At 42.4% G+C, this 288,358-nt stretch overlaps 2 protein-coding genes and 1 pseudogene across 3 annotated transcripts; all 3 read right to left on the bottom strand.

Moving 5' to 3' along the window:
- Positions 1–107,859: 107,859 nt before the first annotated feature.
- Bbs10 (Bardet-Biedl syndrome 10) lies at positions 107,860–110,979 on the bottom strand. Its single transcript, XM_032912326.1, has 2 exons — positions 110,654–110,979; positions 107,860–110,297 (listed from the first exon to the last, which is right to left on the bottom strand). The coding sequence occupies exons 1-2, from the start codon at positions 110,836–110,838 to the stop codon at positions 108,341–108,343; spliced, it is 2,142 nt and encodes a 713-aa protein (XP_032768217.1). The 5' UTR covers positions 110,839–110,979; the 3' UTR covers positions 107,860–108,340.
- A 1,111-nt stretch (positions 110,980–112,090) lies between these two features.
- Positions 112,091–271,108, bottom strand: Osbpl8 (oxysterol binding protein like 8). Of its 2 annotated transcripts, XM_032912307.1 has the most exons (24): positions 270,719–271,108; positions 213,889–213,994; positions 195,472–195,508; positions 188,835–188,969; positions 163,990–164,060; positions 158,574–158,651; positions 156,335–156,436; positions 154,019–154,222; positions 152,207–152,291; positions 150,601–150,772; positions 148,950–149,187; positions 148,042–148,226; positions 145,707–145,788; positions 144,358–144,456; positions 141,207–141,303; positions 138,697–138,795; positions 136,808–136,905; positions 134,666–134,755; positions 132,960–133,096; positions 131,260–131,445; positions 130,508–130,595; positions 119,572–119,677; positions 117,906–118,008; positions 112,091–116,049 (listed from the first exon to the last, which is right to left on the bottom strand). In XM_032912307.1, exons 2-24 carry the CDS (start codon positions 213,928–213,930, stop codon positions 115,917–115,919), a joined length of 2,667 nt encoding a protein of 888 aa, XP_032768198.1. In that variant the 5' UTR covers positions 213,931–213,994; positions 270,719–271,108; the 3' UTR covers positions 112,091–115,916. The 2 variants fall into 2 exon arrangements, with proteins under 2 accessions (XP_032768198.1, XP_032768206.1); XM_032912315.1 differs by lacking the exons at positions 188,835–188,969; positions 195,472–195,508; positions 213,889–213,994; positions 270,719–271,108 and adding an exon at positions 173,283–175,162.
- A 6,708-nt stretch (positions 271,109–277,816) lies between these two features.
- LOC116914528 lies at positions 277,817–279,187 on the bottom strand (annotated as a pseudogene).
- Positions 279,188–288,358: the final 9,171 nt, after the last annotated feature.

The raw sequence follows: 288,358 nt of genomic DNA, 5'->3' as shown, positions 1-288,358 counted from the left end.
ATTGAAACAAATAAATAACCAAGTCAATGTCAGTAGGCATGCAGGTCTTAGAATGATACTTAGCATGTATCCATCTACTGGATAGTTCATACTCTGCTTAGAGAGCATCAGGACAGTGACTACCTCGTTCTTTGATGTGAACACGGGCACAGGACTGGCACCGGCAATGTATGGTTCAGGTATCCTGTAGTTTAGAATTCTTTACTGTTGTGACCCTGAATGCTTTTGTTAATGAGGACGAGGCAAACAGGTATGGGTCTTAACCTGCAAGACCCATCCCCAGGTCTTGAGCCACTGGAGCAGCTACAGATTCTTCAGGAATGACTGCTCTTAGCCAGAATCTTTCCAATGGTCTCTACCTGGATAACTTTCCCTCACCAAGTCTTGGTTTTCTTCCAAAGAAAGGTAATGGTAGTGCTTAGCTTCAATGGCCCTTGTGGAATCAGATGTGATGTAAGCAGTGGCATGATATGCAGCCTTTAGCAGGAGGCTGGAAAATGTTGGTAGTTATTATGTGCTTATATTTCACACAGAGTAACTGACTTATCTCTCTTATGAGTCAACACAAAAGACCAAACTCTAAACCCTGTCAAATTGCAAGTCATGGTGACACACGGTTATCTAAGAAGATCACCTTTAAAGATGTCTCCATGGAAGTTGGATCTGTAGGTGCAGACACAAGTCCTCTGCTATGTGTCCCTATAGCTGTCACTTCTGTTCCCCCCTTTGTGTAACTCGGCTTTCTTGTCAACCTCGGTACCCACTGACCAGTGCTACTGTTGCCTCTCGAGATACTTGATAGCATTGTGTGCTTGTTTTGTTTTGCTTTTTTCCCCCCATCTGCTGCCACGCTGAAGAATGATCATCATTACCCCTGTATTCTGTTCCAGCTTTGGTATCTATAAATATGAGAAAAGACATTATCTTAGTCAGGGTTTCTATTCCTGACAAACATCATGGCCAAGAAGCAAGTTGGGGAGGAAAGTGTTTATTCAGTTTACACTTCCACATTGCTGTTCATCACCAAAAGAAGTCAGGACTGGAACTCACGCAGGGCAGGAAGCAGGAGTTGATGCAGAGGCCATGGGGAGATGTTACTTACTGGCTTGCTTCCCCTGGCTTGCTCAGCTTGCTCTCTTATAGAACCCAAGACTACCAGCCCAGGGATGACACCACCCACAATGGGCTGGGTCCTCCCACCCTTGATCACTCATTGAGAAAAATGCCTTACAGCTGGGTCTCATGGCGGCATTTCCTCAAGGGAGGCTCCTTTCTCTGTGATAACTCCAGCTTGTGTCAAGTTGACACACAAAACTAGCCAGTACAGACATAGAAGAAAATTTGGGGTAAAGTCATGATTTTAGAATATGTGAAAGTCGAGCTTGCACGTGACAGAAAAATCTCCAGGTGGGTAGGAGGACCGCCCATGATGCTTAGGCAAGAAACACGATCGGAGGCACAATAACCAAGTCTGAGAACCACTCTGCCTCAGTGGTGGCTGAGGTATCCAACACTCCCAGCCACCCCACCACCACCTCCGCACAAGCTCTAGAACCTAGGCGAGAAGGAATTTACAGAACCCAGATGATTCCGAGACGAGCCATCATCTCCTACGCCAGCTCTGACTTCAGGTCCCAAGAATAGCAGTGTGATGGGGTCCTAGTATAATTCTGGACTTTAGAGCTTCTGCCTTAAGTTCTCTCCTGAGACTGTCTTTTGTCTTGCTCTAAGCAGTGCCCAGTTCTCCAAGTTAGGACCAGGATCTTCCTCTTGACTGCTAGCCATGTGGCTGAGATCTTACGTCATGACGAAGCTCTCTGACATCAATAGAGGTTTGGCAGAGACTCTGGGTCCTTGTATCATCCTCACCTGAACCCCACCTCTTCGGGAATGCTGAGATGACCATCATCACCAGTTCACGCAGCCTATTCACCAGAACTGTGTTTTGCCAGCCTGGTAGAAAACCTAGTCTCAAGTCTGATTCAGCTCTCCATCAAGGAGTACTTATAGCTCCCTGCTCCTTTAAAATTTTCTTGCCAGTGCCTACCAAGTATCTGGGTAGACAAAAGGCTCTACCCAATTCTATCACGAACTGTATGACAAATGCCAGTATTTGATAAGCCAGAAACCAAGTTACCCATAGGGAGCAAGGGGCTGCATAAGAACATGGAGTAACCACAGAAATCAGGAAACATAAATGGACCATAGGGGTGGGAAGAGGAATTGTAGGATACCCTGGTGAATTGAATATGCTTGGCCCATGGAGTGGAACTATTAGGTGTGGCCTTGTTGGAGTGGGCGTGGCCTCGCTGGAGGAAGTGTGTCATTGTGGCCATGGACCTTAAGACCCTCCCCTGCCTGGTAGCCAGTCTTCTAGGGGCCTTCAGATGAAGAGGTTGAACTCTCAGTTCCTCCTGCACCATGCCTGCCTAGGCATGGCCATGCTCCCACCTTGATGGTAATGGATTGAACCTCTGAACCTGTAAACCAGCCCCAATTAAATATTGTCCTTATAAGACTTGCCTTGGTCATGGTGTCTGTTCACAGCAGTAAAACCCTAAGACATATAGATTATATAAAGTGGGAAATGGAATAATGGTGAGGGAGCTCCAACTGGGGGAGAAGCAAAAGACATCAGTCCAAAAGGAGAAGAGACAAGGGACACATCACACCAAGGTTGTCTGAGAAAGACTCAAAGAATCACACTATTTTTTTTTTCTTTTCTTTTTTTTTGGAGCTGGGGACCGAACCCAGGGCCTTGCGCTTCCTAGGCAAGCGCTCTACCACTGAGCTAAATCCCCAACCCCAGAATCACACTATTTTATTCTACCTAAATTATATGTAACACATAAATACGTTATATATAATGCATATATACACCATCTATATTTTTATATAGATGGAAGTTAAGCCACTTAGGCAGACTGTGCTCCCCACAAGAATCACAGATAATAAAAACTCAAGTACCAGGCACCTCCTTTTGAATGGTTGGCCAAGGTGGTTCAAGGGACTTCCCCCCTCAAATAATATTATATTATTATATATTTAATAATTTATTATTAATAATACATTATTAACTTAGCTCTTGATTGCCTCTCAGGGGTTGAGGGTGGGCCACTACTGTTGATGACACTGCACAGAGAGTACTGTGGGACATAGGATGTCGATGGTTTGGGCTGGATCTGACCTGAAAGCCTCTTTCATGCGGTCTAGCTTCCATGGTTCTGAAAATACTATACAAGCTGCCAAGTGAAGGAGGGTAACGTCCTATTCAGCTACAACACATACGTGCCACGACAGCTACCAGTATGGAGAGAGATGCAGAAAGGCACCAGAAGTGTCACTCACACGTCAATGGCAACCAACAGCTGTCTAATTGGACTTAAGACCCACTCAACAGGGGGAAAATCGTTCCTGGCACTGGTACCTACTCAGCTTCCTGGGGCTAGTGAGGTCATGGACTGTAGAAAATAACCGACTGCCACCACTGTGCTAGACGAGCATAATCTCTTACGACCTTCTACATCTTATCCTTACACTGACAGATAAGTTACAGCTGCTGCCTCTCATCAAAGAAGCCTTTCCTTACAGCAAACAGAGACAGTTTAAGGGTTATTATTGCCGTGTAAAACACCACAACCAAAACAATTTGGGGGAGAAAATGGTTTATCTGGCTTATGCTTCCAAATTAGAGTTATCATGAAAGGAAGTCAGGTCAGGAACTCAGGCAGGGCTGGAACCTGGAGGCAGGAGCTGATTCAGAGGTCATGGAGGGATGCTGCTTACTGGACTGCTCCTCATGGCTTGCTCATCCTGCTTGCTTGCTTCCTCCCTCCCTCCTTCCCTCCCTTCCTCTCTCCCTCCTCCCCTCATTTCTTTATATTTAAATGTATTCTTCTCCCATACATCTGCAGAAAGGAGCAGGGTTATCTCCCAGGGATATCAACTACACATGGCAAAACACATTACAATAAGACTAGACACAAAACCCCATAGCAAGGCTGGACAAGGCAACCCAGTAGGCGGGGAAGGGTCCTAAGAGCAGTCATCCTGCTTTCTTATAGAACCCAGGACCACCATCCCAGGCATGGCACTACCCACTGGGAAGGGCCTTTCCCATCAATCACCAGCTAAGAAAAAGCCCTGCGGGCTTGCCTACAGCCTGATTCTTATGGATTAAATTGGTTTTTAATCAAGCATTTGAATGATTTTAACTGAGATTTCCTCCTCTTAGATAACGTTAGCTTGTGTCCAGTTGACATAAAACTATCCAGCAGAGACTATCTCAGAGATCTACTGCTGTACACAATGCAAAGAGCAACATGTCATGGGGAACCCAAGCCCAACGGCTACATCTATGTTACATGTTACAGCTCGTGTATCTATGGCCCAAGGAACATCTCAGCTGAGGAGGCAGAAAGATTATAAGAGTCAGAATACTAGGACATTTCTGTGCAACAGTATCTCTTAGAACAAATGAGACTTGGGCAATGGTGGTCTCAAAGGACGTGGAAGGTGGAAGGGGGAAATTTCCATGGGCTTCCGATCCTCAGACAAAGAACTACAGGCAATTAATGACTGCCGGGAGTCGGAGAACTAGCCTCTCTCTGGGACGAGTACCCTTATGGGTTGTCCAATGAAGGGTGGCCATGCCTGAATCAATCCATATACATACAAACAACAAAAATGGACTCAGTAGGCTATATTTCTATGTGTTTGTGCACACACACATCTATATGTATATAACAATGATAATCGAGAAAGGGAGGGGTCAGCTTGAGACGGGGGTGCATGGGAGGGGGTTATGGGAGGGTCCGGTAAGGGGCTGGATGGGGCAAGGGAGGGGAAAGTGATGTTTCAGTTTTAATTAAAAAACGTATTGTAAAACCGGCTGGATATAGGACACAGAAGACTAGATTTTCATTGTCATTCAATCTAGATAGTTACTGTCATAGCAGATTATGCCTTCCAGCTCCTTGTCTTCAGTTTTTAAAAAGGAACTAGGGAACCAACCTGGGGAAAGGTGTTTGTTTCTCCTTCCTAGGATAAATATAACATTTCAGATTTAAAGGGCTTTTCCATCTGTAATGAAACTTTCCTTAGTAAAGGTATCTAGCTCAGGAATATAGCCAGCTACTGCTAAGAAACTTCTGACAGCTGAAAGACTTTTATGTGTACAACCTTATAAATAAAGGGAAACTTTATTTATAACACATTTTACTTCTCCCGTTTCCACAATTCATCTCTGCCAACTGCCTCAGAACCCCAAACCTCCAGTCGTCCTTTCTTTACCTGGGGATGATGTCTAAATCTCACAGCTCTGGCTTCTTCCTTGTATGGTACACATTTGTAGGACTTGCATATGCATGTGCACTCCTGCTGGGAATGACATATTTTTAAAACATACTTATGCCCTTCCCTTCAACTCTCAGCACTGTCAAGACGATAACCCGAAGAAATCGGTACTTTCCCAAAAGTCTCTTGTTGGGACAAAGAAAAGCCTGGAGCTCTTGGGTCAGCCAGAGGAGAGGATTTGACCCCCAGGAAGAAACTTCAAGAGTTCAGACAACTTGTGCCCTCTTTCCCCCTATTTAAATCCCAATCTCACATCAGGATGGATTGGGTGTGGGGTCACATAACCTCATAGTTCCTCATTTCAGTGTGACGGCACTGAATGGCCTTCTTTCCTCTCTTATTATGATTTATCTCTTTAATTGGCTCAGTGAGGGTGGGCGAGAATGAGCAACCGTGTTAGGCCGTTAGCGCTTGGGTTCTGAACTCCAGTACCATGGACTTCATTAAAATTGCTTTTCTCCTATTGACCTGTCCCATGCAAATTTAATTCTTAGGCCAACCATAAAACCTAGAAGGGTAGAAGAAACCGTTGTCTTCCCTCGCAGAACCATTCATCCCAGATCAAGAGAAGCGCAGGAACAAGGGCCCAGTCTTCAAGTTTGGATTTTTCATAATTATATGAGACTGAATATGTTGTTTCTAAAAATAAGACGGCCTCGCAGTTAAAAGTAAATGACCCCAAGGGCAGCACAAGAGCTTTTCTTTTTTCTTTAATTGACAAGAGAAGTTCGTCTCCACTGGATAGTTTAAAGTGATGGAAAGAAACGAGAGTACTGTTGAGATCGCGTTCTGTGGGCCTGCTTGCACGGCTGTGCGGTTATGTAAGCGCAGAGCAGCACCTTCCCTAAGAGAAGCCCTGAGCTAATTCTGTCTCCTGCATCCTCAGTCCCAGCTCCCAGGATAAAAATGTCTACTGGGAGAGGATCTGAAACAGCCGGGTCTGGAACTTGTCAGCTGGCAGGGTGCCGGGTGACTCAGAGCCGTGTAATGCAATTAAGTGACTCGCACCATCTCTGCCCCCCCACGTGCTGTGGGAATGTGTGGTCTTGAAAGCGGTGGCCACCCTTCTCCAGAAAACAACCCTCTCCTCCAAGCACCCAAGGAGCACCATCAGTCAAAAGAACAGGAAGCTCAGACACCAGCAGTACAATCTGCTGTGTTCCTCTCAGGCAGGGGAAGGAATGAGTCTAAGAGAGGTGATGGTTGACTGAGTTCTGACCAGGGAAGAACGGGAACTCTCAGCCTCCCTCATCCCTCCGGGATGCACCTGAAACCACTTGAGGTACCTCAAAACCACCATGCCCCGTTTCTGAGAGATTCCACTTTATTTCCTGGGTTCCTGCCTGGGTATGAGGATTAATTTTTTTTTTTTTTTGGTTCTTTTTTTCGGAGCTGGGGACCAAACCCAGGGCCTTGCGCTTCCTAGGCAAGCGCTCTACCACTGAGCTAAATCCCCAACCCCAGGATTAATATTTTTTAAGCATATACACACACACAAATCACACACACACACACACACACACACAAATCACACATACCATATATCTACACACATCACACACCATGCACACACATCATACACATATCACATATATACACATAGACCACACAGGCTATCCTACCACCAATGGCCACCCTGCTAGGAATCTTTGGGAGTTTTGTTTTGTGGTCGTTTGCCTACTCCACTAGTTAAACTTACAAGTAGGATTAGAATGAAAAACAGATTTCCTTGCTTCTTGTGTCATTATGCACTTTCGCCCCTCCCCACTCAGCAGTCTTTTCTCTTTGATATTTTTTGTTCCTCTTAACCAAACGGTGTTCTCACTTATCCCATGCCTATCCGCCTACTTGGTCCACCCAATCTTCCTTGAATCCACTCTTTGTGATCTGACAGCTCATCCTATTATCGTTGACTGCCACTCTGAAGACAATGGCGTGTGATGTCAGAACTTTGGAAAGAACCTGTTGATTTCTTTATTGATAGGTTGAGTAGCTTGCTTCGTGCTTCAACTTCTTTGAGTGAAGTTTAGTCAGTCATCAACATGTTGGCATCTAACAAAAACCGAAAGTAGCTTCCCAGCCAGTCCCTCTTCATACCCTTCTGGAATCCCTCATGCTGCGCTCCACCATCCCCTTCCGCCAGGTGCCACCTCACTGCATGGAGTGGCCAGGGTAATGGGTAGCTCACCCTTGTAGTTTTAAGTTCCGCCCTCTTCATCCCCGGCCCCAGATTTTTCTTTACTCCTTACTTTCATGTTCGCTTCGGTCCTGGGCCTACCTAAGTGCAAAGCCAAGAGGCGCTACATCCCGCTCATCACAGTGCCTCTGAGAAGAGCAAAGGCGGTCAGTTTGCTCACCTCAGAACAATGGCGAACTGGTTAATGAGAGAGATAAGTCCTAAAAGGAACATGGTCGTGTGACAGCTGTGCTGGGTTTCTATGGCTGTGTTAGAGCACCTGACTCAGGGCCATGTGGCCCCTGGACCACCTCTCCAGTCCCATGGCTACTTTTTTGACCTTAGGATCAGGCAAGCCTAGAAAATGGAGGTCACATTGCTGGATTCAAGGAACTGTGCACTGTGGTTATGGACCCTTAGAAAATAGGCGATGCTTACTGGAGATCCCACGACCTTAACGTTTGTCCCAGATTTAGGAGATAACGAAATTCATACTGGAAAGCACGACCCATCTAAGATATTTCAAACAGAAAGACACAGAGCGCCCGCCCTGCTGCCTCCTCTAGTAGCCCCAGGCTTCCCTGACACATCCTCACAGCAACGCCAACCCCCATTTCAGGAAGAATCAGAGTTCTCATGCTCCTGACTCCCTATGTCCAGTTTAGATTTTCTGTCAATCAAAGATAATCCCTGAGAGGAAACTGTCACTTCCACTCAGACGAGTCTCCACAAGAGTGCCAACGTGACTGCTACCGCAGGGTCTTCCCCCTCGGTGCTTGTGAAGTCGGAGAGCGCAGAGAGGGTGCAGGAATCCCAGTGGGATGCTGAGCCTGTTCTCCTTCTCCTCAAGTTTTCACTCGCACAGTGTTAGTCTGAAATCTGCTACGGGAGCTGAAGCAAATAACGAGATGAGCTGGGGTGCAGCTATGCGGCCTGCGCCGGAGTCTCAGACAAAAACACGAGGTCTGCGCAGACTCAAAGGGTCTCACTGGATCTCACCACGCTGAGCGGTCCTCTCATTCGCCCTCTCAGGAAGGATGGGGAATCAAACTTCCTGGTTCTGAGAGTCTCTTCTTTTAATATCAGGAGTGTGTGTGTGTGTGTGTGTGTGTGTGTGTGTGTGTGTGTGTGTGTGTGTGTGTGTGTGTGTGTGTGTGTGTTTTTCTCAGTTTTTACTAAGGTAAAAAGTGTGAGTTTACGATTTTTCAGGGTTATCTGTGACTTTAACATATTCTGTGAGGTATCGGAGTATACCATGGTAGAGCACTTGCCTAGCGCACACATGGCCCTGGGCACCATCCCACAAAAGTGTGTCTGCGCGCACTACACATTCCTTAAATGTAAAACAAGATAAATACAAAAATAAATCCGGACCTGGTAGCTCCCATCTGTAATCCTAGCACTCGAAAGGCTGAAGGAAAGAGATTGAGAGTCTGAGGTCTGCCCTAAGCTCCAAGGTGAGATTCTACCTCAAATCAACAAGAACATGTAAAAATCATGCATCACGGTTGTGTGATCACTGTCTCCCAGGGCTACATTAAAGAGTGGGTAGGTGACATTTGTAACAGTATCTCTTCAAACTCCCCAAATAGCCCAGTTTTCCCCAGGGAGAAGATAGCTTTCATAATACCAAGCATTTGTCAACTCTCTGGACACCAACTGCACAGATTGCAATGTACTCATGATGCCAGTGACCCAGAATGCGTTCAGACCCTACAGGCTAACTGCTCGGTCCCATGGAATTGTCTTATACTTCTGCTGTCAAAGGTTCCAGGTCAGCATGTGTATCTCTGACCAGTTTGCTATAAACTGGAGAGACCCCCTCCCTCCTATTAGATAATTTTCCATAATTGTTTATGGAATAGATTATTATGTCTGCTGGTATATTAATAAGGGACATAATAGCCAGCCATGGTAGCACATGGCTTTAATACCAGCACTCAGGAGGCAGAAGTAGGAAGATCTCTGTGCGCTCGAGGCCAGCCTTGTCTACCAGCCAGGGCTATGCAGTGAGACCCCCATTTCAAAAACACAAACAAGCAAAAGGCCATAATAAAGGATGCAGACGAATAAACTGGATAAAGAAGTTCATTGAGGGCGGTTTAGAAAGACTCTGAGAAAAGCGGCTTCTAGTCCTTTGGAGTTAGGGTCTGTTACTCTCTTGGCAGGTGCCTGTGACCAGCAACTTAGCAACCCTGGGCCCATCTTTTGAGAGTTTTTATGACACCATCACCATATAGGCATTGTTATTCTCCAGTTCCTATCATCTCCCCAAAGGGTGGGGCAGCCACCTGACTGAAACTTCCAAGCTGCTCCTAATCACGCTTGGTCCTTCTGGTAGACCTCTTGCATCCCGAAGCTATTAAAGAATCCACCAAGAGTCACTTCATTGGAACAAAAGATGTTCCGACCACCCAAGAAGTCCCAAGGGATTTAGGAGCTCTGAAATCAGGAATCAGAGTTAGAGACTAAATATTAGAATACAGGATGCTCCCAGCTTCTTTATCACTCAGTAAATAAAAGTTTTAGGGGTGCTCTGTTAGAAACTAGGGGCTGAGACTATATATATACATAAAACACATGCATGTGTATAATTATACTAAGCTGTGCAATATTATATATCTATAGATGCTGACATCAAGCGCAGTATTATGAATCCGAATGGGGTTCTGTTGCCCACTCTTGGCAGTCCTGGTTTTCTCTCTGCCATGTTCCCTGAAGCAGCAGGAGGAATTTATGTAAAAGGATTTCACAGAGTTTTCCTGAGAGAGTTGCTTTGAGTTTCTGTTGTCTGCACTGATTATCTCAAACGCAATACCTGACCTACTTTATTTCCTATTTCTTGGCTTTTTAAAAATTCCAGTCACGAAACAGCCTCCTTTCCCCCCTCTCCTTTCTACCCTGTCATTTTCATAATGGATTTGTGGAAGTCACCATGGAAGCTTTTGTAACAGACATGGGGTTAGGCTGAGCTGTCATCGGGTGCTTCAGAGAGAGCTTCGGGGTGTGGAGGTGACTTCAAACAGCCAGCCAGCAGCTTCCACATCCACTGTGCTCAGGAAAGGAAGCTACCAGCGGGAAAGGGAGAGGCTTGCTTACTGTTGGCAACACTTAAGATCAAGCAAAGCAGTGGGGAAAGGGATTGACGCACAGGAAGATGGCGTCTTCCAAAAACAGCCAACGATTTATTGTGAAGCACGGAACAGAAACAGAAGAGTGGAAAACACAGAAGATACAGGAGCAAGGAGAGCGGAATTCTGCCTTAGCAAGTCACAAGCTGACCCTGCTTAGGAGCAGCAGATCAGTATGACTCAAGAGTCAAGGGGACAGAAGACTCAAGAATGGCTTTCGGTGGGGGGTGAACACAGACAAAGCTGGGTCTCCATGACAAACAGGCAGCCTGCACAATCCAACCACTTGTCTCTTACCTGCGTCAGCCCCCATGCTAATTTCCTAACAATTGTCTATAGACTTGGTATTTTGTTTTATGATATTTATTTTATTTTATAGTTTTGGTAACAGGGTTTCAAACCATAGCCTAGGCTTGCCTAGAATTCACTATGTAACTCAAGTTGGCCTTACATTCAAGAGACGCTCCTGCATCAGAGTCCAACCCCTGGCTGATTTAAAACAGCAGAAATTGGTGGGGTTTGGTGATGTGACTTTGTAATCTGAGTACATTGGGAGGCAGAGGCAAGGAGAGCTCATGTTCCAGGATGGTTTAGGCTACCTCGAGACCTTCTCTTAAACAAAGCAAATAAAACAACATCGAACAGCCTTAAATTTATTCCTTCACAGTTACAGAAGTCCAAACTGAATCTCACTAAAAATCGCTCCAGGGAGAATTGTCTCTGCAGGTTCCAGGGAGACTGTCCTTCCCTGCCCTTGCTCTGATGATACTCTGATGGCATCTGTGCCTTGTGGCCATGTCCAACTTCTGCCTTCTTAACCACATCACTTCTCTTCTGTGTCCCCTGCCACATGTGTTAAGTCTCCCTCTGTACCCCTCATAAGATACATGCAGTGGCCTTTACGGCTCACCTGCACAATCCAGTGTAATGTACCTATCTCAGAATCCTTATTACCACAGTAGCGAAGGGGTTTTGTTGTGATGGTTGTTGTTGCTGCTGTGGTTTGGATGTGCTTCCTTCCCAGGCTGTGGGTTAATGCAGGAAGGAGCTCTCACAAAGCATCTGGGCTGGCCCAGGGTGTCTCCTCTGAACACTCGTTTGCCTTCTGACTTTTCCCCATGGCATGATGACATGTGACCCTGGAACTGTCATCCTGCTTGTGGACTTTATGGCCTCCAGAACTGAGCACATAAACATCTTTCCTTTTAATTATTTTTGAGACAGAACCTCACTGTGTAGTCTGTGGTAGCCTGGAACTTATTATGTAGACTAGGCTAGCCTCAAACAGAGAGAGAGAGAGAGAGAGAGAGAGAGAGAGAGAGAGAGAGAGAGAGAGAGAGAGAGAGAGAGAGGGAGAGAGAGAGAGAGATTGATTTGCCTGCCTTGGCCTCCTGAGTGCTGGGATTAAAGGTACAAACAACCACCCCCAGCTCCATACATTACTTTCCTTTATAAATACTCAGCCTTTTCTGTGATCGCTGGGACAGCAATTTAAGCCAACACACATGAGTGTTGGAGGTTAAGATGTAGAGGGGACCATTTTTCATTCAGTCCCTGAACTTAATACACAATCAAAGAGAGCCACAGATTCGACCTTCCCAGGGGTTCTTCAGCCAGCCACTGTAGCAGGGTGAAGCAGCTGAGGAAGTGAAGGCCTTGTTGCCCTTCGTTGACTCTTTCTCTCTTCTGTTCCCTTCCCTTTCCCTTCCCTTTCTCCTTCCCTCCTCAAATCCTTACCTCTCTTCCCTTTTTCTTTCTCATCCCTCCTCCTCTTCCTTTTTCTCCTCTTTTCCCCTTCCTTCCTTTCTTCTCTTTCCCTTCCCCACCAACCCTTTCTTCTCTCCCTTTCTCTTTTCTTAAAACAGAGCATTGCTGCACTGTAAAAGTAACCTTTATTCATGAGATGTGATAGTCCTCTCAGACTACTACTGAATAAACTTGCTGTTTCTTTCTAGCTCTTTCTCAACTCTGGCTGGCTGGTTCAACTCAGTCATTCTGGCTCAAACTCCTCTTCAAACTGACTGACTCAACCTGGCTTCTCTCAGCTTCTGCCTGAATTGCTATGCTTGGCCTCAAACAACTAACTCTTGCAATAAGTTCTAATCTTCTGGCCTCTTTCACTCTCTGACTCCCTCTGTCTTCATCTGTGCCTTTGCTCTATTTCACACACACACACACACACACACACACACACACACACACACACACACACACACACACACATTTTCTCTCTTGCTTGCTGCCTTAGTAGCCTCTTTTCCCCGTGTTGTTCTCATCAGAGTTGGGTGTATCTTATCTGTGACTCATTCCGTCAAATCTTTCTCTGATTTGTCGCTTTGTCTACCCCCTCAAGAAGATGTTACTTTCAAACATGTCTTCTTCTTTTGGAATTAAAGGTGTTTACCAAGGGAATTTCTGCATTCCAGCTGGATCATATAGACCTAGAAGGTCTCTGGATGTGATCTCTGGGCTTTCCAGAATGAGTTTGTACTTTCTGCCTTAGGTTTCAAGGGCTGTGATAACAAGAGAGAGCTACCATGTCTAGTTTTTTGATTTGTTTTGTTTGTTTGTTTGGTCGGTTGGTTTTTTGTTTTTTGTTTTTTTGTTTTGAATATGAAGGCCAAAGGCCAATATTGGATGTCTTCCTCAATCACTCTCTACCTTTTGTTATTTTCCTTTTGGGATAGGGTCTTCAATGGGGCTGGAGCACTGATTTTGCTAGATTGGCTTTCCAGCAAGTCCGAGGAATCCTCCTGTCTCCACCTCCTCAGTGATGAAATTACACATATTGTTTTTACACAGGTAATAGGGATCAAACTAGGGTCCTCACAGTTGTCAAGCTAAGCCAAATCTCCAATTCTTCTCCTTCTCTTCCTCCTCTTCCTCCTTTCTTCTGTGATTTTGAATGAGGGTCTTGCTATGTAGTCAGCATATGTGGTACCAAATTCATGACAGTCCTCTTGCTAAGTCCTCCTAAGTACTGGGATTATGGGCATGTACACTCCTGGTTGTAGTGCTTCGTTTCATGTTTCCAATTGGCTTCTTAGACTGAATTGGGTTGGTCTATTCTTTAATGTGTATTGTCTTAGTTAGGGTTTTACTACTGTGAACAGACACCATGACCACGTCAAGTCTTATAAAAGACAACATTTAATTGGGGCTGGCTTACAGGTTCAAAGGTTCAGTCTATTATCATCAAGGCCAGATCATGGCAGCATTCAGGCAGGCATGGTGCAGGAGAAGCTGAGGATTCTACATCTTCAAATGAAGACTGCTAGTGGAAGACTGGCTTCCAGGCAGCTAGGATGAGGGTCTTAAAGCCCACACCCTCAGTGACACACCTACTCCAATAGGGTCACACCTCCAAGTAGTGCCAGTTCCTGGGCCAAGTATGTACAAACCATCACATGTATCTCAGTTGCTCTTCTATGATTATGATACAATACCACGCCCCAAAACAACTTGGAACAGAACAAGTATCTCTTCTTACAGCCTGTAGTCCCTCATGGAAGGAAGTCAGGGCAGAAACTCAAGGCAGGAATTATGCAAAGGCCATGGAGGAGGGCTATTTAGTGGTTTGATCCTCATGGTCTGTTCAATTTGCTTTCTTATACACCCCAGCACCCTAGTGACCTAGGCCTTCCCACATCAATAGTCAAGAAAATGTCCCCACAAAGCTACCTACAGGTCAATCTTATAGTGACATCTTCCTTTCTTTGTTTCTTTTCTTTCCCTTCCTTCCTTCCTTCCTTCCTTCTTTCCTTTCTTCCTTTTTATTTTTTTAGACAGGGTTTCTCTGTAACAGCCCTGGCTGCCCTGGAACTTGCTTTGTAGACCAGTCTGGATTTGAACTCACAGATATCTGCCTGCCTTTACCTCCCTAGTGCTGGGATTAGAGGTATATGCCACAAAAAAAAGTGTATGCCAGTGAAGAGAGACATTTTCTTAATTGAGTTTTCCTCTACTCAGATGACTCTAGCTTCTGTCAAGTTGACACATAGTCAACAAGGACAATGGAGTTCTTCAACAGGGGCGATTACGGAAAGTAACAGAAACATGCAAAAGGTGTGTTGTATCTTAAATACACAGTCACAGCTTGGGAAGTAGACACAGGAGGGAATAACTCAGGGCTTCAGCCTTATAGTTCAAGACCAGCACGGTCAATGCAGCAAGACTCTGCTTCAAAAAGGAAGTGAAGAAGAAAAGAAGGGGAAGAAGAAGGGAGGAGCAGAAACAAGCCAGCTTTTCTTATGTTGAACATCATTCTGTGGATTTATCATTTTTACATAGCTAAGAGAAAGCCTCGTTTTTTTGGTCTTGGTATTTTGTCCCAGTAATAAAAACCCTAAGACAAGTGTATCAAAGCAAAGCAAAACAAGACAAAACAAAAAACACATTGGTGCTCTGAGGGTGGTAAACTCCTGACTCCTAGCATTTCAAAAGCTGAAACAGGAAATCAGGAACTAGAGGTCAGCCTGGTCTATCTAGCAGGTTATAGGCCAGCTTGGGATGTCAATCAATCACTCAATCAATACTTAGACACTGAAGTGCTTACTGCAGTGTCCCACTCTTCTTTTTTGGGTGTGTTGGGGGGCAGGGCATAGGAACACTTTTTTTTTTTTTTTTTTAATTCCTGAACCTGGATGTTTCCTTTGGAACAATAGATGATGACAGATTTTTTGTGTGTGTGTGATTCTCTGAACCTTAAACTCCAACTGATCATGTTGCATATTTTTGGTTAAATATTTATGATATCTGTGTGTGTGTGTGTGTGTGTGTGTGTGTGTGTGTGTGAGAGAGAGAGAGAGAGAGAGAGAGAGAGAGAGAGAGAGAGAGAGAGAGAGAGAGAGTGTTAGCATTCTGTCTAAGCTCCATCCCACAGTTACCTGGCAACAGCCAGGTATGCCTGACACTATAAAAGGGGCTGCTTGCCCCCTCCTCACTCTCTTGTTCTCTCTTGCTCTCTTGCTCCTCTCTTGAATTTACTTTCCTGCCCCTGCTCTGTCCCCCCCATTCCCTTTGCCCCATTCTGTCCATGTGCTCATGGCCAGTCTCTCTCTTCTCCTCCCTCCCTCCCTCCCCCCCTCCTGTCTCCTGCCCTACTACCCTCTTAATTTCCCCATGCCCTGAACAAACTCTATTCTATACTATACCATCTTGTGGCTGGTCCCTCACGGGGAAGGGATGCCGTAACAGGAGCCTGCTGAGACACCTCCTTCCCCCATACCTCACCACACCTCCATAGAACGTAACCCCCTTTATCTTTTTATAAACACATCACAGAGACAGAAAGACAGAGAGAAAGAGTGACAGAGAGACAATGTGTATGTGATGATGCATGTGTGTTTATGATGTATGTGCATGTTTGTGTACACATCTATGACACTGTTTGGGTGAATGGCGGAGGAGCATGCCCAGTTTATGGTCTCTGGGGATGAACCTAGGGCTTCATATGCTAGGCAAAAACTCAACCATGTCTACAAGTCTACATACCCAGCCAAGAAAAATGCTTTAAAGATAAATACACACACACACACACACACACACACACACACACACACACACACACACACACACACACACCAGCAAGAGTGACACCAGGAACCAGGAGACTGTCAAAGCATGTAAGCACAGCCTCTCTTGATAATCTCTGAGAGCCTGTAGCCACCCACTGTCTTTTCCTTAAGAAAGCACAGCTTTGCCTGACAGGGACTCCTCTGGAACTCTTTCTGCAGCTTAAGCCAAGATCCTGGCTGTATCTGAATAGAAGTCTCTGGACTCCTCGGCAGCTGACAGCAAGGGGTAGTGCCTTCCTCTGGCAGTAGATTTCTCCTTGAAGGGGTGTCTCACTCTGACCGCTTGGCAGCAAGCTATTCTTGGCTGTAGAGGGGTCTCTGTCGCACGCTGTGTGATGGACAGTTAGCTGTACCATGGCCTTTATTTGTTGCCCATAATGCCACCCTCCCTATGATGTGGCAATTTAATGTCTCAGCCACTGTGACCCAGTGGGAGGGTGGGGGTTGGCAAAAGTACTCCCTGTCTGAACACCCTACTTAATGGAAGACACCCAGTCACTCCTTCCTCTCTCCCCCTCCTCTCTGTTGAGGCAGCATCTTCTGATGCAGCCCAGGCTGGCTTCCCTCGTCTCAGCCCCCCAGAGTGCCTGGGATTACACACGTGTGCTACTGAGCCTGGAAGAAGAGCTATTTCTAAATCTGGAACAAGAGTCCCCTGGCAGGACGAGGAGGAGGAAAGCCAACCCTCAGCCAAAGCCCTAAAATCTTTTCATGGGAGGCAGTCTTAGTCGGTGCCCAAGGATTCCCGTCCAGTCTGCTGCCATGAATCTCTGAGAGAGAAGCCCTTGATCTTGCTGTTTTGCTCTTTTTACTTTAGGTATTTCTTACTTCTTTACTAGAAACACTTGAAAAGCTCCTACTGTACCGATGTAGAGAGAAGAGGATTAGTATAGTTTTGGAGTTCAGCAGGACCATTCACTGAGGTAGAGGGAAGATCACAGAATAGGGCCCCAACCACCTCACTCTCAGTGCTGGCCTGCTTCAGACCAGCAGCTAGAAGCCCAGCTAGGAAGTGCTTAGTGACGTTGTCTGAATCTTCTGGTTTCTCAAAAACAAATCGTGTATTGTGTGTATGTGTGTGTGTGTGTGTGTGTGTGTGTGTGTGTGTGTGTGTGTGTTCACATGTCACAGTGTGCATGTGGTGTCAGGGGACAGCTTGTAGAATCAGTTTTCTCCCTCTCCCCTGGGTTCTGGGTGTTTAATTCAAGTAGTCAGGTTGACAGCAAGCGCCTTGGTAGGGCGAGCCATCCTGCCAGCCATTTTTGAGTTTTTCTAAATAAAGCTGAGAGAGCAGAGGAGTTTAGGAGGAATCATTGGCTATTTTTATAAACTTAATTATATTTGCTTCTGCTCCTTGCAGGCGCTCTGGAATTCTTCTCCGTAGGAGACCCATTCCTTTCTCTTTCCCTTTTGAGAAACAGGTGAGGGAACTGAACAATTAGCAAGCGATTGAATACAAGTTTAAAGACTTTACAAAGCATGGAGCCCTCTCTCTCTCTCTCTCTCTCTCTCTCTCTCTCTCTCTCTCTCTAAAGCACTTGTACCTCATGAACTCCCGCAGCAAGCAGCCAGCTTGAGGGGAGGGAAGGGAAATGTTCTTTTACAATCAATGCTTAAACTATTTGGATGAAAGTACTTTGTGTCGGCTAACCGTTCTCATTTAAAAAGTTGACTTCCTAGTAGAGCTGGGTTTCTCCCCTTCCCTCCTCTTCCCAGGATGGGGGTCTATGGAAGGGGTAGCTTGTTCCTTAGCGGCACTGGAAAGGTGGGGCTGAGGCTCTGGTAAGCTGGTGTGCTGTGCATGTGTCCTGTGCTCCCTGTGACAGCTGTCCACCCCGTCGGTTCGGTGTGGTAGGTTGGTACCCCTGGGATGCGAGAGGATCTTGAATCTGCTCATCGGTGCGTCTTGCTGGCCATGGCTGTAAAGTCTACAGCTGCGTTCTTTTGGCTTGGTGAACATGGCCTTCCTGACCCCATGACCTGGCTCAGGCTTACCTCCTCTGCTGGTTGTGACACATTCAATGAGACATTTGGCCACTAATTCCATCTCTTCTCCATCTTACCTCGAGCCCCCCTGTGATAGAACCTCTTTGCCTCCCACCCTACACTGATGTCACCCACAGGGACATTTTGGGACTGTTAGACTCACCACAGGATTTAAGTCCCTAGTGGGGTAAGAGGTATTTTCTGATTTTCTTTGGGTTATTTTGAGTTGATTATTCTGGGTGATCACTAACACAGGAGAAACAGCTAAAAGAACAGTAGAAGGCTCTTTTCATCAGGAAAACTTTTATCTGTGAAGGAGACCTTACTAGTGGGTGTCTCTTTCTCTGTGCACACATTCCTTCACCGCTCAGCTCTAAACCACTGCGATAAAGTGAATCATGCAAGTGTGCTCTGGCTTCCCCATGCATGGTAAAAATTATGACTGTAATGTGTAAAGAGTATTATGTGTAGAATAATAGATAGCCTTTCATCAAAAATATTTTATCACTTACAAAATGCTAAGGATCAGGCTGGTGGGGCGGCTCAATGGGTAAAGGCACTTTACCACCAAGCCTGACACTTGAGTTCCATTGTCCAGAATCCAGATAGACAAAGAAGAGAGCAACTCTCATCATCCGTCTTCCGACCTCCACACCCGTGTGTGCTCACATACACGTAAAATAAATGAATGGATATAATTTTAGAAGATTTAATAAAAAGAATCTACAAAAGTAATTGCCAAGTATCGCTTGGGCCACTGGTGTCTTATGGGTTGTTTGTAGCTGAGGGTTTTGCCTTGATGTTGAAGGCTGATGACTGTCCCAGGTAATAGGGGGGCAAAGGTTGGAACTCTATAGCAATTTCTTAGAATAAGATAGCAAAGTAGTTTACCTGACTGACTAGATCTTGGATGGTGGGTTTCCCTGTGGCATGTTATGCTCTTGATGGCATTTTACTCACACCAGGACTTCCAAAACTAGAATCAGCCCTCCCAAACCCTGCTTCCATTTTATCTACCACATTTACAGAATGTTCTAGATCATTGTTACTATTCTAACAGCACTCACAGCCTTTTTACCGAGAAGCCATCTTAAGAAACTACTTTTTCTTATCCCCCTAAAGAGTCAACTCCTTATTCATTGAAGTTTTACCACTAGACTGTTGTGGTCTGCCCAACACCCCCCCCCACACACACACACCTCCACACTCCAGCATAGCTGCAGCCATTTTGTTCCATGCCTGCCAGCTATTTCATATTGTTGCTGTAACATGCCTGCCAATCACTGACACAGAAAAATAACTTTGACTCAGAGCAGGGCTCTGCTGACCACACCCCCCTGCTATGTTCTGTATGTCGTAAGGAATTCCACAAAACTTTGTGTAGGACCCATTATCAAGTTAAAGGTCAATGTGAACTGTTCTGTCTAAAATATCTTGAGTCAGAACTGACCACCGTATAGCACTTCCTGCACCTGCCTATGAGTTCATGAGCTCATTGTGGGATGTGCATGTGTGTGTGCGTGCGTGCGTGCGTGTGCGTGTGTGTTTCTTTATAAGCTGACAGAGAAAGATGCTCATTTAGTGTTGTGACTCAGTCCCAAATTCTGAGCTATAGTCCTGATCGATCAGCATCAGGGTGTGCGTCCAATAAACCATCCTTGTCTGACTGATATCGGCGTTCGTGTGGTTTGTGGAGCACAGCACCCCAGCAAGACTATGCAGTTTGGCCTCATTTTCAGGCTGTACCTCTTCCCCTGGTTCTCTCCACAGGTCCTTTCTCATCTTCAGATCCTTATTCTGGAGTCACAAACCCCCGAAAGTCATGAATGGTAGCTGAAATCACCTTCTTCCAAACTCTTCTTGACGCTGTCATTTTATTTCCTCCTATGAATTTTAGATGCTTTTATGGACCTCTAGAATGGTGAGTCCTTTCCTGAAGATTTTCCGTTTCCCCAGATCCACCAGAAGAAACTTTTTCCGTGGCAGCTAGACTTTACAGAATATCATTCTTTAATAATAGGGCTGAAGCATTGAAATCATCCCTTGATCTGTGGGGCTGTAGAGTGGTTATTACATTTCCAGATACAGAAACAATTTCTCCATGCAGCTCCACCCTGATAAATGACCAGGAAAATTATCAGCGAGCAGTATAGATTTTGAAATAATCTCAAACGCCCCGATTTTCAAATATCAAAAAAAGGTGCCTGATGTATTCAATAATCCATGCTGTATCCAGGCAGGCTGTCCCCACACCTGGTTGTTCTGTTCAGAAAGCACAGGCAGGGTAAGTGTATCAACGTTCTTCAGGGTTGCAGAACCTTCAGAGTAACGCCTCCTGAGGAGCATTGGCTTGGACTTTAGGTTACCAGCAGCGTTAGCCCTGAGCAGGAGACAGTCCTGGCATTTTGAAGGCCTAGCATTGCCTTCTCCTATCTAACCACCACAGTGTACCAGAAGGCTGTTTTCCAGGTAGGGAAGACCATGCCTCTTGACTGGATTTTCGGGGAGAGCACCCTGCTGCTTTTACGTGACCTCTCACCTCCATGTTGCTACTTTCTTACTTGTTCACAGCAGAAACACTTTCACTTTCCTCCAGCAGCTTGAACCAACCGGTGGCACCTAGTTTTCCCTCCTTCTCACTTTTTCTGTTTGTCTTTCTCACGGAGCAAAATCATTTCTAGCTTTTGATTTAGTCTTTCTCACTAAGTATTATCATGTCTGTCTGTTGATTTAAAGTGAGAAATGCGTGATTACTCCTCTTCCTTGGAACGTAGGTCTGAAGAGTTGGTAACTGGCCTGATTTCAAAACTGCGTCTCAGAGGACAGAGAGCCTCCAGGGCAAGGAAGAGAGAGGTGGGCAGGTCAGGAGCACACATAGCATTTAGGGCTTAAGTTACATCCTGTAGGGCTTGAGTGTGTCCTTCTCTGAAGTTCAAGTGGCCGATGCTGAGGCCTTTAAGGGGTGTTTAGGTCTTGGGCTCCTCCCTTCATTAAGGAGGCTGAGTCCTTTAAAGGGGAGTTCTCACAACACCCAGATACTTCTGTCACACAGACAAATGGAATTTCTCCCCCCTCCCTCCAAGACTGTGTAGCCAGCTGCTATCTTGGAAGTAGAGATGGGGCCTGCACCAAACACTGAACCTGCTGCCACCTTAAACTTAAATGTCCTTGCCTCCAGACCTTCGAAAAATATTCTCCACACAGTGCCTACTCTAGTATTTTGCAATGGGGCCGGTCAACAGACTCAAATGAAGGTCTAGTCACATTTCCCCGCCCTGAACTTATTAAGTCCCCTTAGCACGTAGAAGCGTGAGAGAGTGGCCATGTTAGCCACTAATGTTAGCTGCACACCCTTAACAACCAGAGAACGGATAGGGGCAAGGTTGTTTTGCTTGGGTCAAGGAAGAAGAACCTGGAGGGGAAAAACAGGACCAATCTTTGCATGCCTATAAAGAAAAAATCAAAGCAAAACAACAAAAACAACAAAACAAAACAGAAAACAAAAAAAATACAGGTAGAGACCAGCCCGTATTTTTCGTTAGCCAAAGCAAGTTGCAGGGTCATCCCTAACTTCCGGATGGGACACGATGACCACATGTGATGTCTACAACCCCCTCTCTAGCAGGGAGGCTGGGGAAAAAGAAAGCTTATGTGGTTTGATGTGTCCGATCACAGTGCATTGCCTAGAGAAGCAGGTGACGGAGAGAATGCTCAGCCTGGCCTCCACTTTCAATGGAACGTGTGTGGGATGAGTGTGCAGGAAGAGAAGGAGAGAGGAAATCAGGAAGAGGACGAGGGGTGGAGACAGAGAGGTGCAGCTGCTCTGTTAGTGGCAGATCAAGGGAGAAGGGAAGGGCTCCGGAGTCTGCCTTCGAGCCCTCCTAGAGCTTCTCAGAGAAAAGCAGAGTTAAGGTTTACACAGAGACATCAGAGAGACAAAAGGAAAAGAATGTTTTAAGGAGGTGTGAAAAGCCCCGCATTCTGGGTGGTTTGATTAAAGCAGAGCCAACAATGTTCTTGTCAAGTTGTGCTTGAGGGGGGAGGGGATCCTCCAGACATGGAATAGAACATTCTGCTCCAGCCTTCACACCTTGAACACAGGAGAGTAGTCATCGCTTTTGTTCTCCGCTTCCATTTGACTCTCCCAGAGCAGTTCACAGTTAAAGTCAATTCCAAAAATAATAGCCTCCTTTGTCACTCCCGGTGTGGTGGTGGAAGATTAAATTCTAGAAAAATGCTTCGTCATTTCCATGGGCTTCTTCCGGGGTGGGGATGCAGCTCAGCTGGGAAAGCACTTAGCGTGTGAAGCCCCGGGAGGGAGTATCACGGGAGCCAGCGAGGCGGTGCGCACAGAGTCTCATCACTTCAGGAAGACCAGGAGTTTGAAGTTATCCTCAGCTATACAGTGAATTCAGAGCCGGCCTGAACTACATAAAAAACAGAGGGGGGAGGGGAAAGGGGAAAAGATGGAGAGAGTGAGAGAGCGAGAGTGAGAGAGTGAGGGAGGGGGATGGGAAGGGGGCAGGGAGGGGGAGGAGAAGGGAGAAAAGATGGAAGGCGAGAGAGCGAGAGGCGAGAGAGCGAAGGCGAGAGAGGCGAGCGAGAGCGAGGAGAGAGAGAGAGAGAGAGAGAGAGTGTGTGGGGGGCCCGGGAGGGGACAGGGAGGGGAGGGGAGGAGGAGGCAGGGGAGGGGAGAGGAGGCGGGAGGGGGGATGTCTGGTTCAGGAGCAGCCTCTATTTATGGCTTCTGATGTAACTGCCCTCAGTACCCTCCCTCTAAGATCCCTTTCTCTCTACGCCCATGTGCAAACGGCCTCGCTATACTCCCACCTAACAGCTACGGGTTTTCACACCTGTGGAGATTTTCTTGACGTACATAATTAATCTCCCTCTCCTCCATTCTAGTCTGTCTCTTTTGCGCAGTCATGCTCACGTAAGGCTCGGTCAACTCTGATTCCCTGGTGATTCTTACCAGAGATATTTCCTCCTTCACACCGAAGCCTCGGGGTTCACCTCCTTTTCCCCTCTTTCCTGCTGTCCCTTCCATCGAAATACCTTCAGGTAAGTTAGATAGATGATTCACCACGATTCTTAGGTCTTGAGTAAACCTCGACGGCCTGACCCTCCTTCCTCTCTAATCGTCAGGCCCACTGCCCTGCTCCTTGGTTCCTTGGGACTCTGAGGCTAGTGACTGTTCTCCCTTTGTCCCGATGGGAGACTCAGAGCTTCTCTCCCAGTCTTACCTATGTCTACACTGATGAACTCATCATCCAAGAAGACTCTAGAGATGGTGAGAATGACCGTGGTCATCGGTCTACTGCGTGTGAGCCTCTGTGCTAAGTTTCCGTAGAGGATTATAATTACTCTTCCCAAGAAATCCGCACTGAAGGGGTAGAGCTGGGGACAGGGCCGGGACACCTCCTTCATGCTTTGGGAAATCTCTGGCTATGCCAGGCTCTACACCATTATTACTTCACCATCACACCATGCCTAGAGAGGAGGAGACTAGGGATGAAGGGAGTTAGTTAAGCAGTCTATGAAGTAGGGCATCTCGTCGTCAGCTATGCAAGCCTGCTTGCTCTCCTGCTTTGAGAGCTTTGTTCTGCTTACATCCATTATCCAAACACTTCTCTCACAACCACACAATGCCTAAATATTGCCTTCTCCTTGGTTATAAGGTACACACCGATCATCTTTTCATCTTTGCCCTCGCCTGCCTTACTTTTCTCGTCCATATATACCAGTAGCAGACAGGCCCTCTATTTTTCTTGTTATTTTGCAGAACTGGAGCCTGAACCCAAGGTCTCCTTCATTCTAAGAACCTGTGCTGCCCCTGAGCTACACTGAGAATGTACGGTTGCATCTGCTGGGGCTTCCTTATTAGATTGGTTCCTTGGGGAGTGTACGGTCTCTGTAAAACAACAACAAAAGCCTGGTCTCTAGTCACCACAAATACTCCGATAATTTATGGCCGTACCCACCCCCCCCCCTTGTTTCTGGGTGAGCCATTAATTCAGGGATAGTGAGGGGAAGCAGAGCCAGACTCAGTCTATGCTGACAGCATAGATTCTGGCTGTAGCCAAGCATGCCCTGCTGTGTGTAACTCCCTACTCGGCATTGTGCAGAAATGCTTACGTCCAACGCTATCCTCCTGCCCCAACCAAGAGACCCAGCACGGATGTAGAGGATCAAAGGGGCTGTTTACTCTTCATAACATAGACCCAAAGCTTGGGTAGTCAGGAACTATTTCAGGACAGGGAGAGAGAGAGAGAGATCAGCAGAAGGAGAGGGAGAGGAAGAGGGGGAGGAAGAGGGGGAAGAAGAAGGGGAGGGAGAGGGGGAGGAGGAGGGGGAGGGTAGGGAGAGGGAGAGAGAGGGAGAGTGTTCCAAAGAGAACCTGCCATCCTCCAGGAAGCAGTTTATCCTGTCAGATCCCCCTAAGTATTCATCATTCACCTCCCAAACATTTGACTGCTAAAACTATAACAACTTAGAGTAACCTAACTAAAAAACAACAAGAAGCCCAGAACCCTGCTGTCGGCCTGACTGCCTCTGCATGACGGGAACATCTGATTAAGCAGCTCCCCTTGAGACCCTCAGTACTTGTAGAAGATAAAAATTTAGAGCGAGCAGGGAAACTGAGAAAGTCGCCCAACTGATGTCGCGCTTACTTTAGCATGCACAGAGCCCTGATCCCCTCCCAGGGCCTGGGGAATCAGCCATCAGTGGTACACAGCTGGGTTCCCAGCCTTCAGGGTGTGGAAGCAGGAGATTCATAAATTCAAGCTCATCTTTGGCTACAGAGTAGGTTGAAAGCTAGCCTGGGCTACATAAGGAAACAACAACACAACAACCACACCTATTGAAAATATTCTTTGAATTTGATACATTTGATCTAATTCTTATGCAGCATTAGATAACTACTTACCTTTTCACTCAAAATTCTGCCTCTGGATTGGGGATTTAGCTCAGTGGTAGAGCGCTTGCCTAGCAAGCGCAAGGCCCTGGGTTCGGTCCCCAGCTCCGAAAAAAAAATAAAAAAAAAAATTCTGCCTCCACTGGTACACATGACCAGTGCCAATTTCAACATTCCGGGAAATGAGACAATTTGTTTGAAAACATAGGGAGGGTGCTACTGCCAGCACTTGCTTACAAACTCGGTTTTTTAAAATCAGCTTCTCTCTCTCTCTCTCTCTCTCTCTCTCTCTCTCTCTCTCTCTCTCTCTCTCTCTCGGCTCAAGAGATGGCTCAGCATTTAAGAGCACTTATTACTCTTCCTGAGATCCTGGGTTCAATTCCCAGCACCCACATAGCAGCCCATAACTACCTGTAACTCCAGTAGTAGGGGATCCCACACCCTCACACCGATGCACATAAACTAAATGAATTTTTAAAAACTTAAACGACACAAGCTGGTGATGTGGCTCAGTTGGTAGAGTCCTTGCGGGAAGCCTTAGTTAGGCCCAGTTCCTCATATCACATAAACCAAGAGTGGTGGCTCACACCTGTAACACCAGGCAGAGGTAGGAAGATAAGAGTTCAAGGTCGTGCTCATCCACAAGGCACTCTGAGGCCACTCGAAAGACTGGAGAACCCATCTTAAAAACCAACCAACCAACCAACCAACCAAGATACATGTCGTGGTGATTTTTCTGTTTCCCATGTGCTTCAGCTCTGTCTTGCTTTAGTTAACAGCTCCTCCCAGCTCCTTTCACGCCTGCTGGTTTGCTGACTGCCCAGCGTTCTGAGTTCTTGTTAATCAGTGGATGGACACAAACAAACCACAGGGTTGGCTTCTCCCCCAGCAGGTCACACTTTTTGCTCTTAACTTTATGACAATATGACTTCTGAAGACCTTTAAGTGGTAAGTTATTAAACCTTTATCTTAATTCAAAAGTTAAAACAGCATCCGTGGGTTTTAGGAAGTAATGTTAGGAGCGCTTGAAATGCTTCCTTCCTAACAGGTAGGGACCCAATAAATCATTATTTGTACAAACATACAGGCTGACCACCTATTAAGCAGATAAATAAGTATCTAATATGACCTAGAGAACAACTGGAGAAGAAATAGCCACGATACAGCTAGACTCGTGGCAAATGTCAAATTCACGATAGCTACAGTAATTCCTGAGGACTCTCCTACAGCATTTCTTTCCAAACAGAGCAGAATTAGAAACAGAGTCCAGCCCGAGCTACATTAGACCTTGTCTCAAAAAACATTCATAAACTTAATCTCTTTAAAAAGCTTTTCAGAAACCTAGGCCTTGTGGTGCAAGCCTGTAGTCCCATCTACTTGAGAGCCCCAGGCAGGCAAACTGTGGAATTCAGGGTCAGCCTGAGCAACTTGGAGACCTTGTCTCTAAAAGACCTGCTTCCTGATGCATCAGAGAAAAGTCATCGCATAATGACATAGCAAGAAGTGACTTAAAAACCCTGGAGGACAGAGGCGTTACTGCTGTGTCACTGTGCCTTTGGGCAAACACATTAAACTTACAACCGCCTGCTCTATACTGCGGAAAGCCAGGAACGAAAGTCTGTGAAGATACTGGCCTGGGAGAGAATGCTAAATCACCGTTCTGTCAAAGATACAGGAAGACGGGACTTGCAGAGTAGTCAACGATACAAATGCTGATTTGCATTATTTTAAACATTACTAGACTTACACACATAAAGCATCTGCCAGAACTTAGTGCTTGATGATTCTCCATGGGAGATCGAGAGCCGTCTGGGGGGAGACAAGGACTCTACAGGGGCCATGAACCAGAAAAAAGGGCAGGGGAAGTATTAGAGGCAAGGGAAGAAGAGCACCAAGTAACACCCATGCCTAGAACCATGCCAACTGGAAGGTTCCAGAAAGAGCTTGTGCTTCTAATGTCCCTAATGTTTTGGTCTCTTAAATCTAGACACTTAGAGAAAATGAATGGATTCACCCAGAAGAAATCTATGCCAAAAATCCTAATTCCAGATTCTGCACATATTTAGCCAAAATCTGATGGATTTGTGGCCCAAACGTTTTTTTTTTTTTTTTCCCTTGACCCACAGTGATGAGACACAGAGAGTGAGGCTGTATGGCACAGCAAGAACCTCAGACAACTGTGGCGTCAAAGGAAAGCGCAGTTGAGCTGTAAACTACTCCCTCAAGATTTTACAAGGGAAATGAAGACGAACCATAAAAAGACCGAAATCCCAGCACATTCCTGGGGCAAGAGCAAGCATTGTCTGGACAAGCAGGAAACGGTACTTCTGCTCATTTTGCACCTAGAAAGATGGTATCGATTTTCATGTGGCAAACATCACTGAAGGTGGTTCCATTTGTTTGTTTGTAGGAGTGGAAAAGGTAGCTAAAAATTTGTCATAAAATATACATTATTATACGACAGCACGAAATGCCTCGTTATGAAACCAAAGGGCTGTTGTACCTCAGGTTGGTTGATTATGATCTTGACTGTACGTGATCACTTGTACCCAACTGAATATGCGTGGTCCATTGTACCGAAAACGTGTGACCCTGTATCAGAGGGATGGAGCCCTTATTGGTATTTAGATAAGCTTGGCTCAGAAGTCGTGATGCCAGGCATCCACAGTTCCTGGAGATCATCCACCCAGTTAGTGGCCTTCTGGGTTCTTCTCCTTCCAAACCGGAAGAGTACAATTTACACAGCACAGAGGTGAGTTTCAAAGATGAGATTTTTATAATAAGGAACTTAAGGGAAGAAAGAAGGCAGGCTCCTGGGCAGCTAGAGGGGTCCCAGGAGGCAGACATCATTGACCAGTGACTGAGTGAATCAGGCTTTACCGGATGGAAAAGGAGTGGGCTGGCTAATCCAGTTCCAGGCGGAAAGGTGTCTCGAACTTTCTGTCACGTCTTCAGTGCCCTTTCCAGGAAAGGGTTACTCCTTCAGGGGGAAAGAGCTTAGGCAAAACCAGACACCCTTTCTGGAATTCCCCAGCCTCTGGCCACCGTGGAACCAGAGACAGTTTAGTTAACACTTCTGGCATCTCTGACCTCCAGAGAGGACAAGTCTACTGACAGACTCACCGACATTTCCAACTTTTAGCTAAGATGGAGATGGGAGGTTGGGGGTGGGGAGGAAGTACAAAGTCTCAGCTTGGCCAAGAGGCTCCGTCCCAACTGTTAGTTGCCAGGGAATGTCAGTTTTCTTCAACGGAGTGATAATGAGAGTATCAGTCACACTCCAGGACAGACTCAGGAGAAGTTGGGCAAAACGAAATTCACTCCAAGTTTTTTAAGAGAGGAAAGAACAAGAAGTTGGATGGGTGTGGATGCAGGGAAAGATCTGGGAGGAGTTGGGGAAGAAAAAAAATACTATCAAAATATAGTATATGAAGTTCTCAAAGAATAAATAAAAACAGAAAAATATAGCTATCCCCATCCCCAATACCACTCACAATCTCATCTCTCAGGTCTTACCTGCTCTGTAAAGAGTCCGTTTGCAACCAAGACCTCGGATCTCACACTGAACGGGGGACCCCTGTTTATGTCATGGAAGCCCCACTTGTCCCAGAGTAAGGCTCATCATAGTATGTCAGTGTTTCTCATCCAGCTTGCGTCCAAGTAGGACAAGGATTTAGAATCCTGTTTACTCCGGTTCCCTGGAGACTTACCCAGAAAAGACCCTCAGTAAACATGTGCTATTTGAAAAATAAAAAGTAGATTAAGATTTATTAGATTTGAGATGTGGTGGATATATATTTAACATAAGTACCAACGAGGCAAAGAGAAGCGTAAAAACTGGTGGCTACTCCCTCCACCCCCCAAACACCCTCATCGGTTTTAATGTGCCCGTATGCTCTCAATCTGGTTTGACAACCTTCAGGCGGTGGCTTTTTACAAGTAAGAATGTTATCAGCCTGTGGATCGTGGGCAGTGCTGGGCAGGTGGTGGTGTCTACAAAAGGGATGTGGCAGCCTCCTGATCTCTGCACTTTCCCTCAAAACAGAGCCAGACGACAAGTGTGGTAAAAATGAAGCCACCCAGGACAAGATCTAGCCTAGAAGCAACTTAGACCAGGCCACTACCTGATCCACACAGTTTGGTAGCTTTAAGCAGAAGCACCATGCCAAGACAGTGCTGTGTGCCTGTAATTCCAGCATCCGACAGCTGAGGCAGGAGGATCATCAGTTGGAGGCCAGCCTGGGATGCATAGCATAGCAAGACTCCCAAAGACTCTCAAAGAACAACAAAAGCCATGGTACCCATTACTTAAGCTCACAATCCATTGTCTCACAACTGAGTGGGGCTCAGCTGAGCAGTTCTTGGAGGCTTTCTGGGGCTCACTGCTAAGCGTAGTGAGCTCCCATCTTGGCTAAGTCCTATGGGAGTGGACTTGTGTGAATACATTTCCCTGGGAGATATTGTGACTGCTTCACTTTGTCACATTAGCTCGAACAGTTTCTGCTCTGGTCCTCTCTACTAGATCTTCCTTAGCTATTTCTCTCACTCACACCCAAGAAGTCCACATGTATCTACAGCCACAGCTCTACCGTTACAGCAAATTTCTTTTTATAAATTTTATAAATGTGCTCCCTTCCTTCCTTCCTTCCTTCCTTCCTTCCTTCCTTCCTTCCTTCCTTCCTTCCTCCTTTCTAAGATATTTACTACCCAAACTTTCAGCCCCCCAGAATATACCCAAACTGTTCTGGTCAAGACTACTTTTGTACTGCTAGGTCCACAAACCAATTCCCAGTCCTTACCTTTCCTAACCTCTGAACATGTGACACAGGTCACCGTCCCCTTCTTAACCCCTCCCCACCCCCACCTGGCTTCCCGGCTTTCCCCCACCCCACTAGATTCTCCCTCTAGTTCTCTAAGGGCACCTCCCGTCTCTCTTGAGATCAGAGTCTCCCAGAATTGACCTGTTCATTCTTTACTGTCTTATCCCCTCCCTAGCTCTCCTCCCTTTTTGTTGGCTTTCTTGCCAATGTCATCAGGCATTTGGTTTTAAGTAGTGTCGTATACTAATAATTCACAAGTTTATACCTAGCCTGGACCTCTGTCCCAAATCTAAGCCTACTTCTTTTGCAACCCACCAGATATTTCATGTGACTCAGGGGTCTGTATAATGCTGATGCACCAAATGAATGCAAACAAAATTGTTTTTAAGATGGCTTAAGATAGGGGCTGGAGAGATGGCTCAGTGGTTAAGAGCACTGACTGCTCTTCCAGAGGTCCTGAGTTCAAATCCCAGTAACCACATGGTTGCTCACAACCATCTGTAACGGATTTTGGTTTATCTGAAGACAGCTACAGTATACTCTTATATATTAAATAAATTATTTTTAAAACATGACTTAAAACAAGACAAGTTTATTATTTCGTGGCCCCGGAGCTGGCTGAGTCTTCTCTGCATCACCAGCTCCTCTGTAGCTTTATCCCCCAGTTAAAAGCTTGTGACTACGCAGGGAAATATCTAAATTTTAGGTTAGTAGCCACCTTGTTTCCCTTTTGCCATGGACTGGGCCTTGGGAAAGCTTAGAGCCACTGATCTAACGGATATCATGCTCGTGTCAAACACACAGTATTAGAATTAGTCCCTGAGCTGACTGAGCCCACCCACTCCTCCCTGAGTCTACACGAACCTCAGTAATGCTGACCTCGCCCTTCTGTCTGCTTAGTCCAACAGCCTCGCTCCCCTCTCCCTATCTCACATCTAATTGACTAGGAAGTCCTGTGGACCTTTCAGGATGTCATTAGGCTCCGGTAAATCCCATCAATCCAAGCACTGCTGTCATAGTTCCAGCTTCCCTACCACCCCCTCAGGTTGTTAACAGCCTCTTAGTCATTTCCTAACCCCTCTCTGGTTTCTGCCATAGTCCAACAGGATTGAGAGGAATGAATGCAGAGAGCCTGGGGGACTTGCAAGGAAGTAGACTGCCCCCCACCCCATGTGTGATTCTATAGTGTTTGTTGTGTGTCTTTATTATCGAGATATACATATTGAGACAGGGTTTCTCCATGTAGGCCTGACTGGCCTTGAACTTACAGAGATCTACCTGCCTCTGCTTTCCGAGTGCTGGGATTAAAGGTGTGTGCCAGTACCACCCAGCATTACTTGGGCATGATGAGCAGATGAATGGTTCGGAATGGGAATCTCTTGAACCCTGCCTGTCTTTCCCACATTCAGAGAGGAGATCTCTCACAAGTTCCCTTTTCCGACTAAAGAAACTTCCTGCAAAAGAGTTTCCCTTTCTAGGAATTCATCGAATAACTAAGAAGGATTAGCTATCAAAGCCACCACCATATCTCGACAGACTTTACATCTGTTCATCCGAGGGCAGCTCAGAAAGACTGCTCAGGTAGCATAGACAAGCTCTGTGCACAGCGATGCGCATGGCACCGCTGTCTACCTTTGAGCTTACATGCAGTTCTAAAACTAATTTCCTGCCGCTCAAGTTTCTCTACATGAAGTCACTTCCTGTGTATCAAAACCTCTTCAGTCCTTTATTCCCATCCCTGTGAAGGGCTACTGGGTCATCAAGTCTTCTCTAACACTACCACGCCCATCAAAGAATTTATATGCTTTTCTCTCCTCTTCGTCCGACTGCTGTCATTTCAGTGACCTTTTGTAGGGTGGAGGGCGAGCTCTGCTGTCTCTTTATTTCCTGTTTGTTCAAATTCACAGGATGGAGGTAGGACAGCAAAAGTGAACCCTGAGAGGGAGTTTGGGCTTCAGGTGGCAAGCTCAGGAGAGAGCGTTGATTGTTGGGGTAGGGGGAGCCATGTCTGTGTGTGGACATTTATGAGCACTATCTGCACCTTTCTTCCAAATGTGCTCTAAAGAAACATTATTGTTGCGCTGGAGAGATGGCTCAGAGGTTAAGAGCACTGACTGTTCTTCTAGAGGTCCATGAGTTCAATTCCCAGCAAGCACACGGTGGCTCACAACCACCTTTAATGAGATCTGGTGCCCTCTTCTGACCCGCAGGGACACATGCAGGTAGAACACTGTATACATAATAAATAAATACATCTAAAAAGGACAGAAAGGTTATTGAGTTATTATTGTCTTGCTTTATGATAGGGTTTCACACTATAGCCCAATATGCCCTAGAAGTCACTGTGTAGTCCAGGCTGGCTTCAGAGTCATGGCAATCTTCTTGCCTCGACTTCTGGGTTGCTGGATTACAGATGTGAGTCAACAATAAAACAACAGTCCCATCCCGAGATGCCTCAGTTCCATAAAAGCCAGCTTTTGCCAAATCCACCATCTCTACCAGTCCTCCCTCATCTGTGACTTCTTTTCTGGTGTCACCTTCCCCACTAGCCTTTCTCCACTCCCAAGGCCTTCCTGCTTTCTCTAACGCATACCTGGGGCCCCTGAGCTGAGACGCTTGGCTGTGTTCTTTCTTTTATAGAGCATTCTTTTGCCAGGCGTTTGCTTGGGCTTGCCCCTTTCCCTGTCAATCATCCTTCAGCGTAGATTCACACCCAAGCATCCCATCGGAACCACCCACTCTCCCCTCTCACTCTACTTCATCTTCTAAACTTGTGTGTAATTTACATATTTTGATTGTTTACTTTTTTTGTCTCTGAGGAATCAGAATATGCTATCCCAAAATATTCCACTTTGGCATATGGATTACTTTGAGAAACCAAAGGCATGGGAGTCTGAAAACAGAGTAGAGTTTTTCTTTTCATATGGGAGATTTACATCGAGGAAGGAAACCTCCATTTAGGAAGTTGTCTCTGAAGCAAGAGGGGGGAAAATGCTTGTCAGTCACAGGAACGCCTCGTCAATGGGGAAATCATGTCAACAGAAATCACAGCAGGGTTATTTATAGAGAGGAATGTAGCTTTTATTCCCAGCTTTGGAGGCCTGGGAAGTCTGTACAAACCCAGGAGCATCTAATCTGGGGCTTCTACCGCGTGGCAGAAGGCATCAGTTGAGGGGCTGTTTCCTCCAGCTTGAAGACAGCCCATCCTGGAGAAGGTCCCCACCACTCAGAAAGTTTGCAAATCTTAGAAGACTGTGGATGCTCACAAAAGATACGAGGCTATGGTGTTCTCTCCCTCAGATTATGTAAGCAGTTGCTGGTAGAGCTGCATGCAAGATGCAGGGAACTCCAGTGACAGCTTTGTTGAGTCCGTGCTGGGGGGATGGGGGCGGGGTTAGGGAATGTTTTTCACTGATGTTACTGCCGGAGTCTCTCATGCAAGTAACTCTCCTTAGCCATATTCCTGTAACCTCAGTAAGCCCATTAGTTCTTTGTCTTAGTTAGAATCTCTCTTGCTGTGTTTTAAATCACTGTGACCAAAAACCAAGTTGGGGAGGGAAGGATTTGTTTGACCTATACTTCCAGATCGTAATCCATTATTGAAGGAAGTCAGGACAGGAGGTCAAACATGGATGGAACCTGCTAGAGGCAGGAGCTGATGCAGAGGCCATGGAGGGGTGCTGCTTACTGGCTTGCTCCCCATAGCTTGCTCAGCCTGCTTTCTTATGGAATCCAAGACCACCAGCCCAGGGATGGTACAACCCATAAAGGGCTGGGCCCTCCTCCACTGATCACTAGTTGAGAAAATGCCTTACAGCTGGGTCTCATGGAGGCGTTTCCTCAGCAGAAGCTCCTTCCTCTCTGATGACCCTAGCTTGTGTCAAGTTGACACAAAACCAGCCGGTGCAGTCCACTAAGCTAGACTTGTGGGATTGCGTCTCTGGCGTGTTGCCAATGAGCCATTTGGGGTGAAAGGACAATTGTTCATGTCTCCCTAGGAAAAGTCATACAACAATATCACAGGATAAAACAGCAAGCCTGCTAGCTCTAGTGTTTCTTCCTGTTCTTACAATGCCACTAAAATCACTACAGGGGCTCCATGGATCCTTGTGAGCCATCATTTGTGCAGGCTCTCTAACTCCACCCTTCTTAACGTCCCCACCAATGGACTTACAGCTCCTGTGGTGCTCACTGTAGCGATAAGGAAGGTGTAGTCGAGTTGTTATGAACTAAGTTGTGTCCCCCTCAAAATTCGTGTGTTTATATCTTCAATACCAGCAGCTTAGCACGGGACCATCTTTAGAGAAAGGATCTTTAACCCCTGCAAAGCACTAAATGCATCCTCACTATTAGTCTCTCAAATCACATTCCTTGTTCTTCCTGTAAGGTCAATGAGAGGAGAGAAGGAAAGACAGACAAGAGAATGAGCATCCCAGCCCGTAGGGCATTTTCTTAATTTGTTATTGAAGGGGAAGGGCCCAGCCCATTGTGGGTGGTGCCATCCCTGGGCTGGTGGTCCTGGGTTCTATAAGAAAGCAGACTGAACAAGCCAGTGAGAGCAAGCCAGTAAACAGCACCCCCTCCATGGCCTCTGCATCAGCTCCTGCCTCCAGGTTCCTGTTGAGTTTCTGTCCTGACTTCCTTTGATGAAAAACTGTGATATGGAAGGGTAAGGCCAATAGACCCTCTTCTCCTCAAGTTGCTTTTGTTCACCGTGTTTCATACAGCAAGAGTAACCCTGAGACATTTGGGAAAGACCTGTGAAGGGGGCAGTTCTAGTGTAAGACCCGAGCTCAAGAGTTCTCTTGCAGGAAGACTCAAGTGTTCCTCCTGGGGGTGTATCAGTCTTCTGCCGTCACTCCCTAAAGCTTGTAACACACAGAATCCCAGAAATTCCAGGAGACACAGGTCCATGTTCACCAGCGAAGAGAAAAGAATGAGAATTAGCTTCAGTGGGAGCAAATGTCCGAAGTGCACGGTAGGATTGGCAGCGTCTTCTCCCAAAGACAGGAGAAAGGCACCTCTCTGTGGCTGTGTGATCAGCCTGGCTTCCTCTCTAAGGCATGGAAAACACCCAGGACGTTTTGTAATGAAGAGGGTCAAAGGGAACTCCTGGCTACTGATTAAAAATCCAGTCACCTCAGAAAGAATTCTAGCACAACTGACTCTTCCCAGAAATAGGGGAAAGGGAGTGGGAGCTGAAAACTTTTTATTCTGGCCTACAGTAGGCAATGGCTAGGGGTAGCTGTGGGAATGACATGACAGGTGGATTAAAGAAACTCAGCTGGTCTCACAGCTAGCCATTCCTGAGGATAGGGTTAAGAATCTACAAAGCACAGTTGCTTTACTTCCGGGAACTGTTTGACCAAAATGGAGGGGCTGCTCATGGAGTGCCCATGGCTAACATTTCCTGTCCCGGGGAACAGTGTTAGGGAAACCCAAAACAAAAAGTCATGAATGGGATTTAGAAGTACAAAGCTAAATAAAGTGCTACGCGTTGAGGATATGCAATGAAAACATGCGGATGTTTGCAGTTTTAGATCTGGATTAAAATCAAACACTGTTTACTGCTGGGGCTCCAGGAATACGCTGAAGTCCAGAACACTAGAATGTGTTTCCCTCATTATGCTTGTACACGCTGATTTTTTTTTTTCTTCTTCTTTTCTTTCTATGGTGCTGAAGATTGAACCCCAGGTCTATGCAAGCACTCTATCCCTGAGCAGTGTTCTCTGACAACATCCGCCACCCCCTCCGGGTGCACAGATCTTACTCTGGAAGCAGCAACCCGGCAGGCTCTTGTCTGCTCAGAACTAACACAAAGGGCAGAGGAGATTAGCTAAATCCTCCTGGCTGCCTTGTTTCCACATGGCTTTGTCAATTAGTCCTGGGATTGGAGCAGGGGCTGCTGAGTCCAGAGATGCCCTATTCTTTCCCAGTTCAAATACTGGCACAAGCAGACCTCACTGATCCTATTTCGAAATGTCAAGTTCCAATGTTCAGAGCATTTGAAGCTGTACAAACATCCTGCCTAAGCAGAGAGAAAACTCAGGGTGTTCCTCCTGTGGATGTGTTAGCTTCACGCTCTCACTCCTTAACGCTTCTAGCCAACAGAATCCCAGAAACTCCATCGGTCCACTTTTACCAGTGAGGACAAAAGAGAATAAGATTTGTTATCTGGAAGCTGAGCGTTAGTGGGAGCAAACTTCCAACCTGCACAATAGAAATGGCAGCGTCTTCTTCCAAAGACAGGAGAAAGGCACCTCTCTGTGGCTGTGTGGTCAACCTGGCTTCCTCTCTAAGGCATGGAAAATACCCAGGACATTTTTGTAATAAACGGGGACAAAGTGGACTGCTGGCTACTGATTAAAAATCCAGTTACTTCAGAAATCATTCTAGCACAACCGACTTGGAAGTACACACTTTCTCACCCATTTCTGAAGGTTGCTTTGCCAAGTTATACAAATAATTTGCAAAGACATAGGTATTTAGCCAGTGGGATAAGTGAGATTGGAAGGGTATTTACTTCTGTGTTGAAACAGTCTTTCTTACTAGGTAGCCCAAGCTAGCCTTGAACTCAAGGACTGGGGATACAGTTAAGTCCCACCTCGCCTGGTTTGTTTGTTTGTTTGTTTATTTACCTATTGTTTTTTTTCTTTCTTGTTCTGTTTTGGTTTTGTTTTTCAAGACAGGGTTTCTTTGGGTAATCTTGGCTGTCCTGGAACTTGCTCTATAGACCAGGCTGCCTTGAACTTAGAGACCTGCCTGTCTCTGCTCCCCTAGTGCTGGGGATGCCACCACAGCTTAGCTATCTATTGTTTTTGTAGACAGGGTCTCACTGTGTAGTTCTGGGTAGCCTAGAACTTATCACATACACCAGGCTGGCTTCAATCTTACAGAGATCTGAACTGCCTCTGCCTCCCATGTAAGCTGGAAAGAATATACATGCCACTACACAGGAGAAAGGTAGACAAAATTATACCATCTAAGCCTTAGGTATGCAGAAGACTCTTTCAAAAACTCAGATGTGGCCTTGAGAGGAGAAAAGGAAGAAGATATGGGAAAGAAAACTCAGAATTAGAAAAAAAAAAAAAAAAAAAAAAAAAAGAACACATCTAGGGGTTGGGGATTTGGCTCAGTGGTAGAGCCCTTGCCTAGGAAGCGCAAGGTCCTGGGTTCGATCCCCAGCCCCAAAAAAAAAAAAAAAAAAAAAAAAAAAAAACAAAAACAAAAACTCAGAATTTGGAAATTAAAGGAAAGAGGTTTTAGAAGTCTCAGACGATATGATTTTATGTATATGCATATGCATATGCATATGCATACACACACACACACACACACACACACACACACACTAATTAAGAGAAACTGAGGTTTCAGATTCCAACTCCTTTCTTAACTCATCCTCCTTGTCTTCTTCCTCTTCCTGCTGCTGTTGAGACAAGGTCTAATTGTGTAGTACAGGCTGGCCCCAAGTTCACAATCCCCCTGCCTCAGCTTCGTTTATCCTAGGACTATCGGTGTGTATCACCACACAGCGATCTTAAGCATTTGGGGGACGATGACTATATGCACAGTTAACATGAGTTCTGGGTCTATTAGAATCACACCCAGACTACTAGCATAACCAAGCTTGCCTACCATGGTAAGCATCGTAGTAAGCTAAGAGCCTGCCACATTTTCCCATAGAGATGTTCCAGAGGAATAAGGAGTTAGAGAGACTGGTTGAATATTTTTTTACTTCTGTATTTGTGTTCTTATCTACTCTGGTTTCTGCCAAGTCTGTTAACTGCTAAGAGCCGTATCAGCTATCCTGCTTCTTCTTCTTTTCAGAGCTGGGGACCGAACCCAGGGCCTTGCGCTTGCTAGGCAAGCGCTCTACCACCGAGCTAAATCCTCAACCCCAGCTATCCTGCTTCTTGTTGGGTTTGCTCAGTGGCTGGACTGATGGAGACTAGGGCTGAACAACACGTTTTCCTGACTCCCTGTCCTGTATCCATGACATGTGTTTGTTCCTCTCTTAAAGGTCCCAGCTCCTGTCAGTTATCTTCAGATTTCAGGTCTCTCAGCCATAAGCATGTCTTCCTTCCACAGACCCTCCAGTCACAGGATAGGGTGGAGGCCGCCTGATAGTGCCTGTCTCAGAGCTGCTGCTGCTGCTGCTGCTGCTGCTGCTGCTGCCCCCCGTCTTCCTCCTCCTCTCCATCCCCTCCCCCTCCCCCTCCTCCTCAACCTCCACCACCACCACCAATAATACTACTACTAGTTTCCATAAAACTTTTGCAAATAGTGCCTTTCCAGGTGCCTAGCTACAATGTATCCTTTCCTTCTATGACACCATATACAAGTTCAGAAGCAAAACAGAATAACGACTTCTCCTAGCCAGATAAGGTGGCATACGCCTTTAACCCTAGCACTCAGGAACGGACAGGTGGATCTCTGAGACTGAGGCCAACCTGGTCTACAGAGTGAGGTCTTTCTGATCCTTATTATTGTCTTCTTAGTGTCTATTATTGGTGAGACCCTTTGTCTCAAAAAACAAACACCCCTCCCACCCCCGAAAAAGGGTAACAATGTCTCAGAGGCACTTCGCCCTTCTTTGGTCTCATATTTAAGGTCTAAAAAGAGAGAGTTTTCTGTGTTCTTTATGCTCACACTAAGCTAGACCTTTATAACATCCTGATTCAACCTCATTTGTAATGGTGATGTGGTTTTTTTGTTTTTGTTTTTGTTTTTTTTTTTAAGACTCCTCTGCGATGCACCCAGGGACAGGTCAGGGCGCTGCATCTGAAGACTGCGTGGCACTCTATTGAGCAAAACCTTTTTGCGTGTCCTGTCAGAGTGTGCTATCTTGTGGTTGGTGTGCTTTAAAAGGAATAGGAATGGAGAGGGAGCAGTTGACAGTACAGCGGCAGAGCAGGAGGGCAGCCACTCTTAATCCGTGGAGACAGAAACCAGGGCTCTGCAGAGAACAGGAAGCCTCCTTGCCTGCACAGGCTGGTCCTCTAATTAGAGGCGGGGTCAGACCCTGAGCGAGCTGCTTAGCAGCACGAGAAAGGATGTCTGTCAGCTAGCCAATGTGTGTACAGCTTTGGTTTGTAGGTGCATTTGATCTTCCAACTGCAGCAAGGTTTTTTAAAAGTGGTTTCCGTGTGTTCAGTCCTGGGACGACACAGTGAGAAAAAAATTAGGGGGAGGACCCATGCTTACCTCAAACACGTCACCAGCCTTCTCCATCAGCCCACACATCTATGCCTCATTGCTCTGAGCGACATCAGTGGATGTCACCTGCACAGGGCTCCTTGAGTCCTGGAAGGAAGAATTGAGTAGAGGTAACCACCCGAAGGGACAACAGAGACCACCGATTAGGACAAGATGTAGTTCCCAGGGAGAGTGGTCCGCCAAAGTATAGGGAAAGGTCCACATCCAACATGGGTTTTATGCTACGCACCAGGGATTCTCTGGGTCATTTACATAGTGTAGGCTTGTCTGCACATGCTCTGTCACAAGTAATCTTATACATGGTTTCATGTGGTGGCAGGCATTGGCGTCTCACTCCTCTCTTGACTCTTCACAATGTGATTTTTAGTATTACCTACATTTTGGGGCTCCTCTGGGCCAGATTCAGTTGGCCTGGGGACGGAAGTGGGAGCCAGCCTTCATCTGTGCCAACTTGTTCTTTTAGTAGTATGATGTTTTCCAGATTTCACACAGGCCTTATAGCCCTCCCTCTGCCGTAGCCTCTTGCCTCATTAATAATAGTGATCATATTAGTGTGCGTGATATTGGTTGCTAAATAATAATTTATTTATTATATAGTTGATTGTCTCCTCTCAACAGAGAGCTATATAAGTACTATGGAAATACCGGAGCTTGGATGTTCTGCAGTAATATAAATATTATATTTCTCTGCCAATAAGATAGCACCTAGCACACTGAGACCTAGCTAATGCGACCAAGAAACTAATTTTTAAAGTGTTACTTAATGCTAGTTTATTTCTATTCAGTGTTAATTAACATGCCAACATTTGTATTTAAATAGCCGATAGCTACTGGACCTGCTCTTACATACAGAAGAAGCTCCTCCTCTTCTACAGAATACAAACTCCAGAGAGATGGCATCATACAAAAGAGGTCCCAACCCACATTGGGAGAGCAATCACAAACTGTGGCCTACAGCTTAAATCACACCAAGAGCATCTATATGTTGTCGTCATCCAGTAGACAACCTGAATGCTAAGAGATCATTGAAAGGAACGGTCATAATTAGAGCTGACAGTTCCGAGAGGTTTAGTCCATCATCATTGCGGAAAGCTTGGTGGGGTGCCGGTAGGTATGATGGTGGACAGGTAGCTCCGAGTTCTACATCTGGATTGGTTGCCAGGAGGAAGAATGATTGGTGCTCAGTGGCTTGAGCGTCTGAACCCTCAAAGCCCACCCCCAGTGACTCACTTCCTCTAACGAGGCCACACCCACTCCAACAGAGCTACACTCCTAATAGTGCTACTCTCTATGGGCCCATGGGGACAGTTTTCATTCAAAGCACCACAGAAGGCTTGTGGAGAAAACAGAGTTTCAGGATGGTTGCTGGAGGCAGGAGAAGCTGGGAGCGGAAGAAGGAAAGGATGGAGGGGCTCAAAGATGGAGATCCACGGAGAGGGAGGGAACTGGCTTGAGTTCCACCTGATGAAAGGCTGGGACGCAAGGGAGGCTAGCCCTGATTGGTAACATGAGATGTCACTCACGAATAATGTGGACACTGGGAGGGGTAGTGAGCTAGGGAAGAAAACAAACCAAGAGAGAAGGATTCTGCAGAAAACGCCATGTGCCGGGAGGTGGTCTGAGGGGAGGGTCTTTTGTAACTTTCCTCATTTCCTTAGATGTTTCTGCATATTAGGAGATCAGCCAACCAGTTTGTTGGTTTGTGGGCTTGTTCTCCTCATGGGTAAATAGTTGGGGCAATAGTTAAATACACAGTTGCCATTTAATATCAGAGGTAGCCCAACCCTGTCACCACTGATACTTTATTTGCTGTTGTAATTTTCTGCTTCCTCCCTCTTCATCTATATACACACAATACACACACATAACACACACACGCCACACACACCATACACACCACATACACATTTACCACACACCCACACCCACACCCCCCCCACACACACACAGACACACACACAAAACACACCATTTCTGCCAAACACCATTTTTAGGACACTGCCTCTGAAACCACCTGAGGGAAAGAACTTCTTTCTTCTTATCTGTCATGAACACGTGTTTGTAAAATCCAACAAGAGTGCGATTCTAGAGAAATGAAAAGAAATGAAAGATTCAGGCCAAGTTCTCTATTCTTAGACTCAATACAAAACAATAACGTCATGCTGCTTTGAAGCCTTCAGCGTCTTAGCTCCAGTTTTATTTCCATGTATACTGGCAATAATAGGTGTCTTGTCTGTCTGTCTGTCTCTTTCTCTGTGTGTGTTTCACTCTCTGTCTCTCTCTGGTGTGTGTCTCTCTCTCTGTGTATTTTTCTCACTGTGTTTCTCCTCCCCTTCAATCCCCTCCCTTCCTGTCCTCTCCTGAGGGTTGGACCCTAGGCCCCAGACGGCATGCTGGGCAAGTGCACCGCCACTGAGCACCACACAGCATTGTCTGTTGGACATTGAGTAGCTTAGATGCATGAAGAGTCTCTCAATTGGTGTATCACATGTGTGTGTAGAAATATATGTCTTGTTTGATCTTCTATCCACTCACTTATAGCTTTAACATAAACCTAGTCACTTTGTACTAATCTTTAAGGAAATGAGATTTTGTTTGGGAAAGCATTTGATTTTTTTAAATTTTCTTATAAATATTCATGTGCAAAGGCGATTCCCTCCCACACCCCCGCTATGAAGACAGAACACTATTAATCTCTCATACCTAATATGCACCTAAGGGGTCCCAGCCAAAGAAGGGCACCATCGGGAGAGCAGTCACACACTGTGGCATAGCAAACACGTCCACATGTTGCCATCACCCAGTAAGCCATCTGAATAGTAAGAGGGCGTTGTAAGGAAGGCTTGTTGAGAAAACAGATTTTCGGGATGGTTGGCAGAGGCAGGAGCAGAGCAGGCGACAGGAAGGGGAACACACTCTTGATGGGTTTCCTATCAAGAACATCCAGTGTGCTCCCAAACGGAATCCTGTGAGACAGATGCGACCCAGGCTTACAGTACAGCCCAGGTTTGTCATGTCAGATACCGAGCTGTGAATGGGTGGCCAATCTTCCACACACACTCCTGTTCACTGATACACGAAGATGCCGAACATCAAAGCTGGCAGAGAGGCAAGGAGAGCCGTCTTTAACCCTGTGAGAATCGACAAACGTGTACAGGTTTAGACTGTCGTCACGAGAGGCTCATAAACGCAACCTCCTTAAAGCTCTGTTCACTTCAAACTTTTCCGTATTTGAATTTCCCCTTCTTGCGGTACATTTTAGGAGAAAGGTAAAATCGTAGCAGATGCTAAGGGGAGGAAAGGCAGGTGCGTGCCATTTGGGGACAGATTAGGGAATCGCTGTGAACCAAAGCTGGAAGGCTGGTGGCACTATCTCTCCTTGTCTCCTTAGGACTCAGAGGAAAGTACGTTTTACTTGGTGGCCTGCCTCCTCGTTTTAACATTTCCATCTCACACCACAAAATCAGATTCGACCTTCAGACTATTCCAGACAAAGGCTTTCTTTTTTTTCTATTAACTTTTTATTGGTGTGAATTCCATATCATGCACCCCAATCCCACTCGTCTCCCTCTCTTCTCGTACCCACCTTCCACCCTTGCACCTCCCTACCAACTGGACAAAAAGATCTCATTGTGGAAGCTGTAGTGTGTCACAGTGTGTCTTTGTGTCACAGCCTGTCCTGCAGTACACCCTTTTGACCACACTTCTTTGCTTGCAAATATTCATTGCAGTCTCTTTGGCCTGGTTCTAGACCTCTGGCTTCTGTTGCATCATCAATACTGGGTCCTCGCTGGGCTCCTCACAGATATCCTGTTATTGCCCTGTATCATGGAGATCCTGTAGATTTGGATAGGTAAGGCAGACCCCTTCATGTATCCAGCAGTTCATGAATGGGATAGATGTTGGGGTGGGCAAATTCAAAGCCCAGGATCTGGGTGTTCTGGCTGGTTTTGTGTGCCACCTTGAAGTAAACTGGAGTTATCACAGAGAAAGGAGCCTCCCTTGAGAAAATGCCTTCGTGGGACCCAGCCGTAAGGCATTTTCTCAATTAGTGATCAATGAGGGAGGTCCCATTGTGAGTGGTGCCATCCCTGGGCTGGTACTCTTAGGTTCTATAAGAAAGCAAGCTGAGCAAGCCAGGGGAAGCAAGCCAGTGAGTAACATCCCTCCATGGCCTCTGCATCAGCTCCTGCTTCCTGCCCTGCTTGAGTTCCAGTCCTGACTTCCTATGGTGATGAACAGCAATGTGGAAATGTAAGCTGAATAAACCCTTTCCTCCCCAACTTGCTTCTTGCTCACGATGTTTGTGCAGGAATAGAAACCCTGACTAAGACACTGGGCTTGAGAGGAATCTGAGCTGGTCAGGCCCCGGCTCTCCTGCTCTCACGTTCTTGGAGCCAGCTCGCCAGCAACCCCCTCAACCAGGGCCAGCTCCTGCCCAGGTGAGGTGCGGGGCATGCTCTCCAGAGTGTTGCAACCAGTGAGGGACATGGCCAGTTCTCCCACTCTCAGAACCCCAGGGCCAGCTCTTCTGCCTGCCATGGATGTCAAGGGATGGGGACAAGGAGGAGGGCATCTCTCCCTTGTCTGTACCAGGACAACAAGGTACAACAGGTAAACAAGAGTCAAGACCGGCTCTCCCACACTCATGCCCTTGGGGCTGGCTTACCAGCAACCTCCAGGTCTGGCATTTCTAAGGCAATGGGGAAACTTTGGACATGTTATATGTTAGATTACTTCACTGTGTCACATGCAACTTCTTTGGGAGTGAAGATGGTCCTCGTTTTTTAGGAAATGGGTCACATGATACATGTCGGGGGAGTCACGTTGCAATGTATTCTAAAATGGTTCAGCCTTAAAATGGTACACATTGGCAGGAAGTCACTGTGAAAAATGTTGACAATTGGTGGAACTAAAAACAGATTACTTTTAACTTGTGCGGGGGCCTGGAGCAGATGTGCAGATTGAGGTACATAGACTATAATCTGGTATTTTAAATTCCAAGACAACCTTTAAAAACAGCGGGATATCCTTACACCTTTTGTTTTGACAATGCATCTTTACAACGATCTACAAGCTGAATTCAGATTCATCATTTACAAAATCCCACACATTTTGCACTAAATAGGGCAATGCTGGGACAGCCAGCCCCCTGTCATCTGACCAGCACTCAGCTCCTATACTTTCCACTCCTGGATCCATTGCAATATAAGGGAGCACCCAGCCTGTGCATCCAACATCACCCATATCACGCCTCCCATTCTCGAATCCCATCCTTGGCTACACCAGGATCTGGGTGGTCTACCCTCAGGAACAGACTCCAGAATATGAAAGCAGCAGTAACTTCATCATCTGAGATACCCAAAACTCTCAATAAAATAAAGGACTGAGAACGGAAGATGGGGACCAGCAAGAGATAGCTCAGTGGGTGAGGGGACTTTCCATCAAGCCTGACGACCTCAGTCTGATGTCCGGGATTCACAGAGCGAAAGGACAGAATCAATTCTTGTGTGTGGTCCTCTAACCTTCAGACATGTTTTGTCACATGAACATGCCCATACATACATATCGTGCACACACATATAAATAAATATAAAAGAGTACACATAAATTAAAAAAATTGAAATATCTTTTTAAAGAGTAGAAGGTGCATCCCAGATGGGCATGTGTCTTGGTTCATAATTCTCCTCATTCTTTTGTGGGAGGCAAGCTAGAGAAGGGATTGGAGGAAGAAAGGTTAGTGGGGGGAGGGGTATGAACAGAATATACACGAATCGAAACTTTCTAATGAAACCATTATTTTTGTATGCTAACAACAACAAAAAAATAAGACTAGAGGAAAGCAGCCAGACCTCCTTAAAGTCGGACCTAGGCAAAGAGATCAATTATTTTCATTGCACTTAAATCTTTCAAAAAAGCAAAATACATTTTAAAAATTCCTAAGCCGGGTTTGGTGATACATACTTACAGGCCAAGCACTCAAGAGGGTGAGGTAAATGACCGCCATTATTTTTAGTTCATCCTGGACAACATAGCAAGATCATTGTAACCAACATAAGAAAATGGACCTGCAGAGGTGACTCAGCAGGTGGGTGTGTTGATTGGGCAAGCACAAGGTCCTGAGTTCAAATCCCTAGCAACTACATAAAAATCTGGGTGTGGCCCAACATGCCAATAACTCCAGTGTTTGGGAGGCAGAGACAGGAGGTTTGCTGGGACTGCTGGATGGCAGCCAGGCTCCAGGTTCAGTGAGAGACCCTGCTTCAAGGGAATAAAACAGAGAGGAATAGAACATGACCCTAACATGCTCTTCTGGCCTCCACAAGTATGCACAGGCACATGTACCCATCCCACATACATGCACATACACCACACACATACACCTTCCCCCCCACACACACACACAAATTGAGAATAAAAATAAGAAATTTTAGGTCATACGAAAATTCATGTTGCACTTACGCCATTTTACACACATTAGCAGTCACTGCTTGTCACATGATTAAAAAACTTTCTATAGGTGCTGTTTTTAATATTTATAATCCAAAAGCTAATCATCGTTTCGACACACTATTTCTAAATTCTGTCAAGGTATTGGTTTTAATTTTTCATCAATTATTAATATCAACACGACTGTCTTTGTGTTACTACTTCAGGGGATTCAGTTTTTCACATGGAAACACGACAAGGCTCATGCCATAGATGACCAAGTACTTTGTAGCAATTTGTCTGTGTGTGTGTGTGTGTGTGTGTGTGTGTGTGTGTGTGTGTGTGTGTGTGTGTGTAGCTTGTCTATTTACTTGTGAAAGAGTATTATTTGCTAAACCTTTCCAAGCACACATTACACTATTGGCTGGCTTTCTTCCTCCCTCTCAATAAAGCTTGCTATTTATTTTTTATTTAAAGATTTATTTATTTTATGTACATGAGTACACTGTAGCTGTCTTCAGACACACCAGAAGAGGGCATCAGATCTCGTTACAGATGGTTGTGAGCCACCGTGTGGTTGCTGGGAATTGAACTCAGGACCTCTGGAAGAGCAGTCAGTGCTCTTAACCGCTGAGGCATCTCTCCAGCCCGTATGTATGTATGTATGTATGTATGTATGTATGTATGTATGTATGTATGTATGTATGTATGTATATGTATTTGTAGTTCTGGAGTATCTGTTGTAGGTATACAGACTTCCACTGCAGTTGATATCAGGCTACTAGAGGCTCGCTGAGCATGGACTGGGGATTGGAGCCTAACCCCAGGCTTTCTGAGTTGGTGGCACCTGGCTCCTACGCACACTGCATTCCCTTGCTAAAGCTCCCCAGTTCACTCACTGTGGACGCTAGAACTTCACTGCTTATTTGCACGTACCTGAGACTCTAGTGGTATCTCCTTGCCAGCACAGATAGTGACTGAACCCAGTGGTTCTGAGGCCAGCAGGCTCCTGTGTGACATCCATTATGGGAGCAAGGACCTTCTCCAGTCAGCTGCACGGCTAGCAGCTCCTTCGTCTGGCAGCTGTGGGGGCTGCTCAGCGGCTTCCCTCACGTGACGTCAAGCGCTTCATGAGGGTTCCGCCTGGAGACCAGCGACAGCTTTCCTAAGCTCCCAATCCTCACCCGGGGTCAAATCCTTTCATTTGGGTGGATTTTGTCGTCTGCAGTTGAATCCTGTTCAACACAATCCTGGTTCCTTACCACAGACCCAGGTAAAACAGCTTCGAGAACTTTCTAAAAGGGGAAGTTAATAGTTTCTGCGTATAGTTTTCAAAGTAACATATTGAATGAATATAAAATTATTTTGCCTCCTGCTTAAAATTTGATGGAACAGGCTGTAACCTATACATTAAAAATTCAAATTAAAAAAAATATTATAAGACCAGTGGGATGGCCCCATGGGTAAGGACATCTCTGCCAACAGTAATGACATTCATGTGACCCCCACGACCCACAAGGTAAAAGAGAACTCGGTGTCACGAGATGTCCTTGACTCCCACACACTTACCATGATACCCATATAGACACACACACACACACACACTTACTTTTTTAATTTAAAAAATACAGTAAAATGCTATACAATATAAATAGTACTAAAAGTGAATTTTCATGTAGAAAAAGTCTTTAGAGATAATAGTTCAGCATATTACAAAACAGAGGCCTTGCCTCCTTTACAACCACTGTGGTTTGTGTAATGAATCTGAATCATTATAGATAGTGCTGGGAATCTCAACTGTATTCACACTCCCCAGATCAGAACCTGAGAACTAGAGAGTCCCTGACGCAGTGTATTCAGAAAGTTGATCTGTCACATCCCTCAGCAGATCTCAAGCAAGTGGGCACTTTAACACAGTAGGTCCTGAAGCACTATGTTGTGTTTCTTGGGTTCTATGGTCAAGTGGCTTTAAACTCTAGAAAGCCATTTTATTATATTTTAATTAGCATACAAGATTATTTCTGGACATCACTCTGGCAAACAGTAGCTGTTTTTAAAAAGACAAAGACAAAGACTATGGACAGGAAGGTTAGCGCACAACAATAATTCCAGCATTTAGAAAGCTGAGGCAGGAGAATTGCAGTAAATCTGAAACCAGCTTGGGCTATACATAGAGAAACCATCCCAGAGAAACAAGGACCAGAAGAAACAGGGCTGACAAGATGGCAGACAGGGTGTATGCTCTTGCCACTGAGCCTGATGGTCTGAGTTCTGCCTCACACGGTGGGAGGTGAACCCCAATCCCTTTGCAGTATCTTCTGACCTCTACACGTGCACTGTGGCTCTTCATGAGAGCACACATGTGCATGCACACATAAACATGCATGCAAGCACAATACACATACATACACACACATACAAATAAATAAGTAAACAAACATAAATAATAAAAGTAAGAGCTGGAAGGATATGGAGAAACGAACCCTTCCTGGTAGAAATGTAATATACCCATATTGATGTGTTTATAAAAAGATAAAGAGAGGATATGTCTCGGGGTTCAGTACCAATGCTGTGTTTATTGGGGGCAATTAGAGGAAGGATCGAAAGAGTTGAAGGAGCTTGTAACCCCATAAGAACAACAATGCCAACCAACCAGAGCTCCCAGGGACTAAACCACTACTGAAAGACTATACATGGACTGACCCTGGGCTCCAACTGCATATGTAGCAGAGAATAGCCTTGTTGGGGCACCAGGGGAAGGGGAAGCCCTTGGTTCTGCCAAGGTTGGACCCCCAGGGCAGGGGAAAAAGGGGGGCAGTAAGGGGGATGGATGGGGGAATACTCTTATGGGGGAGGGGGAAGGGGAGGGGAGGGGAGGGGGGGCTCATGGACAGGAAACGGGGAAAGGGAATAACATTTGAAATGTAAGTAAAGAAATATATCTAATAAAAAATAAAAAAAAATTAAAAAGGATAAAGAGCTGGGGGGGGATATGTTCTATGGAGGTCTGGGGAAAGGGGGTGCCTCAGTGGGCCCATGCTGAGGCATCCCTTCCCCCTGAGGGACCAGCCAAACGATGGTATAGTATAGAATAAAGTTTATTCAGGGCATGGGGAGGGAGTTGAGAGGGTAGTAGGGCAGAGAGAGAGAAATAGAGAAGTAGAGAAATAGAAGAGGCCAGACATGAGCACTCGGAGAGAAGTGGGAGGGGAATGGGGAGAGAAGAGACAAAGGGGGAAGAAGGCAAGAACAAGAGAGAACAAGAGAGAGAGGAGGGGGCAAGCAGCCCCTTTTACAGGGTCAGGCATACCTGGCTGTTGCCAGGTAACTGTGGGGGAGGAGCTTGGACAGAATGCTAACCCATATGATAAACAGTACAGAGGGGGGTTGGGGATTTAGCTCAGCGGTAGAGCGCTTGCCTAGCAAGCGCAAGGCCCTGGGTTCGGTCCCCAGCTCCGGAAAAAAACAGTACAGAGGGCCCTCAAATATTTTAAAGTAGATTTGCCATATGATCTAGCAACTCCACTATTGCTATCCACTGTATATGCATATAAACTAAATGTATATAGACACTATATATGTACACACACACACACACACACACACACACACACACTCATTGGAACATCCATGGTGCGCTGTTCCTATGGACAATACATCAGTTACAAATAGAACTCTAACAGGTGGCACTGGAGTGGATACTTTCTGCCAAGTTCCTCATCTGTCTCAAGGTCTCTCTGGAAGACGCTCCACCGTAAAGTCTGCCTTTGGATATCAACAGAGAACACTGTGGAAAGATTAGGATTGATTGACACCAGCACTCAGGCTAACTGGGTTGGGGGCCGTTGCTCCCCCATCCTTCTCCCCTATAATGAGAGAACATAAACTTCTAAGTCTGACGGGCTATTGAACCCTCACTTACCATTCTTGTAATGGTTTCCCTGCCTGTATAGATTTGTTTTTCTCCTGCTAATCTGTCTGCTTGTCAGATTCTTTCATTAGGTTAGGTCACCAAACCTTCAGTAGATAAAGGGGACCCCCTTTTGCCCCTATATCAGATATTAGAAAGCAGTGTCCACCAACCTAAATGAAGAGGGGACGATGCTGTCCTACAGACAGTTCAGGCCTTCCCTTTTGGCTATTCATTTGCCTTTCAGCCAAGGCCTTCAGGGGAAATGGGGTTGCTACGATTTTGCCGAGAGAACATCTGAAGGGGCCATTGAAAACGAGCCGCTTAAGATAGCCCTGTTGTGTGCTTACCGTCTCAGACAGTGATTTAGTCCATTGTGGTCCCAAGTGCTTGCTGGGAGCCGTACTCTGTCAGGGCATGGCTATCAGTCAACTCTGGTTCCTGAAGCTACAGGAAATGACTGGCTTAGCCTCAGATGCCAGACAGTGACAGAAAGGAACAAAAGAAACCAATTGGCACAGACTGACTCCCTGGTCAAGAATTACAGTGATCAAGGTGGTAAGCCCGGGGCACTGTGGGTCATGATCAGGATTCATACTTATGCGTTGGACTGTACCCATGATGCAAGGTAGTGGGGCAGAATCTTTGGGATTTGAAGTTATCTTAAACATTGTTACTTTCAGGGATTACAGACAGACTTTGGGCCAAATGTATGATACAAATGTGTGGCCTAAAGGGATTTTAAAAAAAAATTGTAGTTTTAAATGTGATTTGGCCAGGTGTGGGAGCACACAGCATTAATCCCAGTTCTCAGGGGAGGAGGCAGAAGCAGGTGTACCTCTGAGTTCAAGGCCATCCTAGGGTCTTCATAGTAAGTTCCGGGCCAGTCCTGCCATACTTCGGATGAGAATGTCCTCCCTAGGTTCATGTGTTTGTATACTTGGTCCCCCATTGGTGGTGATCATTTGGGAAGGTTTAGTAGGTGTGGCCTTACTGGAGACAACGTGTCATTTGGATAATTAAAGACTGGCACCACTTCCAGCACCCTCTCTGTTTCTTGGCTCCAGCTCTCGGCCCCCAGGTCCAGCCGCCAGGTCTGCTTCTTGCTGCCGTGGCTCTCTGCCCCGATGGCGCGTGTCCCTCTGGATTGGCAAGCCCAAGTAAACCCTTCCTTCTACAAATTGCCTTGGCCATGGTGTTTCATCACAGCAACAGAAGAGCAACTAAGGTAGGCTGAGGGGGAAAATGTGATTCGGTAGCATATTTAGGGATCAAAAGGTTTTACGAGAATTCCCAGTTTCTTTAAAAAAATATAGGCTTCTCAACACGGGTCCCACATTCCTTCATAAAATCCATCTAGTGGTTCTGAGTGGCAATTGTGCTCCACAGAAGGAGTATGTACAGATGCTAGTGCTGGGTCCAAAGGAAAACTCCATTTCCCCAAGTTCCAAAAGGCACAAGGGACAAGCGGCTCTGGAGCAGATTATCACCAGGAAAGTCTTCTCGGACATCAGTTTAAGCCGATTGAAAGTGTTTATTAGCCGGCCAGAGACTACATCGGGCATTCGAGATCCCAGTACAGCCACAAGCCTTTCTTGAGGTGAGCTTTTAAGTACAGACACCATGCTCTGGGTTGACAAACTTTGGTTTCAAGAATGGTTAGCCAGAAGCAGAACTATGGAAGCCAAAAAAAAAAGCAGAGTTTGTGAGCATCATTTAGAAACTTTCCCAGAATTATGGACTTGGATGGATTGGGTCTTTGTTTTCATTATGGCTGAAGGTGCTGTCCGTGTGATGAGTTTTATGCCCTGAATGGTACTTTTGTCATGGAATCAGTTGCCGGGTCTACTAAGGTCTGCTGCCCTGTTACAGTTTAGTCAGCTCTAAACCTTAGGGCTGTCATAATTTTGAACTGATGTGTACCACTTTCCAGCACTTTACCACAGAATACTAACAAATGCTGCTGTAAAATTTGCTGACCCCTTAACCCAGCTCTGGCATGTATGGACAGGTATGGGTCATTTCCTCTCTTCATTTTTTTTTTTTACTTCTTTTTCTCCACAACAATATTTCTTTTTTAGCAAATATTAGAGTAACTTCTATGTGTAAGACATCACATTGCAAACTAGAAATTAAAACATAGCTTCTGTTATAGCACTGGGTCGTAAGTGCACATCGGATTCCCACAGTTGGGTGGGCCAGCCTACTTGTTAAAAAGCAAAGCAAAACAAAACAAAACCATGTTGTGGGGCATCAGGAGAACACGTGCATGTTTTGGAAATGGTAGAATGTAAAGGTGATATGTCCAAAGGAGCTGAATAACCAGCTATGGCTCAGTGGGGACCTGTGAGGAATTGGCCTTTGTGTTACAGATAATGACCTAAATTGTCTTTAGACCATTAGTGTAGCTGAAATATCGCTTGGAGAGCCTGCGGGTTTTACTCAGCTGGTAAAGCGCTTGCCTAGCATTCACAGAGCCCTGGTTTGATTATTGGTACCACATAAACATGGTGTGGTGGTGTACTTGTGAAATCCTGGCACTTGAAGGGTGACGCCAAAGGATCCAGAGTTCGAGGTTATCCTAGCTACATGATGAGTTTAGGGTTAACCTTGGCTATGTGAGACCCAGTAAAAACTACGGGAGGAAAAAAATGGCTTTGAGGATTCTTCCAATTTTGAAATCTTTTTTTCTGCAAGTAAGTTCTTCTTAGATTGTATTGAGAGAAAGAGAGAGACTGAGATAGATTGAGAGTTTTAGTGGGAGAGGAAGAGGAGAGAGAGAGAGAGAGAGAGAGAGATTGATTTAATGCAGGCACCCCTGTGTCATGTGGAGGACAGAGGACAGCTGTTGGGACTGGTTCTTGTCTTCCACCATACTTGGTCCTTCTGCCGTTGCCTTCTCCAATCTCTCTATAAGAGTTCTGGCATCCAGATTCGCACCACCTCATCCTGGTTTTTATGTGGTGTGATGGTTTACATATGCTCGGCTCAGGGAGGGGCACCATTAGAAGGAGTGGTCCTGTTGGAGTGGATGTGGCACTGTGGGCTTTCAGGCCCTCATCCTTGCTGCCTGAAGTCAGTATTCTGCTAGCAGCCTTCATATGAAGATATGGAACTCTCAGCTCCTCCTGCACCATGCCTGCCTGGATGCTGCCATACTCCTGCCTTGATGATAATGGACTGAACCTCTGAACCTGTAAGCCAGCCCCAGTTAAATGTTGTCCTTTTTAAGAGTTGCCTTGGTCATGGTGTCTGCTCACAGCAATAAGACCCTAGCTAAAACGTGTGGGTTAAAGTGGGTAGAACTCAGGTTACAATACTTCCACAGCAAGGGCTTTCATCTGCTTGAACTATCCCCCCGCCCCTCATTTTGCAATCCTTGGTTTCTGATCATTTCCTTGCTATTTGAGACAGCCTGGATATGCAGTTCAGACTGGCCTCAAACGTGTGATTCTCCTGCTTCTGCATGCCAAGTGCTGGGACTGTGGGCATGAGCCACATCCTTACGTGTCTGTGGATAATCTGGCAGTGAAAGGTGGACAGGCATGGAGAGTAGAGACTGGGAAGATCTTCTGTCCCCAGAGCCCAAGAATGGAGCTCAAAGGTTTTCTCTACCCTCATTTGACCCCACCTTCACTGAGCAGAGTAAGGAGGGCCAACTTCAGTTTGTGAGCTTGACAGGGCTGCTTTAGGGAGGATAACTTACTTCAGCAGGGCCTTCCCACAAGTGCTTGGAATAAGAGGATTTTGGGGATTTACACAACTCTCCGCTCCACTGTAAGGAAGGAGAGGAGGGGGCTCTCTGTCTCACTTCATCTGCTGGTCCATACCAAACACTCCAGCAAAGACACACAGACTCCAAGCTCCATCATTCTGCAGAACAAATGCCAGGCCGAAAAGAACTTCTTGGAACTGCAGGAGACAGCAAACCAGACCAGGTATCACAGCTCCAAACCATGTCCTAGGTTGTTTCCCACAGTGTCGGCCTGCACAGCCCCAGCCCCTGGACTCCTGGGCAGCTGTGCTCGGTGCGTGGCTGGAACAACATCTCACAGGAGCACAGCCAGACCCGGAGGCAAGGTGGATCGTGATCTGCGATATCATCCCTTGTTCCACGTTTCCGCCCCGGATAGCTCATAAAATGTAAATTTCATAAAATTTAAAATTCAAGGTCACAGAGCCCTGTCCTGGTTAGTTCATTTTGGCTCTCTTGTATGGGTAAACTCCCCAAGCTTTTTAGATAAAGCAAAAAGTTATCCCAGCCCAGAACCTTTTTGTCATATTTATGATTTCAAGTGTTGAGGTTTTACTATGAGTAAGACTTATACACATAAAGTGAAATCAATCCTTAACCACCCTGAAACAAAAATATAGACATGTAACAGGAAACACTTGAAGTAAGGTGTGGCTGTGTCCCCCTCAAACTGCCCCCTAAGATCCTATGCCCAGTTTAGTGCTCTATCTGACAGGGAATTTTAAATTACTGTTTTCTTCAATCTGTCCCTTTTCAAATAGGGTTTAACTTAATAGAATAGTACACACTCCCACACTATATAAAGGAAACAGAATGTGGCTGGTCTTTACCTGGCTGACCAACCTGTGCATCATTGTTACAGAGAGGCAGCAGCACTTATAAATGGACCTACGGAGATGATTTTCAAGGCGTTATTTTAGGTAAGCTTTTTATTATGTCTGTGTGTTTCCACAATCGATAGTCTTCATTTTATATTTCTTATGTTTTATGTAACAGATATTTCCAGTCCACATACCTTTTCTCTCTCTAGGTTGTTTTTTACGACCCGAACGAAATGTTGCCTGTGAATCTTGCCTAGTAATTTAGTGTTGGTCTTCTGTATGCGACGGCATTGCGAACTGATCCCCAGATTAGGAAGCATGGTCTTTCCTTGGAAATAACTGGAGAGTTACAAGCCTGTCTGCAGACAGAGAAGTGATGGGATAGGGAAGGAGGTGTGCCCTGCAGAACGTTCGTAGCTGTTAGGAAGAATCTGAGAGGTGCACTCACTCAGGAAGATGTCCAGGGTAAAGTACTAAGCACGTCCAAGAACCTTGGTTTTGTTTAGATATCTAAAATACTAGAGATGGAAACAGGCGTGCATTTACTAGCTGTGCAAGGGAGAGCCCAGACACAGTGAGCACAGCCAGTCAACCCAACAGAAAGCCGATAAACTGATTGACACAGCAGGGGGACCTCGTAGGATCCCCTGCAGATTTTCAGCTGAATGCCTCTGAGGAGTTAGATTGAGAACGGCCATTTTAACCTAGAACAGCAACAATTGCGAAACATTAAACTGAAAAAAGAAGGTGACACACTCTTTGCTTCAGACTTGCCCTTCTCGGTGCTAAGTGTTAAAATAACACCTTCCAAACACCCCCTTTCTCTCCTCTCCCTCAACGTGCCCCAGAGCCTCAAGTGCCAAGCTAATGCCTCACTCCTGTGCCAAATGATGGACCAGTTCACACAGCCTCGTGAGTAATTGGTGTCCGTCTCAGTCTTGCCTCTTCCTGGAGATGTTAGTGCATTTTGAAGGGCTGTGGTCTATGTTAACTGGGTGCCTCTGCCACCTTTCTGATTAGATGACCCAGGAGCTGCCCTGGGGATAGAGGGTTCTCTGGTGGCCATCACTGCTTCATCTTAATGTCCCATAGGTGCAGGGACTTCATCAAGTGCATAGCTGCAGGGCAGGGCAGGGCAGGGCAACAACCGCCACCCAGTCACCCACCCACCCACTCACCCCCAGCCCAAGCCCTTTAAGGTCACCCTGGTCCTTTCACTCTCGGTGAAGAACTAGATGAGGGGCTGGAAAAAGGGTGTCCTGGAGTTCAGAGGTCAGGCAGCTCACATCTGCCGGTAACTCCAGCTGCAAGGAAGCTTCCTCAGGCACCTATACATTCGTGCATACACATATACGCAGTACACATCACGTACTTAAAAATATAATCAAGCTAAAGGCATTTTCCTCTTCTGTTTTCTCCCTGCCCACTATGCGAACTTCCTGGATCTGCCTAGAAACCCACGGTTACTAACAAATCTTTCGCCATGTTGAGTTGGCTACCAGGATCTATTCTGCAGAGACAGAAGGGTCTGGGTTAGTCTGCTCTGTTCATAAACTCGGGGCTGTTTATTAGTGTCTGCAATACAGCTCGGCTGATAACTTCTCACGTCACTTCCCTTGAAGCCTCCAAACTCCTGCTTCTGACACTAACAGCAGTCACTGTCCTGTGGTAGCACGACCACATTCCCACCGACCCCCTAGAAACTTCACGCAGCTCATTACCATCATTATCAGGGACCTACCTTGGGGAATTTCAGTTTCCATCCAAGTGTGAAAAGATTCCACCCGCGTTTTTTTTTTTTTTGTTTTGTTTTTTTTTTTTGGTTCTTTTTTTCAGAGCTGGGGACCGAACCCAGGGCCTTGCGCTTCCCTAGGCAAGCTCTACCACTGAGCTAAATCCCCAACCCCACCCGCGTTTTTTTTTTAAGAAAATACGTAAGATTTTTCCATTCCCCGAGCCATGCCAAGATGTTCCACATGCATGAACTCAGAGACTACAGGATGTCTGGACTCATGTAAGGAAAGGTCCTTACATAACGAGCAACATCAGCTCCCAGGAAATGCCACTGGCACACCCTCGGAGCATTAACTTTGCAGTAACCAATGGCACATATCAATTTGGTGTTGTGTTTTCTTTTTCAAGACAGTGTTTCTCTGTGTAGCCCTGGCTGTCCTGGGACTCACTCTCTTAACCAGGCTGGCCTTGAACTCGGAGCTCAGACTGCCTCTGCCTCCCAAGTGCTGGCTTACTTCAGTTTATTATTTGATTTAATTTTTCCTTTTCCTTTTTATTTGTTTCTTTTTACCTGACAGGGTCTCATCCTGTAGCCCAGACTGGCCTTGAACTCATGAGTTCAAACCTGAGCCCTCTGAGTCCTGAATGAACCATCACACCCCAGAGATGTCTAGATGCGTTCATCTGGTCCCTGTGCGTAGGAGGACGGACAAAGACTCCTTGTCTTTACTGAATACATCAGCTGTTCTTTGGTGGCAATGCAACATGTGGACAGCTTGAGAGAAAGTTCAGAGGCATTTTCCAGAGAAAACAACCCATGCTGCCGCTTTGCTTCTGTGGAGAGACTCAGCTCCTCAGAATGCTGCTATGGCTGTCAGTGGCCTACCACCCTGGCCAGCTCCAGCCTCCCCAGAGTTGGGTAAACTCTGTTTTTTGTTTTCTGTGGATGCAGAGAACTTTCCCACATTTCATTTCTCACCACCCTTTTCTGGACCAAATTGGGCTGAGATTCCCAGCTCCTGCTGATGTGGACGGCCGACTATGCAGCCAACTTTAAGTACATGCTTCCTCTCTGTGAGTATCTGTCTCAGGGCAGGAGACCTGGTTAGGCATTTAGGAGGGCTTGCTACTCTTCTGGAAACTCTGAGTTTGGTTTCCAGCACGTATATCAGGTGATTAACAGATACCTGTGCCTCTAGCTCCAGGGAACGGATGTCCTCTTCTCATGTATGTGGGCATCCCTCCAACACACACACATAGTATATACATACACCCACACATACATATATGCATACATACATGCACAAAAATGAAAACTAGAGTATTTGTGATTACCTATTTTGTCTGCGGAATCGTGCTCGAAACCTTACCCACCCCTGCTGAAAGCCACTCAGCTTCCCGACCCAAGCGCCCCTACCTTCCCAGGAGACACAGGCAGCTATTACATGTGACTCGTTTCCTTTCCTGTTACACACCAGTGTGTGAGAGCCGGTTGTTCACCTCACTTCTCACCATTTGGCACAGATACCTCAGGGACTGCCTCCCTTCTTGGCTCCTCCTTTATTCTCTCTAGTTCTTAAAATACTGGACTTGTTTTTTTCCTCAGTAGAAAAAGATGCTTCCAAAGAGAGAAATTAAGGCCTAGGAGGAAGATGTAGGTTGCTGGTAATGCGCCCCTCCCCAAATTTAAATATTCTAAAAGCATATTTATGCGTCTAAAAAACTAGCTAGGGTTCTCCAAGGCCACTCTGTTCAGAAGGAATGTGGTATAGTCCACTTATAATTTAAATAATAATTATAATAGAGGTCTGCCTGCTTCTGCATTCTGCGTGCTGAGATTAAAGGCGTGGACCACCACTCTCTGCCCTTAGCAATGTTTTAGTAGTCACATTAAAACAAGTGAAAAGTACCTGGGCATGTTGATGTGTGGGACTGTGATGGCTCAGGGTTACAGAGGAAGAGTCCAGGGAGATCTAACCCAGATGCCTCAAACATACCTCAGACATGAGGACAGGAGGCAGGAGTTGGCTTCCTCTCCTGCCCCAACCTGGCACCATGAAGCCAGTCCCCCACCCCCATCCCCCCACCATCAACCCTAGTAAGAATTTGTTACCCTGACAATGATCAGGCTTCACTCCTGTTTGACCCTATAAGGTCACCCCCACTCCCACCCTGCAGCCCCTGAGTATGTAAATGACAATTCACCCAACATCCCTGCCCCAGCCAATGGTACCCAGTCATACAAACCTTGTCCTAGAGACCCTGGCCACCTCCCCAGGGCATGAATACCATCCCCCCAGCACCACCAAAAGAAGCTGTTCTTTGAAGCTGTTCTTGGTTGTGTTTATTGCCCAGAGCATAAATACCGAGATCCTGCAGTACACTCCATACACCAGGCTAGCTCCAGGCTAGCTCAGAGCACAAAGGGTCTGGCTCTCTCCAAGTGGGCAGCCATTTATTCCAATAATCTCAGAACTCAGGAGAATGAGGCAGGAGGATTGTGAAGATGACCACCCTGGACATAGCAAGCCTCCTTACCTCAAACACTCAAAAATTAACAACCACAAAAATACGGTAAAAAGCTAATGGAACTAACTTTTAATTGTATTGCATCGTGCTGCCCCCTTTAATGACTCTAGTGTGAAACTCCATGCTCTCCTCACAACTGACTGTGAAAGACATAAGCAGGAAAGTTGTAGCGTCGTAGCCAGTCACTTAGACTGGGGTAGATACTGACACACTGTGGACAGGCAGCAACCACAAGGGCCTCAGGGGCTTCTCCGTTGTTCCTCTGACAGCATCTGTAACACAGAACGGAGCTGCGTGTCACCTGAACTGTTACTGTACACATCTGTGCAGTAAGAAACAGTAAAGAGTTCTAGGCATATAATAGATGACAATTTTTTTCCCTGTTCTAAGCTGCTCTCAAGGTGTTCATCCTTAGCCGTCGTTGAAACACAACGAAAACTACACTGGAACTAGAGACGTGGTGGTACAAGCCTCGGAGCTGAGGCAGGAAGGTCTCGAGTTCAAGTCCAGCTGCCGATGAGGCTCGGGAGTAGAATGCTTGGCTGACACACACGAGGAGGTGACGCTGTGATTTCCTGGACCTCGTGAAGGTACAGTTTCGGGAGTGCTCATGGCAGATAACTTTTTACACAAACTTTATACAGGGTGTTAGCAGTATTCAAGAGACTCACACTTTCGATCCCAGCATGCTCGAGGCAGAGGCAGGCAGATCTCTGGATTCAGACTAGCCTGGTCTACATATCAAGTGCCAGGATAGCAAGGGCTACATAGAGAAATGCCTTCTCAAAAAACAGAGGGTGGGGGAGGGAGGAGGGGGAGGGGAGAGAGAGAAGGAGAGAGAGGAAAGGAGGAGGGAGGGAGGGGAGGGGGAGGGGAGGAGAAAAGAAATGTATGGTATTAGAGAGGGCAGCATAGTCACAATCACACAATCACAGGACTCTGGGGCTTAAGTAGCTCATTTAGCTTCAGAAAAATAATAAAGGGAGTGGGAAAGGGTTGGGTGGCCAGGCACAGGTGTTGGGGTTGATGGTGTAGACTACAGTCATAACGAGCTGGGTGGAAAGGTACGGTTGGCTGCAGTCGGTGACTATGAGTTGTTACGTGTAACATCCGGTCCACAAAGCAGGGCGGTTCTCCTTCTGCTACTGTAGGATGTTTATTTGTTTTTTTGTTTGTTTGTTTGTTTGTTTTGAGTTTCTTGAGCCAGGAAAAAAAAAGCAGTAGACGGCATTGAGTTGCTTCAGCTTACCTTCTTGTACAAACTGAAGCAAAAGGCATTTCCTTCTGACTGACTGGGTCTGTCTTAGGGTTGTCTGCTAGGCATCTTCTGAGGAGATAAATCTCTGGGTATAGAGTGAGGATGTAGGAAGATCCATCCTAGCTGTCGGTGGTACTGTACCATGGGATTCCAGGCAGCATAAAAGGAGGAAAGGAGGTGAACCCAGCAACCATCCAACGGTTGATGCAATGTGACCAGCAGCCAGGTCGTGTCCCCATAACCTCCCACCGTGATATACTGTGCCTTCAGACTTTTAGAGAAAGCAAGCCTTTCCTTCCTTAATTTGCTGTCCAATTTCGGGATTTGTTGCTGTGAGAAATGCCAGCCAAAAGCAGCTTGGGGAAGGAATGGTGTATTTGGCTTACACTGCTATGTCCCAGACTCCATTGCAGAGGGAAGTGGGCAGGAGCTCCAGCAGGGACTGAAGCAGGGATCGCGAGAGTATACTGCCGAGTGGCTCTCTTTCTGCTTCTGCTCAGCTGGTTTCTTTAGACAACCCAAGACCACCAGCCCAGGGACGGCATTGTTTCGTTGTCCTCCACCCCGTCTCTCCCTCGTCTGTGAAGATGCAAAGAGTAAACAGCCATCTGTAGACTTGGAAGCATCTTCTCCAGAAACAGTCAGTGGTAATTCCCATTGGCCCCTCAGAACGAGGAGGGGCACGCGTCTGTTAATCTTACCACTTGGTCTGGGGCATTTTGCTATGGCATCCCGAGCCAACAAACTCACAAGTCAAATATGCTAATACCTTTTCAGTGAAATTATGTTTAAGCTAAGTGTGCTAAGGACAATAAATGCTATTCTTATTTACAATAGGTCGCTTTTAAAAAGCAGTTAGATATAGATTTTAAAATATCCTAGTGCGTTTTACTCTAGGTACTACGATTGAAAGTTAAAGGATCTTTCTCCTCTACATGCTAACACACTGTACAAATCTCCTTGTAGAGTAGCATTTGTCTGTTACGTCAGTTACCAGTCACAGATGGACAGCCCGTTAATGCACCAGGGGAAGAGACAGGTAGGTCCCTGACAAACAGTCCCTTATCCTCAAAGCCAGTAAAGGAGATAACATGTCAAATCTCCCTTCCTGGACAGATGGCCTCCTTTTCATGTGCTCATATGATCAGGTGGCCAGACATGGTCTCTCTTTCTTAGAGAGATCTGCACCGTAGGCTGTCACCTAATTCCAGAAGTGCTTGGCCCATTATAGTCACAGTCCGTGCCTCAGTGAGGGAATCTACAGAGATCTACCCAGAAATATCAACAGGAACTTTGCCATTGACACTATAAATAGTTCCACAACTAACAATTACCTAAGACAACGCCTGACAAATGTGTCAAGTCTGATGCTTCACCATTACCAGGAATGGTGACAGGATGTACTTTAGGATGACTGTAAAATTCAGTGGGTAGCTGTGATAGGTTAAATGTTATATGATGTGTTATGTAGTGGCTGCTTGCTTGGTCAAACTCTCTCTGGCATTGTGATGTTATCTTGTAAATGTGATTGGCGTGGACCTTAAGTAAAGGAAATTAGCTTGTCATTGTGCTATGTGTTATGTACATATCCATCAAAGATATCCAATTGATTTTGTTCAGATGAGAAAAATCCAACCTAGTATGTTGTGCTGGCTAGTCTTATGTCCACTTGACACACAAACTTGAGTCATCTGCCAGGAGGGACTCTCAATTGAGAAGATGTCTCCACGAGATCTAGCTATAAGGCATTTCTCCAATTAGTGATCAATGGGAGAGGCACCCGGCCCATGGTGGGTAGTGCCAAATCTGAGCTGGTGGTCCTGGGTTCTACAGGAAAGCAGGCTGAGCAAGCCAGAGGTAGCAAGCCAGTGAGCAGCACCCCTCCATGGCCTCTGCATCAGCTCCTGCCTCCAAGTTCATACCATGTGTGAGTTCCTGTCTTGACTCCCTTCAATGTTGGACCGCAATATGGACGTGTAAGCTGAATGAACCCTTTCCTCCCCAGCTTGCTTTTTGATCATGGTGTACGCCATTGCCACAATAGAACCCTTTACTAAGACACACACTAACTTTCTGAATGTTCACACCGTTCTCACTTTTTGATCTTTATTGTATTTTGTAAGTTGCTGCTGACCGGTGTTTGGTGGCATTTGTTCACTTCCTTGGTGTGAAAAGCACTAACACATGGTTGGGTGACAATTTTTTCCTGTTTCCTATATGCTCTTGACCCTCCTTTCACTGAACATCTCCTGTGAGTCACCACTCGGTTTTGAAGTCACACATCCTGCTTTGACTCTGATGTACTACTCTGCATTATGACAGATGTCACCATCCATGACCCATGTGCTATGGTAATGTCACTCGGTGCATCGTTGATTGCAACAGATACTCCCTCTTCACCGTTCTGTGCAGGTTCAGCATTAATGCATTTTAGGATGGATTTGACTCCAGAGTTTAAAATAACAAAGGCACGCGGCAGGCACATGGTGGGCACATGGCAGGCATGATAGCAATGGGCAGCAACACTGAGTCAGGGACAGTGGGATCAGCAGTCAAGACTGCTCTGTCCTCATAACAAAAGGCTCCTGCATTTGGTACCTTGGGGATTTTGTAATTACCGGGAATGGATTATGGACCTGTACCTGCCTCCTGATGAAATGTCACATGTTTTGAAATGTGCTTGTCCTTGTTTGAATAAGTATTAAGACAGAGTGTTCTCTGCAGGGAGAGTTCTTCCTGCCCCCCCACTTTTGTTGCATGTGGGACATTAATAAGATGCCAATGATCTCATCCTCCTGGCTTGACTTCCTTGGCTGAAGCTCCACAGAAGTGGCAGCAAGAGGCTCCAGATGCACTAGGCAGAGCTGGCTGGTGAGATGCTCAGGCTCTCAGAGCTCTTAGGTCTCTTCCGAGACCTATACACTCAGAAGGCATCTGTCTCTGCTAATGTCACACTCTACAAAGCTTTCTTCTCCCTCTCTGCCCTCTAGGTTCTGACTCCCACTCCTGTATTACCTTTTCTTGTTATTGTGAGCAAAGGCTCAACATAAATACATAAAGTAGGAAAGGCCCAGTTGGTCGCATGGTTCCAGAGTTTCAGTCCTCCATGGTCCATTGATGCTAAGCCTGTTGTGAAGGGGAATAAAATGGCAGCAGGAATGCTCAGCAGAGGAGGGTGCTCACCGCATGCCTGGCAGGAAGCAGACAGCAGCAGAGAGAGTCTGGGGTAAGATAGAAACCCAGGGTTCATCTTTAGTGACTGATTTCTCTAATCCAGGACCCACCTCCCAGCATAGCTTCTACTAGCTTAGAGCAAGCATTCAGCTTGTGAGACGACAACGACTCTGACAAGCATACTTCCTTAGTCAGCTGAATCTAGTTCATCTGCCAGGAAGACAAGGGAAATGGACAGACTGACGGCCCAGAGACTCCAAATACCCAAGTTCCGTTTTGAAACAGAACATGCACAGAAAACAATTTGAAGCAAAGAAACATGTTCCCTTTAAATGGGTTTTGATACAACCGGCAGTGGGCCACATAGACTTAAATGTTCATGTCTAGTCTGGAAAAAATATATTCAAGTCTATGTGGCCCACTGCTGGTTGTATCAACCCTGTAGGCTCTGGATGCTGAGTAAGAGCTAGAGCCTACAGCCCAGCCATAGGAGAAGTAGAAGGAAGAAGCCGGGGCTGTCTCCTTGCCAACGGCATCTCTTGAGTTTGGTCCTGTTTATTTATTAACCATCCCTGTTATGCAACAGGTTCCACATCCATCCTTATCTAATCTGACTTTGGGGGGGGGATGAAAATTACCCAAAGAGTCAGCCTCAGCAGAACATCTCCCCACAAACTGTTAATCATGTAGGGCCTTCCACAAGAGCTGGCTCTCCAGAAACCTGCCTGAGAGGGTCCTCCTGCTTTTGACAGAAGAGCAGACCGTGCAGGAGGGTGGAACTCTGAGCTGCTCACAGCTGACCCAATGGATGCTGAACGAAATACTGCATGAAGATGCTGTCTGAAGACAGAGTACGGAAAAACAAGCCATCTTCCAATCGGGAGCATCCCCTTACATAGACTATAGTACAAAGAACAGTGCTCAAGGGACTGGGGACAGAGCCTCCTGGCAAACTCTTGCAGAGCATGTGCACAGACAGCCCTGGCTTCGATCCCTAGCACTGTAAGAACTGTACCAGCAGGATCAACTGCAAACGTGGTTGCTCAGACCTTTTTTACCTCCTGCCTCAGAGGAGGTAAATCTCTTCAGCTTGGGAAGCAAATTAAAGACAGTGGATATAGGAATCTGCAGACCTCAGCAGACCCTCTCGGGGTAGAGGTCATCTTCAACACCAAAGCACAACCCACAAAGCACTTTCCTCGTCCTGTTTTCCCCAATTAGAATCTTGGCCCGATGCACTTGCCCGTTTGTGCCTCTTCCAGAAGTGTCTAGACCTGAGATCTGATTGCCCTGCGTGTGAGAACACCCGCACTGATGGCATTACACCAGGCCCTGTCATCTCTGACAAGCTGCATCCTTTGGCCCAGATTTGTCTCAGTCATCTCACTTGTGCCTGGATCTGTCTGGGGGAAAGGTCGTTTTGATATCTGGTGAGATCCGAGCATACTGTCAAGTCACAGTGGAAACTCACAGCTAACATTAAAAAAAAAATCGTTTGTTAATTAACTAGACTTCTATCTCTGATGAGCTAGTGGCACTCTCTTATTAATTATCATATGCTAAATAGTCTGAAACACCACCCCCAGTGTAGTTAATACAGAAGCTACTTTGGGTACTAGTGTAAGTAAAGGCTTAATACTTCCCATAAATAACAAGTTCAAGCAAGGAACAATCTAATTTAGTCTCCACCTAGAAGCCAAGAAATGGCTAAGACCGTGTCCAAGCCTGTTTGATGTCATTAATTTGAGGAAACTGAGGCACAAAGAGATGGGTGTGATAAAACGCTCCGGATTACACAACTGAGAAAGCTAGCCTTTGAACTTCAGACATTGTATACGACTGCACCTCACCACGGCTCCACTTTATCAAGGCCGTGAGGACTTCTGGGACCATTCTTAGTCAGGATTATTCTATTCTAGCCAAACAAGACTTCTTGCTAATCCTTGAAGGATCTCAGCAGACCCTTTCTTTAAGGGACCTGAAACCCTTGTCCCCACAAGTCTTTGTCTCTAAATGGCCTCAGGTTTCCCCCTAATACTTCTTTTGGAATCTAATCAGTTATCACCTCAATAAAACAGCCTTTTCCTTTCTCTACACATCATGGCCCTCCTCACCTTCAGTCATTCCTTCTGGATTATATCTCCTTGTGCCACTTACTAAATGATCCACTGTCACCAATATATTCATGCTTCGTACAGATAAACTGGGCTGCCATGTTCACCACTTTTACCAGCTCCTAGAATAATAGGCCGAGCACATAGTAAGCACTCAATAAATTTTTGTGGAAAGCAAGGAATTGAGGCAAGAGGTTGATTAATTCAATACGATTATGATGTCGGTTATCTGATCAATAACCACCCCCCTGTGTGATTTTCACCACATTCTTACCTGTAACTCCAAGATTTGCTGTGTCATTTCTAGAGTTAGCTAAGAATCCTCGCTCCAGCATTCTTAGTGCCTGACAGTCGCTTATGTATCGATTACAGCACTTAGTATTGGTATTTATTAATCACTTAACTGGGCCAGCTTGAGAATGGTGATAGATCAGATCTGTATTGCTGGCACACAGTAAACACACACACACACACACACACACACACACACACACCAGATACACACACACACACATACACACCAGATACACACACATACACATACATATACACATACACACACATATACATACATACACACACACTCACAGACATACAGTACAGGAGAAAACACACACAAACTCACACACACACACACAGAGAGAGAGAGAGAGAGAGAGAGAGAGAGAGAGAGAGAGAGAGAGAATAAATAAAGGTAAAAAAAAATTAGGAACAAAAACAACAAACAAAACAAACCAATAGCCGGGCTCTGAACTACATGCTTCCTCTGGCTTATCTCATTAGAGTGTATACAGTTTACATGTTGTGAGCCGTGGGGGTTAGTAAGCCACAGTTAAATGTTTTCCTTTTATAAGACTTGTAATGTTCATGGTGTCTCCTCATAGCAATAAAACACTAAGATGTCCCCAGTACCAGGAAATATGCTCTACCTGGGACCCCCAGTGGCCACACGTGGCAGAGAGTCAGAAGCACTACCCATCAGGAACCCACAGCCACCACACTCCTAAGATCTACAGAACGGAAACCAATGGACAGAATTTCATCCAGAGAGCAACAGCTAGAATCACAACCATCCTAGACCCAGATGCCTAGATACAGGCGCAAAAACACCATCACTAACACTGAAGATAATATACCTCCACCAGAACCCAGCAATAATGTTCCGCTCTACTCGTAGGTCGGTGTCATGACCAGCCATCATTGGACAAGCTTCCTCCAGCAGGAGACGGGAATACAGAGTTCCTCAACTGGACAATGAACAGAGAATGACAGTCCTTGGAACACTCAGCCCTAAAAGGATGTCTTCACCAAATCCCTTCCCTCAGGACTCATAGCTGTGGAAGAGGCGGCAGAAAGACGGTAAGAGCCGTGGGCAAGGGAAGGCATCAAGGGAACTAGCCTTCGAGAGAGGACAGGACTGACGTGTCTGAACTCAGACAGACTGTGGCAGCGTGCACAGGGCCTGCACAGGTTGAAGCCAGATGGGCCCAGTCCTGACGGGACAAAGACAAAAGCTCCTACCCCTAGCCAAGAACGTATCTCCAACTGACAGCCTCTCACAAAGAAAAGAGTGATTTCTCCAGGGAAGTTCTCTGCGTATACAAACCACACTTAAGGTCAGGCCCCATGCCCAACAGTACATGGCCAACACAAAATGAACCCAGGGGTGGTTTTGGAGGCTTTCGCTTGATAATGCTTTATCTAGGCTTCTTCCCTCTACCCAGCAGGTTTTTTCCCCCCTTAGATATTATGTGCTTTTTTTTTTGCAATTTATGTGTGTGTGTGTGTGTGTGTGTGTGTGTGTGTGTGTGTGTGTTTGTGCACGCGCATTAATATGTGTTCCTTGTGCTTTTTCTTTGGCTCTTTACTATTTGTTTTCTCTAACTCCATTTGTTGTTGTTGCTGTTTTTGCTGGTGTTGTTGTCCGCACGTTTTCTAATGAGAAAGAAGAGGGATGTGAATTTCGGTGAGCAGGGAAGTGGGAAGGACCGGGAAGAGGTTGAGAGAGGGGGAACAGTGATCAGAATATACTGTACCAAAAAACCAAATGCTGTTTTCAATGAAAATGAAAATTGTTAAAACAAGAAAAGTCAACAAAAGACACAGACAGGAATTTCACGAGAGGTCACCAAAATGGCCAATGAAATTTGCATATGTATTTAAATCCGGAACATGTGAAGAGCTCTCAATTAACATCCCAAGGTTAAAAACGTCCAGAAGAGTCATGGTATCGGGATGAAGTGTATATAAGACAGAAATCCCCGATGTAGTCAGGTTCCAGTTCACAGATGTGGAGCTAAGGTTTGAAGCACGCAGCGCTAACATAGCTTGAGTCTACATAAAAGAACGAGAAGGCTCGGAAGAGGTTGTGCGTGAACTGTGTCCTGAGGGACGCACACAGGTCTGGCAGAGGCAGCTTCTCCTTAGCGGCTGGGCTGGTGGCATTCTTGATAGCAGGAAGGACAGAGATCAATAGGGGGAAGTCTCAGCAAGTCTCCCAAAGTGGCTTAAAGACGGATAAGGCATTGTCAGTAAAAGAAAAGAAAAAAAAAAAAAAAGCTCAAGGTTGTACTGTGAGTATTCAAAAGAAAATTGATCAAAAGGAAACGCCTCTGTGGGTCATCGCTCCACCCCTCCCTCCTCCCCTCCCTCCACCCCTCCCTCCACCCCTCCCTCCACCCCTCCCTCCACCCCTCCCTCCACCCCTCCCTCCACCCCTCCCTCCACCTGCGTGGGGCAGCCCCACTCCTGCTCCGCGCTTACACACTGTCAATCATTCCGACTTCCAGGCAGGCCTTTTCTCTCAGACCACTGAAATTGAGGCTTCTCTGCAGCTTGTATTGTTCCCCGTTTTCTCCAGGGGCTCAGGGCCGAGTTCACACCACTACAACTCATTTTTCGTTGCCTTTGGTCTTCTGTGAACTCGCTCCTAGGGGTCTTTGATCTGCAGAGGCTTCTGGACCCGGGTTTCTGCTCATTTGTGTGAGAGCCAGAGTGGCCCCTTCACACAGCTTCAGTGCTGGGCTTCACAGAAAGGACGAAAGCTCTGTCTGACACTGAGATGGCTGACTTCAGAGCCCCTTTATCTCTTCAGCGAGGGCACCCAGGGTCAGAGTCCTTTGATGTCAGTCATTCTAATACAGCAGCTCTCTACCTTCCTACTGCTGCAACTCTTGACACAGTTCCTTGTGTTGTAACGATTCCCAACCATGAAATTATTTTCGCTGCTACTTCACAACCAAATTTTTGTTAATGTTATGAATAGCAATGTGAATATTTTTGGAAATAGAAGGTTGTCTAACGGGTCCCGACCCACAGACTGAGAACCTGTGCTTAGTACTATGTGCACACAAGCACCCGTGTTGTCCTCAAAACTGTGAGCCTCTTGGAATCTTCTAGAGAAGAACTTTAAGAAGCAAAACAACAGCATCCCCACAACAAAGAGCACTTTCCAGAGAAAATAATTTCCAAGTGATTTTTCTGTTGTTGAGAGGGTCTTGCTATGCAAATCAAGAAAGCCTCAAACTCACAGAGACCTATCTCTGCCTCTGCTGCTTACCAAGTGCTGGGATTGCCACTACTCTCAGTTCTAAGTGAATTTTTTAAAAGATATTTTATAATCTCTCATGTCATAGATGCACAATGTCATATATATATGACAGTGTCATATATACATTTATATATAACGTTATATGTATGATCTAGAATCCATAAATAAGAAATGCTGTTGTTCCTTCCACATTGGAAGACCAACCACACAGCTCCAGTGTCAGTGAATAAGGAGAAAGGCAGCAGCAGCAGCAGCAGCAGCAACGGAGTAGATGCACATACCAGCTAGGGGTGAAGGGGGCAGGTAATAGCAGCATGGCTTCTCCCTTGGGCTTCTTTATATGTGTCTTCTTGGGGACAAAGTGCTGTCCACTGTGGGGCAGGGTCTTCCCCACCTCAGTTAAGTCTTCCAGGAACACTCTCTCAGAGCCGCCCGGAGGCTGAACTCAGTTCCAACCAAGCTGACAAACAAGACAGGCCGTGTGGCACGGCATCTTCCTTCCCTAACACTCTGCTAAGGCAAGGCAGTGGTTCTCAACCTTCCCAATGCTGTGGCCCTGGAATACAGTGCCTCATCTTGAGAGTCCCCCAACCATAAAACAATTTTCTCTGCTACTACTTCACAGCAGTAACTTTGCTACTGTTAGGAACTGTATGTAAATCAGATGACATTAGGTGACCCCTGTTAAAGGGCTGTTTGAACCCCACCCTCAAAGGTGTCATGACCCACACATTGAGAACTGCTGTTCTAGGGTCTGTGGAGGATTGTGGGAAGTGAGGGGGAAACGAACAAAGATTCCTGAATGTAAAAAGAAGTTCTTAAAAGTTGAATAGGGTTTCAACGGACTTTCAAAACAGGTCCTCTGATAAACGTCTTCTGCCATCCTTCGTCTGAGGGTGATCTACTCTCCCGGTGTCTCTTAGGCCATCGAGATGAGAGATGGACACGTTCTGAATGAACGGCGGTGTTTTCCAAACAAAACCCACAGGCCTCCTCCTGTCCACCCTGGAGGTGGTAGCAACTTTTTAAAAAAAATGAGAACATTCTAGGAGTGCAGCGATTATGACCCAGAGACTGTAAGAAGTGGCACAGTTGGAGTATGCATCATTTATGTCAGGGACTGGCACGCATGGAGTGCGTGTTATTTTTACATTTGCGGCGTAAGAATATGGATCATAAACTTCATAGGAGGCTGGGACGAATTACTACTACTCCCATTTCCCTAAGTGCCCTGGGTTAGACTTGTGTTCCTGTTAACACCAATAACGTATGATGGCGGTCTCCAAGAGCATCTCTGGTGGACGGCACTCCCAGGCCATGAGCAAGGATGAAGGAAGCACCATGGAGGAGCTAAGAGACCAGGAAACCCCCGCATCTCCCCATCTGAGTAATTTGTAAAGCACCATAACGGTGTGAGAAGTAACCCCATTGCTACCTTTCTTCTTGCAGTAAGAAATAGGAGTTATCCAGAGACAGCATTTAACAGCCGAGGACATGAAGGCATTCCTCACAGACCTGAACGGAAGCAGAGGGAGGCTGGACACCTTCACACACTCAGTAACTCTATCTGCTTTCTGAGTCTTTATCAAACAATCAGCTTTCATAGGCCCATAAATATTTTTCTTTCTTTCTTTCTTTCATTCATTCATTCATTCAATTAGCTGACTAGTTTTTGTCTGTTTGTTTTGAGACCTTTCATTATGAAGACAGAATGGCCTCAAATTCATGATCCTAGCTGGCAAGTGGTGGGGTTGGAGGCCCACGAATTCTATAATACATTTTAAATCAAGTTGTTCGTGTACATAGCCACTCCCAGTTTGCCCTCATGGGCTGAGAGAGACACCCCAGAAACAGCTCTGCTAAGATTTTTGTATTAATAACCTAATTAACCTCTGCTTTTGTTTTTTGTCTTCATTTTTTAGTACGTCACCCAAGCTGTCAAGTGTAGGGCATGTGGGACCGTGCTACCAGACAGGCTTAAGAACTGGTAAGGTTGCGGGAGCCCAGACTCCTCTCTGTGCCTGCTGTGGCACACGTAACCATGACACCCACCGAAAGGACCATTGGCAGTCAGTCACGTAAAACAGTACCTGGAGTCCTTCCCCATGCAAATAGAGCATCAGTAACATCTCAAGCTCAGCCGATAGAAAATATCTACCCCCTAAATCCCATCCCGCACCCCAAGATTTCTCTAGTCCCTGTCCACGTGGTGTAAAACACACAAGGATTATCTGAGAGTGGCTGTCTTTACTGAGCTGCAACACTTGGGGAAGAGTTCTCTCTCTTGAAACGTTCATCCCTGGATCTCGGACCCACCTGGCTGTCTAGGCTCATGCCACCACCTCTGTTGCTGGCATTGGCTCTGCCACTGCAGGTGACGGGAGACCCAGGGCCCCGGCTGCCTGTGCCTCACAGGCTGCCCAAACCTCTTGCTCTCTTCTAAGATCAATAACACTCCCAGTATGTCCAGCCTGACTGGAGCCCCATGGAACCCGCCTTGCCCCGTCTCAGTCTAGATTGACATATGGAGGCTTCTGCTGCCCCAGAGGGAAGTGGGCAGACAGCAGAAGACAGTCAAGGTACAAATCTGATAGAATTTTTCCTTCTTAAAGAGCCTTCAGTAGGTAGGAAAGCAAATACAAATTCCTTGGCTTGGTATATAATTTACGATCTGGCTACATCTTGCTTATTTTAACCTCCCCCTCTGTGTTGAAACCACACTATTAGAAATTTCAAAATCCTCAGTGCTCCCAGTAATCTTCCCACACTCGCTGTGTCAGTCAGCTTTCTACAACTTTAAAAAATAACTTAAAAGTAAAACTGATCCTGTGCCCTCCCTTTCCCCCTTTGCTAGTCCCCTGCATTGTTCCAGGTCTCTTACATGTCACATATGACACATGTGGTCTTATGTATCTATGCATAATCTATGATCCCATAAATGAGGAAAACACATGATACCTGTCTCTTTCTCTTTAAAACTACTATAAATCACAATGTCTTAGTCAAAATTGGTGGAGGTTTAAGTCCAGAACAAGTTAGCTTTATTGTTCTGGGCAACATCTTAGCTGTAATGTGTGGTATAATAAAACCAGTCCTCTCATGGCCTAGATGGAGAGAGGAAAGACTGGGGGAGGGGGAGGCAGACAGACACAGACTGGGGTCCACTCTCCCCTACAAGTCCACAGTCTCAGTAATCCATCTCTGCCGCCTCCCGAAGGCTTTACCACCTCCCAGTCAGTACTCACCTGGGGATCAAGAGTCTTCACCATATTGTACTTTGGGAGTCACTGAAATTTCCTTAGCACCACTTGCATTTTCAGTGACTGTAATCAGGACACTTACAGCCTTACATAGTCTCTTTCCAAGCATAACCTAACACTCAGCCTCTCATTCCCCAAAATAACGAGTCTGAGACTACTGAGTTATTGTGAAGAATTGCCTAGACCACGAGCTAGGGCTTGCTCTCTGACTGGCTTGTAAGTCAATTAACCTGTTTATTCTGGCCGGTCACCTTCCTCTCAGTTTTTATGTGACCATCTTCCTCAGACTTTCAGGGCCAATCTCTCACACCTCAGACTCTCTCCCAGAATCCTTTCTCTCTACGGGAACTTCTGTCTCCCTATTTTCTGCCTAAGCTCATAGGCCAACAGCCTTTTGTTGACAGGTGAAGCTTCTACACATTGCACATTCCCTCTACAAGTGACCCTGCATGTCTAGCAAGGCTTACTTAGTTCCCCACCACAGCGTCCACTCTCCCAGAGAGAAGCAGAGGAAGAAGGCCCAGTATAGCTTGAAAGCAGGAGGTGGGGTAATAGTTGAGGTCAGAGGAGATGGGGTGCCTGCGAGGCCTCGGGATGTTTTGCTGCAAAGACATTAGGAAGTCATTGGGTGAAACCTCTATCAATTTTGTTCCCCAAATCCCCGTGCTGTCTGTCTCTGTGACAGTGTTCTGGATCCATGTTACAGAAAGCATGGCAGCTTCTGCTTTTGCCCTCTGAAGAGTCGCGATATTCAGCTACCCTGTGGAAAGGCCACGGGAGGGGACCAGTTGGAGAGAGACAATCCACAAGACCATATGGCCCTAGGAAGAGATCACGTCAACAGAAGCTGCTATCCGTCCTTGGCACAGGGCCAGGCATGCGGTGGAGCTATTTTGCCTGTTCCCACCCCATCCGCAGCTGCATGGGAGTTCTGTGAGAATTCTACCCAACGGATTGGAGACGGGACTCGTCGAGGTGCATACTTCTCTTACAGAGGCTCTGTACGTTGTCAGCACCACATCCGATGGAACATAACCGTCTAGAATTCCAGCTCCGGGAGGATCTGACGTCTCTGCCCTCTGAGGGCACCTGCATTATGTGCATCTGTGTCTGCACATAACCAGACACGGACAGATAGTTCAAAAGCAAAAACAAAAACAAAAGGAGAGAAAGAATCTCCCTGCCCAGTGAACCCATGGAATCATGAGGAAGGATGCGTGTGCGAGCTAGTAAGTGAACTGGTAAGCAAACCCAGAGCCCACAGCAGAGAGAGCTTCCCTCCAGGCTTCTTTCCATAAGAGTGTGTCAGGTAGCTGATGTGCAGCGACTGTTAATGAGATTCGTGTCTGGTGTCATGACGCAGGATTCAGTGAGGACAGGGGGGCAGAGGGCGAAACCTCACATCCAGCAAGGGGCCATGTACACACCTGTCCACCTAGACAAACCTTGCTCCCTCTCATCCAATCAAGAGCCGTTAAACATGCACAACTTGAGCGTGACCTCTACCCAAAGCTGGGACGGGCGGGAAGGGAAGGCAGCCATCCAACTGGCAAGAATGGGGGAGGACAGGGAGCCAATATCTGATTAGATGCTGCAGCAGAAATGGCTGACGCTGATTACCAGCTAGCCCTCTGAACTTCTGGTCAAGGACACAGATTCATCCCATCTCATCTGGCCTTATGCCACAGCCACGGACCAAACCTTTAGCCCTGGCCAGCTGTCCAAATTGGATGTCCTCCACTGGCCTTGAAAAAGCTAGAACAAGACACAATGTCCAATTCACAGCTTTTTTCCCCCTCAGGAAAATGCTCTACTGTGTGAGCCCATCTGTAGCACCAGCACCAGCATCTGACCAACAGCAGGATTCCGACGTCATCCACCGTCTCCTCCCTCTTTCCTTTACAGCATCCTAAAGTTGGTCCTCTACTTCAACTCCCCTCTGGCACTCAACTTAATAAGACTGGTTATACACCTCCCTCCCACAGTTTAAGACTGTGACATTGTTTCCTCTTTTCAATTGTGTTTCTTAGATCCATATCTATGTTTCTTAGATCCATCTTAAAGCCTTAAGCATTGATTTTTTTTCTTTTTTTATGTATTGGATATTTATTTCCATTTCAAATGTTATCCCCTTTCTTGGTTTCCAGGCTATAACTCCCTATCCCACCCCCCTCCACCTTCTTCTATGAGGGTGTTCCCCCACCCATCCACGAACCCTTTCCCAACTCTTCTATACTGGGGGGGTCCGGCTTTGGTAGGACCAAGGACTTTTCCTCCCATTGGTGCCCAACAAGGCCATCCTCTGTTACATGTGCAGCCTGGAGCCATGGGTCTGTCCATGTGTGCTCTTTGGGTAGTGGTTTAGTCCCTGAAAGCTCTGGTTGTTATTGTTGTTCTTGTGGGGTTGCAAACCCCTTCAGATCCTTCAATCCTTTTCCTAACTCTTTCAGTGTGTGTGTGTGTGTGTGTGTGTGTGTGTGTGTGTGTGTGTGTGTGTGTGTGTGTGTATTTGAGACAGAATCTATACATCTATACAAGTCAGGCTGCTATCAGACCCACAATCCTCCCGTGTCAGACTCCTTGGTGTTAGCAGTATGGGTGTGCACCACCAGTTGTGTCTTCACCTCCTCTTTTAAATTGCTATTAACCTTTATTTTTAGTTAGCATACAAGATATTTGTGTGCATCCTGAGGACTTCAAACATATGTATCCCTGCCCCTATCCACCCTTAATGTTTACTACTGGAACACTTCTTGGTGTGTCTCCTAATTCCTACTTCCATAGCGCTTGCTTGGGTGTGCATAACTCTTACACAGGGTTCCAGTGCTTCTTCATGGCTAGTGCAGCTTCCAGATTTGCTTTCCTCCAGTCTGAGTGTGCTCGAATTTTTCGTATGCCCACAAGAGGCTTACAGTCTCAAGACTGCAACTCAAGAAAACTGGGGGTTTTCGTCGCTCCTCTGGTGAACTCAGAGCATGAATCCTGCTGGAGGCACTTACTACTGAACCACCTCACTAATTCCACAGAACCAGAGCTAAAGTCTTCAGCTTCAAAGCGGTCTAAGCTTTCAGTAACAAAGTTCCAACCCAAAGCTTCCAGTGTCACTGTGTAGCAAGCATGTTGTGCGATAGCACTGGTGCCATGACTCTCCTACCCATGGTTAAGGAAACACCATGATTCATAGCGATCTTTCCGGTTGGGCTCAGTGCACCCTCAGTGCATCCTCCGCACAGCCCTTCAGAGAGCGACTGTGTAAGCTTAACATGTTCATTAACACCAGGCTGTCCCTTATAGCCTGAGGAAGTCCAGCACTGTACTGACATGCCATGTAGACCAGAGTCCTCTGGCATTCTGAATAAACGCTCAGGTCATGCTCCCCTCTGGCACTCAATTGGCCACCCCACAAGCTACAGGGTCAGTCATGTCTGGTAAGTAGTTCTCTCTCTAGATCATGGATTCTCATCCTGATAGGTTGCTCAAGAGATGCTTGGATGAGGGTCCATTTCAGCTAAGGCATAATTCATGGACAATCACCACGGTGATTGACTAAGAATTTGTTTAGGTAGTATGGTCTTGTTGGAGGAAGTGCGTCACCGAGGGTAGGCTTTGAGATTGTACAGCTCTACCTCCAGGTCATCCTCTCTGCTCTGGGCTTTTATTTACATAATCTCTCAGCTTCCCACACCAGCCACCAGGCCTCCCTGTGAGAATGGTTCTTTTATTCCTCTGGAACCATAAGTCAGAGCTTCCTTCCATAAGTCACTTTTGGTTGTTGTGCCTTATGCATGCTGTTTATAGCAACAGAAAGTAATTGATACAGTCCCTTCTCCCCACACCCCACAGAGGGGTCAAATGCTGGCTCCTGATCCCAGCACCCCTCCCCTACTTCTGATGCTTGAGGTTAACTCGTGTGCAGCCTCGCCAGTCCCCACATCCTGGATTTGGTGGGTCATTTGCCAGTATCTATGAACTAGCTCGGCTCCCCAGAAGCATCCAGTTGGCTCAGCAGTATGAGAAGTGTGTGGGAGACATAGCTATGTTACATTGTATCATGGCCATAATGGACACAGTGGGTGGTAAGATTTCTCCATGAAGACTCATTCCACTTTGTAGACACTGGTTCAGTGACTTGGGATCAGCTCCATTTTTTTTTTTTTTTTTTTTTTTTTTTTTTTTTTAAATCTCACAGAGTCAGAGCCAAAGACATCGGTTTTCCTCATTGTTTGGCAAGACTTTCATCCTCTCTTATTTAAAAAAAAAATCAACTGGCTTTCTTTTTTTATCCTATAGGAGAAAGTAAGACAGATGTTAACAGTATTTCACGCTGGAGAAAGGACTGAGGTGCTGAAGTGGTTTGCAACCCCATAGGAAGAACAACAATTATCAATCAAGCAGACCCCCCCAGAGCTCCCAGGGTCTAAACTACCAACCAAAGAGTACTCATGGACAGACCCATGCAGCTGCATATGTAGCAGAGGGTAGCATTGTCTGGCATCAATGAGAGGCGAGGCCCTTGGTCCTGGGAAGGCTGGTTTCCCCAGTATAGGGGAATGCCAGGGTGTTGAGGTGGGAGTCGGTGGGTGGGAGTGGGAGCATCTTCATAGAAGCAGGGGGAGGGGGATGGAAGGGGGGAAGGAATAACATTTGAAATGTAAATATATAAACTATCCAATTTAAAAATTGGGGAAAAAAACCCAAATAGTATTTCACGCACTAACTCAGAATCTCAAGGATAAGGACGAGAAAAGAGCCACTTATTTTATGAGTCATTTATGTGTGGCCACTTCATTCCCAATAATAATGATAGTAAATAAAATAAAAAAGAATCACTCTTATTTGCTTTCCTATATGTATTTGGTTTTGTTCAGGAGCAAATTCTGCTAAGGACTACATATATGTGTCCCTTCCGTCTATATGATTTGTGACAAATGAGCACAAACTCCCAAAGAATTAGCTACACGTTAAGACACGGAATGACACGAGATCCATGCCAAGGACCATTTCCAAAGGCTCTTTTCCAGGAGAGCTGTTAACGTCATCTACACAAAAGGCTAAGGGAACAACTCACTCATAAAAGTACCTCCCAACCAAAAAGGAGGTGCCTGTGTCTGCTTCTGTCTTTACTAACGACAGAGATACTCATATGGATGCTGGCCACTGTGGTGGCTTCCCACAAAAGGCAGATCCTGGTGGAAGAGAACCCCAGAACCACCTATAACTCAATGTGCTTGTTCACCATTGAGGATTCTCAGCTGTGACTGTAGCACTGCCCTCTGATTGGCTCAAGGCCTGCACCCTCCCAACCTCCCAATATCTTAGATCGCATATCCAAGAGGTATCCATCAAGTCTGCTTAGAGATATCCTTCTAGACCTCAAGGATGACCAAGCGCATGGAGCTGTCATTGATGACAAGAACTCATGAGGAATTTCTTTCAGCAGTCACTTTAGTTTTTAATGACCATCTTCTCTCAGTGTAATTGAAAAGATCCCTTTCAGAGAAGACTGTTTCAAGTCAACTTCCACTGTGGTGCAACCATAAGTCTTTGTTTCATTAGCCATGGGGTAACTCTAATCATGAAAAATCCACGCTGATGAGCCAGGCCTGAAAGTAACTGCCCAGCTGAGAGTCTGTAGGCTACGATGAAAGCGATATCTGGGAAGAGTGACCTACAGCAGTGGTTCTCAACCTGTGGGTAGTGACCCCCCAAAAGACTATTGGAAAACCCAGATACTTACATTATGATTCATAACAGTAGCAAAATTACAGTTATGAAGTAGCAATGAAAATAATATTGTGGTTGAGGAACTATATTAAAGAGTCACGGCCTTAGGAAGATCAGGAAGGATCTAGAGGTTATGTTGGGAAACTGACAAAATTATAACTCTCTTAATGATTGTAGGGATTTTAGCTTCTGTGTTGTTAAGATATCATGAAGATGTGGGTGATCTTGGAGGAGCAGGGGGAAAGGAAAGAATAGGATCAAAATACGTTGTATAAAAAAAAATCACACAAAAAAATCAAATCAACTCCCAAAAGAACAGGTCTAATTAAGAAATACAAATAACCAGTAAAAGATTTTTATAAAATCACAAGATACCATAAACTAATCATTAGAAAAACTTCCTAGAAAATGGTTACCTTTGCCATCAAGATGTTTGTTGCAAGGCATCAGTAGTCAATCTCCACACAATCATGGGGTTTCCTTGCAGAGCATTAGTAGTTAATCTCTTGCTACCTCTAATTTTCTCTTTCTTTCTTTCTTTCTTTCTTTCTTTCTTTCTTTCTTTCTTTCTTTCTTTCTTTCTATATAGAGGCAGGTTTATTGAGAAGCTGCTCTTGGCCCAAGGACCAAGGCCAGGGAAGTCACCATGGGGAAAGACAGGATGGGGGAGGGAGGGAGAAAGAGAGAAGGGGGCACATGTGCAGAGAGAGGAGAAGCATCTCTAATTTTCTTAAAGTCACCCTCTATGTTCCTCATCACTCTGTTCATTTCTCAGCAGATAGGTTTCTTCTTTCCTGATGTATATGAAGTTTTAATAAATCTCCTGTGACCCTTCTTTGTCCTCTCCCTGCTCAATACTGCTGTAAATGGTGTGCCAGGCTACGGGCTATGTGACACTCTCTGAGTTATTTTAAATTTGGGGCTGTAAATAAATCATAAATGTTCCACATGGTTCATGAATTATTCATTTTGCTTGTGCTTTCTATAGAACGCCGTGACTCCCAAATGAGATCCACTCTACCATTACCTTGGGGGGCGGGGGTGCAGGGGTTCGGATCACTCCAATCACTGCCTATTGAGCCCTAGAGAAGGAATTTTTGCCCCCACCCATGTCCACATAGGTTAATACCTAGAAGAAGCAGACTTTCCCACACCTACCAGTGACACAGAGACCACAAGGAGCTAAAGATACAAGTCACAGTGCTATGGGGGTTCCAACAGAAATAGAAAACAATGCTTTCTCATCGTGTCCTTACCCCATCTTCAGCCCTGTACCCCAGTTCCTAGCTGGGTAATAGGGATTAGCCTCTTCCATAAACGAAGCCAAGGCTGTATCCAACTTACCAGATACCTCAAATCTCCAAAGTTTCATTCAGAACTTGGTTGTTTGGAACAGAACCATCATACCTTTTCCCAAAGAAGTAGGTAAGTGATTCCCTCCCCAGGTGAGCCACAGACTACTAAGTCACAGAGTACCCTAAGCAGGGCTAAATGACAATCTGGACAATGGCCAGAGAGTGTCACATATCTCCCAGGAACTCTCAGACAGGGTTCATTGTGGAGCAGGATGAGCAGCTCTGAGCTTCCCTTTGTGTTCCAGCTTCTTCCCTTAGCCCCACCCCCAGCTTCTTACCAGCAGGTCCAGGAGTTGGAAGAGTAGGAGCCGAGGAGAGGGCCAGGGTAGGATGTGTGCCCACGTGGAGAGGTTGGTCATTTATTCCAGAGGTCTGGGGTCCTGTTTATGTGTGCTTTCTGTCTACTTGTTTTGAAGCAAGGCAGTCTATCCAATTCTTTAAAACACTGGTTCTCAACCTTCCTAATGCTGTGACCCCCCAATACAGTTCCTCCTGTTGTGGCGACCACCAAACATAAAATTAGTTTTGTTGCTACTTCATGACTGTAGTTTTGCTGTTATGAATCATAGTTTAAACATCTGATACATAACCTCTGTAAAAGGTTGTTTAACCCTCAAAGGGATCATGATTCACAGGTTGAAAAAAACCACTGATTTAAAAGACTTAATTAGTTTATTGTATGTGTATAAGTGATTCCCACATGTGTGTATGTGTGCTAGATACATACCGAGTATCTGTGGAGGCTAGAAAGGGTATTGGACTCCCTCTAACTGGTGTTATAATTTTAAACCACCACTGGGTGCCGGGAATTGAACCCAGGTTCTTTGGAGAAGCAGTAAAAGTTCTTAAACACTGACCATCTCTCCAGTCCTCCATTAGATTCCTTTAGGCTCTCAAACACCCACACTGGAATCCCCCACACCATTATTTTGCCCTCCCGTGCAGTCCCCTGAGACATTTGGAATGAGTGAAGGTTCCCCTGCAGCCTGAGCTCCAGCAATATCAGATTTTCACATCAAAGTTCATCTCCCTTCTGGTGCCCTGGAAATAGAACTCCTGCTCCGGAGGAATTTTCTAATACTTCTTGCTGTCTGAGAAGAAAGGAATGCTGACTCAGAATTGCAGATCTCTCCCTTTCTCTCTCTTTCTGCTATAGAGACACTTTCTTTTCTTGTGGATCTGGCAAGAGAACAATGAGGAAAATGACTCCCAGTCAATCCCAGGCAAATGCTGTGTATGGAAGGAAGACTGTAGGGCAAGAAAGCGGAGAACCACCGAGGTTGTGGGAGTGCAGAGAGAGAAAGGACTGCAGCTACTCAGGTCAGCTGCGGTGGAGACAGAGGAACAGATTCAGACAGGAAAGGAAGGGAAGGGGAAGGGACAGAACTCCTAGAATAGCTGGCGTTAGTGCACGCACGCACGCACGCACGCACGCACGCACGCACGCGTATGATTAAGGACTTTCAGATGTGCACCCTTGTCTCTTTGGAAAACATGATGAGAGCACACGCCTGGCCTCCTGGATCCCAACCTCAGAATGCTCCAAGGTTTGAGGTCTTCCTTGAATCCGTCTGTCTGTCTCCCTCGGGTGACTGGCCAGAGAGGAGTGACACCTGGAAAGGTCCAGCAGGAAAGGAATTATTGAGGTAAAGGGACCACATGTAAGAGAGAATATCACAGAACTTCTCAAGTGGGGACCAAAAGGAGTTGCTCAGTTTTATAGTGAAAATACCTGAGAGTACAAAGGCCCCATTTATCTGGAGTTCCTCTTTCCGGTTTCAGTTTCCCATGGTCAACCATCATCCAGAAATATTAAACAGAAAGTTTCGAAATAAAAATGTGTGACTTTAAAATTGTATGCATTCTGAGTAGCAAAAGTGAAATTTCACACTGTCCTGCTCTGTCCATCCAGACATGAATCGTTTCTCTGTCCTGCAAATCTAAGCGACATATTCTATGTTGTCCCCCTTTCCCCTCAGCCACTTTGGTAGCCATCTTGCTTGTCAGATCGTCTGGCAAAGTCTCACGATGCCTGTGTTCAAGAGACCCTGATTTTATATAGCAATAGCCTCAACGTGCAATCATAGCAACACTGGCAATTTAGACACAAGGGGCTGGACGCCCTTCCTTTAAGCAAAATAAAGAAAAGGTATTTAAAAAAAAAAACCTTCATGCAGATAGTTCTAAACTTTACAGTAAAAACAAAACTGTCTTTGAAATTGTGAAAAAGGAAAAAGAAATCTGTGCTAGTTTACTTCAAACTACAAAGGCGATGTCACAATATGTGAAAACAGTTAAAATGGAAGAGAAATGAAATTTATATGCACACTGCGTTTGCTTCACTGTGTCTGCGACAGATTGCCTGATGTAACTAAAGACAAGAGTTACTTATTTTGCCCTCAGATTCAAATGTTTCAGTCCTTCATGGTGAAGAGGGACACTAAGAGGTGACAAAGAGTCACCGTTAGGCACACAGGAAGTACAGTGGTGCAGTAACAGGAAGCAGCCCGTAAGGCAGGATAGACAATTAGAGAAGGTTAGGGGGACATCATTTATTCTAGCATGTGTAATGATATTTGTTGTGATGGTGGCAGATACAGAGATATTCCTTTTATACGCAGATGTCCAAATAAGAATGTTAACATAACAGTGAATTGTGCTTAATGCCTAAGTATGATGGTCTTTCTACTTTGTCACTTGTAAATCTACAGTTTTCTAGAAATCTACTCTGTTTACAGTAAAGGTCACATCTTACCTGCCTTGTGTAATGTGTGACTCAAAGTTTTAACTTATCAGTTTATAATCCTGAGGCTCCTCACCAGCCGCTTTCTAATCTCTTGAGGAAAATAGGGGGAAAATGGTTCTTAGCAGCTCATTTAGATGTAACTAGACAGCCAAGACCATTCCTAGGCCTACTAGTGAGCTACCTACAGACAGCTGTCCTTTGAGAAGCCAACCCTTTCTTTGAGAGCATCTCTTGTTATTGACGCTGCACTTAAATCTGTGCTAAAATCTTCCTTTTAAGACACCTAACTCTATGGGCTAGAGAGTTGGTTCAGTGGTTAAGAGCACTGACTGCTCTTCCAAAGGTCCTGAGTTCAAATCCTAGCAAGCACATGGTGGCTCATAACCATCTGAAATGAGATCTGATGCTCTCTTCTGACAGCTACGGTGTACTTATATGTAATAAATAAATACAATTTTAAAAAAAAGAAACCCAACTCTATTTCATACTGGCTTGTTCTGAAATTCTCTTCTGTAGCACAATCAAGGATCTGACTTTACCTGAGTTGAAGTTCCTAAAGCACAGGGAAATGCCTCCGGTTGCTAGTGGTACTTCTGGGCAGTGTTTTGCTTCACCACCAGCACCATGACAAAATACTCTCCAAGGCTGTGGACTTACTGGCTTTCTTCCTCCCATCAGTCCCTATACTTCACAGTTTAACACCTTCTAAATTCCTTCAAAAATTAAATCCGTCGATGGGTGGAACCATTCATGATATCAGAGCCCTTGTGACTCAATTCTTTCTAGAAACATCCTTGCAGAAACACCCAGAGTGTGCTTTGATAACCTTGTAGGCATTTTCAATCTAATCAAAATTAACCTGGTGTGTGTGTGTGTGTGTAGAAACACTATATACCAGGCTCAGAGGTTTCTACAGTTGGGATTCTCAGCATGCACTGCTTGTGAATAAAGAGAATTCATTTTGGCCAGAGTGTGACTGCTTTGAGATAGACTTGTGAGACAAATTGCAAAGTTTTCCTGAAAATGGAAATTTAAGTTTTTTGGTTGACTGAGCAGAACCATGGTCTCAATGAGTAGGAAGAGGAATTACTTAATCTATGCATAACATATGTCACAGAATACAATGGAGGGGTCTGCAAGGGGACAGGAACATGTCCTCCAGAGAGTCCACAAACATTCCTCACAAGAGAAGTTGGACCAGCTCTTGGTCTTTTTCCAGGAGAGATGTTCCGCAGCCAAGAGTGATGTCGAAACAACACTGGCTGAATAACATTTTCTTCAAGTCTTATCACCCCTCTTCCCCTCTACCCTTTGCTCCGAATGTGCAGGAATCAGTGGAATCCTGGGGGACAGAAACAGAGAAGGTAGGAGAGCAGGCTGGCCCCCTTTCTCCAGCACAGGTTCTCAGCAGAGGAGAGAAGACATTTTTAATTAGGGAACTGAAAACTTGACCTTAAATCTGCCTGGATTTCCCAAGAACTGTAAATAAAATTGTTTCGTTATCTGAGGTGATGGGTGAAGCAGAGGATCTGGTAAATCAGAAGATAAGAGGTAAGAGAAGCAAGAGAGGGTGAAACAGTGCAGGAAGAAAACCAAAGGAGCCCACTCAGAGCCGCCATCTTTAAGGCCGTGATCTTGGCAGTCTGCACACCCTGCCAGGGATGGGGACACCAGTAAGACCACTGTTGTCCTGAGATAACGTAGACAAGCCCGGGGCTCGAGAAAGGCATCCGCAAGCTGTGCTCCAGATTGCTACACCTCCATTCTGCAAACTGACATTGCACATGATGGCTCCTGTCTCACCGGCTCCCCAAGCTTGCTCTACTCCATTTCTAGGTAGGTTTTTTTTTTTAATTTATTTTTATTTTCTTAGAGTCCTCAGGTAACTGAAAGGCATTACCAGGTAGAGGTTTCCCCTCAACCCTTCTCCAAAGAAATAAATCAGCCAAGAAACACAAGTAAAGCTGCAATTAATTTAACCAAAGTGACAGGACATTCCAAAGGCAGCTAGGAGTGGGCTGACCTGAAAGGCTCTTTGGGTTCTGTATGTTTTTTTTTAAGGTTTATTAATATTTATGAAGCACATGATGTATTCATGGAAGTAAGGTGGCCCTCCCTCCTCCTGCTGCTCCAAATCATGATGGATCAAATCTCCCTTTTAGGATATTTCCTTCCATAATCCTTTTCAAAACACCAAAAGATATGGTGGGGCAGGGAGGGAGTGTCAAAAATGACAGTGGAAATGACATTATAATGACTATAATGACATTATAATGGTCTCTTGGGAGTACAGACCCTTTGTTAGTGCAAATGTGGTCACCGAGAAAACCTCTGAGGTCTGGGATTCACTCATAGCAGGAAAGATCCGACAGTGTTCAACCACAAGAGGCATGCTTAGCACTGGGAGACAGGGCTACCAGGACACAGCTGCAGTTTCCATGGTTACCGTTATGTAACTGCTTACTTAGCAGGTCCCAAGATGGTGCAGTGTATCCCTTAGCAAAATGCCTTCCACTTTGACCTTAATTGTCAAAAATAGCAAAATTGTTTTTCTCATTAACGACTGAATGGTATTCAGTTGTGTATACACGGAACAATTTCTCAGTCTCCTTACCTGTCAATTACACGCAGATGCAGTCAGTAGCACCAAGAGTGGATAAATAGACGGGTGTTATCTCATTTCCTTCAGTCACATACCCAGAACAGGAATGCTGGACCCACAGCTGACTTACTTTTAGTTTTGTGGGAGCCACCCACACTATATTTTCCAGAATGGGTGTGTTAATTTCCTAATTTCTAAGTGTACGGATGCAGGGAGGTTCCTCTCTGTTTAATTCTGGCAGTCCTGCCTTGCCACAAAGGCCAGGCTTACGGCAACTTGAAATCCTCTCACCCTCACCTCCTGCGTGTTCCAGGCCCTCCAGGAACTTGACCACAGGTTCCCTTTCCCCCCTGTCTTCTCCAGTACTTACTGAACTTACGAAACACTCTGACCAAGAGCAAGCTGGGGAGGAAGGGATTGATCTGGCTTACACACCCACAGCACGCTCATTGTTGAATGAATTCAGGACCGGAACTCAAACAGGGCAGGATCCTGGAGGCAGGAGCTGATGCAGAGGCCATGGAGGGGTGCTGCTTACTGGCTTGCTCCCCATGGCTTGCTGAGCCTGCTTTCTTATAGAACCCACAATGGGGCGGGCCCTCCCATATCAATCACTAATTAAGAAAATGCCCTACAGGTTTGCCTTATGGGGGCACTTTCTTAATCAGGGTTTCCTCCTCTCAGATGATTTTAGCTTGGGTCAGGTTGATATAAGAACTAGCCAGCACGTGTACCTTATTGCTATCTTTCTGCCAGTCGACAGCTCCTGTGGTTCTGACTTGCATTTTCTGGATCATGACTGATGTTATTACTAAGGAAAGTTCTATTTTTTTTTCTTTTCTTTTTTTTTTTTTGGAGCTGGGGACCAAACCCAGGACCTTGAGCTTGCTAGACAAGCGCTCTACCACTGAGCTAAATCCCCAACCCCAGAAAGTTCTATTTTTTTCTTCATGCCTTCTATCTTTTGAAAATGAAAATGTTAACCAATCATCCGTCAAGAAATAAAATTCATCATCTATAGCCACTGGTGTTACTAACTTGCATTGATAGTGTGTAAGGCAGTTTGTATACATTTGATATGAGACAATATGCTATAGCTATTAGGGTATTCAGTTAAGGAAAATATCGTGTGGGTTCTATTATTAAAATAACCACTATGGGCTATCAAATTCTAGGTTGGGTCCACTGAGAAGCTGGGCTACAAGGTCCTTGCTGACACAGTAGGCCCATAAGTAGTTTAGAGTTTCTGTTGTGTATCTTTTAAGGATTTGATCATTTGCTCTGATCAAATGTTTAATGTAGTGGGGAAGATAAAGCTAAAGAGGTGGTTAGAGGCCAGTTTAAGCACTAGACTGAATACTCACCACCGTGTGAAATCAGAAGAGGCTTGTGTGGTGGGTACAGACTCTATTGAAGTTTACAGGAGATGGAGTTTTCTGTGGCTCTTTAGCCACCCGAAGGGAGAGTGTGGGCCTTCAAGGGTTAAGTAAGAATGGAGTTCATCCCAGAGTAGGAGGAAAGGAGACAACTAGGAGAGCAAACCCTTGCATTGCCTCAATTCCTTAAAAAAAAAGTCTCTACATCTGTGCTTTAATTATAGACTTAGAGGATGAAATCCAAGATGTCGTGTGATTTAGGACTATTTTCTTCTTCAGCTTTGTTTCTGGCCACCTCCGCCCCCAGACTCTACACTGCACTACCAGAGCTACCTCGGGAAGCACAGTGCTTAGGTGTTGCTCCATCTGCCAAGTTTCTTGAGACCAAACCCTAAAATTTATCTTAGTTCCTTTCTTAGAACTTCTGAAAACCTGATAGCCAAAGAACAGACTACGTCGCTGGACATCAGAGGGGAGGAAAGCATGTATAAATAAAGTCATCATTTCCCCAGGGGGAGCTAAAGCTGTACGATATTATCTCTGTACACCCTTATCACACACACTGAGAGATGAGCGGCCTTCAGCTTGGATCTGTACCAGCAACTATCGTGGACACTGTTTTACATGCTATTGTGAGATGCTAGATGACCACTGTGTACAGAGGGAGCTCCCTTATGTACTTGGCTGGTGCACTCATTAGCAATCTACTTCTCCTACTTCCCAGCCACGGAATATGGGTTAATTTCTCTTCTCTCCTTCTGTTACATCGTCTTCCTTTTCCACTGAACTTTGTCACGTGCTTGCCAGAGTTGGTTATGAAACCCATCTGGAATTCTCTTCTGTCATTGGAATTCTAAGAACTTTCTTACACATCGCTTGAGCCCTGTTCCACCAGACAACATACATGCTGCATTACAGACTTAGAGGCAAACTAAATTGCCTCTCAGGGATAGGTGCGTTTTCAAAAGTATCTCAGGTATTTCAGAGCCCACTGCCTTAAAGACACATCTTGATATCTGATACCTTGAACTCATTGTTCCAGTGTCCAAAGAGGAATTAGGACTGTTTTTTTTATGTTTGTGTGATGCTAAGAATCAAACCCACAGTATCACATATGCTAGGAGTGTTAGGTTTTTTTTAAAAGAACAGAACTGATAGAGTAAACATATGAATTTATTATATTGGCTTACAGACTATGGTCTGGACAATCAACAATGCCTGTCTCGGAATAGGTAGGCGAAGAATCCTGTTGTTTAGTCACAAAACTGGTGTCTAAGAAGTTCCAGTTTGGTGCTGGAGTCCCAAGAGCCCTAGAGAGCTTCTGGTCTTCATTCTATATCTGAGTCCCAAAGAAGTAGGTCCTAACGCCGGGCCAGAATGGACTGGCCAGTGAGAGTGAAGGCACCAGGTGAGGAGCAAAAGCTCCCTTCTTCTGTGTCCTTTCATATGGGCTGTTACCAGGAGGTGGGGCCCAGATTCAGGGTGGGTCTTCCTACCTCAAAGGCTTTAATCAAGACAATCCCTCTTAAGGCTTTTGCCCAGCTGCTTGGGTTTCAGGCGATTCCAGATGTAGTTAACTTGGCAACCAAGATCAACCATTGTGCTAGGCAACTGCTCTTCCTCTTGACCATTTTTCAGAAGGACATCCACAATTGATATTTGCTTGGTGTATAGGTAGTGGCTAAATTTTCTCATAATTTCCCAGAGATTGGTTTTAAAGGGGGAGTGGGTTAAAAAGGGAGTGCTCCCCGAGCACAATTCTAGGTACCCTCACACTTCCTGAGGTACTCCTTGGCCTCCAACAAGCCGAGAACTAAAGGGTAGGTCCCAGTTTAGGAAATGCAGCAGAACCTAGTGACAGCTTGTCTGTATTGAATCTGTCAAGCTCCTGTCATACCAAGCGTCAAGTCTTTGAAGGATGCTCTGTAGCTGAGGTGTTTCAGGGGAAAGGTTCTGGCAACAGTGTATAGGGGGTTGGAGGAGATACGCCCTAGAGCCAAGGAACTCAGCAAGCCTGATGGATGCCCTTAATCAGAAGGTCATGCTCTAAGTTAACTTTCCATCCTAAAACAAAACTTCTGGCATCTCACACATATGAAGAGAAAACTGGCTTAGCGCTCAGCCTGGGAGATCGTAGTCTGTGACTGAATCTAGATCTATGAGGCAGCAGATCTGGCAGAAGCATGCGTAGGAGTGGATCAGCTTACCACATTCCTGGGAAGAAAAAGTCAGGAGAGAGGCCATGGTCAGGTCATTTGCCCGAGGATCTCCTATGTGTGCCTACCTCTTAAAGACTTCCCCACCTCTTAAAAGTGTGGAAAGAGCCAGACCTGGGGTCAATCTAAGGCCAGCGGGAAAATTCCACCACAAACCTCCGAGCACAAAGACTGCTCCCGGGGCTGGAGAGATGGCTCTGTGGTTAGGAGCACTGACTGCTCTTCCAGAGGTCCTGAGTTCAAATCCCAGCAACCACATGGTGGCTCACAACCATCTGTAATGGGGTCTGATGCCCTCTTCTGGTGTGTCTGAAGACAGCTACAGTGTATATAATAAATAAATCTTAAAAAAAAAAAAAAAAAAAAAAAAAAAAAGACTGCTCCCTTCCAGGGAGCAGAGCTAGTTTAGTTCCTGGAACAACTGCAAACCAACTATCAGACAAAGCCACCTGTGACTCCCCAACTGACTCCCTTGGAAAGTCCCAGACGGTCCACTGATCACAAATCAGTTTGAAGGTTGCTTCGCCCCACCAATAGTAACCTGCCTAGTTACCATTGTTCAAATTCTGCCCTTATTGTTTGAAATCTGCCTCTATCAAAGGTCTATAGCTCCCTGTTAGAGTCTGCTCAGGGTCGTGAAGTAGAGCAATCCCAGCGCGTTGGCATAATAAAATTCCTCTTGCTTTTGCATCGACCTCCACCTCCATGAGTCTCATTCAAGGGGCCTCAGAAGAGGTTCAATTCAGACCTCACAGTGCCTCTGATACACAGGCCTTGGGAAATGTTTAAGAACTAAGCTGTAGCACTAGACTCTGTATTGGAGGAGAGAGAGAGCTAAACTGAGTGTCTTCTCAGCCCAAGAGGAGCAAAGGCTCTTTCAAAGTATGTAGGTTGAGGGCCAGGTCTCAAGGAGCAATATCAGGTCAGAACAGGACCATATCAACCTATTATATCAAATGACTGTATCAGCAAAGCATGTTATCAGCACACATGAAGATGGAAAACAGTGACAACCTCTGCAATGTCGAGTGACACGATGTGAGGTTAAGATGTGAGTGAAGAAGAAAACTGAGGGAAGATGCAGCATGGAATATTGACTCTCCAATTACCAGAACTCACCACGAAGAAGTGCAGAAACATCAGAACCTCAAAGGGTAGCCAGTGGTTATGTGATCCATAAATGAAAACTCAGGAGAATGCATACTAAGTTGTTGTTTTATTAAAACAAAAATACAAGTCATCCCATGAAGACTCCAGAGCCCAATGCTGGGGTGAAAACCTGCTACCTCAGAGAGCCAGAGAAAGCACTCAACTGACCTTCCCACTCCACCGATGTGTCAGAAGGGAAAAGCCCCTTCTCCACGATGTCTTAAATACTCTTCAACTCAATGACCCTCCTCTCCTCATGTTCATTCCTTGTCACTGGTTGCTTGCTCTGCCTCTTGACCTAGGGTTGACTTTATTTAGCTCTTGGATTAAAGGTATGTGTTAGGGCTGACTCACACTACAAGTACTTGTTTATGTACAATAACCAGAAAACTCTTGAGTTAAAGGTGTGATCTAGGACTGAGCCACACCAGGTTTTTCTAGTTTACAATCCTGGGATTCACAAAGCAATCAAATATCCTTCCACACTAAAGTGGCTTCACGCCTATGTCCTTCTTGATCATCTTTTTAAATTGAATACCGATAGCTGCAGGGAGGGGAGTGAATTTTTGCTTTTGTTTCTGATGACATTAAATATTGAGCAAGAGAAGCACTTCAGCTGGGCAGAAAGCAACAACAAGGCTGAATTCTGCACATGTGCTAGAGGTAGACCCCAAACTCTTCTGGAATAAGAGGGCATGTGGAAAATTCCACCCATTAAGCAGATGTGCTGTCTTGCCAGGCTTGAGCAGCAGGAGTTATTCACAAGGCCACAACCCCACGTCCTCTCAGAGGAGCCATGAATGCGTGAATTAATTATATGAGACCCCGAGTTACCTTCCTATATTCCTGGGTAATTTTAGGTCCACGTTTTCCAACTCTGTCTCCATGACTCTCATGATTCTTAAAAATACAAAAAGAAGACCTTTCTTGTAGCCTGGCTTTTAGAGGTATGTGTTTAGATGTCATCAATTACTTTACTTCCAATGGCCTTGACTCTCACTTTCACACATGTGTAGGCTTTACTAGGAGAACCTATGCAATCCTGGTAACATTGGTGGGGAGGAGAAAGGAAGACCTTAAGGGAGGAGGGATAATAGAACACAGGTGATATGATCAGGGGAGAAGAAATAATAGGTAAAGAGAGACACGGCAGGGTAGAGCGGAGGAGAGGACAGAAAGGGGCATAACTTACACTGAGGATGTTTGAAAAAGCCATACATAAATCTACTAAATCTAAATCTGTGTGTGTGTGTGTAATATTTACATAAGTGTTTATGATATATAATCACTTGTGTGAGAGAGAGAGAGAGAGAGAGAGAGAGAGAGAGAACTTAATTGAAGTTACCCTACAGAGACAATAATGCTCCTACAAGAAACCATTGATTGCCAACTTGAAAGCCCAGTGCCAGTTGTGAGATACCTTCTTATGATTTGTTGGTCAGGTACATCACAGAATCACAGACACCGCCCCCAAACCAACACAGGATACTGCCATTGCTCTTGCTTGCCCAGCAGAGCTTTATGATAAGGCTCTACTGCTGAGACACCGCATACTCTGGTCACGGGACTTGGAAAGTTCAAGTTATCACCAGGAAGCTTTCTTCCCATTGGGTAGCTTTCGTAGTGCTGGAAGGTGCTCTGTAGGCTTCTGTGACAAAGTCATCAACAATGTTCTCCACCTGATACCCGTGACCTACAGTAATGGTCACCATAGCAACGTGTGCCCATTGTACCATGGCTGCTAGAGGTAATCAAACTCTTTCTATTGAATTTAAGAACCACTTCCCAAGAGGAACAACATGCCTGATACTATAAATCTGGCCAAGAAACCATGGTTGGGGACCTAATAGTTGCTAAGGGTGAACCTAATACTATTTTCTGCTAAATGGACATAACATCAGTCTTTCTAAACTTGTATCTCTATACCGATAGATTAATGACGCTCTCAGACCTCATCAGAGGAGTTCTGTCATACAGTGGATGCTAGTTAATGCTACAACTCATGACTGATCAAAGTGCAGGGAGTAATTGTAAGGCTCAGCAATGAGCTGAGTGTCTGTACCACTCCTCACACCCAAAGGCTCAAGGGACATTTCAGTAAAGCGGTAGGGGAAGATTGAAAGAGTTAAAGGTTGTGAAAAACTAGAGGGAAACTGAGTCTTCTGGGAATCGTGGCCTTGCTGCTCTTATGACCACAAAGCTGTGAGTAGCTGTGTAAGACCTGTATAAAGATCAAGACAGCTAGTATCCTATCATGGAAGGAGACTGGGCCCATAAGTCCCACCCCTAACTGAGAAGATATTGACAGTTGAAGATTTCTAGGGGAGAGTCACCTTTCTTTACGGGTGTGCCTGGTAGGCCAACCCATGCTCTAGTAGATGAGTATATGCTCAGCACAAATGTAACTCAGTGAGTTGTTACAAAGGAAAGAAAGGGAACACAAGGTTGGGGGAGGTTGGGGAGGTGGGGTTGGATCTGGGAGAGATTAGGGTGAAGAAGCTAGGGGTAAATATGATGGAATGATGTGTGTAAGACATAAACTGTCACACTGTTCTTCTGCCTCGAGCCCTACAGTGATAGGTCACCTCCATGAGAATCAAATTCAACCACTTGGTCATGGAGGCACAGACACATTTCTGATATTTTCTTTTCTTTTCTTTTTTTTTTTTTTTTTTTTTCAGAGCTGGGGACCGAACCCAGGGCCTTGCGCTTGCTAGGCAAGCGCTCTACCACTGAGCTAAATCCCCAACCCTTTCTGATATTTTCTGGCACTACCGTACCTACTTCCCAGTTCTCTGACTCCTGTCACTGATGGGGCAGGATCGACCATTGGTCCTGTACCTCAAGCATTATTCCTCAAAATTTCCTTCAAGTCTCTGCCCAAACCTTATTTCTTAGAAATGTTTTCTCTCTTCACAGTAGACAAAATGGCAGCCTTATCCCACGGAGAAAGGCCAGGAGCCCTGCAGAAGGAGATAGAGAGTAGAGTGGCACCCAAGTCGTTCTCATGTAGGAACATCTTCTAACTGCGTTATCAATACCTAGTTAGAAGCGGTTTCCTGGTCACGTGTGACTAAGTGATCATTGCAGTGTAAGCAGGTGACTTAGAGACCGAGCTTCCTTTTGGAGGAGGTTGGAGGGAGATTTCTCTGTGTCTACCATGCCATTTTTGGCTTTGAGTTATTTGAATATGACTGACCCAGAAACAAAATAAAACTTTAAAGGGCAGACCCGTCCATCACACACAGAGAGAAAGCTCTTGAAATAGTAATAAGGACCTTGATGTAAGAAATGCAAACTGCCTGTGAAAGGAAACCTGAGAGTCAGAGCGGCAAATCAGCGGGATGGTGACGGTACAAAGGGATGTGGCCAAGAAAGAGAATACTCTATTAGCTCTGCCTGCCTGGAAAGTTTTCTTTTCCTCCATTTGTGGAAATGTGAGCTCCTTGCTTAGCAGGCTACAGAGAAAGGAGGGCGAGGGGAGGGGCAGTTGTGCAGTGTCTGTTTCCTTGGGAAATTTCACAGCCCTGCGCCTGGCTCCTTGGTCGACTGCTCTCTAACAGATTTTGCCAGCGTACTGGATGACCCTCTAGGGAACTCCTGCAACCAAGCTTGTGGATGTGGCCAGTTTATCGGAAAAATTGTCCCAGGAACTTGACTGTTCCAAACCTAGACGGCCAGCTTTTCTTTATTGGTTAATCTGCACGAGGAGTCAGTGTGCTTTTCGAGGAAGCATGGGATCAAACCAGGAGGTGTCAATGCACTCCACTTCCTTTTAGGCTGTTCATCCTCCAGCTCCCCAAGAACAGACTGAGCCTCCCGTCTGACCATACCCGAGTCCTAGGAGATCTTGGTTTGCTCTGTAGTTTAGACATTGTGGGATGCTCATGGTTCCAAGTTTTATAATTTTAGCTCAGACTTATTTTCTGAATTTACAACATATGCATCTAGATCTATCAAATGCACAGAGGATGCTCCTGGAATAGTACTAAGAACCCTGACCGAAAAAGATCCAAACGACAATAGAGAAATGAGTCCTTTCTTCCCCAAGTTGCTTTTGCCCAGATATTTTATTATAGCAACAGAAAAGCAACTAAGACACCCACAAAAAGTTGAAAAAATACAAGGAATGTGAAATATTGCCAACTAGCATTAACCAATTTTATTTACATATATACGTGCAAACACAAACACACATAGGTGAACCATCTCAAAGCGAGCTGTAGACACATTTTTTTCCCCCTAAAACTACAATGCATGTCTCATAAGCAAGGATCTTCCCCTATATTGCTAGGTGGTTCTTGGGAAATGCAAATCAAATTATGTAATTCCTTTGCTAAAAATTCTCCTAAGGTTTCCTTCCACACAGAATTAAGGAAGAGAAGGATTTAGGTAACCCAGGTGTTAGAATTGTGGGAGTGCTAGCAAAGGACAATGTACTGAAGAGGCTCATGGGCAGGAGCAGGGCACAGCAGGGAGCAAATACAAGGACACAGGCCCCTGCTGCTCATCTATTTCCAGCAATGCATGCTGGGTTCGCTAACAGGAAACCAGCAGCTGTCAGGACAGAGAAAAAGGTCATGAAGAAAGTTTGGGGAGTCATGAATTTTTTTGAACCTTGATTATGATGGGTATAGAACTGGGTGTACTTGAGCACTATGTAACAAAGGAGCTGGGCTTTGTTATTATGGAAATTATTATTTGTAAACTACGTTTCAATAAGTTGGACATTTAAAAATATCCTTCTTGTGTTAGCCAGCTTGTCTGGGTTTCCTTGCTGTTTCAGTGATGAAATACCCTGACGAAGAGCAACATAATGGAAGTTTATTTGGCTTACAGTTCTAGGTTACTGCCCATCGTTTTGGGGAACTCGAGCCCGGAACTCAACAGCTGGTCACATCATGTTCACACTCTGATCAGAGAGAAATGAATACACTCACATCACCTGCTTCCTGATTATCTAGTTTTCCACTGTTCCACATAATCCAGAACCTTCTGCCTAGGGAATGGTGCTGCCCACGGTGGACTGTTTTTCCTACATTAATGAACAATAAAGACAGCCACATACACACAACCCCACAGACCAACCTGATAATTAAAATGTGCTCTATTGAGACTCTCTTCTCACATGCTTTTGAGTTGTGGCAAGTTAACATTTAAAACTATCACATCAGCTTTCTGTTAGTGTAACAGAATCCCTGAGATAATCAGCTTTAAAAGCAGGGAAAGTTAGTTTTGGCTCCCAGAGTTGGAGGTTCCAGTCTGAGGTCAGTAGACCTTGTTACTCTTGAGTCTGAGACACATTGACCCGTCATGTAGAGAAGATGAAACAGAGGAAGCTGAGTGCCTCACGTGGCTGGGGAGCAAACAAACGAGAAGAAAGGAGCTAGAGTTTGCTCTCACTCTCCCTTCTGAGGAAATAACCCCAATGACATAAGAACTCCCACCTAGACCTCACTTAAAAGCTCCACAACCTCCCCATAGCATCAGGTTGGGGATGAATTGACAGCCAAACATTAGCATTTTCCATACAGAAATTTTAATGCCAATGCTCTGTAATACTGAATTTTTCTGTTTTTTTTTTCAGCCCAAACTATATTGATTCCTAATATATCAAAAAGAGTACAGCAGTGAAATTTAACCCATACAGTGGTTTATCTATAGTTAGGTCCTAAATCAATGATGCTGTACTGGTGAAGGTACCATCTTCAGTCAAGAGCTGATCCATCAAGAATAATGTTGTTAGTGGACTTAAAGAATAGAGTTTCTCTGCATAGCCCTAGCTGTCCTGGAATCCCTCTGTAGATCAGGCTTGCCCCAAACTCAGAGATCTACCTGCCTCTTGCTGGGATTAAAGGTGTGGGTCAACACTGCCTGGCAGCACTGGACTTAATTTTCAACAGTCCAGCTCTTCAGAAGGTCAACATCAGATGCTGTTTATGAAAATGAAATATGGAGGGAGGCTAGCAAGAGGTCTCAGTGAGCAAAGTCACTTGCATCAAAACCCAAGGTCCTGAGTTCAATCCCCAGGACGCTCATGGTGGAAGAAGAGAACTGAAAGTTGTCCTTTGACCTTCACTAGTGCACTGCGGCTCATGTGTATGTGCAGGTGTGCACTCATACACAATCAATCAATCAATCAGTCAATCAATAAGATGAAATTGATAGTACTAATTGATAGCACTCCATTGAGCAATCAGTCCATCTATTTGTTACAAAGCAATGGGGGCGAACATAGACAACAGCGGCTGCAGACAACACGATGAATGACTCTCACAAACAGAAAGTTCCAGATGCAGAAGAGCACACTTTCACCTATCAAATGTGTAAAACCTGGAAAAGCTACCTAATATCACAAGTGTGTCTGCTGCAGAAGAGCTGGGAGCTGGCAGCTGAAGGAAGCCATGACAGGATTTCTTGGTGTGGGCAGTGTGATTTGATCCAGGAAATGGCTGCGCAAATGCATTCTGTATTACTTGTTGAGCTAAGAGAGTCATTGTCTGCAGTCACTTCTGCTGATATCTGAGGGCTTTTTTCTTTGTCAGCACCAGTATGTTTTAGCTGGTTCACAGAAGAAACTCAAACATATATCCCCTGTCTAGACCATGCCCTCTCATTGTCTAAGGTGCAGCCTTTTAATTTAGTGTCAATGTGTCCAGAGCTGAGAGTAGCTTGGAAGATCTTGGAACTGCAGCCAAGAAATGTGCAACAGAATGACATCTTCCAACATCATCAGTTTTCTCTCTGGATTTCTGTCTGGGCCCTTGTGTGTTTCTCTGTGTGGGTGTACATATGTGGGTATGTATGTGGAGATGAGAGGTTGAAGTCAGATGATGCTTCTCAGGGACCATCTGTCTTGTTTTTTTAGATAGGATCTCTTCTTAGAGGGACCTGGGGCTCACTGATTAGCTATGGCTGGCTGGCCAGCAAGCCCCAGGGATCTGGCTGTCCTTGTCTGCCCAGCGCTGGGATATAAGCTCCCCCCCCAACACACACACACACACACACACACACACACACACACACACACACACACACACACACACACACACTATGCCCAGCTTCTACATGGGCTCGGTGGGTTAATCTTGTGTTCTCACACTTGTGTGGTAAACTCTTTACCAACCAAGCCATTTCCCCCTTGGGTTCCTTCGGGTTGTTTTGGTTGTTAAAACCACAATGTTGGGACTTATCTGAACTATAAACACAGCAGGTCTCCAGGTCAGGATGTTCAAAATGGCTAACGGTGTATATCCTCCAAAGATCTCTTCAAATGACAGAGATAACTTAATAACTCAAAAGCATTGGGGACACAACCTAATAGAAAAGGGCTTCAAGAAGTTGAAGATGTAAAAAAAAGGAGGGTTGGGTGACCGGAGAGAGCCCAGAAACCCCCGTAAAGCATAAGCCCTGAACTTTAAGTTGGTTTCACTGTTTCTTGTTGAGTTTTAGTAGTTCTTTGTGCATTTTTGGTAGAAGGCCTTCATGAGACATTTGCTTTGTATACATTTTGTGTGAGTCTGTTACTTGCCTTTGATTCCGCACAGTGTTTAAGTTAGTCTTAAGTCTATCTTTATATCAGTTTTTCTACATGGATTTGGCCTACACAGATTTTTCACCCATGGTTCCTCTGAGAAGTCTTACAGTGTTTTATAGCATTGCATGCCATATGTATGTCTATGATTAAGTTAAAATAATCTTTGGATATCTATTAATACTTTTTTCAAAGACTTGAGAACCTTTTACATTCTGTGTTTGGGTGTGTCTGTATGAGTTACAGGCACATGGGTCCTGGTGTCTGTGAGGCCAGAGGCCTCTGATCTACCCAGAACTGGAGTGACAGGTGACTGGTGAGCCGCCCAGTGTCGGTGCTGAGAACTGAGCTCAGAGCCTCTGTGAGAGCAGCGCATGGTCTAACTCCTGAGCTAATCTCCAGGGCAGTGTCAGCATCGTAGGAAGAAGAAGCAGGAGAACAAGGATCAGTGAGTTTCCGCCCTCCGGGCCTCGTGTGAGCAGGATTTATAGTGCACTGTATATTTCATAAGATCTCTCCAAGTTAATTATCCAATTCATCTCTAAGGGCAATGATCCACATGACTTCTTTGGAAAACTATCATGATATATTAACACTGGAAAGCTGATGGGGACATCCTGTCTGGGTCTCTGCAGGGAAATTAGAGTTCTTTGGAAACCAGATTCCGGTTCCCTTGTGGTCTCTTCACTGAAAAGCAATAGAACCCAGATCCACTGCAGCAGGAGGAACCCACAGAGGTGACACATTGGAGTCCACACGTCTCCCTGTGTGAGGGACAACGCCTTCTGAGATTCTTCTGTGAACCACATTAGTGCTCTGCCTCTGCTGGCCCGATACCCAGGTTCCGGGGATGGGACTTACACCATCAACAATCGTGGCGAGTACCTTTGCCCACGGAGCCGTCTCACTGGCCCTGATGTATCATCACTACTTTCTTGTTAAGCTGACAAAATATTGAGGTCTTGATTGAGATGAAAATTACTTGCTAAATATTGATCAAATTGCAGGGTAAGTTAATTCGGAACCAATTGCGATTAAGCAATAACATCTCTAAATTAAGGAACTCTAAATGCTATCTATGCTATACATCCCTGGCTGTATTTATTAGTAACAGGCTTGGGTGCAGGACACAGGGCCAGACTGCAGATTGCTTTGCGCAATGAGACTTTGGGAAGATTACCCTCCCCCCAGGCTCCTTCTCACAAGGTGGGCATCATGAGAGTCAGGGTGGGGTAATTCTTTTTTTTTTTTTAAGATTTTTTTTTTTAAATTTTAAAAATGTGTGTGTCCCAAAAAAAAAAAAAAAAAGTATGTGTGTGTGTGTGTGTGTGTGAGAGAGAGAGAGAGACAGAGAGACAGAGAGACAGAGAGACAGAGAGAGACAGAGACAGAGAGACAGAGACAGAGGGAGCGAGAGAGAGAGAGACAGAGAGACAGAGAGAGACGGAGACAGAGAGACAGAGACAGAGGGAGCGAGAGAGAGAGAGACAGAGAGACAGAGAGAGACAGAGACAGAGAGACAGAGACAGAGGGAGCGAGAGAGAGAGAGACAGAGAGACAGAGAGAGAGAGAGACAGAGAGACAGAGACAGAGAGACAGAGAGAGAGAGAGAGAGACAGAGAGACAGAGAGAGACAGAGACAGAGAGACAGAGACAGAGGGAGCGAGAGAGAGAGAGACAGAGAGAGAGAGAGACAGAGACAGAGACAGAAGGAGCGAGAGAGAGAGACAGAGAGAGAGAGAGAGAGAGAGAGAGAGAGAGAGAGAACATACCTGAGTGCAAGTGTTCTCAGAGGCCAGAAGAAGGTGTTGGAGCTCCCGGAGGTGGAGTCACAGGCTGTTTTGAGCTACTGAAGGTCGATGCTGGGAACTGAACTCAGCTCCTTTACAGGAACGACAAGTGCTCTGAGCTGCTGTGCCATCTCTCCAGCCCAAGGTAAGGCGATTTTGAAGATTAAATGATTCCACATACTGAGAAGGACATAACCTGGGTCTGAGCACATGGTAAATTCTCAGTGTTCTATCGCTGTGAAGAGACGCCATGACCAAGGCAGCTCTTATAAAGGAAAACGGGGGCTGGCTTACAGTTTCAGAGGTTCAGTCCATTCTCATCATGGCAGGAGGTGGGGAGAGCACGCAGGCAGGCAGGTGCTAGAGAAGAAGCTGAATGTCCTGCATCTGGATCCACAGGCAGCAGGAAGTGAACGCCACACTAGGCCTAGATTGAGCATCTGAAACTTCAAAGCCCGCCCCCACAGTGACACGCTTCCTCCTACAAGGCCACACCACCTAACAGTGCCACTTCCTATGGACCGAGAATAGAAGCACATGAATCTGTGAGGGCCATTCCTACTGAAACCACCACACCCAGTAAGTTATACCTGTGATCCATAAAGGACTTAGGTATTTCATTCAGATGAAAAAAAGGACCATGTTTTCGTAACCAAAAAAGGACCATGTTTTCGTAACCTAATTATGGTTCTCTTTTCCTTCCTTTTGCTATTCTCTGTCTCAATATCTTTGTTACCCTCCCTCCCTCCCTCCCTCCCTCCCTCCCTTTCTCTTCCACACTTTTATTGCCAACTCCTTGGTTTTTCCTTATTGTGTCCAACTGTGACCGAGCCCATAATTGGCTCACTTGTCTTATGCAGCAGATGAAGACCACTGTGGAGAGACATCACTGCTCAAAATGGAGAGAACTCCTGACCATGGGATGCCTGGCCTCAATCAATACAATTACAACACAGCCCCTACTCTTAAGGGTCAGGAAGCATGGCAGGAGAGGGGGCAGAAAGATCATAAGAGCCAGGGGACAGGACATCTACGAGATGCTTTCTTCTGAGAGACAGGAGGGAGGAGGGGGGAGGCTGGAGAAAGAGGGAGAGGTTGTAGGTCAGAGAGGAACGGGGTGGGTTTGGGAAGAAGTTTGAGGCTGAGCCCGAGGAGTTTGATCAAGACTGAATGAAATTCTCAAAGAGTTAATAAAATATTGTATATTGACACACTTGTGTGTATATGAGAGAGAGAGAGAGAGAGAGAGAGAGAGAGAGAGAGAGAGAGAGAGATTACCACCTGTGAGGTAATCTGAGTCCCTTTTTATCCCCAAATTTCATTTTTAAAAAAATAAACGAGGGTCTATGAAGTCTACATACTCTATGTATTTTCACATCATGTATTTTAATAGTCATTTTCATAATTAAATACCTCAAAACAAAATTGACTTCTACAACTTGGGTTTTAGTACAAGCCAGACACATCAAATGCATAATCTCTGAAGTTTGAGATGTGTGTCTGTCATTTTCCAAACGAGACCCAGGCTATTGAGGTTAAGTATCTGCCCAAACTCAAACAGCATGTGTCAGGCCAGGATTCAAAATCCTGATACTCTGACTCTACAGTCCATGATTGCTCTTTTGGAAAAACAGGATGTTTCCTTTCCCAGAATCTTCATTTTCTTTCTTTCACTAATTCTATGTTCATCAGAAGGACCTTTGGGAGGTGGGGGAAGGGAATTGTAGGAAATGCACAGGGAAGAAGATGAAGGAAAAGCCTTGAAGTGAGACTCGGAGTAAGTCAAATTTCCTTCTATTCCCTGACACACAGCAAACAGTGATCGTTTGAACGGTTCTGAAGATCACAGAAGGATGGTAGTTGCTAGGGGCGAGGCGCTGCCACCCTGCTTGGGTCTTTGGAAGCCCTCAGGTTGGCGCTTTCCCGCGTGGCTTCAGCTTCCCACTGCAGGAACATGTGGACCACTCTCTGTCAGCAGGGGCATCAGGCCGGCATAGACCAGGCTGGCTCCTTCCTCCATCACCGGCACCTGCTCGCCTCCCCTGCTTCCGGCCTCAGCGGCCACGCTACCTCCTTGGCTCCAGGGAGAGGTCAGCGGTGGTTCTTCAACCTCTTCATACGCCACAGCAAATCCCTCTGGCTTGATGTTGAAGGCTCGAGACTGAACATGTGAGATTTTCCACTCGGCCCTCTCATTCTCCTCACTGTGGCTGCTCCTCCCCATGTCCTTGCATGGCGATGACTCTCACTACGCCTCCCACATCCTTTGGTTAGTTAGAACTGTAGTCGTCCAATGACAAGAGTAATTTTCCCCTTTTTCTGTGAACCGTCTTTGACCAGATGTTCTTGAAACTGGCTGAGCTTCTGAGTGCCCCTCTCCTGAAGTCCTTTAACCAACCATTTCCCCATCTCCTCTCTTCATACAGATTCTCCTCCCTCACAGCGAGGGAGTCAGCTTCGTTTTAAAGCTGGACTAATTGTGCTTTTTGGGTTCTTTCTCTCTTTCTTTCTTTCTTTTCTTCCTTCCTTTCTTTCTTTCTTTCTTTCTTCCTTCCTTCCTTCCTTCCTTTCTTTCTTTCTTTCTTCCTTCCTTTCTTTCTTTCTTTCTTTTCTTTCTTTTTCTTTCTTTCTTTCTTTCTTTCTTTTTCAGAAATACAAATAAAAACGGTGCTGAGTAGCAGGTCCACAACCTGTGCAGAAGCCAGCCTAGGAGACAAGGGTGTGAGAGAGGCAGCAGAGAGTATCTAATTCTCCACCCTGGTTCGTTAAGGCCAGCACATCTGTTTCCCTGATTTGCCCCCTGTGGTTATGTAAACAAACTAGTTAAAAATTGGTGCAAAAAGGAGAAAAACCCAAACAAAACAATTCCAGACAGCAGTCCCCACACTTGACTGTAAAAATGTACAATAATTCTAATCTAGAACCTCTAAGGTATCTGATCCAGAACCTCTAAGATATCTGATCCAGAACCTCTAATGTATCTGATCCAGAACCTCTAACGTATCTAATCCAGAACCTCTAAGATATCTGATCCAGAACCTCTAAGGTATCTAATCCAGAACCTCTAAGATATCTGATCCAGAACCTCTAAGGTATCTGATCCAGAACCTCTAAGGTATCTGATCCAGAACCTCTAAGATATCTGATCCAGAACCTCTAAGGTATCTGATCCAGAACCTCTAAGGTATCTGATCCAGAATCTCTAAGGTATCTGATCCAGAACCTCTAAGGTATCTGATCCAGAACCTCTATTTTGTCCAGCAAAGGTGGCAAACATTGCCTTTTCAGATAACTCTTAACTCAGGTTCTCCTGAATACGTTACCACTGCAAAACTCTGGGTTCTCCCTTCACTCGCCCACTGTTTCTTTTGAAATTGAACTAAGTTGGCAGAAAATGAGTTTATTAAAGGGCAATCTTAAAAAACTCTAAAAGGAAGTATGTGGAAGGTTGTAGCTTCTTCCCTGTGAGGTGAGGAAACCAGCCTCAAGTGTTGGCTGGAGAGAGACTCCAAAGGAAAGTCACCGGTATCATCTTTCAGGAAGACCAATCTGACCTCTGCTATTGTTGGTTGGGGGAGGTCCCTCCCAAGGCCCCTGAGTTGGCTTGGCCTTCAGTGACACAGGCAGGGCCTTTGGGAAGCGACTGGGCCTTGAGGCCTTTGGACTGCAAGGAGGTGGTGGGAACTTCAGGACTTGGCATAGTTGGGGCAGTCCCCGGAAGGGCATATTTTGTCTCTAATACTTTGTATTATCCATCCCTCTCTTCCTCCCTCCCTCTCTCTAAATCCCTTCCTACCTCCATGACATGAGCAGCTTTGCCCCATGGTGGTCTCCCCACCATGATATTCCACACCACAGGCCCAGAGACAATGGAGCCAGTTACCATGAAACCATAAACCAAAAAAACCAAAAACCCGTTCCTACTTTTAGACCACCTTTCCCTTGTAGTTTATCACAATCGCAGGAAGCAAACACACTGGGAATGCAGAACTCGCCTCCTTCAGAGTGGGAATGACCTACCTTCACTGGACAGCGTTCATCAGGCTTTATACAAGTCTTTAAGTGATAGATAATGATGTCTACAGAAGCTGAAAACACACTAGAAGATACCTCCTCCAGAGTCTTTGCCACACATTCAACTTGTAAAGCTTGATCCCTACATAGGACCCAAAGACTGGCCTCAATCCGTGGGAGAGCTGAATAACTGAATTTGAGAACATGTCTTCCAAATATAAAATTATAAGTTGAGTATCATTGTGCTTTGAGTCAAAGCTCCTCCCCCACAAATCTCATGTGCTGAACACTAGGTCCCAGTTGATAATGGTAGAAGGTAGTGGAAACTTTAGGAGGTGGGGCTGACTGGAAGATTTTTGTGCTTCACAATTGAAAGGGTGTGCTGGGACTCTGGCCCTCCCATGGCTGCTATGAGCTAAGTAGGTTTGATCCCACTGTGATGTCAAGCCTTGCCACGGTCAAAAACCAAACCACACAACCAACCAAATACCTATCAGGTGACTACAGACGCAAGCCACAAACCACAGCAGGATAACTCTTTTCCCATTTTAAGATAAGTATATTAGGTATTTGGTCACTGTGGTGCAAAGCTGCCACAGATATAAAACTAAAAATATTCTTCTATTTCCATAAAGCCTTCTGATCTAATCCACAAGCATTTGACAACACGAGAATCATGCAGATTTCTATCTCTCTTCATAAGATCAGCTGTCGGTCAGCCAGGCGTTGAAAAAAAGTCACAAGCCTGTGGAACTCCCTTGACACGTGTGCAGGTGAAGAGCTGTCTCAGGATCTGCCTCTGCAGGAAGAACAGGTTTACAGACTGTGCGGGCTGGCACTGTGGGTCTCTAGGTAAAGTCTTGGAGCCAAACGAGGTCATGACAATACCCACGAACAGCACTCCAGTTCTCTGGCCACACGGTCATCTTGGACAGTCCTTTCCTTGACTTAGATGCTCCCTTGTGACTTTCTGCATCCAGAAGCTCTATGTACACTGCTTCCTAGGGAAGGATTCGAGAAATAAAAATGGCCCATGGTGGACTTCCTAGTTCAAAGGAAAACAAACGAAGTGCTTCGGGAGTCTGAGGGACAGCATCCCCATTTGTGTTTGACCAGGAGATGGAGAGAGAAGCTGAGGCGGCGATGTGATGGTCCAAATGAGGGCTGTATGGGCAAATGATACATCGCAGGGATGAAGAGCACGAGTCACAGCTGTGCTCACTTGGTCTTGCTTAGTCTGAGGCAGCCCTCTGGCTTAGGGAAGTTGGTATAGCGTTCACTGCGATAGCACTGAGTTTATGCCGTCATTTCTTCTTCCATGCATAAACTAAGGCGCACTGGGTTTTGTTGTTTTTAAACCCAGTGACTTAAGGCCCTTGTTGTTGTCTTGTTATTTGGAGAAAGTGTCTATGGAGATCAGGGCCTATAATCTCATGTGTTATATATAAATTTAAATTTGAAAAAAATTACTTGAATTCTATGCCATATACTACGTAGCCTTCTTCTCGATGAGATTTTATGGTCTCATCAACCTCAATCTGTCTGTGGATGGTTCTTCCTTTCTCTCCATTTATTGCCGATTTATAATGGGAAAATGGTACCATGACAATTCCCTATCAGTTCATGAAGTTCAGCTCAAAGTTTGAAATCACCAGTGCCCACACACCACAGAGGATGGTATAAAACATTGTGTGCTTCTTCTTAAGAACGTCTTGGAGAAGTTCAGGCTGAATGCTCAGTGGACACTGCTTCTGAAGAGAGCTCTCATGACTATTTAGAGGTCCATGGGTGTGTGGTACACAGTACCAAAAGCTGTGGAAACCCATTGGTGCAGTTACCGAACCAATTTCAGATAAAGTGTCTTAGTCCATGAGGGATAGTTAGGAGGTTCAGGCAATTGGGAAAGTGAAAGACTGTTTCTAGTGAGAGCTGCTTCCTCTCTGATGGACAACCTTCTTAATCCACACTCTGATGAGAACAAAAAGCCCCGAAGATCTCCATGTTGGAAAAAGGATACAAGGAAGATGCTCGGATTAGAAAAAAAACTCATATCCCTCAGTGCCATAAGCATGGCTGTCCCTTGAGGGAGTACAAAACTCAAAGTGCTTAAACACTCACTAATTAGCCGGTCCAAGGGCTAAAGGAATTAAAACAGTAACCTGCATCTGTATAGGACCTGAGTGCAAATTCAGTTTCCAGTTAGTCATTGTCATTGTGTGATTGACAGTTATCAATTCTGGATCGTGCTTAAATCCATCTCTATCTCCAGGGGAATCTGATGCCTTTGGCCTACACACACACACACACACACACACACACACACACACACACACACACACACACACCAGATACACATATAGTTAAAGATAAAAAATAATCTTAAAAATATCCAGCCCCTGGAGTTGCCACGAGACTCTCAATAGAGGAGATTATGTTGCTAGTGCGTTGAGAGCATTTCTAGAAACTGAAGTGCAGTGCTATCTGAAGTCTGGGCAGCTGATACCACAGAAATGCAAGCCATTTGTACTTGAATTGTTTTCATTAAATATATTTCACAGCCACACTCTCAAACCCCCAGAGCAAAAGCATCTTGGAAAACGTACGTATTCAGAAAAGTTGATAAAGTCTCAAACTACTGGTTTTGCTATCTCAAAAATGTATAGTTTTTCTTACAGTCACAGCAGAGGTCTTTTGCTGGAATAAAGGTGGAGTCACCATGACAGAAGGCAGAGGTTTGGCGGTCGATTTTCCTCTCACACAGACCTTGAGTGTATTCATCAGGGGCTTGGAACCACCCTGCTTGATCATCCTAGCCCCACCCCTCATTCCTGTGCCTTTCACCCCTCAGGGTACTGTCCTTGACTATGGTCAAACCCTAGCTACAGACAAGTCCGCATTCCCATTCACCGGTAAGACAGAATGAAAACCATATTTTCCTCCATGTCAGCAAACAGAAGTGCATGCATCCCTTTTGGGAGAAAAGGAGCAATTCTGGATCGTGTTTAAATTGCATCCATCTATCCTGTTCCTTTCGCCTTGACACATGAATCCGGTGACATTTCTTTCCTGTATAGCGTGAGTAAATAGCTCTTTTGGCCGAAGCAGCTCAACGATGTTCAATTATTTAATGCCTGTTGGTTTGAAGATAAAAATGACTGGTGCAGGCTCAAGGTTCCTGGAGGTTGTGTGCTTGTGGGAGGTAGGTTTACATGACACCTCACTAAAGCTCGGCCGAGGAGGCACGGTTGTCTTCTTTTCCTTCCTGTGCCACAACAGACTGTATTTCCAAGCAGCTAGCTGCCTCCGTGTGGCAAGTCACACACTTACAATGTGACATCGACACTCCTGCCGTCGGAGTTCTCTTCCCTTGCACTTTGACTCACACTGGGACTCTGCCCCGAGAAGTCCAGGCGAGTCAGCCAGCCCCAGAGGCCCAAGAGGAGTAAGATTCTTTCCTAAGTACCCAGATTATTTATCCTGCAGCACTGGAAAACAACAACAACAAAATCTTGATTTTAAATCGTGTTAACATCTCTCGTTGTCCACACTGAATATTTCAGATCCTTCTGGTAACTTGGTTCTTACTACACGTCCCTTCAAATCCCTTGTGGAATTTAACTTCAGTTTAAAAAATTATATACTTGCTGGGCAGTGGTAGCGCATGCCTTTAATCTCAGCACTCAGGAGGCAGAGGCAGGCAGATCTCTGTGAGCTCAAGGCTAGCCTGGTCTACAGAGTGAGTTCCAGGACAATGGAGTCACATAGAGAAAACCTGTCTTGAAAATCTCCAGAAAAAAAAACTCTATTTGAGCCAAAGATATAAACACTTCAGTTTTAACTCTGTAAAGATCACTCATTGTTTTAACACCTATGAGGGATAAAAGTTTAATTTCAGAATTATTTTATACAGAGCAGTTCTACATCGCTCTGTTTTCCTTTCTCCCTCCTTCCCTCCACATGCCTGACTTCTTTCTCAGTTGGTCTCCAGTCTCCCAGACTGGCCTTGAACTCCTGACCCTTTAGACGGTACCTTTCCAGCGCTAGGGTTACAGGCACATCCTGTCACACTTAAGTGCTTTCTTCTACACTTTCTGTCCTCCTGAGATTTTTTTTGCTTTTGGCTTGTGGAAAATTTTAAGAAAATTACGACACCATGAGATTCCCTATGAGAACCATGTGACTAATTCAGTCAACAAATATGCCCTGAGCACACTCTTATTGTAAAGTCACTTATGCACACTGGAACATTAGGTGCCAACCTTTCAAAGACAAACTCTGTTTACAGAAGTCTGACTACTGCAAGACTGAGGAGTTTTTGAAGCAACAAAAGAGGAAAAGAAGCAAAAATAACCCAACAGTCGATTAAAAATGAACAGAAATGTCACACCGTGATTTAATGTAGGTTCATTTGTCTCTGAATTGAGATCATTTTCCCTGTTTCTACAAAATAATGCATCACAGGGCATTAACTTTTAAGACAGCACTATATGGAATACAAAGCTCTGGGACTGTGTGAAGGTACTGTGGGTTTGTGTGGGGCATGACACGAACAGGTTTGAATGTACACATGCAGGTATTTGGGGGAGAGTTCAAGTGCAAATGCACTTATGGTGGGGAGGAGGGAGTCCATTTTGGATATATCTCTTTTGTTGCTCTCCAGTTGGTTTGAGAGGGTATCCCACTGAACCTGGAGCAATCAATTGACTAGACGGGTTGGCAGGCAAGCTCCAGCAATCTGTCTGTCTGCACCCCAACTGCCACGCCCGGGCTGCTAAGCCTGGCTCCTAGGAGATTCGGACTTGGGTCCCTCAGGCCTGTGGAGCAGACCCCTTTCCCAGAGCTACCCCTGTCCACTGCAGTTTATACAAATGGTACTAGTCAGGTTTTCAAATATAAAGACATTTCTGTTTTACTTTTCCTAAATGCAGTCAGAACCAATGTGGTTGCCTTAGCATAGCAGACGCACTGTCTAGCCTAGTATTTGCACAGTAAGAATGTATTTACTGAATGAACTAGAAGCATGTATTTAGGGAAATGGGTTGAGCAAACACTGCTAGTTAACAAGCTGGCGTTAAAAATACTTACTAAAAGGAGAAGACACCGTCCTTATCTATGACTAGATGCACAGTAAAGTGACAGGGAAACGCTTGTGATCTTCACTAGAAATAGCTGTCAAATTGTCGTTACTGAAATCTGACCATGCACTGAAACTAAGAAAAACTAGCAACTGCATGAAACCCTTACAGGATTTAGGAGCCAGGAGGAAGGAACAAATTCCCCATCTTTTCTGGCATTAACTTCTAATTATAAAAGGTGAAGTCACAATGAATAGTCCGATTTTTGAACAGGTATTCAAAGGCGCAGATTTTGGAATTATTTACTCTCTCTGTCTCTCTGTCTCTGTCTCTGTCTCTCTCTCTCTGTGTGTGTTTTGCGTGTGCGCGCGCATGCGTCTGCTCAGTGCATGAGTGGAGCCCAGAGAACAGCTTTGTGGAGTAGGTTCTCCTTCAAATTCAGGCTGTCAGGCCTGCGTGGCGAACGGATTGCTTGCTGAACCATCTTCCCGGCCCCGAACCAGTTGTTTTCAATAGAAATAGAGGTAAACCAAATAACACCCCCAGAGGAAAACGACTTCATACGCTTTTACAAGGGAAATTTGACTTTTATTTACTGCTTTACATAGTCCAGAGATTACCTGGCTCTACGACAGACAAAGTTCAAGGAAATGAAGTGGAAAAAAAGATACAGAAAGGGGAAATATAGAGACAACCTTCCTTACACAGAAACTAGCAGAGACCCGAGACAGGAAGGAGACATATTTAGCCAGGTTTTGTTCCACAGAGCTGATCTCTGTGTCTGAATGGTCTGCTGGACTCAATGTATTTAAGGACAGGATTGGCTCCAAAGCCAGCCAGAAGCCTGTTTTAATATTTACCTTGAGTTGAATACATTTTTCCTTCATCCTCTCCTTCCACCCTGGGTGTTGACCCCAGGTAGTCAGGTCTGGCATTAAATGCTTTTGCCCACTGGGCCATCTCCCTGGCCATAGACTGAAAGTTCGAGCAACAACAACAACAACAACAATAACAAAACAAAAAACAAACAAAAAAAAAACCTGAGTGTTAAAGTTCGTCTTCTGATTCTTGGTCACCAGTTTTCTGAGGCTGTCTCTTGATGTTGATTATTAAATCAATGGTTAATATTTTCATCAAACATTGAAGAACTGAAGTTAGTAGTTGGTACTTACCAGCTACTGACTCAAAGCCTGACTGACCACTTACTATGGGTTGCCTGGTTTGCAGTGCATGGAGAGCCCGCGTGTATATGTGTGGGAAACTGTCTTTTCCCTTCTTGGGCTTATAAAGGATTTTAGGGACGCCTAGAAGAGCATTAGCTATTAACACGCTGATGACAGCTTCGTCTGATTGCTGGCATTGCTTGGCGTAGTTGAGAAGGTAGAAATGCATCAAAATCTCAAAATGTCCACCCACGGGCAGAACACAGCCTGCTGGTACAGCTGATGAACAGTGACCCTGGGAAGGACAGGTATCTTGGGACTTGTATGTCACTGGCAATGTGTACCCCTCTCCAGGATTATCTGTGACCTGTAAATGTTTGAAAGACATTTCTGTCCTAGTGTCTTCTGCTGTAGGATTTCCAGTGGGATTATTTTCAAGGAACGCTTCACAGTTATCAACTATTCTACTTGCTTCTGGAGACAAGCACTTTGGTATTTCGTCTGTTTGGGATGGATCTATTGGTGTCTCCTTGTGTGCTGACCGCCGCTTACATGTTATCAATTCTGTATCCGAAGCCCCCAGACGTGGATATACTTCTAAACGTGTTTGAGTTTCCAGTTTATCTTTGTTCCTTGCTACTACGTCCTGATACTTACCAGTTTCAGGTGAGTGATTGCTCTCTCTGTTACTGCTGTCAGCAAGAGGGCTCGGGTTACGTCGCTCTTTGGTCTGTATCATGTAATTTAGATCGAGGTCAGTGAACAGCTGCCGCAGCATCTTAAAGGCTCCATGGAAAGCACTCTCGTGCTGTTGAACAAGACCCAGAACTGGTCCGCAAAGGACTACACAGTGAGGTACGAATGCACACGTGCTAACCAAGCCAAGATGAGCGTACCTTCCGGACCTAAGGATGAGGGGTTTACAAAACCTCACCAAAGCACTGTCAGCAATGTCACACTGTGAAGCGAGCTCTGGTAGGACACAAGGAGAAAGACCAGTGATCCTCTGGACGAGAGAAACTTCCTCAGATGATAAACACTCCACCACTGAGATGCTATTTAGTCTTGCACAATAAGTAACCAGGTCTGGTTGCTTCACACTGGACAGGAGCAGTTTTACATTCTGACTACGCAGGTGGTTCATTACGGTTTTTGTCCTGTCCATGATCCAACTCTGAGATGCCTGAAACTGTGTTTCTGAGTCGAGAACAAACTCCGAGCTAGACGATGAAAACAGAGGCTGGAGGATTTCGGTTACTATCACCATCCTAATGCCACCATCTGCTGGGCAGTACACAGAAAAGTCTCTGGGAAGCACAAGGCCATCCACAATTCTAGACTCTGAAACAGGAAGGCCTGTCACGCCAACATTCAACTCCACAAAACAGTTGTCCAAAAACTCAAATACTTCAATCCCACTTTCATAAGACATACACTTGAAAACGTAGTCACACATCAACTGTGAAATGAATCTGTGGTTGTTTCTTCCCACTCTTCCACAAAAGTACGGTTCCAGGAGCAACTCCAGAAAGCACCTGCACAGTGTTCTTCCTTCAGCAGATGAAGAAAAGACAGACAGGTAGTGCCTGCTTAAATGTTGGTCTACAATACAACCTAACGTTTGTGTCTGAAACCTTAGCAGAGCCCGGGAAATAGATTTATACTGGCAGCAGTTTTTCCAATGCCTTTCATGGCTCTGAATATTTCCAGAAGTGAATGAGTCTTTTTCTTTTTCTCCGACTGCATGAAGTCCTCTGAGTAAATGGCAAAGAAAAATAATAAATGTTTTAGCACCATCTCCTGTTTTTTTAAGGTGACTGGAAACACACGCCACTATCATCCTGTATAGGAAGGGAAAAAAATAATTCAGATTTTCTGTGTTGGTGCTAAGTTAAACCCGTATTTTCACAGGTACAGACAGGCAGATTGTGTTTTTGACGTTCAGCCTCAGCTTTATTTTTCCTTTATTTTCACTACTTTATTCTAAGATATCAGAGACGGGTAAAGAGTGAGAAGTGTTCTAGGTAGGTGATGAGGTTTGGGCCCCGGATTAGTAATTTGGGCAGCGCTCAGACCCGACCTCTACACTAGTTTTATCCAGTATTAAGAACGTTTTTATACAGGTCCATGACCTCAGGGATCTGATGGGAGGTTGAGGGAGATGTGCGCCGAGCGGACTACAGGTGAAGCGAGGTACCTGGCTAAGGGATGCTCTAAGTGCAGCGCCTCCAGGAGGCAACCTCCATCCCTGCTAAGCAGCACCTCGCCGGTGGGCTTCGTACACAACACCAGGCCGCCCTCGGGCCCCACGCAGCGGTTCGCGATGGTTTCCAGCACCTCAGCCACCCGCAGTGCCGCTGTCACAGACCCCTGGGACGCCATGGAAACGGAGCTGTGGGTAAATACTTCCTTAGAAGGTCAGGACCGCTGGAGGGCGGAAACGGAAGAGGCGTAGAGAAAGGCGGAAGTGCAGTAGCGCTTGGAGGAAGAGCCCAATGGGTAGGGTGGAGCCCGCCAGCCGCAGTCCTTTAGTGTCTACCTTCCTGGCTCACGGCCCGCAGGCGTCTCTGGCCACTGCACCGCTAGGTCTGAGCAAGGAAGGGCTCGGGTGAAGGGCATGGGTACCGCCCCCATCTCGGGCTTACTTCTCTAGTGTCCCTGCCATATCATTTGCTCTCCTTGCCTTCACGCAAACGGTTTTAGGGTGCAGGACAGACACGGAGAACTTGGACCTGGCCATTTCTAGGCTTGTGTCTTCCGCTGGGGTGTGCTACCTTGTCTGCATCCAGGTTTGGAAGAAACCCCACCTAGTTCAACCACTTTAGCAGAAGTAGATGTTTGCCCTTTATTCACATTGTAAGATTCAACACATTAACCTCATATATTGCATGCAATCCCAAAGCAGAAACGTTTCAGGTATGGAAACACAGAGGCTTCAGGGAGAGGATGAGCGCTGGGTTCATAGCTGTGCTTTCAGTCATCCATTACATCCAGGAACTGTCAGTGTTGGCAGGAAAGTGATCTTGTCGATACTCAATGATGTTTAATGACATGTTTCCTTACTCCACATTGCCATTATTTCTAGAAGTAGCAAGTGGATTCTGAGGAGCAAGTTAAAATGGGGAGAAAGGAAGACAAAATCAAGAGTAAAGCTTTCCTGGGCTTATCTGAGGTTTACTCAATATGGGCAAAACAGCATTTCAGTGTTTTTTTAACTTGTTGCATTCAGCACTGGGCTTTAGACTGAAATAGTGGGTTATTTCAAACATTTAAACAGTACAATCAAGGTTCTACTTCAGTGCACTATGTAGTCATGATTCAGAAGGGCTTTTACCTGAAAAAGACTGCCTTGTGTAGTTTTTGGGGTCATTTAGATATGCTGAGCCTCATTTTTAATGTATGAAATAGGTATAATTTCTACTTATTTTTAAAAAAGAATATGAAGTACCAAGTAAAACATGCATTAGGGATACTGTCACAATCCCTGTCAGGCCTGTACCCATCTTTTTCTCTCACACACACACACACACACACACACACACACACACACACACACAAAATTAAAAAAAAGTAAGAGGATGAATTTAGTACATTATGCTTTAATACATTATATCAAGAGTCACTGGATCACAGATTGCTCTTTTAAAAAAAGTTTATTTAGAATACCTACTTGTAGAAGTTAACATAATTTTACAGATCATTAGAAAAATTCTTTTCTCTCTGCAAACATAACAGGTTAGGAATAATAGATTAGAAATGTATACATTACAAAACCGCCTGTGACTATCTATACATTTACTATGCACCTTAAGAGAATTCAACAGTGTGCTATATTTACACTGCAGATGACAACATACTTATATCCTATCATACAAAACTGACCAGTGCTAGTGCTTGGGTTTATAAACCCAGCAACTGAAGTATTTAAAGTTGAATGCATATTTACCATGCCCAAAGTGGAAATGAATTCAACTGAAGTTATGTGGCTCATCATTCAAATGGTTCATGACATTTTTTTCAAATAAAGAATTTCAATATTATGACATTAAAATAATTTTTATGATAAATAAAGAGGCTGATTTTTCTAAATACTTCATAAAGTATAGTCACATTCATTTTTGTCAAGGTTTTCCTGTGGCTCTCACTAAGTATGTTAATCTTATTAATAAGACACTGGTCCTATACAATGTTAACAGTCCATCTTCAATTAAAAACTGTAACAAAATAGTACTTTCATTGTAACAAAAATTGGAATATACTAAACCCATACTATATATAACAAAATGAAATCAAATTATACAGTGGTGGCAGGTTATACATTTTAAAGAATCTCTTTTTATATTTAGTCAAATAAGAAAAGTTGAAATGTAAACTTATTGAATTATGAAAGGTTCCTTCCACTGGGTCAAATTGGAAAATTGGATATAAACATGAATATTTTCTTTATTTATATTTAACATAATTCAAAATAGTCTACAGTCTCATGTGTGGCTCATCTTATGCCATCAAACCTGTAATAAGACAAAAAAGCAAAATAAAACTCTTTAGTGCTAACTATAAATGCTAAACACGGAAAAAGGATGGTTTTATACATTTACTTTTTAAAATTTTGATGAAGATATTCTTCAAAAAGTTAAAACTGCCTTCCACAAAATTCTGTGAATATGGCACAAGCTGACACCAGAACAGTGTGAATTCCATCAAAAAGGCACTGTTTACAATACTCAGAACGATCTGACAAGTTTACTTCATTGATGTCTGAGTATGAAATATTTGAAATAGTTAGCTACACAAACCCTTATAAAAGTACAGCATTACTGTTTACATATTCTTCAGTTATATAAAAGGAATAAAGTGACAAAAACAAATGACCCTTTTCATGACGAACAAGCTAGAACACTGAACACATCATGGTTCTGTAACAAAAATAACAAAAGTATTTCCTTAAAGGCACAAAGCATGAGTATAAATGAGGATTGCATCTCACAAGGCCAACTTTTCAATGGAATGCAGTTGTCAACTGAGCTGTGACAAAGATTTCTACTTCCTCTTTCTAAGTCACACTAAGAAACAGAAGTGTGGGAATTACAAATTCAGTGCCCATCGCTGTAGCACACGGACACTCACAGGCCTCACTATCTTAGCCAGCAGAATCTCACTAAACGGGGGACAACTAAAGACATTTAACAACAGTGTCGATAATTGTGATTATCTAAAGTCTTAGGTGAGAAAATGAAGTTCTGGATAGATGAAAAAAAAAAAAACTGATCATAGTTACAAAGCCTAGAAACCACACTGAGTTTTCAGCAGTGAAAACAGTGAGTCACACACACATTGTGAATCCATTTATGAAGAAAGATAACCCTTAGATCAGATTGTTGGAGGTCAGTCACACAGTCTGCTAAACTCAAGTTCAATTACATGTTGTTTAAAGGACTTACATATGAATCCACCAATTCCTGAGTTTTGTGTTCAGTTCACAGAAAGAAACTTATACAACTAAAAGCATCAGAGAAGCATCTGATTGAACATTAGCTTTTAGTGTATAAGAAACAGTCACCCTGTTCATTAGTTTCTGACTCCTTGGGTAAGGATCCATTAACATAAGCTCTAAGGTGAAATTAAAAACAAAAACAATTACCTTTCCAGTCTTGGGTATTAATACAAATAAAGCACTGTTCAGATCACAAACAACACGGAGATTTAAGAAAGAGCCCTAAGGCATGTCACCAACAATTAACATTTCAGGGTTTAACAATGAAACGACTTTTTGTGATCAACCAATCAAGTTATATATAATATAAATTAATAGTAATTTAAAATCATATAAAGATCAAGTTGTACAATATTTACAAAATATCACATCAATGAATAGGCAGTCGAGCATAATATTGGTAGTAGAGTATGAATACAAACAATATATTGAGAAATATGAAATATAACCCAAAACTCCATAATGAAATACTGGATACAGGTATGTCTTGCTTATGCTGTTAGAGTTTAAAATATTTTCATATGAAACACAGCACTGTTTTGCTAACACCACATTGGAAATGGCTTTTTATAGGAACCTATGGATACTCATTCGTTGGGAAGAAGAGGCTTTCCATTTTAGCAAGGTGGCTGTCTTCTCGCAGCAGAGCTGACTGGCTTTACTTGATCTCAGTCTCTCCTTAGTTGAAGGCAGATGTAGCCAGACCGTCAGCTCTCTCTCAGTTGTCACTTAATAAACCCTTCTAAAACCTGTAGTTTGAAGAATTTACATTTTTGACATGTTTGAAAACTTAGCTACCTTTTAAAGAAGTCTTTTTGACAATGATAAATATTTATGTAAAAACATAATATTAAACCGAATAAATAGGCAAGACCTCTTAGGAACAGAATTTGCCTGAGCTGGAACAGAAAGACTTGTGCAGAACTGTGGCTTACGGAAGGACGATGGAAGGAGATGATAAACTCCATAATTTGATATTATCCAATGCTCAACTTATTGCACATTTAAGCAAACTGATTTGAATATATTAAAATAAAGGCCACTGCAGTCTTTTCTTACCACCTTCTTTGACTTTTGAAGTAAGATATTACATTTTTCTCTTTAATTTACTCCTTGAGCTCTCTTGTGTCTAAAGGAAAGCTAAAAAGTTTTTCATAAAGAAAACCCAAAATCATCAGGATTTTACATGGCCTGCATAAACACTCTGTCTATTCCTTTTCCAGCAAGTGCTTAAGGTGGGACTGTACCATACACATCCATGTAGCTGCTCACCCATCTTTAATAGTGAGATAGATAGATAATATAACTGTGTATTCACTTATATCTGTAACATTAAATGCTAGGGGCTACAAAATCTTGTGTAAACTCTTAAAAAGTTTCTACTTGTCCCTTACAATACATTAATTCTGATCACCCACATATTTTTTTTGGTCTACCTAAGAAGACAAACTGAGCTAGATAACTTGGAGGTGGTTTTACAGCATAATGTATTGAATTACTCATAACATCTATTATCTATCATTTCCCCACTGTAATTCCCTAATGAAAGTCAATGCCGGTCTTCTGAAGACAGTAGTTGACCACAGATGTATTTATAGGAGTGGCGGCATCTTTGTTATAAACACTGGCATCAGAATACTTCACAGCACACTGCAGAGCACAGGAACTGCTGTCAGGGAAGAGCTCTGGCACACACGTGTGGGCTTACTCGCATGTAGGCACAGTCTCATAAAAGTGTTCTGGCACTGAACACACAGCCGATTGTACTAACAAACACAGTAGCTCTTGTTTCGGGGTAAGGATAAAAGATGTGAAAAGTAGGCAGACATTTCTACATTTATCTCCTAGTTTTGTTTGCTTGATTCAGAAATATTGTGATGCTTTAATAAAGAGCAAACCAATTTGAACATTGGTCCCAGGTCACATTCTAATCGTTCTAGTTCATTGATTCAACTGTTGAGAACTTCTACTTAAATATAAAGTTTATTATGACTTGAAGCAAAATCAGCAGGAAAATGACGAAGTAATCTTTCTGTTGCAGAAAATAATCCGTAGCAGGCGTACTTGAAAGTAAATGATTTCGAAGGGCCATAATATTTCTGCAAAATAAGCAACATACATTTTATAATTGTCTAGAAATGTTATAAAACATTATATGTCATGGTTATAATTTGTTATTTTACTGTCACAAGGTGTCTGATTACAGTACCTAAGGTAACCAGCTCAATCAACCACCACCCTAAACCAGACCCGAGACGGAGACGGCCAGGGTTCAGGCTAGGGTGCTTCAGGTCCACTGACTCAAGCATCTTACTCAAACAGTTTTCAGTGTTCAATGACCCAGAAATATTTCTTCTATTTTTAATGTAATATATAATATGTAAATATAATTTTATATAACATAAATTATATAAATATATAATAAAATATAATTTTATCTTTTCTATTACAAGAGTGGGGTTTTTTTTTGTTTGTTTGTTTGTTTGTTTTCTTGAGCTGGGGACCTTGTGCCAGGGCCTTGTGCTTGCTAGGCAAGTGCTCTACTACTGAGCTAAATTCCCAACACACAAGAGTGGTTTTAAGAAGGGCATTTGCTCTTTAGTTGGCTAAGTGTCTTTTATCTTTAATTGTGAGACAAGAGCGGAGTAAAAATTCCAAGTTTTTCAGGAAAAAAAAAAAAGCAGATTTTTTTTTTTAATACTGTCAAACTGAAGAATATTCAAGAGCCTTTTGAGGGTTGGGGATTTATCGGTTCGGTCCTCAGCTCAAAAAAAAAAAAAAAAAAAAAAAAGAGCCTTTTGATGATACAAAATGTTAATTAGGTCATGAAATATACTTATAGCATCTTCAAAAGGAGCTGATGAGTTAATCACCATAACTTTTCTTTCTTTCTTTTTTCTTTTTTTTAAATGTGCTATGAAAAATTGAAGGGAAAAGCAGCCGAGTAGGCTTGTACATACACTTAAACTGTATAATGCAAACACCACTTTGCGGCTGGTAATACTCAGGATGCACATGCCATCCCGTCTGCTCTGAAGTTAGGCTCATGTACAAAGCAGGGTAAAGATTAGAAATGTTACCAAAAAGGTGACATTTGAAAGTAACCCAGGGTTGGGGATTTAGCTCAGTGGTAGAGTGCTTGCCTAGCAAGCGCAAGGCCCTGGGTTCAGTCCCCAGCTCCAAAAAAAAAAAAAAAAAAAAAAAAAAAAAAAAAAAAAGAAAGCAACCCAATGGATATGCCGAGTTTTTCCTTTTCTGTCTGTTTTTTTTGAGACAGTGCCCCCTTCCCCTCTGGAATGCTCTATACAGACCAGGCAGAAATCTGCCTGCCTGTGCCTGAGTGCCATGAGCAAAGTCGTGAAGGCTTAATATTCAACATGTAAGCGCTCACACGGCTGGTCTACGTAAAGGACATGTAAGCGCTCACACGGCTGGTCTACGTAAAGGACATGTAAGCGCTCACACGGCTGGTCTATGTAAAGGACATGTAAGTGCTCACACAGCTGGTCTACGTAAAGGACAGGAGCATGGACTGTGCTCAGGCCCACGGTTAAGTGTCAGTAACTGTTAGGTGCTACTTTTGGAAAGGTGTGTGTTTCAGGGCAGTGACTGTTCTGCTATGCAGTATTTCAGTTATTTTAAGAAATGCTACAACTGCATAGTAGCCACACACAGAGGGGACTGCAGGAGCAAGGAAGTCTTTCTGAGAAAGACCTCTTCCTCCACCTCTACCCCAGCCACACTCCTAGCATGCCATTAGCAGCAGACAGTCTACCCTCAGAGAGAAAAAACCCTCAGGACTCCATCTTTCTGCTAGTAGTCAGTGTGGGAGGAATTTTTAAGTTTGAGAATTCAGGTAACAGAGGTGGAGTTATGAAAATGTACAGTGTGCAGATTTCCTTAACAAGGTCCTGACTCCTGGACTCAATGACTAGCCACTGTCAGAATATATTACCTTTTAATCTCTTCCTGTGTTTGTTTTATAGACTCAATGGAACTTTGAATGTCTCCCAGGTCTATCCCCTTCTTTCTTCGTGTACTTGGTTTTACAGATTGAGCTAAAAAGACATTTAGAATAAAGTTGTAGTCACAATTGTGTAATAACAACTTTTCTAGGCATTGTGTTTGGATGGTTCACAGACAGATGGTTCACAAAATAAATACAATATTCTGCATTTTAAGTATTAAACATCAAATCAAAACTAGAACACTGAATAGAGGAATTAGAAATTAATTTGTGTAATCAGTTTTATTTTTTTAATTTACTAAAACAAGCAAAAATAATCCACTTAACATCTGTGTTATTAGAGCCGGGAGGTGGCTCAGTGGTTAAGAGCACTGGCTGCTGTTCAGTTCCCAGCACCCACATGGCAGCTCACAGCTGGCTGTAACTTCATTTCCAGGGGGGGTTAAAAAATCCTCACACAGACATACACACAGGCAAAACACCAGTGCATATGAAACAAAGATAAATAAATGTCTACAAATCTGAATTACTTTGGTGAGGATACTGTCTCCCCTGGCTCACTGGCCCAGATCTGAAGAAGGCAGCACTGAGTTCCTTTCAGCTCCTAACACTATTGTTACTTTCAGTGCCTTCCCAGCTGTGCCCACATCTTTTTCTCAAGGTTCTAAACTAAAGATCACAGGCTCGCCCCAGCTCCACAGTTGTAAGGCATCAAGTGGTCAATTAACATTAGCAAACACATTACAGGTAATACAGTGGTACCGGTAGGAGAGGCGAGTAAAGAGCTAGAGACATCTGTATATCTAATGTACACACACTCCACACACTCATCCTCCAGGCTCCCTGACCTGGCCCAGGCTAACTAATTCCAAGGGTGAGCTGGTTTAGTCTCCTCTATCCTACAGTGAAACCGTAGCATTCTCTTTCTGCCACCCCCCCACCCCCCATGCTCCAAGCCTAGGGTAGCAGGCCACTGAAGAATCTAGAAACTCATCAAGAACTTCCCCACCTGGACTGAGCTCCCTTTCTTGTAAGGCCCTCTTCACACATCATCTCGTGGCCTCATTTACTACTTAACCCTCTCATGTTACCTCTGCAAGTAAATCAGGCTCCCAGCTTACGGTAAACTCACAGACGCTGTGTTTAAAGCAGATTGAAAATATTTTTTCAGCTTCCTACAATGTCAATGGGTTAGTCCCTTCTTAATTGTATCTCAATACAGTTGAAGACAGTTCACACTGTATCTGACTTGGTCAAGACTCTATTTCATGTAGCTGTTCATGAGTTTTCCATATTTATATTCTCATTTGTCGTGACCTCCAAATACTACGCTTATTTAGGATGAGAACCTCTTTTGAAAGCTGAAGTGACTCAAGACTTAGCCCATGCTTCTTGAACGCAGTCATCAACACTTCACCAAAACGCAGACGAGCTGTTACTGAAGGGTGCAGGCTTTTCCTCCCACGCCCGTGCCTTTACCTCAGTGACGCTGAGCTGTCTGCTCATCCACAACCCAACAGTATCCAGACCCAGTTCCTGTTTCCACAGAAACTCCTACATCCTCAAGTTAATGTGAAAACCACTTACATAACAGCAGAGTAAAAGATTTCCTTAAAAAGGACTCCCAGTGGCCAGTCTCTGATACATATCTCACCTTCACTTCCAGAAGAATCCTGGACGTCAGGCTCTGGGGAAGAATAGCCTTTTGCCACTTTCTTTTGTTGCCTTGTTGGTTTATGTTTCATTTTTGGAACACTAACCTGAAAAAGAATGCTTACTATGTGAATTTTCACTATAATGTATGTAAGTGCACAGCATGTACAACTGGCAAAGCCACCGACAGGTTCAGTGCTTGGGAATGACAGCACGGACATCTAATGGTATGACAGGATATGCTGCATTTAGTAATCAGCCCTCTTGGCTGAGTTTAAGTGAGTCCTAGGACTAAACATGGAGAAATGTATGAACAAACTTCCCTCCACTCCTGACCTGTGTACACACAACTGCTCCTTCCTTCACCGACCGCATGCTGTCAGTTGTGTCCTCCTCTTCACCCTCAAGTCCATACAGACACGGATCCATCAACCCAGCTTGTGCATCTGCCTCAGAGAATCGCTAGTGTTTCATTCAGCAGTGTTTAAAAACACCTTCTTAAGTTGGTCTCATGTTGAACACAACCACTGGATGCCGTTAGGTTACTTGGGCCATGCAGAAAGCAGTTTATGGTAAATTGAAATTATACTTTTTGCACTACACTTAACTTTACTAAAAATATCTATGTGTAGGCACGAGATTCAGATGTGGATGAAACACTAGCTAGGAATAATAAACTGTAAAGTAGTAATTAATAGGAAATTGTGGTCACCAGTTCCAAACCTAAAAACCAAAATCAAGACAAGAAATGAATCAAAGGTAAGGGACTGTGCATGCTTAGAAATACAGGAAGTCAATGGTCACTCATCTTTAACTTCACCATTTTAACAAAAGTATCCTTAGTTATTCCTTGGAATAATTTTATAAAACCTTAAGTATGAATCTTAAAAGGAACACCCCTTATAATGTATATTCAGAAGGAAGTCTATCCTACTTGAAATACTCAGGTTCTCAAAAGGACAAACGAGAAGTAGTAACAGTCCACTTAGAAGGAAGAGCACACCTCATGTGTCTCTACCATGTCAGAGAAACATGATTTAAACATATTTACACCATCAATTTCAGTACTACAGAGGCACAAACAGGTGGGTCTCTGTGTCTGAGGCCAGCACGGTCTCCAGTGTGAGAGCCAGGCCAGAGAGGGCTACACAGTGGGATCTTTACTGAAATGAAGAAAAAACAAATCCAAACAAAGTTTTGCAATTTAAAATTGTAATAGCATGTGTTTCTAGCTGGCACTCAGACCTCACTGATCCTGGCCCACAGCTCCCTGCTCCCAAACCTCGTGGGAGAGAGAGCAGATCGCCCAAAAGTGTGGGCACTCCTGAGACTACAGGGCAGGAGAAAGCGCCACTTCTGCCTACCTTTGCCCACATCCCTGGCCTAAGATGAAACTTTACAGTGCCTCTGGGCATGGAAAGATGGCAGCAGTCAAGCTGCAGGAGCCCTGTGGGCCAGAATGCGCCTGGATCTGAAGGGACCCGGTCAAACAACTCCCTGCACACAAATCCCATGGGAGGGAGAGCTAGGCCTCCAGAGGGGCAGACATTCCTGGGAAGCCAGAGGAGACTACTCTCTGCCCACATTTCTGACTCCAGAGGAAAACACCTAACGCCATTGGGCCCCCTGTGCACAGGGACCCAGAAGAAGGAGGGGCAGGCTCTTCCAGTTGCTGCCCTCATGGAAAGATGAAACCCAGCTCTGAAGAGCGACTTCAGGCCCGAGACCAGAGGTAAGACTAACTTTTCTGTTCCAAGTGACCTGCCTGGTGGACTCAGGACACAGGCCCACAGGAACAGCTGAAAGCCAGTGGACACGAACGACTACACACCTGAAAGCAGAACACTCTGTTCCCATAACCGGCTGAAAGAAAACAGGAAAACAGGTCTACAGCACTCCTGACACACAGGCCTATAGGACGGTCTAACCACTGTCAGAAATAGCAGAACAAAGTAACACCAGAGACAACCTGATGGCGAGAGGCAAGCTCAGGAACGCAAAAACAGAAACCAAGACTACATGGCATCATCAGAGCCCAATTCTCCCACCAAAGCAAACACTGAATATTCAAACATACCAGAAAAGCAAGACCTAGATTTAAAATCACATTTGATCATGATGATGGAGGACTTTAAGAAAGACATAAAGAACTCCTTTACGGAAATTCAGGAAAACACAAGTAAACAAGTAGAAGCCCATAGAGAGGAAAAACAAAAATCCCTGAAAGAATTCCAGGAAAACACAATCAAACAGTTGAAGGAATTGAAAATGGAAGTAGAAACAGTAAAGAAAGCACAAAGGGAGACAACCCTGGATATAGAAAACCAAAGGAAGAGACAAGGAACCGTAGATACAAGTATCACCAACAGAACACAAGAGATAGAAGAGAGAATCTCAGGAGCACAAGATTCCATACAAATCATTGACACAACTGTCAAAGATAATGTAAAACAGAAAAAGCTACTGGCCCAAAACATACAGGAAATCCAGGGCACAATGAGAAGATCAAACCTAAGGATAAAAGATATAGAAGAGAGTGAAGACTCCCAACTCAAAGGACCAGTAAATATCTTCAACAAAATCATAGAAGAAAACTTCACTAACCTAAAGAAAGAGATACCCATAAGCATACAAGAAGCCTACAGAACTCCAAATAGATTGGACCAGAAAAGAAACTCCTCCCGTCACATAATAGTCAAAACACCAAATGCACAAAACAAAGAAAGAATATTAAAAGCAGTAAGGGAAAAAGATCAAGTAACATATAAAGGCAGACCTATCAGAATTACACCAAACTTCTCACCAGAGACTATGAAAGCCAGAAGATGCTGGACAGATGTCATACAGACCTTAAGAGAACACAAATGCCAGCCCAGGTTACAGTATCCAGCAAAACTCTCAATTAACATAGATGGAGAAACCAAGATATTCCATGACAAAACCAAATTTACACAATATCTTTCTACAAATACAGCCCTACAAAGGATAATAAATGGTAAAGCCCAACGCAAGGAGGCAAGCTACACCCTAGAAAAAGCAAGAAACTAATCGTTTTGCACCAAAGAAAGAGAAGACAAGCACACAAACATAATCACACCTCCAAATACAAAGATAACAGGAAGCAACAATCACTATTCCTTAATATCTCTCAACATCAGTGGACTCAATTCCCCAATAAAAAGACACAGATTAACAAACTGGATACGTAATGAGGACCCTGCATTCTGCTGCCTACAGGAAACACACCTCAGAGACAAAGACAGACACTACCTCAGAGTAAAAGGCTAGAAAACAACTTTCCAAGCAAACAGTCTGAAGAAGCAACCTGGAGTAGCTATACTAATATCGAATAAAATCGATTTTCAACCAAAAGTCATCAAAAAAGATAAAGAAGGACACTTCATATTCATCAAAGGAAAAATCCACCAAGATGAACTCTCAATCCTAAATATCTATGCTCCAAATACAAGGGCACCTACACACATAAAAGAAACCTTACTAAAGCTCACACCACACATTGCACCTCACACAATAATAGTAGGAGATTTCAACACCCCACTCTCATCAATGGACAGATCATGGAAACAGAAATTAAACAGAGACATAGACAGACTAACAGAAGTTATGAACCAAATGGACTTAACAGATATTTATAGAACATTCTATCCTAAAACAAAAGGATATACCTTCTTCTCACCACCTCATGGTACTTTCTCCAAAATTGACCATATAATTGGGCACAAAACAGGCCTCAACAGATACAGAAAGGCAGAAATAATCCCATGCATCCATCAGACTACCACGCCGGTCTTCAATAACAATAAGGGAAGAATGCCCACATATACGTGGAAATTGAACAATGCTCTACTCAATCAAAACCTGGTCAAGGAAGAAATAAAGAAAGAAATTAAAGACTTCTTAGAATTTAATGAAAATGAAGGTTCAACATACCCAAACTTATGGGACACAATGAAAGCTGTGCTAAGAGGAAAACTCATAGCTCTAGTGCCTGCAGAAAGAAACAGGAGAGAGCATATATCAGCAGCTTGACAGCACACCTAAAAGCTCTAGAACAAAAAGAAGCAAATACACCCAGGAGGAGTAGAAGGCAGGAAATAATCAAACTCAGAGCCGAAATCAACCAAGTAGAAACAAAAAGGACTATACAAAGAATCAACAGAACCAAAAGCTGGTTCTTTGAGAAAATCAACAAGATAGATTGAACCCTTAGCCAGACTAACGAGAGGACACAGAGAGTGTGTCCAAATTAACAAAATCAGAAATGAAAAGGGAGACATAACAACAGAATCAGAGGAAATTCAAAAAATCATCAGATCCTACTACAAAAGCCTATATTCAACAAAACTTGAAAATCTGCAGAAAATGGACAATTTCCTAGACAGATACCAGGTACCGAAGTTAAATCAGGAACAGATAAACCATTTAAACAACCCCATAACTCCTAAAGAAATAGAAGCAGTCATTAAAGGTCTCCCAACCAAAAAGAGCCCAGGTCCAGATGGGTTCAGTGCAGAATTCTATCAGTCCTCCATAGAAGACCTCATACTATCCAAACTTCATAGAAGACCAATACTATCCAAACTATTCCACAAAATTGAAACAGACTGAGTGCTACCGAATTCCTTCTATGAAGCCACAATTACTCTTATACCTAAACCACACAAAGACCCAACAAAGAAAGAGAACTTTAGACCAATTTCCCATATGAATATCAACACAAATATACTCAACAAAATTCTTGCAAACTGAATCCAAGAACACATCAAAATGATCATCCATCATGATCAAGTAGGCTTCACCCCAGGTATGCAGGGATGGTTTAATATACAGAAAACCATCAATGTAATCCACTATATAAGCAAACTGAAAGATAAAATCCACATGATCATCTCATTAGATGCTGAGAAAGCATTTGACAAAATTCAACACCCCTTCATAATAAAAGTCCTGGAAAGGATAGGAATTCAAGGCCCATACCTAAACATAGTAGAAGCCATATACAGCAAACCAGTTGCTAACATTAAACTAAATGGAGAGAAACTTGAAGCAATCCCACTAAAATCAGGGACTAGACAAAGCTGCCTACTCTCTCCCTACTTATTCAATATAGTACTTGAAGTCCTAGCCAGAGCAATCAGACAACAAAAGGAGATCAAAGGGATACAGATAGGAAAAGAAGAAGTCAAAATATCACTATTTGCAGATGATATGATAGTATATATAAGTGATCCCAAAAGTTCCACCAGAGAACTACTAAAGCTGATAAACAACTTCAGCAAAGTGGTTGGGTATAAAATTAACTCAAATAAATCAGTAGCCTTCCTCTACACAAAAGAGAAACAAGCTGAGAAAGAAATTAGGGAAACGACACCCTTCATAATAGTCCCAAATAATATAAAATACCTCAGTGTGACTTTAACCAAGCAAGTAAAAGATTTGTACAATAAGAACTTCAAGCCTCTGAAGAAAGAAATTGAAGAAGATCTCAGAAGATGGAAAGACCTCCCATGTTCATGGATTGGCAGGATTAATATAGTAAAAATGGCCATTTTACCAAAAGCGATCTAAAGATTCAATGTAATCCCCATCAAAATTACAATCCAATTCTTCAAAGAGTTAGACAGAACAATTTGCAAATTCATCTGGAATAATAAAAAACCCAGGATAGCTAAAACTATCCTCAACAATAAAAGGACTTCAGAGGGAATCACTATCCCTGAACTCAAGCAGTATTACAGAGCAATAGTGATAAAAACTGCATGGCATTGGTACAGAGACAGACAGATAGACCAATGGAATAGAATTGAAGACCCAGAAATGAACCCACACACCTATGATCACTCGATTTTTGACAAAGGAGCCAAAACCATCCAATGGAAAAAAGATAGCATTTTCAGCAAATGGTGCTGGTTCAACTGGAGGTCAGCATGTAGAAGAATGCAGATTGATCCATTCTTATCCCCCCCCATAAAGCTTAAGTCCAAGTGGATCAAGGACCTCCACATCAAACCAGATACACTCAAACTAATAGAAGAAAAAGTGGGAAGCATCTAGAACACATGGGCACTGGAGAAAAATTTCTGAACAAAATATTAATGGCTTATGCTCTAAGATCAAGAGTCAACAAATGGGATCTAATAAAACTACAAAGCATCTATAAGGCAAAGGACACTGTGGTTAGGACAAAATGGCAACCAACAGATTGGGAAAAGATCTTAACCAATCCTACAACTGATAGAGGCCTTATATCCAAAATATACAAAGAACTCATGAAGTTAGATTGCAGGGAGACAAATAACCCTATTAAAAAATGGGGTTCAGAGCTAAACAAAGAATTCACAGCCGAGGAATGCCGAATTATTGAGAAACACCTAAAGAAATGTTCAACATCTTTAGTCATAAGGGAAATGCAAATCAAAACAACCCTGAGATTTCACCTCACACCAGTGAGAATGGCTAAGATCAAAAACTCAGGTGACAGCAGATGCTGGCGAGGATGCGGAGAAAGAGGAACACTCCTCCATTGTTGGTGGGATTGCAGACTGGTACAACCATTCTGAAATCAGTCTGGAGGTTCCTCAGAAAACTGGACATTACACTACCTGAGGACCCAGCTATACCTCTCTTGGGCATATACCCAAAAGATGTTCCAACATATAAAAAAGACACATGCTCCACTATGTTCATAGCAGCCTTATTTATAATAGCCAGAAGCTGGAAAGAACCCAGATGCCCTTCAACAGAGGAATGGATACAGAAAATGTGGTACATCTACACAATGGAATACTACTCAGTTACCAAAAACAATGACTTTATGAAATTCATAGGCAAATGGATGGAACTGGAAAATATCATCCTGAGTGAGGTAACCCAATCACAGAAAAACACACATGGTTTGCACTCATTGATAAGTGGCTATTAGCCCAAACGCTCAAATTACCCAAGATGCACAGAACACATGAAACTCAAGGATGATCAAAATGCAGACGCTTCACTCCTTCTTTAAAAGGGGAACAAGAATACCCTTGGGAGAGAATAGGGAGGCAAAGTTTAGAACAGAGATTGAAGGAACGCCCATTCAGAGCCTGCCCCACATGTGGCCCATACATATACAGCCACCAAACTAGATAAGATGGATGAAGCAAAGAAGTGCAGGCTGATAGGAACTGGATGTATATCTCTCCTGAGAGACATAGCCAGAATATGGCAAATACATAGGCGAATGCCAGCAACAAACTACTGAACTGAGAACGGTACCCCCATTGAAGGAATCAGAGAAAGGACTGGAAGGACTGAAGGGGCTTGAGACCCCATATGAACAACAATACCAAGCAACCAGAGCTTCCAGGGACTAAGCCACTACCCAAAGACTATACATGGACTGACCCTGGGCTCCAACCTCATAGGTAGCAATGAATAGCCTAGTAAGGGCACCAGTGGAAGGGGAAGCCCTTGGTCCTGCTAAGACTGAACCCCCAGTGAACGTGATTGTTGCGGGGAGGGTGGTAATGGGGGGAGGATGGGGAGGGGAACACCCATGTAGAAGGGAAGGGGGAGGGGTTAGGGGGATGTTGGCCTGGAAACCGGGAAAGGGAATAACATTTGAAATGTAAATAAGAAATACCCAATTTAATAAAGATGGAAAAAAATTGTAATAACATGCATGTCTGATAAATGTTTCCATCTTTAAACTATTGTGTAGTTAGTTAACTATCATTAACTATCTCACAGTGTAGTGTACCACCTCCCAGGTTCTGCAAGTCCTCATTCTTTCCTTTTCAAGTCACTGGGAGTTTGTAATCTACTTTGATTCTGGGAATCTGCCTACTTGGAAACTGTAGAATATTGGTCCTTTAGCGTATAACTATGTTGGAGCATGAAGCAGAACTGAACTATTTTTTTTTTCCTATTCTTTTTTTTCGGAGCTGGGGACCGAACCCAGGGCCTTGCGCTTGCTAGGCAAGCACTCTACCACTGAGCCAAATCCCCAACCCCTGAACTATTTTTATGCATGGATAATTTTCCACTATATGGATATACTATGTTTTGTATATGCATGTATCTGTTAATGGACTCTGCAGTTTCTCTCTTCTGGGCATTGTGAACATTCTCAATAAATACTGTTTCATTACATTTATAGTTCTAATTTTCTTTTCTTTTTTTTTTTTTTTGGAGTAGAAGAGCTGGGCCATGTGGTTATTTTTGGTTATATATTCTTTTAGGAACTGCTAAACTGTTTTTCCCCAATGGTTGCAAATTTTATGTTCCCATCAGCAATGTACTGGGGCTCTGGTTTCTATATCTTCACCAACACTTGTATTTTCTTCTCTCTCTCTGTCTGTCTGTCTCTCTCTCTCTGTCTCTCTCTGTCTCTGTTTCTCTCTCTGCATAGTAATCAACTAATTGTGGTTTTGAGTTACATTTCATATACTAATATTTTCCTGTGTTTTTTGTTTTGTTTTGGCCATTTGTGTCTTTGGAGAAATGTTTAATCTAGTCATTTGACTTTTTAAAAAATCCAGGTTGTGCTTTTGAAAAGGCAGGGATTCTTTAATAAGTTTGGATATTTAAACATTGTTAGATAAATGATTAGCAAATTCTGACTCTGTATCTTGTCTCTTTGCCTTCTTCGTGGCATCATCTGATGTTTAATAATGTATGGGGTGTGTGTGTGTGGTTGCTTTGCCGGCAAGTGTGGACATACATAGGCACATGTGTGCCTGAGCTGGTGCAGGGCACATGGGGACACTGGATGCCCTGAAACAGAGTTATGAACAGCAGGGAGTTGCTCTGCAGGTGCTATGTCAAGCTGGGGTTTTAACAGCTGAGCAAGCTCTCTATCCCCCCAATTTAACTGTTTAGTGGTGGTTGTCATTTGTGTTTTTACTGTCTTATTAAGAATCTATTTCCAAACACAAAGTCATGATGACTTACACTGTTTCCTATGAATTTTATAGTCTTAGCTCTCATTTTGTGTATAGATCTAAGTTATTTTTTATACATTGCTAGGCAGGTAGATGTACTTCAGTACCATTTGTTTAAGAGACTAGTCTTGTCTTCTCTTCGCTTGCTCCTTGCTCTTGCCCTCTTGCCCTCTTCCCCTCTGTCCCTTCTCTCCCCATTCCCTTCCCCTCTTCCTCCCCGTGCTCATGGCGGCTTCTACTCCTCTCCTCTTCTACTCTTCTTCTCTCATTAAACCTTTCCACATGGAAAAAAGAGAGAGAGAGAGAGAGAGAGAGAGAGAGAGAGAGAGAGAGAGAGAGAGAGAGAGAGAAACTAATCTTTTTCCAAGGAGGAGAGATTATTGCCAAAATAATTTTTAAAACTATTTTGAAAATTTATTTCATTTTTATGTGTATGCATGTTTGCCTGAGTATATGTTTACCTTAGGAGGACAGAAGAAGGTGCAGCTCCCCCTGAAACTATAGCTACAGATGGTTGGAGCTGCAGCGTGGGTCCCTGGAATGGAACCCAGGTCCTCTGTCAGAATGGTGAATGTTCGTAACTGCTAAGTAACTTTTATGGGTTTACGCCTAGACTCAGTTTTATTCCAATGGCCTATATGCCAAGTCTAACCTTTTATCAAAATGACTGCTTTGATTACTGTGGCTTTGTGATAAACACTGAAACTGGAAAATGTCTTCCAACGTTGTTCTAAGACAGACAAACAAGGAGATTGTTTTAGCTATGGACGGACCCTCACAATTCCCTAGGACTCTGAGGATCAGCTTTCCCATTTCTGCAGACTGTTCTGGGGCAGTGTTGCACTGTAACAATACAAACTTCGCCAGTGCAGGAAAATATGCTCTCTTCATTTCCTGTTGTCTCATCAACGTTCTTCAGCAACACACTGCAATCCTTACCACACAAGCCTTCCACATCTTCGTTCTGTTTACTACTGGAAATTTTACTCAAGCTGAAATGCTTTTGAAATTTCCTTATCCTTTTGAAATTCCTCATTATAAATAAAAATGTTATTTGTGTGGCAGGACTCTGCAATGCTGCTGGATTCAGTAAAGTTGTCTGGCTATTTTTGAAATCTTTAGTATTATCTCTCAAACATTACATGACAGGTTCTTTCTTGCTGCCTTAAGGTTCTGTGTGTTTCTGTTTTGCTTTGTGGCTTTCAACAATCTGAACTTATCCTATTGAAGACTGTAGAACTTCAATTTATAGATTCCTGTCACTAAACCTGGGAGTATAGGAGCCTTTCTTAAGCATATTTCACCCACCTCTGTCCCTGGTCTCCTTGGGGACTCCATAATTCCTAAGAGTCATCAAAGAGTGTCCCAGTGAGACTCTGAGGTTCTGTTCACACTCTTCGTGCGTTTGCTCCTTCTCTTCTCATACTGGGTCATTTGGATAGTTCTCTCTCTTATGTAACTGAGCTGTCTTGTACCTATTGAATCCATTGGTAGATTCCTCTAGCGAGTTCCCATTATTGTACCTTTCAGCTCCTGTATTGTTTGATTCCTTTGTATAATACCTTATTATTGATGGTCTCAGGATTGAGTGCATCCACCCACATGTGCCCTCTAGGTAGCAAGTGTCCTGATGGGCATGTGTGTGCACACAGGCCGTCTACTTCGTCCTTTCTGGATTCAGGGACTTATGCTGGAATACAGACCTCACAAGACTGTAGCTGTGCTCAGGAGTTGTGAGACAGGCACCCCTACAAGGCCTTGAAGCCTTTTCTTGGTCCTTGATTCTCGTAGTTGCTCAGTATTTGCAGAGTTCTGGTAGTTTTTGATTTCTTTCTTTTCTTTATTTTTTAAATGTTTCTTTGGGGTGTGAAGAGCTGCCTGTTATATCATTTTACTTATGTAAATTTTAAAATTTAAATCTAATTGTCAAGGACACTAAAGATTTAGCAAGTTGATAAGCCTTTAGGATCTAGCTACTTTTATGTTACATACCATTGGAGTGCGATGTTTCACTTTGGTCTGGATAACTCCATCTTTTTCAAATTGTATCATATCATTAAGTGGGTCCCATGGTCGGGTACTAAATTTAAAAAAAAAATTAAATAGCTATAGAACTTAGTTTATTAGATCCCGTTAAGTAATTATAAATGCTGCCCTAATTTTAAGATTTTCTGTATCAAATCATCTGATTCTTAGCTCATTTAGAAGACTACTATCCTAAAGTGTAAAATAACACTAGAACATCAAGTTTAAAATCTCACACTACCAAGCTAGGTGTAATGGTACGCCCTTCAACCTCAGTACTGGGAAGATGCAGGTATATTTCTGAGCTCAAGTCCAGCCTGGTCTATATATCCAGTTTCAGACAGCCAGAGCTATCTAAAAAACAAACACAAACAAACAAAATCCCCCCAAAAACCAAAAAACAAACAAAAAAAAAAAAACAAAATTTCATTTTCTAGGTCCAAGAGGTAACTTGGTTAAGAGCAGTTACTGCTCTTGCAGAGAACCTGAGTTTAGTTTCCAGCACCCACGTAATGGCTCACAACCATCCTCAACTCCAGTTCTGGGACCTAAGACCTCTCCTGACATTCATGGTCTCCTATATACACTGGCACACATCAACTCACAAATTTAAATCTATAAAAATAAAATTCCACACTAATTCATAGGTTGATAATAAATGTACTAGAAATATAAAGGTAATAGGTTCTATTTTTTAAATAAACATTTAAATTACTTACTCTGAAAACTTATAGTGCCATTCTCCTGTGAGTGGGTCAAGTTCAAATAACTTACAAGCCCACTCTTCACTTTTTGTTTTTCGATCTCTGGCAGCTTGTCTTTGAGCTTCTTCCAAAACATACTTTTCTTGAGTGGCTTCTGTTTGGTCTTTGGCATTTATAGCTTTTGTCACTCGTTGCCAGAGTCTAATATACATGTAAAAATAATATTTTAAAAAAGCAACCAGAAAATGAAGTATATACAGGTTTTTCTGTTTTGTTGAGAGCCAATACTGCTTATGTTTATTGCTTAGAAAGGAGTCAAAAAACGAAGCCCAGCCTCAAATCAGAAACACTTGCTCAGCTGTTTTAGCAAGAGAAATCAATTACGTGCATTCCTAAAGACACAGTGAAAGCTGCTGTCTGAGGCTGACAGGAATGTAGAGGAGGAAGTCCCCACAGTCCTGACCCACACACACTCTTTAGGCGTCTAGACCCCAGGATGATCCACCAGAGACCTTGGATGCAGGAATTATCAGAGATTTTAAATGCATTCTCTAGGAACAGGCCGAAGAGTGGATACTAATGCTTTCTAGACTTACATACACCAACACTGTTGAGAGCCACTAACTTAACAGCATGAGAAAATGCTTTCCCGTATTGAAATCTAGCTTCTTTCATCAGCTAAATGAGAGTATGACATAACCTTTGTCTTACCTGTCTGAGAAGGACCATGTCAACACTGAGAGGGGCTTTGAAATTTGTTATGCATTCTACTTAGCTGGTTAAAAAAAAAAAAAGGTTTCTTTTTCTAAGTCTTATTACCTCATGCTTAAAATACGTTGTGCTAGCCCAGTATAATCCCAGTATTGGGAAGTAGAGACAAGAAGATCAGTAATACTAGTTCATGATCAATCTCAGCTATACAGCAAATTTAAGGCTCTGGATAAAATTCCATAATAAAAAATAAAAATATTGAATTATATACACATACCAAAAATGGATATATGTGTTGATTGCATGTCCTTTGGGACAGGGAGCATCATGTGACTGTTACACGGGGAAATAGAATTTAAAAATGGATACATACACATTTTCCAATGCTGACAACCTAGATTTTGTGTAGAAAATAAAGTACATGTAGGCTTGAGTCATGGAAGCAGGACCACATCTAAGGACTCATGGGTATCACATGTGTACTAAAGCAACATTTACACAGAACTCTCAAAGAGGAGGTACAAACAGCAACTTTATCCAAGTCAGAGAGTTCCTGAAAGAAGTTCGTCACTTAATAACAATCTACGGTAGTGCCCAACTAACTGGCCCCTGTGGAGTCCACAGCATCAGGTGTCAGGCACTATCTGTTTCAGAGGACAGAACTCGTCACTTCCCCTTCTGGCCTAAGTCAGAGGAGAAAGCAGATGCTAGGCAGAAACTGAGAATCATTGATTGCTTCTGTAATTTTATGCAAACAAAAATTAAAGCACTGGAGTAGAAGAGAGAAAAAGGAGGACATTTTAACTCTGAGCTACAGAGAATCAAGATGATATGTGAAGTTTCCTGTGTCACATACACCAACCCAGAAGGCTTCCAATCCCACAAATGACAAACTTTCTTGCAGAGCTAACAATACAGCAGACAGAAAATAGTGTGACTACATAATTATGCAACTCAAAATACTCCTTAATTTTCATGAAATTAGCTAAAAATGGTGTACTTACTTCTCTGATTCAAAATCGTCCTGTTCTTCAAATTTTACAGTGTGCCTTATTAATCTCCACTGTTTAATGTCAGGAGTTGGATTCCAGAAAATCTCTGAGTTATCAGTCTTTTTGTCATTAATGAAAACTTCACTATCCTATATTTAAAGGAATTAAAAATTACTATGGTTATTTTATTTAGAAGAGGATCACACAGTATAATAATACACTAACAAATTCTTCCTGCTGATGAAGTCTACTAAAAGATATCCTAAAACAAATGTAATTAGTACACTTCTCAAAATCCCAAATTCTTTCCATTTGTATAAAAAAATAGGCTGGCTGCACAAAAAGTTCATGAGATTTTATGTTTTACTTAACAAATTTCAATTAGTACAGGCAAAGCGTACTACATCTGAACTGTCAAAGAAGAGCACAGTGTTTGCAGTCACGAGATGCTGTGCACAATGGAGAAGATCAAATTACTGAAAAACATCTGGCGTCTTCTTACCATTAAAAATTGAACACAGTCTTAAGACACTTTATGGTTTTAGAACAACTATTTGTCAAGATGTGGTGGCACAGGCCTTTAATCCCAGCATCCAGCGGGCAGAGGCAAGAAGATCTCTGAGTTTCATACTAGCTAGGGCTGCAGAATGAGACCCTGTCTCAAAATGACATAAAGTGACAAAGATGGCTTTACCAATATTCCAAATAATATTCAGAAAGAAGTCAATTAAAAGGACCAGGGAGATGGCTCTATGGGTAAAGACATTTGCCACCAAGCCTGATGACCTATTCCTGAGACCCATACTGTGAAAGGAAAGAACTGACCTTGCACACTCGCATGCAAACAGACAGAATTTAAAAAGTCACTTTGCAAAAGCTATGTAGCCATTGGCTGAGTCCTTAAATCTAGCTTCATTTTCCATCATACTTTTTTTTGCATATCCTAAGTGAAGACACATCTAAAACCACGCCACAATCCACTTCAGTCATGTAAGCTCCTTGGGGAGTTATATGAGTATGAGTCTGGGTGGCAGAGAAGTAAACCAAAACTGTTACTGTTAAATACTTCTGCACCTTCCCATCTCCACAGAAGAAATCCTTGTCTGACTGGGAAGTCCTGTCCAGCCAGAGTCAGGGCTCAGCTCTCAGCTCACTGCTTACTTTACGCTAATTACTCAGATTCTCTGTGCTTTACTCTCCTCCCTTTTCAAATAGAGGCATCTTGTGTATGTGTCAGAAAGGTGGCTTAGCTGGGAAAGGTGCTTGTCACCAATTCAGATGACCTGAGCCTGATCCCTGGAGCCCTTGTTGTAGAATGAGAGTGCAGACTTGTGTAGGGTGTCCTCTGACTTCCACATGTGTGTCATAGCACATGTACAGACGCACATACACACAAAATAAATAAGAAAAATATGAATGGACTTCATGAACTCACTTCATGAAGTCCAACTAAGTATTAATAAGTATTGATAAATAAGAGCTACATTCCTAATAATGTACACAGTAAGCGCCATGTAACTGATAGCTACTTATATTCATTTAAAAATCTTAGAAACAAAACATTATACAAAAGAAAGTGTTACTGGCAATAGAACAATACCAAAATACCCGCTTTTAAGATAAAGTTTATTTAACTAGTGTTACTTTTACAATGTGATTGCCCATTTTCTCCATCAGATAAAATTATTTTTATAATGCTGACATGTAAAAATACTTACCCAATGGCCTTCCAGAGTAGCGAGGACTTCTTTTCCCAATTTAAGTTTCCCTGATATTTGATTAACATAATCACTGCTCCCTAGAAATGGCTTTTAAAAGAAGGAAAGTAATAGCATTTTAGTTTATATTTTACGTACATTGTAGAAATCCACATTTCAAAATAGTACAGTTACCATACTTGTGAAAATAAGAACAATGAAAATGATTCAAATTTAAGTTAGAGACTTAAAAGATACATTTCATTGTGATTGTGTAAAATACAGCTAAAAACAGACTGTGACATCTACGTAATTTAGAAGATCATGCAGGTATACGGATCCACACCTACGCAGTCTGAAGTGCTGCTCTTGCCCAACCTGCAGGACTGTACCCTATCGATATGGCAACACACTAACAGACACCTCAGAAAAACGAGGGAATTAAAAAATTAAAACAATCTTTCCAAAAAATAAGGTTAGAAGAAAAATGTAACATTGCCTAAAGTGTTTGCTCAGAGAGCAAGTTTTGATGCTTGAGTTTTCACGACATTAGTGTTGTCTAAGAGCATTTGATGTTCCAGCTGGTATCACCACACTGTGAGAACCGGCAAGGCAAGGGGACTGCACCACATCATACTTAGGAGTTCCTTGTCTTTAGCAAAGAGATTTTAGTCACTGAAATATCAACATGGAGGCAGTTAACAACTGTCATTATAGCTCCTCTTTTTATTGAACACAGTGTACTAAAATATAACTGACATTGTGAAAAGGATTCAAAATTCCCTTTTGTTGACAGAATTTTCCAAAGGTGGCTTCAACAGTGCCTACTCCTTTCCTCTCCGGCCTCACACTCTTCTTCAGTGAGATCTTGCCACCTCCTGAGAAGTACCATAAACATCCCCTTTCCCCTGCGCTTGGGTGGGTGGGTAACACAATACACCATAGTAAAGATGTTGTAAATTTGACCTCTAAGTCTAGTGATGGAAGGCAGTTGAGTTCTCACCTTGCTACCATGACTCTTGTATCTGGAAACCTCATGCTGCTAAGTAAGCCCTCCAGCTACCTTGAATCGGCCATGCTATGAGAAGCTAAGCCCCACAGAAAGGCCACAGGAATGGGTGCTCAGTGTAACAGTTGTGACCTTTCAGGCCGCAGACGCATAATGGTGCAAGTCTTTAGAAGGTTCTGCTCTCAACTAATCACTCAAGTTTTTCAAGACTTCCTGGAGCCCAACCTTTTCTAAGAGACAAGCCATCTCTAATGTGCCCTATACAAATTTTTAGCATATAAATATGATGAGCACGTGATTATTTGTAAGCATGTGAGTTCAAAGTAATTTTTATACAGAAATGATAACTAATATAAAATTGTCTTACTGTACACAACCAGAGTCTCATTCATATCTACCTTCTGGGGTCTTGTAAAGCAACGTTTGAATTTACAGAGACACTTCAGTCACTTAAGTCGTATTTCCTCTATAGCACCAAGTTTTATCATGAAATTAGCAAAAGGAATGGTGGCTTTAATATTAGTTTACCTCAGGTTGTATCAAGATACTGGCAGAGAATGCCTTCGGATGTATTTCTCTTTGACCTGACATAATCATGTTTTTTATTTAGTTCTTATTTCACAGCTCAATTTCCCTTCAGTATTTACAGCACAACTTCCCCTTAGGTGACACCACCGAAAGGAAAGGTCAGCTCAGGACCCCCAAGACCAAGTTTTCAGCACAAAGGAGATTTGTTTTCCCCAGAGGGACAAAGGGCAGGGATAAGGGACAAAGACAGGAGACAGAGGAAGAGGGACAAGGGGCTGGGGTAGCTGTCTGAAAATGGGACAAAAGACTGCCTCTGGACAGAGAGGAGACAGATATGGCACACAGGAAAATGGCAGTTTGTGAAGATAAAGTGGAAACCCCATGTTAGGATGAGGTGTTTAATTTTAATTGGGCATGTTATTAGATTATCCAAAGGGGGCTTTTGATAGCTGGACTTTGGTAGTCGGCCTCAGGAGGATGTGGCCAACATAAGGGAACAGACCTGGGTGACTGGCTTTAGGAATGTGACCTAATGGTTTTAGCGAGGCAGAAGGAATCGGGAGATGGGCGATGCCTGCCAGGCCACAAGCTCCAGCCGGCTAGTGTCCCTTCAACCTTTTACCAACCTTTAGTTTAAATTCAAGTATCGCACTGTACCCAGTCTTCTGACAGGTAATGTTGACAGTTCCACCTAGTTCCAGTGTCATTGTGCCATAAAGAATTCCTAAAGAGAAAAATACAAAAGCTGAAGACAGACACTGATGTAAAACAAGCAGTGCTCTGTAAGTTTACCCTTTCTAGGAGGAACCTGTCATCTAAGGGCGTTCTGTCTCATGCAGACATGACGCCTGTTTCACAACACTGAAAGTGTATTCGGATTGTGTTTCGTTGGTAGTTTTACCAACTGTTTAAAGTACAGAGGTGGGCCAATGGGATGACGTGTAAAAGCACTTCCTGTCACACCCTAGGTTGTGAGTTACTCCACTGGCACCCACCTAGAAGGTAGAAGGAAGAGCCTACTCCTAAAGGCTACACTCCACATACACACAGTAAGTAGAGTAAAGATTTTAACCACATGGGGACTCCTCTGTGCTTTGTGGTAGTTCATGGACATGCTCGGGAGTAAGCTGACGCTGAGGCAGAACTAGGCCCACTGTGTTGTTTCAATGTCCATACTTCTTCTGCAAAATATTTTCATTATGTGTTCTGTACTTTTGTATTTTGTGATCATTTTGCTGTTGAAAACTGCTCCAGTGCAATGCTGCAACACTGGGGTATGGTGTTCTGAAGTACAAGGTTATGATGACACCTAGAGGAATATTTGTTACTGCTTCATTCAGTTGAGCTATAGTGCTGTGTGTGTGTGTGTGTGTGTGTGTGTGTGTGTGTGTGTCTATCTATCTGTCTGTCTGTATCAATGAATCAGTAATGTAAGGAACAATGAATAAAATTTCTAAATACAAGCACACATAATACAAGGTTATGTGCTCATTAGTTGATGGAAATAATGTATGTAGTAAGAGACTCCAAACAATGTAAACTCATTACTTTCTCTAGAAACAATGGTTCAATATGTGTTGATTCCATGTTTGTTATTTATAGAATATAATTGCTACAAATAACAAGAACCAATTTCAGATAAGTTAAGCAAACAAACACAACCACAAAATAAGTTCTGTGTTCCAAACCATTCTAAGCTACAGAAAGTTGAACAGGTTTGTTCAAGTGCATGTTTTATGGCATCGGGCAGCTGAGGTGGCCTTTGATAAGCAATGGACAATAGTAACTTCTGAGAGGACACAGATAATGAATGCTGTTTCTCATACTTACTTCATCATGGGACTCCCCTTTTATAAAATAATTATTGAAACTTGGCAACACAGAAACACATCTGTTACCATCATTGATTCTTATTCATTTAAAATTGTAGGTATTTTATTTCACTTTTATTTTAAGAACTGTATGCAAAGCTCTGAGAGCTATCTGTCCTTTTGCCAAATGTAAACCAGGCATTGCAGCCCCATTAGTGATCTCAACACTAGGGAGTCTGAGGTCCGAGGATCCTGACTTTAAGGGCAGCCTTAAAACTATATAGCAAGGCTATGACTCAGAAACTGTCAAATAGAGTGAGGAAAATAATTTAAAGGACTTGCTACATTGAAAAATAGCAGATTCAACTTTATAAAGGGTATTAGTGCAAGAGTGCATAAAACAACTTTTAGGGATTCTAAAATAGGTAGTTCCATTTAATTTCAAAGCCTTTATAAGAGATAAATGCAAGGAAATTCCATTGTTATAAATCAGGTTCTGAAGGTATGCATCACAAAAAGGTAAGTCTGTATGAATGACTTCACCACTGAAGTAGTCAGCAAACAGCAATATGCTCACAGAACTATGAGTCAAGGCTTTCAGACATATTTCTTAGTTTATTTCAAACGCAACAAATTCCAGGCACATATATTTACTTACAAAAATGTTCTAGGAAACACCTGCCAACCGAACGGGAAACAGTTACCTTTACAGTGAGCATACGGCATTGTCATAACATAGTCTTCACCTCTATTCAAGAAAGTCAACCGGGCTTCTCCCTCCAATATCGAAGATAATGAGTTTCCTAAATAAAAAAAAAAAAAAAAAGTATTACATTTCACAAAATGAATCCAACCATATTCCTGCAGTAGAAATACTTAAAAATATCTTAATCTCAATGCATGTACCAAAACATGTATTCAGCACCTTCTAACTGAAACATTACTTGATTCATATTCTCAATCTTATAAGACTTGATTTGATTTTTCTTCTTTTGTTTTTTTATGGGCTTTTTGAGACAGGGAGTCTCTGTGTAACCCTGGCTGTCCTAGAACTGACTTTGTAGACCAGGCTAGCCTCAAACTCAGAGATCCACCTCTGTCTCCCAAGTTCTGGTATGAAAGACATTTACACATTCAGCCAGGATGTGCCCCCATTGCCTGGCTGAAATGAGTATTTCCAAAAGGCATACCTAAGTATTTGTTTAGTTAAGTCAAATGAAAAATCCCATCATGACTAAGTCCAATATATGTAAATCTAAAGTTTTAACTATTTATAGTTGAGTTGATAATTATTTAAATGCTTTAAAAATATGCAGAATTCAAGTGATAAAATGTCATAGTGATTTCTTCTAGCTTGGGTCTCATGTTTTTCTTTCCTTAACATCTAGATCTTTAATGGGGTATAATTAACGTACAGTGGATGGCCTATTTTAAGCATTAAGTGTACTAGTACGTGGCACTGCATGGAGGAGTCTGGCTTGGTAGCACATACCTCTTATCAACATTTGAGGGTAGACACAGGAGGACTGGGCTCCAGCACTGGCCTGAACCATACACAAAGGTCTTAAATGACTATCTCAAATGACTAAGGGCTGGAAATGTAGTTCTGCTCTTATCTACCATGCCCAAAGGATAGGGTTTGATCCCTGTTCACTTGTCTGTCTATCTGCCTGCTTAGGTATGCATGTACCCACCCACCTACCTATCGGTCTAACCCATTATCCTAAACCATCCCTATTATCTCTGGGGAAAGTGACCTGTTTTCTATCTTTCTATTATTACCAAATGTAGCAAGCATTATATTTTTCAGATTTCTCTATGCTACTGTATCAAGCATTAGTTTTTAAAATTTTAAAATCAGTATTCTACAGCTATGAAAGGTCTATAGGAGCTGATATTGGACATATGCACAGCCGTGACCTTCCCCTGGTTTCCAACCAGTCCAACCTCTGGTAGCTACCATTTCTACTGTCTCTAGATCAACTTTTCTAGACTTCAACATGAGAGATGCCATGGCTATTTGCTTAATAGGCTACTTCATAAGTTATATATGTATATATGTATATATAGTCCCCTCAGATGTCTGTACTCAAAGGAAAGCAAATGAGGATTTAAAAAAGAAACATAAAGTACCCTTGTGAAGTCTGGATTCTTTCAAACTATAAAGAAATAAGTTATGTAAGTTATATTACATATAATAGTAATATAGTCATAAGTTGCATTAACACATAAAAAGGAAGCAAAATGCAGAAACAACCAAAACATCAAGCATGCACCTGGTGCTCAGAAAGGGATGTCTACAGGGTGGAACAAGGACTCAGTAAAGCCTCTTCCAATGTAGCTGGGATAGTAAGGGGACTGAAGCTTGAGAGGAATAATCTCAATATAAAATATGTGGAACTTTTGGAGAAAAAAATTCAAATCAAAAGCAAAATTGGTGTGGGGAAGGGTGTGTTGAAAAACTAAAGGGACATGCTATGGTGCTCGTGACAGAAGCTGTTATACTGTAGGTCTCCTGTCACAGACCCGTTTCTGACTCTGACCATTCACATCATTAAAATTTAGATTTCTGTTTACATATTTTAGCTTTTCTTTTTCACACTTATGTTTGCTTTCTCTCAGGTTTAAAGTCCTTAAATTTAATTCTCTGAGTTTTTAAATATCTTTATAATTAGAAAGCCAAATAATAGCATTTAAAGATAATATTCTACCACTCACAATTTGTAACTGTCTTCTTTGAATTGTCAAAGGCATTGTATTAAGGTTTCCTACCATATTTTTCTTTAGTCCTTTCTGTACTCACAAACATTTTCAGTAGTATGTTATTAGCCCAAGGTTAAATACCATTACTGAATGACCCAGGGCCAAATTGGATTCTCTCTATACTCAAAGACTAGAAATGATAGAGCAATTCCCTCAGGTACACTGAAACAAAACCAGATAAACTGATGAGAGAAAGGCAAAGTAAATACACAAGGCATGAGAAGGATGTGGTAGGCACTCACTGTGCCCACCCTTAAGTGATGCTTTACATGTATGTGCTGACAGGTAAAATATGCCTTTTTATAAGAACTAAAAAGGGCTCAGTTAAAGATGGTGCTTAAATGACACGAAATCCTTGCCAAAAATGTCAAATAAAATTTATTTACAAATGAAAACATATCAGAAACACTACATTTTGGAGAAGCACAGTTTGGGACAAGGCAGCACTCACCATAGAACTTGGACTTAGCCAGGATGCTCCCACTAAGGCAAAACCCATCTTTTCGGTTACTGACATAAAAGGCAGATATTGGTGGGTGATGGGACACCTGGTGAACACAGGAGAAGTCACAACATTTAACAAAACAAGCTTGGTATTATGCTAGTATCTAAAGTTCAAATATGAGCATGAGTAAGAAGGAACAGTTGGTAAGCAACAGAGTAAATGTCAATCATTACAGCAACCAGATTTCTGAACCTAAGGAAATGTATCCACTGGCATTCACAGCACAAGAAAAAAGAGTTCACGTTCAGGTAGAATTGATAATATACCATTTCTAACAAGACTATAATAAAGCTTCCAGAGGGGAGGGTTTTAGGAGTCCCTCCAAGCCTGCCCCCACCCCCACCAACAACAGGCGCACAAAGCTCGGAGTAACCATTCCTTGTGCTGTTAAAAATGTAGGATCTAGGCTTTTTTTTTTTTTTTTTTTTTCGGAGCGGGGGGCCAAACCCAGGGCCTTGCGCTCCCTAGACAAGCGCTCTACCGCTGAGCTAAATCCCCAACCCTAAAACATATAACTACGCCTGGTTGTTTTTTTTTTTTGTTTTTTTTTTTTGGTTCTTTTTTTCCGGAGCTGGGGACCGAACCCAGGGCCTTGCGCTTCCCAGGCAAGTACTCTACCACTGAGCTAAATCCTGGAAAGGTCTCCCATGCTCATGGATTGGCAGGATTAATATAGTAAAAATGGCCATTCTACCAAAAGCGATCTACAGATTCAATGCAATCCCCATCAAAATACCAATCCAATTCTTCAAAGAGTTAGACAGAACAATTTGCAAATTCATCTGGAATAACAAAAAACCCAGGATAGCTAAAACTATCCTCAACAATAAAAGGACTTCAGAGGGAATCACTATCCCTGAACTCAAGCATTATTACAGAGCAATAGTGATAAAAACTGCATGGCATTGGTACAGAGACAGACAGATAGACCAATGGAATAGAATTGAAGACCCAGAAATGAACCCACACACCTATGATCACTCGATTTTTGACAAAGGAGCCAAAACCATCCAATGGAAAAAAGATAGCATTTTCAGCAAATGGTGCTGGTTCAACTGGAGGTCAGCATGTAGAAGAATGCAGATCGATCCATGCTTATCCCCCCGTACAAAGCTTAAGTCCAAGTGGATCAAGGACCTCCACATCAAACCAGATACACTCAAACTAATAGAAGAAAAAGTGGGGAAGCATCTCGAACACATGGGCACTGGAGAAAATTTCCTGAACAAAACACCAATGGCTTATGCTCTAAGATCAAGAATTGACAAATGGGATCTCATAAAACTGCAAAGCTTCTGTAAGGCAAAGGACACTGTGGTTAGGACAAAATGGCAACCAACAGATTGGGAAAAGATCTTAACCAATCCTACAACAGATAGAGGCCTTATATCCAAAATATACAAAGAACTCAAAAAGTTAGACCGCAGGGAGACAAATAACCCTATTAAAAAATGGGGTTCAGAGCTAAACAAAGAATTCACAGCCGAGGAATGCCGAATGGCTGAGAAACACCTAAAGAAATGTTCAACATCTTTAGTCATCAGGGAAATGCAAATCAAAACAACCCTGAGATTTCACCTCACACCAGTAAGAATGGCTAAGATCAAAAACTCAGGTGACAGCAAATGCTGGCGAGGATGTGGAGAAAGAGGAACACTCCACCATTGTTGGTGGGATTGCAGACTGGTACAACCATTCTGGAAATCAGTCTGGAGGTTCCTCAGAAAATTGGACATTGAACTGCCTGAGGATCCAGCTATACCTCTCTTGGGCATATACCCAAAAGATGCCCCAACATATAACAAAGACACATGCTCCACTATGTTCATAGCCGCCTTATTTATAATAGCCAGAAGCTGGAAAGAACCCAGATGTCCTTCAACAGAGGAATGGATACAGAAAATGTAATCTACACAATGGAATATTACTCAGCTATCAAAAACAATGACTTTATGAAATTCGTAGGCAAATGGTTGGAACTGGAAAATATCATCCTGAGTGAGGTAACCCAATCACAGAAAAACACACATGGTATGCACTCACTGATAAGTGGTTATTAGCCCAAATGCTTGAATTACCCTAGATGCCTAGAACAAATGAAACTCAAGACGGATGATCAAAATGTGAATGCTTCACTCCTTCTTTAAAAGGGGAACAAGAATACCCTTGGCAGGGAATAGAGAGGCAAAGATTAAAACAGACACAGAAGGAACACCCATTCAGAGCCTGCCCACATGTGGCCTATACATATACAGCCATCCAATTAGACAAGATGGATGAAGCAAAGAAGTGCAGGCCGACAGGAGCCGGATGTAGATCGCTCCTGATAGACACAGCCAGAATACAGCAAATACAGAGGCGAATGCCAGCAGCAAACCACTGAACTGAGAACGGGACCCCCATTGAAGGAATCAGAGAAAGAACTCGAAGAGCTTGAAGGAGCTCGAGACCCCTTATGAACAAAAATGCCAAGCAACCAGAGCTTCCAGGGACTAAGCCACTACCTAAAGACTATACATGGACTGATCCTGGACTCTGACCTCATAGGTAACAATGAATATCCTAGTAAGAGCACCAGTGGAAGGGAAGCCCTGGGTCCTGCTAAGACTGAACCCCAGTGAACGGATTGTTGCGGGGGAGGGCAGCAATGGCGTGGAGGATGGGGAGGAACACCCATAAAGAAGGGGAGGGGAGGGATTAGGGGGATGTTTGCCTGGAAACCGGAAAGGGAATAACACTTAAAATGTAAATAAGAAATATCAAGTTAATTAAAAAAAAAAAAAAAAAAAAAAAAAAAAAAAAAGTAGGATCTAAATTCTCTTCTCAGAAGTCAAGGATGATCATGGAAACCCACCATCCAGCCGAATGTAAGGAGAACTGTAAACTGGTGGAAGCTTGACTAGAGCCATGCAAGAGAGCCAAACGATGACAGCAATGTTCAGCAGTGAGGTGTTTAGTAGTTCCTCGCACCAGAACATTCAGTGCTTGTCAAACCTTACCTAACAGTAAGCTAGGAACAGTGATTTACTAAGTTGGCATTTCTCATAAAAATGTCCCAGCACCTCCAGATCCTTTTCACAACACGCACTTCTCATACCTGTTCAGCAATATAGAAAGTCTTGCTGTTTGTTCTGGGATGAATCCATAAACAACGGAAAGTCTCACCAAGTATAGGATTATATGGTTTCTTCAGTCCCTGTTTTTTTAAAAAAAGAAATCACTCTTAAAATGTACAAATACAGGTTTAAAGTTAAATTATCTTATCTAAAAGACCATCTTATAATGTTTCACGGTAAATAAAATTTACATGAAATAAAAATATAACTTCAATCAGGATTCAGTCTAAATACAAACTTTATAATTTCATGGTAACTACTAGTAAACAATATTAAGATTATACATAAAAAATTCCAAAAGAGAGAGAAAACTCAAGACTATATAAAGATGAAAGAGGGCAATGGGGTGGAAAATGGCCAAACTGTAAGACTATAACTCTGTGAGATGCGGGATATTGTAAGTCACCTCACGAGAGCAGTGGTTACCTTAAAACAGCTGCAGATGGACGGACCCACACCTGTCCAACCCTGTGCTGCAGGCCGAGTCTGGGCTACCCTGCTTACGGCAAGGACAGCATGCAGCCTTTGAATACAGAGTGCTGGGCTTGGTTTTTACCAGATGGAGGTGCCAGATAACACAGGCTGTTATGTCAACATCTCCATCTTTTGGATCTTTTCAGATAGACCTAAAATTTGATTAGTCCAGGTTCACAGATATAGTTCATAATACTTTTAGAAGTAAAAACTAAAATTTCGAATTGATGTTGTGACGTTCTTTCCATGAAGTTCTATTGTGTATTAGTTCTCACTGCCTGACCAGTACAATGCAAATGTATGCACTCTCCTAACTGAGGGAGTGTGAAATCTACTTTAGTAAAACCACACTTCTCTGTGGATAGGGTGATGTCATATTAGGTGAGTGGTGGCACCTATCCTCAAATGGCTGCTTCATCTTTCTAGTTAAAGCATTTTGAGTCTCATAATTTTTCCCACCACTGTACTTTCAGACACATTTCTAACTCATGCTTTCTGACTGTAGTCCTTAGAATGGAATAGACAGAGAAACTAGACCAGAGGAAGGCTGCTCTAGCTACCACAGTAACACGTATCAGTTATCAGAACGATGAAGACCACGGATGATCACAAACATCAACTGCACTCGGACGCTGTTGAGACTCAGTTGTGCTTCTATGTACTTGGCAGCACCAGAGGGCCAGGGAGATGCCTCAGCAGGGAAAGGCAGCTGCCTCCGACTGCTGACTTGTTTGATGTGCGAGACTCACATGATGTAAAGAGACCTCCACATATACACCATGGTGCCCGCATACCCACACAACATATAAATGTAGAGTCTCTTAAGGGGAGGAAAAAAGCAAAATGTAAACATTACCTTTGGCTTCTTGTAAAATCCTGACAAATACCATTTCACAACCCTCTTCAAACGGAAATATGGATTTTCTTCCAGAGCAGCTCTAAAAACCAAAAGTGGTAAATATAATCATTCTATGCAATTACAAATTCTTTCATACTTTCTATGACTTATAGTTGGAAATGTAATTCATATTCAAAAAACCGGTAAAACGATTATATAAATTTGCTTCTGGAATACTTCTCCTCAGTGCTGCAGAGACGGCTCAGAGCTTAAGCTGCTTGCTCCTCTGGTCGGCCAAGGCCCATCCCTCGTGTCCCGTGGTTCACAACTGCTGGTCACTTCAACTGCAAAGCATCCAAGCCCTCTTCTGGCCTCTGTAGGTATCTACATTTGTGTGCACATTCCTCCCCCGACCCCTCCTACCTGCTACAACAAATATACACATAATTTTTAAAAATAAATCTTTAGTTCTTTTTTTTTTTTTTTTTCGGAGCTGGGGATCGAACCCAGGGCCTTTCGCTTCCTAGGCAAGCGCTCTACCTCTGAGCTAAATCCCCAACCCCAAAAATAAATCTTTAAAGAATCTTTTTTAAAAATCTGTTTACCTTATCTCAGTTTCTCCTGATTCTTTGATGTACTACCCAGGTCACTGCTGAAAATGTTTTTGAAAATTCCAAACCAAAGTTTCCAAAATGGGGTTCTGTAGAACCAGGACACACTAGGACCTCTGTGGTTAACTGTGATTAGAAAATAAACACTCTCTGCTTTTCAAATGGGCTGAAGATGTCCTCTCTCAGCTTCCTGTCCAGGCCATCTACTGCCATGCCTCCACAAGACTGGGATTCTCTCAGGAACCATAAACCCAAAAGAGCTCCCCTCCCCCAACCCTCTTTCTTTCATAGACACAAAGAAATATAGGTTTTTGAGATTTGTGCATCGTGTGGTGCCTTGAAGCCCAGTCAAAGGACTGGTTAAAGGTCTCCAGCTCCACCTGTCAGTGAGGATCTTCCGTCACGGCTCACTTGGTTGCATGCAATCTGAACAGTTGGCACTAAGAGAGTAGCAGGACACAGAGGAGAGAACAGGAGCTGATGGAAGCCTTTCAGATCAAGGACTGTGTGGTTGCATCCCCGCTACAAAGCTGATGCTTCCTGTTACAAGTGTGAAAGGAGAGCTAAGATGATTCCAATCAACAGTTTCCTCAATCATCATCCTGCACCCTTCCCGTATATGTTAGCAGCCTGATTTTCCTCTTGAACAAACTACTAGGGTGCCATCTGCACTGTGGAGAGGAAGTCTGGAGGAACCGTGACTCAGCTTCCCTCTCTAGTAGCTGCTATAAAGTAGCGAGTGTGACTGTTCAAAGTGACTGTTACAGACAAGTTCTTTTCATTTTTTCTGCTAATACACCCATTTATTAGGCCCTTATTTATGAAAAGGTACTCTTGTTCACAAGTGTATCACAGTGGAGTCTGACTTTTGAAGATTCACTGCAAGGTGACAGTCTAGGTCTAGGTTTACTGACAAACACAATCATTGGGTTTTTCTTTAGTAACAACACACTGATAGTTCTCCTCCTAGTTTTAAAATCCTTATTAAGATGATTTATTTACACCTTACATTTACATAGTTCAAGAGCCAAAGTGATAAAGAAGCCTATTAACTGGCAGCATAGACAACTCAAGCGCACACTGTATCAATTCTGTTTGATTTCTTCACAGTAAACCCACTTACTCTTGCAGATCCTTTTGTAGTGGTTTAAGTAAGCCAGGAGTTTTTTACTGGGGATGGGGGATAAATCAGTCCTGCTGTGTAACCCTGATTAGCTGTAGGCTCACAGAAATTGCCTCTTAAGAGCTAGGGTCACAAATGTATACCACCATGCTTGGCATTAAGAGCTCTTTTTATTTCAGGAGAATTAATACTTTTATCTACTATATACTATGCAAAGTTTTCCCGTAACAAACCAATAATCTCTTATGATGATAAAGTTTATGATGCCTCCAATATTTACTAATGCAATAATCACTAAGCACAACTAAAAACAACACTGACAACACACACAGTCCAACAGTGCCGTGACACTCAGGAGCGCAGCAGGGAAACATGGATGGTTGAGCACAGAACTGCCATTCCCCAGAGGGTGAACTCAGGTGCCATTCTTCTCAGGTCCCCTACCTGGGCTACTGAGACAGGGTCTCTCACTGGCCTTGCTGAGTCCAGGAACGTACCTTTTCCCACCTCCCTACTTCTGAGACTACAACTGCATGCCACCATGCCTGGCTTCCTGTTACTTTCTCGAGATATTCTAACTCCATACAGGGATTTTCTATTTCCAGAAGACTCTACTTACTCAGACAGGAAATCAGCATGGTAATAGTAATCTGAAAGTTTATCCAGGAATGAACGAGGCTCCAAGATAAATGTAGGAAGAACCACCCTGGATAGATCCATGCCGGGACGGACTTGCTTGAGCAGAGTCCAGATAAGGCTTTTGTTTTCTTCAGACACAGTTTCTGTTTGAGAAGCCTCACCTGCCTTTAACAAGCAACAGAGCACACTGAAATATTATATTTCTTGTAGATACAGACACATAGACAAGACAGTGAATGATAAAAACATGGCTCTCCAGGACTACTCCAGGCATTATGGAAATGTACAAAAGCCATTGAGTAATAAAATATAGTCTCTAAAAGTAAACACAGGGCTTCAAGAAATATCAAAATAATAGCATGTAAAAAAAGAACTAAAGTATTATTTTTTGTTCAGTTAATTTTAATTTTTCTATTGAAACAAGGCCTTGGCATGTAGCCCAGGCTACCCATGCTGTATAGTCTAGGCTGCCTTGAAACTTGCAGACTTTCTGCTTCATTCTCGAGTGCTGAGATTACACAGCTGTGGCACCAGACCCAGCTTTGTGGTTCACTGTTTTACATACATTGGCTTCCATGCACTGGCAATAACAAGCAAGTTTTAAATTTATGATTACTTGCAATTTACTTTATAAATGACAATGACATCAAGCAATATCCTATTTAAAAAACAAACATGAAAATGTAAACTATAAGACCACACTGGCATTCGGGTATTTTTTTGGTTACTGATAAATGCAAATAAAAAATCCAAAATGCACCTTTGAAAAGACATGTGACACATGAATACTCTTTGGGGAAAACAGGCCAAGCAAATCCTATGTCTAGTTCTGTGTAGAAATGCTCTAGAGCTGGTGAGTGAGCGAGGCTCTAACAATGGAGTCCTTACCTCCCCCAGTTCTTCATGGCTCTGCTCCATGTAGGTGGTCTCCTTTAATGGCTCCACGGGCTCAGGGTCGATGTACGAGTCATCTTGCCTTTCCGACGTATCTGTGTCGCTCTCTTCGCTTTTCCCTAGCACCTCATTGTCAGACTCGTCATGTTCCTGGTCGTTCTCTTTGTCGGATTTATCGGAATACATGTCTTGGTCCTTAAAGTGCTGCCTTTCAATCTCACTGTCATTCAACCTTAGTGGGATTACAAGGAAGACGAAGGAAGCTCAGAAGACAAACGCATAACTGGGAGTAACGTGGCGTTTACTGGAAACTTACTACGTGCTATGCACAGTTCTAAAAGTGTTTTATTTAGTTTATTTAGTCTTTGAAATTATCATGTTAGGCAACATTCTTCTTTTACAGATCAGTGGACACAAGCATAGAGACATTAACCAGAAGACTGAGATGGTGATCAATACTAACAAAGCTCTTGCCTCTCTACTCTTGGGGCCAAAATAGTCACAACGAAATACAGACTGTACTTGCTACACCTGCCCACCTCCAGCCTCACAACCAGGTTCCTGGAAGGAGGGTCACTACCACGTCTGGTCTGAAGAAAACACTAAGTCAGGATCATCAGGTTCTCAGTCAGTGAAGTCTGACTTCCCACCATAAAGAGCTCCAAAGTAACCCAAAATAACTGCTAAGAATCAGATGGAAAAGGCTTTGAGCTTCCAACATTTATCTGATAGGCTTAATCAGCAGGGGTAAATTTCCAGGGAACAATGAAAATAACAATTTCAGTTTAAGGGAAAAAATCTGTAGCCCCAAATGAAACTTTAAATGATAAGAAGAAGGAAGGCTTCCTTTTTATTTCTGTAAAGCAACAAACAAAGGCCAGTTCTCCCAAAACATCCATGTACTGCACCACAGTTTTGCCAGAAAGATATGTTAGTTTTAACTACAGTGAATACTTCAAGAAGTAAAACCACAAGCCAGGTAAGTTACCACACAAAACACGTCCATAGGACCTAGAGAGGCTCAGTGGGTAAGAGAACTGGCCGATCTTCCAGATGACCCAGGTTCAAGTCCCAGCACCCAAATCTCATGTAACTGTTGTCTCAGGGGCCTGACCCCCTCTTCTAGCCTCTGAAGGCACTGTGGGAATATGGAGCACAGACATGCATACAAACAGGCAAACCACACCCACACACATTAAAAAATAAACATAAAAAGCTTCACAGATAGCAGGCAAAATCCAGTGCCATTACAAAACATGCTAAGACCAGGATAGTAGAAGGAAGAGTGAACTCATTGTTTCGATGTAAGACAGCTTCATATGGGATACAATGTTCAAACTGATCTTGAAATGGGATTCTAACAAAAGTAGAAATCATTCTTAATGGAAGGTACATCATGCACAAAAACAAAGGAGATATTCAGCTCACTTGTACCTGGAAGAAAGAACAATGACACAGGCTAGAATAAAGAAAATAAAGCCCTATGCCTGATTTATAGCAATTTTAAAGGTCTTAAGCCATGTAATAATAAGGCACGCAAATTTCAATATTATACACATTACTAAGGTAGTAGAAATGATAGCTAATTTAACAAGCAGGATGGTCTCCAAAATCATTATCAAATTAGCAAATGAAAACCACTTACTGGAAGTTGTCGCCACTGTGGAGGTTGTTAGCACGCAGTAGGCCGTACAGAGTCACGTGTGTGCTATCTGAGGAAATGCTCAAGTCATGCTCCTTCCCGTCCCTCATCATTGTACGCTTAAGAAGACCAGAACACTTCAAAGCCAACTCCAAAGCATCCATCCAGCACCTTCCTAAAACACAGATTTAGAAACAAGAAAATTGATGAAACTAACCCTCTTACCTTTAAACATACTGTTTCTTTGACAAGCAAGCACAGGAAACAATTTAAAAGTCCGTCAGTATTTTAATGTAATCTTGTTTTTTTTTTTCTTTTTAATAAATGTTTTTTGAATTACAAGCATTTAAAAATCACAATAAATAGGAGACAGCCCGTATTTTGTAAGCATATCCAATCTATAACAAACTTTATCTCTGAAACCTTAGAACATTAGTATACAGCTTCAAAGTATCAGACAAGGACATAAAACACAGGGAAAGAGCGTCTTTCTACTGACTGCATGCTATTCATGGCTGACTGCATGTCTGTCCTCAGGTGCAGCATCCATTCTACCTCCAGGTAGGAAATATTCTGTCAGCTGCACTGTTCAGTCCCAGGCCTTGGGACATTCCACACGTGTTCTCATTCTAGTCACCCCAGCCCTCCTCATGATTCCCACATTCCTCTCCCAGCACTGGCAACTACTCTCATATTGGTGTTTAGGTTTCAAACATAACAGAAAGCATGTGACACAAGTCCTTGAAGTCCTGCTTATTTTGCTTAACACAAACATTTTAAGCCAAGAAAACACCTATAGAACACTATCATTAACTACCATAACTGTCAGCATTAATAGCTTTCTTTTATAATTTCAAATTATTAGTGGAATTATGAACTATGTTCATATATTTAAGTACTGTTAAGATTCATATGCACTTGTTTTAAGATCTGGCAAAAAATTAAACCAAATAAAACATTTTCATATTGAAATCTGATGTTCATACCATAATTTTCTAGTATTATAAGAGTCAGCACTGGAAGGCTGTAAGATTCCTTACAACAAGCTAATCTAGACCATAAAATGTTGAGAGTAAGGAACAAATCCATTATCAATTATAAAGCTTTTCATTATATTGCATATGTGTGGGTGTGGTTTGTTCTCTCTGTATTATTTGCCAAGTGAATTATATATCTGGCTACAGAGGTGTGTATGTATGTAATTTGCTGGTATTTTTCTTTCTGATGTAAAATATAACCAAACCAATGTTACCTGTCCCACAAATGTTAACTTAAAAGTATGAAAGCTTATAGGTTGCCTATCTTTCTTAAAATGATAGCATATAATGAATTACTACAAAGAAATACTATTACGTCCCCAAGGCATTAATGTGTCAGTGGAAAGTGAAAGAAAACCTGAGCTGCTAACACTGCCTGCCCAGTTACAGGTGTCCTCCTATCAGGTTCTTGCCTGCAAAGCTAGTAATGTGCTTAGTGTTCTACATAGTCTATGATTACAGAATTTTGCTTCAGCTGTCCTATGAACACATGATTTTCTCCAAGGTTAACACAAAGTAATATGCAAAATAACCCTTTAAAACTGAGATCCAATCCATCAAAGAGCTTTTACCATCTGACTCTGAAGTAGCTCGGATAATCAAGTAACTGCTAGGCAAAGGCTGAGTTATGGATCCAACTGCTTCACCCTTGGGACCCTTAAAAGAAAACAGGTAGAACAGGTAAGTATTGTGAAAGGCCAATGATACAGTATTATTGTCAGATATTGATTTAGCAGGCACAAATACTAATTTAAAAACAAACGACCTTTAATTACATCCTCAAGAATGCTGTTTAGTATTAAAGTCTTCCCAACAAACATTCCTCCTTAATAGAAAATTGAACAAATGACAGCATTTATCATTCAAATATTATCTGTATATATTGCTCATATTAAAGAAAACTTAATGTCTAACATACTGACACAGTTTAACAAAATTTCTATCTTACAGGTTTTACTACAAGAGAAATAATGTATTCCTAAAAGTTTTTTAAAAGTTACTGTAAATATAGTTAAAATTCACTAGATAAAGAGAGATGAATTATATATACTGTACTTTATAATCAATTACCATTTGTTTTAAATATTGATAGCAAAAAGCCTTGACTTTTTACAAGCCAAGACAGAAAATTGCTTCATAACTGGTTATTTGAACACACACACACACACACACACACACACACACACACACACACACACACACACACACACCCCACCCCACAGGGAACACTGGTAAGTAATTAGTACCACACCAAAGCTAAATTTAGGTGTGGGGCAGTCCCTAGAACTAAGGTACACTAGGACCTAGAATCAGACTTCCTAGATTTTAATCTTGTAGAAAAACTACTAAAGTAACCACTTTAGTATTCAATCTTTTATGTCTGTCAGGAGAAATCTGTATCCTTCTCATAAGTATGAGGATGAAACAGACTTCACTGAAATACCTCTATGGGTTAAGTTCTTTGCTCCATCCACACATGTTGCTCATATAGCAAGAAAATCTGGAATTTACTATACTAATACAATTTAAATGTTAGAAAGAATTTTCACCCTATAAGCCTAACTAGGTGAGAAATATTATGCTTCTAGAAGTATAAACTAGGTAGATGGACATTTAGTTATAACTCGCTAGTAAAATAAAATTGAATTCTAAAACTCTGTAATCCTAAATTTATTCCTCAATGAATCTCGACTACTGTGATAACAAGCCTCCATCTTCTCCTAGGCACATCAATACCGCCTGGCACATAGTTAGTCCTTTATTCAAGGTGAACTGACTAAACTCTCCTAGACTAAAGCAATGTGAAGGCTTAAGGTACGGTGATCTAGTTAACGTAAACAACACTGTCTGTGGTCTGGAGAACTCCTTGATCATAAATCAGAGAAAGCATCTGTTTTCCCACTTACTTCTGCTTTTACAGCATGCAGGGACCATACTAATACTTTTAGTTATCAAACATTAGTGCTCTATCTTTAAAGAAAGAGCAAACAGGATAACTGATGTTCCATGCACCCCAACTCACATCCTCATCACTACAGGGAAGGCCACAAGAAGTAAAAGTCTCTGTTTTAGACAACCACTCTGATGAAATTGCACAAACATGCAATCAACATTATACAACTTTAAAAAGAATGAGGAACCACGATTAATAAAAAATATAAATTTAATCTTCAGTGACAAAAGAGAAAAGATGTAATATATTGAGGAAAATTATTTTAGGTCTTAAAGGCAAGAGAAGGGTTTTTGGTGGTGGTGGTGGTGTTTTTTTTTTTTTTGGTACAGAAACAATCTTCTGAGTTTGGCCAGGGACAGAAGGCCTCTTGACTGACTCACGGTACTTCTCACCGTACCTCTACCTTTTACCTCACCAAGTGCTCACATACCTTCACTGCCCAGATAGACTGCTCCAAAGGATGGAAAAGCTTGAAACAAAAGCCATCCTTTTTTGATGGACGTTCGATGATCTCACAAGCATTCAGAAGGACTGTTCCAACCCACTGACCATTTTTTTGCGTTTTATAGATCAGAAGCACTCCAGGTTTCAACACGCACCACAGCTTGGTCCAGCTCTTTAGGGTACCACGAATCTACAGAAAGATAAGTTTATTTTAAAGACTGATAATTCTTCCTCTTTCTAGACTACAGGATAATAGGCTGAATAATGGCCACCAAGAGGTTTTAATCTAAAGCTATATGGCATATACATTTGCACTGAATACATCTTTAGTCAAAAGGCTACTTAATGGCAATGCACTGGGGACAGATGTTGAGCTGACACGGCTCCTGAGTCTCAGAAGCTCAGGTTTTTGTGGACTAGTAGGCCAGCATTTCAAATACATTAAGTAGAATTCCTAACCTCCTTGATCACTCAAGGGTCATTAAAATAAACTTCCATAGTACTGAAATTATTCTTCTTTGTAGCAGTTGTTACAACTGTAATTTTTGTGAATAAATGACTATTCTTTTTTCATTTTGCTTTTCTGAATGTCCAAGACTTGTCCTAAATATTTGGTAAGCAGTAGGAAGAAGGAAGAACCTCTATCCAGTCCCTAAATGTGCCCTGCTTAGATAAGTGTTCCCAGTCATTACCTGGGTGTGCTATATAAATGTCTAGGAGGAAATCTTTAAATGTAGGCACATGATGTATTTTTATGAAATATTCCTCACCTGAAGCTCTAATGCCACCAATAATTTTATCAAGTTTTCCTATCACTTCCTACCTCTGCACTCATTAAAACTTGTAGCTAGGCAATTCACTGGCTTAACCATGCTGAAGAGGTTGCCTCTATTGTATTTAGGTTTCAGTAGAACTGTCTTCACATTTGCTCACTCAGTGTAAGTGAACTGTGGATGCACATGAACATGGGGTAAATGAATGTACAACTCCTTAAGGAACAAAGTGGGCAGAACCCTAGTAATCCAAGATATACAGAGTACGGGAGACTGAAGCCAGGAACAAAAAGAGAAAAATAGTCAAGGAGAGGGTGTGTGTGTGTACATCTCTGTATATAAATGAGATGGTAAATCAAGAGAATCAAAGAAAAGACAGTTACTCTGATGTAATATTCTTAGAGATGTAACAGTAAAAAGAGGGTCAGCTGTCAGAAATGAGGCCTGTTTTAGAGACAGCCACGGCCTCAGGTGTGGTGGTGCACACCCATATAACCACCTCAGTGTGTGAGAAGCTGAGGCTAGAGCACAGCCATGTGCCCAAGGCTCGCCAGGGCTGCACAGCAATGCCTTGTTTCAAAAGGACCGAGTGGGTTAGGAAGAGGAGGTACAGTCCGTCCATCCTGAGGATAAGTGTGATCTGGAAAGAAAACAAGTAGGATCCAGAGCTCATGTGCTTGCTCTCAAGAAGAGATAAAATAAGCTGGAATTTATTGTCAGCAAAACTGAAGAAGATCTTTGCAGTATTTGAACTGTGGGCAACCACGATGAAGACTCTCACTGTAAAGGGAGACTTGTTCTTGATGTCTCTAGAAGTCACTGGGGAGCAGTTCTGCTAACTCACCTACTTTCAAAGTCAGGAGTAAAGCAGCTGTCTGTCAGGCAGGAATGGGAAAGGACAGAGTGACAGTAGGAGAAGGAGACAGGAGAACAGTGTGGAGCAGTACTCACTGCACAGCACTTTTTTTTTTTTTTCCCCAGAGCTGGGGATCGAACCCAGGGCCGTGCGCTTGCTAGGCAAGCGCTCTACCACTGAGCCAAATCCCCAACCCCAGCACTTTTTAAGCAAAACCTTTACATTTGTATTTTGTTTTTCAAGACTGTAGATCAGACTGGCCTAGAATTCAGAGATTTGCATGTAGACCACGCTGGTCTCAAATTCAGAGATCTGCCTGTTTTTGCCTCCCAAGTGCTGAAATTAAAGGCATGCACCACCACTATCTGGCTTAGGTACAACTTTTATATCAACTTGTCCTTATTTAATTATAAAATTCCAATCTGCAATAATACCAAATGATAAGTAGAATAATAAAATATTTGTGTAATGGGTTATATTAAACAACATGGTTTCATACTAGTCAAAGTGCCTTAACAAGTGCTGTTCTGGTGCTACTAGAGTTCCTTCTTGTAAAAATTGGCACATAGGACACAAAACAAGCTTCTCTCTCACTGAGCATCTACTGTTTTGCCTCACACTTTCTCATCCCCATGAGTAAATGCTCAGTGGGAGTTCCAACCCAAGCCCCGACCTTCAGCCAGTCGGCCATGACAATGACAGAGGGGTCTGTGATGGTGCTGAGTAACTCCTTCGTGGCTCTCTTCTTCTCTTCACGGTAATTCTTCTTTTGTACCTAACATAAGTGCAAACAAGACACTCAGTACAAGAAACAATTCCTCACAGTTCCAGCATTTTCAGATAAACTAGACAGGAGTCTTTGACAGCAGGTTAGAATCTGGTCTCCAAGCTCACTGCCCCAGCCCTCTGTGTCCTTTAAATCACTACCATGCCTTCAGGTGCACACCATCTATAGAAACGCATGGCTTCTGTGTTTTTAACATTTGATTTTCTTTGTGAGTTTCTATGCCTACCATCTTCTTTTAACTGTGCCACAAGATTCCTGGCATAAATAAAATATTGGCAGTGTTAGCACCGAGTGCATTGGTGAACTGCTCTGATTCTAAATTCATATCGATAACATTACTTCATTTAATCACCACAATAAGTTTCTCAGGTAGAATTATTATCAGCTTTATTTTATGTTGAAGAACACTGAGGCAGAGACAGTAATGTGCCCCAAACCACAAAGCTAGCAAAGTGTGAAACAGGATCCAGAGGCAGACTGGCTTCCAAAGCTGCGCTCGATGGAGAAATCCTCTTAGCGACTAGCTTTTGATTATTACAAGCAACGCTGTAATTTCTCCCAAATGGAAATTGTGCCCTTTTTCTTACTAAAATCCAAGACAGAAACTAAGAAACTATGAAATCAACTTGTTCAAAATATTAAATGTTTTACTTTTGTAGGTAAATTATTTCTTTGAAATATCACAGAAAGCAAAAGTGAACTTATAGTTCTATTGTTTTGTTATTTGGATGGGCAAAGAGTAGTAACCTATTAGTGTCTACATTTTTTTTATTAAACGATAAGACAAACACCTATCAAAGCTAAATTTAATTGAGACTATATACACATAATAAAGTTTAACTGTTAACTGCCTCTTATACCTAAGACTTGTGGTCATTTTACTTAGGAGGTTTTTACTTATTTTTATTTTGTGTGTGGGTGTTTTCCCATCAGCAAGTATGTTTGTGCATTGTATACATGCAGTGTCCATGAAAGCAAGAGAAGCCAGCAGATCTTCAGGAACTGGAGCTACAGAGGGCTGCTAGCTGTCATGTGGGTACTGGGGTCCTCTGGAAGAGCAGCCAGTGCTACTGAACAGGTTTCCTATGAGACTGCTGATGCAAACGCACACAGCACCAGCCATGGAACACAGGTGGCTGTGATGGACGAGCAGGGAACAGTCCTAGTAGAGAGCATGCGTTCTTTAATTTCCACGTTCTATTGCCATTCAGGGAGGTAACCTCCACACTACACATTTCTTAAGATTCTAACTTCTTGTTAGAAATCTGGATTTCATTGTCTCAAAATTCAAGACATGATACAGGTCAAACAAAATATATATTCCTATGAGCCTGGAAGTTAGCAAACTAACTTAAGTGGATGCCAGAAATGACCACTGGCTGTTCCCCATACAATGAGGTGCTCTCTTTGCTCTGCCAAAGCTGTGAAGAGATACCTACTCCAGAGCCTGTGCTATGAAGAGCTGTGGCCTAAAACAGCCTGCTTCGGAACAGCAGTCTTACTGGCTGACTTCACGGCAGCATAAAAATATGAACACTTTGCATGTGTGCTTGCCTTTCAATCCTCCTGGAGGTTTTTTCCTCTCCTTTTAGGAGGATACACATCAATTTTTCTTATTAGCCCATATTCAAAAACACATGCAAAGCACAATGTCAAAGGATCATCGACTTTGCTGTAGACTGTGGCTCCTGGTAACACCAAAAGCTGTATCCCTAAGGTCCCACCAACATGGCAGAAGCTGAACAAGGAAAGCATAGTCAATGGGCAATGCCCACATGGACAAGGGAAACCCTTACAGGCCTCAACCCCACACACAGAACTATGTGCAACTGAGGAAATCTGGGATGAGGAGAAGTGGCCTTCCTCAGAGAAGAACACACCAACTGGCTATTCAGTACCAATGGTCAGCCTTGAAAACATACACACAAGTAACATTATATGGACCAAGTAGGTTATATTTAGGACTATACAAACATGCATGCAATAACAATTAACAAAAGAGGAGGCCATGAACTTTAAGGCAAGCAGAGAGGGTTATATGGGAGGGCTTAGAGGGGAGAAGGGGGAAGGAGAAATATAATTACAATATATATAAAAAGATTAAAAAATAACTATAGAAACTGACCTTAAGAGACTCTTTCTTAGTGAGCTTACTTGAAGTTGAACTGTCCTTTTCTGAGCCATTATAAAGTTTAGATTCAGACTGAGATGAAAAATAAGAAGATAATTAAAACTTACATTTATCTTACATACATAAAACTTAACATTACCTTTCTTACACTCTTCCCATTTGCTGCTATGATTTAAGCAAATGAGGATTTTAATACAAAGTTTTCCCCACATGGTATTTGTATTTACACATGCATGCATTCACTGTCAAAAATTAATCTGCAATGTGAATTTACTGTTTCTAAATTTTATACAGCATTTCTCAGGGCATTTCTTAGAAAATATATAATTGTCCAGTTATTCTTTTTATAAACATTGCCAAAGCAGTGTTAAAATGACAGTTGAAATATGCTACAAAAGGAGACCATGTAAGTTTTCTCAAATTAACACACAGATACCTACTACCTCAGTTCCTCCATTTTCAAAAATTCAGGTAAAGCCAATTAAATTGTGCAGTTCAACATAGTACTCCTAGGATCTATTTCCTCCCACTTCTCCAGGGTACTTAAATTGTGATTAATGACAAAATTGTTTTTGTTTCTAAGCTTATACTTAAGAGTTGGTCTTCATAAAACTTTAAAAATTGAACAACACATGTTTCTGTATTCACTTTACATGTCAAAAAAAAAAAGGCTCAGAGAGGCTGATTTCTCAGACACAATTGTTAACATAGCAGTGACTGGAAACTGGCTCTCCTGATGCCGTGCCTTCAGTCTTTCATTAGGGTACAAAAGCAAACATTCGAGAGCTATCTTTATACACTTTAGAACAATAACATCCTACTCCCTCAATTCCCTACAGTTTTTCATTTCTACCATTGTCAGACACAGGACAGCATACTAGCATTCTTAGGAATTCTCTGAGTATACATGACTTGATCCAAATGGTGGCTTCCAAACGGTGAGCAGATACTCCTGCATATACTAGCTTTAACCAAGGATCCTTCACTCAATTTTATGAGCCATGGTGACAGTACCATAGTTATTCACTGGTGATAAGACAGCCAGTGTACCAGCTGAAGAAAAGGAATGAGCTAAACATTTTTGACCAACTAACAAAATGGAAATGTCATTGAAGCTTATTTATCTTGTTCATGCTAAAAATACCCCTGGTGGTTGGCATGAAAGACCTTTACATAAATGGGGCATAGAAGAGCTTATGATGATGGTAGTAAATTGACAGGAAACAAGCTGAAATTATTTTCAACGCAGAAAACAGAGCTCAACCTGCCTCAACCTGCTTAAACTTTTAAGTTGCTGATCTAAGTAGCTTGAAATACCATATTGCTTGTCCTCGTGATGATGGCACAAACTCTGATACCAAAACAATTTTCATAATTACTCCTGCTACACAGCTATCTGTTTCCCCAAAGCAGACAGCCCCAAAAGATGACACAGCTTCTGTGAGAGGGATGCAGCGCATTACAACTGTCACAGAACTCTACTTCCTACAAACAGAAAGAACACGTTAGATAATAATGTCTAATGAACAACACTCGCCTCGTTTGTTAGGTTGAATGTTGATGAAATTAATGGCTGCGTACTACTGACAAGCATTGTGTATGTACCACCTCACGGAATGCTTAAAGCAACGGGAGATGGAGTGGCACCCCCTTTACTAGGAAGAAAGTTGTACCTCAGATTAAACAGCATCCCAATCATACAGTGAATTCTGTGCCCTGTGAACACTGAGCTTCGTGGTTTTGGTAAGCTCACTTCATCGGGTTATTGCTTTTGAAAGCTCTTCATACAACCAGAATCAATGTGAAAACTTTTCTTTATAAATAAGAGAAAATGTTTCCCCAACAACTGCAAGTGATAACATTTGGTTTGGCTACTACAGGATTCCATTGTCATAAGTTGTTCTGGGGTTAAATGAGGTGACACACATAAAGTGTTTAGCATAATACTTGGTATGTGCTCTGATTCAGCTTTCTTTGGGTATCACACATGTGGTGTATAGATATACATGCAGGCAAAAGACCTATACACATAAAAATAAAAAATTTTAAAATTTAAATTTGTTCCCCCAAATTACTTAAATAAGAATGAGTAGGTTATACATTAAAATATTTAGGAACAAACTAGTTACTATAGTTCTCTTGAAAAATGGCAGAATGAGTGAATATTACTAATACCAAAAGTATTAGGAGTTATTCACTATGGTTTTTGTTTGTTTGTTCAGGACATGGTCACATGCAGTCCAAACTGCGCTCCAATTCACTACATTTGAGTTGTTTGACATGGGAGCCACCAGCCATAGGCAGTTACTTAGCAGCTGAGGTGTACCTAGTAGAATGAACATCCATTTAATTTTTAAAATCAACACAGCAAATACTCCTTTATACAAAAATCACCATAAGACCCATTTCTGTTTCCGTCATTGGTGTCCATCAAGAGTGCAGAGTTCAGTCTCCCTGCTGTTTCCTTATCTCTCCAGGTACATATAGACGGCACATGGCTTTGTGACTCTATTTATTAAAGCTCCTGCACAAGGATACTGCTAAACCATATTTTCCACAATTCCAGTACTAAGTGCTTAAAACAAGCCTTAAAAATAATCCTACTGTATTTCAAGCTATGAGCAGGATATGCTTTTCTTTGACTTTTAAGTTATAGGTTCTATATAATGACCAGCAGAGCTCAGCACACAGTGCTCCAGAATGCAGCGTCTCAGCATACTGCTTATTTTAAGACAAAGGAAGCCAAGAGAAAAGTGCAGAAGGAAGAAGCCATTCTGACTGCACCTTATCTGTCTCCCTTTGACAGGCCATAAACGAATATGTAATTTTAGGTGGAGAGAATCCAATGACACACAGATACTAAGAAGAATCTCCACAAACAGGCTTGCCTTCTGCCCTTCCTTATCCTCTCTGTGCTGCTTAGCTTTTGTCAACTCATCACAAACTAGAGTCATCTGAGAAACAGGAACTGAAGAATTACCTCCATCTTGATTGATTACTGATGTGGGAGGGCCCAGCCTGCTGTGGGCAGTGCCACCCCTGGGCTGGCGGTCCTGGGTGGTATACTAAGCAAGCAGGCTTAGCAAGCTGGTAAACAGCATTCTCTTCTTCAGCTCTTGCCTCCAGGTTCCTAATTAAGTTCCTGTCCTGACTTCCCTCAGTGACGGACTGTAGCATGAAGTGCGAGCTCTCCTCGAAGAGCTGCTTTGGTCAGTAATTTATCACAGCAATAGAAAGCCAACTAGAGCATCCTCTGAATGCTTTAAGGAGCTAAGCCCTGGATGAGGAGCTCGCCACCAGGCAAGAGCTCTAGCCCCTTTGGTAGCCTTTTTGCTCAATCAGGCTTGTGCTCTTCATCAAACCAAAACATAAAACTATACAGGTTTCCCTATTTGTTTCTAAAGGCTCCAACATTATGTGACATTACATTAAATAAATGTGTATATTTTTGTCTTGTTGATATGTCTTTTATTATAGGGGATTCAGCTATAAACCTTGCAAAGAATAAAAAAAGAAATACATTTTCCCACCTACATGACTAAACATTTCCCCATGTATGCTATATAAATACACTGTACTGGGGCTGGAAGATGACTCACTTGGGAAGCATGAGGTCCTGAGTTAGATCCCCAGAACCCACACAAAAAGCGGGTGTGTGTGGTCATGTGTACTTGTAATTCTAACGCTGAAGAGTGGGGAGCAGAGTCTCTGTGCTCACTGTGGCTAGTCTCACCTACCTGGTGAATTCCAGGCCAACAGGAAACCCTGTATATTAGAGAAAAGATGGGTAGTGCCTCTCAAGGTTGTCCTCTACCCCCACATGCCTACATGCACACATGTACCTGCACACATATGCCCAGTAAATAAATGTGCTGTGAAACTTCATCCTAAATATACACCCTGAAGTGATGACTATTCTTAATATTCTTATTCTGTGTTTAGTCTGTACACAACGGCAATCAAAACATGCAGTGTAATCCTTTCAACTATTCCTAAGAACAGGAGAAAACACATAAGGTAGGATGAACAAAGCCTACTGCTAGGACAGCAGACACTTCACTGGGTTAAGAAATAGGTTTCTGAGCCTGGAGAGATGGCTCAGTGGTTAACAGCACTGATTGATCTTCCACATGGTGGCTCATAACCATCTGTAATGAGATCCAATGCTCTCTTTTGGTGTGTCTGAAGACAGCTACAGTGTACACACATAAATCAATCAATCAATCAATCAATCAATCAATCAATCAATCTTTAAAAAAAGGAAATAGGTTTTCTTTCAACCTATTTGATACCAAAAACTTTTAAGAAGCTCTCATCATTGCTACTTAATCTTATCAGAAAAAAGTTGGAAGTTAAATCCCTTGACAAATTTTGAAAAACTCATTCAACTTTTATCAATCTATAGATTGCCACTATATCACTCTAGTGGTATCACTCTAGTGGTACTTTTACAAACATTAACTTAGAATAACCATGTCCTATTTAATTATAGGACACTACTGCAAAGATTTTTGTTTGTCATCTGTTAATGTATATGAAGTGGAAGTTTTTGGTGGTGTCATGTGATGCAGACTCCTGTGGTATTTTGCTGAGGCAAAACCCACGGGAGGACACATGTTTGGAGAGAGTATGCATAGGACTTAATGGACATTGAAGAGCGCTTGCATAGCTAGCTGTGCGACATGTCATGGTCTCCTATCTTCTCGGATCTTGCTTCATTGAAGGAGGCAGTGAACGGGCAGCCCAGCTGCTCTGGTTGTTCCCACTGACTTGCGCAGTTCGGCAGAGGCTGGCTGTCATTTGCTGGATCGTGTCACCACTGCTGATTCATGTTCGATATTCTGACACTACTCAACTGGACTGCAGGTATCCTGACAAATGGAGGTTGGAATCGCCCCCCAAAACTCCTTCTACACAGGCCCACATCCCTTTGTCCTGTTTACCATCTTTTTCCCTTACCTTTGGATGGTGGGCTAGGAGTAGGGGGGATCAAAGTGTTTGAGAACCCCTGTTAGAAGTAGGTTTAAAAAAATCTAAGCCTGCATGTATATATTTTGACTGTCATAAATAAATTTAAAATACTTAAAAATGTCTTGTTAAAAACATGAAGCCTGAAACATCTCTGAGTGGAGCTTTGAGATTTCAGTTTGAGAAGGTCTACTGCAGCCCACATACCAAAACGAGTTCCTCTGAAGAGAGCAGGGGTTACCAATCAGCACATTGCTCTGACTGGACTCCACTGCACCCCAGTCAGTCCAAGCACAGACCTTTATACTTTTCATACATGCTGTGTGGTTTAAAAATACCAACATAAACATTCCTATGAACATGACACGGTTTTAGTTTAGTGCCTGCATTTTAAATGTCAGAAAACTGTCCTGTCACACACTGAGAACAACAGTACGCCTACCTTGCTCTTTGACATTGAAAGTGAAGAGTCATCTTTATTTTGAGAAATGTCTTCTTTTCCTCTTTCAAAACCTTTGGGGGAAATGGCAATATTCAGTGATTACAACCTTTGAATATACAGTCGTTAACGTTAAAGAGCAAATATGACCACTCAATTCAGACCTGCTTGCTGCTATTCCTGCTCACAGAGTTCAAACTACTGTGGCTCGCAGTCATCTCACTGCTCAAATAAGGAGGAGCCTTAGAACGCTCAGCCCTAGCATAACTGTCTCCTGAGAGGCTGCATCCAACAGCTGACGGAAACAGATGCAGACACCACAGCCACACACCCAGTGTCACACACCCACAGTCACACACCCACAGCCAGACACCCAGTGTCACACACCCACAGTCACACACCCACAGCCACACACCCACAGTCACATACCACAGTCACACACCATAGTCACACACCCACAGTCACACACCATAGTCAGTCACACACCCACAGTCACACACCCACAGTCACACACCCACAGTCAGACACCCACAGTGACACACCCACAGCCACACACCCACAGTCACACACCATAGTCAGTCACACACCCACAGTCACACACCCACAGTCAGTCACACACCCACAGTCACACACCCACAGTCAGACACCCACAGTCAGTCACACACCCACAGTCACACACCCACAGTCACACACCCACAGTCACACACCCACGGCCACACACCCACAGTCACACACCCACAGCCACACCCACAGCCACACACCCACAGTCACACACCCACAGTCACACACCCCACAGTCACACACCCACAGTCACACACCCACAGTCACACACCCACAGTCACACCCACAGTCACACACCCACAGCAGTCACACACCCACAGACATCCACAGCCAGACACCCACAGCCACACACCCACAGCCACACACCCACAGCAGTCACACACCCACAGCAGTCACACACCCACAGTCAGTCACACACCCACAGTCACACACCCACAGTCAGTCACACACCCACAGTCACACACCCACAGTCAGACACCCACAGTCAGTCACACACCCACAGTCACACACCCACAGTCACACACCCACAGTCAGTCACACACCCACAGCCACACACCCACAGCCACACACCCACAGTCACACACCCACAGTCAGTCACACACCCACAGTCACACACCCCCAGTCACACACCCACAGTCACACACCCACAGTCACACACCCACAGCAGTCACACACCCACAGGCCACAGACACCCACAGCCACACACCCACAGCCACACACCCACAGCCACACACCCACAGCCACACACCCACAGCCACACACCCACAGCAGTCACACACCCACAGCAGTCACACACCCACAGCAGTCACACACCCACAGTCACACACCCACAGTCACACACCCACAGTCACACACCCACAGTCACACATTAGGCAGAGCTCGAGGACTCTTGTGGATGAGTTGGGGGATGGATTAAAGAGCCAGAGGGAGGAGTCAAGGACACCATGAGAAGACCTACAACGTCAAGTAACCTGGGCCCATGGGGGCTCTTAGAGATTAAACCAATAACCAAAGAGCATTCAGGGGCTGGACCTACGCCCCCTACACATATGTAGCAGATGTGCAGCTTGGTCGCCATGTGGGTCCCCTAACAAGCGGAGCAGGGACAGACTCTAATCGTTTGTTACCTGCTTCTGTATCCCTTCCCCTAGCTGGGCTGCTGGTCTGGTCTCAATGGGAGAGGATGAGACTGAGTCCTGTTGTGACTTGATGTGCTAGAGTGGGTTGGTACCCATTAGAGGCTTCCCCTCTTCTGAGGCAAATCAGAAGGGGTTATGGGGAAAGAGGAGCTGCAATCAGGATGCAAAATGAATAAATTAATGAAAAAAACTATGGTGCTGTCAAACTAGATTCTGTGGTTTTTGTTTTAACTTGGAGAGATGGCTCGAGGGCTAAGAACATTTGCTATTCTTCCAAAGGGCAATTCTCAGGCAATTCAGAAATCTGCCAACTCCCTTCTGGCCTCACACTTACATACACATGGTATTCATCCACATGTATATGTTAATAAATCACATGTATACGTTAATAAAAAGAAAATTTAAAAGAACAAAGTTAGGAAGGAGGTAGGTGGAGGAAGAAGGGGTGTATCTGGGAAGAGTTAGGGGGAGGACTGGAGGGTGAGTATGCTTATATGACAGAACTATGTTGCGTGCATTGTGCAGTTCTCAAATAACGAAGAAAGAGGCAATGAAGAGTTCCCCTGAGTCCCCCAATGTCAACTTGAATGTTATTTTCTGTGCAACTGGATCAATTCACATGACATCATCCTCTTAGAGCTTTTAGCCAAGAAAGCTCTGGTGGCTTTTTGTTTGTTTGTTTGTTTTGTTTTTTGAGATAGGCCCTGGTATAGCCAAGGCTAGCCTTAGACTCTATATAGAGCCAAGAAAGTGATTCCCTTTGCCTCCACTTTCTGAGTGCCAGGCTTACACAGGCTTGCACCACTTCACCCAGTGTATACAGTTATGGGGAACACAATCATTGCCATGTAAATGTTAGAAATGTTCTCTGCTAATCAAGGTAAATACCCAGAACACCCGTGAGCTGATTTCTGAACTAAAAGAACCATACAAACCAGCTTTTCTCTTTTATTGTCAACTAGGTGATAAAGACATGTGGGAAAATAAATCTTTAGTAAGAATACATCAAAGAGAGGGGAGAAGGAACAGGAGAGGACACAGAGCAGGGAAGGAAGGAAAGAGGAGAAGGAAGGAGGAAGAAAAAGAAATAAGAAAAAAGAGAAGAAAAGGAAGGGAGGAAGAGGCAAGAGAACTCACCCAAGCAGTCTGGGTGTGGGGCCCGTGCCTGCAGTGCTAGCTGTTTGGGGGGCTGGGGCAGGAATCTAGCAGCTTGAGACCAGGTTAGGTAACACGGTCAGATGTCATTTTTTTTTTTTTTCGGAGCTGAGGACTGAACCCAGGGCCTTGCGCATGCTAGGCAAGCGCCCTACCCCTGAGCTAAATCCCCAACCCCGTGAGATGTCATCTTAAAGGGGGAAATAAATATCTAATAATGTACTTATTATAAGAATTAAATGAACATGTATACAAACAGTTGAGATAGAATTTTACATATAGTCTATACTGAGCTAATGTTGACCCTTATTTCTAAATAGTCTAAAACTGTGAATCTAGAATTCATGAACGATTATGAGATTATGGAAAGATTATGGTTATGAGCAGTGTTCTTGTAGAAGTTCGAGATCAGTTCCTGGCACCCACACAGTGGTTCCTAATCATCTGTAATTTGAGTTCCAGGAGATTCAACTCTCTCTTCTGGTCTCTGGGGATACCAGGCACACACAAAGAATACATATATACACAATGGCAAAAGGCAGATACGAAAATAAGTAAATCTAAAAATAATGCTCCTGTTACTTGTAGGGCAGACAGTGTTAGCTCTTTCCACACCTCACAAAGGTGAACCCACAGCAGAACCAATGCCTGAAGCATTTCAAAATGATTTATCATTTATTGTTTTGGGTTTATAATTTTTAATTCTATTCTACCTTATTAATTCTAATATCTTTACTAAGTTAAATATGTAGTATGAAAATATTTCTCTAGAAAAAGCAAAGATGACTCAGTGGGGGTGGGAAGATTTTCATAAATGCAACATGGATTTCCAGATGAAAACTTACAGAAATTTGAAACAAATATAAAGCGAAGTTACAAAATCAAACTTGAAACTTAAAAAAATGTACTCAATGAAATAAATATACCCATAAAGAATTGAACTAGAAAATATCATCCTGAGTGCGGTAACCCAATCACAGAAAACCACACTTGATATGCATTCACTGATAAGTGGATATTAGCCCAGAAGCTCAAATTACCCAAGACACAATCCACAGACCACATGAAACTCAAGAAGGATGACCAAAAGGTGGATGCTTCTCTCCTTCTTAAAAGGGGGAACAAAAATATTCATAGGACGGGATGTGGAGGCAAAGTTTGGAGCAGAGACTGAAGGAATGGCCATTCAGAGCCTGCCCCCACACGTGACCCATATATATACAGCTACCAAGACTAGATAAGATTGATGAAGCTAAGAAGTGCATGCTGACAGGAACCGGATATAGATGTCACCTGAAATACACATCCAGAGCATGTCCAGTACAGAGGTAAATGCTAGCAGCAAACCATTGATCTGAGAATGGGACCCCCGTTGGAGGAATTAGAGAAAGGATTGAAAGAGCAAAGGGGTTTGCAACCCCATAAGAACAACAATGCCAACCAACCAGAGCTCCCAGGGACTAAACCACCACCCAAAGACTATACATGGACAGATTCATGGCTCCAACTGCATATGTAGCAGAGGATGGCCTTGTCAGGCATCAATGGAAGGAGAGGCCCTTGGTCCTGCCAAGGCTGGACGCTCCCCAGTGTCAGGAAATGTTAGGGGGGCAGGAAGGGGTGGTAGTTGGGGAAGAGAATACCCTTATAGAAGAGGTGGGGGGGGAGATGGGATAGGGGGCTTATGTCCAGGAAAGTGGGAAAGGGAATAACATTTAAAACATAAATAAAAAAAAATCCAATAAAAAAATTCTACAAAAAAAAAAGAATTCTCAATACTAATGACTAACATACTTCAAAGAACCTATAAATATACACAGGGAAGTATACATTGTTTAAAAGACTTCAGTTTCCCCAGTGTTGTTCTAGTCTCATCTCAGTCTATATCAACCCACTTGCTAGGTTAAGAAAAGGTCCAGCTCACTGTGTCTGCATCCACGCACGTATTATTTCCAAACTAGAACAGTAATGACAAGAGCACTCTAAATTAGACATTGTGTGTATATGTGAGTAAGTTCCTGTCTGTGTATCTGTGGTTGATATCAGTGTCTTTTCAATTACTCTACACTTTATTTTTTGAGACGATCTCCTGTGAACCTTGTCCATCTGGCTAGTTATCTAGAAACCTCCCAGCAAACCTCCTGCCTCCACCTTCCCAGCACTGGGTTACAAATATGTTCTGCTGGACCTAGATTGCCCATGGGTGCAGAGAATCTGAACTCAGGCCCTCATGTTTTCATAGAGCACCATACAGTTAACCGAGCCATGCCCCAGCTCTACAGCAAACATTAACAAAATGCAATCTACAACGTCCTAAATGTTAGAAAATGGTAGTCATGAACCTAGGTTATATACGACTTGTCAAACCATATCAATGAATTCCATTTTAACAGAGTGCCATATTTTAAACTAGCAAATCATATAATTAGCTTCATTCATAGTGCATGATTAACTTTAAATTAATTTTTCATTTTATCTATAAATGGGTGAAGTTAAATGCTTTCTAAAATATGCAAATCTGGTCAAATTCCTTAAATGTCAACTAAAAGTTTTAAAAAGTGGATGATTAACATAAAACATACAGAACATATAAAAACACTCCTCTAAAAGCTCTAAAACAAAAATTTTCCAAATTGCACACTGGGCTTCCAAGGGGAATTCCAAAGCAGTAACGCAACAAATTGCTGCTAGTGTTTATGCTAGATCTTCTCCAGACTGGACGGATCTGAAATCCTAAAAAGGTACAAAATTATCTATCCTAAAAACATCTGCCATAAAGTTTAATAATCAGGACCTTGTCTTTAAAAGTTATGCCATGGAAGTCTATTTATTAGGACTTTTGGGGCTTTGTCAGAAACATTTAGCAGTGGTCCATTATGGTGGTGCCCACCCCACCCTTAACCTCTGCACTTGGGGAACACAAGCCGGTGGATCTCTATGAGTCTGAGGACAGCCGGGTCTACAGAGCAAGTTCTAGGTCAGCTGAGACAACCTGTGAGAGCCTGTGCAGGCCACTGCTTCCTATATTCAGAAAAAGCTACTGTCCAGAGAGGAGCCGAGGACTCAAGAGAGAAGTGTGACACTACAACAGCTTCTCATAATGAAGGCAGGAGAACAGCTGAGAGAACAGGGAGTGGGATCCAAGCACTAGTGCCATCACTCATTAGCTATAGAGTTGGACAAGCAATTAAACCCAGGGCTGCCATTTTGCTCCAGGGGAGAACACTGGAGAGTCTGAAGAGAGTGCCACAGTACTCTGCAAAATCAAAATGCACTGGTGCCTTTCCAAAATGTTCTCATCAAAGCTGATACAAAAGAATTCCCTAATAACAGCTCAACCAAAAACGGTTTAGTCACATGTAACCTGGCACTTAAATACCTACGGTATCCTTTTGTTTTGACGTCTTCATATTTGGAATAGTCAGGCTTATGATGATTCTATTGAATAGAACTCGTCTATAAATCCATGCCAAGTTTTGTTTAGCTTCTAGTGACTTTAGTTTCTTGTCTAAGTGAACTTTCTATGAGATGATTTCTTAGCACAGAGTTGACTTCTACTAAACAGGATTCTGGTTCTGAATAAATCAGCTTTTTAAATAATATGAATGCTAGCATAATGGACAAGATGCATTCCAAGAGCAAAACTTGGCTTGTTTAGATACAACATGAAACACTTTATGTTGCTTTGGTCTTTTAAAAATTGCTTATATTTTTACAAATGCAGGTTTAACTAACAGCCATCTACTAAGTAAATGTACACAAACACTTACTATGCTGAATATCCAAGAACTATAAAATCGTATGGAAAAAGAATGCTAAGAGGGTCCAAAGGGTGGATGAGCAGGCACCGTGCTTGCCAGCCACTAACCATGGCAACTGTGTACAATCTCCAGGGCCTTCATAGTGGAAGAATCAAATCCTGCAAGTTGTTCTCTGACCTCAACATGAGCCCACAGCATGCTCACATATACATGCACAACTGTAATTTTAGAAATTTTTACCATTTATCTATGTGTATTTTGCTTGAATTTATGTATGTGTACTACATGCAAACCTGGTACTCATGGAGTCCAGGAGAGGGTGTCTGAACCTCTGAAACTGGAGTTACAGGCATGGTTAGCCATCATGGGTGTGTTAGGAATGGAACCTGTGTCCTCTGAAAGAGCAGTCAGTGCTCTTAACCACTGAGCCACGTTTCTGGGCCTGAATAATTGTTTTTTTTTTTTTTCTTTTTTATTTGAGAAGTAAAACGTTACTTTTAAAAGCCTGAAGTAAAGCTTATAGTCTATTTCTTTGCTAAGGGTTTCCCACAATTCTTAGGTAGCATTCTGGAAACAAGTAGAATGGCCACAGCTGTAAATCAGAGCTGAGCTTTCAAGATACAATTAGGTCCAAAGTAAGCCAAACACACTGCATCCCAATGTTATGAGCACACAGGCAAGGGCGGAGCTCTGGGTACAGCTCTTTATCAGTCAAACAATGCACTGCTTGGTAGAAGGGTGTGGGAGTGAAAAATAGAGATGAAGCAGAAATAGATAAAACTGGGGTTGGGGATTTAGCTCAGTGGTAGAGCGCTTGCCTAGGAAGCGCAAGGCCCTGGGTTCGATCCCCAGCTCCGAAAAAAAGAAACAAAAAAAAAAAAAAGAAATAGATAAAACTTCCTATAAAATATAAAATAGGTAAAATTTCCAATAAAAATTAGAAGTGATGTGTAAGATAAAGTTATCATTAAATATCACTGACTTAGAATTAATTCTCCTCGGGGTTGGGGATTTAGCTCAGTGGTAGAGCACTTGCCTAGCAAGCGCAAGGCCCTGGGCTTGGTCCCCAGCTCCGAAAAAAAAAGAAAAAGAAAAAAAGAATTAATTCTCCTCTAATGTTACTAGATGAAAGCAAATGCATCTAAGATAATTTTTCAGGACAATAAAATATCTCAGAAGACATCAGATGCCTACTTCTTTTTACCTTTAATTTAAATACATAACAAAAAGCCCATTCTCTGGGATACTGGATTCTACTGCTGGGCTGATAAAGCTGATACTCTGAAGAGCTTTTATCACAGAACACAGATGAAGCCTTACAGGATTTCTCTACTAGAAGAACTGGGAGACACAGCAAATCATTTATTCCTTTGACAAAATAAATTCACAATGATGCCTTTGGTTTCCTAAGTAAGTACATATCACACTTTCAGACAGGAAAGTTTTCTACTGTTTACCAAGGTCACTGATTACTCCTTCATGAGAAGCAGGTCTGCGGCGTGAAGGTCAACAATGGCCTGTGCTATTACACCTAGCAACGGCTAAACAGTCAAGAACAGGAGCTAAGTCTCAGGTGAGCAAAGGCTGCACGTGACAGTATTTAACAGCGTCAGTATAGTTCACCTAAAGTCACTTCTGAATAAGGACACACTAAAATTTACACTGCTTAAGGACATAAACGAAGCGTGATTGTAAGCACACTATGTTAAGAAGACAATACTGATTAACTACTACTCAAAGCTTATGCTACTTAGGTATAGCTTAGAACCGTGGTTTTATTTATTTTTTTTTTTTGAAAATGTTGTTAGAAAAGAATCTGAAATTAGTGAATTTATAATAATATATTTAATGTTTAGGTATCTCAAAACAATGCTTATTGTCATCATGGTTATTCACAAAGACACAAAAAGGTTAGGATAAAACAGAAACTCTACTTCAAATTAAAAAAATGTAAATGTCAAAAAAAATATATATATATTAGTAGATATTAAAATGAATAACCAAATATTTTGTCACAATAAATTGTTTTCAAATAAAAGCTCAAGTTGTCTACATCTTATTGACCAATCATTTAATGCCTAAATGATAGCTTTAAAATATCTAATTTCATTTAATAAATATTACACTGTATATAACATATAATTTTCTTAGCAAAAATTAACTCCACATGAATAAGTCTAGCAAAAAATATATAGTAAAGAAAACTTTACTATAGTCAAGAATTAAAAGATTGTTAAGATTAACATTAATTATAATGACTACTTTACAGAAATGGCTAATTATTCATGTTAAATGTCTGGGTTTCATCTGCTAAAACCTCTGTCAATATCATTTCTTTACAGGAATATATATGTATTGTATAAATCGAATTCAGAAATGCTTTAATTGTCATCAAGGGTCATATATTTACTTCTATATTTAAATCAAAATGCACATGGTAAAAAGAAAATCAAGATTTCTATTTTCCCGACTCATTAGCTCTTAAGTGTTAGCTGAAGAGACTATTACGAGAAACTGACAGGAAGCCCAGCCATAGTGAGGCAGTCACTGAAAGCTAAGCTCTCGCAACAGAATGGTTTCAATGAAACATAACGATAAGATTTTAAAATCCCCGTTTTATTTTCATTAAGAAAATGTAAGAAATTAAGACAAGAATGCAAGATTAAACAAACAAACAAACCTTGTAAGGAAGGAGAAAGTTCATTGTATCCTCCAAACGAAGCATTCCGGACAAGCTTTCGGCCATCAATACGTGGAGGGAATAAAACAGACGAAACCCCAGTACATGAAGAAAATCTACGATGTTGTGAACTCTCTTCTTTCATGGCTTACAAGGCCTATTTAATATATATGCTCACCCAGAAGGCTAATTAGCCCAATATGGCAAAGGCAGGCTTTTCTCTCACATCCAAATGTAGCCAACCAGCACAAACAAAGGACACACACATTTAACAGAAAGGAGGACCAGAGACTGTCAAATCAGCAATAAACAGATAGAGAGACTGACGGCAAAGGCACTGAGCCAGACAACTGGTTCCTTTTCAAAAAAAAAAAAGAAAAAAAGAAAAAAGAGTTGATTAAAGGGCTATTCCACTAATGCTTTGAGTTTATATCAAAGGAACGATTCCCTGCACTGAACTGCTCGCTGCTTTAGAAAAACAAAGCAAGATCAATACTTAGCCATTCTCGATGAAGTAATAGGTTCCCTTCTTTTCTCAAGATGACAAACCTTTCACCACATCTATTATGTTTTTGTAGTATCTGGCCACATCTCCCTCCTCTCCTGACTCTTTTCTTTCCAGCTTTTGGTTACTTCAAAAATAGATCTCAACATTATACTTTTTATCTTTCCTGAAGCTTCTAGATTTATATCTAATCTGCTGCTTGTCTTGGCCATAATTAAGAATTCATAAGGAAAGATATTCTTTCAAGTACAATTTTGATGGATCACAACTGCTAAAGCAGAGAGTTAACATATAAGTTTTACTTCTAAGAGGAATACAGTAGTCATTAAGACACCGTTAATGTGAATCAATTAACACAGACGATTAAATGACACCATAAAGATGCCACACACTCTAGCATACACTCCCTTGAAGCATTAGCTGTACAGATCCTCTTCCTGGTGTTTAAAACATTCAAAATGCATGATCTACCAACTACTTTTGCCCATATAAAAACAAATAATTTGCTATTTCAAAAGTAATAACCTATACCATCTCCTTATGCCTAACTTTTAAAATTCCCAAGAACTCTTCTCGTTTTATTAAATTACTTTTGCCTTATCCTAACTCCATTCAAGTTAAACTTGGTGGTTTATTCTTACAAGAATTTTGCCCTGAGATTCAGTTTCTTTCTTACTATGCACACATTTTAAAGCCGACCAAGTCTTGGTTCACATACAGCATCATTCCATATAACCTTAAGAGTATTTCTTCTTAAGGAAAAAAAAGCATTAAAAACACAGTTTCTGATAGTGAGGGTGGTACATGCCTTTAATTCCAACACTCAAGGGGCAGGAGCAAGCAGACTACATAGTGAGTTCCAGGCCAGCCAGGGCTACATTAAAAAACAACCAAGTTTCCCGTATAATGTTATCCACCTCGTACTTGGGCAAATGCATTTCAAAATCATTGTAAAATTAAGTTTATGGTTACTCTCATCAAAGCTGTGGTGTTGTCTGAGGGCCTCTGTTTTTGCCTTGTTTCACTCTTCCTCAAACCATAAGATGTAAATTACTAGTAATTGTAGGCAAGCAGAAAATATAATTAATTCATATAGTTGGTGCTTGCCTTTAAAGGAATAAAGAAAAGGCATTACCCCTTACAGTTAAGTAGGGTTTAAATTTAATGGTGTCTCCATTTCCTTCTCTATAAAATACTCAGAGTAGCATCTGTATTGTAGGATTATTGTATACAGTCTGCAAAGGTTCCAGGCAAAAGCATTAGAATAACGTGTTCTCTCCTAAAATTCAAGGAACATCAGAGGAAAGAACTTGTTTTTGTGTTTTGAAGACCATAAACAAGAACGGGAATACATCTGCAACACAAATTTCACAATGAACCTGAGATGCACAAATATAGGCTCAAAGAGGCACAAAAGCCATGTCACATGTCAGTCTTTATATCAAAAAGTCCTTTTGTGCACAATTCACAACAGCAAATTACACAGGATTATGTCAAATGGACAAATTAATATTTTAAAATATTCATTAATAATACTGGAATCTCAAAGAGAATGGTGCCCCATTTAGAAATCCTAACCCTGCCAAACTCTCAATTTTGCACATTAGTAGAATATAATAATAATATTTAAAATATTATAGCTTTCAAAAACCTACTTTGCACTCATTTTTATTTACTTTTGTGTATTTTTTAAAGAATCCTCAAGTGCACCTCTTGTCAGTTCAGGTTCTAAAATACTCAGATTTGATGCACAAGGTACTCAGAGCTCATGAGTTCACTATCCCCTAAGCCTCTGTATTATCTCCAACCAGAAATCATGTGACTGTCCCCACCCATCCCCTGCTCTCTTTCTGGTAGAACTGAGAAAATACCCATGTAAACAATCTCCTCTAGGGCTTACTTCTGTCCAGTCTATGAGGTAGAAAAGACTGTACCAGCATAGATACTGTACCAAAAAAAAAGGTAATAGTAAATCAGCACTGTTTAGGACATAAAAGGTCATCAAGTCAAATAGCTACTTTTACCAAAACGTCCCCTGCCAGGGCACCATGTTTTACAAGGGGAGCTGCTTGGGTCACCTCCGCCCAAGTTCTTCTCTGACCTGAAGCTTGTCCTTGTGTACATTATAATTTTGTCTCTTTCCCTAGACCCACGTTTGAATTAACTGACAATATCTCTAGTACAAGAACATGTCCTACTTTTCATTTGATAGGCTACTGTAAGCTAAACAGTACAACATACTTCTGCTGTATTCCTGCTACCAGCAATAGCCCAGAACCAAACTACAAGCAATGCTGAGCCCTGTGTTTTCCAGCACTCACTAGTGATTATGACTAGTAATCCACTGAGCATTTTATGACTGTAGCAAAATAACTGACATACAAAATTGAAAAGGAAAAAAAGAAGGGCTTTTGGCCCATGGTCTCAGTAGGGTTTAGTTCATGTTTGGTTTGGTTAGCCCTATTGCTAAGGCGTGCAGTGAGACAGAAAACACCACAGTGGCAGCAGCATGTGACAAAAACCTCCTCACTTCACAGTAGCCAGGAAGCCAAGGAGACAACAGGACCTAAGGACAAGACTGACTGACCTTCTACTAGTCTATTCAGAAACTAGGTTTTATCAAGGGCTTATTCTGCTGACAAAGTTAGAGCCCCTGAGATCCAGTTACTGCAACAGCCCAACACCAGGGGAACAAGCCCAAAACACATGATCCTTTGAGTTCATTTATATCCAAACCATAAGATTCTCAAAGAAATCAAGGCCACACTACAACCCAGAGAATTTTTATTGCCCCTTCTTTTTACACAAGGATTTGTTGAATAGGCAGAAGACATTTAGACTGAGGCTGTCTCGGTAATTTGAGTTCCTACAGAATGAACTACAAAACAACTTGCTTATAAGTGAATGTGAATTTAACCTGGTGTAATTTTGCAACGGAAAGTCAAATGTCAGCCAAGATCATAAAGCCACTTGAGCCAATTACAGGCCATGCTCAAATGAGGCAAAAAGCTACCTTGTACTCCACTTTAGAGTTCTGTCTGTCAATATTCACTGTCCTACATTCTTTGAGCCTCTGTCCAGTACAGAATGCTGCCCAATACATGAATTATTCTTGTTCAAATAAACTGTTAAATTTATCTAAAGTTTTTCTTTGAACACTTCCTCAGTCCTTCCGAATAAATGCTGTAGATATGCACACATGATAGTACCATTGCTATAAATACAAGGCAAGAAAAAGCCGTAGGTGACAGGGCCAGTAGGTGTGACAGTAAAAGCCAATTAGGAGCTACATATCTAGGGACCTCTGAGCACTCGCACTGATCCCTTCTCATTGTGCATGTACATAGAATAGTTTATTGTACTTACAGATACTAATTTCCTTTTAACAAAAGTTGTTCAATTATTGCCTATTGCACAGAAAGCACAAAGACAATATGTTGAACAGAATTTAAATTATAATTTAATACTCATTTGTTTGTTTGTGTGGGCGTGCATGCAAGTGTGGGGGGGGTGACAATCACCCCCCTGGCACACTTATAGAGGTCAGAGGACAACCTGCAGAGACTGACTCTTTCCTTCCATACCATTTGGCTCTCAGGGATCAGACAGAACTCTGTCAGGTTTGGTTGAAAATACTTTCACTCGCTAAGCCATTTCATTGGCATATTATTCACAGCAATAGTTCTGCTCTACATTTATTAAACATACACTGAGACTCTGGCTCTATACTCCTCAGAGAAGGGAAAGTGACAGCATCCGACTGAACGGAAGCCCTGTTGTCACTTTGTAAAGAGGAGAGCATACTCACCCAGATTTTCCAAACAAAGGGCATTAAATCCCAACAGCAAGAACTAACTAGTAGAGGTAATATCTGATTACCCTTAAAGTACCTTAACTTAGAAATACACTTAAACAGTTTTTCAAGGAAAGAAATGGTCCTTGTTACTCTTATATTCCTCTTTCTACTTTGATTTAAAAAAAAAAAAAGCAACTTAAAAGGCCTAGCAAGGCTAGGCCAGACCTCCCGAATCTCTGCCAAGATGCTCAAGACAAAGTCATTCCCAATTTTCAATAAATGCTTTCGAGTTATTTTAGTTTCCTTTGTAGACACAGTGTTAAACACAGATATTATAACATTTGACAAGAGGAATTTAAAAATATCCTACTCTTTCTTAATTTCAAAAAATATGATGTTGACTTTCATTATGTTATTAAGCAGCTTCCTAAACACAAGGAATTTCAAACCAGAAAATAACATCTAAAGAAGTATTGGTAACTTCAGAATCCAAGGCATTAAGGCCTCCAAACCTCAGAAGGTGCCACAGTCTGTAATTTAGACTATTTCTAACAAATAGTTGGAAGCCAGCACCAGAACTCAGAGGGTGGAGTTAAAGATGAGGGAAAGGGAAAATCAAAGTCCTCTTTCGACATACAGTTCTCATGAGATATAATACATACACATTCAAGAACAAACACATCTGTGTGTTTATGGCCAATAAAGGTTCAAACGTCTTACCGAGGAAGGAAGAATTGCTTCGGTTCATGGAAGAGAGTGACTTCTAGGTGTCTTTGTACCTGTGAACCCCTTTCCTAAAGGTTCTCCTGTGTCTGTCATCTGAGAGTATACCAGCAGCGCCTACCATAGCCACCTGGGGAATATGATCCAACCCCCTAAGGTAGAAAGCTCAGTAGAAAGCTGCTGCACTGAACCTCTCTCCTTTACGCTCATGTTTTCTCATAGCTCTAGATAGAGACTCTTATTTTTAATTCTGCCAGAACAAAGAGGGAGTTGCCTTTAGGTTTCAGAGTATTTACTAGGGGATAACAGAAATGCACTGGTCTAAGTTAACTTGGGTAAAACCCTAATTAAACAAAGGCTTTTGTTATATCATTCAAAACTGTAACATTAAAGAATTAGTTTGAGCCATACATGCCTGTAATCCCAGCACTCAGGAAGGTAAGGCAGGAGAATTATAAATTCAAGCCAGACTGAGATGTAAAGGGAACCTGTATCTCAAACGAACAAACAAACAAACAAAACAAAAGTATGAAATGGGCTGAAGTTTCAGCAAGGAACATGGGCTGTTCTCTCAAAACGCAAAGTATTTACAAACTAGCTTAAAAATAAAAATGTAGAAAATAGCTTTTTACAACAAAGAAGGTTAGCTACCAATCACAGCACACCACGAAGCCTGACTATGAGTCCTGAGGGAATGAGCATCTCTTGAGATGAGCTATGATTTAGTCCCATGTTCCTTTGGCTCTCTTGTTCTTTAAAAACAGTCAGAGAAATGGAGAAAACAGGCTTAATTAGTCAACATGTCTGCCTTTCCTGAACAACAACTGAAAGATACACTAAGCCCAAACAGTAAGAGTGAAACCCATCTTACCCTTTCTGAGACTATAATAATACTTAACTTAAACTACTAGGAGGTAAGCTCATTTTTAAAGAAGCACTGGCTACTCTTCAAGTTTGGTCCCTACCATCTATCTGGTGGCTCTCTGCTGTCTGTACTTCCAGTTCCAGGGGGTCGATGTCTGCCTCTGGCCTCTACAGCACCAGCCATGTACATGGTGCACAGAAGCACATGCAGGAAAAATGCACCCACATAAATTTTACAAAAAATTTTAATGGTAAGATAAGCTGATGAGAAAAAATGTGGAAAATGTACAGTTTTTGGAAGAAACCGAGTCATTGCTCTAATAGAATGTGAAGGAACTAAAGATTATCCTGACAGATGTGGGTTGAGTAAGCCTGTCTCTGCAGATATTCCAACAAAAACAGGAAAATCTCTAGAAAATGGGAAGAAATTCTATTTCAAAAAATCAATCATGTTTTTAAGTAATTATGTTCTCTCTTAAGTTGATGAACCAATTTACATGAAAAAGACACAAAACACTGAAACAATGAATTTATCAAATAGTAAATAATGGCTTATTAAGCTTATAACTTAAGGTATTTAACTCCCTTTACAAACCTGCATGTTGAGTTTGAATCTAAATCCTACTCTAATAACCATATAAAGGAGCAAATTATAAAATCTCAAAAGTACTGATATGGGATTTTGAAAGTAACAACAGCAGTATCATTTAATAAGGTCCTATAGAGGAGTAATATTTAAGCTGCACTTTTAGGTCAGGAAGGGAAGTGCACATCAGTAATTTCAGCACTTGGGAGGTTCCTAGGTAGGAAGGAGTTCAGATCTTGCTTAGGGAGGGGAAAGAGAAGATCTAGAGTGTTTGGTATTCTGTCTAAGCTCCACCCCCACAGCTCCCTGGCAGCAGCCAGGTATGCTCCGCCCTACAGTCGCCTAGCAACAGCCAGCTGTGCCTGACTATATAAGAGACTGCTTGACCCCTCCTCTTACTCCCCTCTTACCCACACTTGCTCTTTGTTTCTCTCTCTCTCTCTCTCTCTCTCTCTCTCTCTCTCTCTCTCTCTCTCTCTCTCTCTCTCTCTGTCTCCTTTCTCCTTTCTCCTTTCTCCTTTCTCCTTCCCTGGCCGGCCTTTCCTCTGCTCTATCCTTTTTCTTTCATTAAACCTCTCCACGTGGAACCATGTTGTCTGTAAGTGTTCTGTCCTGAGATTTGACACACACACACACACACACACACACACACACACACACACACACACACACACGCACGCACGCACACACACACACACACACACACACACACACACACACACACACACAGGGGGGAAGCAAAACAGGAGAGCAATGTCCTGACACTATAAAGGTTGTCAGAGACATGCATAGCATGTACTCACTTATAAGTAGGTATTAGCCATAAAGTACACAATAACCATGCTATAATCCACAGAACTAAGTAACAGGGAGGGCTCAGGGGAGGACGCTTGAATCTCACTCAGAAGGGGAAATAAAATAGACATCAGAAGTGGGAGAGTGAGTGAGTAAGTGGGAAGGGGAAGGAGGAGGGGGATGAGGCATGGGGAGAGCACAGGGAAGGGAGGAGGTTGAGGGGGGGGAGGGAAGGGGAAATTGTTGAGCGGGCATTTCTAGGACAAATCAGAGCACCTGGAACAGGAGAAGCTCCTGGGAGTCTATAGGGGTGACCTAGCTATAGCTGAGACTCCTAGCAGCTGGGGATATGGAGCTAGAAGTGGCCACTTCCTGTAGCCAGCCAGGGCTTCCAGTGGAGGAAAGGAGACACCAATCCACCCGCAATACCTCCAGCCCAAATTTGCCTTGCCTACAAGATGTGTAGGGATAAAGATGGAGTAGAGATTGAGAGAATGGCCGACCAATGACTAGTCCAACTTAAGGCACACCCATGGGAGAAAGTCAACTCCTGACTAATGATACTCTGCTATGCTTGCAGACAGGAGCCTAGCATAACTGAATTTGAGAGGCTTTATACGACAGCTGATGGCAGATACAGCCACCCACAGTCAAACATCAGGCAAAGCTCAGGGAGTCATGTGGAAGAATTGGGGAAGAATTGCTGGCACCAGAGGGGTCAAAGACACCCTAAGACCCTAGAGTCAACTAACCTGGGCCCATACAAGCTCACAGAGACTGAACCACCAACAAAAGAGCATGTGTGGACTGGACCTAGGCCCCATACACATGTGTAGCAGATGTGCAGCGTGTCTCCACATGGGTGGCCCAACAATTGGAGTGGTGGCTGTCTCTGGATACCTTCCCCTTAGCTGGGTTGACTTGTTTGGCCTTAGTGAGAGAGGAAGTGTCTAGTTCTGCTGTGACTTGATATGCCAGGGTGGGTTGGTGGCAGAGAAAGGGAAGTGCCTCTCTCCTCCTCTTCAGCGAAGGGGAGGGAGTATGGGGGTGTGAAGAGAAAGGGAGGCTACCATCAGGAAGTAAAGTGAAGAAACAAATTTTTAATGAGAAAAGCTTGGGGGAAATTACAAAGCTATCTACATTAAAGTTAAAAACATCTGCTCTGTCAAGAACATTAAGACACTGATATGGCATGCCAAAACTGTAAGAAAATAAAATATGAAGCCATTAAAAAATGGCACAAATATATTTAATAACTTAAAACTCAATACTAATGAAAATGATATTTTTTGTTTTGTTTTGTTTTTCTAGACAGGGTCTCTCTGTATAGCCTTAGCTACTCTAGAACACACTTTATAGACCAGGCTGGCCTCGAAATCTGAGACCCACCTGCCTCTGCCTCCCAAGTGCTGGGATTAAAGGCTTGCACCATCACTGCCCAGCATGAAAAGCCAAATTTGTACATGGACCAAATAAGAATTGGTATTCCTAAAAGCTACACAGGAGGCATAAGAATGTTCAACATGAGTCAGTAGGAAATACAAAGCCAAACAAACAAATGAACCCCCAGAGTATGATCACAGAGGACCAGTAGAATAACCAAAATGAGAAGGCCGAAGCCCACAGAGTGACAGTTCAGCTCACAGGCTGCCAGCAGAAAGCAGAGGTGTGGACCTACCTCAGGACAGTGTGCAGCTATAGCCCAGCTCTCAGCAAGCAGAAGCTCAGTCTCTAGACTATGGACTACATGGGGGCGGGGGACCCTGCTCCCAACCTTCTCACTGCCTTGAAAACAAGTGTGGCAGTATTAGACCTTATAAAATGTGAGCGATTAAGAACTGTATTTTTGTTTTAACTATTCAAACAACATGGATATATAATAGTGTTTAATTTCTCCATTATAATAATCAAAAAATAGCTTAAAATCTAAACCAGATTATCACCACTGTAAGTAGACTGCATATCATTATCCTGCAAAAGAGATGTAACAACTATCCTCTACAAATCATTGTATGCATGTAAAAGGATTATTAAAATCTAAAATCTAGATGAAAATTCTTTTCCAGATTAGAGTTGCTTTGTATACTGTGCAATGTTAGTCAGGAAAAATCACTCTTCACAACTAATCGAGTTCATTTGTAAAAGGGGGAAATGACTTATACATTATATATGCTCCTATAGGAATTCTATGAGCTAACACATGTAAAAGCACTAGAAGACATTGACTTAAGCATTAGTCACCATACTTTTATAACTAACTCTTCTCACTCAGAGGCTGAAATGCTGGTCTTGAGTATTTGACATACTGTGGACTCTCAAGGTTTTCTAGATGTGATTATCAGCTATCATAACTGACCATCTCATCACAGACTTAACAGATCTTATTTCTTTTTTGTAATGAGGGGGGCTGTTTATTTTATGTTGTGTTTATTTCAGACAGGGTCTCACACAGTCCCAGACCTCATCGTCCTCCCTCTAGCTTCCAAGTGCTAGGGTTATAGGCATGTACCATCATGGTGTAATCTAGTTAAGTTTTAAAATAATTAGTATTAGGTATGGGCTTATCCACACAAAAAGAAATTCTTTATTTGTTCATTATTATTCTGTATGTGCATGATGTACTGGGGGGAGGGAATGCATGCAGATAAGAGGATAAATTGATGGAACCAGTTCTCTTCTACCATTTTATGAATCTTGAGGCTCAAAGTCAGGCTGCCAAATTTGCTCAGCAAGTACATTACCCACTGAGGCACTGGGCCAGCCAGCCTTATCCTAAAAGAAATTCTAAATGAGCCTATTACCTTCAACCCAAGTGATCATTTTTGTCAAAATAGTTATGACAACTGTTAGTGTAATAACCATATCAACTATGAGGAGTTATATCTACCACATTCTGCTGTAAGTTTTTATGAATATGATGATTTTAAAACTCGAAAAAATATGATGTGCTATAATTTTTGTGTGGAAAGGGATATGTGTGCATGGGTGCAGTACCCAAGTAAGCCAGAAGACAGCTGGACATGAGAGCTAAGATTTGAACTCAGATCCTACATAAGAGCCAACCCCACTCCTAACCAAAGCCATCTTTCAAGCCTCTATTATCTCAATTTTAATGAATGCCTAAGAACACCTAATTTATTCATATCAAAAATTTTACATTGAAAACAGCCAAAAAAGATAAAGAAGATCTCTTCTTTAAAAACAATCATTGCTAAATGTTAAAGCAATATCAAAAGTGGAAGGCGACAGTGTTCAGCTGGCACAGCTTTATGCCACCTTACTACAAGCAGGAGTCGTCAAAGAGGAGGGGCCGCGGTTAGGAACCTGCCTCCTTATGATCTGCCTGGAAGGCATTTTCTTATTTAGTGAACAATTCAGAAGGGCCTAGCCCACTGTGGGTGACAAGACCTCTGGGGTAGTAGTCCTAGGTTCTATGAGAAAACAGTTTGAGCAAGCCATGAAGAGCAGCCACTCCTCCATGGCCTCTGCCTCCAGGTTCCTGCCCTACCAGAGTTCTTGCTCTCTTTGCTTTTGATGATGAACTACCATTAGGAACTATGAGCAAAATAAGCCCTTTCCTCCAAAATAAAACCAACCAAGTTGCTTTGGTCATCACTGCAATAGTAACCCTACCTAAGACAAGTTGGTAGCAGGACTGGGGCATTGCTGTGACAGACCTAAGCACCTTGTATTGGAGGATTGTGGACAGACTTTGGAATTTGGGGCTAGAAAAGCCATCAGTATTGACAGTTCAGTGAGCTTTTCTGTAGGGACCTGGAAGGTAAGAAGGTTGAGAGCTGTGCAGATAAAGGAAGCCTGGCTTGTAAAGTTTTACAGGGAAGCAAAATTTCTACTAGGCCATCTGCATGACAAATCTGTGGTTCTGGTCAGCTGGAGCTGAAGAATTAGCTGTGATTAACAAGAGCAGAACCACTAAAGTGAAACCTTTGCTTCACTAGGATACTCAATGCTAGTTAGTAGAAGCTGAGAAATTAGTGATGCTTAACAAGAGACCAGCATCATGAGGAGAAATCTTCTGGAAAGCATTTCCTGAGAGTCAGCACACAGAAACTGTGTTCCAGACATGGCCAAAGTTGTACCTTGTGCTGGCAGCTGAACTTGGCAGTTGTAAGAGTCACCCAGGAGGTGCTGGTTTTGAAGTTGTGAAGGGGTCATGGGGAGCAGCTGAGGCTTGGCACTGTGTGGTAGGACTGGAGTCCCCGAAGAGGGCCCAGAAAAAGCTACTGGTCAAAGTGCAGCCAGTTGCAGCGAGGAACCCCAGCAGTTTTGGAGATGCCAGCACTACAGGAAGACCACAGAGGAGAGCAGCAGCAGTGGAGCAGAGCCAGTCACAACTAGAAGACAAACTGTGTGTGCTGCAGTGGAGGGCAGAGCTGGAGAAGTGACCCAAGCACCATGGAGGAACAGAAAACTGAGTGAGTCCCAGACAATTGGACAGTGAGTATTTATACTCACTGAGTACTGAGTTTGAGTTTGCTCTGTTCACATTGTGATTGTGCTCTTGAAGAAAATACCTTATGTAATTTTGATTTATACTGGAACCCACAGTTGAAAGACTTTGATCTTTTTAAAGATATTCTGGATTTTAAAAGACACTGGATACTTAAAGGGGCTGAACTGAATTACTTATGTCATATATTGTGATATCACTATTAACCGGCCCCACCATGGGGATAAATGAAAAAGGAAAGGTTCTAATTGAAAAGTGATGTGTTTGTCAAGCTGACAATGGGTCAGTTGTACTGACTAGTTTTATGTTAATTTCATATCAGCTAGAATCATCAAGGAGAAAGGAGTCTCTGTTGAAAAAATGCTTCCATGAGATCCAGCTATAAGGCATCTTCTTAATTAGTGGTCAGCGGGAGAGGGCCAGTCCATTGTGGGTGGTGTATCACTGCTGGGCTCTACTCGAGAACAGGGTGAGCACACCACAGGGAGCAAGCCAGCACGCAGCACCACTCCACTGGTCTATGGATCAGCTCCAGCTCCAGGTCTCTGCCCTGCCTGAATTCTTACTCTCGCTGCTTTTGATGATTAACTGTTACATGGAACTGTGACTGAGATAGACTCTTTCTCCCCGGTCTGCTTTTTGTCAGGGTGTTTTACATCTCAGCAATAATAACCCCAAGAAAACCATCTTTGGGCAAAAAAGACTTACAAGGGGGCTGGAGAAATGGCTCAGTGGTTAAAAGCACTTGCACAATTTCACAGGACCTGAGTTTAGTCACCAGCACCCATATCAGGCAGCTCATAATTGCCTATAGCTCCCACTCCAGAGGATCCAGACACCCACTTCTGGCTTTTGCAGGTACCCACACTCACATGCACATACAGCCACACGCACAAATAAATAAGATCATTCATTAAAAAATTGAGAAGCTCTTGGTCCTGCCAAAGTTGGAACCCAGTGTAGGGGAATGGGAGGGGTGGATGGGGAGGGGAACACCCTTATAGAAGAAGGGGAAGGGGATGGGATAGGGGGCTTATGTCCGAGAAACTGGGAAAGGGAATAACATTTGAAATGTAAATAAAAAATAGAAAAAATGTAAACTAAACATATAAATAAATAAATAAATAAATAAATAAATAAATAAATAAATAATTTTTAAAAGAAGTTTGTAGATCTCACTAGGTAAAAGGCTGATGGAGACTGGTGTTTGCAGCATTTCCTTTTTACTTAATTAAAGGAGAAAAGCTGCAACTTTCAATAAAGAAGATCAGACTAGTGCAACTTGAATCTACCACTCATCCACACGTCCCCACTTGTAGGACAACCAGAAATTAAATGAATCCTCACATGTGATGAAACATATTGGAAAACACATCCCCTATAAAAAACTATTGTTCAAAAATGATCAAAACTAATATAATCAAATCTTGATGTTCTTCCATTTATAGGAAATACAGAAGGTAAAGAAACAAATGATAGTTGCAGGAATCGAAGTGCCAACATTATTTAGGACACTAGGCCAGTTTACTGAAAAGTCAAAGGCACGTTCAACTAAAACAAGGGACTCTTCAGGATTGATGACATAATAACCTAACAATGAATTTGTTTTAATTTCAACAATCCTACTAAATAAAGACTTAGGGCTGGGATGTAGCCTGGTGGTAATGGTCTTCCCAGCACGCTGAAGGTTCTGGGTTTAACCCCCAATACCACATACACTGGGCATGGTGGTACCCACATGCCATCCTAGCACTCATGGGGTAAAAGCAGAAGGGTCATGAGTTCAAGGTCATCATTCCCAATTGCATAGTTTAAAGGCAGCTTGCATTATATGGGACGGTGCCTCCAACACAAGGCTGGGGAGAAGAGGGGCTGAACCAGCCTCATCTACAAAGGTAAGTCATGAAGTGAAAACACTAAAGCCTGACACAGCCAGCATAGCTAAGAGAGTTAGAGGTCTAACTGTAACTTTTTAAAGTACAAGATAACTAACAGTTCTGTTTCCCTTACCCATGGGCATTACATTCCAAGACCTCAGTGGATTCCTACAACCACTAATGGGGCTAAGCCTTATGCAGCCTATACTATACAATGTTTAGTTCATTAGTGGGTACCATACAAGAGTAACGATAACTAAAACAACAATACAACAGTGTACTGTAATATAACTTACGGCGGGGGTCCCCTCCATACCACATTCAGCAGAATACCCTCAACAAAGGATGATTCTCATTCCTCGAAGGACAAAGCAGGATCATGACAGGATTTCATCACAATACTCAGGAGTTGCTCCTTTCAGGAATTTTCCATTTAACAATCTCAAACCATCGTTTAGAAGAATAACTAAAATCACCCAAAATAAAAACAACAAATTCAAGTTTTTAAATCTTAAAAGCAAAAGCTCTCTCACTGCAGCCATGAAGTGCGGCTGGGGAACTGAGAACGTGCAGTAAAACGCTAGCTGAGTACCAGAATGTTCCATACATCAGAAAGTGCAATCCGCAGGCTTGTGGAGTCTCTAACACCCTTTGCTGGGGTCTGAGAGGCCACAGCCAGTCTCATAACACTACAGTATTGGTCCCCAGACTCTGCTGCCGTGTCCTTGTGGGAAACACTAAGTTTCACTTAAAAACGCCATCAAAGAGGTAGTGAAAGAAACTTAATTTTGAACCTTTATACACAGATTTAAGTATTCTGTGCAATGAAATGAGAAATGTATAAAAACACTACTGTGTAGTACAATTTTAATACAAAATTCAAGACCAGTGCGTTTTAAAGCAGAAAGTACACAAATGGACTTTCCAATTGCATTTTGCAGTCAATGTTTAAGAGTATTATCCGTCAAGTTTGGTTTGACTACACAGAATGCATGACTTAGTATGTGTGTTTTTTGTGTGTCCAGATTTTATTTATATGCTTCAAACCATCACAGCACAGTGCACTGACCATATAAAAACAGGAATAAAGGTACTCATGATCCAGCAATTCCAAATACTGAAATACAGAACTCAGTATATAAGCAAGACTTGAAAACCAAAGCCTCTCACTTGGAGCAACAGGAAGAGAACTGGAAGACACCACATTAGATAAAGGAGGCAGGTGCAGAAATCAACCACCAGAGGTATAGAAGAATAGCACAGAAACTAAGGAAACATGTCCTACAGAAGTGGGCGTGAAATAGTGGCTATAAATGACTGGAATGAGAGGGAATGGGCTGTGGGGCAGGGGTAAGAGAAAGAATGGTTAGTACTGGCTGCAAGGGTATAAATGACTTCCCCCTAGTTTTAAAGACAGGTTATCAGCACACAGCCTAGCCTGGCCTGGATGAGTCTACTCCTTTGCCCAGCTACAGAAATAACTTTAGTTCTACGACACAGCAGAAGAACCGTGAATGATCATAATTAATCATGAGTCTCAAAATAGCTAGTAGTGAGGATTTTGAAATTTTCAAATACAAAAGCACAGAAAACGATATTAATTTTTTCATTATTGTTAACAAGTATTTATTACTTTAATTCAATTAATAATTAATTCCATAAAGTTAATTTATATTGTAGTTAACTTACGTGCCACTTAGATAAGCAGAACCTCCTTGAACGTTTCAGTATGTTTTGTTGTATTTGTAAGGAGGCTCAGAAGAACCAATCACGGGTGAGGCTAAGCAAAGGTGAGTGACCAGAAAGGGCTGTGTGTTCATTCTAGGCCCATTGCAAACCGTCCAAACAAAATAAACAGCGACAACAACTGTATAAAGCCACCTAGAAATGCACCTCGGCACAACAAATGCCGGTCCTTCCACGAGGAGACCTTACCCTGGCTGTGAAGGCTGGCGGGGCTGAGAGAAGGCTGCAGCTCTCTAGTTGGGGTCGGGTAAGCGTCCTTGCCTTGGCGCTGACTCATCTTCCCCGGGGTCAAATGCTGAGGCTCCTCACTGTTCGCTACCACAGCTCAAGGGGAGAAAAGAAAGAATTACTATTCAAGTCATAGGTTTTATGGCATAATTCATAACTTGGAATAAACTCTTCAATATGTGCCAATACAAGTCATTTCAGAGAAGAAATAAAATGATCGAAAAGTATAAGGAAAGATGTACAGCTTTATTAATGATCAGAAAATACAAATTAGTAGCAAGAGAAAAAATATTTTACATTCAACCGAATTTTTACTGTGGTTTCTAATTTTTGGATGGCAAGTAGGTAAGATTTTGGTCTTTGCTTGTCTTGTCAATTTAACGAGAACATCTCATTGATGTTTTCATCATTTTATCTTTTTTTAAAATCTGAGTGCACCGTCGCTGTCCTCAGAGGCACTGTAAGAGGGCACAGGACCCATGATGGTTGGGAGCCACCATGTGGTTGCTGGGAATTGAACCAGGACCATTGGAAGAGCAGTCGGTGCTCTTACCACTGAGCCACCTCTCCAGCCCATCATTCTATCTTTAAAAATTCAAACTGTTTTACATATTCCCTATTTTCCTAAAGTTTTCAAAATTATATTTTAGGTCCTTATACTTCAAAATAAAAATACAAAACACTCTCATTTATCATCCAAGAAAAGATATAATAAAATACGTACCCCAAAATAAAATTATCAAACCAAAGCAAAAACTGAAAGCCTATGGAGAGGTAACTGCTAAATTTACTTCTCCAGTTACAGTGTCTCCCTGACTCAATCTCCCACATGCAGCTGCCAGCCTGCCGCTCACTGCTCCAGGCCCCGGGCAGCTCAGGTGAGCCGAGCACAGCCTTGCTTGGTTCTCCTGTCTCAGCTGCCAGCGCCGCGCTACTCTTCCACTCCAAGGTGAACAGAGATGGTCTGTAACTGTCCTTTTGCTCACACTTACATCCAGGTATCATGGGATCTTTAGACTCTCCTTCAGACTTTTGTATGGAATAACAGTTCACATGGAATGCTATGGCTTCTCCCCACTTACAGAACTCCTACCGTGGGCCCACCATCACTCCCTTTCTACCACTGTGTCAGAGGTTCATAGATAACCATGTGCCCTTCCTTCCGCTGTGTGGAGCTCATTTTCACACCAAGGTCTAAAGTCATTATCATTTTAGTTGACAAAGCAAAGGTCCAGCGAATGACTTCCATTTTATACAGCGCTGCTGCCTCAAGCCTGTAATCTCGGCTACTGGGGAGGCTGAAGAAGGAAAACCTCAAGTTCTCTGCCAGCCCAGGCTACAAAGTGTTGAAGTTCACAGTCTACCTTAGCAATTTAGTGAGACTGCCCGTCAGACAGCTTGGAGTTGTGGCAGTGTTAGCCTAGTGCAGGGCCTGGGGTTAATCCCTAGGAAAAGGAAGACAGGAAGGGGCGGGGGGGGGGAGGGGGAGAGAGCGAGAGCGAGCTCTTTTCTCCTTAAACCCACTTCCACAAGAGCCGAAGGGTCTGCCACCTTTGTATCTTTTATTTCTTCGTTTATTGGCTTCTACAATAAGGACCACCTTAGTATTCCCCCAAAATGCCATCTTATAATTCTCTGAGCCTGTTTTAATTCTTTTAAAATCTCTCGCTCTCTTTTAATGTGTGTCGTATCTGCATGTGTATGCCACATGTGTGTGGAGGTCAGAAGAGGGTATAAGACCCCTCTAGAGGTAGAGTTTCAGGTTGTTATAAGTCAGCCAGTGTGGGAACTAGGAACAGAACTCAGGTCCTCTGGAAGAACAGTAGACTCTGTTGACTGCTAAGCCATCTCTCCAGCCCCTTGGGACCTGGTTCTTGCTCCTATCTAGAATACCCAAGGCCCAGATTTTTACTTACTGTATCCTCTTACTTCCTGTCTGTATTCAAATGTTACGTGTTTTGGAAAAGTTCTGTTTGGTTTTGGTTCGTGTTTTGGTTTCTTCATGGTGCTTTCTCATAAACAGACTCTTGCTTTAACTCAGCACAATTCATCCACCTCTGTGTTAGTGCCCACTCATCTCAAGCTATTGTCTGCCACCATGGCTTCCACAATGGCTCCTGTCACTAGCTGAAATATGTAACAGTCCCTCTTCTCCACTACACTCAAATACCATGAGTGCGAGGCTTTTGTCTGCCTCATTTCCCCATAACTACTTAACCCTGGTCTGTTCTTCCTGATGCAGTGAAGGCACTGCTTCCTGTTACACTAAGGTGTGTGATAAAATTTTACTTAGGAGAATTAGTCAAGCTAGGTTTATATTTTTATGAAGTTCTCTATCATGAAGTATACATTTTAGCTTTTCTAGCTTCTAAACATGACTTGTTTGATAGAGTTAAGAAAACTACTTCTGAGATTCAAAATTAATAGTAGGAATGTATGGAAAACTAAGTCACTTAAACAGCAAACATTCCAGAAGAACAAGAGACCCTTCATAGGTGTGGTGCAGATACACAACGGAGAAGAGGAAAGACACCAGGTTAGCTGATCAGGCAGACAGACAGAGTCCATCCCTTCTCATAGCACACAGGAGGAATGGTCACATGAAATTAAGGAAACAAATGAAAATACAAAACTTTAAAACTTTTAAAATACAAGAAAGTCTCTCTGCAGACTTGGAGCAGGCAATGATCCCTACACAAAGATATAATAGTACCAACAAAAAGGAAACTGGTACGCATGACCATTAGACCACCACCACGTTAAAATTATGAGTTTGGTCATCAGATGATTACACAATGAACCTGAGAAAACTCTCAACAGGAGAATATACTTAGAGCCATATAGTTTAAAACGTCTGTATCTAAAGTGTTTTAAACTAGAGCTCCTATACACCAACCAAACAGACCTACAGCAACACAAAACTAGGAGGAAGAGCTGAGTTGTACTGCAACAGAAAACACAAATATCCAATAAGTACATGGAAAATATTCTTTCTGCTTAATAATCCTATAGGTAGAAGTTGGGTTCACAGTGGAATATTTTGCAGTCAACAGAACTGAAAAAATGAATAAGCTTAAAGATATGAGATAAGGAAGATGGGGTCATCAAGCTGTCTTGGGCACTGTTGGATTGTAAATTGATACTAGCACTCTGGGACACAATCTGGGGCTAGGGCGGACTCGATGAATGCAACACAATCCTGCTCTTATCCCTAGAAAAACTCTTATATGCACATACCGAGACAAGAATGAAAACTCTCATAGAATGCTTTTCAGAAAACAAAACAATAACAAAAAACAAAACTCAGACAGCTTAAATACTCACTGATTAAAAAATAAAATGGGGGAGGGGTGAGAAGTACAGAGAGATGGCTCGGTAGTTACAAGCACTCTCCTCAGAGACCCCAACTTTAGATTCCCCATGCCCATATGAAAACTACAACCATCTGTGACTCCAGTTCCAGGGGATCCAACACCCTCATCTGACCTCCACGGGCGCTATGTAAAAAGCACATATACTCATGAAAATAGCAACAATAATAATTCTAAAATTAAACAAAATTAAATATGTTATCCAAGTCTGGTGTACATCATTAATCCCAGTACTTGGACGACAAAGGCAAGAAGATCCCCATTAGTTGAAGAGCAGCCTACCACCCCTCATAGCAGGTTCTAGCCAAGCCAGTTCTACACAGCAAGACTCTGTCTCATCGAAATAAGATAATAAAATGGGTTAATAAATTGTGGCATAAACATAAGCTACAACAGTATATGGCATCTATATCTAGATCCAACGGCATGGATGAGTCACAGAAATAGAACATCAACTACAAAAAGCAAGTTCCCTACATATTACATACACTCAGGTACAGTCCTTTAAAAACAGGGCCGACACTTGCCTAGCGTGACCCAGGTGCCCTGGATTTATCTCTAGAGTAAAGTGTGTAAGAAATAAAAAGCAAGCAAAAGTCAGTAGTAAAGGCGCTTGCCACCCAATGTGATGAACCAAGGTCAGGACCCACATCGTGAAACAAGAGAACTGATACACACAAATTGTGCTCTGACCTCCAAAAGCATACTGTGACCACATGGGTGCTAACACACACACACACACACACACACACACACACACACACACACACACTCACAGAGATACGTAATTTAAAAATTTTTAAATTTGAAAAAAAATTCTTATCCTTTTTTAACCAAAAAAAAAAAAAAAAAAAAAAAAAAAAAAAAAAAAAAAAAAAAAGAAAGCAAGAAATTAATTAATTTAAAAAGTACAACACAGTCATCTTGTCTAGGGAGTGCCACAAGGTAGAACAAAGGAGTATTACAGCATGTTTCAGCATTCAGTTAGTAATGCACAGGTATGCATTTTAAGTAACTCCACTACATACCTAAGGTAACAGCTCTGTTCACCTCTTTCCAACCTAGTATTTATGTGCTTCCTGGAGACATGGTCTCCAAAAATGAACCCAAACCGGAGAGACCGCATATCTCCTGCAGGTCTGCCTCCCTGATGCTGGGATTACAGGCCTGTGTCTTCATGCCCAGCTCTCAAATAATCTCTTTTTTCAGAGTGCTTTACAGTAAGACAGAGACACCATCTTCTTGTGTGTTTTGTCTCAACTAGTTCACAAACATTTCTCTTCATAACACAAATCATTCTAGAATACCTGAACAGAAGTTCAGTGACTCTATTTCTGTGTGTATCCACTGGAGCAACTGATAGGTATCAGTTAAATAACTGAAAAGCTATTTGAAAAGGAATCATTGTGGCAGCAGTTTCTTAACAAGTGAGTCACCAGCAATGGTGACAATACAGCGCCCCCTGCTGGCTCCCTTATACTGCAGGGAGCAACTGTGCAGGTGCTCCTGTTTAGCAGCACAACAGTACTGGCATAACTAATACTGTGTCTGGTAATCTATCGCCCTCCCTAGATCCTCAGCAACTCATCAAACGTTGAAGAACTGTGAAAATTCTGGCATTCTCCATTCTGCTGCATGAAAGCTAAAATAAGATCCCTAAGTAATCTGCATGTTAACCTGACTGTCCTGATGATTTGAGTCTTTCTTTTATAAATTTAAGGTAGTGGTAAGATTTAGTAATATCTATCGAGAGTTTGAAGATTTATAAATATTCTTAGAATAATAAAAAATATGTAAAAAGAGATTTATGTTCTACTTTCATGTTTTACACTATTTGATAATATTGCATGTAATATGTACCATATTTTAAGAACTGCTGTGATTAAAAAATAGTCTATTACTTTAAATTAGTTTTTTATAAAACTTAAATATGCTTTCTAATTAAGCATTTGAGAGAAAAAACTAACATAGACCAAAACTGATACACACACACACACACACACACACACACAACCTTTTACTAAAACATTAATTATGGAAAATTATGGTTTTCATTATGTAATTATGTAATCACATTCATGCCACCAGTTCCTCTCTCTTTAGAACAACAAAAACCCCTCATTATGAAGAACTTTTGCCATTGTCTTGTCCATTCTCTTTCTTTGATCCCTCCCCCCCAAAATGAGGCCTGGAGCACAAAGATGGCTTGAAACTGTGAGGTGACTACTATATATAAATAATAAACTTCTAAATCAGTTTCCTATGGTGTTCAACATAAATCAAAACCTCTGCCCAACTGATGATGGAATAAAATTTTAATGACTTTGTTAGACCTGACCTCAACCACACTGCTTTGCTCTCCCTTTTTAGCATAAGTAATAGTAGAACTTAGTGAATTGTACTTCTGGATAGCTGGGCTTCAGGCTTACTCTGTAGAATCAGTACTTTGTTATTCGGTTCAGTGTTGCTAACGTAACAACTACTCCTGTCACTGTCTACATGAACTAAAACAATCTGAAGGGTGTGTTTTATTTGTTTGTGTTTAATCAAAAGTCACCACAGTGTCCCCATCCAGAAAACAAAACAAAAACAAAACCAGTAAAATCTGCTACAGTAAATTGAGTATCATTTTATCTTAAAGGGTAATCTTCTAGACTTCTAAAATAAAACATATTTTCATAAAAAGCTCCAAAATACAAATAAAAATGACAACCTAATCATTATACTAAAATTCTATGAGTGAAAACAATTTCTCAGTTTCATGAGGCAGTAAATAAGTCCTATGCCTGTGATTACATGAGGGTTTTGTAAGAAGGAGGTCTTACTAAATAATGAATTAGTCTCTAACTTAGTGGCTGTCAACCTTTCTAATGCTTCCAAAATACAGTTCCTCATGTTGTGGTGACACCAGCCATAAAATTATTTTCACTGCTCCTTCATAACTGTAATCTTGCCACCATCATGAGTTGTAATGTAAATCGTATTTTCCAATAGTGAAAGGGTGGTCTGACCCCACAGAGTCCCCACCCACAGGGTAAAAGCCACTGCTCTGGATGACTGTGATTTAAGCACAGACTCTGTCTGTGGCTCCCACACAGACAATGGCAGCAGATGAAGAGTGGTCATTGAGCATTTCTAATCAAAACTGAAATATTATCTTTCATTCATAAGTAACACCAAATATTATCCTGTCCTCAAAACATGACATTCCAACTTTAGCTACTTACTTGATGGCCCAAGGACATCTTTGCTATCACCAAGAAGCTTTTAATGCAGAGGAATTGAGCAGCAAACAAACACAATCCAAACCAGGGAGAAGCAAACACCGGACGGAAGCAGCAGTGAGACAAAAGGACAAGAGGAACAGTGTTAGTCTGTGAGAAGGAAGCACATGCACATTAGTTTCAATCATCGTCCTTTATAAGACATTTCCCTCTATTAACCCCTCCCCCCAAAAAACCCCAAAACCTTGGCTTAGGCAATACCAAATATTTGTTTAAACTTGGGGAAGTGAAACTACGAAGAGAAAATGGAATCATCAAAGTACATTGCTTTACAATTCTCAAACCAAAAGTTCCTTCTGATTACAGTTTAAGATAGGAATAAGCAGCGGTAAAGACCGTTTAGAAATCTAAGCTCACTGAAAGTTACTTACCCTTTTAGATTTACAGCGTAAAGTGCCTACCACTCAGTCACTACTAAGCTTTAGCTGCGCACGCCATCACAGTACTCTACAGAGACTCAGTCTTAGAATATTATAAGACAAGCGAGATGTAGGTTCTACAAAGACACCTTAAAATAGGTCATTTTTTAACCGAATGGCAAAAATAAAAGGGAAACAGTTGTTAGACAAATAACCCCAGGATAGGTTTTAAGTCAGACATAATTTTCTTAGGACCGACTAAAGACAAGCATAATTTACAGCTACTAAATCCCTTAGGAAGTCAGAAGACACATTCCATGCTGCCCACCCCAACATGATCTCACTAAGTATCCTAGACTGACTTCAAACCCACGGTCCTCCTAGATTCTACCACACCAAGTAAAAGACTCAGTTCTTTAATGAAGAACTTAAAACTGACAACAGAAAAAACCTCCATCTAGAAACTTTTATCCAACAGCTTCACTCAGGCTCCCTTAATAGGTACACAGCTCTCAGGTATCCTGCACTACACAAACCAAACCTAAAACCTTCCCACTGATTAGATTGTTTCCAGGCAGAGTGAAGGAATCACAATGTGACAAAACAAGGTGAGCCCTTTGCTGCAGGATGCTCATCTCCATGGAGAGATTCTCCTACCTGACACTTCCCGGCGTGATAGCTACTGAGCAGTTAGGCATACCCTGCTCTGGTGTCCACTTTCTTCAGACGCCAGGCCATGCTTACTCTTCTATAACAGAGTCCGGCTTCTCAGAAGACAGCTCTGCTGACAATGAACTCACTGTGCTTGGGTCCTTATTACAAACAGTAAGCTTGAGGGAGAAGATTAAAGGAGTAAAGGACTTGTGTTTGCAAATCGGGAATGGAGAAATGGCTCACTTCGGAGAGCGCATACATGCTGCTCTTCCAGCGGACCTGAATTTGGTTACTAGCACCTACATGGGCAGCGGGGTAACTCCAGCTCCAGAGACTCCACTTTCACACTCACACACGCACATACCCACAAAAGGGGCACAAATAAACACATCATTTAAAATAAAAAAATAAACCTTAAAAATTAAAAAGGCAAAAGTACTTGTGAAGACAATCTTAAAATAACACTCTGTGTCCCTTATTTCCTGGTAAACAGTCTTTTCTCCTGCAGAGTATGCACACTCTCTGAATTTCCTTTTGTTAGTTTTGCTTTGGGTACAGGAGGTATAGGCTTGATTCTAACATGTTATCGGGCTATTCTGAAACCCTTGATCCTCCTGCCTCAGCTCCTGGACTGCAAGCACACATCAGCATGCCTGGCTCAGTTCTCATGAGGAGGAAATGACAAAAGGATGGCAGTCTCCTCTGAGACTGGGTCTTGTTCTTAGAGCTCTCTCCCGGGTGCATGTCTCCGGTGGCCCTCCATAGGCCGCCGTGTGGAGGCCTACTAGGTACACTGAGGTGAGGGGTGGAGTGAGCTTGAAGAGGGTGTCCCCTGTGCAGCCAATCGTGTCTTCATCATCATGAGGAAAACAGCAACAGACATCCCTATTCTCAGCTTCAGCCTCCAGATGATGCAGCCACATGATAAACTGCTCTTGGATGATCCACACAATTTGAAATAAATGCTCATTGCTTAATATGGCTTAATTCTGGGATAATAATATAAAATATTATATATAATAATAAATAAGTAACAGGAAAACTGTACAAAGGCAGGAAGCTGACAGAGACAATTCTAGCCAACTTTCAAAATGCTTCAAAGACATCTATTTTATAAAAAAATCTTCTTGTGATGATAAATTTAGAGAAAACCTAAAATTACTTTTGTCTTAAAACAACCCCTGCCAAAGCCATGGAAAAACAAATGAAGGGAATTCAGTGGTTCTGCACTCTCTGGCAGGAGAGTGGACCCTTCTCTCCCTCACTCCCTACTCACCAGGGAGGAAGAACCACTGGATACCATTTTGGATTGTCCTCACACATTCTTCTAAAATTTTTTAGATGTTTTTCATTATGAGTTTTTTCCTAGACTTACCAGTAACTTCACAAGGGAAAACTGTAGTTTTAATCACACATAAACACACAAGAGCAAACATGGGTGTTCACACATACACATACATAAAACTTCACATTACAAACATATTTGAAGGTTTTAGAACTCATCTTCTCTTTAGAGTAAATGGTTAATAAGCTCACTTTCACTGGACGGTTTTGTTTGAGATTCTCCGATTCTACTGGTTAACAGTACTGTGCTGACTTTTGTGCAGTTTCTTACTCATTCACTCTACAAAACTGGGTTCTAGCATAGCCAGTAAGTTGGGGTATTGTTCCAATAATGGCACCTTTCAGCATGTTTGTGCCATTTGCAGAGTGTGCCACTGGATTAATCCTAACTGGTTCAGACTGACTCAGTAAATAATGGCCTGAAATATATACTATCCATACAGCCAATACATATTTACTGAGTAACAACTACAGGCACATATTGTAACAGCAGAGGACACTAGCAGTAAATGAAACAGACAGAAATCCTGTCTGGGGCTAGGGTTTGTCCTTCAGTCTGTGCCTAACTCTAGCCCTGGGTTTGACTCATACACCACCAAAACCAGAATTCTGTCAAAGTACTACTTATATTTTAGTGGAGAAAGTGTAGGAGAACATAATAAAAGGTAATAATTCATAGTGTATTATATAACTGAAAAGTTAAAGAAATAAGCAGAGAACAGGGGTATATAGAACATCAGGGAAAAGGTGCCCAAAGGCTTCAGACAGGAAGCCCAACAGCACCCACCACAGTGGTTCACAAACAAGAGGAAGAAAACTGCCAGAGATGATTCTACATGGATGGAAAACCATATAGAGAGGGTTGCCATGCAAGCCAGTGCCAAGGGTATGGGAAACTGTGAGGGCAGAAGGGAAGTAAAGAGTAATAACACCGAAGTCAGTATGCTTTTTTTTTTTTTTTTCTTTTCTATTTTTCGGAGCTGGGGACCGAACCAAGGGCCTTGCGATTGCTAGGCAAGCGCTCTACCACTGAGCTAAATCCCCAACCCCCGAAGTCAGTATGCTTAAAGATCCTAGATTATGGAAGCCTGTCGGAGCCTTGTTGCCGCTTTGGCAGTATTTTGAATGGGATCAGGGAAGCCATGAATGGTTTTGAGAAAAGGACTGACATGGTCTGATTGTATTTTCACACAATTGTTCCAACTTACTATTCTGAAATACTCTAAGAACAGGAGTACATGTGGAGTTTACTGAGACAACCTGGGGATAACACAGCAGCCGCAGTGCAGGCGGTGAAAGCTTGTTCAGTTCTGAATACATTTTGAAAGTTCAAGAGCAGAATTTCTAAGCAGACCAAGTGGGAGGCAAGAGACAGGGTATCAAGAGGATTCCAAGTGGTCGAAACTGAGCGCCTGCGTGATTGAAACGCCATTAGCTAAGCAGTTGTGGCTGTGTTACAGGAGAACGCCAAGGAGCTCAGGAGGACATCCAAGCGGATGCCAAGGAGTGTACAGAGCAAAGCCAAGGCGGGTAGAAGCACAGATGATGATGTGTGTGAGTTAGGGTTAAGGCCTCAAGGCCTTGATCACGGACTGTCACATGCCATGACACATATGTTCCACAGTATAAAGGAGCAATCACAAGAAAACCAAATTATAAAGGACAGCCGATCTAAGACTCAGGCAGAAGCACTCAAAGCCACAGCTGAAGCACTATGGGAACACAGCCCGGCTTCAGAGACATTTCCCAGGAGACGTGGATGAGAGGCGTTCCATGGCATACTGATAAAGCATCCTCTTCACCCAGGCTGATGCTAATGGGAAGCAGGTTAGAACAAGCGAGCTTCTTCTGTCCAGTAACTTAATTAACTGAGTGGACCACAGAGAATGACCATTAAGTAGGATAAACATTTTCTTTTTAATTCAATAAATATTCAAACTCATCTCAGTAATTTGTTACAGAAATAAATCTAATTTGATCGAATTCAGTTTTAACAAAGACAAATAATGTGCCTAGAATGTTTTATTTAGGAATGTGTGCTACAAAACACTTTCACTGGACACACTAAATATTTACAAGATTATTTAAATCACAAAAAGTGTTATATGGGAACTGTGATCTAATTTTATGAGTATTCTACATAAAGGACAAAGTAGAAGTTTATCACAAGCCCTTCAACCTAGGACCTCCTATATTTCAACAAACCAAGACAATATCACCCTTTGGTACAGAAATGATTCCACGACACGGTGTATATCCAAAAGCTTTACCTACACTTTCCTCCCTGTCTGTGCAGTGCCTTGACTTAGGCCATTTGGTGAGCATAAGGCAAAGCACAGAGAGGCTACCCAGCAAGGACACAGCTGGGGGCACCTATTCCCCATGCAGCTGGAAGCTCAAAAATTCTGTGGCAGGCAGGCGGCTCCTAGAACCCACATTTGGGAGGATCACACAAAGCACCTCAGGGTGTTCTGCTTGCTAGCTTTGGCTCTAAGGGTAAGAAACGTCAGAGATGCGTCTATAACGCAGCTGGGAACAACATGTTCTTAGAACAGGAGTCACTCTATACTTAGCTTGAATTTCTCATAGTCTTGTAATCTTCTGCAAAAATGTGCACATTTTTTACTTGAGTTTTACATCAAAGATTTTAAAGGAAGCTTTTTTCTGGGAGCGAGAGCTTATCACTATTAGTAGATAATATGCTTTGGCCCTCTCGGTATTCATTCCACTTCACAACAGTTAATATAAGACAAACACAAACACACTTAGGAAAGATGCACAAAAATGCGGTTGAATTTAGAAGGCACGGTTTTACTTATTGTATTTTTGCATAGTATTTAAGTATGACACACTACTATGCATTACTTTTATAGAGAAATAAGAAATGGAAACAAATTTTAAATTGATTTTTCTACCTACACTTGAAGTTTTGTATAATGACCGTGTACGAAGTGCAGTGGAAAATATCCACTTCCAACTTAAAATCACAGAAGAGCACAGCAGTGTCAGCATCTTAAATGCAGGATCATACGTTACTCACTCTCTCTTGGACTTCAGCAACTTCTGAATAGTGTATGATCTTAATTTTTCCCCTCAGGAGCAATTTTATCTCAAATTCCTGAGGTCTGAAATTAAAGAACACCCAGAGTTTACAAAAGAGTTAAGTGGTGAAATAATATTCTATCAAGTAGCATTTAGAGGAAGGCAGGGGTGTTCAAGAGTACTTTCCCAGTAGGAACTAAATCCTTACCCTTTCTCTTTTAAATCCTGTGACTTCAGGAAATTACAACCTGTCAAGGTGTAAAGTTCTCTCTGGAATGTTCTGGAAGGAATACTTATCTGGTATGATTTATGATCTATCAACTGTTTTCTCTAAAGGGCTTTGCTGGTATTTCCCACGTGTACTAATGTAGCCCTGTCTTACTGCCTCGTGTGCCCTGTCAGGCAGTGAGTGATCAGAGCAAGTCTCTTCTGCAGCTACAGCTTATCTCTCAAAGCACTTCTACCCACACATTTGGACATTTTTGGGAATTAACTTCTTGTTCTAAAATTCTGTTAGGAAAAGAAGGCTTTTAGGTTTATTTAGGAAGCAATTTTTTTTCCTGAAAAACAAAACACTTAGTAGCTCTCTCTCAAAAACCAGTTTTTCCCCATTTATCTATCTTTTTTCCCCACCTACTCAGGCAGACTGCCCCACCCCCATTTCTAACCAAGTCACTAAGTTCTAATTATTCTTCTCCTCTACAACAATGCCTCTCAATCGAGGCTTTTCTTTACCTTGCCACTAACAGTATGCCATGTCTCAATGCTTGCACACCATTCAAAAGCTGCATGACTTCCATACCACTCATTTGCCATGCTAAATATTGAGATTCAAAATGTGATAAAATATGCCTCCTACTGCAAAGACCAACACAAGTACATACTGTATTCCCTTGTCTATCTGGACTGCTCAGTTTTAATCATTCTTCAAAGCAGTCCATCAACTCCTGGGATGTTTCTTTTCCTCCCCTGTGAGCACATTAGTTACTAATCATTTTGTGGAGCTACTGTGAAACTTAATAACTGTTTAAGTATACTGTGTGCATTCTTTCAAAGCATGGCAACACAAAGAACCAAGCTGGAGAGTATTCAACCTAAGATAATTTCCTAAATGATCATGTTGACTCTGTTATTCCTCTACTCAAAAGCATTTGATACACTATTCTTTACAAAATATGCCTGAGACTCTGGTACCTAAAACCTACAATTCAGGTAAATTATTCATCCCACAGACATGTTTTGATCTCCTATAAGAAAGCCTAAAAACTCCACTTAACTTTTTGACTGCCAGAACTGATTTTGCACAGTGATTTGTCATCTGTGCCACCCCTGCATCAAGCTTTCTTTTTGTTTAGCTGCCCAACATTTTGGAAATCCTCTGATCTTAGTGGCAATATAACCATATATAATTCATTTACAACAGACTTATAAAACCAATTCTGTTACCAAAGCTCAATCTGGAGTTATCCTTCCCATCTGACCCTCAGAGTACTTTTCCTTACTGCGTAGTGTATGCACATGCTATACCTTGTGTGTTGCCATGCATAACTTCTGTTAGCATCAGACAGGACTGTGGCAGAGCCCAGAGTCCCACTTCTTCCTTGAAGTACTAGTCCTGCACCTAGCATTTATAGGCCAACTAAACAGATCCATAAGTTCTAAGAACATTACCACTCTCTGGTCAGGAAACAACCTTTATAACCAGGCTTGGTTCTGCAAGTCTGTAATCACAGCTACTTAAGAGCCTGAGGCAGGAGGATTACAAATTCAAGGCCTGCCTAGGCTATAGAATGAATACAAGGCTAGTCTGCAGAACTTAAGCAGACCAGGAACTTACCTCAAAATATACAGGCTTGGTTCTGCAAGTCTGTAATCACAGCTACTTAAGAGCCTGAGGCAGGAGGATTACAAATTCAAGGCCTGCCTAGGCTATAGAATGAATACAAGGCTAGTCTGCAGAACTTAAGCAGACCAGGAACTTACCTCAAAATATACAGAGTGCTTTCCTAGCATGTATAAGGCCTCATGCTCAATCTCCATATGGGATGGGAAGACGGGTAAGACCTGAAGATTCTACTTAGAAGTTGCTTCTTCAGAAGACTCTGTATACACCCCTCCTTCTCCAGTCTGCGACACTCTCCCTTCCCAACATGCTTTAGAACATAATTTTGTCTCTCACCATTCAGACATCACTTCACTGCACTGAGGACCCGGCCTGTCCACTGCTGTGTTCACTGTGGCTGTTCATGTGCTTACCTGCAGCCAGACCTTAGGGAGGTAAATTCTCAATGGAGGTTCCCTCCTCTCACATGACTCTAGCTTGTGTTAAGCTGATATAAAACCAGCCAGCACACAAAGAATTAACAGAGTATAAGTAAGAACTCTCCATTTTTCCTGCCTTAAAGCAACAAGAAAATCTGACATATTACATACAATAAATAATGATGAATAAGCACGAGTGAAAAAGGGCTCATTAATTATTATAATAAACAATGAGATTCTTAATGTTATTTTCATTGGGGGTATGGGAGGTTCTCTTGCCACAGAGTGCAGGTAGGGTCTAGAGGACAACTCTGTGAAATCAGTTCTCTCCTTTCACCTTTACATGGGTTCTAAGAACCAAACTCAAGCCATCAGGTTCACATAGCAAACCCTTTCTCCAGGGAGCCTACTTACCAGGCCCAGTAAGAAATTCCTTATGTGTAGTTTTCTACATTCCTGTCTGCTAAATGTATTGGTTCAATTTTTCTAAGACCAAAGTAAATCTTGCCTATCCTTTTTTATTTCCAAAGTGTTAATATATTGCATATCTAATGTCTTGAAAGGAAACATAAGCCAAATAAACCCTGATCATTGTTCATTACTGAAGGAGGCAGGACAGGAACTAAAACAAAACGAGAAGCTGGGAGCTGGAAGCTGATGCAAAGGTGATGATGGACCATTGCTTACTGGCTTGCTCTCTATGGCTTAGCCATCCAGCTTTTTTATAGAACCCAGGACCACCAGCCTGGGGATGGCACCACCCACCATGGGCTGGGCCCTCTCCCATCAAACACTGTTCAAGGAAATGCCCTACATACTTACCTGTAGCCAGACCTTAGGGAGGTGTTTTCTCAGTTGAGGTTCCCTCCTCTTACATGGCTATAGCTTGTGTCAAGCTGATATAAAACTAGCCAGCACATCTAATATGACACACAATGAATTAATATAGAGTATAAGTATGAACTCTCTTTTTACTGTCTCGACATGTATACTAGGCTAGCCACAACACAGATACTCCCTCAATCCTACAAACATCCTCAGCTGTCATCAACTACATAGTCAGATTTTCTTCTACTATTAGTCTTTTGCTACCATATACGCTTGTTAATCTATACTCATTTTTAGTGATGGAGCATAAGTGGTAATTCTTCTGGTATTGGTAGTTTCTTGCCACCTCCTTCATTTGGTACTTACACAGAAAGAAGCTCAAAAACTGATCAATATGATGTTTTACTTGTAACTAATGTCATTCAAATGGTGGGGCAACAGAAAGAAAACTGTGGTCATAAAGCAAAAGAAATATCTAAAAGAAAGAATTAAATCTACAAACCTTTGACTTCATGAAATATTTTCCTCTAAATTTGACTCAATCAACCACTTACCTGGAAAGGTTACAGAAACAATACAACCAACACCACTTGTCACATCACAGTCATACCAGGTGAGATATGAGAACCGGTTATATTAGAAATGCAGGTTAGTAAATATTTCTGTTGCTCTTACAATGTAAGCTTAACCCTAGGATGGGTTTGAAACATTTTAATTTTCAGTGTGAAAGAACTTAGCTTACTTGGAATTTCATCTGGCAAATTAAATACAATTTACACAGACACATGAATTTTATGTTTGAGGGAAGGAGAGAGGGAGGGAATGAGTCAGGACTAAGATGTGAATGAAGACGTAATAACAAATTTCTTCTTAGCTTCTAGAAGTCTACTCTCTTTCTAAGTATCACAGCATAAAGATCATGGCAAAGTATATCTTGCTGAATATTATAAAGCCAGGTAAAGATTGTTAATGCTATGGAAATATTGGTTTCTGTGACTCATACCACAGACAAGAAAGTAGTTACTTGTTCTATAGGTCTTAGAAACCATTCAGTGCTCAGTATGGAAATGAACCTCAGACACAAAGACACGATTAGCTACCAGAGAAGCAAACTCCAGAAAGCGGTCATGTAACATATTTTCAAAATGTACACTATGTTGGAAATAGAATACAACATACTTTAAAAGAATGGTTAAAAGAGTAGGTGAAATATAGACGAGCTTATGATGTAAAAATAGGTCTTTGCATACAATGACAAGAAAACAGAGTTAGAAGATCTGTACTTTTTGTCTGGCTAAGGGACCTCACTCAAATGGCCTTTGAGAGCCTCAGTTTCTTCATTAATACTTACTGTGTGGTATTATAGAGATTCCCATGAAAGTGACATAGCTCAGAACAGAGCACAGAGTTAAGAATGCAAGAAATAATTTTCTTTTCTTACCACACAAGTATAGTAATACAACAATGGTCTAAAAATCTAATGGGGGCGGGGGGTGAGTAAGCAAAATTCAGAAAAATAAGGGTACAAAAACTTTAAAAGTCCTAACAGCTACTAGAGAACACATATGAGGTATTTATTAATTCTTCACTTACTCTCTTATTCTCTTGATTTTTGCGACTAGGATGGCTTTTGAGGCGAGGAAATGTGCTGTTTGTCTTGCCCTTTCTCCTTCGCTACTCTCTTTTGTTTCTGACACCTCCCCTCCTTCCCCCACATAATTGCTTTTATCTTTCACATTATAAAATTTCTAATCCCGCATACTTCTTTAAAAAATTGTATGGGGCACCTCTGTTTTACTGATAAAATTATTTTGAGATGAACGTACACAATTTTAACTGCCTTAGAGACCTTGGACTACTCGGTATTAGTTATATCCTGCTTATAGCAAGCCTTAGAGCTTATGGAAAATAGTATTTAGTGGTAAATATGAAAAATCCTCAGTCCATCTGTTTAAAATCTGGATAACCATATTATCTATACTGAAAGAAATAAGCCATTAAATCCAGTTCCCCTCAAACCTCTATTCAGCAAAACAAAAAGCTTTCTATTTCAATTTTCTGGTTAAAAACTATATTGTCAATACTGATTATATGATACCTGAGTATAAATCATTTTTTTTTTCCCAGCACCAAGAAAAGTTTAATCTTAACAAACAAAAAAACAGCTTTCACATCTGCTGCATGGCACCGTTAACGGCAAGGATGGTGCACAATTCAAACTGCCCTAATTCTTCTGGTTCTGCCCGATTTTAGCATTCTCAGAAGGATCCCATCTCTGATAATGGCAGAAAGTGCAGAGACATCTGAACGGCTCATCTCGTCTCTCATTTCCTTCAAGCTGTCTTTGTCTCTGCTCAATCCGAACAAATCTCCTCATCCTTGCTATGGGGTCTTTCAGCACGACAACAGTGTGCGGACCCTTCTCTTGGGAAAGGTGCTTTGAACTTCCCTCATGATTCTTTCACTTCTGTTCTCCACAGGCTGGCTCTTAATCCGGAGACGAACCCTTTGACGACGATGATATTTTGTCAGCTTGGCACTGGGGTTCAGGGTTAGCTTTTTCATGACCTTTACTAGTGTTTCTGGTTGTAGGATTTCTGAATCATCCGGTGAGTCCTCTTCATCTTCCCTCTGAGATCCATCATTCCATAAATCATTTCTAATTTAGATTTCTGAACTATGAATATGACACATGCAGCAGAGTTAAATGAACCCCTCATGTCCCAACTTTACAATCTTTTTTTTTTAAATTCCAGGATACTGTTTCGGTTCACTTTAGTTGTGCTACATGTAAAGGAAATAAAGTTAACAGAAAAGAAAAGAATTGTTTTAAATAGAGGAAGTAAGCCCCCAGTCACCACTACTATCAACATACACCCCAAGGAAAGGATGCACAAGGCAACTGCAGAACAGGAAATACTTTAGGAAGCCTCTAACTAACTCTTCCACACAACCACAGGTTACGTGTTCTGAGGACTGAAGGGAGAAAAACAACAACAGACATTTATACACAGGTGCAGTGGCGGTCAAGGAAGACTGTGAGTTAGAGGTCTTCCTTAGCTATGTGGTAAGTTAAGGTCAATGGCCACACAGTGAGCTCAGGAACAGCCTGAGAGTTACCAGACTTCTGAGATCTTCCTCCCTAAAACTCCTTAGGCTGGTCTAGTTATAAGAAAAAGAGACCAACTGCAAATAAGAAACAACTTGTAAACTACCTACTTGAAGCCTTCAAAACTGAATAGGTAAAAAAAAGGGGTTGGGGATTTAGCTCAGTGGAAGGCCCTGGGTTCGGTCCCCAGCTCCAAAAAAAAACCCCACAAAAACAAAAACAACAACAACAACAACAAAAACCAAAACTGAATAGGTGAACCAGCTGTGGTTCACACCTACAGTCTCAGTCCAGGGGAAGCCGATGCGGGATTGCAGAGTGGTATATAGGTCTGTGTGACACAGTGAGTTTAAGCCAGCAATCTATGAGATTCTTCTCTCAACAACAGCAGCAACGAAGTAAAAGTTTATTAGATACAAGTTAAGTATGACGACCTGCCACAGCCTAGATAAGCAACCCTGGAACAGAACATGAACATAAGGCAAAACTAAGCAAATCTGAACCTAGAATAAACCAGTTAATAACTTACTGGGTCAGAAAGGTGGCTCAGTGAATAAATGTGTTTGAATTCAACCTGGCAACCTGAATTCAGTCTTCCACATGGTAGGAGAGAATCAACTCTTACAAGTTGCTCTCGGACTTCCATAAGCATACCACAGCATATGTGCACACACAATTAATTGAAGATTTATCAATGATAATTTATCAATGAGGGCTGGGGATGTGGCACATTAGTAGAGGGATTGCTGAGCATGCCCAAAGTCCTGTATTGACCCCAAGACCTCCAGACTAGACATGGTGGTATATGCCACTGCTTAGGAAACGAGGCAGGGGACAGGAGCTCACTATCATCCCCAGCTATACAGCAAGTTCAATGTCAGTCCTGTATTTAAAAGAACAAATCAGAATTGAGAGGATGGCTTGGAGAATGAAGTCGTCACTCAACAAGTACTAAGATCCTTAGCCTCCACATTAAACACAGCCATAACATGACATAAGGAACTTATAATCTCAGCTCTTCCAGGCAGAGACTACCCTTAAGGAAAGCTTACTTGGTCATTCAGCCTAACGAATAACTGAGCTCCAATGAGCTCTTGGTGAGAAACCCCATCGCAAATAATATGAAGAACAATTTAAAAAATCATTACTCTCTGGTCCATACATACACACATACTTGTGTGTGCACAGCCACACACATATGCCAACAGGTATGCATGCACATACCACACATACATGTACAATTTTTATATACATATATGCATGCATACATGCCATGTGTATGTGTGTATATTAAATCAGTATAGGTTCAAATGTACCATAATCAATATCAAATAATAGGGGAAAGTAGATACAGAATATATGGAAACTATCTTTGTAACTTTTCTGCAATTCTAAAAAGTCACTTTAAAAGTGAACACTGCTGATGGAAAGTGGTTCTTCAGTCAAGAGCACTTGTTGTTCTTGCAGATGACGCAGGCTCCATTCCCAGCACCCACACGATGGTTCACACCATTCGTAACTCCAGTTCCAAGGGAACCAATACTCTTTTCTAATCTCTGTGCCAGAACAGACATACATTTGAGCACAACACCCACTTACATAAAATAAAACAAATAAATCCTTTTTTTTAAAGGCCAAAATAGCCTGTGGAGAAGATTTAAAAAAAAAAATCACAAGATTTCACAAACATACATTGGAGTAACTACCAAATCAGTGTATAGGTACAAGAAAGTAAGAAAAAGCAAAAAGTATCAAATATCATGGTATTATTACAAAGATCATTTTGATCCCACACTTTGTGAAAGGCTTTTGGGAATCCAAGAATCCTAGGACTGTATTTTAAGGTTCCCCAGCAGGACTGGGGATGTAGGTTCAGTAGTAAAGCATTTGCCTGGCATGTTCAAAGCCCTGTGTTCTGTCACCACCAATGGGGAAAATATCTCCAACCAAAAATGTAAATCAATACACACAATATTATTAGGAAATCTGCTGATGTACTGTGTGGAGAACTGGCTGTTTTTCTTGTAACTAACTCTTCCTTTTACTGGCCTCCCCAAATTCATTGAACAGTCTCACTATGTACTTGGAATGTTTTATTTTATTTTTTATGTAGGTAGACCTACTTTGAATATCAATATGAAACTATGCAATTCTGAGAGGACATTCACCTTTAACTGTATTTTACTTTAAGATTTTCTTTTATGCATTGAGAACATACAATGTGTGTGGAGCACTCACACAGCACATAGGTGGAAGACAGAGGATAGCTTGCCAGAGTCAGTTTTTCCTTCTAATGTGTGTGTTCTGGAGATCATATTCAGGCTGTCAGGCATGGTAGCAAGTCCCTTACCCAGTGAGTCATCTCACTAGCCACATACCTGGCAAATTTTATTACCATACTATTTAAACCTTGAACAATATCAACCTCTAACAATAAAAATGTGCTTAAAAAGATGGGATGTTTAGTACCTGTCCAATAGGAAATAGTATTTTCCCACTTGGGAACTTAAAAACCTTAAAAAACATTTCCCTTCAGCAGTTTCAGTGTGCTGCTGGTCTTGTGTCAGCCTGACACAAACTAGAGTTGTCTGGGAATCTCAGTTGAGAAAATGTCTCCATGAGATCCAGCCGTAATGCATTTCTTAACTAGCGATTAACGGGTGAGGGCTCGGCACACTGTGTGTAGTGCGACTGATAGTCCTAGGTCCTATAAGAAAGCAAGCCATGAGGAGCAAGCCAGTAAGCAGCACTCTTCCATGCCATCTCCTGCCTCTAGGTCCCGTCTTGTTTGAGCTCCTGTCCTGACTTTAATGATAAAAGAAGTGTAAGCCACATACACCCTTTCCTCCCCGACCTGCTTTTTGGTCATGGTGTTTTGTTACAGCAATAGAAACTCTAAGACCTCAGTAAAGTTTTTTCAAAAAATAAAAGTTTTGAATACAAAAACATCACAAAATGTGATCAGTTAATTGCCTTGCTTAAAGCTCATTAAAGTCATCCTCTCAAGCCCTCGCACTTTCCTAAGCTAGCTGAGTTAATAGATACAAGCAATGATCGTCAGTGATTCTCATTTCCTCAAGAAAAACAATACTGTGGTCTCCTGGTGGTGATACATAAAACCATCTATAAAGTGCTTGTGGAAAGAAAATTGAAATCTACAGCTAAGCAATCCTCTACCTATTCTGATTCAAGAAACAGAGACTGGGGAGCAAATAGCCATGTTTTTCTTTCTTTTTAAAGGTTCAATGAGTGAAGTGCTTGCTATGTAGGCACAAGGGCCAGAGGTCAATTCCCCAGCACCCATGTAAAAGCTAAGCACAGCAGCACACACCCATAACTCCAGTGCATGGTCGTGGAGACAGGGATCTTATAGACTTGCTAGCTGCCAGTCTAGCCTAAATGGTGAGCTCCAGGTGAGGGACCCTGTCTCAGAAAATAAGGAGGAGAGCAAGGCAGAAAGGTACAGACATCACCTTAGGGCTCCACATGCTTTAGAGTCCTCACTCTCCAAATCCTTTCATATCCTGTGTTCACGCTCACTCAGTCACTCAATAAAAATAGTAAAGGATAATCACCATCTGCATACCATGTCCAAAATCCTTGTTTTGGCTCTGATCTGCTCCGATCTGCAAATCTGGTCTTTACCTGCTGTGGCAATCATTTTCCACATAAACACTACTCATAGCATTTCCAACCTAGTATATTTAACTTCTACTTCCAACTTTAACACCCAATTCTCTGGTGATCCTGGCTGGCCTCCTACTTCATCCTGCAATGTTCTCCTGCTCATTTTCAATCAAGTGAGCCCTCCCTAACTCCTACTTCTGCTGGTCACAATTCATATTCTCTTAAAGCTTTTCCAGGTTAGAAAGCTGGCTCAGTGGTTCTGAGAACTAGCTGCTCTTTCAAAAGACCTGGGCTAAATTTCCAACCCCCACCTGGTGGCTATCAACTGTCTTTAACTCCAGTTCCAGGGAATCTGCTGCCCCCATCTGGCCTCCACAGTACCAGGAATGCATATAGACAAAACACCCATACACATAAATAAAAATTAAAAACCTAAAGTCTTTACAACTATCCAATATATATAAATAGATTCCACAGACTTCTCCTCTTATTGATCTTTAGAGAATTTTTTTTTTTTTTTTTTTTTTTTTTTTTTTTTTTTTCGGAGCTGGGGACCCGAACCCAGGGCCCACGCCCTAGGTAAGCGCTTTACCCGTGAGCTAAATCCCAGCCCCATAGAGAATTCTTTTAAGTCAAAGCCATACTAAAAAAATCCAATAGTAGCTTTTATCTAATGAATATTTACAATGTGTATAACATTATAATAAGCAATAGAAAGACTTCATTTCTATTAATACTCAAAATCACTCTGGGAGACAGATGTTATAATTATCATTACATAATTCATGAGGAAACCGGAACCCTGGAAATTTTTCTTTATTACCCACATCACACCAAGGCAAAGCTTTTCCCTTTTTCTTATGAGAGGGTCTCACTAGTTAAACCTGCCCTCAAATCCATGATTCTCCTGCACTAGACTCAGAACTGAGATGACAGGATTACACCAAAACAGCCAGTGCAGCTCAGATTTCCAGCTAAAAGTCTTCAGGTCCAAGGTCCCATCCACCTCTTCTGTATGCCAGCTGGCTCAGGGCATGAAGTTCAAAGGTGCTATTTTGTAAATAGGTAACTCAAAAGTGAACCATAATATCAGTTTTAGTTTAATATTTCTGTAGCTTATATTGAAATTATCAGTATTACTCTCTCTACAATAAACTGTAATATATTACAGAAGTAATAATCAATAGGAACAAAACAGTTTTCCCTACTTTTTCCAACATTTTTGTTCCAACTTCTCAAGGAACGGAATTTAGAATTAAAAAAAAAAAATCACTGGGGTTTCATTAATACAGACTCTGGTACAGAATTTAATACTACTGATTGTTTTATTTACTTTACTAAATTTATTTTCTGTTGCTGTGATAAAAGACTCTGAAGAAGGACAATTTAAGAAGGAAAGGATTTATCCGGCTTACACGTTTCCTGTCCGTTCCTAAGGGAAGAGCAGGAAAGAGCTCACTCACAGCCAGGAGCTCAGTAGAAACCCTGGAGGAATGCTGCGTGCTGGCTCCCTGAGGCTGATCTTAGGTAGCTTTCTTTGATAGCTCAGAGCCTCCTATGCAGAGACTGGTACTACCTGCAGAGGACGGCCCGTCTATAGCCCAAGCCCCATCATTAACAATGTTTTTTATCATCACTAGGGCATTCAACACATTTCAGCCATAAGAACAGCAAAATAGCTTTCCTAAAGATGATGTTATAGTCAAGTAAATACGCTAAATACAAGGTTTATTCTCAACTTTTTCTGAAATCATAGAGATAAAATAACCTACCATCAGTTGTCCATTTCTAGCCAGCTACCTTGTCCTCTATAAAGCAATCTCATTGCATTCTCTATTAAAAAGTGATCTTTTTAATGTTTAACTTAAAAAACTTAAGTTCAAAATTTTTTTAATGTTTAAGGAACCAAAACAAATCTGACCCAGAAATTCAAAACAGGTTTGAATCAAGTTAATCTAAGTCATCAAAACTGCATGTTGCTATTAATTATTACAGTGTTCTTAGACTGAAGCCTGAGCAAAGAACATCCACTCAATTAAAGTTTACAAATACCTTGAAATAATAGTAACTCATTTCCATAGTAAATTAAAGACAAGAGCTGGCCCCTGCCTTGCTCCAACAAAGGATTTTCTAAATAAATAAACCATCAAACAAACAAACAAAATTTAAGGATGGGGATTAGCTTAGTAGTAGAGCACCAGTGCCATCACCACTACCTAAAACTATACTCAGAAACACACACTAGTAAACCATCAAGCTACCCAGATATGTTCCACTGAGGACACTTTTACTTTGGGTAAGAGAAACACTGCTAACTAAGCAGCTATCAATCAATATTTAATAGAATCATTCAATTATAAGGGTTAAAATGATTACTCTGGAGCAAAGTCATTTTTATAATGACATATCATCCACCTAATCTATGCCAGTGACAGTTTTGTTTTTAAATTATGAGATAGTATATATTTTACTGCTATGCACATTTACTTTAATTTCAGAATCTAACTCTGGAAGGATCATTTATTAAACTTTCAAATTTCCATAAACTATATAGTACATTTGCCTTTAATTCTTGATTAGCTTAAATGTTTCATTCACTCTCCTTGCTCAGAGCTGCACATGATTTGAGATTTAGAGCTATCTAATGCCCTCTTGGCTTTTACTAAGAGCAAAAAGAGGTTTGAAAAGCAAATACAACTTTTACACCATATGTCTGATGGCTTGGAAGAGACAGAGATGGATGTAAAGTAAAACACCAGAGATATGACAGGAATCTGCTCCACAAGCTTCCACAGTCCACAATGTTCATAACAACATGGGGGTTTGAGTACTATTTTCAAAACACTTTAAGTCAATTGCTTTTGCAAGGCATGTGGCACTTGCCCTCAATTCCAGCAACTGAGAGGCAGAGGAGTCAGAGCTCTAGGAACTCGAGTCTAGCCTGGTCTACCACAGTGAGTTCAGAGCCTGCCAGGCTGTGTGAGTGAGACTGTCTCCAAAAAGAACCCCAAACCAAACAATCAAATAAACAAGCTTTTGCTTTCACTGAACGTTTCAGAATGACATTTTGGCTTCCATCAAGCACTCTAAGCTGTAGATAGCATGTCCTTGCTTTCCTGTCGTTACACTACTTACCGAACACCTGTCAGGTCCTCCATCTGCTAAACCTGCCTCCATAATGGATGGTGGGCTTATGCTCTTCCTTCCATTAGTGTTTAGCCATCCTAGAAGTGTGGAAACCCTAGGGAAAAAAAGTTACTGTGTATTAGTAAGTAGAAAATAAACCATTAATTACAGAAGGAAATCATTTTATGCTAAGGTTACTAGAAAATTCAACAACAAAATAGATTTTGACAGAAGTTTCTTTTTGTTTGTTTTAAGAATTAATCTGTAGAGATGGCTCAGGGGTTAAGAGCACTTGCTGTTCTTTCAGAGGACCTGAGTTCAATTCCCAATACCCACATGGCAGTCAACATCTATGACTCCAGTTACAGGGAATCCAACACCATACACGTAAAAAATAATGACCATAAAATTTTTTAAAGAAAGAGAAAAGTATCCCAAGCAAAAAGAAATATCCAGAAGCAGATTTAAACTAATGCAGCCATCCAGCATCAGGAAGCAGAGCAGAAGGACTGATGAGGCTGCGTGAGACTGCCTCAAAAGAACAGAACCAAAAGGATCTCCCATGCTGAACTGTAGTATAATATAGTTCTGTCCATGCCAATGGAGCAAAGAAAAGCCAGTTTATTTCATGAATCATATACAGATTAGAACTGAAAGACTTAGGCAGCCTTTCAAAAGAATACTATATATACAAATATAAAAAAATATACAAATATAAAATGAGTAGACTAATGTCAAATCAGACAATAACAACATGCTATTAAAAATTAAATCGAAGAAAGGGAAGTGGATAGGCTGGAGTTGGAGCTGGCGTTGGAGATGTAGGAAATAGCTGGTAAGATAGGATGTGATGTGCACACAGACACCTAAATAAGTAAGATCTCAAAGTAACAGATGCAAACCAAGAAGTAAAGTAGTCCAACATTCGCCTCATAATGAATCTATCATGACCCAGGTGTGATTACCTGTGACCTCAGTACTCGGGAGACTGAAACAGGAGGCTGACCAAGAATTTAAAGGCCACCCTGAGGGTACATTCACAAGATGCTGTCAAAAAAAAAAAAAAAAAAAAAAAAAAAAAAAAACCCAACAAACAAAAACAGAAACCCAATTCCAACAATTAAAAATCAGTATAAAGGAAAAGGCAATTAACAAAAGAATTTCCTGGGCCACATTCCCAAAGCCGCCCTACCATACCTGAAGGACACGCACTCTACTGTGTCATAGCAGCTTTATTTGTACTAGCCAGAAACTGGAAACAACCAGATGCCCTTCGACCAAAGAATGGATACAGAAAATATGGTTCATTTACACAATAGAGTACTATTCAGCTATTAAAAATGAGGACATCATGAATTTTGCAGGCAAATGGATGGAACTAGAAAATATCATCCTGAGTGAGGTAACCCAGGCACAAAAGGACATGCATGGTATGTACTCACTGATAAGTAGTTATTACCCATGAAGTATAGAATACCTATGATATTCCCATAGGCCCAAAGAACTTAAACAAGATTGAAGGCCCAAGCAAGGATGCTTGGATCCCACTTAGAAGGAGAAACAAAATAGTCATAGGAGGCTGAGGGAGAGAAATATCTGAGGCGGGGGAATGGAATGGGGAGGCAGAATCAGGTGCAGGGAGAGACAGGAGAGAGGCCTAGAAGGCCAGGAGAATGAATGGAAATCTGTAGCTGCAGGGGGTTTGGGGTGATCTGTAGGAAGTCCCTGAGACTTGGAATAGGGAAGGCTCCCAGGAATCAACACTGGTGACCTTAGCTGAGATGCCTAACAGTGGGAACATGGAACCTGAAGAGGCCACCTCTTGTAGTCAGGCAGGACCCCCAATTTGTCCTGTCTAAAAGAAATGCAGAGTTGGAACAGAGCCCAAAGGAAAGGCCAGACAATAACCGGCCCAACTCAGAACCCACCCCATGGGCAAGCACCGATCCCTGACATTATTAATGATACTCTGTTATGCTTGTAGACAGGAGCCTAGCATAACTGTCCTCTGAGAGGTTCTACCCAGCATTGAATGAAACAGACACAGATTCCCACAGCCAAACATTAGACAGAGGTCAGAGACATGTACAGAAGAGCTGGGGGAAGAATTGAAGGCCCTGAGGTAGATGGGAACCCTACTGGAAGATCAACAGGGTCAAAAAACCTGGACCTCTGGGAGCTCTCAGAATTTGAGCCACCAATCAAAGAACATACATGAGCTAGAATGAGGCCCCTTGCACATATGTAGAAGAAAGGCTCAGTCTTCATGGCTTCCCTGTCTGGCCTCAGTGGGAGAGGCTGCCCCTAATCTCACAGAGACTTGATGTGCCAGGGTTAGGGGATACTGGGGGTAGGGGGGCATCCTCTGAGGAAAAGGGGGAATGAGAAAAGGAACTCTGTGAGGGAGCGACCAGGACAGGGAGCAGCGTTTGGGGGGTGTTAATTAACTAACTAACTAATTAATTAATAAAGCAACAGAAGAAACTTTCTGCACTGGAAGAGTAAAGGTCTTCATAATGACAAGAACCCTTTGAAGGTCAACAATGCCTAAGCAAATCTGTGCAATTTCATACTAAATCCTTGCACATTCCTAATGCTACCACGCAGGCAGATGAGCAATTAAAAAAGTCATTAGGTAACTTTTTCTCAAGTAACTTAGTAGAGTAAACGTAATTACCCTTTCCCTTTTCTAAATGACTTTTCAAACATCTAGAGAACAGCATATAATAAATAACGCTGACACTGACCTTTTTGTTTTTAATCATTGGCTCCAAATGAAACTTCACTGTAAGTGTTTTATCATCCCACAAAGTGAGGTAGAAAGATGAAGGCTATGTTGAAGTGAGTTATGTAAGCCTTAGAAGTTCCAAAATCCCTTCTTCCTTACTCTGCCTAAAAGTGTGCTATTTCTTTCCAATATAATGTTCACTTAGAGCAATAAAGAAGACTCATGCCTAAAGCACTTGACATGAGGACCTGAATTCCATACTCAGAAGCCATATTGAAAAACTACCATGATAGCACATGCATAAAATCATATAACTAGGAAGAACGACACAGGGCTTCCCTGGACTCACTGACTAGGCAATTGAACCAAATCAATGAGCTCCAGGTTCAGTGAGAGACCCTGCCTCAAAAAAAAAAAAAAAAAAAAAAAAAAAGCAGAGCAAACCTTGAGGAAGCTACTCAATGTCAATCTCTGGCCTACACATACACATGCACATATATGCACATACACAAGAAGACAACACACACAAGTGCACAAAAAACTTCATGTGACTGAGCCTTATACGTTTAAATTTTTATTTCCAAGGGTGGGAAAGGCATGTCATTAAACCACTGCACATAACCTAGGAATGACCTTTATAGTTTTAAAGGTTTATAAAGAAAAAAAATAGAAGTAGTGAATAGGAGACCAAAAATAACACAAGACACCATGTAGATCACAAAGCCTAAAGTACTAACCAGCTTTGTCCTTGATGATAACTGGGTGTCACATGAATGGTTTAACAAAGGGTGACCTCAAGTGTGGGGACTTTAACAATCAAACGGGCAGTCGTTCATTATGTCATATCACGAAGTCTTTCCCCTTCATGAACAAAGTGGTCATCTTGGCAGGGACAGAATTAGGGATCGAGAACATAGCTTTCTAGTCATCAATTATCCAGGAAGCAATCGTTTTCTGGAGTATGACTCACCAAGCCTTTATACATACACATCTGAAAAGGACACCTCCTACACGGCTTCTACACTAGTTAGGATGCACACCTCTAGAGGTACGAGCTCCAAAGGGAGGAATGATAAATTTTGAGGACACAATAATGATCTCTCTTGACCAGTGGTTCAAACTACAACCTAGCCATGCTCAGACACCAATGCCTCTGAAACAACTGATTACAATTACTACAAGGACCGTACACTGGTATTCCACAACAGACATAAGAACAACTATGTCTAACGTATAGGAAAACACTTAGTAATCTCTTCCCATAACTACGTCTTATGATTAATGTCAGTGAAAAACTATAGTAACACAATCCAAATACAACCACAAGATACTTAATGAGGGTTAACAAAATAAAATGGATATACTAGAAGACATAAATATGAGTGTTGTGACTACATAAGTTACAGGGAATTATAATTTCTTATTTTGAATATGTCCATGTATAAATTAAATAAGTTTCAATCTTTTTCTTTTATTGTTTTGTCATGTAAGATATACTAATCTCACATTATATTTAAAGTCATTGTTGAAGTTACAAATGTAGACATCATTCATGTATGTTTATGCATCTTATCCTGGAAAAAGCAAAAGATTATTATGTTTACAAGGGAGCTGTACCATGGTCAGATGAAGTATGACCTTGTTATTGCCTCTGGGATAAAGCATCTTATTAGTTTACTGTAGAGAATATCTTATGTATTGTATGGATGCATCATCTGTTAATTAAAAAACCTATTGCCTATAGTAAAGGGTAGAAGGTGGGACAGAAAGAATCCTGGGATAGAGCCAGGCACAGTCCCGGGAAGATGTAACAAGACCGACCCATGGCACCTGAGCATAGGTAACCAGCCACGTGGCAGGATATACATTAGAATACATAGGTTATTATAGTTATGATCTAGTTAGAGAAGAGCCTAGCTATATGGCCAAGGTATCTGTAAATATATTTTGAGCCTGAGTCTTATTTTTAGGAACATAAGACTAGGAGGTAGAACCAAAAATAACTTCAACAATTAGGACTCAAGCTTACAGCCTGAAAAGGCCCAGGCGAAAGGAAGCTGGGGTTAAGGGGAGTCAGACTAGCTGGACGAAAGAAAGGGCTGTTCTCTTTTTAAAGAAATAAAAATAAGTAAGTGATGCTTTAAAACCATTTAAAAAGAAGGCCCTTGGTTATAGGAAAGCTGCCTTTAGGCAGAATGGAGGCCTGCACATAGGTAGCAAGTGGGAATACATGCCAACCTGCTGTGGGCCCACACAACTGAGGACTAAAGCTGTGCACAAGCAGCAACCAGAAGCAAAGGACGAGTGCCCCTTCTGAGAGAGGGGTAAGTAAGCTGAGGAGCTCCAGGCAGAGGGTTGGGGAGGAACATAAAAGCCTCAGTCCTATCCTGCCATGGGCCCACTACCTTCATGGAATGGCCAAAGGCCAAAGGCTCCAGTCTAGTGAAGCATGACAGGGCACATGGAGGGCAAGAGCCCCACTGTTCAAAGCTGGCACAGTAGAATGGCCTGGGAGCTCCCACAAAACAATGAAGTCTATACTGGGACTCCCTGCTGACAGATACAGCTGCTTACAAACAACAGTGTAAAATTTAAAATGTTACATCTTTTCCTTAAAGATACTATGTAGGTTTTGCTTAATAAAAAGTAGGAATGTCCTTGGTAATTTAAAAAATAAATACATATCAATCTTACATTTATATGAAGAGAAAGGGAAATATAGGTATATTAATCCACATAAGGTATGTTCATAATTTCAACTTGAAAGATAATGCTTTTTCTGTCGCCAAAAAGCATTTTACCCTAGAAAAGATAGATTCTGCAAGTCAATGTAAAACTCCAGAGTCAGAGTGGGGGAGGGCTGCTTGCTTTATCTTTGCAGAAGAAAATCATCCAACTGAGGAATCCAGAGACCACTGGACAAGAAAAACATCTAAAGAAAAATGATGAATCATTAAGAGAAGACATTCCAAGGAAGAATAAACTAGTGACATATAAAAATACTACTGCATATTAACTGCACAATAAGCATATTAACTATATTGCAATATTATTATCAGCTTGGCAATACAGAATACAAATGCATTTTGTCAAGAGAAGATAAATCAAACACATGTGTTATAGTGACATTGTGATTTGTTTTACAATATGCCTGAGGCATTAAAATGAAAATGAATTTAAATAAAGTTGAATACAGAAAAGAATGTTAAAGAGAGAAAAAAGGATAAATGCACATAAAAATAAATCTCCAAATAAGGGAAAAAGATAAAAAATTGACATATTTTCAGGGATACATATTCATATTAAATCAATAAACTCATGCCTTTGATCCCAATATTTGGGAGACAAAGACACAGACAGATCCTTGTGAGCTCAAGGCCAACCTGATATACAGAGCAAATAAATCCAGGACAGCCTGGGCTACATCAAGAAGCCCTGACTTGATAAATAGTACATATATATATATGTAGAGGAGGATATATAGACTCCATACAGTCTTGTTTTATCAACATGAATATGGTTATGTTTTCAATGGAAATGGTGGTATAGTACATCATCTTTGAGAGAGACCAAAATAGAGTAACCTGGATAGAAAAGGGCCTGCTAGATTGGATGAGTCTATAGTAATGATGACTTCAAAATTCTAGACAAAAAGTATGCTATGTTGGAAGAGAGGCTTTGTGTTTGTGTCAACAGAAAAGAAGAAAAGCCTTTGGATTCCATCTAAGCTAAGAAGAACCAGATTTGATAGAGGGAGACACTCTGAAGATCTTGGCCACAGAACAGAAAGAAAGAAATCAAGAAAAAACAGGACAGGTAACATGATTTCGTGATCCCTCTCCATGGGAATAGCCCTGAAATTGGCTGAGACATAACAATTTAAAAGTCTCCAGCTAGAATTTCAGCTACATACAGCCAATGTATCTCACTGGTACAGAGTCCTCAAGACTCACCGTGCCGTCCTTTCACATGGCGTGAATAGAGATTTATATTGTAGTTTGGTTATATGATCAAACCAGCTCCTAAAGAAAAACAATTCGCTTTCATCTGCTCAGATAGGGAGCAGAAAATCATCTTTAACTGATCTGTGCACACTGCACATTTCATACATTATAGCAACACTAAAATTATTTCACCTCTGAAAGCTTTATTATTCTCAGGAAAAACCACCAACAATTCACCTGACAAGATTCACTCTTGGGGATGCTGAAATGCTGAGGCTTACTGTTCCAGCTCCCTGCATGATTCTCCTTCAAACTGCCTCAACGCTAATTCCTTGAAATTCTACATCCAGGACAGCTTCAGAGAAAGCTGCTATCCCCAATTGGTCCAGCATCACAGACTATTCTAGTCAGGACTTCAGTTAAGCCCTGAACTTTCTCAGCACACAGACTGAAGAGCAACTGTTACAGCTAGCTTTCTGAAAACTAACCATTTTCCCAATTTTCTTGGGCGCCCCCAAAGGAAGACTATGTTCAAAATCAGCAGGAAGCCACTATAAGAGAACTTCACCCCAGTCCCAAGAGGTGGGGTAAAGGAGTTTTGGTCATTCAGTACATGTTAGACATTTGCTAGCCTTTAAAGGAAGATGGTTCCAGGTACCTGTAATCAAGACAAGGTCTTGGATGGGGAGGAAATCAAATAGGAAGCTTAGACTGAAGGATTTCTTTCCTTTTCTCTATACTTTTTTTTCCCCTTAGGTAAGGAAAAGGAGATTGAAAAGAAAAGGGGGGATATAGAAATACTATCAGAATATTAGACAAATAGTAGATTACTGAATCTACTCTTAAACCTAAATATATATATAAGTATGTGCATGTATGTGTGTACAGGGGAGACTCATTCTTTAATTCTGTTCCTCTAGAGAACCTGATTAATACAAGCTCTCATAACAAACTACTACAGGCTGGAGGCATAAGCAGCAAGACTGAAAACCTTAGGACAAGGTGTAAGGAGGTGAGGTTCCCAGGCTTCTCCTCTTCATTTGCAGTCAGCCATCTTCTCCCTGTGCTTTCCTATATTTTGTATATACCTAGAAACATTCTTATTATAAGAACATTAGAAATTTGTAATTAGCACCAACTCTAATAATCTCATTTTACCTTTGACTTTTTTGTTCTTTTAAATTTTACTTATCATCATCATCATCACTATTGTAGTAGTAGTAGAAGTAGTAGTAGTAGTAGCAGTAGTACACATATATGATGGGGGGATGCATAGGCTATGGTATGTATGTGGAGGTCAGAGCACATCTTATAAATGGTTTCTCGGGAAGAGGCGGCGCAGATCTTCTCGGTTGCTGCCACCGCAGAGAGCCCGTGGGCAGCACCCCGCGAGCGAACTTGAGCCTCGGGACCACAGGTAAGACCAACTTTTCTGCTGCAAGAAAGCGGCCTGGTGATCTCGGGACACACGGAGGCAGAATTCCTCTAGGACCGGGCACGTCCTTTGTTTACCGGGAGTCCCACACCCCGGCTGTCGCCTGCAGTAGCTCTCTGCTCCCAGACCCCGTGGGAGAGAGACTTCACCGCCTGGTCAGGTGGGCACTCCTGAGGCTGCAGAGCGGAAGAGACCACCAACACTGCCCACCCCTGCCCACATCCCTGGCCCAAGAGGAAACTGTATAAGGCCTCTGGGCTCCCGTGGGAGAGGGCCCAGGAGCGGCAGGACCCCTGCCTGAAACACCGCCGGAACCTGAAGGAAACAGACCGGATAAACAGTTCTCTGCACCCAAATCCCGTGGGAGGGAGAGCTAAACCTTCAGAGAGGCAGACACGCCTGCGAAACCAGAAGAGACTGCTCTCTGCACACATTGCTGATTCCAGAGGAAAACACCGGAGGCCATCTGGAACCCTGGTGCACGGAGGCTCCCGGAAGGGGCGACGCAGATCTTCCCGGTTGCTGCCACCGCAGAGAACCCGTGGGCAGCACCCTGACGAGCGAACTTGAGCCTCGGGACCACAGGTAAGACCAACTTTTCTGCTGCAAGTGACCTGCCTGGTGAACTCAAGACACAGGCCCACAGGAACAGCTGAAGACCTGTAGAGGGGCAAAACTACATACACGAAAAGCAGAACACTCTGTCCCCTATAACTGGCTGAAAGAAAACAGTAAAACAGGTCACAGCACTCCTGACACACAGGCTTATAGGACAGTCTAGCCACTGTCAGAATTAGCAGAACAAAGTAACACTAGAGATAATCTGATGGCGAGAGGCAAGCGCAGGAACCCAAGCAACAGAAACCAAGACTACATGACATCATCGGAGCCCAATTCTCCCACCAAAACAAACATGGAATATCCAAACACACTAGAAAAGCAAGATCTAGTTTCAAAATCATATTTGATCATGATGCTGGAGGACTTCAAGAAAGACGTGAAGAACTCCCTTAGAGAACAAGTAGAAGCCTACAGAGAAGAATCACAAAAATCCCTGAAAGAATTCTAGGAAAACACAAACAAACAATTGATGGAATTAAAAATGGAAATAGACGCAATCAAGAAAGAACACATGGAAACAACCCTGGACATAGAAAACCAAAAGAGGAGACAAGGAGCTGTAGATACAAGCTTCACCAACAGAATACAAGAGATGGAAGAGAGAATCTCAGGAGCAGAAGATTCCATAGAAATCATTGACTCAACTGTCCAAAGATAATGTAAAGCGGAAAAAAACTACTGGTCCAAAACATACAGGAAATCCAGGACTCAATGAGAAGATCAAACCTAAGGATAATAGGTATAGAAGAGAGTGAAGACTCCTCAGCTCAAAGGACCAGTAAATATCTTCAACAAAATCATAGAAGAAAACTTCCCTAACCTAAAAAAGAGATACCCATAGGCATACAAGAAGCCTACAGAACTCCAAATAGATTGGACCAGAAAAGAAACACCTCCGTCACATAATAGTCAAAACACTAAACATACAAAAATAAAGAAAGAATATTAAAAGCAGTAAGGGAAAAAGGTCAAGTAACATATAAAGGCAGACCTATCAGAATCACACCAGACTTCTCGCCAGAAACTATGAAGGCCAGAAGATCCTGGACTGATGTCATACAGACCCTAAGAGAACACAAATGCCAGCCCAGGCTACTGTATCCTGCAAAACTCTCAATTAACATAGATGGAGAAACCAAGATATTCCATGACAAAACCAAAGTTACACAATATCTTTCTACAAATCCAGCACTACAAAGGATAATAAATGGTAAAGCCCAACATAAGGAGGCAAGCTATACCCAAGAAGAGGCAAGAAACTAATCGTCTTGGCAACAAAACAAAGAGAAGAAAAGCACACAAACACAACCTCACATCAAAATATGAATATAACAGGAAGCAATAATCACTATTCCTTAATATCTCTCAACATCAATGGCCTCAACTCCCCAATAAAAAGACACAGATTAACAAACTGGATACGCAACGAGGACCCTGCATTCTGCTGCCTACAGGAAACACACCTCAGAGACAAAGACAGACACTACCTCAGAGTGAAAGGCTGGGAAACAACTTTCCAAGCAAATGGTCGGAAAAAGCAAGCTGGAGTAGCCATTCTAATATCAAATAAAATCAATTTCCAACTAAAAGTCATCAAAAAAGATAAGGAAGGACACTTTATATTCATCAAAGGAAAAATCCACCAAGATGAACTCTCAATCCTAAATATCTATGCCCCAAATACAAGGGCACCTACATACGTAAAAAGAAACCTTACTAAAGCTCAAAACACACATTGCACCTCACACAATAATAGTAGGAGATTTCAACACCCCACTCTCATCAATGGACAGATCATGGAAACAGAAATTAAACAGAGACGAGACAGACTAAGAGAAGTCATGAGCCAAATGGACTTAACAGATATTTATAGAACGTTCTACCCTAAAGCAAAAGGATATACCTTCTTCTCAGCTCCTCATGGTACTTTCTCCAAAACTGACCATATAATTGGTCAAAAAACGGGCCTCAACAGGTACAGAAAGATAGAAATAATCCCATGCGTGCTATCGGACCACCACGGCCTAAACCTGGTCTTCAATAACAATAAGGGAAGAATGCCCACATATACGTGGAAATTGAACAATGCTCTACTCAATGATAACCTGGTCAAGGAAGAAATAAAGAAAGAAATTAAAAACTTTTTAGAATTTAATGAAAATGAAGGTACAACATACCCAAACTTATGGGATACAATGAAAGCTGTGCAAAGAGGAAAACTCATAGCGCTGAGTGCCTGCAGAAAGAAACAGGAAAGAGCATATGTCAGCAGCTTGACAGCACACCTAAAAGCTCTAGAACAAAAAGAAGCAAATACACCCAGGAGGAGTAGAAGGCAGGAAATAATCAAACTCAGAGCTGAAATCAACCAAGTAGAAACAAAAAGGACCATAGAAAGAATCAACAGAACCAAAAGTTGGTTCTTTGAGAAAATCAACAAGATAGATAAACCCCTAGCCAGACTAACGAGAGGACACAGAGAGTGTGTCCAAATTAACAAAATCAGAAATGAAAAGGGAGACATAACTACAGATTCAGAGGAAATTCAAAAAATCATCAGATCTTACTATAAAAGCCTATATTCAACAAAACTTGAAAATCTACAGGAAATGACAATTTCCTAGACAGATACCAGGTAACGACGGTAAATCAGTAACAGATAAGCCAGTTAAACAACCCCATAACTCCTAAGAAATAGAAGCAGTCATTAAAGGTCTCCCAACCAAAAAGAGCCCAGGTCCAGACGGGTTTAGTGCAGAATTCTATCAGACCTTCATAGAAGACCTCATACCAATATTATCCAAACTATTCCACAAAATTGAAACAGATGGAGAACTACCGAATTCCTTCTATGAAGCCACAATTACTCTTATACCTAAACCACACAAAGACCCAACAAAGAAAGAGAACTTCAGACCAATTTCCCTTATGAACATTGACGCAAAAATACTCAACAAAATTCTGGCAAACCGAATCCAAGAGCACATCAAAACAATCATCCACCATGATCAAGTAGGCTTCATTCATCCCAGGCATGCAGGGATGGTTTAATATACGGAAAACCATCAACGTGATCCATTATATAAACAAACTGAAAGAACAAAACCACATGATCATTTCATTAGATGCTGAGAAAGCATTTGACAAAATTCAACACCCCTTCATGATAAAAGTCCTGGAAAGAATAGGAATTCAAGGCCCATACCTAAACATAGTAAAAGCCATATACAGCAAACCAGTGGCTAACATTAAACTAAATGGAGAGAAACTTGAAGCAATCCCACTAAAATCAGGGACTAGACAAGGCTGCCCACTCTCTCCCTACTTATTCAATATAGTTCTTGAAGTTCTAGCCAGAGCAATCAGACAACAAAAGGAGGTCAAGGGATACAGATCGGAAAAGAAGAAGTCAAAAATATCACTATTTGCAGATGATATGATAGTATATTTAAGTGATCCCAAAAAGTTCCACCAGAGAACTACTAAAGCTGATAAACAACTTCAGCAAAGTGGCTGGGTATAAAATTAACTCAAATAAATCAGTAGCCTTCCTCTACATAAAAGAGAAACAAGCGGAGAAAGAAATTAGGGAAACAGCACCCTTCATAATAGACCCAAATAATATAAAATACCTCGGTGTGACTTTAACCAAGCAACTAAAAAGATCTGTACAATAAGAACTTCAAGACACTGAAGAAAGAAATTGAAGAAGACCTCAGAAGGTGGAAAGATCTCCCATGCTCATGGATTGGCAGGATTAATATAGTAAAAATGGCCATTTTACCAAAAGCGATCTACAGATTCAATGCAATCCCCATCAAAATACCAATCCAATTCTTCAAAGAGTTAGACAGAACAATTTGCAAATTCATCTGGAATAACAAAAAACCCAGGATAGCTAAAACTATCCTCAACAATAAAAAAGGACTTCAGGGGAATCACTATCCCAGATCTCAAGCAGTATTACAGAGCAATAGTGATAAAAAACTGCATGGTATTGGTACAGAGACAGACAGATAGACCAATGGAACAGAATTGAAGACCCAGAAATGAACCCCACACACCTATGGTCACTTGATTTTTGACAAAGGAGCCAAATCCATCCAATGGAAAAAAAGATAGCATTTTCAGCAAATGGTGCTGGTTCAACTGGAGGTCAACATGTAGAAGAATGCAGATCGATCCATGCTTATCACCCTGTACAAAGCTTAAGTCCAAGTGGATCAAGGACCTCCACATCAAACCAGACACACTCAAACTAATAGAAGAAAAACTAGGGAAGCATCTGGAACACATGGGCACTGGAAAAAAATTTCCTGAACAAAACACCAATGGCTTATGCTCTAAGATCAAGAATGGAAACAAATGGGATCTCATAAAACTGCAAAGCTTCTGTAAGGCAAAGGACACTGTGGTTAGGACAAAGCGCCACCAACAGATTGGGAAAAGATCTTTACCAATCCCTACAACAGATAGAGGCCTTATATCCAAAATATACAAAGAACTCAAAAAGTTAGACCATGAGGGAGACAAATAACCTATTAAAAAATGGGGTTCAGAGCTAAACAAAGAATTCACAGCTGAGGAATGCCGAATGGCTGAGAAACACCTAAAGAAATGTTCAACATCTTTAGTCATCAGGGAAATGCAAATCAAAACAACCCTGAGATTTCACCTCACACCAGTGAGAATGGCTAAGATCAAAAACTCAGGTGACAGCAAATGCTGGCGAGGATGCGGAGAAAGAGGAACACTCCTCCATTGTTGGTGGGATTGCAGACTGGTACAACCATTCTGGAAATCAGTCTGGAGGTTCCTCAGAAAATTGGACATTAAACTGCCTGAGGATCCAGCTATACCTCTCTTGGGCATATACCCAAAAGATGCCCCAACATATAAAAAAGACACGTGCTCCACTTTGTTCATAGCAGCCTTATTTATAATAGCCAGAAGCTGGAAAGAACCCAGATGCCCTTCAACAGAGGAATGGATACAGAAAATGTGGTACATCTACACAATGGAATATTACTCAGCTATCAAAAACAACGAGTTTATGAAATTTGTAGGCAAATGGTTGGAACTGGAAAATATCATCCTGAGTGAGCTAACCCAATCACAGAAAGACATACATGGTATGCACTCATTGATAAGTGGCTATTAGCCCAAATGCCTGAATTACCCTAGATGCCTAGAACAAATGAAACTCAAGACGGATGATCAAAATGTGAATGCTTCACTCCTTCTTTAAAAGGGGAACAAGAATACCCTTGGCAGGGAAGAGAGGCAAAGATTAAACAGAGACTGAAGGAACACCCATTCAGAGCCTGCCCCACATGTGGCCCATATATATACAGCCACCCAATTAGACAAGATGGATGAAGCAAAGAAGTGCAGAAGTGTAGATCGCTCTGAGAGACACAGCCAGAATACAGCAAATACAGAGGCTAATGTCAGCAGCAAACCACTGAACTGAGAATAGGACCCCCGTTGAAGGAATCAGAGAAAGAACTGGAAGAGCTTGAAGGGGCTCGAGACCCCATATGTACAACAATGCCAAGCAACCAGAGCTTCCAGGGACTAAGCCACTACCTAAAGACTATACATGGACTGACCCTGGACTCTGACCTCATAGGTAGCAATGAATATCCTAGTAAGAGCACCAGTGGAAGGGGGGAAGCCCTGGGTCCTGCTAATACTGAACCCCAGTGAACTAGACTGTTGGGGAGGCGGCAATGGGGGAGGGGTGGGGGGGGGAACACCCATAAGGGGGGGGGGATGTTTGCCCGGAAACCAGGAAAGGGAATAACACTTGAAATGTATATAAGAAATACTCAAGTTAATAAAAAAAAATGCTCTTAAAAAATAAATAAATAAATGGTTTCTCTCCTTCCACTGTGGATTCCAGAGATCAAAGTTGGACATACAGCTTGCTTGCATTCAAGCACTTTTATCCACTGAGATGAAAGTGACCCTTCACTTTACCTGTTTAAAGACCCTGTGTCTCCAAATACAGATACATTCTGAAATACTGAAACTTAGAACTTCATTGTGAATAGTGTAAGATAGAGAAGTCAGTCCTCAGCAAATATGATTTACAGAAGCACGTATATATAGGTGCCAAGGTGATTTTTTTTTTTTTGGTTCTTTTTTTCAGAGCTGAGAACCGAACCCAGGGCCTTGCGCTTCCTAGGCAAGCACTCTACCACTGAGCTAAATCCCCAACCCCTAAAATGCAGCTAAGAAGTCAGAAGTTTTTTTTTTTGTTTTTTTTGTTTTTTGTTTTTTGTTTCTTTTCTTTTTTTCCGGAGCTGAGAACCGAACCCAGGGCCTTGCGCTTACTAGGCAAACACTCTACCACTGAGCTAAATCCCCAACCCCTCCAAGGTGATTTTATACAACAACTTGGCTACACTACAATAACCAGATATTTTGTCATGTATGAGTCTAGATGTTGCTGAGAAGGTATTTTTCAGATGTGACTAACATTTATACTCTCAAAGTAAAATAGGTTAATTTCCACAATGTGCAGAACTTAGTCAATTAGTTAAAGGCTATTATTAAATTAACTAATATTAATAAAGACTGAATTCTCTAGAAAGAAGCAATTCTGCTTCTTTATTTCCTTTCATTCAAGACTCCAGTACCAACTCTCTAGGTTTCCAGTGTGCCTTGCATATTTCATAAATACACTCCTCACCATCCCAGTGAGCCAATTCCTCAAAATCGGTAGAGTAAGTGGGCTTCATCTAACTAGCTGGAGCTCTGGGAGAAACTAAGGTCCTCTAAATAAGAAGAAAGTCTGCCTTATAAATTTTAAAGTTTTTTTTTAAAATTGTTTTTTTTGTGTGTGTGTGTGTGTGGTGGTGTTGTTGTTGTTGTTGTTGTTTGCATAGGGTGACCTTGAACTTTGATTCTTTGGTCCTCATTTCCCACATGGGGATATTAAAAATAAGCATGCACTATCAGACTCAGTTTAATGCAGTGCTGGAACTCAAACTCAAAGCCTTCTGTATGCTAGGCAAGCATTCTACTAACTGAGCTGTACCCAGATTTTATTTCTAAGCCTCTACAATCACATTAACCAATTCTCAAATCAATCATGTGATATCCTACCCTACTCCCTTTTACACTCAAAACACACACACACACACACACACACACACACACACACACACACACACACACACACACACTTGCACAATTGTTGTTTTACTGTTACTGTTACATATTATCCAAAAATATGTAGGCATACGTGGTGGTTTAAATGGGACGTGCCCCATATTCCCAGGCACCTGCACTCTCAGTATCTAGTTTGGTAAGATTGTTTAAGAAGGTCTCAGAGGTATGGCCTTGCTGAAGGAAGATTTGAGGTTTCAAAAGCCAGCACTATTTGCAGTGTGCTCTTTCTATTCTTTGTATGCCGTTACTGAGCTCTCAGCTCTTCCTGCTACCATGCATGGTGCTTACTGCCATACTTCCCCACCATAATAATGGACTCTTACCCTTCTGGAACTATAAGCCCAAAATAAATCTTTCTTTAAGTTGCTTTGGTTATGGTGTTTTATCACAGCCATAGAAAACTAACTTATGTGGCATATATTCATATGTTACCTGAATGGGCACAAGTAACATGATACATTTCATCATTCATACCTTTTGCTTTCTTCTGCATCGTAGAAGCTAAAAGCAAGAGCAATACACTTTGTAAACATCTCTGTCTCTGAGATTCTGAATGATTTGCATTACATTTGGAAGGTTCAAAGGAGATATAAACCAATCCATTTTTCATCTGGCCATAGTAAATATGGACTTTAATAGCCGTGAGGTTCTGGAGTGATTATCAAATGATTCCCTGACAGCTACCCATTTGGTACTGTCAGACAACTACAATTGTCATTGGTGACAAAATGAAAGGGCAGAAACTCATCTATTTTCACATCTCTAGTTTTCCCAATAAACCTAGTCAACATCTAATTCCTTATATTCATTTTTCTTTTGCTTTAATTATCTGCAGTAATTTGTTTTTCTCAAAAGCTATCTAACCTGATAATCTTTAAATAGTACTCAGTGCTAAAGAGAAAACGCATGCAGGAAAGAGCACAGGATGGGTTGGGGAGGGAGAATAACACAGGGTGGAAGACCTCAGAGATGAGTCAGAGTCAAGGTCCCGGTAACTGGGGAATAAGCCACACAACTGTCCAGGCAGAAAAGTCAGCGAGTCCAAAGCCTCTGGAGCAGGAACACCCTGCATGTTCGCAGAGCAGCAAGGGATTACTGTGGCAAGGTGGGTAAGGAAGAGGATGGCGAACTGTGAGAGGCAAAGAGCAACTAAGTTCTGAATCAGTCAGTTTGGCAAGACAAGCAGGACTTTACCGTGAACAAGATGGAAGGTTACAACGTACAAAAAAGGATTCAATTTCTGTGGGCTGGCTCTAACCGCTAGCTCTGAACAGTGACAGATGAGTACTTGCTGCTATAATCAACATAAGACAATGGTGGCATGCACCACAAAGGCAGCAGACTTGATAGATGTGCAAACTTTTTATGTTCTGACTATATAGTCAAGTTATTATTGATGTGCCAAATATAAATTACAAAGTAGGTTGGAAAACCTGGCATGGGATCTTGCCCTAAGTAGCTAAAAATAAAAAATAAAATTACCACTAACAGGTACTCAGTATATCGTGGGAAGTCTTGGGAAGAACATAAGTGGTATGAGCTTGTCTCCAGGTGGACACTCGAGGGACAGCACTTAAACCTTTGAATGGAGGAGATATCAAGGAAGCAGCTGAAGACTAGAGAGATGGCTCAGCTGTTAAGAGCAGTTGTTGCTCTTGCAAAGGATCTAGATTCAGTTTCCACTATCCATATAGTGGATCACAACTATCTGGAACTCCAGTTCTAGAAGATTCAATGCCCTCCTCTGACCTCAAGCTCCAGGCATGCATGTGGTACATAGATATACATTAAGGAAAACATTCATGCAAATAAATCTTCAAATTAAAAAATGCAAGAGAAGCAGTTGAACTTGAAGACATGTCTCTGAGGCAGGTCAATCTAGAAAGCTAAAGTGACAGTCTACACATGTAACAGATGAAATTTAAAGTGGATGAGCTCTTTTGGGGAAATGAGTTGCAAGCTCAGTTCAGGGCCATGTGTTACTTATGTTTTAAAGGATCAATATTTATCTTTTTAAAAATCTCTTTTTACCATTCAATTTCAAGAATCTTCAATCATTACTCTTTACAGAGATAAAGTCACTCTACAGAAAAAGGACACATGCACACAGAACACAAATCTTAATATGAGTAATTAATAAAGGGAGCAGGACACTAGTTTTATAGAACTCACTCTTCCAGATTATAAACCTTGAAGAAAAGTCACTTCTTTTGATTTGAAAGGAGTTTTCATAGGTTTATATCACCTGCCTCAGTTACATGTGCCTGCGGCTTTTTGTATAAAATTAAACCAATTATCCTTTCCTTCCTTCCCTCTGACTTTATTTATTTTCTTTCCATATCATTTAGCTTTAGCCCTTGCCTGCCAGGTTTTTTCTCTATTTTGCAAGCAAGTTTAGAGAGAAATGTTATTAAATAAAGGAATTCCATAAATATTGTTTAAAAGCTATTAAAAAATAAAGGGAGCAGGAAAAGAAAAGCCTAAAATTGAGACTATGTACCATAAATTCATCAAGTTTGAGAACAAAGTTAAGAAACACTGCTAATAGCAAAAATCCTGAAGGGAGAGGTGGTTGAGCCACCTGGTCATGGGTGTCCTCATGCATCATGCATAAGGCTGGACCCCAGATTGCAGATAGCATCAGAGCAAGGCGAGCTGAGTGCCAGCTTCCCTCCTTCTGTCTCTGCGTCCTAACTAGTTATGCAGCTTGACCGGGCGCCTCAAGTTCCCTACCATACTGAACTGTACTCTGGAGCCTGGGGCCAAAATACACACTTCCTCCCTCACTTGTATTTGTTGGCTGTTTTGTTACAGCACCTGGAACAGTAATACACACAGGGGCTTAAAACATCTGTGCACTCATTCTCATAATCTCTTAGAGGTTAAAAGTTAAAGACATCTATATAATCCTAAGTCTGAGGAAACACAAGTGTGTTTTTACATTGACAACAAGCTCAGTGGCAGTAGGTTCCAAAGCACACGCCTGAGGAGAAGAGAGCGCCTGCTCAGTGACTCAGCAGCTCTTCAGAGTGCCTTGGTTCTGCAGACAAACAAGATGTGATAACGTTAAAGGATTCTGTATGAGAACACTCAAGTCTCACTTCTCAAAGTTGCCAAGCAAACTTAAGGCTGTATGTTAATTTCAACATAATTACTAGTTGAAGTCAAAGTTTAAAAAAGATCATGCTTTCTTTTGATATCAGTACTCTAAAAAATGTTGCCTCGATCTCTATACTTAGCCTTACAAAGTATAGAAACTAAGTTTTATAATATTTATTTTGTATTTTGGGCTTATCATTTTGGTTACAGAGAAAAAGGAGAGACTCATGCCATTTATAGCCATCCAATATTACAGGACACCCCAGAGAGTTGGATGGAAAGAGAGAGAGAGAGAGAGAGAGAGAGAGAGAGAGAGAGAGAGAGAGAGAGAGAGAGAGAGAGAGAGAGAGAGCGGGGACAAACACAAGCTTATTTATGTATTTGAACACCTGATGTTACTGTTGAGGGGGACTGCAGCATCTTTGTAATTGTGTATCACATACCTAGAAAATAAACTCAATGTAAATAGTAAAGACTTCTACAATGCATTCGAAGTTGCAAAATGTCACAAAAGAAATAAAGAAAATCTAAACAAATAAGAATATACCATGTTCCTGGCCTGGAATGCCTTGATACTTTTTAAGTGTTAATTCTCAGGTGGAGAGATGGCTTGGCAGTAAAAAGCCCACACTGAAGTGACAGATGTTCCAAAGATCAGTTCAAAGTGCCCAGGTAGGGTAGGGGTTCTCAATAACCTGTTTCTCCAGCTCTAGGGGAATCTGACTCCACTGATCTCCTGGGGCACTACACTCATCAGCACATATCCATGTATAAACAGACAGAAAGACATACACATGGTTAAAAATCAAATTAAATATATTAAAAAGTACTACTTCTTTCAAATTAATTTATGTACTCAAAATTGAAACCAACTGGCCAGCAGACTTTTTTTTTAAATATGATGATTTTATAAATGGTATATAAATTCAAATGGGAACAGAAAACCAGAGTTCACTCTGAACAGATTTTCTTTTTCTTTTTTAAAGAAAGTGAGTATCAAACAGGAGGAATGCAGGACATGGTAGTACACAACTTTAATCTTAGCACTGAGGAACCACAGTCTGGCAGTTCTCTTTGAGTTCCAGACCAGCTAGAACTACACAGGAAACCCTGTTTCAAAAACAAGCTAAAAAAAAAAAAAAAAAAAAAAAAAAGAAAGAAAAGAAAAACAGAAAGAATCATTCAGTCATCTGCATCTGTGGCAGGGTACTTGCCTGCCATTTGTGAGATTCTGAATTTAATCTCTAATAGTTGAAAAAAAAAATAAGTGAACAGAATTTTAAGTCCGTTTATAAGATTCAAATTCTAAATTTCTAATAAGATCACTTTTACAAAAAAGTGGCCCACCAACCCTAATACAATACACCTTGAGTGTCCTGGCTGGTCTTAATGTATGTCAATTTGACACACGCACTAGGGTCATCAGAGAGGAGGAAGCATCAGTTGAGAAAAATCTTCTCTAGGATCCAACTGTAAGGGCTTTTCTTAATTAGTGACTGATGGGGCAGGGCAGAGACCATTGTGGGTGCTGCCATCCCTGGGCTGGTGGTCCTGGGTTCTGTAAGAAAACAGGCTGAGTAAGTCATGGGGAGCAGCCAGCAAGCAGTACCCTCTATGGCCTCTGCATCTGCTCCTGCCTGCAGGTTCCTGCTGAGTTTCTGCCCTCCATACTTTTGATTACCAACTGTTTTATGATTCTGAAAGAAACTGTTTTCTCCCCTATTTGCTTTGGTCATGGTATCTCATCAGAGCAGTAGAAACCCTAACTAGGACAATGGCATTTGGGGGCTTAGCAGCATTCTAAATAAAAACAACAACAAACAAAAAACCTTTGTATTGATTTGTTCTGAGTTTCACAACATTAAACTCCAATCCCACTCATCTCCCTGTCTCTTTGTGTCCATCCTCCCCCACCGTTGCAACCTCCCCACCAGAAGAAAATAAAATTAGAATTAAAAACCCAAACTTGCTATGGAAGCTGTAATGTCACAGTGTGTCATATACCTTTGTCCATATATCTTTACTTGCAAATGTTCACATTGCAATGCTGTGTGGTTCAAGGCCTCTGGCTTCTGCTGCATTATCAATACTGGATCCTCATGAAGACTCCTCTCTGAAATCCAGTTGCTGCCCTCTGTTATGGAGATCCTGCCACTTTGGATGCCCCTTCACATGCTCCAGCAGATTGTAAAGTCAGTAGATGTTGGGGTGGGCCACTCAAAGCCCTGGATCTGGGTCTGGGAGGTAGGTGGGTTGGTCAGTCTGCCAGCTCTCCTGCACTGGTCTCACTAGGGCAAGCTCTCCAGCACTATCCTGCTGGCTCAGTTCCATAGCTGGTAAGGGGCAGGGGTGGCTCCCCTGTTCTCATGTCCCCAGGGGAGGCTCACCTGTGCCTTCACCACTAGGGCCAGCTCCACTGTGCTGCCCAGGTGAGGTACAGAGCCCACTTTCTGAGAACTGCAGCAGTGAGCTGTGGAGCCAGCTCTCCTGCCCTCAGGACTGCAGGCAGGAGGGGAGAGGGGACCTCTCTCAGCCACCCCACCCCATCACAGATGAAGGGTGGAGCCAGCTCACCAGCTTCCACTTCCTCAGGGTCAGCGTTATTATGCTGTCCAGGCAAGAGCTCTTCTAAGTGTGGTGGCCAGCAAGGGACAGGGCCAGCACAGTGCCACAGGCAGCAATCCAGACCAGGGACATCTGCCTGGCTTTGGTGGTAACAGGAGTCTAGGACATTAACAAAGACCCCAAGTACAATAGGACCACAGACCCAGACATGCCCCCATCCCATCAGCAGCCAAAGTAGGACACCCTCAGATATCCACAAGGTCTCCAGTGGCAGCCCAGACCATCCATCCATCCACCTGGCCTTTAGTGGTTGTGGTGGTTTGGGCCAGGAAATGGTCTTGTTGGAGTAGGTGTAACCTCGTTGGAAGAAATGTGTCACTGTGAGGGTGGGCTTTGAGACCCTTCTCCTAGCTGTCTGGAAGACAATCTTCTCCTGGTTGCCTTCAGAACAAGATGTAGAACTCTCAGTTCCTCCAGTGCCTTGCCTGCCTCGATGATAATGGACTGAACTTCAAAACCTGTAAGCCAACCCAATTAAATGTTGTGCTTATAAGAGTTGCTTGGTCCTGGTGTCTGTTAACAGCAGTAAAATGCTAAGACAGTGGTTAACTAGGCCACAGACATGGACACAGACTCAAGCTGGAGCAGGACCATGGACCCAGACTTGGCCCTTGGTGGCAGCCCAGGCCAGAACCTCACAATGGCCTCCTCCTATCTGCTTGTTCCTTACCACCATCAAGTTCCATCTTTCTCCACAACCACTCAGCCTTGCTTCTCTCCCATCTCTCCACCACATACTCCATCACACATTCATCTGTTGTAGTGATACCTAAGGCAGCTGCTTGGGTGTCTGTCTGCTGGACGTCCCAGGCTGGCCCTAGCAGCATTCTGTAGTAGTGGCTGCTGTGAATTCATCCATATGAACCACTTTTGAAGTTTGATTATTTTAGATTTACTTTTACTTTTTAATATTCTCTCTCATGTGTGATGTGTATGCATGTGTGCATATTCGAGTGTGTGTGTGTGTGTGTGTGTGTGTGTGTGTGTGTGTGTGTGTGTGTGTACTTTGAGTGCAGGTACCTGGAGGACCAGAAAGGGACATCTGATCACCTAGAGCTGGAATTACACAAGGCTGTAAGTCACCCTACATGACTGCTGGAAACAAAACTCTGCTCTTGTAGAAAAGCAGCAAGTGTTCTTAACTGATAAACTATCTCTCCAGCCCCAAGTATGATCACTTTAGACTGCAACTCAGTTGTTCAGTAGAAGATCTCATGGTCTTCACAGACTGGTTTGACTTTACTCCCACTGGCATTGGGGCTGGCAAAGGAGTCATACCCTCTGCAAAAGAATATGCAGCTCTGAACTGAACTACTAAGCCATTTTCCACTCCCCAAAAAGCTACAACTGAAAACCGTAAAGCAGTAAAAGTAGAACTGTTAGGCAGGAAACAAGAGTAGGTGAGACTCCTGAATATAAACTGCATTAAATGCTTTCTTAAATTTGTTTTTATGTGTGTGAATGTTTACCCAAATGTGTGTCTGTATAGCACATGTGTGTACCTGGGGCCCATGGAAGCCAGGATCCCCTCACTGGATCCCCTCAGACAGGCAGCTCTTAGCCACCATGCAGATGCTTGGAACTGAAAGTGAGTCCTTTGCAATATCAACAAGTGCTCTAAACTGCTCAGCCATCTCTCTGGCTCCTCCACTAACTGTTTTAAAAGATGAGGGTTTTTTTAAACTACAAAATTAACAAAAACAGCCTTTCATTATCATCTCAAAGCCTAGTGGAATTCTGAGTTCACAGTGTTAAATAAACCCTTTAACACTCTTCCTATTCCCCAGTTGTAATAAAATGGTCTTGTAGACTTTTTCTGATCTCTCTAGTGTGCACCACACAGCTCTAATGAAGCGTCCCTGTGCCTCATCTTCTCCTTCCTGTCACTCTAGGCATCCATGGCTTCAGCTGCCAGCACAGGCTGATTATTCCCAGTCCTGTCCCTAGCCTATTCACTGTCTTCTTAGCAACTCTCTTCTGAAAGGCTCGTCTTACCCACCGTGTGCAGCTTCCCCACACTCCAGCTCTCATTTTCTCATCTGAATTCTCTGAGGCCTACTCTGTGATCCTTCTACTTCTACTAGAACTCTTTAAAGAGCAAGGGCCTCTAGTGTTTTCAGATTTGTACCATCTAGTATTTTTCAGAACTATAAATCCTATCTTGTCCTTTGTTTCTCAAAATTATGTAAAAGCCTTCCCCGATGGTCTTCCCATTACATCTCTTCCTGACCTGGTCTTGTACTTCTTCTCCAGGACCTGCTGCTATGAGCCACTTCCAGCAGCTCCTGTACCTCAGCAGATGCTGTAAGAGCCTGCCTGCTCTACTCTTCATGTTCCTAATGCCTGTCTGTTGTTCAAACTGTGCCCTCTTCTGGAAGAAAGGTCTATGATAGAAAGGTTTCCACCATTGAGCTATATCCCAAGTCCCAGATTTCACATTCAAATCCTGTATTTCTGATATATGACTTGAGTTACTTCAGCCCCAATTCACAGATCTTCTTAGTGAGATATGGTGACATATGCCTTCAATACAGCCATGACAGACAGAGACAGGTGATCCCTTCTACTACAGAGCCAGCCTAGTCTATACAGCAAGTTCCAGGCTAGTAGGGGCCATATAGTGTGACCATTTCAAAATAAGGGAAACAAAAAACAAAAAACTGCAACTGGCTGTTCTTCTCGGGGGCCTGGATTTGATTTCCAGCACCCACATGGTGGCTCCCAACTATCTATAACTCTGGTTCCAGGTAATCTGATGCCCTCTACTGACCTCTATATACACTGTAGTGATGCACAAACATCATAGGCCAAACACTTGTACATATATTTTAAAACACACAGCAAGCTACACCTCTGTAAGCTAGAGTTAGTTGCTCAAACCAATGACAGCACAGCTAAAGAACACTAACCACCGAATGACCCCTCCGGACAGACTCAAAGTACCCTCTGAGTCTTCCTTGATACAAGCAGCACTGATACTTCAGAACCAGCCAGCATAAGTCTCTGCTGGAGAACTGGTTAAAAAAAAAAATTCTCAGGAAACCAAAAATATAAACTAGGAGGGGGGAGTACCTGAACTTCATGTGCCAGACATCGTTAAATTAAACTCTTGTTCAACAATGTTAGGAATGGAGACTGCCAAGCATGCATAAAGCTCCCTCACCAGGCATGACCTTCCATACCTGGAATTCCAACACTTAGGAGGTAAAGGAAGTAAACCCGAAGTCCAAAGTCATCCTCAGTTCCTGGGAATTTGACATCAGACTACTCTACATGAAACATGTCTCAGAAAAAATTATATTAAGTCAATGGGTGAGGCACTGGAAAGATACAGTTAGGAGCATTGACTGCTCTTTCAGAGGACCTAGGTCCTGTTCCTTGCAACCACATGGTGGCTTGCAATTATCTGTAATTCATTCCAATTCCAAAGAATTCAACACCCTCTCCTAGCCTCCCTGCTCAGAAGTACTAGATGCATACATGCAGACAAAACAACATGTACATAAAATAAAAATAAAATCTTAAGAAATAATTTTTAAGTCAATAGAATTGAGTTTTAAAAAAAGATGAGAAGCACTAATTTGAAAGTAGATTAAAGATTCTATAGCCAGAATTATAGATTATATCTATAATTCTATCATTTAAAAGGTTAAGGCAGGACTGCTGTGAGTGCAAAGCCATCAAAGGCTGCAATATAAGACATTGTCTTAAAAAAGAAAGGAAGGGGTTGGGGATTTAGCTCAGTGGTAGAGCGCTTGCCTATCCAGCGCAAGGCCCTGGGTTCAGTTCTCAGCTCCGGGGGGGAAAAAAAAGAAAGGAAGGAAGGAAAAAGCTATATAGGCTAGTTCAAGCACGGTGCTCAGTTCTACCAGTCATCAAAGAGATGTGCAGAAAAGCCACAATGACACGCTACTGAAAAATGACAAAGATAGTTAAAGGACTTTAAAATGATAATATGTGTATTGATGACGATGAGCAAGAACCAAATAAAGCACTCTTCCATTGCAGGCCCAAGAGAGATGGAGATGTAGCCAGCCACAGACCTACAACATAGATTTCATTTCTATAACAGCTTCCTTTATAATAGGTACAAAGAAACATGAAACAAGCTAAATGCTTGTTAACAAGTGAGCAAATAAATGAATTGTAGCATAGTCACATACAGTGAGACAGTATCCAGAAACAAAGAAGCCAGACTAGAGCATCTACTCTAACTGTATGAATTGAGAACAGGCAAAATGTTAAGACAGAGCCCAGGTCAGCTGTCATCTGGGGGAAAGTGGACAAGAATAGGGATGAAGGGAAGAGGCATGCGTGAGTTTTAAAGGGCTACTGGAACAACTGTCTACACTGTGCCGATAGCTTCATGGGTGTCTACAACTACAAAACTGCAAACTGTTATTCTAAATGGGTACTTTCTAATTTAAATTTCATGCACCCTGGAGGGTTTAAGTTGTGTTTTAACAATTACAGAGAGAGAAAGAGAAAGGCAAGACTACACTATCCCAAGCAATGCTGCTGGAGACCCTGTACATACTTCTAAGTCTAGCACTTGGAAGGCTGAGACAGAGGATCATCATAACTTTGAGGCCAGCCTACACTCTGTGTTACACAATGAACTAAGGCCAGCCTGGGCAACATAGATCCTATCTCAATTCACACACACTCACAGTTAAAATGATAGGGGAATGTTCAAATTTTAGGGGAATGTTCAAATTTTAGCATAGCTAAACCTGAGAGTATGCCTTAAGAAATGCATGTGGTAAGTGAGAAAATGCATGTGCTCTGTTGTCCTATCTGTGAAATGGAAGTCAGAGTAGCTGTGACAGTTAGATAGGGCAGTTAATCTTAGCACTGCATGGGTGCTGGTAACTCACAGCAGCACAGCTCACAGCAGCACAGCTCACAGCAGCACAGCTCACAGCACTAAATCTCGGGTCTGTATGAAGGTAAAGCAAAGACAGTGAGAGTTACATGGAGGAAATGATGAAGGCTTTCTAGAGGAAATAATTTTAGACACGAGTTTTGAAAAGAGAAGAAAAGAAGGGAGTGTCCAGCAGGTGGAGGGTCAGGCAGGTGGAGGGACTGGCACTGTGCAGAAGCATGGAGGCGGAAAGGAGCAGTCGTGAGGAGATGCAGAATTAGTGAGCCTATGACATCAAGTCCATATGTGGGAGAAAAAAACCAGAGTGTCTTTCCATCGGATGCAAATATCCATTTAAACTGCACAGTAACATCCAGAATTGTAGCTTCTTCATCTAGGAGACGCAATGTTATGTATGAGACACAGAGCCAACTGAGAGAGAGCTCTTCCTGTTGAAAAACAATGTGAATATCCAAATTTACCAGTTTCACTCTCTTGGAACTTAGCCACAGCCCTTCTCTAAAGCAAAAATAATGATTTAACTATAATAATAGACCTGCAGCATATGGACCTGCTGTGCATCTGTCACCGTGTGCTACAGGAACTTTGAAAGCCTTTACAGTTTTTCAGATTCTCAATTCAATTCATTTGAAAATCAAGATGTAAAAGCTTTCCCCAGAAAACTATTCAGGCATTGTGTCACATGCCTGTAATCCCAGCACTGAGGCAAGGGATCAGGAAATTAAGGCCACAGGTTCCTTTTCTTACAGAGAAACCTCAAGGACAATCTAGGCTACGGGAGACCCTGCTTATAAATAGGTAGAAATAAAAACTAAATAAAGCAATGACCTCATGACATTACCATATATTTCAAGAAACCTAATATGAACAATCATAATTCTCTCTCTCTCTCTCTCTCTCTCTCTCTCTCTCTCTCTCTCTCTCTCTCTCTCTCTGTGTGTGTGTGTGTGTGTATGAAAATTTCTGAGACAGTATTGATATGCCTCCTATACTGCCTCTAAGCCCCTCATGGGGCTCAAGCTGGCCTGGATTTCTCAAGACCCACCTGCCTTGGCAACCCAAGAGCTGGGATTACAGGTATTGAATAAAATAAAGTAAAAAAATAAAATTCTTTCATTATGAAGAATTTTTTATATTATTTCACTTTAATAATCACTTCTCAGTCATGGTCATGTTCAAATGTAAAACTGATGAAAGACTACAGAATTGCTCTTCTTATAATACTCACACTAACAGATTTCCACTGGGATTCTGTATGTACAACAGCAATTTTTTCTACATTTTATTTAGAAAGTATCCTTATTTCTTAGAAAGGACAGCTAAAACACCTAGTTAAAATCTTCAGCCATTTCATCCCCAGCCTAAGAATGATGTGTAATGAGAATGACACACACAATGAATGAGAAATCAGTAATGCTGACCTTCAAACAAAGCACAGGAGCTATTGCAGGAAGCAAAGCTACAAAATCAAGTCTCTGCCTGGGGGGTTTTATGTCAACTTGACACAAGCCAAAGTCACCTAAGGGGAGGAACCTCAGTTGAGAAGATGCCTTCAGAAATGAGGATGTTCACACACTGTAGAGCATGTTCTTAATTAGTGATGGACAGGACAGGGCCCAGACCATTATGGGCGGTGCCATCCCTGGACTGGTTGGTACTATTAGAAAGCAGGCTGAGCAAGCCATGAGGAGCAAGCCAGTGAGCAGCGCTCCTCTATGGTCTCTGCATCAGCTCCCCCCTCACGGTTCCAGCCCTCACTGCTTTTGATGATAAAGTGTTAACACGGAACTGTGAGAGGAAATAAAGCCTTTATTCCCAGTTTGCTTTTGGTCCTGGTGTTTCACCACAGCAATAGTAACCCTTTTTGGTGAAAAGGTATAGAAAATAAAGGTTTTATCAGATCCATCTCTAACAGCCACACCTTAAGGGCCTTGTCGAATGTAGAGCAGAGGGAGAAGCCTTAAAGAATGTTGCTTTCTCACTCTCAGACTACATATTTACATACATACATACATACACCCACACACACACCTGAACTACATATTTACACACCTACATTGTGTGTGATATTGTACAGAATCATACGCTATTTCTTATTTATGCTTTTCATGATAGAATTCTAAGGTATAAAATATTTTTAGAGAATTTATCACTCTCAAGAAACATTAATTACTTCTTTAAATTTGGCAAGTTACCCTATTAAGCATAATCCCAGTCTTTAGAGGTGTTTGCTGCTGAGGTTTCAAGGAGCTAATGTTCCCAGTGAGACAGATCAACAAGTAAAGGTACCTCCCTGCTGCTTGGTTTGATGACCTAACTTCAATCCCTGGTGCCCACGAGGTAGTAGAATCAAGACCAACCACTCGGGATTGGGGATTTAGCTCAGTGGTAGAGCGCTTGCCTAGCAACCGAAAGGCCCTGGGTTCGGTCCCCAGCCCCGAAAAAAAGAAAAAAAAAAAAAAAAAGACCAACCACTCAAACCGTCCTCCGAGACAACTGTCCTGTATCCCCACACACACACCACAATTACTCAAACCGTCCTCTGAGACAACTGTCCTGTGTGTGCCCCCCCTACACCACAACTACTCAAACCGTCCTCTGAGACAACTGCCCTGTGTCCCCACACACACACTACAACTACTCAAACCATCCTCTGAGACAACTGCCCTGTGTGTGCCCCCCACACCATTTGAAAATTTAAAAACAGAGGTTAAGAAAACAGTATTTTTAAAATGAGGTTTAGCAAATTTTTAAACCAATGCCTTCAAGAATGATTAATACAGGATGGGAGGCGGTACACTGCAATCCTCTTTAAGGCTTTATTAGGGAGATTAGAGTCGGGAAATTTGCATGGAACATATATTTGCATATCTCGAACTTTGAGGATGAGTTTAACAACTTAAAAGGGTATTAAGAAAAACTTACAAGAAATGCCAAAAGCAGCTATTGAGTACAAGAGAAAATATCCCAAATTTCTTGTTTAGGTAGGAAATAAAGTTTGTATTCATGTTAGAAACATGCTACTCAGGAGTGCAGAGATGGCTCAGAGGTTAAGAGAACTTGCTGTTCTTCCAGAGGTTCTGAGTTCAATTCCCAACAGCCACAAGGTGGCTCACAACCCTCTATGATGAAATCTGCTGCCCTCTTCTGGTATGCAGGCATACAGGCATGCAGAATACTATACTAAAAATAAATCTTTTTTTTTTTTTTAAGGAAGAAGCATGCTACTCAACAGCCAGGAGTATTCGAAGAAAGAATATGTGCAGATATAAATTTTTAAGAGAAAATATCTTTAATCTACTAATTTGAGAATCCCATACAATGTATTTTGCTCGTCTTCACCTTTTACTTTTCTCCAACTACTCCCAGACCACTTCCAGTTTGTGTTCCCTGTGTGGGACTATCTATCGGCTGAAGTGTTAACATACTTACCAGGGTCCCACCCTTAAAGAAAACTGACCCTCCCTCTGCTAGAACCTATCAAGTGTGCATGCTCACGAACCTCTTCCCTTCCATGCTAGACACTGACTGGCCTGTGGAAAAGGAAGTTTAAGTTAAAGTTCTCCTTGCATAAGCCACTCCTATAGGCATAGTTTTCTCAGTTATCACTATCCATACAGAAAAGTGTATGGGAGAGCAGTACTGAATTCAAGTTAGGAACAAAGTATACAAAGGCGGAAGTTGTAAAGCTCAGCCGGTGAAGCGCTTGCCGAGCCTCCACAAGGCCTTGTGGTCTACCTCCAGCACCAAAATAAACAAAAAAGCAGAGAATAACAAATTATACACACACACACACACACACACACACACACACACACACTCATGGTAGAGGGTAAAGAGCATATGGACGAGGAAGAAAAAGCAAAACCAACTGGGCCTATGAGATGGCTCAGTGGGTAAAAAGCTTTTGCTGCCAACCCTAGCCCACAACCCACATGGTAGAAGAAGAAAACCAACTCCTGCAAGGTGTCCTCTGGTGTCCTCTGATACACACACACACACACACACACACACACACACACACACACACGTCCACACAGGGAAAACTAAAAACAGAGATAAAAACTTAAGAGTAGACAAAGATGAAAACACAAGGAAGTAAGAGTCAACAATTTAACACGAAAGGCAAGAAACCGAAGCCTACCTTTCGTTTGTTTCCATTTCTGAGACCCATATAGTCACTGACTTAACTACCGTATACAGCCAACCATGAACTTAATTCCAGATCCTCCTCCTGACACCACGCTCCCAAATGCTAAGACTAGGGGTACGTACCCCACTCTGAGCCCCAAAGTTACGCTTTAATAAGCATATAATAGTTAATAATAATAAACTAGTAACAATAATTCAAAAACAATACCTTCATCCAACAATTCTTAAAGCTAAGACTGCCTTTCCCAAACAAGCTTGCCAAATAACGTTAGGGCAGCAGTCAGAGAGTGGAAAAGCACAAGCTTTCTGTCAGTGGCGCTCATGCCAGAACCCTATCCAGCTTTCCCAGGGCACTCGCTGTAAGATGATGACCTAATTCTCAAAACAAAACATTTCCAACACCCCCAAAAAATGTGATTTAAATTTTCAATCAAAAATATATTGGAGCCTGGCAAAGAGTGTGCAGGGCTATAATCCCAACCTCTGGGAGGTAGAGACAGAGGATTAGGAATTCAAGAGCAGCCTGGACAATTTAGAGAATTCAAAGACAGCCCAGGCTAAATGAGGCACTATCCAAAATAATGTTCTCTGCCCCAAGTGACACGCACACAAACACAACCACCACAAGCTTCAGGGAAGTTATTTTTTCCAGTTTTAGGTCATTGTTATTTGAAAAGTAGCAGGTCCACCTACTGGTTACACTAGGAAATAAGAAATGGTGGTTTTAAAGACTATTCATGGACTGACCCAGGGCTCCAACTGCATATGTAGCAGAGAATAGTGTTGTTGGGGCACCAGTGGAAGGGGAAGCCCTTGGTCCTGCCAAGGTTGGAACCCCAGTGCAGGGGAATGTCGGGGTGGGGACACCCGTATTGGGGAGGAGGGGGGATGGGGGCTTATGGACAGGAAACCAGGAAAGGGAATAACATTTGAAATGTAAATAAAGAAATATATCTAATAAAAAACAATTTTTTTAAAAAATCCAATTTAAAAAAAAAGAAATGGTGGTTTTGAGTCTGGTTTCTGACATCCACCGTGCCCCCTACTCCTCTCTGACATCACTTTTAATTTGCCAAGAGTTCATCCCATTAAACGTTCACAGCTGGATTGAGATAATCACTTTCTATATATAATGCAACCAACTGCCTGCCCTTTAAAACCCTAGCATTTCTCAATAGCATTTTAAAGCTGTTAGGAAACTTCAAATCAGCCCTTTCAACACCATACATTTTACAGATGAAGGAACCAAGCACAGAATGACTACATCATCTGCCGAAACCATAGGGCAGGAGGCCAGGTTCTAAGACTCTTCAGTACCAGACTAATGCTTTAAAACAAAACTCGGTTTGAAGACTGACTAACAAAACTGATTGGTGGGAAAACTGAAAAACATTAGAACACAGCTCTAGTTCTGCTTCTAAAAATCCAACATACAAACATGTGTGTTCATTTGCTGTGTTCACAGAAAGAGAGAATGGAGAAAACAGAAAAACAGTAAGACCAACTGGAACTCTTAACGCCATTTCAGACAGAATCTGGTGACCAAAGAATCAGTCTCCATCGCTACTGGACTTTAAGCCTTAGTGCATGCTGGTATATAAAAATTGTGTTCCTTGACAAAATCAGTAAAACTTGGTGGTATGCTGCTGAACACCATTAATCCCAGCACTCAGAAGGCATAAGTAGGTGGATCCTGTAGCCTGGTATCCTATTTCAAAACAATAAATTAAACTTTAAATAAGTGTATGTATATATGTGCATGTGCGCACATGTGTAATAAAACTAAAAAATTTGGGTTAAAATAGTTAAAGTTCATATTCTTTTTTTAAAAGATTTATTTATTTCTATGAGTACACTGTAGCTGTCTTCAGACACACCAGAAGAGGGCATCAGATCTCATTACAGATGGCTGTGAGCCACCATGTGGTTGCTGGGAATTGAACTCAGGACCTCTGAAAGAGCAGCCAGTGCTCTTAACCACTGAGCCATCTCTCCAGCCCTAAAGTTCATATTCTTTTCACCCCTCTTCATCCTTCCTCTCTCCCAACTCCTCCTTCTGTATCAAACACACAAGCTCACCTCACGGCTTCAAGGATAACCGGCACTGACACTCAACTGGCCTCCATTGGTCTTCATGTTAAATGTGGTAACAATAGGGAGGCTAAGGTCGGAGAACTGCTTTAGTTCAAGGTTAGCCTTAGACTCAGAGTGAGACCACCTCAAAAACAAAATAAAATGAGTAATTTTTAAAAGTGGCTTTCCCTTATGGTAATCACAACCTCAGTACAGTGTGATCCATACCTGTAATACACATCCACATGCCAGAGCCTGAACAGGAGGATAAGGAGTTCTTAGACACTGTTTTGTTTTCCTTTGGTGATTGTTTTAAAAGAAAGCATAACCTTTATTAGAATTATTCTAACATATTAGAATAATTAAAGAAGGTTATGAATTATAAGATATCTAAAACTTACACACACACACACACACACACACACACACACACACACACACACACCAGTTATTGAGGCGGGTCTTGTGTAGCGCACAGTAATCTCTAATTCCTGGCCTTCCTGCTGCTTGCCCCATCCTAGTGTTGGGAATAACAGGCATGTTTGACAAACTGGCTTCACTCATGTTTAAAGGAACACTTATGGCAGGCCACATATCCCGACCTGAATCGTCTCTGTACCTTTAAATATTGTTATACCGTATCTGGAAGGCTGGTGAAGACAATGACGAACAAGCTCATTTCAGAATTAGTAGGCACAATAGTAAAATAGTATTATATACTTATTGTCTTAGTCTGTTCTGACTCTATAACAAAATGTCTGCAACTGAGTCATTAAAGGAAAGTTAATTTGGTAAGTCCCAGGTCAGGTAACCAAGCGTGGTGACAGTGGACAGCACATCTCCAGTGGTAGTATAGGGCAGGCGGGCATGCGCCGAGAGACGTGGGGAGGGCAGCTTTGTAACCAGCTACTGGAGAGAGTAAATCTGCTTTCCTAAGAAAGATATTAATCACTTCTCTTAAATGTCCCACCATCTCTCTTACATACATGACCACATTTCAACCTGCATCTTAGAAGCAACAAACTATACTCAAAGCACAGTAGTTGACAACAGACTCTTACAATGTTAGAAATCTTTACTCTTCATCGTCAAAGTTTAAAGAGTAAGAGGTATATACTAAGTGAGAAAATTATGTTTTCTTTCAACTTCCTTCTAATGCATGGAAAAGTGATACCCATCCTTCTAATTTTTTCACTACTCACACAAAGATCATTTATTACCAAATCTCTAATGCTCATTTTGCCTCTCCATTCTTTAGAGGCTTTCCTGACCTTCTCAACTGGAGTTCACCATTGTAGCCCAGAGGCTGACCTGGAACTGTCAATATGCTGGCCTCCACCTTCAAGTGCTGGGATTACATGAATGTGACCACTGTCTTGGCTATCTTTACTCTCTTCTCTTTTAAGCTACTATCTTCATGCAGATATTTTCTGTCCTAGTCACCAGCCTAACACTTGTATTTAAAAAAAAAAATCATACATTGAGGGCTGGAGAGATAGCTCAGTAGTTAAGAGCACTTCAAGATCTCTTCCAGAGGTTCTGAGTTCAATTCCCAGCAACCACATGGTGGCTTACAGACCATCTATACTGAGTTCTGATACCCTCTTCTGGCATGCAGGTGTACATGCAGATAGAGCACTCATATGTATAAAATAAATAATAATTAGAAAAATATATCAAAGCCAGGAGTGATAGTGCACACCTTTAATCCCAGCACTTGGGAGACAGAGGCAGGAGGACATGTGAGTTTGATGCAGCCTGGGCTACAGAGCAAGTTCTAAGATAGCTAGGGCCACACAAAAAAACTGTCTTGGGGAAAAAAAACAAACAAAAAGTTAAAGATCAAAAGGCCTACAGCAAAAATTTTAAATCTTTCTTTAAAAGACTTACTTTTTTTTCCCTTGACCACATCTAATATGCAACTTTTACCAACTCCTATTCCATCTGGATGTCTAGAACGGTTGGAAGATTTTGACATCTTAAATGCTGAGTTCTGCTGCTGAAATAAGGTTCAAAATGATCGTTGCTTTTAAGTTCTGTGTGTGTTTGCTCTGTACCCAGCTCTGGGTGTTGGAAAATGCCTGTACTGTGAAAGCCTGCAGTTGAAAAGACTTACTTTTATTTTTAATTGTTTGTGTGTGCAGGTGGCCAAAGGCCAGAAAGGCTTTTGGATCATCTGGAACTGAAGTCTTCAAAAGAGCCAAGGACCTGCATTTCATCTTGGTGCTGGGATCAAACATAAGGCCTTGCCCATGTTAAGTGACTTCCTATACTACATTCTTAGCCCACCTCCACCTTTCCTGCTTTTGTTTATTTATTTATTTACTCTAGTGGAGGGGAGCACAAGTGTGAAAGGGTCAAGGACAACTTGCAAGAGTTGGTTCTCTCCTTCCACCCTCTCACAGCAGGGACTGCACAAGGCCTTTGAATCATGCTAAGAGGAACCATCGAGGCTGGCTCCCCATGCTTGTATCAGGAGACCTGGAGTATACTGATCTATTGGTAACCTTAGAAAGGACCTTTGGAAGGTACTGGAACGTTTTGGCTATTGAGAAGATGAGTGTTCCAGAGAAATTGACTTGTCTGACCAATGGACCCAGCCTAAGCTAGAGATGGAGGAGCCAAGTAAGCTGACCAGTTTCGGGGGAAGAGTGTTTTTCTGACCATTAAGATTCCCACGTAGGGGAAACCAGAAGAGACTGCACGCTGCACACAGTTCTGACCCCAGAGGAAAACAAAAGCTATCTGGAACCCTGGTGCACGGAACCTCCCGGAAGGGGCGGCGCAGATCTTCCTGGCTGCTGAGGCCGTGGAGAGCTCATAGGCAACACCCCGCGAGCAAACTTGAGCCTGGGGACCACAGGTAAGACGAACTTTTCTGCTACAAACGACTTGCCTGGTGATCTCGGGTCACACAGAGGCGGAGTTCCTCTGGGGCCGGACACTTCCGGTGTTTGGCCAGAGTCCCGGACCAGCGGAGGATCCCTGCCTTCAGCAGCTCTCTGCTCCCAGGCCCCCTGGAGGGGAGTTCTCGCCGCCTGGTCGGGCGGGCACTCCTGAGGCAGCAGAGCGGAGGAGACCACCAACGCCGCCCACCCCTGCCCACATCCCTGGCCCAGGAGGAAACTGTATACGGCCTCTGGGTACCCGTAGAGGAGGGCCCAGGAGCAGCAGATCCACTGTGTCTGAGACACCACACCTGAAGGGACCGACCGGATAAACAGTTCTCTGCACCCAAATCCCGTGGGAGGGAGAGCTAAACCTTCAGAGAGGCGGACACGCCTGGGAAACCAGAAGAGACTGCACGCTGCACACAGTACTGACCCCAGAGGAAAACAAAAGCTATCTGGAACCCTGGTGCACGGAACCTCCCGGAAGGGGCGGCGCAGATCTTCCTGGCTGCTGAGGCCGTGGAGAGCTCATAGGCAACACCCCGCGAGCAAACTTGAGCCTGGGGACCACAGGTAAGACCAACTTTTCTGCTACAAACGACTCGCCTGGTGAACTCAAGACACAGGCCCACAGGAACAGCTGAAGACCTGTAGAGAAGAAAAAACTACCAAAGCAGAACACTCTGTCCCCATAACTGGCTGAAAGAAAACAGGAAAACAGGTCTACAGCACTCCTGAAACACAGGCTTATAAGACAGTCTAGCCACTGTCAGAAATAGCAGAACAAAGTAACACTAGAGATAATCTGATGGCGAGAGGCAAGCGCAGGAACCCAAGCAACAGAAACCAAGACTACATGGCATCATCGGAGCCCAATTCTCCCACCAAAGCAAACACGGAATATCCAAACACACCAGAAAAGCAAGATCTAGTTTCAAAATCATATTTGATCATGATGTTGGAGGACTTCAAGAAAGACATGAAGAACTCCCTTAGAGAAACACAGGAAAACATAAACAAACAAGTAGAAGCCTACAGAGAGGAGTCACAAAAATCCCTGAAAGAATTCCAGGAAAACACAATCAAACAGTTGAAGGAATTAAAAATGGAAATAGAAGCAATCAAGAAAGAACACATGGAAACAACCCTGGATGTAGAAAACCAAAAGAAGAGACAAGGAGCTGTAGATACGAGCTTCACCAACAGAATACAAGAGATGGAAGAGAGAATCTCAGGAGCAGAAGATTCCATAGAAATCATTGACTCAACTGTCAAAGATAATGTAAAGCAGAAAAAGCTACTGGTCCAAAACATACAGGAAATCCAGGACTCAATGAGAAGATCAAACCTTAGGATAATAGGTATAGAAGAGAGTGAAGACTCCCAGCTCAAAGGACCAGTAAATATCTTCAACAAAATCATAGAAGAAAACTTCCCTAACCTAAAAAAGAGATACCCATAGGCATACAAGAAGCCTACAGAACTCCAAATAGATTGGACCAGAAAAGAAACACCTCCCGTCACATAATAGTCAAAACACCAAACGCACAAAATAAAGAAAGAATATTAAAAGCAGTAAGGGAAAAAGGTCAAGTAACATATAAAGGCAGACCTATCAGAATCACACCAGACTTTTCGCCAGAAACTATGAAGGCCAGAAGATCCTGGACTGATGTCATACAGACCCTAAGAGAACACAAATGCCAGACCAGGTTACTGTATCCTGCAAAACTCTCAATCAACATAGATGGAGAAACCAAGATATTCCATGACAAAACCAAATTTACACAATATCTTTCTACAAATCCAGCACTACAAAGGATAATAAATGGTAAAGCCCAACATAAGGAGGCAAGCTATACCCTAGAAGAAGCAAGAAACTAATCGTTTTGGCAACAAAACAAAGAGAAGAAAAGCAAACAAACATAACCTCACATCCAAATATGAATACAACAGGAAGCAATAATCACTATTCCTTAATATCTCTCAACATCAATGGCCTCAACTCCCCAATAAATAGACATAGATTAACAAACTGGATACGCGACGAGGACCCCGCATTCTGCTGCCTACAGGAAACACACCTCAGAGACAAAGACAGACACTACCTCAGAGTGAAAGGCTGGAAAACAACTTTCCAAGCAAATGGTCAGAAGAAGCAAGCTGGAGTAGCCATTCTAATATCAGATAAAATCAATTTTCAACTAAAAGTCATCAAAAAAGATAAGGAAGGACACTTCATATTCATCAAAGGAAAAATCCACCAAGATGAACTCTCAATCCTAAATATCTATGCCCCAAATACAAGGGCACCTACATACGTAAAAGAAACCTTACTAAAGCTCAAAACACACATTACACCTCACACAATAATAGTAGGAGATTTCAACACCCCACTCTCATCAATGGACAGATCATGGAAACAGAAATTAAACAGAGATGTAGAAAGACTAAGAGAAGTCATGAGCCAAATGGACTTAACAGATATTTATAGAACATTCTATCCTAAAGCAAAAGGATATACCTTCTTCTCAGCTCCTCATGGTACTTTCTCCAAAATTGACCATATAATTGGTCAAAAAATGGGCCTCAACAGGTACAGAAAGATAGAAATAATCCCATGCGTGCTATCAGACCACCACGGCCTAAAATTGGTCTTCAATAACAATAAGGGAAGAATGCCCACATATACGTGGAAATTGAACAATGCTCTACTCAATGATAACCTGGTCAAGGAAGAAATAAAGAAAGAAATTAAAAACTTTTTAGAATTTAATGAAAATGAAGATACAACATACCCAAACTTATGGGACACAATGAAAGCTGTGCTAAGAGGAAAACTCATAGCGCTGAGTGCCTGCAGAAAGAAACAGGAAAGAGCATATGTCAGCAGCTTGACAGCACACCTAAAAGCTCTAGAACAAAAAGAAGCAAATACACCCAGGAGGAGTAGAAGGCAGGAAATAATCAAACTCAGAGCCGAAATCAACCAAGTAGAAACAAAAAGGACCATAGAAAGAATCAACAGAACCAAAAGTTGGTTCTTTGAGAAAATCAACAAGATAGATAAACCCTTAGCCAGACTAACGAGAGGACACAGAGAGTGTGTCCAAATTAACAAAATCAGAAATGAAAAGGGAGACATAACTACAGATTCAGAGGAAATTCAAAAAATCATCAGATCTTACTATAAAAGTCTATATTCAACAAAACTTGAAAATCTGCAGGAAATGGACAATTTCCTAGACAGATACCAGGTACCGAAGTTAAATCAGGAACAGATAGACCAGTTAAACAACCCCATAACTCCTAAGGAAATAGAAGAAGTCATTAAAGGCCTCCCAACCAAAAAGAGCCCAGGTCCAGACAGGTTTAGTGCAGAATTCTATCAGACCTTCATAGAAGACCTCGTACCAATATTATCCAAACTATTCCACAAAATTGAAACAGATGGAGCACTACCGAATTCCTTCTATGAAACCACAATTACTCTTATACCTAAACCACACAAAGACCCAACAAAGAAAGAGAACTTCAGACCAATTTCCCTTATGAATATCGATGCAAAAATACTCAACAAAATTCTGGCAAACCGAATCCAAGAGCACATCAAAACAATCATCCACCATGATCAAGTTGGCTTCATCCCAGGCATGCAGGGATGGTTTAATATACGGAAAAACCATCAACGTGATCCATTATATAAACAAACTGAAAGAACAAAACCACATGATCATTTCATTAGATGCTGAGAAAGCATTTGACAAAATTCAACACCCCTTCATGATAAAAGTCCTGGAAAGAATAGGAATTCAAGGCCCATACCTAAACATAGTAAAAAGCCATATACAGCAAAACCAGTTGCTAACATTAAACTAAATGGAGAGAAACTTGAAGCAATCCCACTAAAATCAGGGGACTAGACAAGGCTGCCCACTCTCTCCCTACTTATTCAATATAGTTCTTGAAGTTCTAGCCAGAGCAATCAGACAAAAAAAAGGAGGTCAAGGGATACAGATCGAAAAGAAGAAGTCAAAATATCACTATTTGCAGATGATATGATAGTATATTTAATGATCCCAAAAGTTCCACCAGAGAACTACTAAAGCTGATAAACAACTTCAGCAAAGTGGCTGGGTATAAAATTAACTCAAATAAATCAGTAGCCTTCCTCTACAAAAAGAAACAGGCCGAGAAAGAAATTAGGAAATGACACCCTTCATAATAGATCCAAATAATATAAAGTACCTCGGGGTGACTTTTAACCAAGCAAGGGAAAGATCTGTACAATAAGAACTTCAAGACTCTGAAGAAAGAAATTGAAGAAGATCTCAGAAGATGGAAAGATCTCCCATGCTCATGGATTGGCAGGATTAATATAGTAAAATGGCCATTCTACCAAAAAGCGATCTACAGATTCAATGCAATCCCCATCAAAATACCAATCCAATTCTTCAAAGAGTTAGACAGAACAATTTGCAAATTCATCTGGAATAAAAAAACCCAGGATAGCTAAAACTATCCTCAACAATAAAAGGACTTCAGGGGGGGAATCACTATCCCAGATCTCAAGCAGTATTACAGAGCAATAGTGATAAAAACTGCATGGTATTGGTACAGAGACAGACAGATAGACCAATGGAACAGAATTGAAGACCCAGAAATGAACCCCCACACCTATGGGCACTTGATTTTTTTGACAAAGGAGCCAAAACCATCCAATGGAAAAAGATAGCATTTTCAGCAAATGGTGCTGGTTCAACTGGAGGTCAACATGTAGAAGAATGCAGATCGATCCATGCTTATCACCCTGTACAAAGCTTAAGTCCAAGTGGATCAAGGACCTCCACATCAAACCAGATACACTCAAACTAATAGAAGAAAAACTAGGAAGCATTTGGAACACATGGGCACTGGAAAAATTTCTGAACAAAACACCAATGGCTTATGCTCTAAGATCAAGAATGACAAATGGGATCTCATAAAACTGCAAAGCTTCTGTAAGGCAAAGGACACTGTGGTTAGGACAAACGGCAAACCAACAGATTGGGAAAAGATCTTTACCAATCCTACAACAGATAGAGGGCTTATATCCAAAATATACAAAGAACTGAAGAAGTTAGACAGCAGGGAGACAAATAACCCTATTAAAAAATGGGGTTCAGAGCTAAACAGAGAATTCACAGCTGAGGAATGCCGAATGGCTGAGAAACACCTAAAGAAATGTTCAACATCGTTAGTCATCAGGGAAATGCAAATCAAAACAACCCTGAGATTTCACCCACACCAGTGAGAATGGCTAAGATCAAAAACTCAGGTGACAGCAAATGCTGGCGAGGATGTGGAGAAAGGGAACACTCCTCCATTGTTGGTGGGGTTGCAGACTGCTACAACCATTCTGGAAATCAGTCTGGAGGTTCCTCAGAAAATTGGACATTGAACTGCCTGAGGATCCAGCTATACCTCTCCTGGGCATATACCCAAAAGATGCCCCAACATATAAAAAAGACACGTGCTCCACTATGTTCATCGCAGCCTTATTTATAATAGCCAGAAGCTGGAAAGAACCCAGATGCCCTTCAACAGAGGAATGGATACAGAAAATGTGGTACATCTACACAATGGAATATTACTCAGCTATCAAAAAACAATGACTTTGTGAAATTAAGAGGCAAATGGTTGAACTGGAAACTATCATCCTGAGTGAGCTAACCCAATCACAGAAAGACATACATGGTATGTACTCATTGATAAGTGGCTATTAGCCCAAATGCTTGAATTACCCTAGATGCCTAGAACAAATGAAACTCAAGGCGGATGATCAAAATGTGAATGCAGATCGCTCCTGAGAGACACAGCCAGAATACAGCAAATACAGAGGCGTATGCCAGCAGGAAACCACTGAACTGAGAACAGGACCCCTGTTGAAGGAATCAGAGAAAGAACTGGAAGAGCTTGAAGGAACTCGAGACCCCATATGAACAACAATGCCAAGCAACCAGAGCTTCCAGGGACTAAGCCACTATCCAAAGACTATACATGGACTGACCCTGGACTCTGACCTCGGGGGTTGCAATGAATATCCTAGTAAGAGCACCAGTGGAAGGGGAAGCCCTGGGTCCTGCTAAGACTGAACCCCAGTGAACTAGACTGTTGGGGAGAGGGCAATGGGGGAGGGGTTGGGAGGAACACCCATAAGGAAGGGAGGGGGAGGGGATGTTTGCCCGGAAACCGGGAAAGGGAATAACACTAAAAATGTATATAAGAAATACTCAAGTTAATAATAATAATAAAAAAAAAAAGAAAGCAAGATACAAAAAAAAAAAAAGAAAATTTCTAAGCCTGAGTGTAAATGAAAAAATAAATCATACATTTTCTAATTAATAAAAACTTATGAGATATTAAAAAAAAAAAAAAAAGATTCCCACGTAGTTAACCAGGTCCTCAGTGCACATTGGCAGGGAAGCAGGGCCTCTTAGGGATTAGGAGGGAGGGAGTGAGGGAGGGGAAGAGAGTGAGAGCGGGAGAGGGAGAGGGAGAGGGAGAGGGAGAGGGAGTGGGAAAGGGAGTGGGAGGGGGGAGGTGGCTGCGGTTCCTCCAGCATTTGGTAGCCACTAGAAAGACCCTTTCCAGGACTCCTGATGGATGGTTGTAATGTCTATGAGAATGCTGGTACAGCTGAACTAGCTCCTGGAGTCGTGAGGGGCTTTGAATAATCTAGGCAGTTATGTGGACTAGGGATAATCTAGACATCTTTCCTCAGTATCTCCCTGAACGCAGCTTTAATCTGCTCTTGACAAGTCCAGAGGCAGTCCACTTCGGTGTCTATGATCCCCATTGACAGCTCTATGAACTTGTTACCAGACATGCAACAAGCATCCAGACCTTGCGCTGCAGCCTATTGCAACCATGGATGGCCGATACATGGCAAAAGTGCAATGAGTAGCACAGAGGGTCAAGAAGGTCTGGGAGTGCTTTCTGACCAAGGTCTGTCAGTCACTGGACAGAGTCCTATAGAAACAGGGCCAGGAAATCAGATGCATCTGCAGCAGCCATGTCCTATTTGAACAAGCACTGTAACTCTCACTCCCACACTGACAGGGAGACACTGTTTGATCTGTGTAGATGTTTGGTCTTGTGTGGAGGACACCAACAGAAGAATTAGACCAATGAGCTGTAACTGACTTTTTTGTGGTAGGGATGCAGGGTAGGCAGGGAGCAATCCACATAGTTCATGGCCAGGGGAAGGCTTCTCCCTTACGGCACTGTTCTTCATGCACCTCCAGTCTCAGTGTGCCAGCATTTTCCATACGTGTATCTTGATCTCTGGATGTTCGAGCCAGAGTATGAAATGTAGGGCATGTAATGTTCCTGCAGGTACAGCAAGCTACAGGATGGATATGCCAGTCCCTGAACAGATGCTCATCCATAGACAGCCAAGGGTCTAACCAGCCTGGAGGGCCATGATGGGTACTCTAGCAACACAGCGGCCCCATACCAAGGCAGTTCACAGGTAGAACATAAATATGAGCTTGTGAACCCAAGAAATCTTAAAACAGTAATCACAACTCTTAAGCTGGGCTTGGCAATACACATCTCTAATACCAGACAAGTCAGAGGCAAGAGCCTAAGGTAGCCAGAGATAAGGTACACATCTTTACACACAGAACTTTGGAAGCAGACAGAGGCAGCTTCCTGGGCAAGCTGGTCTACACATCAAGTTCTAGACTACCTAGGGCTACACAGTAACACTCTGTCACCCTCCCACCCACCCGCCCCCCAAGATTCAGTCAGACTTGACTACATTCAAAGTCTGAGAACAGCCTGGTCTACTGGGCTCCATGATATCTTGCTTTGGTGCCTAGGAGTTAGGGGTCAGAAAGTGGACAGAATGCTCAAGTTCTTAAATGGTCTCACGCCTCTGATGACCCAACCCTTTCCGCAGTATTATCTCTCTGCTACCTACTCTTTTTATGCATTCCCCCAGGTACAGTGAGTTCTTTCAGCTCCTAACAAAGGCCAAGAGGCCCTGCCAGAAATATTTTTTTCCTTCAGTTCATGTTCAGTTCATTTCTTTGGATCCCTTCATCACTGAGGTCGCCAAGTCCTTACAGCATCCTATCCTCCTTCCTGGTAGTGATTTCCACAATGGAGATCACCAAGTCAAGAGGCCGAGAAAGGACTGCAGTGGTTTAGTGCTTGCCTGTACCACAGAGTGCCACCATGGTTCCTGGCCATCCTAACTTAGAGAAACAAATCCCTGTCTCAAAAAGTAGCCAAGAAATTGACAAAAACAGATATAAAACAAAAATAGAAAGGCACTATAGACATTTTTATTATCTTTTAATCCTTAGAAATAAGGATTCATCATTGAACTCAACCATTTGGGAAAATGACACCTTCAGAAGATAGAATGGATCACAGATTCCTCTGTAATCACACCTGTTTATTACTATTACCCAAACTTAGTGCATACTGACATTCAAATGCCATGCAGTTAGAATATGTATATATTTATATGTAACCTATAAATCTAAGGGGGTTGTTGTCTGTGTTTTATTAGCTTTTGAAATAGGGTTTGAGCCAGATTTAGATAGCCTACATCCTGCTGGACTGCCACAGATGACTCGGAGCTTCTCATCTTCCTCCTCTGCCTCCTTACACAGGCCACAGCCTGGTTTATGCAATGCTGAGGACTGAACAGGCTTTCCGGCTCGCTAAGCAAGCACTCTCCCAACTCATCTGCAACCCCAACCTACATTATATCTAAAGTTCTTAAGATAAAATTAAATTCACATGTAAGACTGCATTAGGGAGTGCACTCAAATAGGGTAGCTGCTTGGATTTATACTGAGCCACAGACAATCAAAACTTATGTAACACTAGTTATATTTAACCAATAATTATCATGCAAACTTCTGCAAACTGTTCTGCAAAATCTGACAATCTTTAAAATGGAAAGAATTCATTCACTAACTTATTTCTCCAAAGTACAGTGCCAGATCAGCACAGCATCAGCCTAAACAGGAAACAGAACTAACAATGCAATCTCAGATTATAATTTCAACTAATATGGCAGAATTTATATCCATATAAAGGTTTCCTCATGCCAGGCATGGGAACACAGGCCTATAACCAGTCATCTCAGCACCTGCGAGGTAGAGACAGAAGAACCAGGAGTTCAAGGTTATACAATGAGTCTGAGATCTGCCAGGCATACAAGGGACCCTGCTCTCAAGACAAGACAAAAAAAGAGAAAAAAAAAGAAAGAAAAAGGAAAAAAGCCACACCCATGAAGAGTAGCTAACTTTTGTTGGGTTTGTTTTCTGAGACAGGGTTTCATGTAACCAGGCTGGCCTCAGTGACTCCTGACACTCCTCTCTCCTCCTGAATGCTCTATTACAGGCAGGAACCACCATGCCCAGCCAGACTTTTCAGTTCTAGAGACTAGTTAAGCTGTCAGTACAGAAGGGGATTTTGAAACTACTCTTTTCTCATCACTTAGTAAATAACACAAGAATGTTTTCTTCCTCTAGTCACTGTTTATGTTTAACTAAAATTGGCAATTATCATTTTGTTTCATAAGTAACAGTGGTTTGGTTCAGAAAGAGGTTGGTTTTTTTTTTCTTTCCAAACATCAAACTAATTCCCAAAATATCTCATTTACCACACAGAAAATATGTTAAAAAATACTGAGGTCAAAGGCACTAAAATAAAATTGAAAGAAAGTCTAGGCACGGTGGCATATGTATGCAGCTCCGTTCTTGGGAGGTAGTGGTCAGGCTTGTCTATTAGCAAGTTCAAGGCCAGCCTGGACTAAATAGGACCTATGTTGGGGGAGGGGGAACTAGGGGCCCTAGACATGTTTTTGAACAATGTTATTACTAAAATACAAGATAACTTTGGACTCACTGATCACCTCCTATACATAAGTTCTGGTTTATCTGTTTAAACGCTGGTCATATTTGTACTTTGGGCACAAGCCATAGATAGGTCTGATATATGTCATTAGTTTCCCAAGTATTATGCTGAGACACAAAACAAACCTATTACAAGCTATAGATTAAGAGATGGAACAATTTTAAGAATAAAATTCGGTGGTCTAATATAATGATGTGGCTCAGGAAAGCTGTGTGGCAAACTAAACAGAACACGGCCACAGAACAAAATAGATCAAGGCTCAACTCCTCACTTGACCTTTAGCAGCTTCACTTAAAACAAGGAGTCTATAAGTGAGTCCATTTGTTTTGGCAATATCATTTACTGTAGAATTCTTATAAGGATCATGCTGTACACCACATTTCCTGATATGGAATCTAATCTCTAATATCTTCCTCAAAAAAAAAATCTTAAAATCAGGTTGTTCCTAAGTTCCTGGTTACAAAGACTTAGAGCGACTAAGTGGTCTGTCAAGGTCACACCTATCTGCCTAGAAAGGTAATACACGTCTAACAGGATTCTTATTTTCCTTGTGTTGTCTTCAAATACACTGTTTCCTTGGGCTTAACACAGAGGTCTCAAGGAGTAACTCCAGTCTTCCTTAAGGTTTGTGCTCACAGTTATGACGCTATAAACACATTAACAATTGACTTCTATACATCAAACGTTTAAATGTTTTAAATGATACATATTTTAAATTATAGTTAAAATCCACCTGATTCTACATATTCACTATGCTTTCTTGAATGTTTTTTTCTAAGAAACTATTAACCTTGTTTTGACTTGAACTAGAAAAGGCGAATGTGCTTCTCATTCATTAAGTATGGCATACAGTTACAATAAACTTAATGAGCTACCCCGTTTCCCACAAGTACAAGTTCACATCCATACTTAAGCTGAAAATCTATTAGTAATCAAAGCTTAAAATGCAAGATCTAATCTTCTTTCAAAACAGTCTTATATAATTTTATCACTGATATTCTATTCCAAAAGGAATTCCTTCAGATTTAATGAAGATTTAGAATGGCTTTTTAACCTGGCCATAAAAAAAAAGTATGTGGTTGAATACCCAACTCTGGCCTTGATGTGCCTTGGTTTTAGTTCTAGGTATAAATTAGTACAACCAAAGTACTCATTATTTTTAATTTAAATGTAAGTAAACAAGATACTTAATTATATTTCCATATGCCAACTCGAAAAATGTCTCTGAAAAACTAACACAACTTTTCCTATTCAAATTAAGAATAGTTACCAAAAATAAGCAATGATGGAAATGACTTAGGCCGAAAGTCTATTTCTAAAAGAAATTCTGATCAATCTCAAGGTTAGAAAAAGTTTAGTGACTTTTTTCATTGTATAAATATTTTTATGTGTGACTTGGGGGCAGGGCGGCACATGTCGCAGTATATTATCAGAGGACAACTTTCAGGGGTCATTGATCTCTTCCCTAGGGATCAAACTCAAGCTGTCAGACTTGCACAGTGGATTCTTTATTCCCTGGGCCATTTCATCTGCCCTTGTGAATATTTTGGCAAAAATCTATCTTCTACATCTAATTAAAATCACAAAATGATTAATTTCAGTTGAAAGGTTTGAAGCAACTACTCTCATGAGTTATAACATTCTACAAAGTAACCAATAAGCAATACCTTACTAGTTAACATACTGGATATAGCAAGCAACCAAGTCTGTAGGTTTAAAGCAGTTTTTCCTCAGAAATGACAAATGTATTTGGTTTTGGTGATCCTGGGGATTAAACCCAGAACTTCACATGTTGCAACCATTTACTGACACCAAGTAAAACTGTCATTTAAAAGGCCCATAGCCCCAGTAGCTAGTTACCTCCTATTTAACCTAAAACAAAGCCAGCTAAAGGACAGAGTCTATTGCTCTGATCTCCAATGCTCCATCATCCAGAACTCCTGCTCAAAAGAAAAACCTAACACGCCCAGCCCTGGCAAACTCTAGGTCAACCAAAAATCGTGGCATCTAATGGAAAATTAAGCATGAAAAAGAATGATTACAAAAACAAAAACTGACCAAGGGGGATAGTTGGGGATGCTAGTACAACTTAAGTAGAAAAGGAAATTTGTTGATCAACCTGGGGGGTGGGGGGGGTGTGATGCTAGGCACTGAGGCAAAAGGGAGCCTCTAAAGACAGAACAAAGAATCACAAGTATGAAAGTAAAAATAAGACAAGCAGAACCATTCTAAGAAAATCCTACAAGACAGCAGGGAAATGAAGACAGAACATCACCAAGGGCATAGTAGACAAGCATTTTAGAAAGCTGGAAATGCCTATAATTCAGATTGCAATGGCAACTGTATATAATGCTGCCCCTTTTTGAGGATTCAGTGGTTTCAAAACACAAGCCCTGGCAAAAGGCAGGGAAGAGAGCTGGATATAGGATGTGTCCCCACCAAAACAACCGCCCTTTGATGTAAACTCATTTCCCCAGGTAAAAGATCCTGGCACCTGAGAGTCTGTTAACTAGAGACTCCAGACAATGTCTCAATAGGGTGCCTGTTGCTATCTGTGAATTGTGTCCGTGGTCAGAGCAGCAGCTAGATTCTAACATTATATTCTTATGAAAAGTTTACAGTCGTCCTCAACTGTAAAGTGAATTCAAGGACAGTGTGGGCTACATGATTCCCTGTCTCTGAAAGAACAAAAGAGAGCTGAGGACATGGCTCAATGAGATAGAACACTTGTGAGCAAGCAGAAGAACCTAAATTTGGATCCCTAGCACCCTACAAAGCCAGATGGTATGGCCCATAATCTCAGGGTTGAAGGGCCCTAGAACAGGAAGACTGAGACTGAGACAGGAAGATCACTGGGGATTGCTAGCTAGCCAGCCTAACCAGAAAAACTGCAAGATCCAAGTTCAGTGAGACTCTGTCTCAAGGGCATAAGTAGAAGAGAAATAGATCAGGATTCACAACACTCATCCTCTGGACACACACACACCTGAGAATGTATACTTCCACAAGACTATGGGGCAAAAGAAAGTTACATTATCCAATTAAAGAGTTTTAAAATGAGGGCTGGACCCGCTGGCTCATTCCTAGCAGGAAGAGCCTAGGGGAAGAAGGACTGCTAAAAATTTGAGGTTAGCTGGGCTAAGCCTGGGCTACAGTGTGAGACCCTGTCTGAAAACAAGCAAACAAAACAGTATAACAAAAGGAAGTTATAGGAAGAGACCTAAAAGGCAAACTGTCTAAACTAGAGCTGACCAGTCAAAATGAAAGCACAGTAGAATGGATGGGAGTAAGGAGGCAGTGCAGGGAAGACTAGGGTAGAGACATACTGTTAGAAGAGGGGACAGGGAAAAATAAGGGAAACAGGAATTCCTATCCAGATTTTTTAAAAATTAAATAGTCAGAACCTTGGTATTAACAACTGCTTGTTTGTTTTTTTAATAACTACGGGGCTACATAATAAAATCTACAGAAAAGGAATCCTAATCTATGCATACTACCTGACCCAGCCTTAAATAATATTTACATAGTCACAGTACTTGCTACTTGCTTTTATCATTTATAAACCACCTCAGGACATAAGGCAGAGCTAGAGTTATACAGCGGAAAATGTGTTTATATAGGAAATATAAAGTACCCATAATTAGGAGGAGAAATAAAGAAAAAAATAAAATTTTCAGTAATGTCTTCATTTGGGCTCAGCTGACGTAGCTTTTTTGCTGTTTGGAGGGGACTTTCAATGTGAAATTGATAGAACTAAGGAGTTAGACATGGTGGTACATAAACAAAAGGATCACATCGGATTCAGGCCTGCCTAGACTGTACAGTGAGCTCCAGGTCAGACATAACTAAACAGTGAGAGCTTGTCTCAAAAGGAAAAAAATAGGGGTTGGGGATTTAGCTCAGTGGTAGAGCACTTGTCTAGCAAGCGCAAGGCCCTGGGTTCAGTCCCCAGCTCCGAAAAAAAGAAAAGGAAAAAAAAAAGGAAAAGGAAAAAAATAAAAATCCAACAGAAACTAGGATCTTTACAAAAACAATAGAATTTCCTTCCCTCCACATATCTAAACAACCTCCCATGAACTCTCATCCATTCCCTAACAGATGGAAAAATTCTTTAACTAAAGATGGTGAATCTCTATAGCTTAAATATCTTTTCTACAGGTTCACTCTGTCTTTAAGGTGGTGTCTCTACTACCCCACGGGACATTTAGCAATGTCTTTTTTTTCTACCTGTTACAATTACAAGAAGTATTCCTGGAATCTAGTGGGTACAGGGATGGGGTAACCTATTCTCTAACACGTAGGAACTCATAACCAAAAAATTACCCAGCTGAAATACTGTGTGTCAAGTTGGGAAATTCTGCTTTAAGTAAAATCTTCTAATTTTAGTTTTTCTCTCTTCCTAGTTTTTTTTTTTTTAAAGATTTATTTGTTTAGTTTATGAGTACTCTGTCATTCTCTTCAGACACACCAGAAGAGGACATCAGATCTCATTACAGATGGTTGTGAGCCACCATGTGGTTGCTGGGAATTGAACTCAGGACCTCTGGAAGAGCAGTCAATGTTCTTAACCACTGAGCCATCTCTCCTGCCCTCTTCCTAGTTCGTATGGTAATATCTCCATAAAAGACAAAACTGTCATGGGCATGGATACTATCAGCATTCATCTAAATACAGACTCAAGGACCTATCCTCTGCATCCTCACAGGCATCTCGGGCTTGCCACTGGCCCTCACAGAGTCCACGGCGTATGTTCTGTGTATGACGTCTAGCAGCATCTGAGCGTCACCCACCTCAGCTACGACTCTTACAGATATTCTTAGGATCTCAAATACTTCATCTATTCAGCAGCTTACAGCTGGGACACCATTAGCTGCCTAACCCCAAATTTTCAGTACTTTCAGACAAAACTACAGTCCATTGTGGCATGTTCCTGTTTAATGCACACCTCTCTTCCATCTGGAACCTGTTTGTTTACTTAGAGAGCAGGTGTGTATTCATGTGGGGTGGAGGGTGAGGTGCCGAGATGTAGGTGTGTGTGCAAGTACAAGTGTGTGTGCAGGCACCGGTGGACACACTTTTGTGTGGAGGCCAGAGAATAACCTTGAGTATTATGCACTGTCACCTAGTTTTTCGGAGACAGTCTATCTGAGCCCTGGGGCTTTCTGATTAGGTGAGGCTAGCTGACCAGTGAGCCTAGGCATTCACCTGTAACCAACCTCAGGTCCTCACGCTTGCACAAGCATGAACTATCTACCTAAGCAGGAGGTCCTTGCAAGCACTTTACCAACTGAGCTATCTCCCTAACTCCCCACCCCTGGTTTAAGGGCTCTAGATCCTTTAAACCTATATCTACTAACCCATAAGACCTCCAGCATTCAGACTTGACTCTACAATTGGAAGAAAAGGTAAAGAAAGAACCCCCCACTTCTCTGTCATTTCAATCCAGCAGTGACAGTTCAGCACATCCACCACACCCACCTGATGACTGGGAGGAAGGAAGACTGTGGTAAGCAGTGAACTGCACCTGCCCTTCCTACCCCTCACCCCTCCTAACAGCAGCCTCGGCACAAGCTAGCTAGCTCTTACTGCTAATTTCTGTTTATTTCAGTTTCTAGTAATGAATTCCTACATCTCTTTTCTAAGTAAGAACTGTGAGAAACCCACAAGGTTCTATGCCTGGCCTCCCTACACACTTTCCCTTTCAGCCTGTCAATTCAGCCTCCATATGCATTTTCTTCCCCTGTGGCCACCCCTGTCTCAGCCAGAGACAGTAAGTAGTTCTGAACTCACAGTCTGGCAAAGCCAATGCTACTCTGCTTCTTTACATGTCTAAAATGACGGTGATAAGAGAGTCCATCACTGCCAATATCTGTACCCATAGAGGATTACAAAAGCCACACTACACTTCACAGTGCTATTTTCCTAAGCTTCTGAACTGCTCATCTTAAATAGTAGATTAGCCACAAGACACAGAAGTATACACTTAGCACACCTGGCTTCTTCCAGTCCCCAGTTCTCACTTGAACAATGTAGCCATGCCCTCTTGTCACCAGTTTCTCACCTCATCATTTCTGATCAAAATCCTGCTTTTATCAGCTCCCCTCTCTCAGAGGTGCGGCACTCCCACTACACTCCCAGTGCTGGGAAAGGAGAATTAGGATCATACCTGAAGTTCACTGACCAGCTAGCCAGTCCAGCATACTCAGCAAGCACAACACTAGCATGTACACACAAACACACCAGAAAGAAATGATGTAGAAGCCTACTGGTCAGCTCCAAAGCTACCGAATTCTAGAATAAAACAAAGGAAACATCTTCATATTCACCCATCTCACTAACTACTTTTAGTGAATGTTATAGCAATTTGAAAACTCCTTGGGTTTTTATTTGTCTGTTCTAAAAACAATGGACAGAAGAGTATGATGATAAAGATAATGTCTTTTAACATATACTCTAGGGGCTGGAGGGATGGCTCAGCAGTTCTAATACTTGCTGCTCCTTCAGGGCCCAAGTTTGGTTCACAACACCCATATGAAGTGACTCACCCCAACCTTCCAGATCAAGGGGACTTATGCCCTCTTCTGGTCTCCATGGGCACCTACACTCGTGTGCACCAACCTACACACTGACACTCATATACACTTAACAATTTTTTAAATTTTTACAAGAAAAGCCTAAAAAGTCAGATTTTCTGCCATTCTTGGTTAAAATAGATTTGTGGTAAGCAGCCTTTCTATCATTTCAAAACTCCAAGTCTATCTCAAACATTCTACATACATCAGAGTGCTGCATGGATCGTGAAAACTACCAAGATCACAAGGAATAATGCAGCTTTGAGTCAGGAAGAACAAAGAGGTACTGGAGCGTCACAGTTCCGAGGAATCCAGCATTTCTTGTAATCTTGACAAGGGGCAGTAATACAACTAAGATTCACTTCTATCAGAAAGCAGTAAGATTTACACAAAGAAAAACTACCTTTGGGGCATGAATGGGCATTCCTGTAACAACAAAACCAAACTGGAGGATCAGGAATTCAATGTCAAATCTGACTACACAGAGAATTTAAGGGGAGAGAGAAAGACAGAAAAAGCACAAACTATGAATCTAAAAAGAGATTACCATGAAACAACTATGTAAGGCAAGGAAATACGAGAAGTCAGGAAAAATGGCCTAGGTAGTTCACTAATAGTTCAGTGATAGAGCACTTACCCAAATTAGTATTACATGAACCAAAATAGTATTTAAAGATCTAGATGCAAAGAAAATATTTCTTATAATTTTATAATAGTTGAAACTTCTCCACATTTTAAATACTGAGGTAGGCAGTTTAAAACACATGTAATTGCATTCTCCAAACCACCACGCAAGGTAAGGATAGTATCCCCCTCTACAAAAGAGAAAGCCAAGGCCAGGAACTTGCTGAAGGACACATTACTTGTTTAAGATATAATCCAGCCTCCCTCCATAACTGTAATATTGCCATTCCTAAAAACTGAAGTACTCTGCATTTTCACTTTTGTTTGCTTTGGTTTTTAAGACAGTTTCTCTGTATAGCCCTGACTATCCAGGAACTCCACGTGTAGACAAGGCTGGACTTGAAGTTAGGCTTGCCTCTGCCTCCCAAATGCTGGGGTTAAACACTTGTGCCACCTATCCTCACTGTATTTTCACTTTTTTTTTAAAACAAAACATGCAGATTTTCTTATCTTAGGGGAGGTAAGCACTGGGATGGGAGAAGAAAGTTCTTCCAAATGCAACAGAACATAAAAGCAATTGTACTTATTGTGACATTGTTTAACATTTGTTTTGTTAACTGAAACTTGATTGCTTTGTTTGGTAAGCTATATCCATTCCCAACACAATTTTTACCGTCTTTTATCTTTTCTTCTTTTTTGTTTTTGCCTTGAACTCAGAGATTCATCTGCCTCTGACTCCAAGTGCTGGGTGGGATTAAAGACTTACACTGTCACCATGCAGTTCCCTCTACTTTAAGCTAGCTCCCCAGGCTGCTCTCTGGTTTTGCATGTATTCATTATTTTATAGGGGATGGGTCACAGAGGCTGTGTTTGGCTATCAGAGGACAACTTAAAGGAGCTGCTGGTCTCCTGCCACCAGAAATCCAACTCAAAATGCCAGGTCATGAGGCTTGGTGACAAAGCCATCCTGTCAGCATGTTACGGCTGATCTTGAAGTCACTCTACAGATTGAGTTGGCTTTGACCTTGTGATCCCCTTGTCTCAGACTCCCAAATAGCTGGGGTACAGGCCTGTATCACCAGGTCTAATTTTGGTTCATTCTGTCTTACACACCCTCTGAATATACCAGGTTACCTTTAACTACATGACCTCCACCAAAGCCTATCATAAAAATCCCCTTCTTCAAGAAGGTTCCCAGATTCCATGGCTCCTTCCCTTCATCACCTCACTTTGAATGTCACTAGCACACACTCCACTTGTTCTCCCGTCAGTGGGTGGAACTACAGTAACTGATGAACAGCATGGATGGTTGCTATTTTAGAGAGCTGTCACTGACTGCATTTTGCTTATTAGTTTCCTAGAACTATAACACAGGTAAACTTAGAAGTGTAAGTTCCAGGTGAAGGACCTCTTCCTTATGAGGTGTCAGATTCACAACATGTTTCAAGAACAAAGCTCCCTATGATTGTATCTTCTAGAGTCTATCTGACTGCATGCTTTTATGAGAATATGCAGTTCAGACTAAGGTAGAAGGATAAACCTAAAACCTCAGTTAGTATATACTGCCAGGAAATCTGCACATAGCTCACTTACTTACCTAGGGCACCATGCACGGGAAACCTACTTCACCACAATGCTGCAATTAAGTGCTTCTCACCATCTCCTTGCACTTGGCCATCTACATTCAACGGTTCTCCAACAAGGGATATGTGGGTGGTGTGTGTGTGTGTGTGTGTGTGTGTGGAGAGAGAGAGAGAGAAGATCTCAAGGCTAGCTGTAAACTCAAGGTAACCCTTCTTCTTCTACCTCCCAAGAGCACCAGCAAACACCACACCCAGTATCTCAGAAGCTCTTGCTGTTCTTATGGCTCATTTATAAGAATAAGATATGATCTTATCATATACTTTTGATTGCCTGGCATCCCAAGATTATTGTTATTCATGTTTACAACTTTGGATATAAGAATATCAAAATATGACACTATGAGTACTGTTGTAGGGTTGCAAAACCTCTAAATATCAATTCTTTGTCTAAGTTATCTATCGTTGATGGATTAGTAATTACCAACCAGGTTGAAACATACTAAAACCACCCAATGTTAAACTAAAACCTTGCAATTTGTCCTTTAAAAACAAAGATCTTTGTGTAATGGCACATTCTATAAATCATAATTATACCACTTTATTCAAAGTAAGCTGAAAGAAAATGTCATGTCAAAGGACTGCAAAGCTATCTCCAAAGTATATTTCTTAACTCTCAATTCAAAAATGAATTCAGAAGCAAAAACCATTTTACCAAATATCTAAATCCTATGAATGTGTTAAGAAATGTTTCCCAACTCCAAAAATGTAACAAAAGCCAGGCACAGTGGAATACATGTGACAGCCAGGAGGCTGAGGCAGGAGTATTCTGCCAAGTTCCAAGGCCAGCCTTAGCTACATGATGAACACCATCACCAGGCAGGGAACACAGCAAAACCCTATCTGAGAAAACAAAAGCAAGCAAATAAAAATTACAATTCTCAATGAAAAGACCATTTGCACAAATCAGACATGATCACAACAGTAATGATCGCAACTCAGTGCAAGAGGCAAGCCACGTCCAGTTTTAATTAAGCAAGCATTTCTAGGCACCTCTGTTGATCTTTGTGGCTCAAACTGTTCACATGGAATTTGACCGCAACAACTTAATCTCCATAATTAAAGAGCTTTAGGAAGGTCTTAAATTTCATCTATTCCCTTTGCTAACACTTTGAACAAGCGCACTGCAGTCGTTCTTGCTACGGAGAAAGAGTGCATACTTGCTATCATAAGAAAGAGTAACATGTTTGAAATTAGTTGGACTTTTAATAGAGTGCATTTTAAATTGCATGGCCTTTCCTTTCCTTCTCCAACCTGTTTTTATAAAACTAGCATTTTAATAATCTCACTGCAAAACAGGTTCTAGCAAGCAAAGCGACTGATCCCAGTCTCTCAGCATGCTCGAATTTAGATGAAACCCCAAGGGAAGAGAAAGAAAAAGCGTAACAAGCAGTTTACCTATACCTCAATTGTTCTTTGGAATCCTTCAAGAGCAAAAACAAGCTTTAAATGGTTATCTTGAAAGACCTATAGTTGCACTAATTTGGGGCTGCACTAATGTAAGGCTGTTTACAGTGAAATTACTTTTAAGAAAGCCCTGCTATACCCAAGGTATTCTAAATACTACTGTTACTTAAGTCTTCCAGCAGCAAAAAGGCAAAAACTTCATTAAGTTATTGAAAGCAGACATGCTATCATCAGATAAGTTTTCCCATCTGTTTAGAGAGGAACCCAAGTTACTTCTTATTTCAGACGGCATTTAGTTAAAATGAAATTAGGTTATGTTTCACAACGCAGATGTCGCTCACAAAGAAGTGTTAAATGACTTTAGTGAATGGAAAATCTGCATCTACTGTTGCTTCGCATCAGCCGGTCTTGAGTGGGTTGCTCAATGAAGCAAAAGCATGCTCCATATGAAACTCCCTGGAACCTGATTACATTCTCCACAGTGTAGCAGCAAACAAAAACGTAAAAGTGCAGCGAAGACACCGCCTTTTCTCCAGTGTGGCAAGAAGGCCGTCCGAGCTGAGGTTTAAGGAACACCGCGACAGTCTCTGCAAAGGCGGGTGCGGTCTGCCTGCGCGCGGCACAACCTCTTCAGGGTCTGTCACAGGAAAACCCCAAGCCTTGCCTTAACCGCCCCGAGCAACAAAGCGATAGGTTTTCAACCCCTGCGCGGGGGCTTCCGGCGAGCCCCGGCGTCGCCCTGTCAAACTTCAGGAGGGGCAGACACTCGGGACCCGGAACGCCGAGCCGCCCCCGCCCCCATCCCAGGTCCCTGCTGGGCACTGTACCGCTGCAGACGCACCTACCGCGGGCCCCAAAAACACGCCACCCCCGCCAGCCCTGCCAATCTCCCTCTCTAAAGGGACAAAGGCAGGAGAGGAACTCGCTGCGCGGGGTGCCCAGGAGTGCCCACGGCCCGAGCTCGGAACGTGGGACTGAGGGACTACAGTCACCCCAAAGGCACGACTCCGCTGCCCCCCAACGCCGGACTGAGTGCCACTCACCGATGCGGAGCCCCAGAGGAGGCGGCCCGCAGGCAGCAGGCTTCAACGGGATCACAGTGACGCCGGAATCCGGGGCCCTAGTGTCCGCTGGGACCCCCCAACTTCTCTCGGTCCCAGTCACGGCGGTAACTGCGAGCCAGCCCGATGGAGGGCACAGTCTGGCCGCGGTGGGGGCTCGGCCCGGAGCAGCGAGAGAACTCCGACCCTTCGCCCGCGGGCCAGGGCGGAACCCCTTCCTTCCCTACCGCTACCGCTCTCGGCGGTGGCCGAGTCGAGCGCTGCTGTCGCCCCGGCTGGCTGCCGCTGCCACTGCCGCTACCACCGCCGCCCAGCTGGGAGCGCGTCGCAGCAGAATGCTGTCATCCACCCTGACGCCGCCTTTCTGGGCGCCGCGAGCCGCCACGAGCCTTCACATCCCAAAGCCCGCCCCTCTCGCAGCCCCGCCTCCGGCCCAGGGCCCTGGCCACGCCCCTTCCCGTCACGTGACGCCGCAGGGAGCGGGCCCGGGTAGCTTCTGCTGGGCGGGCGCGCGGAGGAAACTGCAGGCGCGCTGTCACCTCGTCTCCGCGCCCTCGAGGTTCCTCCTCAGGAAGCCCTGAGGTAGAGAGCCGCCCGCCCGCCCGCCCGCGGGTCCCCTGAGGTGAGGCCTTGTGGAAGGTGGGACCCCGGCCTACATCACCTGAGGAGGCCGCAAAGCGCTCACTGGGCAGGACCCGCCTCCCGACCTCCTCCGGCCGGGTCCACTTCCAGCCCAACAGCCTAGAGGAGGCTGCGAGTAGCAATTCCGGCTGGAGGAGCAGTCTGGAGCAGCTGCTGCCTATTTCCAATGGCACGCTCACTGTGGTGTCTCATTTGCTGTTGGCCTCACAGGAGGTTTGCAATGTGGTTTTCAGTCACACTGGGATGCGAAGAACCTAGCAGGCTTTGGGTTTTTGTTTTGTTTTTTTTTTTTAACATTCGTAGTCACGTTCAGAGTCCTCGGTGCCAGCTTTTACAGTCATTAGGTTTTACAGTGAAGTTGGTGACAGTTTGAACAACGTGGCAGTTTGATAGTACCTCTCAATTTGAAAATAGAGCCCAGTTTAACTCTTCATTTTGGTTTTTTTGTTTTTGTTTTTTTTTTAGTACCTCAACTCTTGGTGTTTTTTGTTTTTTTTTAACCCTCGACCCCAGGAACCCCTCCCCATCCTGTTGAGAGGAAAGGAGAATTCCTCACTGGAAGAAAGCCAGTTACAATACAGGAGAAGAGAAAAGCTACTAGGACTGAGTGCCTCTAACAAGGCTATTTTGTGTGATAAAAATTCAATTCCTTATTCGATTATCCTTCTACTCTGGAACCGAGTTTGTTTTTTTCTTTTTTAACTTTACACAATTTCCATTACATTTCTTGACAGGAAATCAGATGACATTCGGATCGTCCAGATACTTAAATAGGCCACAGGATTCTGCCTATTACTGATGTACTTCATAGCAGCTCTAAAAAAAACTGCAGACGTGGCCATTATGTTGCCCACAGAAAGAGCAACTTACTGCCCAGTTAAATTATGCCAGGCCACTGATCTTTAAGACACATCTTGATGCAGATATGTTAACATTTGAAAAACAATTAGGTTTTCTCATGAAGGACTGTTCCAATGAGGGAAAGATTCCAACACGTTCTTCTGTTAAGAAACCTAGGAACCCGGATGGAGGAGTTAGGGGAAGGACTAAAGGAACTGAAGGGGCCTTATCCGGCATTAATGGGAGGGGAGGCCCCTGGTCCTGTGAAGGCTTGATGCCCCGGTGTAGAGGAAATTATATTTGTGTTTCATATAAGCATAAGGGAAGTTTACTGTTTTGTGGTTCATTTGGTTTTCTTCCTTGTTTTGGTTTTTCGAAACAGGGTTTCTCTGTGTAACCCTAGATGTCTTGAAACTTGCTTTGTAGACCAGGCTGGCCTCAAACTCACAGACAGCTGCCTGACTCTACTTCCTCAGTGCTGAGGCTGTGCAAGGCAGGAAACTTACTGTTATGTGATGATGGTAACATTCCAGTTTAGCAGCTGATCGAAACTTGTCACTTACCTGAAGCAACGTTCTTTTATTCCTGACTAACAAAAGCCAGTTTCATTTTTTAATGAATTCAGTTTTAATGGACTACAATCTAAAAGATAAGAATGCGTAACATCTAAACCAAGCAAAAATTAGTTTGTGGGAGGCTGGAGAGATGAGCTCATCAGTTAAGAGTACTTGTTGTTCTTGCAAATCGTTGTTTCTCTTCCTAGCACCCACTCGGTAGCTGGTGGTTCCAGGGAGTCCCACCTCTTCTGACCACCTCAGGCACAGGGCATGCACGTGCAAGCAAAACTCCCATACACATAAAATCTTTTTTAAAAGTTACTTTGTGACTAGCCGGCCATAGTAGCCCATCTCTGTAGAATCCAGAGCCAGACTGTTCTTTCTACAGAGCAAGTTCCAGGACTACAGAGACTCCTAAAGAGAGACCCTGTATTTAAAAATAAATAATCAGGATAAAAATGTGTCCCCTGTTGTTATTTAAATTGTATTCTTACTGTGACCTGCAGTCAAATATATTTAAACAATGTTTCTAAAATACTAGATAACAAGAAAAATATATCTTCTTGGCTGCTTGGCTGTTTCCTTTGCTTTTACCCTGAGAATAGAAACCAAAGATTGCAACAAAGGAGGCAAATTGCTTTGCATAATTCTCTTCTGCCTCAGCCCCAATTTCTTCAATTGGCCTTTGAAAATCTGGCCATTTGTGCACTGGAAAATGGGGTATGAGAAATAAGGAGACCTACATTAGAGACGTAGTTAATTAGATGTGTGTTTAGATAAATTACTCTGCATTGCCAGTTGTGATAAGAGTGAGGCTTTGGACTACATACTGATTACGGAGTGGTATCTTTTCTCCCCCAGTAGATGATGCTCCCCTGAGAAACAAGCTGTCAGTATACAGATTATGCAGATTCCTGACAGACTAGTTGTAGCTTCTTAGCCTCACTTTAAAAAGTTTGGGAGGTGGTCTAGGAGGCTCTCAAGAGTTCAGTTACACAGTGTCTAGGCTAAAGACCTGAGTTTGATGACTGGGACCTACAAGAGGAGCGTCAACTCCAACTTGTCTTATACCAACACATACACACATACACATATGTGCAAATACAATGGTTTTTTTTTAATTAAATGCTAGAGATGCGAATTAGTGATTAAGAGCTCTTACTGCTCTTCCAGAGAACCAGAATCCAGTTCCCAGCACCCATACTGGATAGCTCACAATTGGCTACAGCCGACTCCAGGAGATCCGATACCCATGTCTGGACTCCATGGGTACCTGTACTCACAAACACATAACTGAAAATGAAACCTTTTAAATTGAATGCAAGTAATTGAAAGTAAAGAGGCTGTTGGAAAACAAATGTATCTTTCTCAAACACTTCTATATCTCAATGCTAATGTTTGTCATGAATAATTAATGGTTCTGACGTATCACTGCTGAGTAGAATAAATATCCTCCATAACCAAACATGACAGAATCTTGTAATGGTAGCTATTCAGAAGACTGAGGCAGGAGGATTGAAAGTTCAAATCCAGCCCTGTCTAGTGTATCATAGTTTTTGTCAACTTGACACAAATCTAGACATACCTGGGAAAAGAGAAGGTGGATTAAGGAATTGCTTCCATCTAATTAGCTAACGGACTCTGGGGCATTTTCTAGATTGCTAATTGACATAGGAGGGCCCAGCCACTGCAGAAGGTGCTATACCTAGTTGGATGGCCCTGGGTTGTGTAAGAGAGTAGCTGTATGTAAGTCTGAAGGAAAAGTTAGTATGCAGCAAAGAAGATATTCTTCCATGGGCTCTGCTTCAATTCTTGCCTTTGACTTCCTGCCTTACAGTCCCTTAATGATGGACTGGGAGCTGTAAGACAAATAAACTCTTTCACCCCCAAGTTGGCTTCTTTGTAAAGCAAATTAGAACAGAAATTGGTACCAGGAACGTGAGATATTGCTGTAATTAAACAATGTTGTTTTTAGGAAGATGGTATAAGGATTTTGGAACTTTGGGCTAAAAATCATTGGTGAGTACTCAGAGCTGTTGTGGGAGCCTGGAAAGTAAAAATGTTGAGAGAGGCACAGCATAATGGAGGCCTGGCTTGTGAAGTTTCAGAAGCAACTATCAGGGCCATTCATGTCATATTTTTTTGGTTTGGTTTGGTGGTTTTGTTGTTCTTGTGTTGTTTGTTTGTTTGTTGTTGTTTTGCTTGCTGTTGGTAGGTTTTGGGAGGAGGGTTGTTTGTTTTTTGTTTTGTTTTGTTTTTTTGAGATAGTGTTTCTGAGTGTAGCCCTGGCAGTCCTGGAACTCATTCTGTAAACCAGGTTGGCCTTGAACTCAGAGATCCTTCTGCCTCGCCTCCTAAGTTTTGGATTAAATGTATGTGCCATTCAGCTCTTGTTATATTTTGAATTAAGAATCTGTGAACATAAAACCTTGACCATGATAATTGATGCTGTAACATTAAAGGAGGCTGAAAAAAAAAAATCACCTGTGACCAATGTCGGAACCTCAGAGCTGGCTGAAGATATCCAAGACCATGTTCTCAGCACACAGAAGATTAATTTAGCCCAGAAGGACAGAGGGCAGGGATAAGGAACAAAGACAAGGCATAGGGGAAGAGGGAGAAGGTAAAGGGAACAAGGAGAGGGGAGAAAAGGGGAGAGAGAGAAGGGGAAGAGGTATTTGTCTCAGAGTGGGACAGAGGACTGCTTTTGGACAGAGAAAAGACAGGCATGGCCCATAAGCAAATGGCAGTTTATAAAGATAAACGGGGAACCCCCATATTATAATGAGATGTTTAATTTTGATTGGACATGTTAATTAAGTGATCCAATAGGGACTTTTGATTGCTGGACTTAAATACTTTGATAGCTGAACCTTGGTAGTTAGCCTCAGGAGGAGGCATTGACCAAATAAGGGAATAGACCTTGAGGGCTAGCTTTAGGAATGCAATCTAACAGTTTTTAGCAAGGCAGAGGGAACTGGGGAAAAAGGCTAGGCCTGCCACATCCCTGTCTGCCATGCCGGAAGTGGCTAGAGTCTCTTCAACCAATAGCATTCAGGTGAAATCTTCAGGGAAGTATTTCCTTCAGGATCAGCACACAGAAACTGGGGACCAAAGATGCAACTCAAGCTGACAGCTAAATTTAACAATGTGTCTCCTGGGTAGTACTGGCTTCCTCAGCATAAAAGTTGCTGATTGAAGGGGTCATGGAGAGCATCTGAGGGGCGCAATATGAGAGGCTAAGGCCATTGGCAGAGATGAAGCCTCAGTTACAGGGAAAGCTCTAGGTTTAAAGGAGCTGTGGAGAGAAGCTGAAGTTGTGTACCACGTGGTACATAGACATACGTACATACATACACAGAAATAAAAATAAATCTTATGTTTAAAAAAACACTTTAACCATGCAACTGTGCTTTGTATTCTACATTCGGTTTTTATTAAAACAGTTTTGCATTGATTTATGTGTATGAGTATTTTGTGTCTGAATGTAGGTGTGAATGAGTACCATGTGCATACCTGATGCCCATGAGGGTCAGAAATGGCATCAGATCCCCCGGAACTAGAGATAAAGATAGTCGTGGGTGCTGAGAATCAAACCTAGGGCCTCTGCAAGAACAACTAGTGCTCTTAATCCCTCAGCCATTTTTCCAGCTCCCTAACTTTGTTTTTTGAAGTTGTTTCTTTAATCTCTTCTTAAATAGGCAAAAAGAACATTTAACATTTTAAGTGTTTAACATGGGAACTTGAAATTTTAATCATTTCCTGGGGAAGGTAAAAACAATATCCAATGTGCTTAACACCAAGATGTTAGAGATGCCTGAGTCATGGGATACCTGCTGAGGAAAGCTGCTAACAGGGAGTGGAACCAGTCCAGGATTGTGTTGCAGTCAACAAAGCTGAAAAGAGTTGGACATCAGACAAGAGGATGCAGAGCTTGGAGTTTACCCAGCTGATTTTTGGTCCAGTGTTCCCACACTATGACATTTTGGAATGCTAATGTATATCCTATGATGCCAGTATAATCAGTATATGGTCTATTTTTTTAATTTTGATTTTAAAGGGGATTACAGTTGACAGATTGCATGAATCTCAGAAGAAACTTTGAACTTTGGGCTTTTAAACATTGTTGTGACTGTGATAGACTGTGGGGACTTTTGAAGTTGGACTAAATGTATTTTGCATTATGTTGTGGCTACAAGCCTATGGTAACCAGAGAGTGGAATATTATGGTTTGAATAGGTTTTGCCTCTATGAACACATGTGTTTGAATGTCTGACTCTCACTTATGACCCTATTAGGAGGTGTGGCCTTGTTGGAGGAAGTGTGCCACTGTGGGAGTGGGTTTTGTCAAGAAGTAGAACTCTCAGCTCCTCTAGCACTGCAAGTTGCCATATTTCCTGCTGTGATGATAATGGACTGAACTGAGATTGGGGATTTAGCTCAGTGGTAGAGCGCTTGCTTAGAAGCGCAAGGCCCTGGGTTCATTCCTCAGCTCGGGGGATATGGACTGAACCTCTGAAACTATAAGCCAGCCCCAATTAAATGTCCTTTATAAGAGTTGCCTTAATCATCATGTCTGTTCACAGCAGTAAAACCCTAAGACATCCTCAGAATTAATGCACCTGACATTTTAAGCCCTGAGACTTTTAGCCTTATAATTTCTTTACAAATGACTGATTTCATGGAAATTAAAGCAGGTATTTTGATATCAGAGACCTCTAGCTATCACTTGTCCTATGATATTGGCATGATGATGCTCGTGAGAGCCAGTATCAGTTGTATCCCTTATCCATTCATCTGTTGGTGCTTCTTGTGATTTTAGTGGTTTAATAACTCTCTTATGTTCAGTCTTTGATGAGTCTCTATCAATGCCTGTCTGGCATCAGGGTCCGAGTCCTGTTTGTTTACAGCTAAAGCCAATCTCTGTAAGAAATCTGTGAAGACTTCTCCAGAGCCTTGTATTACCTAATAAATGAGGTGGATCCTTTCCCAGGCTCCTCAACCTTGTCACAAGCTCTTAAGGCCACCAAATAACATTGTTCTACAAGACAGGAGTCCTTCCCTCCGTCTGAAGTGAGTGTCTAGAAATTTCTCCCCCAATGGCAATGACAGCAGCTATCTTGGCTAGGGTGGTTATATTCAGTGGCAGGAGCCCCCACCTCTTTTTGGGTACAGTTATTCGATTATCTCTTTGGGCGCATACTTCAGGTTTGATTCGTCTAGCTTAGCTCTCGGTTTCATACTTTCATTTTCTGAAAGCTGCAGTTATCTTTCATCTGCAGTTTCCATTCAATATCAGGGGCCAGCTAACTCTCAAAAAAATGGCTTCAGTCTCTGTATAGACAGTTCTCCTCTTGGGCCTTCATTTTCTTAGTGTCAAGCTTTAGCTGAAGTATGTCTACGTAGTAGGTGCTGTCTAAGGGTTGGCTGCTGTGGAAGGCTTAGATTCCATACTTTCACATAAGCTCTTCAATTTCTCCAGATTAGTAAGTTTTTACTAATTTCACCTAAGAGGTATTTTATGTCATCATTCTTCTGTTCCAACAGGACAGACAACCATTCTTGCTGCTCAAGTTTGAGCTCCCCTCATCCTCATTAACGTAGAGATTTGTAACTTCGAGTTGCTCATCTGCTCTCTGGGTGACTGATCCTTGACTTTCATCAAGCTGAGCTAGCGATCCGCTGCCACCCTTCCACCCTCCACCTCTGTGGACAGAATTTGCAGTTAGAATCCAAGGCCAACTGCACCTGAAGAACTTGACTTTGTATTCAAGCTTTCTCCAGGACATTATAATAAGATGCCGCTTCCTTCTCTCAATTCTTTTTCTTCTTTAAACTGGACTGTCTGGTGCGATAGGGAGATGCTGAACCATCCTAGTTGCTCTTGTTGGTACTACAGCTAGCTCACTTCTTCACACCTCCGCTTCAGTCGGCTCAGTCTACAGAGCCAGCATCTCCGAAGACGGGCTACTGAGCACACGATGTCCGGATGTTAGCTGGAGTTCTTCTGATTCACGAGAGAGAAGTTCCTCCTGGCAATCCAGCTTCTGCTTCAGTTGTTTGTCATTAGGCTCATCGACTTATTTTTCAGTTTTCTGACTTATTTTTCAGGTCATTCACTTCCTGTCTGTGGCCCCTGTGTGGCTGCATTTCTAACTTCACCAGCTGCATTCTCTGTTGACGTCTCACAGCCTCACGTTCCCAGCTCAGACTGTCCAAAGTCCGAGTCCTTAGCTCGACCTCTCTCAATTATAATTCTCAGTTGCCATCATCTATCTCTTCATGGTATTTATCTGATTGGTTCTGCCCTCCAGTTTGCCTCCGCAGTAGCTCTAAAATGTGCTGCGCAGCTATCAGTCGTTATTTTTCACACTCTGAGCTCGTTTCGGAGATCCGTGATACGTGTCTCCATGTTTCCTGTTTCCAACCAACTGCTGCGAAGCAGCCTCTTATGCCATACCTGGGATCAAAACAAAAACCTATCCATATAACATAACTGGATTTAAAGAAATCAGAACTCGGGGCTGGGGATTTGGCTCAGTGGTAGAGCGCTTGCCTAGCAAGCGCAAGGCCCTGGGTTCGGTCCCCAGCTCCGAGAAAAAAAAGAAGCCAGAACTCTCACTACAGACCCACAATGGCACCTTCATTAACTGCTTTTGGTAACTCAATTCGAGAAAGTCTAGATATGCAGGACCCTCCTCCCCCCTCTGATATTTTGTGGGTTGGTTTGTTTATTTATGTTTTCCTTTCATTGAAAATAGGTTCTTTTCTCAGATAATATATCCTGATTCTGGTCTCCCCTCTGTCTACTCCTCCCAGCTCCTCGCCAACCACCTCCATCTGGATCTACTCTCTCATTAGAAAACAAACAGGTTTCTAAGGGATAATAATAATAAAATATAATGAGATAAAATAAAAATGACATTAGACAAAACAAACAGAAGGAAAGAAGCCCAAGAGAAAGCACAAGAAAAAGACCCACTCATTTACACAGTCAGGAACTTCATAAAAACACTAAACTGTAAGCCATAATAAATACACAAAGGACCTATAGGGTAAAAAAGGCAGCAGCAGAAAAAAAATACATGTAAATAAATGTTTTTAAAAATTTAAAATAAGATAAAATTAGGGGGAGGGGGAGAGCCCAGATACAACGTTATGAGACAAAGAACTTCTAAGGATGCTGTTTGGGCTCAATTCTGTTGGCCATCTTCTATTGGGCATGCAGCCAGCCCTTAAGAGCAGTTTGTTTCCCCAGTGAACTCCTTGGAGGAAACTAAATTTACATTTTCAAGTGGTTTACAATTAGAGATTGCTTCTGTGTTTGGTTATGAAGGCATGAGTCCACCTCTCTCAGCTCTAAGACTACACCTGGTCCAGACCTGGGTAAGCCCTGTGCATGCCCCCTCAGTCTCTGTGAATTCATATCTGAATTGACCATGTTGTTTTGCCAGTGTTTTCTTGGTGTCCTCTATCCCCTCTGGCTCTCACACTCTTCTTCTCTCCTCTTCAGAGGGGTTCACTGAGGACTGAGGGGAGAAGTTTCACATTTATTTAGGTTTAAGGGTTCTGTGTTCTCTGCATATTGTCTGGTTTTGGGTCTCTGTATTTGATCCCCTCCGCTGCAGGAAATAAGTTTCTCTGATGTTGGCAGAACAAGACACTGACCTATATGTATAGCAGAATCCCACTAGGAGTCATTCTATTGCTATGTTCTGTTATTGTTGCTGCCACCGCCGCTGTTTTAGAACATTAGTAGTATTTGGTTTTATTCTAGATCTTTGAGCTATGTATTCTCAGGATCTTGGTCTCCTAAACAGTGTTGGTATAGGTTCCAGCTCATGGAATGGGCCTTAAGTCACACCAGACATTATTTGGTTGCTCCTATAGACTTTGTGCCACCATTGTAATAGCATATCCTGCAGGCAGGACATCATTGTAGATCAACAAGGTTGTGGCTGGGTTAGTGTTTGTGTTTCTCCTTTGGTAACAGGCGAGTAGCTTCCTATACCAGAGATACTAGAACATAAAGGTAAGGGCTCTACGTAGGCACCAGCTCAGCTTCTCCCTGTTGGTTGAGTTGTGTAGGTGTTATCATTATCAATAGAACTTAACCATCAGTTTGTGGAAAGCAAGTCTTGGCAACAGCATGGGTTGCTTGGGGATTCTCACGAGACCCCTTTGGCCAACAACTCAGTTAGATATAACCCAATCCCAGCAGTAGAAACTTTATTTGATGGCAAGAGACGTTCAGTTGTGGCTTTGTCTTTCCCATTATTTAGCAATTTCATTTATGTAGCCTACTTAAATGAATGTATTTAAGGAAGTATCTACTGAGTTCGGTTTCCAAACTACCCCTCAAATAGCCCTTAGTTTTAGCCATCTACCCCTGCATTCCCTCCTCCCATCTCACTTCTTTCTCTCCTCTACTCTTCTCTACTCCTTCTGTTCTAGCCTCCAACCAGCCCCAATCCATCCATAACTATTCTATTTCGGTTTCCTAGTCCCCTAGTCCCTTACTCTATAATTAACCCCTATGGTTCTGTGGATTTCGGCTTGCTTATAGTTTGTTAGTCATTTGTATAGAAGGATTACTGATTTTTTTAAGTTAATTTTGTATCCAGCTACTTTATTGAAAATGTTTACCAGCTGTGGGAGGTTCACAGCTAATGTCCACATAAAAGCAAATCCATACCATATTTCTCTTTCTGCACCTGGGTTAACTCAGGATGGTTTTTTTCTAGTTCCATCCATTTACCTGCAAATTTCATGATTTCATATATTTTAACAGCTGAGTACTACTCTATTGTGTAAATGCACATTTTCTTTGGCCATTCTTCTACTAAGGAACCTCTAGGTTCTTTCCCATGTCTGAATGTTCTGAGTACAGCAGTAATGAGTATGGTTGAGCAAGTGTCTCTGAGGTGGGATGAAGCATCCTTTCTGGGTGCGCCCAAGAATAGTATGGTTGGTCCTGAAGTGGACTGATTTCCATCTTCCAGAGGAACTGCCACACTGGTACCATAAGAGTGCTTGCCAGCTTGCACTCCCACCAGCAATACATCAGTGTTCCCCTTGCTCCACATCCTTACCAGCATGAGCTGTCACTTGTGCTATTGATCTCAGCCATCCTGACTGCTGTTAGATGAAATCTCAAAGTAGTTTTGATCCGCATTTCCCTGATGACTAGGGATATTGAAAATGTAAAACATTTCTCATCCATTTGAGTTTCCTCTTTTGAGAAGGCCCTGTTTAGCTCTGTACCCTGTTTTCAGCTGGGTTATTTGTTTTCTTCATACCTACTTTTCTGAGGTCTTTATGTATTTGGATATTAGCCCTCTATTGAATGTATAGTTGGTAAAAATCCTTTTCCATTCTGTAGGCTGCTGCTTTGTCCAAACGATGGTGCCCTTTGCCTTACAGAAGCTTCTCAGTTTCATGAGGCCCCCTTTATTGACTCTTGATCTTAGTGTCTGTGCCATTGGTGTTCTGTTCAGAAAGTCTCCTGTGCCAATTCATTCAGGATTGTCTATCAAGTCAATGTTTCTGGTTTTACATTGAATTCCTTGATCCATTTGGAGTTGAATTTTGTGCAAGTTGATAAATATGGACCTATTCAGATTTTTCTGCATGCCGCAATCCGATTTGACCAGCACCATTTGTTAAAGATGTTACCTTTCTTTCAAAGTATATTTCTAGCTTCCTTAGCAAAACTCAGGCATCCATGGGTAGATTTGTGTCTGGGTCTTCAACTCGATCCTATTTATCAACATATCAATCTTGTCATATCTATCAATAAAGCCATACTGTTTTTATTACTGTGGCTCTGTGATACGATTATTATTCAGGATTGTTTTATCTATCCTTGGTTGTTTTTTTTTTTGTTGTTGTTGTTTTGTTTTTTTTCTGTTTCCAGGTAAAGCTGAAGATTGTCCTTTCAAGACCTGTAAAGAATTGTTTTGGAATGTTGACAGCAATTGCATTTAATCTGTAGATTGCCCTTGGTAGCCAATTCCATTATATTCATCCTACTGATCAATAAGGATGGGAGATCTTTCGATCTTCTGATAGCTTCTTCAATTTCTTTCTTTAGTGGCTTAAAGTTTTTATCATACAAGTCATTCATCTGCTTGGTTAGAGTTACCCCAAGATACTTTCATTATGTAAGGCTATTGGTAAAAGCCAATTGGTTTGTTTCCCTGATTTCTTTCTCAGTTTGTTAGTCATTTGTACATAGAAGGACTGCTGATTCTTTTTAATTAATTTTGTATCCAGCTACTGTAATGAAAGTGTTTATCAGCTGTGGGAGTTTTCCAGTGAAATGTTTAGGCTCACTTCTGTAGACTATCACATCATCTGCAAATAATTATATTTGGACCTTTTCCTTTCCAATGTGTGTCCCCTTGCTCTCCTTCAGTTTTCTTATTGCTCTAAAAAAGACTTCAAGTACTATATCAAATAGATATGGAGAGAGTCAATAGCATTGTCTTGTTCCTGATTTTAGAGGTATTGCTTTGAGTTTCTCTCCATTCAGGTTAATGTTAGCTAAGGGCTTGCTGTAAATTGCATTTATTACGTTTAGGTAAGTCTCTTGTATCCCTAACCTCTTCAAGAATTTTATCATGAAGGGGTATTAGGTTTTGTCAAAGCCCTTTTCTGAATCTAATGAGATGGTCATGTGGGTTTTTTTCTTTCAGACTGCTTCCATGGTGAATTACATTTATCAATTTATGTATATTGAATGATCCCTGCATCTCAGGGATGAAGCCTAGGTGGTCATGGTGGATGATCTTTTTGATATGTTCTTCAATTCAGTTTGCAAGTACTTTATTATTTTTGCATCTGTATTCATAAGGAAAATTGGTCTGTAATTCTTTTTCTTTGTTAAGTCTTTGTTTCATTTAGGTATCAGGGTAAATGGTCTCGTAAAATGAATTTAGGCAGTGTTCCTTCTGTTTCTACTTTGTGGCATAATTTGCAAAGTATTAGTGCTAACTTTTCATTTGAAAGTCTGCTAGAATTCTGGAATAAAACCATCCGGCACTGCACTTTTTTTGGTTGGGAGACATTTAATAACTGCTTCTGTTTTACTAGCAGGTATAACTTTGTTTAAATTGCTTATCTGATCTTGATTTAACTTTAGTAAGTGGTATCTATTGAGAAAATTATTCATTTTGTTTAGATTTTCTAGTTTAGTGAAGTACAGTTTTTAAAAATATGTCCTCGTAATTCTCTGGATTTCCTTGGTGTCTGTTGTCGTGGCCCTCTTTCTTGTTTCTAGTTTTGTTAACTTGGATATTTTCTCTGTGTCTGTTCATTAGTTTAAGTAAGGATTTGTTGGTCTTACTGATTTTTCTCAAAGAACCAACTCTTTGTTTCATTGATATTTTGTAATTTTTGTTTCTATTTTATTGATTTTAGCCTTGAGTTTGATTATTTCTTGCCACTTACTCCTTTCTTGTGTGATTTCTTCTATTCATTCTAGAGCTTTCATGTGTGTTCTTATTAAAATGAGATCTCTCCAATCTTTTTAATGTAGGCACTTAGTGTTATTAACTTGCCTCAGAGAACTGCCTTAATTGTGCCCCAAAGGTTTGGGTGTGTTGTGCATTCATTTTCATTCAATTCTAGAAAGTCTTTAATTTCTTTATTTCTGCCTTGACCCACTTTTCATTCAGTAGAGAGTCATACAGGTTCCATGACTTTGGAAGCGTTCTGTTCTCTCTGTTGTTGATATCCAGCTTTAATCTGTGGTGGTCAGCTGGGATGCAGCGTGTTATTTCAGTTTTCTTGTATCTGTTGAGATTTGCTTTGTGTCCATGAATGTGATAAATTTTGGAGAAAGTTCTATGAGTTACTAAGAAGAAGATACATCAAGGTGTGTTTGGGTGAAATGTTCTGTAAATACCTTTTAGGTATATTTAGTTTATAATGACAGTTAGCTCCAGCATTTCTCTGTTTGTTTTTTTGTCTAAATGACCTGTCTGTCAGTAAGAGTGGGATATTGAAGCCTCCCACCATCACTTTGTGAGGGTCAGTATGTGATTTATGCTGTAGTAGTGTTTGTTTTATGAACTTGTTTGCCTTTGTGTTTGGTGCATAGATGTTAAAATTGCAATGTCCTCTGGGTGACTATGTCATGCCCTTCCCTATCTCTTCTGACTAGTTGACTTGAAGTCTGTTTTGTCAGGTACTAAAAGGCATTGGGGTTGACACTTAGGAATAGGGATGGGGGACTGGGGTGTCCACAGGAGGGAAGAAATCAAGGTGTCCCACTAGGATCTGCTTAGACCTCTGGGAACTGGGACAATGAAGAGAGATCACAATAGGTAGCCTACTGCAGAGCTGGGGAGGAGACTGGGGGATTGGATTTGGGGAAGAGGAGGGAGAAGGAAGATTTGAAGCTCACCCACCTTCTTGGAGATGTAGCTACTGACCTGAAACACGAGTTAAACAAGAGTGGTTATTGTAAATCACAGAGATTTTAAGATGTAATCAAACTCTCTAAAGTGAGCCCACAAATTAGTGAGTTCAAGGCTAAGTGCACCATAGAATAATAATATTTAGTCATCTATTTAATGATACAAAATAATCTATACACTACTCAGCCAGACTGTAAACACTCATCTAAAATCTATGTTTAAAAGGTGGTCTCTCCAGGTACAGTATCATATGCTTGTAATGCTAGCATTAGGTAGTGCACTCAGGAGAGTCAGAGTTCAAGACCAGCCTCATCGACACAAACAGCTCAAGGCTAGTGTAGGCTACCTAGGACCTTGTCTCAAGAAAACAGAAACAAACGAGAGAAATAGGATAGGTTTGTGTGCCCATGGTGGGTGAGCTTCTCCAGCAAGAGTCAATAGTAGCTATAAAGCCAGGCATGGTGATGCCTCCCTGTAGTCACAGCACTTGAAAAGCTGAGGCGGGAGGATTTAAAGCTCATGACCAGCCTGAGCTACATAGCGAGTCCTAGGATAACTTGCAACCTAGCATAATGCAACCTTGTCTTAGGAAACAAAACAAACCCAATGTGTGATGTTGGTTACCTTTCAATTAATTTACACTGTTCAAAAGATTCAGAAGATCGAATATTTTGGTGAACTTGTTTTATGTAAACAGCTTTTTTTTTTTTTTTTTTTTTTTTTTTTTTTTTTTTAGTAAGGAAGACTTTGAGGGCTAGGAGATTCCTCTACAGGTTCCTAGGCTGTAAATAAAAACACAGGTCAAGAAAAGTTCGAAGGAGTACTCACCACTCATTCGTGGGCCATTTGTAAGTGAAGACAATCCTAGCTTATAAACATGGTTCAGAGTCTGTGAGATTTCTCTCTCTCTCAAGCGATTATAATAGCCCTCTGAAGGCAGTTGGGAAATTCTTGACAAGATACTCAAACAGACTGCTGGGTAAGCAGTTCTCTCCCTTTCTCTGACCCCTTAATTTCCCCTGTATTTCAATCCGACCCAAAACTGAGGTCTGCTTTCCACATGGCCTTATGGGAGATAAATGCCAGAGCTGCAGTACCGAAGATTAGTCGTTCTGAAGATATGTTAAAAATAAGCCTGTCTTTGCCAATGCCCTTCTCCTCTGGAGTCTACAATAAGTAAATAAGTAAATAACCTTAAACCTTCCCACCTAGTAGACAGTAGGAAGGCAGAGTCATAGCTGCGAATTGAGAGCCACAGGCTAATTTTCACCCAAGTACCCGGATAATCCCAGGGAAGCTTAAAGCTAATAATTATTGATTTTGACTGATCCGAGTTCTCAGACACCTGCAAAGCAAATAGCAGTCCTCTCTGAAGGAATCTATCCTCATCTGAAGCCTTAAAAACTAATGTCAATAAAAGTCTGAGAACCTGCTTACATTTTCAAAATAGTAAGTATAAAATAAAGTAGGAAGCTGCGCTAGCTTAACGTTCACTTGACGGAAGCTAGAGTTGCCCCGGAGGAAGGAGGCTGAGGAAATGCCTCAATAAGACCAGGCTATCAACAGACCTGGAAGGCATTTTATTAAACAGTGATTGACCGGGAAGGGCTCCGGCCATTGTGGGTGGGGCCATCCCTGTGCTGGTGGTTCTCACTTCTATGAGAAAGCAGGCTAACTGACCAATAGAGATGCGGATGCTCAGATGCTCGCGGCCAACCATCAGACTGAGCACGGGGACCCCAGTGGAGGAGTTAGGGGAAGGACTGAAGGAGCTGAGGGGGGTTGCAACCATAAGAAGAACAATAATATCAACTAACCAGACACCCAGAGAGTTCCCGGGAACTAAACCACCAACCAAAGAGTACACAGGGAGGGACCCATGGCTCCCGCTGCATATGTAACAGAGGATAGCCTTCTCTGGCATCAGTGGGAGGGGGTGGCCCTTGGTCCTGTGGAGGCTGGATTCCCCAGCATAGGGGAATGCTAGGGCACTGAGGCAAGAGTAGGTGGGGGGCGGGTCTCTCTCATAGAAGCAGGGGGAAGGGGAATTCGGTAGGGAGGTTACAGAGAGGAAACCGGGAGGGGGGGGATAACATTTGAAATGTAAATAAATAACTAATTTAAAAAAAAAAGATAAAAGAACGCAGGCTAAGCAAATCACAGTGAGCAAGCCCATAAGCAGCACCCCTCCATGGCTTCTGCAGCAGCTCCTGCCCCCAGGTTCCTTACCTGAGTTCCTGCCTTGATTTCCTTTGATAATGTCCTTTGATTTAGATGTGTAAGCTGAATAAACACTTTCCTCCCCAAGTTGTTTTGGTCAAGATGTCATTGGAGCAATAGAAACCATAACTAAAAGAGATACCACTAATGAGAAGTCACTCTAATTTAAGACGATAATACTAAGAAGGACCTAAGTTATTGGATTTAGGAGGACAAACTGTAAAGTAACAGTCCTAGCATATGAAGGAAGGACAAGTGTGAAGGCTGGGCGTGGTGGTTCGCATCTTTATCACAGCACTCAGGACACAGAGGCAGGCAGATCTCTGGTTCTGAGACCAGCTTTGTCTACATAGTTCCAGGCTAGCCAGGGCTAAATAGTGAGACCCTAAGTCCAAAAAAAAAAAAAGCATTATGTGGGGGCTGGAGAGATGGCTCAGAGGTTAAGAGCACTGACTACTCTTCCAGAGGTCCTGAGTTCAATTCCTAGCAACCTCATGGCAGCTCACAACCATCTGCAACTCCATTTCCAGGGAATCTTACACCCTCAAACACCAATAAAAAAAATAAATTTTAACACCAATGCACATCAAATAAAAATAAATAAAATTTAAAAAGCATTATGTGAAGAAAATAATAAACTGTAGTGGATGGTATTTAGGAAAGAATTTTTTCCTATATATGTGTATACACTATGTGTTTTGAGATAGTGTCTCTCAATGGCCTGAGGCTCAAGAATTTGTCTAAACTGTCTGGCCATTGAGTCCCAGGGACCCGTGTCTCTGACTCTCCAACACTGGGATTATAATTGAGCTTTTTTTATATTTGGGTCCTGCAGATTGATTTCAAGTCCTCATGCTTAGTGTGACAAACACGTCACCAACTGAGCTATCTCCAAAGTCTGCTTAGTAGAACTTAATGGAGTGAGAGATAAGCAATATTTT

The sequence above is a fragment of the Rattus rattus genome, chromosome 1, assembly GCF_011064425.1.
Source record: "Rattus rattus isolate New Zealand chromosome 1, Rrattus_CSIRO_v1, whole genome shotgun sequence".
NCBI classification, from domain to species: Eukaryota; Metazoa; Chordata; class Mammalia; order Rodentia; family Muridae; genus Rattus; species Rattus rattus.
This window is presented reverse-complemented; position numbering and strand designations above follow the sequence as displayed.

Coding starts and splice junctions, on each gene's coding strand:
- Bbs10 (XM_032912326.1), bottom strand. CDS start 110,838: ATGGCGTCCCAGGGGTCTGTGACAGCGGCACTGCGGGTGGCTGAGGTG. Junction 110,298..110,653: donor TTAGAGCATCCCTTAGCCAG/GTACCTCGCTTC, acceptor CTTCCTATACAG/GATGATAGTGGCGTGTGTTT.
- Osbpl8 (XM_032912307.1), bottom strand. CDS start 213,930: ATGGAGGCAGGTTTAGCAGATGGAGGACCTGACAGGTGTTCG. Junction 164,061..188,834: donor CGCCAGCCTTCACAGCCAGG/GTAAGGTCTCCT, acceptor TTTCCCCCAAAG/GTTTTGAAAGAGGAAAAGAA. Junction 130,596..131,259: donor TGGCACTATAAGTTTTCAGA/GTAAGTAATTTA, acceptor TTTTAAATTTAG/TACCCGACCATGGGACCCAC.